The sequence below is a fragment of the Coloeus monedula genome (genome assembly GCF_965178545.1).
Source record: "Coloeus monedula genome assembly, chromosome: 7".
Classification (NCBI taxonomy): domain Eukaryota; kingdom Metazoa; phylum Chordata; class Aves; order Passeriformes; family Corvidae; genus Coloeus; species Coloeus monedula.
The window spans coordinates 20086622-20374979 of NC_138787.1; the positions used below are offsets into that span (position 1 = coordinate 20086622).

General features: G+C 38.7%; 7 protein-coding genes across 10 annotated transcripts in view; 2 read left to right on the forward strand and 5 right to left on the reverse strand.

Annotated features, from left to right (window-relative positions):
* DYNC1I2 (dynein cytoplasmic 1 intermediate chain 2) overlaps window positions 1-2573 on the reverse strand; it is a 27567-nt gene extending 24994 nt beyond the window's left edge. The window contains exons 1-2 of one of the 2 annotated variants that reach the window (XM_082285348.1): window positions 2425-2573; window positions 466-583 (exon numbers count right to left, since the gene is read on the reverse strand). In XM_082285348.1, the coding sequence (XP_082141474.1) occupies window positions 466-573 (108 nt within the window). In that variant the 5' untranslated portion in view covers window positions 574-583; window positions 2425-2573. Of the gene's footprint in view, window positions 1-465; window positions 584-2195 lie in introns of both variants that reach the window. The other variant, XM_082285347.1, reaches the window with a different exon arrangement.
* Window positions 2574-20936: 18363 nt separating this feature from the next.
* Window positions 20937-35449, reverse strand: CYBRD1 (cytochrome b reductase 1). Its single transcript, XM_082284800.1, has 4 exons — window positions 35257-35449; window positions 27590-27798; window positions 24852-25006; window positions 20937-24649 (listed from the first exon to the last, which is right to left on the reverse strand). The coding sequence occupies exons 1-4, from the start codon at window positions 35441-35443 to the stop codon at window positions 24349-24351; spliced, it is 852 nt and encodes a 283-aa protein (XP_082140926.1). The 5' UTR covers window positions 35444-35449; the 3' UTR covers window positions 20937-24348.
* Window positions 35450-46620: 11171 nt separating this feature from the next.
* Window positions 46621-64815, reverse strand: DCAF17 (DDB1 and CUL4 associated factor 17). Of its 2 annotated transcripts, XM_082284692.1 has the most exons (14): window positions 64686-64815; window positions 63344-63447; window positions 61888-61978; window positions 60880-61022; window positions 59999-60077; window positions 59761-59850; window positions 57522-57629; window positions 56910-57015; window positions 53313-53455; window positions 51803-51912; window positions 51271-51358; window positions 49703-49786; window positions 48157-48312; window positions 46622-47400 (listed from the first exon to the last, which is right to left on the reverse strand). In XM_082284692.1, the coding sequence occupies exons 1-14, from the start codon at window positions 64692-64694 to the stop codon at window positions 47275-47277; spliced, it is 1437 nt and encodes a 478-aa protein (XP_082140818.1). In that variant the 5' UTR covers window positions 64695-64815; the 3' UTR covers window positions 46622-47274. The 2 variants fall into 2 exon arrangements, with proteins under 2 accessions (XP_082140819.1, XP_082140818.1); XM_082284693.1 differs by lacking the exons at window positions 63344-63447; window positions 64686-64815 and having other exon boundaries at window positions 46621-47400; window positions 60880-61037; window positions 61888-61980.
* A 393-nt stretch (window positions 64816-65208) lies between these two features.
* METTL8 (methyltransferase 8, tRNA N3-cytidine) lies at window positions 65209-89990 on the forward strand. The gene is given in 13 exon segments (XM_082285504.1): window positions 65209-65393; window positions 65868-65980; window positions 70756-70911; window positions 75232-75323; window positions 79965-80356; window positions 80936-80985; window positions 83473-83536; window positions 83869-84008; window positions 85820-85926; window positions 86024-86089; window positions 86811-86977; window positions 86979-87053; window positions 89879-89990. Coding segments are annotated over 11 exon segments (1314 nt in total). The 5' UTR covers window positions 65209-65393; window positions 65868-65975; the 3' UTR covers window positions 89879-89990.
* Window positions 89991-116851: 26861 nt separating this feature from the next.
* On the forward strand, window positions 116852-185504 carry TLK1 (tousled like kinase 1). Of its 2 annotated transcripts, none has more exons than XM_082284882.1 (21): window positions 116852-116948; window positions 142798-142916; window positions 146436-146507; window positions 151059-151134; window positions 153666-153712; window positions 154087-154173; window positions 155265-155354; window positions 156204-156296; window positions 157514-157624; window positions 159345-159481; window positions 160808-160996; window positions 168250-168316; window positions 171892-171989; window positions 175090-175171; window positions 175431-175522; window positions 175610-175699; window positions 176314-176483; window positions 177758-177893; window positions 180338-180449; window positions 180741-180848; window positions 183785-185504. In XM_082284882.1, the coding sequence occupies exons 2-21, from the start codon at window positions 142803-142805 to the stop codon at window positions 183959-183961; spliced, it is 2148 nt and encodes a 715-aa protein (XP_082141008.1). In that variant the 5' UTR covers window positions 116852-116948; window positions 142798-142802; the 3' UTR covers window positions 183962-185504. The 2 variants fall into 2 exon arrangements, with proteins under 2 accessions (XP_082141008.1, XP_082141007.1); XM_082284881.1 differs by lacking the exon at window positions 116852-116948 and adding an exon at window positions 117237-117656.
* A 19794-nt stretch (window positions 185505-205298) lies between these two features.
* On the reverse strand, window positions 205299-222135 carry GORASP2 (golgi reassembly stacking protein 2). Its single transcript, XM_082284937.1, has 10 exons — window positions 222012-222135; window positions 213634-213714; window positions 212665-212868; window positions 212150-212236; window positions 211572-211702; window positions 210837-210969; window positions 210587-210710; window positions 210139-210225; window positions 207767-207862; window positions 205299-207100 (listed from the first exon to the last, which is right to left on the reverse strand). Exons 1-10 carry the CDS (start codon window positions 222072-222074, stop codon window positions 206781-206783), a joined length of 1326 nt encoding a protein of 441 aa, XP_082141063.1. The 5' UTR covers window positions 222075-222135; the 3' UTR covers window positions 205299-206780.
* Window positions 222136-245142: 23007 nt separating this feature from the next.
* Window positions 245143-273393, reverse strand: GAD1 (glutamate decarboxylase 1; the record flags this gene model as incomplete). Its single annotated transcript, XM_082285408.1, has 16 exons — window positions 245143-245316; window positions 246898-246987; window positions 247658-247765; window positions 249079-249228; window positions 250822-250900; window positions 254216-254280; window positions 254438-254554; window positions 255654-255708; window positions 255913-255992; window positions 256095-256210; window positions 257614-257726; window positions 262296-262386; window positions 265085-265327; window positions 266033-266191; window positions 271505-271567; window positions 273324-273393. 16 exons carry the CDS (start codon window positions 273391-273393, stop codon window positions 245143-245145), a joined length of 1773 nt encoding a protein of 590 aa, XP_082141534.1.
* Between the last annotated feature and the right edge of the window lie 14965 nt (window positions 273394-288358).

Consider the following 288358-nt stretch of genomic DNA (forward strand, 5'->3'; position numbering starts at 1 on the left):
ATAGCACATTGTTTGTACAATGATAATACTGACAGTCAGACAATTCCTATGGGTATGTCTATGGCTATATACCTATGGGTATTCCTATGGCTCAGAACCCTACTTCAGAAATGAGTTCTTTAAATAACAGCAACCACAACTCATTAAGCAGAGCTTCCATGCGATAGATCAGAGTGATTTGATTAATGACATCACACGCACACAAGTAGTTCTGAACTTTAGGCCAGTGTAAGATACTAATTTTTGTGGGTTTTTTTAAAATCCAACTTATCATATGGACAGTTGTAAAGAAAACAGTAGGTGTTCATATTATCAGAAAATGAAAGTGCTGCATTTGTATTAGCACCCACCACTAAAAAGACACTCTCTGAATAGGACACAGAAAATGATTATGTGAACCTACCCTTAAATTTTGGGCAAGTTACATATGCAAAGTCAATTTTCAAAGTGAAAATTATTTCTTACTTCTTTTTTCTTTCTTTCTTCCTCCTTTCTCTTCTTCTCCTCTCTGATTTGAGCTAATCGCTGCTTCTTGCGCTCCAACTCCGCCTTCAGTTCACTTTTGTCAGACATGGCTGAAACACTGATCAACAGCAATCATGTCACTGCTTGGCTTTTGTTTGGTTTTTTGTTTTGTTGTTGTTGAGTTTTTTTAAAGACAGCAGCTTTTCTTTCCAGAAGGTATCCTCAAAGAAATTACACTAGCTTACCAAAAACAGCTTACCAGAAGCCTGAGAAGTCAACAATAATTGAAAAAACCCACATTCCTATTTCTGTTTTTCTTTCACCTAACACGTTTTCAATACTTAAGTAATTGATTTAAAACAAACAGACAGAACTATGACATGGTGATGGCATCCACTTCCAAGGTAGGTCTGATGCTCTTTGAAGGAACTACTGTGAAAGAAACCTTCGGCACTGAAGATGTGAGTAATTGATTTTGCCATAGGATTTCTGCAGCTACAAAGACTGTGAGACTGAAAACAGCAAGGAAAGCAGCAATGCAATATTTCTTTCACTTTTCACTTCAACAGCTAAATATTGGCATGCTACAACTTAACAGTATGTGAGCTGTATATCCTTCTACAAACCCATATATGACTCAAAATAAAGATTTATTAAAACATTTAGTAGGATTACTATAAATTACAAGGCAATGTAAGTACAAGTGTAGTGGTCAAAGAAAACTGTAAAATACATGCATTATAATTTTTTTCCCGCAAAACTACTACACTGCTAATAAACTGGTGGATCGTTTAGAGACAAAAATGATACAAAAAGTTTTTTTATATAACTAACTCAAGTACAAACAAGACAGTCAACAACAAAAGGTGGAAACCCTGTAACTTTAGAACTTCACAAAAAATTAGAACACAGGTATGAAAAACTCTGTGAATGGGCTAGGTGAAGATTTCAATTTTACTGTTTTTAAGGAAAGTCAAGTCAGCAAAGAAAATGCACAAGTGGTCCTACAACAAATGAGGGAACTATAAATGCTTTTACACTAAGCTTGACAATGAGGATACAAGATGAAGCGTTAGCAATATGACTATGTGCTAATGCAAAATTAAGAATACTTTCAAGTGTTTGCACAGCACACCTAAGCACAGAGAGGTATGCAAAATGTTGCAAGCCTCATACGTCTAATCCCATATCTTAGAAATACGTATATAGGAGTAAATGTATGTATTCCTTCATGTCATCTTTGAACATTAAAGTGCTAATAAATAAACAACCTTTTATATAAATAAATACGGTCGGTATTTTCAAATGGCATTCCCGTGTCCCTTTAGAAGAACACTAGGAAAACGGGTTGTCACACCATGGATTGCCGCCCGTCCAGAGCCGGCCCGGGGAAGCGAAGCAGCACAAACCGAGCGAACTCGAGGAAAGCGGCGCGCACCCCGCCGCGCCTGGAGCCGACCGCGCTACCAACCTGGTGCCATCAGAACCAAAGTCCCCACCCAAATCCTACAGGGGCCGTCCCGGGGAGAGCGCCCGGCAGCCCTAACAGGGTCGCACCACGCCCCGCGGCCCGGGAGAAAGCAGCACTCCCCACTAAGTGCGCCCCGGCTCGGGCCACCCCTGGCCCCCCCACCCTGCTGCCGCGGCCTCGCTGCATAGGGGGAGGCCGAAGGAAGGCGCGTTCCCACCGGGCCGCAGCAGCGCCAGGCACGGCCCGGCTCCCTGCGCACCTGTACGCGGCTCCTGCCCGCGGCTCCTGCCCTGCGCCCGCCGCCCTCAGCCCCGCGCCCCTTCCGCCGCCGCACAAAGGCGCCGACAGCTGGCAGGCGGCTCCCTACGGCAGACAACGAGGGTCAAACCAGCTCCCAAGGCGTTGCGGGATGCGCAGATATTTACGGGAACTGCGGAAGGGCACGGAGATCTGTGCAGTAAAGCACCCAATTCCCCACTCGTCCGCACCGTCAGGGCCGGAGCTCGGAAAGGAATTAACACGGGGAAAGAGCGCAAAGCGACGCGGGGATGGGGCGCTTCCCGAGGCCCGGTGCCACACCCCTCCCGCGGGGCGCTGGCTGGGGAAGCCGCTTGCAGAACAACGACGACCAGTATGCAGCGCGCGCCGCTGTGTCGGTCTCGGCGCAGGCGCTCCCCGGGCGTGAGTGCGGAGCGCCCGCGCGTTGCATGATGGGAACTGTAGTCTTCCGGTGTGGGAACACACCGGCAGTTCGGGCTCAGCGCCCGCGGGGTCCGGGCAACGAGCGCCACCGCCGGCCGTGGAGTGTGCGCGCGCATGCGCGCCGTGCCCTGCTTCGGTGGCGGTGGGGGCGCGGGGGGACCTCGCCTCATGGAGGCCTCGGCAGCGGTCCCGGGCAGGGCAGAGCGGCCTGAGGCGGGATCCATGGGCGGGACAGCGCTTTCGCCTCTGCTTTGGCTTCCGGGCGGTGAGGGAGGATTCGCGTTAGCCCCCTCCCGCAGCCGAGCGTGAAAACGAGTCGTTTCGGTGCGGACCCTGATGGAACTGTATGGTTTTAACCGCGGGGCCCTCGTGCGGCCCTTAGCCATAATCCCTCCAGTGACCTGGGAATAAGGAGTATAAGTCTGATTCGATGTGAGCGTCAGGCGAGTGACAAAGTGGCCGCTGGAAATTGCGCTCTGTGCGTGTCAGCCGGTGGCGTTGGACTGCCCTGGCCACACGGCGTTCCCATCATGAGCATTGTCCAGGAGTGGTTACACAGCTCATTTTGATACAGTTCCAAACTGGTAGCAAGTGATTTTGCTGTTCCCCACTCGTCCTAAAGTAATAAGTACATTGTCACTTGTATCCTGTGGAAACCTGTATCAAAATCCTTTACCTGTTTTTGGTAACTGCTGGGCTAGTGCTACTGACTGCTATCTCAGGTTCCCCAGCCTGGTGGTCTGCCAGAACTGTGCTTACCAAAGCAGAATTACGTGGAAGATTGCTGTAGTTCAAGCGGAGTATATGTTCACAACACCCTATGAAATGAAACTTTTTGGAGGTAGTAACTATCAAATCCAGAACAGGTTAAATTTTCTACTATTACAGAATTGGAATAATTTATTTGCAATGACTGGATCTACAAATAGTTATGCCTGGTGAGTGTATTTTTGAAACATCTCCTGACAAGCAGTGGAAAAAGGCTGTATTTGCAGTCCGGCTTTGTTGCAATCCTGTTAGGTATCATAAACTTAGCAGGTTGGTTGGTACTTCGTTGGGATAGCTGCTAGGAAAACTTCAATTGCTCCAGGAATCAGTGTTGATTATTTACTTTGCTGTAGTCTTCCATGTGAGTCAGGGTTCATACTATACCTTAAAAAAAACCTGTCTGTTGTCTAGATGACTTCTGACCATTTAATAACCTCCATACATTTTGTAAGAGTTTCTCCCCTCTTTCCTGCGAGATGGACATGGACATTTTTTTTTTCTGTTGTGTCCAAGTAAGGTGATGGTGAATGACGGGTCCTTTCTGAGATGAGAACCCTTTTGCAGTCTGGTAACCTTTGGCACAAAACATACACTAGTGAATGGTGCAGCACTTGAGAGTGATTCCCTGCCAAGAACTATAGAAAATAGGTTTACCAGCTGAAAATTTCCAAGTTCTTCCTCAGTGTAGTCTGCATACGGTACTCTCGAATTTTTTCTATTGTGTGGTTAAGACAGGAGGTAATGAGAGCTTCTTAAGGTATACTGTAGGGCACAAAAACCTGCACTAGTTCTAGTGGTTTTATGAGGGAGTATGAAAACTGCCAAAGAGATCAGCTCAAAGGAACTATTTTCAGATGTGTTGTACACTAGGCTATATTCTGCCCTCAGTGTGTGCACCTGTTTCCCATTGACCTTTATGGAAGTCTGTGTACTCATCAAAAGAGGAGAATACGTTTGAATATTGGTTAAGATCATAATGGATTCCTTTTGTATGGATTATGTTAGCATTACTAGCCAAAAATATCATAGGGTAAATAAGGAGACAGAAAGTGTGCACTTTTTTCCTACTGCAACTGTTAGCTCTAACAGTTAAATTTTAATATTTTCACATTGTTATGAGATTAGTAGAGTCACTGAATCACAGCATCAGTCAGATCTATTTCATAAAGACTGGTGCCATGGAGTCATTTTACTGAAAACAGAAATGGATAGAATTTGTTTCTTTTCTGGTTCCTTAATAAGAAACTTGCTGATATGATGGAAGAAGCTCTGAAAAATTGCATGCATTCAGAGCGCAGTTAAACTATAAAGCAAACACATAAGCATCAATTTTTCATATAAAAATTTTCTCCGTATACCTCCTACTTCTTAGCTTAAATCTTTACTTTTAACATGAGTTGCAAGGCAGTAGATAGTTGAAAATGCATTTATTACTAGCAGAAGCCAAGCTCTGTATTTACACGATATTTACAAAACACTTGAGCAGAAAGGAGATGGCAAAGTGAATCACCTGTAGCAATTACTGTTACAGTAACAGTGATGTTTAAACTTTACATAATTTGGAATGTTTGTAAGGGGTAGTTCGGTGCATCTTGCAATACCTTTTATGCAAGCAAACTTATATTTTGAAAGTCTGATTGTCTGTCAGTGAAGACTGTTGCAACTAAACTGTATTTGAATTTGATTCAGATTTTTGTTCCATTTCAAGAATACTAAAATCAATCAATGAGAACCTGCAAAATTACTGTGCATTGCTATGAAAAAAAAACCAGAAAAAGTTTTAAATTCAAACCATGTAAATAAACATGATTTGAATAGCTAAACTCATGTACTTGTTAATTTAAGACTAGTTTAATGTTTTATACTCCAAACAAACAATATCTCCTCTTACTTATTTATGGATAGGTTTTCTAGGCAAACACATTATATGGTGTTAACCTGTTTGTTGATTGTTTTTTAAAACAGGATTAATTTTTTTCTTTCTGCTTTGCTTGAACTAAATTTGGTCACATTAATATCCCATTTGACAAGTGTTTATGTTTTCTTGTGAAATAGTTTGACCTATGCAAGTAGTTTATTTTTAAAAATAACACATTTTGAACAAAAGTAATCTGTTTAGGTTTGAATGGTACATTCATGGTACATAATTCAATGCCCTTGACTACATTAGTGCATATGTATTGAAACAGAAGAAGAGACAAAACTGCAAAAGGCCTTGTAAATGGAATATATATATATATATATATGTGTGTGTGTGTGTGAATTTGTATAGACCTAAGTAAGTGTACATGTTTGCCATGACACATGGTTTTGAGAATCAAGAAATCCAAACTTTTCTTCAATAAATGTTTTTAACCATAGGTGTCATCACCACAGGTCTTGATGGCTGTTAGTGTTCACCTTTCCATTGAGTCAAATCTGTCATTTCTGTCAAAAAAAGTTTTACAAGGTATGAGCCTACTTGTCTTAGAGACAACAGTTTGTGGTTTTGTTTAGTTAGATTTGCTACTGGAATCTCTTCTATCTGGGTATTTTTAACCAGAGATTAGATAGAAAGCAGATTGGACTAGATCTCTGATATCCTTCCCAAGTCTGTTCCTAGAGTGCTTTGACCAACAGATGTAAATCTTCTCATGGAACACCTTGTTGAATAGCAATCTGGACTCTTAGACAGCTTTAGTATTTTATAATCGAAGTTTGACACTCTACAAAAAATAATTTCAAAAAAATTCAATCCTTCTTCCAGGAAAAACTCATAAAATTTAAATTTAATTTCATTAGAATATTAACTATAGTTTTATTGTTGGGACTTGCATTTATTTTACAGTAAATAGAACATGTTCAGATATTCTTCTGGAACAAATCTACACATACAATTTGGTAGTTTTTGCTCTGCATTACATATACAAAGCACAGTCTAATCTGTTAAATTTAATTTTTTTACAGCAATATTGCAAGAAATAAACGGCATTATTTTTGTTAGTATTGTGTATGCTGTTAATGCTTGCAAGCTCCAACACATTCACAGATCTGTTTGTAGGAGCAAAATGTATTTATAGTTGGTTTTAAAGTCAGTGGAAGTATGTTATATTTAAGGAATACTGTCATTAATCAGGAAAATTATTTTTAATTTCATATAGTTATATAGAATTGTATCTTTTCTTGCTATTCATTATAGTAAAGATGGTTGCAATTCAGGAATGAGGTAAAACATCCATTCTATATGCTTAATTCATTGTATGTGTCCACAGACAATTACTGCTCAGCTGTTGTGATATATTTATGTCAACAATTAAGAGTCCAAGAGGAAGTAAAAAATGCGGATCAATGCGATTTTATAGTTTTCTGGTTTTCATTTTTATGTTTAGTAATAAATCTTGCATTTTGTAGCATTTTTTTCTCTGAGAGAAAAAAGCTTGTGGCTAGTACATAAAAGCCACATCTTTTATTCATCTTAAAAGGACTGTTTCTTCACCCCTTGTCCGTGCTCTGGAATTGTGGGGTCAAGTGACTTAAGTCATATCTTTTTCACCTTGTTGTCATCGGAGGAAAAGTGGTGTTTTGCCCTGGGTAGTTTGTGTCTCTGGTTACTAGGTTGCAAACATATCTTTATTTTTTCTTAGTCTCAGTTGCTTAATGTGTCCAATTAACCATCCTGATTTCAACAGCAATATTCCTTACTGCTATAGCTATGTGATTTGATATTTGAAAGGAAGCCTTTTGAATGGAAGGCACCATATACAATTTGGAGTGTTATTAAAATCATAGCTGCGTGAAATAGTTCATAACTTCCTTCCCAAAAACGAAATCAACATCTGCATCATACCAAATTGTGATTTCTGGGCTCTTCTTCCTGCCACATTTCAGAAGCTGACAGAGTTACCCTTCTGACACAGGTATAAAGTAAAGGCGGCAAATACTATGCAAAGTTTTACAGGAGTTAACCCAAAATCAGTCACAGATATTCAATTGCTGGTTAAAAATTGCCTTTCCGTCTCTTAATCCATCTCTGATTGATTCAGAAGAATATACAAGTTTTCTTAAATATCAAACAGTATGTAGAAGTAAGCATTTTAAACTACTGCAAACTAAATTTGTGAAGTTAAAACATGACCTCCATAGAGTGGAAATTTTTATGGGCCATTGTTTGAATTCCTGATATGTACTAAAGCAAATTTCATATTTATTTCCATTGGGAAGGCAAATTACTTTTCATAGAAAAGGATCAAAAGCATCAGAGTGGATATGGTATGTTAATAATAGGAGGTAGGACAGTGAGGGTAGAAGAACTGATGGGACACTTATGGTTCAAGGAATTCAGCACTTTTCATTTATGCTGGAAAAAATGTAAATTATGTCACCCTCGCCTCCTAGTGCAAAGTTATCAGACAGACAATCACTAAGTGACATTAAAATGGCTGGAATGTTATTTACTTCTATTTATTTCTTTTGGAAATCTTGCAATATCTTACTGCAAATGAAACAAAAATCCACAAAAATGAAATTAAGACTTGTTTGTAGTTACAATGCTGGATTACTGTTCTATCTCAAAGCTAATTGAAATCCAAGATGTTTGTATCAAAGCTGTAATGAGACACTGACAAATACCTTTCTGCCCCAGTGGAAATGTAATCTTTCTATTGAACATTTTGTCCTGGTAAATTCCATCTGCAATAGGCACAGGCATTTTGCATTTGAATCAAGAAGGTCACTCCTTTGGATCAGATGATATAGTGTACACTCCACTTGCCTTTAGATGAAATTGATCCTTTACTGCATTGAACATAAGACTGTGCATTTTTTACACCTAGTTATCTTATTGTTTCATCTAAATGAATTTGGGATGCTAACACTACCACCCCTTTTTGATCTTTGCACGTATCAGTGAGACAATTCTCTGAAAAGCCTTATTCCTTAGACAGGAATACTTTGAAAATATTCAGTTGCGTTTCTTTGCTAAATAAACCAGAATAAAATCACAGTGTTTCATTTATTGATAGATTTGACTATTTCATAACATTTTCCTCACTTTTGCAGCAGTAAAACAATAGTTCTACGCATAATTACTCAAGTTTAAGTAATCTTAGTATCGAGTAACTGAACTACGTATTCAACATTGTGGTTGTTTTACTCATAAATAATGCCATTGACTTCAGTGAAGAGAGGCACCATAAAACTGAATGGCAGTTGCACTGTGTTCACTCTTCAGTGTTAAAACTTTCATTACCTTTGGAAATGTGACCTTTTTTTTTTAATATAAAAGAAATGGTACTGAGTGTAGGTACGAAAGTGTGTAGATTATTTGTACAAAAACAAAGGGAAGAAATCTCTAGCTATGGAAGGAATAATGTAAAATGCATAAATAGCAGCTAGGTCTCTGCAGATATGAACCTGTTCTTATTTAAATCAATGGAAATGTCACTGCTGACTGCAGTAAAGGCTGCATCAAGACCTCAGCTCTTTCTGAAAATCAATTAGATGCGTTTCATGCCTTTGAAAATCTTTCTCTAAATTACAGATGGAAACCAATCAATTAGGTTTTAGAGTTCATTTTATTAAAATAAATCCCACAGTATTTTGTAAAATGAAAGGAAATGCTTAAATTTACTGGCTTTTTATTTATCCAGAAAGATTAAGCAATATCTCTGATTGTCAAACCACCTTGTTTTATTTGCTAGAACATGTAGAACTCAGCAGAATGCTAATGTGACTGTATTTTGAATTGTTTCTGCACTGTGAAGAACAGTGCTGGTACTAGGAAGTTGAGCAATGAGAAATTGCTGTCAGGGCTTTGACTAAAATTCATTTTAAATAGACTTTTTGTGTGATACTGTAGCAATTGAAAATTCTGATTCAGTATCTGCTAAGAAAATGTTGGAAATGCTTTTAGAATTTTCTTAACCAACTAAAGTTCAGTAATAGTAGATACCAAAAATATAATTATTAAGGAAGATTAAGCAGTATTTAGTATAAGAAGACTGTGGCTTGTTCTGATTTGCATTTATTTTGAATCTTTCATTGTTCACAGGAGGTCCAGTGATGGCTGAACAGTGCATGACACAAGGTGGCAGGTGGTACAGCATAAGGTTTGCATAAAGCTAACTTTTCTACCATCTTCCTCTGCTGTCTTTCAGATGCAATAACCTGTTTCCTTAACTGCATTATTGTTATATGTATATGTATCTATATGACCATGAGGTCATAAAATGTTGTGTGCTTCACTGTGCTCTATTTACCTAGAGAACAGCATATTCTTTTGAATCTTAGCTAGTTAGACTGCTTTTATAGATTCAAAATTACAACATTAACATCTGTTTTGTGTTTTGTAAGTTGTAACTTAGCTGTATTTTACTTGAGGTATTAGACAATATATTTATTATTATAATTATTACATAAACTAAAACTATGTAATGTAGGTAATATATCAATACATGCATATAGTATGTGTGTTAACTTATGTGTAGTTCTTATAGTAAGGGTATTGAGGTTATTATTAATTTTATTTAATAAATTCAGGTAGCGAGTCAAGTCAAAAGATGTTCCAAATACCTTATAGCTGTTATAAAACCAGAGAGAAGATATCCAAAACAAAAAAAAAAATTGAAAGTGGTGTTTGAGGCGCTATTATATCTTATGTACTTTTAATTAGGAGGGAAAAATTAAAAAAAAAAAAATGAAAATAAGGTGTTACTGTGTTTGGTAAGTATTTAGTAAAACCAACTGTATCTGTGTATACTTGAAAGTCTGATCCCCAAAAACTGCTGAGTGGTTCTCTTCAAACTAAAAATGGAAAAAATGTGACTTGTTAGCCTGACAACAAGCATGTTAAGCATTGGCCTAGAGATAATGGCTTTGAAAATTTCATTTAACCTAATGAGAAGAAGGTCATAAAAGAAAATTGCCATTTCAACCAAATAAGTGTAATAATATCAGCTAATGCAGAAACACATTCTGGGAAGAAAGAATAAGCATTGCAAAGCCTGGTATGGCCAGTATGGAATACAGAAATGTATGCAAGTGAGTAAGCATCAAATGAAGGATTATCCCTACTTGTGGAGAATCCATTCCAGCAAGAAATTGAACCATGGGCTGCTGCGTCTGAAATTTGTAGGACTCCCTAGAGAGCTAAAAGGGACTCTGCAGGTTCTGTCATCAGTATGCCAAAGATCTGCACTGTACTGTAGTGCACAAAGGTAAGTGTTCCCCAGATTTCCATTTTTAAGGGACTTCTTTCAGAATACAAATCAAACCTTGGTGTTCTGAGTTTTTAAAGGCACAGCAAGGTTCTGTTTGCTGTTGTTTTGCATGTGAATGCAAGAAAGTTCTGATTAAGGTTCTAAAATTGGAGCAAAAATGTTGTTACCTTCTAAAATAGCTTGAAAGGTAAATAGAATGCTACCAAATGTGCAGGCTAACCACAGAAAAAGAGAAAGGATAAGCATTTAAAGAGAAATATTTTATTCATATTTAGCTTGAAGTGGAAAGAGACTGTGCCAAGCAAATAACACAAAGACAACCAGATGTGCTGAACTAGATGACAGGAGACTGGAGAAGTGTGCAGGATGAAACTTCTGAGACTGCTGAATAAAGATGTTAGGTATGAATTAGAACTGGTTTTCTACTGACGGATCTGCCAAAATGATGATGCTAGAATATACTGATGCAGGAACATCCTACATATATTGCATATATCTCAAACAACTTCCAGAACACTGTGCTAGACCACACGACTGTCTTTTACTTGGATGCCTGTTTTGCTTGGAAAAGGATTACATCATGAGACTCTGTCTCTGACCTCGAGAGGTAATGTGATCTGTAGAATCAATACTACAAAAGACTTCACAATTTTACTGGATTTTTTAAACTTTGTGTTTTGTATTTTTCCTGCCATGCATTCAGATGGAGGGCTTACTACAGTGTGTTAGACTTCTCATATCGTAAGGAAACCTGTGATAAAATTTTTTTTTTTAATTTTAGAAACACAGTGACTCTGTTCTCTCTTAAAGAAACACTGTTCGCTGATTCATTCTGCAAGCTTTCTTAACTCGATTTTGATTTGATCCTGTGTACAGCTGCATAAAGACAGTGGATTAGGGTTTATCATACACAAAACTATTCTGAAGAATCAAGAGATTTTAGCAAAATATGCCAGCAACCAGAATTGTGCAGCCAAGTCCAGTTAAGAAATGGTTAAATACCTTTTGCTACCCTTGAATAAAAAATACTGTTGTAAAACTGACAACGACAGCTAAGAAACATAAGCATATATTGAAGTCAATGAAAACTAATTGGATGAGCTCTCTGACATCAAATCCAGTGTGGTTTGGTTGTATATCTGGAAAGGAAGCTTCATGTTTATGAAAACTAGATTTCAAGGGACATTGTAACAAATTGAAGCACAGCTCTGCCAGTGCTTCTTGACCCAGCGAAACATAAGAGATTTTTAATTTTTTTTATTCTGTAATGAATGGCTGCAGGTATGTAATAACACTGTAATAAACAGCATTGACTTGTGGAATGTTAAGCACACTTTGTAGGTAAGATTTTTCATTATTTCAAGCAAAGAAGAAGTATTCATAATTTTATCTTTTGGTGGATTTACAAATACTTCTACTGCAGAAATGTAGGCTTTCCTCTTAGACCTTCAGTGATAGAGCTCAGTTGAAGTCAATACTTTGGATGTTTTCTGCTGTCCTCTCTTCTCATTATGTTTGTATTACTGACATAAATAGGGGCTCTAGTAAGGAACAAGGAATTTGCCGTACAATGAACTATACAAATAAAAAAGAAAAAAAAGATTGTTCTTCGCTGGCACATCCTATAATCCAAGTATAAAATAGGTTGGACAGAGGTAGACAGCTTAGTCTCAAGCTTAGTATTTAAAAAATCCAAGATAGTATTGGCTGGTATGATAGACAGTGAATTCAGTGCATCAGTGAAGCACTGTCAGGTTTTGATAAGCATGCATCATAGAACAAGACAGTTTTAAGGGAACGGCTCTGGAGAGCTGGCAAGACTGGATCCTAATAGCTTAGACAGCTAAGAAGACTTCTGTTTTTCTGCATGAAATCCAGTTTGCACATATATTTTTTTTTTCAGATTTTATAGAAAAGCACTATGTTTGTAGCTAGTTTTCACTGATAGGGTGTATGTATAGTTGCATACACTGTTGCCTTTTCTTTGGCACTTTCTTCTTTCCTCTCAGAAGGTCTCTTCTGGTTATATTGCTGTTAATCATGGCCAGTTGGTTGCTTTTAAAAAATCTTATTGGACAGGTTTCTGTGTTGGGTCAAAATAGGATATGATGTTTTGTCTTTCTAATCAATCTAATGAACCATGTTCATAATGTCACCTCCCTGACTTGTGGTACAAGTGTGGAAAAGAATTGAGGTAAAGAAGTGCTGTTAGCTGCTGGTAGTTTTGTTCCACTCCTGTGCTTAACTGTACAAATGAATGAAATGACCAAAAGAACTACTTGAAAGAAGGTGACCTGTTACTCTGTTGGGACAGTCAGCTTTATTCCAAATCTTTACAAAACTAGAAATACTTTATTCTTCAGATGAAATGATGGAAATTTATCTGAGCACATATATTCCAAAGAAGTCCTAAAGCCACCTTTATCATGTATTGGAGAGTTTGATATTGTATTCTGTAGGAATAAATGTGAACTTGCTCTGTCTCTGCATTGAGCCTGCTGACCCTGTTGGAACACAATGAACACAGTAACAGTTTGAGCTAGCAGTGACAAGCCCAAGGTTGGGCTATTAAAGTTGATTATAGCTCCATGTAAGGGTGTAAAGTGATGCTCTATCTAGTCAACTTTGTGGGGTAAGTTCTTTCATTTTGGGTGGAAGGATGAACAGTCTACCTGCTTGATATGCAGACTCCACATTTAGCTTCATAGAAAAGATAACGAGTCATAATTATGAATATCTATATAGAAGGAAAACATCTAGTAGTAGAGGATCCTTTAGTTACTAGATAAAAGCATAAAATCCAATGATCAAAAGTCGAAGGTAGAGAAATTTAATATATTAATTATGTACTTCCAAAAAATTTATTAATTATAGTTTGGAACAGTGTATCTAGGGTAAGAGGAATATTCTATCTATTCTATCTAAATTCTTTAATTGTCATTTTTTCTGTATGCTTATGCACAATTTCTGAACTGCTATGGGAGTTACTGACTGAGACCTACAACTTTTTATTTGTAAGAGATCAGAATAGTTCACAGAGGCTGGACTTTACACTCTCTGATCTTCCTGGTAAGACTTCTTGCCCTGAATTTCATCATTAGAAATCTCATTAGCCAACTGTAGGAAATAGAGAGGGGAGAAATAACCATAACTTCTTGTTCCCCACATGCTCTCCTCCCCATGTAAGAGAAATTAAAGTCAAATGCAACATAGCAGGAGATAGTAAAAAAATTAGAGGTTTTGAAACAAGGAAACTCTATGTCAACACTCCACTCTAAAAGCAGGGGATCAAAATGTAAAACCCTAAACCAAGTCTCAATTTGCCATGATTTGCAAAGGAAATAAATTCTTCTCGAAGGTAGATAATGAGTACACCATAGCCCTCATGGTAATATTGGAGTTATGAATCAGGTCATTAGGTTTATCTTCAAATTAATTCTGTGTTCAGGGGAGTTGCAATAGAATGGTGGATTCACTGAGACTTTGGGTGCTCAAATAAACTTCTAAACTCCAGGAAGCTTGTCCATATACTCCAAATTTAAGGCTTTGCTAGAACTCCTATTCAAGTAACACTGATATTAGAGGTAATCTTTAGCAAATGAGAAAATACTGAGCAATTATTATCAGTGGCCCTAAGATGACACTTTTTTTCAAGAAATGCCATTTGAGGATTTGCAGATAATAATTGAATATCTCAAATATTTTCTAGCAGCAAAACCAGCACTGCAACAGGCATGACTTTATTTAAAGGATCAGTTATTCTTAATAATTGAATTTCATGAGATAATCATAAATGTATAATCAACAAAATGCAAAACCATAAAATCTGTCATTGTAGTTAGAAAACCTGATTTAAATGTCAGAATAAATGTTGCTTGTGTAACTGATCAAATGAAAAGGGAATAAAATTAATTCTTACCCTTTTTTCTGTTAGATACATCTAGTTAGATACATTACCTCAATAATATTTTGCTATCTTCCAGTTATTGAATTTAAACTTTTATACCAAGTAGATAATATTTATATTTTGTTCAATTATAGTATTTAATTTTATTTATTAGGTATCTAGTATTAGAAAAAATACTAAAATAAATTAAATCACCTGTTAATAATTACATTTGAAAACCTACACCCTCTCAGTGCCAAAATCCCATTAATTGCCTTCTGCCCTCAGGATTTATTGTGTGCTTACTGTGGAGTCTTGCCTGGCTTGTGAAGTTCCCTACATTTTGATGCAAACTTTTTGCAGTATCTCAAAAAATTGCATTTTCCATCAGCACTGTAGGTTAACAGAAGTCAGTTGTTGGCCAACTGGCTGTAAATTATTTCAAGTTGCACAAGTCTGCCTTATAAGCAAAAATCTTTACCTATTAAAATGTTCAGAGAATGTAATTAAAAACTGAAGAATGTGCAAAAGACTATACAGACAATGAATTGCTAAAATAATTGTAATGATGCACAGTTCTACAGTCACCCTTTTCTCTCTGCTGAAGGACCCTGTGTAGAAGGCAAATCTCTGCCTGACAGATTCTGATAAGAGTTTTTGATAATTACACTTATGTCACAAGGTGCCCTATGTCAGTTCTGCATAAAAACAGTACATTGCTTCCATTATAGTTGGACATTTGCATTAAACCACAAATAGTTTCCTTGCTTATCTTTGTTCCTGGCTTGAGACCGGTAGTTTTCTTGCCTTTTATTAGTTGCAGCATAATCTAAAATAGAGGATGAATAAAATAATTGACCAAGAATATAGCTTCAGATATTATTGTCTATGTGCCCCACTCTGTCTTTTCCTTTTCTGTCTCTCCCTAGGGGAAAGCAGTTTTCTTCCTTATGCTAAATCCAGTTCCTATCCACAGCAATCATGTAAATCTTGGCATCAGTCTCACAGTAGAATAAAAAGTCAAATCAGCAGGAAGCTTCCACATGAGAGCAACAGGCAGCTCCAGGAGAAAATAAAAAAACCTACAAGAAAAAAAATCTTTTCAAACTCTTCCATTTATTTTCTTTCAAAAATAAGAGTTCTACTCATTAGAAACCCTCAGGTTTTCTTGTATTTTTGAAGATAATATGCCTTCAAAGAATAACAATTCATTATTCAGCCAGCCTTTCAACGCCTTTTCTTTCAAAGCTTCTTTCTGAATAAACAAATCTATAAAGAGAACAAATTGAAGTTTTTCCTAGTGTTTTACATAGAGACTACGCAAGCTGTCTTCTCTCAAAATGAGCCAGACCTGAAATTACAAAGTAACCAAAAATTGTTGGATGTAGCTGGTGGAATTAATTTTATGTATTTTACATACAGACTAGCTCTAAAGCCATAAAATATATTTAATTGAAAATTCAAAATGTTAGATCAAAACCCCAAAGTATTCTTTATTATTATTATTTGATTAGGGATGTTTCAGGTGTTTAGTGATAGGCAAAGGAAGACTAATTAAAATACAAATAACTATCATAAACATGGTGACAACATAATAAGGCTAAAAGTAGTGTTTGTGATATAATTTGCATTTGTACATATTGTACTGATGTACAAGATGTCTTTGTATCCAGTTATTACATTCCACAAGAGTTTACTTTAGAGTGAATTAGTCCTTTAAGGCATTAGGAGGAATTGTCTTACTCAGACTAAACTGAGTTACCCTCCCCAAGATGAGACATTGATTACCCAGGTTTTAAAACAGAGGAAACATACCCAGAAATACAAAGATTTTGTTGCTAGGGCAGAGATTGAGGGAATATGAAGATAGGAGTAAAACGTCCTCAGAAGAACTGGAGAAAGGAGTTTGGGATAAGAAGGAAATGTTAATTAGTGAATGGAGCACATGTAACTCAGTGGCTTGGAAAGAATAATGTTAGTAAGTGCAAATTAGTACAGTTTGTAGGAAAATGTGGAGAAATGTCTGAACTGTCACAGGATTGTAGTCACCTCTTCACTTTGTCACAGGATTGTAGTCACCTCTTCACTTAGGAAGAAGACCAAGGCAGTGCTGTGGCAAGCTCAGACCATGTGTAGGTTCCTTGATAGAGTTTCCTATAGTTAGTACCTGAATAACAATTGAAAATAAAAAAAGAGGATCAAACATAGTACACAAGACTCCATGATGACTGACATGGGCTTACAAAGGAAGAAATCAAAAGAAGCACTCTGTGTGATTCTGTGCCAGAATATTTGACTTCATATTAAAAGCAGGTGCAAATGGAGTACAGATACAGTCAGAAACTGGAGTAACAGAGAACTCTCCTGTCCCTGAAGTCAACTAAAAGCTCTGGAAGCAATTCTTACTTCAAGATACTTTTTTTTCCAAGTGAAGTAACTGTGGAGGGGATTTGAACAGTTGTTGAATGTGGGAGTTGCTGACCACCTGTATTGCCTGTGAATTTTCTTTCATTTATTTGAGGAGAGCAGTGCTTAGGTCCATATGCAAACTTTTTCACTCAAATAGTACTTGTGGTTATACAGTTACAGTCCCATGAATAGACAAATTGGTCCTAGGCTTTTGCAGTGCCATCATCAGGGTTCCGCTGCTTGGTGGCAGGGAAGAGTTCATCCAAATCCATGTATAACAGTGCCTTCTTTTCAGAGCTGCAGTCTTTTATGCCAGCCACCAGCTGCATCATTTTCAGTACAGACCAAAGAGCTAGGAAAACTTCTACTGCAGCATTTTAAAATCTGCTGCAGTTCTGGTTTGCTAGGCCCTTGCAACTTCTGCTTACAGTATGCAATAAAGTGAGGACAAAATTTATCTCTGATTTTACATTGCTGCAGATTTTAAAAAAGCATACCTTTCTACATGGAAATGGATATTTCCTGCTGCTAGTCTTACTAGCTATGGAGACTTGTGAAATGATGGTATCATTCAGTATAATTGTAAATGCAGAAAAAAAAAGTGCTTTATTGTTGTTGAGTAACTGTCTGGCAAATATCTTTGTTCACTCCAGGCACCTCATCTGTTATTTGTAGATTATAACTAAAATGTAATTTTAAGGCTTTTTAAGCAAGGTATTTCCATAAAACAATATGAACAAATGGAGAAGTCACTGTCTGTCTACAGCAAATACTTCGTGAAGACTGATCTATCCAGTTCAGAGTACAGGCAAGAAGATTGCTGTCAGGGTGCAATGAAGAATGGCCGGGAGCAGGGCAGGCACGAATTGCAGGAAATGGCAACCAGGTTCAGCTGCTGAGGCAGGTTGACAGATAGGCTGGAAAGTCATTCCACAGGTCTTAACCCGACCTACTGAGGGCCAGAGTCTTGTGGTCACTAGGCAGGTCCAGGGTGATGGGGTCAGGCAGAGATGAGGCTAGGAAGTCAGGTCCAAGAGGATGCAGGCAAGCGCTGAAACAGCCAGGTGGATCTGGATTAGAGCCCCTGGACTCAGGAGCAGGAGTATGGGGTTTGAAGCTCCCAGGTGAGGCTGGACAGGGCCATTAAAGGCTATCTGTTACTGTGTTCAAGGTCATTATTATCCATTGGCAGTCTTGCATTTGGAACAGACTAAAATGATTACAGAGGCTGTACCATACTGAACTTTTTTCCAAATTCCTCATTACAGATACAGTAATCACAGCAATGAACAGTCATGTAAATTTTCTTGTATTTTTAATCCCACTCTCTACATCTGATCAGAAACAGGAGCCAGACAGTATTAGTGCTCCCATTGCTGCAGTGATGTACGAGCTATTCCTTAACTTCAACAGCAATTGCTGTTTTTAACAAAAAGATCAAGCACGCAAGCTGAATTGCTAGGGTATTTTAAACTAGTATTTCTACCAGATTCAATAGTCATAACAATAATGAGAGTAATTAATGTTCAGAATTACATGAATTTTTCCACTTTGTTGACCTAAACATGAATAGCAAGCTTTGTGAAAAACCGCAGTGCCTTGTCTACATCAGTACTAGTTAGCCATAGGAGACAAAATTACTTCTAGTGTAGACTGAGAGAATGGGTAAGCAAGGAAGATCAAGCAATATCACTAGCATACCATGTAAAAAATAGCTTTCAGTAGTACTGAAACTAGTCCGTTCAGTGGAATAGATCAGAAAACATCATCAGAAAACAAGCCAGTATCCACAAAGAGAGTAGATTAAGAACAGAAGCTGTTAGCATGTATCAGACAGCAGAAGTGTTCTTTTTCCTTATTTGAAATTGGCACTCATGTTCCCCTTTTCAGGATCAATTTTTAATTTTTTTAAGCTGCAAGGTCAAATGGTAAAAGTACTGGAAGTTCCTGGTTTTTTTCTAGTTCTTGCTACTCTCATATCTTGTATATGAACTTATCCCTAAACTTTCGTGCTTTTCTGTTCAACCAAGCTTGTATTTGCACAAAAGTTACAAACAGAAGTTTAAGAGCTCTGAGGTAGAGCACAATAAAGAACAATTTCCAACATCAGGAATGAAGAAATACTGTATTCCAAGTGGACCCTTTAAAATAATAGAGAAGTGAATATATAAGTTCTGACATGACTGTGTGCTTTATGTCTACTAACCTTGTAATTTTGTTTTGAGGCAGACAACTCATCATATTTTATCATCTAAAAGCAAGGCTGGTCTAGCATCTGCTAAAGGCCATTTTGGTAGTGCTTGCCACCTAGTGGATTACTGCTTATACACACATATGAGAAGGATCATCTGCCACAAAAATATTTGACCATCACGCTATTAATCACACTAATATTTAATTATGTCCTGCAGAATTTGAGTACTACTCAATGGAATTTTCTTTTGTTGGAATGAAATGCTTGTGAAAATTGAACTAGAAATTGCAAACATTTTCAAAACTTTTATCCATTTTCTGATAGCTGTATTTGTGACTATGACATGATTTGGAGACCAGCAAAATATGGAATTTGAGAGCCAATGAGTAATCAGTGTACATGGCCATGCATTCACCTGTAAACTCAAGCCCCATGCTAAGATATGTTGGCTGGTGCTCTATGATGAGAATATTTGGTGAACATAAATGAGCTCGGTGAAATTTATATCCATTGTTTCTGCTTCTTCTGTAAGAGTTAGCTGGGGCCCTGTCATTTTTTTAGGTTTCTCGTATGTATACAGTAGTAACTGGATTTTCTCAGCTTTACCTCTTCTGTTCTCTTACCTGAATTGCCTGGAATGGTTGTCATCCGTTTTGTTGACCTGGACCTGAATTTCTACCTGACTAATAGTTCACCCTTCATTAACTGCCCACTAGTCTTAGAGAGGTCACAAGAGTTGCTTATACCATAACACAATGCAAAAATCTGTATTGTAAGTTACCAGGGTTCCATCAACCACTTACAAAAACCACTTTTCCACACAAATGTAGTCCTCATGCCAAAATTTTAGTCCCCTCCTTCAACTTTGAATACAATTGAGCTTTTACTGAATTTTTTAATAATCAAAATATTTTAAAAACATGGACTGTTTTATCAGAATTTTCCCCAACACATCCAGCCTACAGGCAACAGTTAAGGGAAGTTATCAGTTAAGGGAATTGTCAGGTTTGAATGCAACAGTCTGCTACACTAATGTTTGTAATAGTATTTTTTCTTATTCCATGATGATGACAATGTTGGAAAATTTTAGCCAACAGCCATATGGTATTCACAAATAATCAATTTATGCTTTACACTTTCAGAAGAATTTCCAATTAAACTTACTAAACTCAAGAACATACCTTAATTCTTAGCTGTTACCGATACATTCATATAGATGATTTTACTTTTATAGCATTTTATGATCATTAACCTATTCATGGGTAACTTGATAAGCAGATGTTAAATTGGGTCAGAAGATTCCATGGGGTCTGTCCTTAGTCTGGCTGTTACTTATCTGAGGGTATATGGATCTCATAGTGCATTATATTACCATTATATATCAGAATTCATGATCTTCCCGAATTTGCTACAGCATTCTTATGACAGGATAGTTTTGGTTTGTTTTTTTCTTCCCTCTAACAACTGCTATGAGGAATTTCTGTTATGATCAGAAGATGAAATACGAATTGTTTATACAGTGAATTCCTTCATTTTCCGCCGTATACTGATTATGTTTCTAAGACTACAAAGGATATAAATGTCATCAAAAAGATCATAATAAATAGTTGAAATTAAGACATATTTTAAGAAACTTTGTACAACTGTCCTCCTCTTTTCAAAAAGTAATTTAGGAATAATTTGATCTTTATCCAAATTTAGAAAGTTATATTTTAGTACCATAAGAAAAATCTGTACTCAGTAGTATCATAAGCTCAAAAAATCATTTTTATTAACATATAAAAATAAGGAAAACAGACATTGTAATTAAATATTTTCTCTCATCTACTAATAAGTACCTTGGATAATAAAATAATTTTTAAAATTCTTTTGAACAGTTAGAAACAGAGGAAGGAATTTTCTGAAATAAAAGCGAAAGAAAGAGACTTCTGAAATAGAAAATATTTGGCAATATCTTTTAGTCACTCAATAAAATATCCATGTAAACAAGTAATTCATATTTACAATATCATATGCAATATTCTTGGTTACATGTAGTAAGAAGTGCACATGTAATTACATTCAATTTTAAAATCTAATTTGCACCATCATTTCTCAGTTTCATTAATGTTGGAAAAAAAAGTCTTCTGCTTCTGTGCATAGTACTGCATGACAGCATGTAAAGATAGTATTTTTTTTCCCAGGCCTCTTAAAAAGAGAGCAGATTCAATGTTAGGTTTTGTAACTTCCTGGTTTTTTATAGGAATGCAAACCTGGAATGTAAGTTCTACAATCATGTTCCTGTAAAAACGACCACGTAGATGATTTCCAAACATGCAGAAAAATACTGATGAAAAAGCTAGAGTTCTGCCTCCCGTTTGTATCTTTGAAAATACACTTTTTTATTTCCTATGTTACTACTGTATTTATGTTACTCATAAATACAGGTAAGAAAATTTGCATGAAAGGAAAGTTAACGGAAGGCCACTTTGAGAAGTAGGTTTAGGACTATTACTCTCCAAATACTTATGTATTTTTATTTAGCACTTGAACTAACCTCATTTTTTGCAAGGATACTTAGAAGTCTTTCTAGTCAGTTTAGAATTAAGCCAAAAGTCTACAGTATGTTTTGTCAGTTTTAAATTGCACTCACCAAGACTGATCAAGGTTCAGGAGTGCACAGCTACTGCATCTCATGGGGACCTTCCTAAGACCAGCAGCCAGAATCCCACCGTTCATGCACATGAGGTATCACTGATTATAAATTCCCCAAATGGAATCTTCCAGCTTCCACTGAGTTTCTACCATCATGTTTAACCTCTAAGTTTAAAAACAAAATTATGTTCTGTGAGGCTTCCCTCAAAAGGTTGCTAATCCTTGATTTTGAGAATAGAGAAGTAAAGAAATTCCATCATTCTTTTTTCAAGTATCATTCCCCTTGAACAGGACATGGAATACAATGGAAAACAGAGGGCATACTGGTTATTATAGCTTAACTTCAACAGTATATAGAACCAGTCACCTAGAAGCTGTTCATTTCAATACATTCAACTCAGTGCTGTAACAAAAGAAGTCATAGATTTTGTGTTCTTTTCCAGTACACTGTACAGTTAGTTTCTTCCAGAACAATCCCTAGGCAACTGACTACCTTCCATACAAACATGTGCTTTTATTATGTGACCTAGTACTATGCAAGAATTGAGGGAGCTCATTTTCTCAGGTGGATGAGACAGAGTAACAGGCCAGTGCATAACAATTTCAAATGCTGTTGGCCTGTGTGAGTGCAGTATAGAAAGCTGCATAGTAAATTACTACAAGTGAGCTCATTTATTCACTTCCCCTGTCAGGCTTCACTGTTTGATTCACTGCATATAGTGGGACTGGAGGAATGCTCACACAATAGTTTATAGTTTAGTTTAGTATTCCTTCTGTCATACCTGAATTGTACATTAAAAGTAGATATTTTCTACAGTGAAAAAATATACCAATGTGAGGTTGGTCCCAGTCATCCTCAACAAGTGAAAACATAGAACTCTGGGATGTAGTCCTGGAGTCCCGAATGGTACAGCAGAGAAGTTTTTGAAGTATTTTACTATGCTAGCTTTCTGTACTGAATTCACCAAATAATAAAATATTATTACAAATCAAATCACAGGAACTGAGGTGCTTCTTGTCAGAGAAGACTTAGAGTAACTCTTGTCCAAAATAGTTTGTGAACTACAAAAATGGTGTATTTGTTGAAGGGTAATGTATTAAAATGTTTTTAAAAGCTGAAGAAGATAAAAATTTATGTAGTATTTAAAAAATAGGAAATTACATGCTGTCTGAAACTATGTATATTCCAACATGAACAGTGGTAAATTTAGATTTCTAGTGGGCTCTGAAGCTTTTACAAGAGATTATAATAGAATGGTTCATCGTTTTGGACATGTGCAGTCCAAATAATCTACTAAAATTATTCTTCTATAGTAGTAGAAGTATAAATATTGTTTGTATCTGTGAAATTAATGAATGAGCATAATACATTAATACTTTAATTATTAGAAAGAGCTATAAAAGTAAAGTGCCAGTAGGGACTCTTTGTTACTTAGAGAAAATGGCATTATTTAACACTGTAATTTCAAATTAAAAAGTCATCGAGTTTATATAGATTGCTTATAGACTAAAGCATGTCTTCATGCCTATGATAATAATGCTTTTGATGTCAGGTGTGAAAATACCCAAACTGGCTTTCAGTTAACAGGAAGCATTTTATTAAAACAGCAAAGCTCACCTGTGTCTTAGAGAAAGCATTTCTCACTTCAAACTTATTTTTTTTCTGTGAGACTGATAGGACATTTTTCTGGTTTCTAACCTCCTAATTTGTAGTCTAGTACCACAAATCAACAGAACTGTGCAATCAAATAAAGGTAGTAAAATGCTGCCTCTGGGATAAAAGGAAGACTTAAACTAAGTGTTAATTTTTTCTAAGTGTGTTTCTATAGCTTTTCAAATAAGACAAATTCTGCATTTGGATGTCTTTAAATTTCCTTAGATTTCAGTAAATTGCACATAATTCAAAGCCAAATGTTGTCTGCATACAATATATTTGGTAGAATTTGTTAAAAAGTCAACAAATACATTCTGATTTTAAAAAAATAAAACCAAAAAACCCCAGAAGTTTCTAAGGGAAACATAACATTTTATGAAGATATCAAGCAAACATTTAATTTCCTTATTTTTTAATTAAAAATTTTAGAATAAACATTTTATGGAGCAACTCTGTAAAGTGCTGAATGACCTCAAATCCCATAGAACATAGCAGCTGGTGAGGGGGTTAATCAACTAGAGAAATCAGAGCTTTAAAAAGTGAAAACTACCAGGAAATTCATGTGTGACAAACTAAATTATTCTGTCTGGTATACTTCATGTCTGATTCATAACCTGAAAAATCACTCAAGAGCAAAATCTAGTTTGAATCTTGTTAAATTTTTCATGACTATTAGAGATATAAGCATTAAATTAAGAAGTGAGATGGAAAACAGTTACCGATTATGTGATTTTCCCATTATGTGATGTCATTCATGCTCTTGTTTTTTAAATGAGGACTAAGCATGGACCAATATATGTTTGGGACTTACAGGAATTTAAATCCCTATGCAGAAAACTTGAGTATTTTTCAGCAAGCCATACTAAAAATGAACCCCCAACCTACTTATATATCAATGTAACTAAATTAGAAGGACCCTCACCAGGGGAAATTTGGCAGTATAATAGTACTTTTATTCTGTATATTTTCTTACATAGTTGATCTTTGTCCTGCTTCATCAAAATTGATGTTTTGTTTTCTGGCTGCTTCAGTATTGATCCTCAGATCAGATTTATCTGCATTACTACTGTTTGTCATTGTGGATTCCACTTGTGTGCCTTCAGGAGTCGCTGCATTGAGCCTCAGAATTTCAGCATTCTCTGCTGGGGGGCGCTTCCAATGGGGCCTGCTTGCCATCCATAAAACAAGTGAACCAAATATGACAAGCAAAAGACCAAGACAGTTGACCAAAGTTGCTTCTGGTGGGGATGCACTGTATGCAGGATTTTTCCTTTGAAAGGGGAAAAGAAAGAAAAGGTCAGAAAATATTGTTTTAAAAACAATCCTGGTCTAAAAGCAGCAGTCTCCTACTAGGTAGGTCATTTTAATACAAACAAAACAGTGTCCCAACACTGGATGCTTATTATTCTGGGTAAATGGAAGTATAGTTTACAATGAATAACCTTAATAAACAAGTGGAAACAAATACTTACAATGAAAATATAAGCTTTTCTGTGATTCCCATGAGAGCTGTTGCAATCACGGTTGCAAAGATGGTAAGACCCGAATAAATATGTATTGGCATGAGAACTACTCGGAGGTGAACTGGAGCAAAAGGGAGCAGAAACACAGCGAAACCCAAGAGAAGCTAAAACCAAAACAGATTTATAGTTAAAGCTAGATGGAAAACAAACTGCACTTCTCAAGCAGAATAAAAATAATCATAAAAATTCCATTCTGAGATATATTCAGGTAAAAATTTGAAAAGAATTGGCATTTCTATTTTTGAATGTGTTTCCTGTCAGAACCAAAACAAAATTCTGGATTAGCACTTGGGAAGCAGACATTCAATATTTTATAAATCATCCTACTTAATATCAGTGTCCAAACTTACTGATAATGCTAAAACTCCAGCCAAACTAAGTTTTCAGTGTCACTAATTCGCTAGTATAGTAAAGGTGTGAGGAGCTGCACTTTTACAGTCTCTTCAAGTCCTGTTCTCTACTCCTGTTACAGATTTGCACATAAAGGAACATCAGAAGGCAGTCTAACCTTCTGACTTAAATGGATTAAATAATTTTACCTTGTAACAATTTCAGTTAAATTCAAGTGCCTATCTTTAGAAGGAGAATGGTCTCTCAAGATATCAATCACATGGCATTTACAGAGTGAAGACATGTATGGGTGGCATCAAGTTATTCAGGGGACATTAGTCCTCCCATTAGCACTAATTTTGTGATGGAAAATAACCCATCATGTCCCATGGTTGCAGTCACAGGCTTGCCCAGTCATATTGAGGTTGCATCCTGTCTTTAGTTTGTTCTACCGTTACTTGCCCCTGCTGCTAAATTAGACACAGGGCATGAGTTTGTATTCATCTTGCTTTAACTTCCAGTCTTAGTCCTTGTTTTGTCTTTCCATGATGTATTAGATACCCTGGTATTTTCTCCCTGGGAAGCTTTTTAGTACACCATAATCAAATAGTCTCTTAATCTTAGATCTGCTGAACGGTTGGAGTTTTTTAAGTATTGCACTGGAAGATAGCTTTTCCGGCTCTCAAATTACTTTTCCAGAGTTTCTTTGGGTTTGTTGCTTTTAATTTTTCTGATAATTCGTTTATATTTAAAAAAAAATTATTCCATAATATTTCATATTAGTTTCACTAATGCCATCTTTTTCCTGCTGTCACAGCATTGTGAGAACTCATTTGGAGCTTCATGTAATTTTTGAGTACTTCTTTCCAGAGACATCGTTTTCCAAGAGACAGTCTCATTTTACATTTTTGCCCTATTCTTAAATTTATGTCAGTTTGCTATACTGTATTAACCTATATTTGACTTAAATACAGTATAGTTACAATATTGTTCCTGTAGGCAGAGTATTATGTGAGCGTAGGACTGACGTGCCACTTCTGGTAAGTGCCAAACATCTTCTCTATTAACGAAGATACTAGTTTATGATTATTTTTAGTAGTGCTCAGTCACTTAACAAACATCAGTCTGACTGGAGAACTACATCCCAGACTGGAGGAAGGAACACCAAGGATCTTTTGATGTGACAGGCAAGGCATTAAGTGCCATTGGTCATGTTTATAGTAGCAAAATGAAAAGCAGAACTAAGATCTTACTTGCAATTCTTCATTTAACCATTAGAAAAGATACTGATACTCAGTGTAGTGGCAGCACAGACTTCCTTGAAATAGCTGCATTACTAGGACAAAGAATATCTTAACATTGTTCTTTCTTATTAATTCATATTCATTCTTATTAATTTGTTCAGCTATAGAGAATATACTCAACAATGCTGCAATATGCTTTCTTTTTTTCCAAGTGTTAAAAACACTATTTCAACATTATTTCCTGTACCTCCTAGCCTGAGCAGTGAAGGATAAAGTCCAGAACCCAAATCCCTTAGCTGAGGATTTTCTGTGCTTGATCATAGATAATTAAGTCTTTTTTAGTGTTTTGGAAAAAAAATATTTGAAGTAACAAAATAAATTTCCATAGTGTAGTAACACAATTTAGGGAGTTCAGAATGTATACACAGAAGCATCTGTATGTGTTCTGTAAATTTCAGGGCATGGTTGCTCTTTGCCAAATGCAAAACGTACTAAGTTAGCTCATTTTACATTACAATAATGCTAATTCTCTGCCAAGAGGAGCAGTTTAAAGCATGCCCTGGAACATCTATCAGAGTTTTGCTGATTCAGGAAAACTGGTTAGCCAGTAGTAGCTCATTCAGATGTGTCAGATCCTTTACATCTCTACTGCTCCCTGATGCACTTGTTCTGCTGATTAACAAAAGTCTTGAGGCCAAGAAGTGACTACTTAAATTTATGATAGCTGGAAAAAGAAAAAAAAAAGAAAGAAAAGCTGTTGCTTCATTGAAGACTTCCTTAATAAATGCTCTAACTATATTTAAATATGCTGCCAACAAACCAAATAACTTGCTGTAAGTTCAGGAGTTAATAGAGCTTAGAATCACACTATTGTGTAACTGTATTGTAAATTAATGGCCGTTATCCCAGCAAATAAATAAAATATGCTTAAAAATGCATTTTTCTTCAAAGTCAGTGATCCAGTATTTGTACGTTTACATGCTAATTTGTCAAATCAGATGTAAAATGGCTATCCCAGTAGTTACAATGTACTTGTGAGAGCCTATTGTGCCTGAATTACTCAAAACTTTCTTCAAATTTACAACCTGTTTATAAATACAGTTAGATTCTGACCTGGAGAGAATAAAATATAACAGCAGTCAGCCCAATCCAGCTGTGCAGACTGTACATGTTAGGAATGTTCTTGGCATTGTGGAATTCAAACACCGCTACCATAGAAACAATTGCAAGAATCATAGCTATGGTATTTAATCCAGCATGTATGAACTTCATTAAGAGTTTGCTGCACTTCCAGGTCCAGGGCAATCTGTACACAATAATAGCTGAAGAAAGAAGAGAAACAAAATTTTATGTCTTATAGGGTAACTTCTCTCAGATGTTAATAATTATGCATAATTCACATAGTTACATTGTAAATTACAGTAAAATCCAACCTTTAATCTTCTCAAAATATCTATTGAAAGGCTTTTTCTCATACACATAGCATAGCATATTCTAAATATACAACTGAGGCTTAAATATAGCTTTTAAGGGATTTTTTCCTGATTAAAAAACACTCCCACAAACTTAAGTGTGTTTCAAAAAAAAAAACCAAAACAAACCAGTAAACAACTTGATATCATATTTTCCTCAGTCATTAAATTGATCTAACAGGGATTTGGCATAGGATTTTGATTTTTCTGCTACTAGTCAGATTGGAGCAATATAGCCTGATTCTTATGTTGAGAAGATAATTTGTTGAGAAAGTGTGTAGGATTATTTTATAATATTTATTGTATTTTCCAACTTTGGATAATGCTGTTCTCTAATTGCATAGAAACTTATATGACTGTCTATTGCATTGATATCAATAGGAGTACTTTGAATGGGAAAATGCTCTTCAGCATAAGGGAATCATAATCTGACACTTAAGAGACAAAAGCATTTGACAAATACAAGTCTTCCACCACTGTTAGATGAATGTAGGGAAGTTTTGCCTATACTTGAATTAATAACTCTAGCAGACAGTATTTTGTCCAGTCTGAACAAAACAATAGTATCCATTGATCTAACTGCGGATGGTCCATAAGAATAACTTAACCTAGAGCTGCTTCTTGCCAAGTTTTATCCAAGATCCTCACTGCCCCTATCCTGCCACAACTGTCCCCTGTCTGTCATATGACCCAGGTGCTTTCCACAGGGGACACAAACAGACCAGATTAGATCACTGAAGCTCCAGGTACATCTGATTACAAACTAGGTAGTAATTCTGAATGTGTGACAGCACATAAGTATATTCAGATAATGGGGGACAAATATTTATGAGGAGAACTGATAATTTAACCAATAAAGACTAATGCCCCCGTCTGTAATGTCTTGCCCAAGCAAAAAGTCTGCGCTCCCCTCAGTGATTCATCACATCCTAATTTAAGGCTTCTGCTTATGAAATTACAGTGAAAATTTTATATATAATTAGGTATAATAAAACAAAGGAATAATAATTTATATAGGTTTAAAAAAAAAAACCTGTTCCAAACATTAAGAAATAGAAAAGTATTATCTGATAAATGCAAAAATTAGAAATTTACTTAATTGATTCTCATGCGCCTTATTCATTACTTCTCCATAACCCTTGCATTTTAGGCAAAAAGCATCGATTATGGAAAATAAATAAAATATTCTCTCTGCATGTTCTGATGAATAGTAGTAATAAATTACAAATTCTTTCCAAGTTCACACTTTTTTTAAACTTGGATGCATTTCAATAAATACAGTACTACACTAAGTAATTCACAAAGAAAACAGTTTACAAGTCAGATTTCCATACTATGATTAGATTTAAAATCAATGTATGCTCTTACATACTGTGTGAAAATATAATACTGGAATGAAGGCGTTCCTTAGAATATTTAAATATATACAGCACTTTGGTTGTTCTTGCCTTTCTACTATAAAAAGCAACAGTAGTAAATCCTACAAAATCAGGAAGATAGAAACCTTGTTTTTAAAATGGTTTGACTGTCTTAAAGCAATCTATTACATAAATATGATTCAGCACACCAAGCTTATCACCTCCAACAGTTCCCTAAAGTGACATTACGTGATAATGTTGGAATCACAGAATCCTAGAATCACTGAGGTTAGAAAATACCTCTCAGATAATCGAGTTTGACCATTAACCTATCACTGCCACGTCCACACTAAACCATGTCCTGAGCACCACATTTACATGTTTTTTGAACACTTCCAGGGACGGTGATTCCATCACTTTTCTGTTTCAGTGAAGAAATTTTTGCAAGTATCCAATCTTAACCTCCCCTGGTGCAACTGGAGGCCATTTCCTCTTGTTCTATCACTTGTTACTTGGGAGATGAGATCAATCGCCACTTGCTACAACCTCCTTTCAGGCAGTTGTAGAGAATGATAAGGGCCCCCTGAGCCTCCTTTTCTCCCATCTAAACAACTCCAGCTCTCCCAGCTGCTCCTCATAGGACTTGTGCTCCACGTCCTTCACCAGCTTCGTTTCCATTCTCTGGACACACTCCAGCACCTCAGTGTCTATCTTGTACTGAAGGACCGAGAACTGGACACAAGATTTGAAGTGCAGCCTCACCAGTACCAAGTACGGGGAAAGAATGACTTCCCTGGTCCTGCTGGCCACACTATTTCTGATACAGGCCAAGATTTTGTTGGTCTTGGCCACCTGGGCACACACCAGCTCATGTTCAGCTGTCTGCCAGTAATATCCTGCATGAGACTATTATTAATCAACTTGGTACTAATGATAATGACTTCTGATTTTATAAAGCAGATGTATCAAAAGGCCCCAAACAAAAGGCCTCAACGTCCCATGAGGATATTCCAGTAAATCTTCCCTACCATATGTCCCACAGTATTGTCAATAATTTATTCAAAGTGCAGCAGAGTACTGAACTCTGTATGAAGAAAACTTGATGAGCATAGGTCCTGGTCTCAGTTTTCAGTCTTTGAGCTCAGAGGGTCAAGGGTTTTTTTCTTGTCATCTAGCTGATGTAACTTCCAAAATCACTATCAAAATCCTTAGTCACTTGTCCACAGTCTCAGATCTCTGGGCCTTGAACTTTCTAAACTGTTTCCCATAAACATTACAATCGGAAACCAAAGAATAACAGACTAATGGTTTGGCCAGTTGTTAATACCATCCATTACCATGTTACATGCCACAGCCCAGGACATATGCATGATGTTACAGTTTGGTTTAATCCTCTTTCTGTGAGGGCTTTGTGTGAAGTTACACCTTGCAACTTCAGCAGAATTATTACTGTGAAAAGACAGTTCCATTTCCCTATCACCACTTCTGTGTGCTTCTCCCTGCCTTTCTCATAACTGGTGCTTTTCTGACCTGCAGGAAGAAAGAAGACAATCTGGGGAACAAAGGGGAGAGAAGGAAGATTCACCTTTCAGTGGTACAAACTCTTAAAAACTTACTCAGATGTGATGTTTAATTTCTTGTCAAGACTAAAACAGCCCAGGTTAAAAGCACATACCCAGTTAGAATGTTTAGCGGTGACATGGTAAAGCAGCCTTGTGAAGAATTTTATCAAGGTAGAGCGTCTCTAGTACTGTTAAGAGATTTCACAGCCTAGGCACCCTAGACTAAGCTTTTTGACTCAGATCTTACTCCGGTTTTGAACTATGACTTTAAAACACATCACATAAGGCACAGTTATCTTGCAATATCTTTATATGGCATGGACATCTGTCCTTTAACAAATGTACAGGGCAAAATTCTAGAGTTAGCTTCCTAGTATTTCTGGCATGCGCTTCACATGTTGTAGGGAAGTGTGATGGATTGCTTATGAGATGCCTTCCACCTTAGAAGGTACACAGAATGGCTCTGGGAGTGCACTGGGGCTGCACTGCACAGCACCTCACAGCTGTCAGAAAGGAATGTTCCTCTTCCCTCCTCCTGTTTTCCTCTTCTGTCCCTTCTTGGCTGATCCTGTTGTTTACTTCTGGGAAGTTCTGAATGCCCACAAGGTTCTTTGGAAATAACTTCAACACCAGAATGGAGAAATGCTGATTTATGATTTCAAAGGGACTCAATTAAGCTCATCAAGAGAGTGGCGTCTTCAAAAGTTGCCTGTGATGAGACCCTTACAGGTCACCAGTAATTTGCCCTTCCAGTTCTTGAGAATTCTGCAGCTCCTTGGATGTTAGGAACTCCAGCATTTATCTGTTTTTCCTTTGAAGAAATATTTTATGTTTGAAGCAAAAGTAATCGCATGTCAGATAACTCAGAGAAAGCTTTATCTGTTATTTCAAGATGAAAGACTATGCTTACTTTGAAATAGATTTGCACTCCTTCTCTTTGCTCTTGCACATTGTCCATCATCTCCCTTCTCCCATCTGTGGTGGTTCAGAGACCCTTTGTGCAAGCGATTCAGCTTTCTATTTGAGAAAGAAAGGTACTTGGGGTGGGTGTGGGGGTGTATTTGATAATTTTCTGCTAGTTGAGTTAATTCAGTTTATGCATCTGACAGTGGCCGGAGCTGGCACAAACAAATGGGTAGGAAGGTGAAGTCTGAGTCAAGAAGAAAGCTGAAAGGAGAAGTAGAGGAAAAAAAGTAGAAGTATTTGAAGTATTTCAGACATGGTGAGCTGTTAGACTGTCTCACCCGCTTAGATAATTTAATCCAAACAAATGAAATTTAATTGATTCTGTAACACCACATGGTGATGTGGCTGACCTGGATTGTTTCTCCTCTTTTCTGTGTAATCTCTGTTAATTAACATTCATGTCATATTCCTTTATTGATATACTGCTGCTGTTAGACTACACCTTCATGTTTTAAGCCTGTTTAAAATACAGTTTATAGGATATTTATGAATCATATATGAGAGGAATATTAATTTTCCAAGCACCTTCCAAGATTTATAGTCAACTTACAACTTTATTGTATAGAACTTACATATGACTCCTAAGCAGTAGAAGTCTGATCTGAGGGTGGGAGACAAAGACTACCCCACCCTGCTTGTTCTGACTCACTCTTTATTCAATCTTCCACAACCCCAAAAGCCACCATGCTGCTCCTCAGTCTGCAACAGAGATTTTTACATCTCTGTAGAAAAAAAAATGTTCTTTTATTAGGTGAGTAATTGGAAATTCTTAAAAATAATTTATACCACATTATATCTTGATGGGTTTCTTAATTAGTCCTTTGAGAGAGAACCAAACATTATCATTTGCAGGTGTCCTGGGTTGCAGTGTATTCTATTACCATCCCCATCAGCCGTTGAAATCAGGTGGGGCAGTGTTTCCTTGCCTCCTCCCCCCAGACTATCTTTCTGTTAATTGCCCATCATTGTCCTGCTGCATGACTCAGAGATAACTCCCTCTGGACTATCATCTGTTAATGAGCCCAATCAACACCTGGCCTCATGACTCATTACCCCATTGTGAGATGCTCCACCCAGAGGGAGGAACCAAGCATCCCAGCGTGGATATAAGCTGAGGCTGAACACCAGAGAGGGGGCCTTTCCACTGGATTTCCAGAGGCCAGGAGCTACACAGCCACCACTGGACCTTCTGAGGAAGAGCAGACCCTCTTTTCTACAGGATCACCGCTTCAGAGGACTGCAGCCACCATTCTAGCAGACTGCTACCACCACCCACAACAGGGACTCAGGTTGTATCTTGACTCTGTCAGTTTGAACCAGTGTTTTCTTTTAGTTTATTTCTTTCCTTTTCTTTAACTTCCCCATTAAATTGTTATTCTGACTTGGTGCCTCCCACTGGTTTGTTTTCAAACTAGTACAGCAGGTCAAACACAAACCATGATGCAAATACACCTCTGAAGCATGCCCTGAGTCTACAGACACTGCAACATTTGCACATGTAAATAAGACAGATTTCCTCATTTACTTATTTAACACATTTTATCACACTACTATTCCTTCAAGCTCTTCTTAAAACTCACTTTTTCCCCATGTTTTTTTCTTACTATTTTCCAAAATGCTGCTGTACTAATATACACACAGAGTTTTATTGCCTATGTTTTTCCTGCCTTAAGTATAGGAAATCTCGAGGACAATTACTGTGCACTGACAGTGTTTTGTCAGGTATAATTTACCAATAGATGCTGATCCACAAATAATAAGTATTAATATTAACATGCCTACAGCTTTGCCATTTGATTGACAAGATATATACAACGCTTTTATTGGGGCACATCTACTTCCCAGTATGCTCATTGTATTATAGTCATCCCTTCTACTCCCTACAGACCAACAACACAACATTTCCATCCTTTGTATAGGCTAATAAACTCAAGAAACAACTGGTTTAGTTATTATTTAAAGTCCTCTACAAAAATTTAACCAAGCTTTTTTAGCTACACCTTTCTACTTTCAACTACTTAAAGACTGATTTTTCTTGTATGTGTCCAAAGAGATATCTGATTTCCCAGTCTCATCCAATTTGCTTTGAATTCAGTGGCAGACTTCTGTCAGCCAAATTTGAATCAGGTTCACAGTGGTATCTTATCTGTTGATATTTCATCTGATTTACTACAATGCTCATTCAGTCTCCAACTGTGCTTTTCCTATTATGTAATAGGATTTCCTGCCTAAATGATGCTCTCTTTTTAGTGAATTCCTTGTATATGTGTGGTTTCTTAGCAATGGTAAACTTCCATTTACTTTACTTATGTCCTTACCTATACAGGGCTTGAGGCAACCTCCTTTCTCTATGACACAGGTAAAAACTCAGTTTCAGAGGAAAAAAAAAAAAAGAAAATACATAGGAAAAAGCTGCAGAAAACCTCTCCCTATTTTCTTCATAAGTTCTATGCGTATATAAAAAACCAGTACGTTGAGCACATTAAGTAGTATTGATCTTAGTGAAGTCAAAGGTGGTTTTCATTGCTTATTTATAGCATGCAATTACACTTCCTATTGAGAAATATTATGTAAAACAACTTCAAAATGTGGTTTATTGCTCAATAGTAGTTTGCAGCTTGAAGCTACAAGAAGGCTGAGAACAGCCCCACTCCCACTGGAAAACAAAATCTTACAGTGCATGTTCAAATCACAACATTCCCTTCATAGCCAGAACTAGACAGCCTTCGGCATCTTCCAGCCTTTTGACTGGTTGGAAGTGTAATGGGAAAATGTTAGTCCACAGCTGAATTCTGTGGAATCCAAAGTTCATACACTCTTAAAAAAAAAACTTTAAAAAAAAAAGGAAATAAAAAGAAGCAACCCTGTATCTTAGTATTTGTATGTTATTATGTTATTTAAGCAACAGAACAAATGACTAATTTAAGAGATATACTTTACAAAACAATTAATGCTAAGTCTAGGCTGAAGAACTGCATTTTAATAGTGCTTATGGTGCTACATTTTCTCTGGCAAAAACCCCGTTCCTGGATCAGGCTTCTGTGGTACTGAATTTCCTTTCTCCTCTTGGGACATGGAAGAGAGCCAAAAGAAAAACTTTCCTAGGGCAGCATTTCTGGCATTTCGATTTTCAACTTGCATAAATTCCAGCTGCGTAGGAAAAACACACCTCGCAAGCCTTACTTAAAATCCACGGCAAACCCCAGGCCAGAATAAACAAGTGCTTGCAGAAAAAAACCCGAAAAACCCCAAACCCCATATGTAGCAATTTTGGCTTACTACAAGGAAATCTTTGTCCCTGCTGCGCTCCCGCTGTCACCCGCTACCCCGCCCGGAGCCTCCCGCGCCCCGGCCCCAGGCAGCCCCGGCTCCCCCGCAGCCCCGCGCCACCCGCTCCGTGCCGACCCGGGCCCCCGACGCACCGATGCCCTGGATGAAGACGAAGCCCGTGATGGCGAGGACGGGGTGCCAGTTGAATTCCCCCTGGCTGCCGTCCCAGCTCAACCCCTCGCGGTAGTGGAAAACCCAGACGAGGGAGAGGATGACCGACACGAACCCAACCAGCAGCGTCGAGGCGAGCAGCGCCAAGAATCGCCCGTAGTCCTCCATCTTTCGAGCCCCGTGCGCGGCAGCGAGCGCCGCGAAGGAGGGGCGAGCCGGCGGCCGGGCGGGGTCGGGCTCGGGCCCGGCGGGGACGGGACGGGCGCAGCAGGGGCGGCAGCAGGGCGGCACTCCGTGCCCCTCACCCTGCCCTCTCCGAGCGTCCCGTCGCATTCAGAACTCCGCCTTAGGAAAGAATTTTCTGTGGCAGCCTGTCCCCTGCCATGGTGGCAGCCCCAATGAGCTTCCCCCCCCGGCAGCCGAGGAAGGGAGCTGATGGTCGCGGGCTTTGTTCGAGAGGCTCTTGTGGAGGTTGGGGAGTTCACAGACCCGACATAAAGATAAGCCACCACAGCCATAAGCACTTACAGATAACGCAGGAGCGCTGCTATGATGAAACGCATAGAGAAAATGCAGAGAAGGAGGAGCGCGCTTAAAGACACTGATGTACTGTACCTGGAGCATAGTCCTGCCATCCGGATCTCCCCCTTCCCACTGGTTTAATTGAGTGCTGCAAATATAGAACAGATACTAACCAGTTTCATATGTGGAGTCTGGCCTAAGTAGGCAGGAGGATGTGGACTTTGTTCTGTTGAATAGCACAAATGTATCAAATATCCACTAGCAAAGAAAGGGAATGCGTTAAAATTTAGACAATTCCAATAGGTATGGAAAGGCCCATTGCAGGGAAGTTAGAGAGGAAAACAGAAGGAAATAAAAAAGAATTGCAAAAGAGACAATAGGCAACCTGCCAAAAATATAACATGATAGATTAGACCAGTTTGGTCAAATAATGCAGTTACTTTTTGCTTTGGTGTCATCCACCTGGCTCTGAAGCCTGTCAGATGTAGTAGGAGGATATGTCCAAACATATATTCAACACTACTTTTCTGGTATTTGATTAGCTTATTTTTTAAATATATGTAGTGTTGAATTACATATGAATTAGAAGTTCATTAACTGATTGAGTGAAAAAAATACTATTTACTGTGGCTAACATTTGAGCTCTCTGGTATCTCACACTTGTATTGAGGCCTAGAAAGTGAAAGGAAATAGTTTTATGAAACTTAAAATAGTTCCAGCAGAATACTGCCGATTCAAACACCATACTTACTAAAGTGTTGGAAATATCTACATAGACACAGGAAGACCAAGCCAGATTGGAGAGGGATGCAAATATATTTCTTCATTATTCTTTTTAATCTCCTAAAAATAGATGCTGACATTTTAAAGAAAAGCTTGACTTGAACATCACTTGTATAAAGATATTTAACTTTAATTTGCATGGATTTGTTGTGACCTGCCCTCAGGATTTAACTGGTTGCTCATTCTACTCACAATGGTAACTAGAACACTGAAATAGTTAAATTTCACGAGTCATAGCATCTAACAGAAGATCTAAGCCTTGAATCATCTGATGAATGCACTCGTGCATAAACTTGCAAGGGTGCCAGGTTGTCATTAGCTTATGAGGCACACAGGTCATCTCAATATTATGGTCATTAAAATTTTACTAAGTTTTCTATTGATTCTTAAATGAAAGTTTTCTGTGCAAACCAGCATATAATAAAGCCGTAGATCTGCCTGCTTATGCACAAAAAATATCATGTGCGTTAAACAGAATAGTGTTTCTACTTGATCAAATTGGGGATATTTTTACCTGTAAAAATATCTTTTCCTCTACTCATCCAGAATCCTTTCTTCATTGTCTTTTAAACAATCTTATAATCTTTGATGTCTTTTAAAAAAACTTAGTATTTCCTTAAAGAGTATTGTAAAACCTTCATATTTATGTTGAAATGTTACAGATTGCAAAGCATCAGTTTCATGGTACATATTAGTTCCATACGGGGAATTTCAAAATTTTTACATGAAATTCCATAAGAAAGGATTCACAGGCCCCAAAATGTGTCCATTCTTTCCAGTTACATAGGGTGGTCTAATAAAATTGCTTTTGTCTCTGTAAAGCCTAAAAACTGACATAAATACTTATTTTAGTTTACCTCCTATGAACTTAAATTTCCCAATTGCAAAATGCGTCCAGTTCCCACTGATTTTAACAAGCTTTGATTACATCCAGTATCCCAACAGCCCCATTTAGGAATCTTCTACTCAAGCAGATTTTACTTAACCTAAAACTATATCTCTTGGAAGACTTTCATGAATTCCTATAGCTCAAACTGGTTTACCCTGTTAAAGCAGCAAATAACAAGAGCAAACACAAAGTTTTATTGAACTGAAAAGGAAGCCTAGTTTTACCAAATAACGATGAACAATTTTTTTAAAAAAATAGAATTGAAGACATTCTAAAGCTTAGAGATTGTTAAATAAACCAAACCAGAGCAAAGTGCAAAATAAATTGTTAGACAAAGTGAAATGTTCTGTATGGAACATCTGTAAAGCAGAAGAGATTTCAAGCAGCACCATTAGTAACTCTGGCCTGTACTTCTCCACGTTTCCTGTTCTTCCACCTCTTCTTGCCCACCTGCTGCAAATGTCAGATTGGTACAGAATCAGAAGCAATCCTTAGCACAGCTATGATGTCCGAGTGGATTTCATGTTTACCTGGGGGTGGGAACTCAACATGATACAGCTGACTGCTGAGGGCTGAATGACGCACTTTATAATTTGTTTGGAAAATAAACTTCCACTGGCATAAAAATGAACTATCCTGTATGGGGCTTTCAAGTCTCTTGGATCAATGAACACCTGCTTTTGTTAACCATTACTGTGGATAGCTTCTACAGCAGTTCATAATCTCTATTCTTTTCCAGAGCCTCTGTCTCCTAGAGACAATGGTATTTTTCCATACATTACCAACTCTATCAGTGTGTGTTCGCTCTTAGCAGTTCTGTTGGGACATGATCTAACATGCACTTCTTTCTTTGGTTTGCTGCACTGTCAGATGCAGGATAATATGACAGCTGGTGAGGGGTCAGTAGCTCTGACCAAGGAAGCTGTGACCAGTCCGGAGAAATGGTCCCAAAAAGAGACTGCCTTCCCGAGGCCCGGTGTCTTCCCTCAGCTGCTGGCAGGAGGGCCCGTGCAGAAGCTGTCAGCTCTTTAGTGATTGTCAGCTCATGATTTCAGCTCAGCTCTGCAGGGCAGCCTCCAGGCCAGACCAGGGAGAGAGACGAGAGGCCGTGTAGCTGTTCCACACGAGGCAGCTTTATTGTTGGTCCGTACTCCAGCAAAGGGGAGGCCAGGGACAAGCCTCTCTCTGCCCTCGCAGGGGCAGGGGGCTGGCTTTATAGGGATACAGGGGGTGGGTGACAGAGGGTAAAGGCCAATGGGTTACAAAGGATCTGCATAGGGTCTCCCAGAGGATTCTGGGTTTGTCTTCTTCTCACCTTAACTGAAGAGTAGCTGCCTTCCCAGAGGGGGTCCTGCTGGGATGTTTGCTCAATCTCCTTATCTCAGCAGACATCCCTCCAGGGCAGTGGCTGGGCATACCCCACAGAATAACTGTGACTTCAGACCTGGAAGAACCTACAAAATAGGCAAAATAAGACCTACAAAACAGACAAAGATTCACAGATTATTTTGAAGAGGCAGCAGTGGATTCCTGCTGGTATTGGACGTGTGGTACTCGGCAACTGCTGTCATCATTGCTATACCATTCATATATTCTGAGAGCAGCAACCTAAACATAAGTGTACATAAATGCCTATCTAAGCAACACACCATGTCACCATAGGCCATTATTTTGTGCTTCTCATGTAACTTTTTTAATACAGGAAGTGTTTCTAGTTTCCAGTGACCAATAACTGGCTTGTATTCTGTACTTAAAATAAGATTAGAGTCTCTTTTATCAGCTACAACTTTATCTCTGTTTTTCCATACTGGACAAGTAATTTAAGATCTAAGCCTTAGATTTGGATATTCCAGATAAGTTACAGTATCCCTTAAAGCATTTCGATGAGTTTTTCAGAAGCCTGATGGCTGTTCAGTTTGTAAACAAACAAAACTGCTGAGATTGTCCAGTCAGCTTTGTTCTGGCAGCTAATTTAACTGACTGTTGTGGAAGCTTTAGAAAGACCCCTGTAGAAGTTATCTTACCAGGAGTAATACAGACAAAGGAGTTCAAGTAATTAGTGCTTGAATGGCACAAACAAACCAGAATGATCCTTTTACTCTTTGGAACAAGACTCTTCCAATAAATTATTTTTTACTTATTCTTCACCCTAGAAAGAGCTTTTGCTGAGATAAAATAGGGCACATAGTGCAGTTTTTGTCCAAAATGCTATGCTGGTTATAGGCCAGTCATTGTTACCTGTGCAATGAAACTCTTTATTGACCTTCAATCCATAAACATTTTGCTTCTGTGAGTTATAGGATGTTTTTCTAATAATTAAAGTATTTTGTAGTTTTTTCAAACTTGTGGAACTGTGGGACAATAGTTGGAATTGTCAATGCAAGATTATAAAGTTTAACTGCTTTCAGTTTTTATTTGGCTTGTGCTTTCTTACTTTCTTCCCTACCACTCTCCAGCCTTGCCAATGGGTATGTACTCAAATGAAAAGAGAAAGGCAGGATGGGCACTCTTATTATGCTCAAAGCAAATCTTATCAAGAGAAGTCATTCCTTCATATCTTTTAAGTTTCTAGGCTGGGAAATTGCACCTGGACCTCTAAACAGCTATATTTGTCAAATGCAAATAAAGGACTAGCACTTTGGGGATCCTATTTTTGCTTCTCTGTCCTGAACCAGTCATTGAGATGTCGTGGTGAAGTGGGAAATAAAAAGTCATTTTGTTGAAGTAGAAATGCGGGAAGTATGCTGCTTTGGTCCACAAAACAAAATGTTCCTAAGACAGTCATTAGATCAAGCCAGCTTTCAGGCAGTACAAAGAATCACACAGAATCACCAGGTTGGAAGAGACCTTCAAGATCACCAAGTTCAACGCATGCCCTAACACCACCTCAACGAAACACTGAGTGCCACATCCAGTCTTTTTTTAAACACATCCAGGGACAGTGACTCCTCCACCTCCCCGGGCGGACAGTTACAGAACTTTATCACTCTTTCAGTGAAAAACTTTTTCCTAACATCCAACCTAAATTTCCCTTGGTGCAACTTAAGACTGTGTCCTCTTGTTCAGTCAGTTGTTGCCTGGAAAAAGAGACCAACCCCCACCTGACAACAACCACCTTTCAGGTTGTTGTAGAGAGTGGTAAGGTCACCTCTGAGTCTTCTTTTCTCCAGGCTAAACAGCCCGAGCTCCCTCAGCTGTTCCTCATAGGGCTTGTGTTCCAAGTCCTTCACCAGCCTTGTTGCCCTCCTTTGGACACATTCAAGTGTCTCAACGTCCTTCCTGAACTGAGGAGCCCAGAACTGGACACAGCACTCGAGGGGTGACCTCACCAGTGCCAAGTACAGGGGAAGAATGACTTCCCTGGTCCTGCTGGCCGCACCATTCCTGATACAGGCCAGGATGCCGTTTGCCTTCTTGGCCACCAGGGCACACTGCTGGCTCATGTTCAGCCGGCTGTCGACCACCTTTCTGCCTGGTCCTTTCTGCCTGGGTACTGTCCAGCCACACCGCCCCCAGCCTATAACGTTGCAGGATGTTATTGTGGCCAAAATGCGGGACTCGGTAATTGGGCTTGTTAAACTTCATCTTACTGGACTCTGCCCATCTATCCAACCGTTCCAGGTCTCTTTGCAGAGACCTCCTACCTTCCAACAGATCCACACATGCTCCCAGGTTAGTGTCACCTGCAAATTTACTAATGAAAGACTCAATACCCTCATCCATGTCATCAATAAAAATATTAAACAAAACTGGCCCCAGCACAGATCCCTGAGGGACACCACCAGTGACTGGCTGCCAGCTGGATGCAGCACCGTTCACCACCACTCTCTGTGCCCGGCCATCCAGCCAGTTCCTAATCCAGCAAAGAGTGCTCCTGTCCAAGCCATGGGCTACCAGCTTTTCCAGGAGTGTGCTGTGGGAGACAGTGTCAAAGGCCTTGCTGAACTCCAAATAGACAACACCCACAGCCTTTCCTGCATCCACCAGGCAAGTCACCTGGTCATAAAAGGAGATCAGGTTGGTCAAACACAACCTACCCCTCCTAAACCCATGCTGGTTGGGTCTGATCCCCCAGCCATCCTATAAGTGCTGTGTAATGGCACTCAAAATAAACTGCTCCATTACCTTGCCAGGTACCGAGGTCAGGCTGACAGGCCTATAATTTCCAGGATCCTCCTTCCTATCCTTCTTGTGAATGGGTGTCATGTTGGCCAGCTTCCAGTCATCTGGAACGTCACCAGTGAGCCAGGACTGTTGGTAAACAATGGAGAGTGGCTTCACAAGCTCATCTGCCAGCTCCCTCATCACCCTGGGATGGATCCCATCTGGTCCCATAGATTTATGAACATCCAAACGGCTCAGCAGTTCTCTGACTGCTTCCTCCTGGATAACAGGAGGACCATCCTGCTCCCTAACACTATCTACCAGCCCAGGAGGACAGTTGTCCTGAGGACAAAACGTCTTTCCAATGAAGACCGAGACAAAGAAGGCGTTAAACACCTCTGCCTTCTCCCCATCTGTGGTCACTGAATTCCCTCCTGCATCCAGTAGAGAACCAAGGTTGTTCTTACCCTTCCATTTGCCATTAATATATTTGTAAAAACATTTTTTATTATTCTTCACAAAAGTTACCAAATTAAGTTCTAACTGAGCTTTGGCCTCTCTAATTTTTTTCTACATGCCCTAGCAACCCCCTTAAGTATTTCCTGAGATACCTGACCCTCCTTCCAAAGACGATACATCCTCTTTTAATTCCTTAGTTCCTTCAAAAGCTCCTTGCCCATCCAGGCTGGACATTTGCCTTGTTGACTCATCTTTCAGCATACAGGGACAGAGACATTACAAAGAAGAGGCAGGGGCATTACAAAGGGCTAAAATAGGAAGAGTGTGGTGTCAATATTCAGGAGTTTCCTAGATTTCCATTGCCCCAGAGCATGGAAATGTGTGCAACCATGCTGCAAATTGCATGTTAGAGGCAGGCAACATCCAAAGTTGAGACTAACTGCAGCTACAGAAGATAATAGGGAAAACTGCCAATGTATGAGTCTGAATATGGAACATCCAAGTAAACATGTTAACAGAATAATTTTCCTGTCTGTCTTCTGGCAAGCAGCTGTTACTGGGGACTGTCTGGAGAGCCTGCAAGACTATCATGTGGAATGCATTGCTTTTTCTGCAGCATTCAAGTAAGACAGAGTTCTTGAGTCACTTTGTGGAGTAATTCCAGTGAATTTTAGCTTCCCCTACCATGTTTCCTTTTTTCTTCCTGAGAAGAATGTGCACTTACTCTTCCCTAAAAATACAATGTTCTCAACAACACAGTGTTCCTTCTCCACTCAGGTGGGAATAAGGCATTTGTACTCCCAGTTTACTAAATGAGTTACTAAGCTATACCAAGTGGTTCTTAACAATCACATTATTGTAACTCTTCACTCTGCTAGGATACCTAGTTCCTTTTATTAAAAAAAAATCAAAACCAAAAAATCCAATCAACCCATTTTTGCAATTGTTAATCTTTTATTAGCTGAAGCAAGCACTTTAACTACTGTGTTCAATCTATAAATATTTGAATGCACTGGCATAAAATTATTTTCTATATTCTTTCCAATTCTTTCTATATTATATAAGAATATAAGAATATAATAACCTGAATATTTTGGTCATCTTTTTGTAATTTCAGTAAAGCAGAAATAAATACTAAAGTTACAGTTGTATAAATGCCAAGTCTAGCAACAAGAGAGCTTCAAGTGGTCCTCTCTGAATTGCTGATACACTTCAATTATTATTGTTGAGGCATTGCTACAGACAGATCAAGTCGAGAAAAAAGAAGCTCTTTAAAGGTTCTGTAGTGTAGCAATACTTGGCAGTTAGAAAAGAACTCAGCTGCTGTTCTATATATTTTTTTGTGGTTCAGTCTTAGAAAACCAGTTTTACTACTTCCCCTTTTTTGTACTTATCATTTAGGATTTGTTCATTCTGGCAACAGCAGAAAGCTTGTATCAAGCAACCTTAGGTGAAATCCAACATGAATTCACTAGTCCATGACCTTTTTAATTACTAGACCACCAATTTGCTTTTTGCAGGCAGAGTGCTCAGAAACCTTGCTTTAAGCAGCAAACAGCAGCTCCTCACAACTGTTCTTTCAGAAAGCACTCAGCCTACATGCCACCCTGTATGGGTGTCCTTTCTAGCAAGTATTCCTATTAACAATCTTTATTATAACTGGGAACCAAATTAATTTATTAGCTGTTCCATCTTGTGGGATAGCTGTTACAGTTCCATAAGGAAAAAAATTCTTGCTGGTGAGTTTTTGGCAATCTTCAGTTACCGTTAAGTAATATAAATGGTATTTTTCTCAATAACAAGAGGAAGATTAAAGACAAAATGAGAATAAAATGAGCAAGAAACCGTGCCATTAAAGGAACTGGACACATTCAGAAAAAAAAAAAAGAAAAAGAAACATTTCTCCACACTGAAAAAGCAAAAGGTAAGTTTGGATGAAGTTACCTAATTGGGAATGCTGGCGAAAGTGGCTAAGATTCCTTCAACTCTATGTTTGAAATATGTGTTTGAGAGTTTCCTCACATTAACAGTTCGCTTATATATTTACATCTCTCTACATATGTAATCTTTTTCCCTTGGGCATCTAGTGCTAGTGAAAATAATGGAAGCATAGGCCATAAGCCTTTCTGGTTTGATATTTTAAAGGATGCACTTGAAACAGCATTTGATGTAATTAATTGAGGCTTTATCTGCATACTCTGGAAGCCATGGCATGAGTGCTAAGCACCCTCTGAAAATCACAGGAAACAAGGGTACTCGATAATAATTCCTTAGTCTAATTTTTGTAAAATAAAAACCGCTGGTGAGGGGTCAGTAGCTCTGACCAAGGAAGCTGTGACCAGTCCGGAGAGATGGTCCCAAAAAGAGACTGTCTTCCCGAGGCCCGGTGTCTTCCCTCAGCTGCTGGCAGGAGGGCCCGTGCAGAAGCTGTCAGCTCTTTAGTGATTGTCAGCTCGTGATTTCAGCTCAGCTCTGCAGGGCAGCCTCCAGGCCAGACCAGGGAGAGAGACGAGAGGCCGTGTAGCTGTTCCACACGAGGCAGCTTTATTAGTCCGGCAATGGCGAGCCAGGGACGAGCCTCTCTCTGCCCTCGCAGGGGCAGGGGGCTGGCTCTTATAGGGATACAGGGGGTGGGTGTCAGAGGGTAAAGGCCAATGGGCTACAAAGGATCTGCATAGGGTCTCCCAGAGGATTCTGGGTTTGTCTTCTTCTCGCCTTAACTGCAAAGTGGTTCCCTTTCCAGGGGAGTTGTGCTGGGATGTTTGCTCAATCTCCTTATCTCAGCAGACGTCCCTCCAGGGAGGGGGCTGGGCATACCACACAACAACCTATCAGTAAAATGGGTTTCCTGATAAAAAAGGAGCTAGGTACTGCCTATAAGAAGTGAAGAAAAGTTTTATCTTCTCTGTCTTACTTTAATTAATCTAATGCATTAATTCACATTTAATATCAATTTGATACTACACAATAGTACACCCCTACTAGCAACAGTGACTAAAAATGCTTGCATATAAAGTCTCCTGGAGAAGTAAAGTACTATCTTTTTTTCTGGGGGATGATTTTGTTTAGAAATTTAACTTGAAGTAAAAGCAGTTGATTCAGATGGGCTGCCACCAAGCATGCAGGTATTTGTATTTGGTTTAGATACAGTTATTTTAAATAGTGTAAAAACTACTGGTTTGTGGTCAGCATCTTCCTCCTATTTAAACAGAAGTTTATTTTTAGAATTTTCTGGGTCTCTGCATAGGTACAGAAGGCAACTCACAGCTTGAAAAGCACAAACCATAAGCATTTAATAATTCTGATTCTTTGGTGTGTTCCAGGCTGTAAGTAGGGTGCCAAGACACTCAGAAGTGTTCAGGGCTAGTCATTTGGGATTCTCTATTCTTAAGTAGCTTTCAAGGTGTTTTAAAGTAAATAGAAACCTCTTTGTTTCTGAATGAAAATGTCTATGTGGGACCTGCCCTTATATGTAATGCAGCAACACAGTGTGCATTTAGAGTGATAGAACTTCTTGCACAAGACTCAATCTTCATCAAAGTTTGGGCTGCCTTTTGGTCATTACAAATTACTGCATTTTTGTTTTTTAAAAAGATACTAATGTACATTTATAGATTTAACAGACTATCACTTCATAAGTCTGCCATAGCTTAAAAATAAGCCACTAGGAAGCACAGTAAACTCCTGAAAGCTATGGCTTGTCTTGATGAACAGTACTTGCACTATTTAATAAAAGATGAAGTTTAAATGAGTGAAAAAATTATCTTAAGTATCTGTTTAAAAGTTGGGTCTTCTGTCTTAAGAATACAGCTTCATATTAGTTTTTATCTTCATATATTACTTACATAGTTATAAAATAGCAGGTAATGGACAGATGTTCTTTCCTGGACCCAGAGTGAAAACTTACAGAAGATAGGGTGGAAGTTGGGTGTTGCTGCCACCCTTTTTTTCTACTGTTGTTTAATTATCTTCTTAAATGTCCTTATTGTGTTGTTTTTTTCTTTCCACAATTGTAATTAACTTTTTCTTTTGCATTACACTTTCTTTAAAAACTCACAATAGAAAAATTTTATCATTCTTCTAGAGCTCTTCTCTATTGCATCATCTAGAATGATCCACACTTAATTAGTAAAGCCTGGAGCAAAAAGAAGTATTTGCATTTAGAATTGCCATGCTTATGATGACAGTGATAGCAGTGAGTTCTGTTTTGATGAGCTATTCTCCTGAGCCCATCTTTGGCTTGCATTTGAAAAAACTTTATCACTGTGAAGTCTAGAGCCTGTGTTTTGTTGTTGTGAGTGTTTTTTAATTTAAAATGAAAGCTTTCATTCTGCAGATTCTGAATATACCACATAGCATTCCAATGTATCTGCACACAGTTGTAAGGGTGAACAGCTGGGAGCTTTGGCTCACACTGTACAACTCCTGATCCTTAACAGAGTCAGGCAGAGAACTGCTTGGTTATCTATCTATCTGTAAAAACATATAAAAAGATGTATTAAAAAGACAGTAAAATACATAATTTATTAATATTTCTCTTTAAACCAAAACATACACAACCAGAAAACCTGAGTGATTTTATTTCTCACACAAAACCAAGAGAAGGATTTTGTCTAAGTGGTTTAATGGGAACACTACAATTTTCATACTACATACAAAATTTATCCTAGATAGTTTTACATACTTGGATTAATTAACAGTTTGTATTAGAGTTGCATAGGTAAAACTATGTAAGACAGATCACAGCAAATGGTAGATAATAAGTAAGTCCACATCTTTCTTCTTGATATCCAGTATTTCAATCCTATTGCTGAAGAGAAGCAATAAATGCTGCATCTAGCATTAATGATGAACTGGTAAATACATGAAAAGCCATGAGGAACTACAGGCAAGTGTACAGTGTCACAAAGAAAAAAAGAAACAAAACCTTATGTAGTAGTATAAAATGTTAAGATTAAATCCAGCAAGAAAAACAGTAGTTGACTACTTCATATGTATGGAGTCCTTAAATAGCATCCAAAAGTCTGTAGCTGGTGTTTATGGCTTAAATATATACAAAAGTTCTCCCTCCTTTTTTTACAAAACACTTTCTGGTTTTTTTCATAGCATTAAGGATCATCATCTTTTGCAGTATCATTAAATAGCATCCAAAAGTCTCTGTAGCTGGTGCTTATGGCTTAAATATATACAAAAGTTCTCCCTCCTTTTTTTTTCAAAACACTTTCTGTTTTTTTTCATAGCATTAAGGATCATCATCTTTTGCAGTATTACAGACCATTTGATAAACATGACAACTGAATCTCCTGTTAGGCTTCTGTTCTATATGTAATACGAGGTCTTTGTCAAAGTAAACTTCATGACTGTAAGTCTGAAATGAGAAAACAAAAAAAAAAGGATTGCAGTCTCTATTTCCACAACTTGCTAAGATCCATATCATCTTCTGCAAGGAACAAAAAATATTTAACACCAGTGAACTCCATGATCAGGCAGAAATTTTGTGTGGATACAGAGATTACTCTTCCAGATAAAGGACAGAATTTTAAAACTTTGAGAGGTTTCTCACATCCCTATTTTAGGAATCTAAATTCAGAGCATCCGATTTAAAGACCACAAGTTGCCTACGCAGTCAATGATAAAAGAGGTGTGAAGGCGCTGAAAATTTCAGACCATATAAGTTGGATGTCCACCTAAACTTGGACTGTATGAACAGCCCATTCCATCTTCCCAAATATATACATAGTGAGGTCCATGCTTCATTCTATGCATGAGTAGTTCAAGTTAAACTAGGGAGACTATTAAAAAGTTGCAAAGTTAATCTGATGTAAATAGCCACAGAATGAGTATTTAAGTTGATAAATACTTCAGAAATACATTAAGGACAATCCTTACCCCCAAACAAATCAATCAATGAAAAAAAAAAATCACAATTTCAAATAAAGGAGATTTGCAGGTAAATTAACTACTGTCTGATGGAGCAGTTACAATTTTAGAGTTGTGATTATTATTTTATACAAATCTCATCCCTTCGCAACACTGCTTCTATATCTACTTGAAATGTGAAAAGTGGTATGTAAATGAGTGTGGGGAAGAGACAGTGGGAACAAAAGACAAGAATTTTCCTCACCACATCCCAGGACTCCTTTAATGGAATACTCTTAAGTAGAATCCCATGTTCATTACAATGAAAGTCAAGGTGAGCTCTTCCATCAGCTCCTATCTGAGTAACTGCCACAGTGGATAATAAATCCAATTCATCTTCATAGTCCACAATTTTGAATGTCTTAGGAAAAACAAAACCTCAAGATTACAAATCAAACATAAATTCACATTCCTCTCTACCTAAATTGTAGAGCTCTTTTTTCTTTCAGGTGAAAGAAGAATTGGGCAAATTCTAGTACTTATCTTCTGAAAGAAAACTTTGGGAGCTCGATACCCAACAGGCATTTTTCCCAACATGAGCTGTCGGGGTATTTCAGCAAAATTCCTTAAGCAGGAGAAAAGGAAGTGATGTTCTGAAAAATCCTAATGTGCAAGTACATGTATTTAATATGTAACATACAGGAAATACAAAATAAGTACTTCTAGAGAGGCTGAAGAAATATATTTATTTATATGTATTTATTGAAGCAGTCATTAAGAGACAGTGTAGCTTTAAACCATCATTGGTTTTGAGTGAATGGGTACATTAGAGTAATTCCATTTACCTGAATATCTCTATGTTCTATTCAGATCTCTCTCTTGCTCCACAGATTATATGTCACTGAAGAACTGAGACCCAAATGTGAAGATTGTGAACTATCTTAATTGCCTTTATCTCACTGTGACATGCTCTTTAAATTCAAGCCAGTCTTTCTTCCATAATGTAAAAACATTTACTGGAATCACAGGTAAAGTGTAACAGCAGGAAAGAAAAATAGTGTGCAATTATTTTTATTATGGTTAAAAGAAAAAGTGAATAGAGATATACTGCAGACCCTTATGGGTTATACTGGACTGTGCTGTATTTTTACCATAGTAAAATCTATTTCCTCAGAATAAAGAATAGGAGAGACTGCCAGAAACTGATGAATTTTACCTGTTGTGCTTACGTCAATTACAGATCCAGCTCTAGACAGAGCTAAAAAATATTTTTCATAACCTTTCAAGACTCAAGGGGTGTTTTCATTCTCAAGAAGCAGTTACTTAAAGGAAAAGTGTTAAATACCTTATCCTACAATCCAATCAAAGTAACTGGGAGAGAAAAAGAAAATTTAGAGATACTATAAAAAAGACAAGAGGATCCTAAAGCAGAGGAAAAGAAAAAGTTCCTTTCATTTCGTAAAATGCTTTATAAGGAACGTTCAAAGTAGACATTTAAATAAAGAAGAGCGTAATGGTTTGACACATTAACATATCTTTTCTGTGCCACTGAAGTCACATGGAGTTATGGTATCATGGGGCATAAGATCAGTTCTTGAAAGAAAAAGAAAATTCAAAGCTCAAATGTCAACCAAGGAGAAAAGATGATAAACAGCATGTGAAGCAATTAGAAGACGACAAAAGAGAAGAAGAATAAAGAACTCAAAGATACACACAGCTAATGGTTACACCCACCGCACCTGAAACAAGAAGGGCTTTTGGCTAGCTAAACAGTGAAATAATCCATGAAGTGCTCTTACTACATCAGTTACCTCTTGTTCTGGGTCATCATCCAGCGAGGTAAAACGCTTTTTCACCACTCGACCAGAAGCTGTTACAGTAACAGTGTTGTTCACCTTTGGAGAAACATACAAAAAGTGTCTCTAGACTTCAGAACAATTTAGTTTCTATTGATTTGACAACGTATCTGTTTCATGTATTTTGTTTTCTGACCTTGTTTTACTCAATAGCTATGCATAGCCGGTGCTGCTGTTTTCCTTATGAGTTCATGAACTTGGTGACTTTAGTTGAGATATTATTGCTGTTTACTCATATTTAGAGGTGTCCCACAGAGGTGGCAAAGGTTCTCAGCTACCATAATTTTTTGAACAGAAGTGACTAGAACCAAGATGCTAGAATGAGAATTATGACTGCTAAATCACCACCAATTTTTTTCCTAAACTCTTACTTCCAGAAGGTGGGGAAAGTAGCATCTTAAACCACCATGGTTGCTTCCACTGGGCTTCATTAACACCAAAAATATTTTAAAAAAAGGTTATCAGTGTCTTAATAGAAGTCAAAAGGAATAAGCACAGCACAGGCAGCACTAGAACTCGGTATGTCAAGTTATTAGATGACTTGGTGTTTAGTTTTTTAATTCAATGCAAGTTTTGTTCTTGAGTTTGTGTAGATTTTTAATACACAAACCTTTATTCCTGCAAAAGCTTCAAAATTAGTATCACAGATTCGCAGACATTTTACAGTATTCAAATTATAAAAATTTGCTTTTAGGTAAGACATAACTTGTCTGCTCAATCAAAATGACAGTTCCAGGCACTACCTAGAATTGTTTTCATGTGTGCTCTTTAACCTTTTTGACATTAGATTGTCTTTGTGATTCTGTATCGTAAAAGACTTTGTGAAACAACTGAGGTGATTTAAGAGCTCAGTTCTACCAGTAGTTTTAAACATCCTCTCACGCTTGATTCCACCTTTCTGCACTCTTCTGATTCACTGATGATTCAATCCTGCTCTGCTCCAGTTCAGCAAAACAAGCAAGCAGGAAAGTACTCACGTTTTCTGCCAGGTTATTATTCTGTTATTTTAGTGCCAAGGGTTAGATGAATGCCAGACTTGTCACGAGAGAGTGACAGGTGTGGATGGCCAGGAAAAGGAATGGACTTTTGGAAGCAGTGTATTGTCTTTGTTGGCTTATGAAGACTTACCCCTACGTTATGAGAGACTTGAAACATTTCTAGCATTTGTATGCTCTACTTACCTGAGCACCAGAGATGCACACAATTATCACTTGGTGGCACCTTCATTTGAAGGAAATCTGTCACCATCTTTTAAGTATGTTTTATATCCATGATACATGTTTACACTGCACACCATAAAGAATGCTGAAAACTAAAGAAAAGACTGGAGGTTTCAGAAATCTATCCTGAAAGTGTTATTGTTTTCAAAATTCTTTTCATACTGCTTAAAGTCCAATGAAGACAGAGAAATGTCTTTCAATAAACCTTGAATAAAGCCCATCAAACACAGTGATTACTCAGATATGCAAACCCCCTGTGTATAGCTCAAAACGACACATTGTGGTCTCAGACACTAAACTCACACAGTTTTCTCTGTTGGCTACAATTGTAAAATCTTCTGCAATCTCCATTTGATCGGCATGATTTTTAACTTCCTTAAGCTTTAAGACTCTACAAAAGAAACAGAAATTATAAAGTAAGTAAATGTCTTGGGGTGACTTTATGACTTACTGACTTTATTTAGTCAATGTATTCTAATCTGCTTACTGCAACATTTCTATATAATTTTTAAAAATCTCTATTAAAACATCATAAATAAATAAAATGAAAATTAATTATTTTTGTAATTTATGTTTACCAGTGAAATTTTGACACAGTGGTCCTTGAATATTTTTCATATCAAAATCTAAACTGTGGCCTCTAGTGCCCACATTCATCACACAGAAGTCTTCAGATGTTTCTAGAAGAACTTTTGATTCTGACAAATTAATAGATTTTACAATTTCTATGGTCTGATGAGTTTTTGGGCCTGCAAATTGTCAAACTACTGAATTTATTGCAGTTATGCAACTTCTTCTCTAATGAAAAAAAGATTTGAGTAAAAAAGGCTCATACTTTATCAAGTTTGGTCCCACGTGGATTATTCTACCTGACATATCTGGATGGAAATATATCCAGTCAGGTTCAAGTGAACAGCATTTCATATCCTGTATGCCATTTTTTGCCTGAAGAAGAAAAAGAAAGCTTAGAATATTAGTATTTTTAAAGTCTCACAGATCTAATTAAAGAGGAAATACTGAGCTCCTCACTATATACCTCTGGAGGTTTTTAAGTATTGCTCCTAACCATGACCAGAAAGGATGGTGGTGGAACAATAATAAAAACAACAACAACAATAATAAAAAGACTCAGTTCCAATTCTCAAGATATTCGGTGGAGCAGTTTTGAAATTTTTAATATGCAATAAGCAATAACCTTGTACCTTAGCTATGTATCATCCTATCTCTCCTGAAACTAAGCAAAATGAAGATTTAACTGAAACTGTGCAAATGTTTCAATAATTCCCGCTATTTGAGTATCCAAGACATGGGATGTGTCAACATATGTGACAAACATTAGCACAGAGTTTTACTTCAGCTTCAAACCTCAGGCTTAGCCTCTTTTGTGCAAATTATTTGTGGAGCATGTAAGCCTGGAATACCTTGTGATTTCAGCAATCAAATGCAAGCCAGTCAAAATCTCGGGATTTTGGCAGTGGCTTTCTGTTGTTAAATTTAGCTGACATCGATGATTCAAATTGCCAAATATATGAACCCACATAGAAAAAAACAGATGAGAAAGGATTCTACAAGTCCATTTGAATCAAAACTGATCTTCAGCTACAGTTGTGAAACATCAGTTTTGAAAATAAGACAGGAGGGAAATAACTGGTTTGATAAGGCAAGCAAAAGAGATAAGGACATTTACAAATGAGACTTATTTAGTCAAGAAACTCTGAACAGGCCTAGAAGTTGCTTGAAATACAGAATGATCTTCAGGTCAATTCCAGATTCAAAATAAAAGCTGAGAGGGAGAGCTCACACAAAATAGTATTCATATGATGAATAGTACATAAACAAAAATAATTAGGAACAGATTAAACTAAGTAATAAAACCTTTCTAGGGACAAAAAGGAATTAAACTGAGCAATCAAATCTTTTTAAGGAGAGAGAGAAGGTACAAGTCAAAGATAAACTACAAACATCAAGGACATTTACTCTGCAATTTCTTAAAATTTAAAATAATTCTTTAGTCAGCATTTAGTAGGCTGACTAGTCAGAAGTGTTAGGATGTTACCATGTAACCAAGGAAACAGGTAATGAGACTTAATAAGTCATGAATACAGTGCTGTGTAGCTCTGACAGCGCTACTATTTATATTGGAATGAAAGAAATATGAGAAGCAGTGCTAATTCAGAAGAAACTATTTTACATATGACTCCATGGGATAGCTAATTTGATACTGGGGTGATCCCTGTGTAAGCTCTACACTGCTAAACAAAGGTATTATTACCTACTCAGAATAAGAGATGAAGACAAACATAATACACATTAATTTCAGAGAAGCTGCTTTCTGAATATATTACCAAAGCATTGTCTTTCAGAGAACAAATATGGAAGACTCCTTTATGTTTTTTCTTGTTAGGTGTGATGATATAATGCCAAGGGTAACCTCCAATTTGAAATGCATTCTCCAGAGAAGATGCTTCAAATAGCAAAGGTGGGGTATCTGCAAATATTCGGTAATGTTAACACCATTAGTAGCAGAACAGTCATAATTCCATTGATCCTTACAATTCTAAATTCCAATAAAGCTACAAATTCTTCAGAACTTTTGAAGATTGCTGGAAACACATTGGCTGTGAACTCTTTTCCAGCACCAGCTATGCTACCTCACCTAGCATCCGGGTGCACATCTGCACTGTTCCCTCTGGAGGGTTACTGCCTTCTTAGATCTTGGTGCTGAACTACTCTTCTAGTACCTTTGATTTACAAGCAAAGACACAGCAAATAATTAAAATTATCTGACTGAGAAAGGATGTACACATGAAGAGATCGAAGACCATATCAAAATGGTCACTATTGTCTTGGGAAAACCAGTGATAAATAACTGGAAACAGCAAGCAGCAATCTCAACTGAATTAAAAATGCAGGAGGATAGAATATGCAGATTCTGCTTTCTCCTTTTGTGTAATACAACAAAATAGTGTGGACCACAATGGATGCAATCTGTAGCTGAGTTCATAAAAATAAATCAAAATATAAAAATTTTTGCAATTAATGGCAAAAGGTATCTAGTTTTCCTTTCAGTTCAGTTGGGATAAATTATAGAGATGTACTAGGCCATTCTTACAAGTCTTCTGTTTACTAAATGAGAGGCATTTTGAATGAAATGGACTGCACAGAACTTTACAACTTCTGCCAACTAGGTAAATCAAAGCAATTTGTACAGCTGCTATAACTGAATCAACTTTAGAGTGAAGATCAGCTCTTTCTAACAGAGAAAAGCTGGGAAAAAATTGACAAAATGTGGAGAAAATCTGCAGTTACAAGGGGAATTTAGACAGGCAGAACACAAAAACCCAAACTGAACTAGTGCAAGGAGAACAAGGTTCTTATTTGGACTTTGGGTCCCAAATGTCTTACCCAAATTTTGACTTGTTCTTATCCTGCTTAGTGTAGATAATTATCCTAGCTGCCAATGGTGCTGTCACATGACATCAGATATTACGTTTATGGAGTGCTTCTCTCCTCTTCCTTTGTTCATGTTTCCATCTACTTAGCCATTTAGATTGAATGGAATTAGTTCAATGCCAATGGAAATGAAGTCTTTCCTAAGCTGGAAAGTGACTATGTTCTATTTGCCTTTTGGAGTGACGCATAGGAAATGGATGATTCTGTGCAAGATATAACAAACTATAGGTTATAAAAAACTCATGCATCTGCTGGAAATGTAGAGAATGTTGAAGATGGAAGCATAAGCAAAGGACCTACTGATACTAAAATCAGTCAGAAAATGAAAAATGACTTAAGAAAGTTTGCTAACATTTTATCCAAACAACTTTTAAAATAAAGCATATATATCAAGGTCCCTCAAAAATTCTGGTAGATGGACTAAATGATACAATTAAATGTATCTCAATAGTATATCAATACTGAGTAGTAGAGTCTACTTATAAAATACGCCTTTCCTTTTATGTTAATTTGGCAAAGATTTGCAAGATCATAGCCACCTAAACCACTGTGATAATGTGATTCTGCTGCCTCAACTCCCTCTTTCCTGCTGTATGTCACTTGCTCTGGTTGCTTAACACCTCCTGTTTTATTGTTTGCAAGTCCTTTCCCAAGTCTTGCCAGTTTTCAATCTCCAATTGAGCTTCTTTGTTCACTTACTTTAAACCCTGCAGACTCATCTAAACTCATAAGTTGTTCCTGGCAGCACTAACAAGTGTTTGTTCTAAATGCAAATAAAACCAAAGAAACAAGAACAGGAAAAGGTTTCTACAAGGTATCCTTCTCCTTGCTTTTTTTCTGAAATTACTATATCATCTAACAATAAATCAAACTACAGTTTTAAGTTCTGGACAGTTCAGAAAATCACACACTGTGACCAAAATCAATTCCTCACCAGTTAAGAGTTGTAGCATAGTACATAGCAGCCTGTATGTTTCGATCTCTCTACACTTCCTTTCGGGTACCTCACACCATGGAAACAGTACTGTAATAATGGCCATCCCTTCAGGCAATTTCTGTAGGGAGGCTAGGACTAAGTAAGAAGAAAAACTACACAGTTCAATTATAGTAAATACAAGCCTGCACTCCGAAACTGTTAGGATCTTGCTCACTGAAGCATTTGCCCATCTCATTCTTGAAAGAAAACAACTCAGAAATGCAACTATTCTTTCAAGAAGAAAACCACAGGAATGCAACTATTTGCAAAAAGCAACCACGAAAAATGTATGTCATGGGTTCAAAACTTCCTAACCACAAATTCCTGAATGTGATTAAAGATCAAAAATGTTTTCTCCAGTCCACGGTTTTAAATCTCAAAACTAAAAACTACAATGATCTATAAGCCATGAGATCAAATTGTCCTATTGAAGTTCCCACAGCAGGATTTCCACAGGTCCCTGACGTTAAATGGTGGTTTCACATATCGAGATGGAGAGAAAAATGGGGAAAGATTTCCCTTTGCAAAACCTGAGAGATCAAATATAGCAGCCTATTACTTTGTTTCCCTAAAACATTGCATTATAACTTCACTATGTAAGTCTGTATTTTATCTTTGTGTACTCCCTCATTTTTATATAAATCTGGATTGATTTGCCACTTGTTATCTGACACTGAAAAAAAAGAGCATATTTTATGTGGACAATCACCTGTAAAAAACGTTTAATACAGAAGCGTTTAAAATTAAATAAATAAATACATGCATTCTTTGATATTCGTGAAACCAACCTTTTAAATTTTTTTTTAGATGCCTCAAGTGTGAACTTGTGAGAATGTATTTTTAAAGTAAGAAAAGAAATTTCGAAGAAAGTCTCAGGCTTTGCTCATTCATTAAGATTCTTAGCACCAAATTCTAATCTCAAGTATACCAACAGAAGCCACTTTCATTTTAGAGAAAGAAGTCATTAAGTAACACAGAACATTTATAAGTTAATGATTTGAGGCATTAGAATTGTTTTTAGTAATTTGTTCTCTTCTCGGGAATTCATTTTACTGAAACTGGCACATTTCTGACAACCTAGAATATCAAAATGCAAGTCAGACAAATTTTATTCAGTCTCTTTGAATTTCCTCTGCAAGCTGGAGTAAATGGTCTCACATCTTCTGCTTACATACCATATACTGTTTCTGGGTGCTACTAACAGCTATCCTAGTCCTTCCTGTTTCTTAAGAACAGTTGCATCTCAGAAATAAAGAAAGGGGTTTCCATTTCATGCACTGCTTATAAAGTTTTTCAGATAGCTTAGTTGCTCTAATAGTGTTCTTGGTGTGTCTTATATAATTATTACTGTAATTAGAAGTAAAGCAAAGCACATTTTACTATAATGTAAATCCAGAAATACAGCTACAGCACAACATGAGCACAGTAATTTTAGTATTTTTCCTTAGTGTGAAATAAGTCACAATTAATCCATAAAAGCCACCAGTCAAGCCAATACAAAGATCATAATTACCTGTTATTTTAATGTTACATGGAAGACCAAATGGATACTTTCCTACAACTCCCACCTGACCATTCCAGTTGAATTCTTGTCCCAAATCAAATGGTTGTTCCATGAACTAAAATAACACAGAACAATTTAGCTTTACAGATGCATATTTATTTGCTTTTTAGTTTTACTGCTCTATTACTACTGCATTCTTTATTTTGTTAGATACTGCTTGAGGTCTTATTTTTGAATTAGTTTGATTTTTGACTGGAAGGATATAAACTCACAAGTCTCACTGCAGTTCTGTTTGAGATCAAACTTCCCCATGCCCACCAGTTCCTGGCCTTAACAATCATCTATAACTACAGTATAGGTGTGTAAAGAGGAGCACATCTGGTCTAACATGTACATAACTCCCCAGAAGTGCCTGTCTGACCCTGTATCTCTTATGTTTTGCCAACTGTAACTGTTGCAAGTAATTTTCTGCTAGTGTATCCATTTGTATCTTCTGACCATAAATTCGGGCAGGAACCTATCCTTTGACCCATGCCCCATGTACTTATGTAGCATACACAAATATTTATGAATTTACCCAAAAATAGCATGGACTGTATGAAAACTCTTTTGTTTCATTACCTGTTCCAAAATGGCCTTGAAGTTATAGAGCCTGACCAGACCCATGCTATACATTACAATCAGGATTCCATTAGAAACAGCAACATCTGTCACACTATTACCAAAAATCTGGAATAAAATGAAGCAAAAAATATTCTATTAGAGAAGAAATAATTGAGAGAAAACACAAATAACTGACATTATGTCCTTGATTTTGCAATTGCTTTATTTTTTTTTATTCTGACCAATCTCTACGATCAGTGTTTAAATTCATGAAGTTTTCTGTAACTCATCTCTTCTGCTGAGTTTCTTTAATCCGTTGCACTGCAGTAACACCTGAGGTTAGATTACTCATATTCTGCAAGCGGATTCATGCTCTAATAAATTCTCAGTTTATCTTCATATCATGCTACCCAGTTATTATCATACATGAATAGATTATATTATCCAGCATCCCACAGGAATGTTAGCAAAACCAGCAACTCAATCCAAAAGTCCTGATTTCAGATCTTCTGTTCTTTCTTCACCACCAGGGTAAAATACTAGTCTAATCACAACTCTATGGCTGCGTACAGCTGTACTAAAACTTCATTATCCAGCTGTCACAGAGTACAGGATTCTCTCTGAATCCAAATTAGACATACACATGAGAAGCTGACTTATCCTTTTTAATAATTATGCACTATTCATTTGTGCTACTGCTTAACACATCACTGAGCAAACCCCACAAATGAATTCTTCATATTTAATTAATAACAACACGTGAAGTTCATTGGGTTTCTTTAATAGATATGCTTGGAAATGTAGTTTTCTTTAATCTGACTTACTATGTAAAAAAGCAATTAAACCAGTTAAAACAGGCTCAAAACCAATAAAAAAATAAAGAAACCCAGAAACTGTAAGACACCTACACCTAAACACTACCTACAATTTTGTGATCTGTTCAGTTATGAAAGATATATTCACTTCTGAGACTTCACCTTTTACTTCGTTTTACAGCTCTTTCTCAATACATTTGTTAGCTTAGGTCTCTGTGTCTTTCAGACACAAACTCTAATAATCTTCCAACCCTCAAGTCTCCTTTCTATCCTTAAGACCTCAGCCACTCTGAACTCAGAATTTATTGTGGTACACCATCTCAGTAAAGCTGATGCATGAGGTGCATTCTGCAGTCTTAAACAGTAATACTAACCCTAACTCCAATCTAACAGTCACATTCCTCTGATCTGTGGCAGGTCTGGCATTGCCTTCACTCGTTGCATCTCCTGCTGGGTGATTCTCACATCTAAAATGCTGCCCTTCCATTATAGTTTAACAATTTCTCTGATGAGTACTTGGTACAGTCCCAGCTGAAGAAGTGCTCTTTCAGATGTTCTGCCTACTATGACCATGATGAATTTGGCATGCCATTCCTAACCAGATTGAGAATACCTTTGATACTGGTAACATTTTTTCCAGTCCCAAATACTAATTTTGAACAGAACAATACACAGTACCCCCAAACTTTCATGGGCCCATGAAAAAGTTTAACCCCATGCCTTCACTTGTCAGGCCCAATTTCAATTATAGCCTCAACCCAACCTAGCACCAGCTAAAACTCCAGCTTATAGCTCTGGACCCTAAAAGACACTGTACCTCACAGAACCTAAAAGACAGAGTTTGCATGTTTGTACTCTTTCATGTGTAAGTTGTATCCAGAGCTTTCTTGACTTAAAATCAAACAGTAATAATTGCAATCTGGCTCTAAGTTTCTTCCTAAGTATATGCACTTACTTACAGGTCAGAGACTGAACTCAGGTTGTTTGTTCTTGACTGGTAAAGCAAGACATATTTACTTCTGTCATTCAATAACAGTGATAATAAAAGTTTGAAACATTTGTAACTGCATATAGACTTGATAGACAGTTACTAGGACTGGGTCAGAGGCACATCTATCTTTCTTTAAGGAGGTGAAAAGAAGTGTGCAAACACTTCAGGATTTCCTAATTCTTATGATTGCTCTAAGAAAAGGCTAAAGTCCTTCCACATGTCAAAGAGCAACCCAGTAACAGAATCTATTTGTATCTTCTCTTCTGGTCATTAGAATTAAGAATATTTGCCCCAACGCCCCTATCAGACACAAGAACACTGCTGCTAATTAATGTTTCAATTGCTTTTACAAGCTGTAAGTATGACTTCTGAAATTCTGAAATAAGTGTCTAAACTACAGCTGTCATAGAACTGCATTACAGATCACATGTTATTAGAAAAATTAACTTACCTTTTTGTTTATTTCCAGCATTCCAATGAATGAAAGAGGCAAAACTTGGAATACAGCAAGATAAAACAATACAGTCTGCTGGATTCCTGCCTGGGAAGGAACAATACTGAATATAGTTATTAAAGGTAGGACAACTTTTATCTTCTACCATTAATAACAAAGTATAATGTCCCCATCTTTGTGCTTGTAAATTTTTTTGATCAATGTTGTAAAAATGACAGTTTTTTGACAAACTTACCTGCCGTGCTGCTGCAGGGAGCTTATTCTGAGCTGACTTTACAATCATTACCTCTTGAGGAGTATCCCAGCTCAGATACCTATTTGTGACAAGAAAGGCCTATCTTAATGACATGAAAACTATTTATTAATAAATATATTATTTCACATAAAATATAGTCTACCATAACTAAGCCGATGCCTGTGCCCAGGCAAACTTCAGTATTTGATTTGGAAGAGGTGCTCAAGATGTTTGCTCTTTGCAATGATGTAAAATCCATGGAACTAGGAATGGCTTATTTCATACAGGATTGTGAGAAATAGTTGGAAAGCATGAACATTCACTATCTTTATTTTTCTCCTTCCCTTCATAATCACACTTTCTTATCCTTCAGCCTAAAGAAAATAATTTCTTCTGAAAACTGAAAAAAAGAAGCAGTTTACCAGAAAAGTAACTGCTCTGCTTTAAAATCTACCCTATGGAGAAGAATCTTTGCAAATTAAAAACATCTCAAACTTTGAGCATATTGTTTGTATGTTTGATCAGGTTTGTTTTTCAGCTCTTAAAGTCCTCTCTTGGTATGTTGCTATTGCAATACTAAAGGCTGTAAAGTTGTCAGAGAAAAGCAAATAGTACACTAGGTTTTGTGGAACTTGATACCAAATTTGACCCCATAATACTTAAGTTGGTGAAATTCTTCTACAGGTAAGAGCATGCAGGAACACTACTCCAGTTAATGTTCTAGATTAACAAATCTGTTGTCAGCCATAGGATAGTACTAAAATAAACACAATTCCCCTTCTCCTCTATAGTACTAATCACTGTTAATTATATAAAGCTCTCCTTCTCCACTATACTACTAATGACTGCTAATGATATAAAGCCTAGCTGTTGTGTAATACCTGAAGAATTTGCAACAGGAACCAGCAAGATATACTTTTTCCAGTACTTCTCCACTATCAGCAGAGAGACGTAGAAGCCAGTTCTGCACTGTCAAGACTATCAGGGAAGCTTTGTAATCTGACGGACTTGGTAGCATTTCCCCCTACATAAAAAAAGGCTATTAGAAAAAAGTTTGTATCAGGAGGATACATAACATTTTGACACAGTCAGAAGAACACAAAAGTAAATACACATTCCTCAAAAACTGAAGGAGGAAAGCTGCCTGCTAATCAGATCAGTATCTCTAAGCTCTTGTCCATGCCAAATAATCACCTATCACATAAATAGTCTGCTGTCACATTTTTTGCAAGACAGTTAAAAGACAGCCTTTAAAACATCCTTGTCTTGTGAAAAATTAACTGCTTATTGATCTAATTGATACCAATCTTGAAGATAAAGTTCTTTAAGTATTTCAAAATGAGACATTCAGTAGTAACTGCTACAAATGGCATTTACACTGCTTTATTTTTAGGTACCTCATGGATAGGGCTATATTTCTAAGCTCTGTGGACACTGGGTGAAGGAGAGAAATTATGTAATTATTAGTTAGAAACAATAGAATAGTTTTTGGGCATGGTTGCTTCAATAGGCCTCCAGTGTATCTGCTTTTTGGTTTTTTTAATGTCAACAGATCTGGAGAAAACTAAAACTCCCAGCTACTGTCCTAGAATTTATTTTGTAAGGAATTAAGAATTAATTGCATAAGCATAAAAGCACTGGTTTTAAAATTTTCCATGAAAGCTTACAAAAAAAGCATTTGAATGCACTACTGAGAAATACAGAGAAGTATATCTCTAAACGTTCAGTTAATATAAATAAGGCACATGTTGCAAACCTTTAATGACTTAACTCCCTAAAAACATTGGGAAAATGGTTTGGAAGGAAAGAGCACTCCATTCTAAATGTTTCACCAAAATATATTAATTTAGTATTTTGCACAACAATGCTCCAGTAAAAAGTAATCTTACCAGTGGGCATTCCAACAATAAAGCATCTTCTATTTTTTCAGACTTGGCACACTTTGACTTTTGATAAAGTATTCTTGGCTCTTGTGCAATGCTAGAGGAAAATGATTGCTAATCGTTAGTCTATTTTATAGACCACTTTCTACCAACAAGTCATTTCATACAGTTTTATAAATCCTGCCTTCTCCTTAGGCCGGTCAGAAAAATTTGTAAATATACCTTTGTAAATATACCTGAAATTGCTCTCAAAATAAGGCCTAATAAGCAATAGTTAATATAATGTAATATTTAAAAGCTAAACTTCTCTAAATCTTTTGGTCTGGTTGCTTTTTTTTTTGTTTGTTTTTAGTTTTGGGTTTACTTTTAGTTTGGTTTATTTTTCTTTTAAGTAACAATAGTAACATTCTTGCACTAGTGATATACATTAAGAAGAAAGCACATTTCAAAAACTAATGATCATCCTGGAACCTTCCCCTCAAGTTCTTCCAATGTTGCCGTTCATAACAAAGGTGTGGCGTCATGTTCAGATACTTTAAAAAAAAACTCGACTAACTAAAAGAAAAGCTTTGTACTGTGCACAGTTTTGCCCTCTGGGAGAAGATGAGACAAAGAAAAACCTGAAAGATGTTAGACGGGTTAACCCAGTACTGAAAACATTCATACAATGTAGGAAAAAAAGCAGATTTAGATCTCAGCTGTGGGTTATAGATTTATTTAATTAACTCTTAGTGGTTTACACTGACAGAGTAGTTCGTCTTTTATGTATCATATGACACTATCTCAAAACTGCTCTGCCCACAACTTCCTCAGCAATGCAGTTCTCCAAGTCCATGCTACTTCCCTCACAGTAGGGACAGGCAAGGACAAGGGCTGGTGGACACAGATTTCCTGTCCTCTACCCTACCATGTCCTGCCTCCTAACCTGTGTATCTGCAACTGGTCATGGAACAGGAGAATACATTAGATCAGAGAACTAATCTGCAAAATACATTAGCAAAAACTAGCACATACTGCGGGCTGTACTTTTACATGAAAACTAATTTACCTATTTTATACAGAACTTACGTAGTACTAAGCTTGTTACATAGGCTGATTCTGTGACACACTCTTTAGTACAGTGCTAGGTACCAGACTACAAAGAACTACTATTCATTTGTCTTTTTAGTGCAAGACTAGAAAATGGTGGTAATCTTCCATTCCTGCTCTGAAAGCTGAGGTTATACAGCACCAGAAAGATCAGGCTTTCTTTTACCAAAGTAGGTGTCACATTAAGATACAGCAACATCTAAATGTAATTCAAAGACTGTAAACCAAAGATTTATGCACCTGGTTTTTTTTTTTGTTCCTAAGTAAACTCCACTCAATTCACAGCAGCTATTTGTATGAGTAAAGTTAGCAATGTAACACAGAATCAGTCTCAAAACTGTAAGTCAGTACCTTACAATTGTAAATTTATTACCTGGTAATACAGCATTGGTAATTGTCCATGTAAATTCTTCCTCTTTCATACGCAATAGGAGATGCAGAATGAGTTGTCCAGACATTCTTGAATTTAGTACTTTCCTGAAACAGAATCGTTTTAACAGTGATGGCTGTTTGTAACAAACTTTGCTTCTGAAAAATATTTTCTTTGGCTCCTGCAACTTAATAATTCACATTAATTGAAACTTTACAGCCAAATACACAAGGAAGAATCTTATTTGGTTTTTATAAATAAAATTACCAGACCTTTTTAAAGAAAATTTTGTCTTCTTTAAAAACCAAGTTAAAAGATTTTTAATTAGCTATAATGGACAGCAGGGGTAAGGAATATTGTGTCATTAACTTGCCTGCATTAAAACTGGCTACTAACCTTCCATGGTGACTTTTGAAATCAAGGACTCAACTCCCCAGAATATAAATATGCACAGAATTCTTTTATATGTAATTAATTGGATTTATTAAATACGTAATTCCATTCTGCTGGTGGTGTTTGGTGTGAAAGACAGAAAAATGTATTTACTGTTATTTGCAATAAGCACCCAAAACGTTGATGAAATAGACTGCTCACATTAAAGTTTCTTCCATGCATTTAAGATATCAGGAACTCTATACCATTAACAAAGGTACCAGTATTAGAAAAAAAAAGTGTAAGTCAGACATACTTATTTTCACTTCAGTAAACCTTGCATGCCTATTGATCTAGTTACATAAGCAAATACTTCAGATGACTTCCAATAAATGTATTTTCAGTGTAAGATAATTGCCAATTCACTTCCACAGTCTTTTCCAATGTATTTCTATCAACTAATGTATGGAAGCAGTAATTGTTTTAAAACTGTTTTTAAAAAAGGGTTCAGTTTGTAATTGGTTTAATTCCTATCTATTCTGTAACATTAGTTTCACTAAGAACTGGGGTTACATTTACCTGAAAATCTCTGCTGATTATCTTATTGTGCAAAATTCCTTTCAAATTTAACATGAAACACTAAGACTTTAACATTAGTATTAAATATGAAGCCATCTTAGGGAAATAGGTGATATAGAATCTCACAAAAGCTTATTTCTAACACTATTAGATATACAAGTGCCTCTGCAGTTTTTGCCCAGCACAATCCTCTCTACATTTCTAGGCCCGAGCCTTGTGAAATAAATTTAACCATCACTAACTGTCTTCGTCAAAACTGCACCTTTTTTTCCCCCAAACTTGTTTTCCAGCGTGACCGGGGACTTCTCGAACACGAGAGGACTGATACTCAGCCCCCTCGACGGAGAGCCCGTACCCTCAGGGATGCAGCCAGCGCCGAAACGCAGCCCATTACCTGACACATTATCTTTCTGAGGAGTCCCAGGTTCTTCCTGTGGGCGACACCAGCATCCCTGGCATAGAAGCCGTGGGCCCTGCGGCTGAGGAGGCGGCACACGTTGTGCACCCCGCACGCCCGGGGGGCGGCCTTGCCCCCGCCGGCGGCCGCCTGCGGGCATATTCCCGGCCCGCGGGCCGGGATCGCCTTTCTCCCTCGCTCCAGGCTCGCTCTCGGCGGGGCGTGCAGCCTTGCAGGGCCAGGCCCGCGCCGGCTTTCTCTCAAACCCCCGCCCTGCCCGGCGAGAGGTGAAGCGAAGCGGGTAAAGGCCCGAACGGCCCCTTGCTCCTTGACTGCCGAGCGAGGCAAACCGAGGCCTCCCGACGGTGCTCCACGCCCTGCACTTCCCCCGCCACCACAGCTCCGGTTTCCGCAGACGCCAGGCGGGGACAGCCCTGCGCCGCCGCCGCCGCCTCCCCCGCGGCCAGCCGGGTACTGTAGTTTTTCGCGAGAGGAATCGCGCGGCGCGCCCGGACTTCACCTCCCGCCGCGCTCCGCGGAGGGCCGCCGCCGCTCCCGGGCGGGCCGGGCCGGCTGAGGCGGCCGCGTGGTGCCCGCGGGTGGCGGGCGGAGCGGGGTCGCTCTCCTCCGGGGGAGGGCTGCGGCGTTGGTGTGATAAGGCACTGCTCGGAGGACCGAGCAGGAGCAGGCGCTGCGCAGGGCTTGGTGAGAACCGCCGGCAGCGGTCGCCCGCCGGTACCCGCGGAGCCGCCGGCGCACCGGGAGTTCTGCCCCCGCCGGGCTCCCCGCCGACCCTGCTCTGAAGGATGCGGGCGCTCGGCATGTGGGACGTGCAGATGGAAGCATTTTACCGGTTGTTTTTTAAAATAATGGCAGGAAAGTTTTTTTAGTGGTAACTAGTTAAGGAGAAGTGGGAACTAGTATATTCTTTCTTTTAAAATGTTCCTGCTGTAGAGCACAGCCTTCGGGGTTGGGCGCGGGGCACTCCCGGGGGTGAACGCCCGAGCTGGCACCTGCGAGCCTGGGGCACCGGCCGCGAGCCTTTTTGGGTACGGCGGTGTGGGATTGAGTGTACCTGGATCTGGGGGGACGGTTAAGGGATTTGTTGAAAGCTTTTTAAAACTCCAAGGTCAACAGAAACTTTTTAAGACGTGTAACACTTCATTTTTGTATTTTTAGAGCTACATCCCAAATGTTGTCGCAGTCATCAATCGCTACTTGCCGGCAGAGCAACTGAAGGCTGTAGACAGATTTGTTTCTCTTCCTTGCCAGAAACCAAGCGACCAAATGGGGTAATCAAAAGTTGCTGATCTTTTGTGTGCCCATATCTGTTCTTCAGGATCTGAGCGGAACCTTGAATCATCACTAATACTTTAAGAATAGAGAAAGTCCTTTAAGTTTCTGGTGCTTTGCAGCTATTTCGTGAAGGTAGCTAAACACAAACTCGATTGTTGCAGTTGCTCCTTCAAAGAGCTGATTAGAGGAGTAAGTGGAGCTTACTGTGCGGTGGATTAGCAACATCGCCAGTGACTTCAGAGCTGGCAAGGCAAAGTCCACATGGACATCCAGAGTCCTGCAAGAATGTAAATGGATGAGGTTCTTGAATATAAATTGTAGACAAGTAGTAAAATTCATGTTGCCCTATCCCAATTCTCATAATCTTTAATAAAAAACCCCATAGTTTGTGTTGAGACAAATCATCTTTTGTTAGGCAATGCAGTTAAATATTCAGCATTTTGTAGATAATCTGGTTAAAAACAGTTTAAGTGATTGCATTTGGAGGTTTAGATGTATCTTCACTGTGCAAGTATATATGTATGCATACACGTAAAGTCTCAACAGCTCTTTTTTTTCCTTTCCCTCCTTCCTGTGTAAGTAGCAGCCAGCAGAGGGTGTGCAGGGTAACGAGGAACCCTTCTTTGATTATTCAAGTAAATATTTCCAGTAAATCAGCAGGGTTTATCTCCGCATCTCTCCCTCTACCATTGCATAAACTCTTTCCTCTTTGCTCGACTATTTTTAACAGGCTACCTCGCAGCTTGTGGAAGAACAGGCACTTCTCTCTCAGCACATGTCTATGTGATTAAAATTATATCTTGTGGGGCAGGTTTGTTTGTTTTTATCTGCTTTGCTTTTCAACTAATTTTAACTTTGTTGTCTCTATAGGAATCAGAATAAATCAAAATAATTTTTCTTTTGTTTTTCTTTTCCCCTGGGAGGCAGTGCTCTGCAGCAGTTTTACTGAGGTTGCTGTATGCTCACAGGGAGGTCTGCATCGTTCCCAGTGCATGAGAAAGAAAAGCAGTTGAAATTTTTGTATCTGCTGAGTTTGAAAAATTGTGAAATACCCTGTTGTTTCAAATGTGCAACATTTTTTGGATGTATATAATTGAAAAACTAATTATGAAGCCCCAAGAGGGCACGATTAGTCATTTGGCCAAATAGAATAAAGCACTCAGTTAATGAATGAGTCTGGTTGACAGTGAAGTCACCCCCACCTCCACCCAGACTGGAAATATTAAGAAATATTAATATGTATGTAGTTTAAAAATAACTACTGGTAATTTGTAGTTATATCTTCTGTGTCACCATTATCTTGAATTTTTTTTTCCTTTATGTCCCTGATTGCCACTTGCATCTGTTTTGTGTAAGGTGTTTTGAGTTTTGGTAGTGTTGGTGGTGATAAGACAGATTAGGAAGGCTTTACAGGAGAGCATTGGGAATTAATGGTCAAATGTTGTCTAGATAAGTTTCTAGGTACCAAGCAGAAGTAATTGTATGAAGTTAATAGTTTTCAAAATGCTTTTCTGTCTAGGAGTGTCACAAAAACTGCACATACTATTCCGAATATAGGCTATATTTTTCTTTATAAGAGAGACTCTACAAGTAGGCTTAATGATTGGAGATGAAAGAAGTTGTTAGATTTGTAGTTGGAGGTCAGTCAAATGTCAAAATATTTTCATCCAGTAAATACATAAAATTAGGTTCTTGGAGAAAAGTAACAGGTTATTTCTATTCTTTTTGTTTTGTTTTTTTTTTCCTCTGACATCCCTCTCAGAACTGATGCTTTTAAAGAATTTTACTCATCAGTTAAGTGGTTTACATATGTTTTGGGGTGTAATTCACTGTTTGAAATCTTAGAGCAGTTCTTTTCTCCTGTATCTAATTTTTCTTCTGTGGGTGTGACTGCTCAGGGTTTTAAAGCCTACATCAATTAATTTAATGCCAACATCAGGTCTGGCTAGCAGTGGATGTATGTACGTTCTTCTGCATATTCGCCTGCATAAAGCTGTACTAAAGATGCTGTGTTAGCTTGTTTGCGGAGGGAAGGGGTTTTAAGGCTGTTTCTTAAAATTTCTCAATTAAACTGAGGACCTGATCTGCACTTGTAACAGTGACAAAATTGTAAAGTGTAAAAGGCAGTGCTCCACAGAGAAATTAAGACTTCCATGTTGCTCTTCAACATGGTTATCAAGTGCATTGTTTCTTTGAAAGTTTTTTTCTGAAAAACAGTTACGCTGCCACAAAATTTAGTAATTTTTAATGTAATTCAGTTTTATGTTAATTTCCTTAAAGATGAAAGTTGAATTGTTTTGATTAATAATCAAACTTAAAATATTCCTGACTGTGACTCTGAACAAGGAAAGAACTCCTAATTCTTTTAGACAACATTTCTTGCTGTCATAACTTCAGGGTATGATCATCTTACCTGATAACAAGAAAGGGTGTTTGCCTGTTTCATTAACAAACTTCAGCTGAACAATCGAGCAATGACTCGCTTCAGAAAATCTGATTTAGGCTTACAAGTGATCTGATGCTTTTTGAACTTTTAGTAGCCATGTTGCCCACTAATCTCGTGATCTGTGGATGACGTTTAACTCTCAGGGATATACATGCATGTCTCAAGGGAGTTCCTTCACATTTAGCATTGAATGCAGCAGTAAACTTCCTCACCTACCCTACTTACCTTGCATTTTCAGAATTTATCCACTGAAATTGTTCAATTATCACTCAAAGGCTCACTTTTTCGAAGAAGGAGTTGCATATCTGGATTTTACTGATGTAAGATCATCTTAGTCATCTGACTATAGTTCCCATCTGCGCATCTTTTCATGTTCTTATTGAGATATTTAGAAAGCCAAGAAAAATTATGTGACTAGCCTAGCAGCTGAATCATTGTGTTTTATGGTGAATATCAATGCTGGCACAGGAAATGCAAGATACTAACTCAGGTCTTTTCAAATGACAGAGGGAGGAAGAGGATTTGTAAACAGTTTGCAATGTAATAATGGAATCTTTGTCCAAGCATTTCTATAATTTAGTAATAATAATTTTCGATTGTGGTTTGGGGTTTTGGAGGACTTTCTATTTGTTTTTATTTTCAAGAATTTTATTTTTCATTGCCTTTATGTAAATTACACGTTTTGCAGAAATTGTCATGATATCTTAATTTTCATGTCTCATAATTATTATTTCATTATATCCCATATATGTTAATAATTATAGATTATATTATAAAAAATGCATACATATTTTCAAATAAAAACCATGAACAACTTGTAGTAATTGAAGCATAAATTGGAATTGTTTTAGCTGCTGAGCCACATTTTTTTAAAAAAGCCATAATAAACTCATTAACATTAGAAGAAGTTTTGATTTCTTTAATAGGCCTAAATGTTACATTTTCACTGTATGGCAGTGCTTCCATGTCTCGGTAACATTGCAGTCTCAACAGCCAAAATTAACAGTGGTTTTATTTGGCATTGTCAGCCATAAGGCAAACTCCATTTTATTTAATCTTTGACAAATAAAAAGAAATTTTAATCTTTTTTTCTTTTTTTTCTCCTTTCTTCATTCTTAAAATGAATAAACAATGCCTTTTTTAAAGCATGACTCATTCAAAAGTACATGTTAAATGAGGAATTGTTCATTTAATTAAAGTGATTCCTTTGCCAGTCTTTGTATTGATGTATACAGATTAACAATTTTCAATTCACAGTACAAGACTTGTCAACTAGTACTGTTTTCCTTGAGATAAAAATCTTTGTTTTGCAATCAATTTGCACAGAATGTTTTCTAGTAGTGTTTTGCGCCTGTTCTTTTGTAACTACGTTTTGTGTTTCCAGTGCATTAAATTTGTCTGTGTGGTTTTTACAGAAGCAGCATTGGGGGAAAAAAAAAAAAAGAGGAAAAAGGCGGGAAAAATAGGACTTAGAATAATTTTTAAAGTCATGCAGAGCATTTAAGGAAAAAAGAACAAAAGCCCGTTAGGATAAAAGTAGCAGGAGGGGTATTTCATTTTACTCATCTCATAGAAAGCCTACATAAACAATATGCAAAAAACCCCACCAAAAATGCTGGCACTAGCTGCACACACTTGTTATCTTTTATAGATCCTTTATGAAGATATTCCAAATAAGGTGAAATATAGCAATATAAGACAAAATAATACATGTAATAGAAAAATCTGAATCACTTTATGATTTGCATTAATAGAAGTTAACATGTATAACCATTAGATTTCAAAGACAGCATTGAACAGGGATCTGGAGAATACATGGCAGAAATTTTGGAAGGCTTTATGTGCATTATGTTTACACTTAAAAAAAGATAATATAATTTCCTATTTAAAAGCATAAAACCACAGTCACAGTTCCATTTGAAGAAAATGAGTGGGGTGAAAAATGTCAATTTTGCTGACAGTATGTCCCCACTAGAAGAAGTGGTTTCTTTACTGATAATTTCTTGCTTGCGTTCATACAATATCAAACTTGGGTTGTTTTACTGCGTATTTCTTTTCTTTTGCCTGCCTGATAGGACTTTGAAATGATACCAAATAATTTACCTTTCAATTGGTTTCATTCCAGTAGCCTACTTTGGGATTATTTGGGCTTTCAGCACACTGAAGGGGTGTTGGTATTTTCTAAAAAGCATTTGAATTGATATTTTAGTGAATCATTTTGGTAAATCTGATACCAGTTCTTGATTATTTGACCAGTCTCTCATGTAAGTGACATAAATAATTAGGTTACTACAAAACTGTAATTTGAGTTAAATGTGTTTTCAGGTCTCTCAACACAATAAACTTCCTTACAAGGCTTTCTGCTTTGTATCTGAGGAAAAGCAAGATGCAACACAGGCACCAAAGTAGTAGACGACCAGCGGTTCCGCTCGGATCACGGATTTTAACTGATCCTTCTAAGGTCTTTGAGCATAACATGTGGTAAGATGTTTCTTCAAGGCTGATTTTCATATAATTTTGTATACTGTTTACTCTGATGAATGATGGTGTGGGTGTATAAAACAAGGTACTGCCAGAACAGACACGTGAAGGTAGCACTAGAGGAAACTTGAGACTGTCAGAAGTAATCTGACAGTTATGAGCTCTCAGTGATTCGCGTTAAAAGCTGCCAAGCAAATAGTTAGTCAAGGAGTGAAAGGCAAAATATTGTTATGGATCAGTAATCAATTAGGAGATAGAAAATGTAGAGATAAGATAGTTCATGTTATTTATAATAGCAGAAAGTTGCTAGTTAGGTACAATAACATTGCATGCTGGCACCCTAGTCTAAAACTGACATCATTTTGGAAGGTACATGTAAATTACTCATATTCTTCTAAAGGTGTACTGAAGATGTTACAGATAATTCAACAGAAATTTTCACACACTGTGCAATTATCAAAAAAAGTGAATTTTAACATAAAGAAGAGATGTAATAGCAGAGAAAACATCAATGTGTACATGCTGACAAGAATAAGAATTGCCCTGATTTGCAACATCTCCATCTCTAAAAGGTATTTTTGTGGTTAATGGATACTCAGAAAAGAGTGAGACTACTATTCAACACAGTGGGAAAGATTTTTGACTGTGGAATGGAGATGAACACAAAACAGCAAGTGATATAGGAAGTGTTAGAAGGATAGAAGAATATCTAAATTTGTTTAGAGAGTAGAATATCTGGTCTCCCAAATATCTATCTACCTGAGATATTTGGGAGACCAGAAATTTCTATTCCTATAGTTCATAATAAACCCAAGGAATATTTGTTGAGAAGTGGTAAATTTAGAAGCTATACGAAAAATTACTTCTTACAAAATGTTAAATGTATTTTTAAATTCTGTCACCATTTTTGAAAGCAAAGGTTTAACAAAATTAGGAAAAGGATTGGATGTGGCTAACAATAACCAATGGGTAACATAACATAGGAGTAACATGACGCATTTCAGGACTTAAGCTTGCTTCATAGAAGTAATCTGCAATTTTACTTTTACTTTCCTCAGAGGTGTCCTCTGCTGTCAGCTGTCAGAGAAGTTACAAGACAAGCATTTGTTCTGAAATGAAGTTTCAACTTGCAAGGGCTTTTAAAATTACTAATTTTTTTATAATCTGTTTTATTGGTCCACTTTGCTTTTTAATCTAAATTATTTCAAAATATTCTCTATATCAAATTCTGATGAAGAAAAAGTCTTAAGAATATGATACAGAAGATTGTCTTCTGGTTAATAAAGTAGTATATTTGTTACTCTTTTTAGTCTCTAAATTTGGGCTTAACTCATTAGTTAAGATACACAACCAGATCTGTCAGCTGTTAGTGTTTTCTAAACTAGATGTCCCCAAGCTGTGGTCTCCAGCACTTACCACTTTAAGGCCAAATTTGGAGTTAGCTATTCTTATTGGTCAAAAAAGCTGGAAGCTGGCTGATTATTGTGTTAGGAGTGTAAAGTTTGTCTCTGTATTTCATAAATCTATATGCAGTGTAGTTCTGGAGCATCTTCCAGGCTCAGTGCTTCCTGCTATGTGGATGAATCCTTTACATGTGTAAATGCTGATTCAAATGTAGGCTATATAATCAAGGTAGGCAAAGATTTTAAGAAAAAGGCCACCCTTTTTCTGTAACATTTTTTCTTGATGCAACTCAGTTAATTCATTTGTTTTATAATTTCCTTCAAAAAAATTGATCATGTGTAGCTTCAGTTTTTCCTGCTAGCCTTTGAGACAGTCTAATACAAAGTTATCAAACTTTGATGCAGGTGGTTGGGATGGATTGTGAAGATGGAAGTGAAAGAAACAGGGTTGTTCAGGAAGTGGATCTTCAGATGAATCCATGTAGCTCAGATGGGAAAACAGGTGAAATTGAATTGAAGCAGAAGTCCATGGATGTTGTGATGGTCTTGATAAATCAAGAACCTGGCTATGATGTGGGGTAGGTCTTTGTTTCTGAATCTCACTGAACTGGCAGGGTTCTCACTAGGGACATAAGGAGAATTAGGATGAGTGATGGTAGTGCTAAATAGATTATACAGGGTGATCATAAGATACTCATCTCCTCTAGCATTGATGTATGATGTCCTTTTGTTTTCCACTCATCATTTTTGGTAGTTCATACAGTGGCTTTCTTTTTGTGTGAATTGGCAGAGAGACAAGAGCTATTACCATTGCTGCTAGAAATACTAAGTAAATTAAACTTGGGAACTAATGCTTTTGATGTTTGTTGTGGTGCTTTTCTGTCGTTTTGGGAGAGAAGTAATGAATGATGCTAGACATTGGAGCAAAAAATGCCTGCTTCTATTCAGGTCAGTAATTGACAGAGTTTTCACATTATCCCAGAGATAATTAAACCCTGTGTTAGCAAACAAGTTAGTGGAAAAGGACTAAGTTGAATAAGCAGAACTGAAAGCAGCATTGTTTGATCTCATATCAGGCCTGCTCATGTTAACAGTTCCTGGTGTGGTTAAAATGGATAGCTTGCTTTGCTGCTCTAAGTGTTCAGCTTAAAACAATTCTGTATTTAAACACTTGTGTGCTTAGAATTCTTACGTGTCTTGTGTTCCTACCAGCTTGTATTGCTGAAGGAGCTGCCTCATTTGAAGCATCCAAACTATGTAAATAGTTTGTGGGAGAACTACACAATGTCCCTTCTTTTGTAGATTTTGATCAAGAAGTGCTGCAGCAGTATTGTTATTTGGGATCTACCATATAGAAATTTCTACAAAAGTGCCAAAAGGTGCACTATGACTTTCCAAGGAGGGGAAAGAAAAGGCGGTTAATGAAGATGGAGGGCTTCAGGCACCTTTAGTATTGTGTGTTGAGCCCCTAAGGGCTCTGACAGACATGCAATGATGGATTAAAATTGATCAGCTAAAGATTACACCACAGCAAGTCATCTGTCAGAAGGGCTGACTGTGTATTATTGCCATCTGAATAGTCCTTGGTTTCAGCTTGCTGGAATAGGCAAGGTCAAAACTGGTGATAGCGGTGAGGGAAGCAAGTCTTTCCAAGAGGATGTCTGCCTAGTAATGCTTCGGTCATTCGGTTTTATTCTGCTGCAGTGTGTCTGTCAGAGCCATGACACTGCACAGGAACATTTGGTATATGAACAAATACAGGAAGGGGAGAGGCAACCTGCTGGGGACAATAATGAGAAATATTTCAGTAGAGAGGCGGAAATCAAGTCTGAGGCAAGCAGACAAATATATACCAATTAGTCTCCCACAATTAACAAAAGAGGAACAGTGAAGGTCTAAGAATTAAATTACCTATATGTCACCATGTACGGAAAAGGAAGATCCTCATTAGCTTTTAGAGACAATCAACTCTTTTCAAGTTGGCACCTTCTTCCTTTTCCCATAGTAACCAATGGAATTTTAGTAATGGGCTTTCAGTTAGTCGATTTCAGTAGGATTAGGATCTAATAGAAGACTTGAATTATATTATCTAATTTAATCTATTCAGACTGGAGAATTTGGAGGGACAGCTGATTGGGTTTTGAAACCATCCTGCAGCACATTTTTGGGCACCCCGCATTGTCTGATCCAAACCCAGAATCTGCAGAGAAGGCAGTTTAGTCATCAGGGTCAGATCTGGGCTTGGTTCTGTGACCATGGATTAACATAACATTTAGGTAACCACTTCACACAAATACAGATGGCACAGACTTTGGAAACATTGCAGCACTGCTTGACTTTTCTTACAAATGTCTCATTCAGGTTTTTTTAAAATGTTACCTATCTCTATTCCTCAGAAAAGTAAAATCCTGTTAATCAATTCCACCTGTTCCAGTTGAATAGGTGGATTATGCTCCCTGTTTCAGAAACAGCTGATTTCTTTGCTAGTCCTTAGTTCTCATCATAAGCACTATTAATGTGAGATGTTTCTTGCATTAGGGTGTTTGTTGGTAGGTCTGTTACTGTATTCAGCTAAATACAGTTCTAATGGGATACTCAAAATACATGCCTGTAAACACAGTCAATTTGCAAGATATATGTAATCCGGTTATTAAGAAAAGAAATACATTCTACTTCAGTCTCTTTGCAGTTGGGACATCTTAATCACTTGACTTTTACCTAATTAGTAATTAATTTTCATCTATCATACACTGAAACTTAGGTTTTAACTGTCAGTCTCGTTGTGGTCATTTGCTTGCACTCGAAATATAAAAAAAAAGTATTTGAGACAGTGTCGCTAATTCATGACTGTTTTTCCTGGGAAAAAATATTGTGAAAAACCCTACTGAAAAGCTGGGTCTTCAACTGCCTTCTGCAGGGACCACATGCAATGGTCACAAGAAGAAGAGGAGAATGCCAAGAAAAAAGCAACAGAGAACTCCCTTGTGAAAGTTCAATCAGAAGAACAAGGTAACAAATATTGAATGGTATAAAAATTCTCGTTTTAATGCTCTTTATTAAAACATTTGAAGATGCTGTAGAATTCTGGAAGACCCTTCTTACTTCTTTCTCTTGTCTAAATTTTTTGATTTGTTTTTGGTTTTTTTCCCCTTTGTTGCCTCAAAAGATCTCAAAGTATGTTTTTCTAACAATATAGTTACTTATTTGAACAACTTTGCAGTTGGGGTGGCAGTAGGCTCTATGTAAACAAGTACATCAGTATGGTGCAGTTGTTCTGAACCCTTTCACAGTCCTTCAGAATACAACTCCTACTACACAAGGCTTTTACAGGATCAAAGGGAATGAATTTGCATTCAGCTAGGGTACTAGGGATGAAGATTCCCATGTACAATATTCAAATGCTTTTTAGGGATTTGTGGACTATTTAGAGAGTTTGTGTTTGTGCATTGCACCATATTTCAGTTAACTGCCATGAAAGTTGCAGTGGTCCCAGCTGGTCCCAGCTTGCTGTCTGCCAGGCTGAACTGGGAGTGCTTCAGCAATCAATGTGTTCACTTTGTGTGGAGGGTGTTCCAATACATCCTGCACAGTCTGCTCTCTATGGGATTAAGGAGTTTTGTGCCTGTCTTCAGAAAGGAAATTTAGTGTGTTCTGGATTTCTGAAGAGTGATAGCTCTAGGTTCAAACTGGCAAACTAAACCATAGACTAAACTCTAGGATAGTTATGAATGCTAAAGCTGGAATATCAACTTGATAGTAGCATAGAAGACTGGATTCTTAATTTGTTGTTCTGTTTGAAAGATATTCTGAAAGCAGTTACTTGGATGTCCTGTGCCTCAGTTTACGTAGCCTGTTGTGAATCTGTCAGATAGTGTCATTGTGATCCTATGCCTTGATGTAATTAAGGTACCTGTTGGAGTTTATTTGAATTACTTGAGAATGTGCCTTGCATTGTGTGCCCTTCACCACCTTGAATACTCTGTGATTGTCAGCCTGCCTTTCTCTGTTACCTCTCACACATTCTTTATCTACATGCAGGAGTACAATGTTTGTTTTTCAAAAATTACATCTAATATCTTCATTTGATCTGTATAAAAAGCTGAAAAAGAGCTCGTAATTGAAAATTAAGCTGTGTGACCATGTGGCTTTCATTCTTCCTCTACAATCAATTAGAAGTTAGTTTGTGTTGGTGAGAAATGGAATAATCAGTCATTTGTCTATTGCCAAGAAATGCAAGAATCCAAGGACATCTCCTATGAATGCCCCTCTGTTTAGAACTTGAATAGGTGAGCATTGGTGATAGTGCTCCTTCAGAAAGCTTCAGCTTCATTCTGCAAGTGGAAGTACATTTTGGCCTATTTGTATAAACAATGAACTAGACCAAGGCTAATGAGCAGATTATATTGGGGCCTTGAAAAATACAGTAAGGAGAAAAAAGACAAGACAGACTTCAACAATACTATTATATTACTAAAGTAGAATAGTCCTGGTGAGCCTTTTTAAAGCAAGAGAAGTTAAACTGAATGAACTCATGATACTACCTTTAGGAATTTGATTTACTTATTAGCATGTGCAATTTTGTCTCAGGCATGCTTGCTAGCATTGGAAGATTCTGTTATGGAGAAAAATTGATTGATAAAGTTGTTTTGGCGGGGGAGGGCTGGGGTTTTTTTTTGTCTTGGAAGTTTATCTGTTTTTTAGTTATGTAATTTTTACATGCTTTGGCAGATTTAGTGGGTAGGCTAATTAAATACACAAAATGAAACAAAAATTTGATAATACTGCATACATGTTATTACACAGAGGTGCAGGAATGACCACTGCAACAATGCAGAGTAAGGTGTTCCTTCATTTGAACCCATGTCATTCCTTACTAACACAATTTGAAAGGCTGACTTTAGGTATTGATTTCCTTCAGAAAACTGGATGTGAATTTAAGTACAAGGGTTCTGAGCAGACTTGTAGGAAAGTGGTGACTACAGCAAGGGGTGATAATAATTTGAGAACCTTTTGAGTAGAAGGGTTTCTGTTTTTTATACTGAAACTGAGCAGTCTATAAATGTGCAACTTAAACTATTGAAATCCGATATATATATGACCTCAATCAACTCTGAACTTATAAAACAGGTCTGTACAATTACATTACATGGCTGGGTCTTGCCCTTTAATAATACAACTGGATATATTAAATGTTAATTTTAAAACATTATGCAGATTTCTAGGACAAGGCATTCTGCCACCTCCTTACCACTTCCCACTGCCTGTCTGTGCCTCTAATGATAATTCTCAGCCTTGTTTATCTCTGAAAAGCTGTAGTGATTTAGGAAATAATATGTTAAGATTTAAAGAGAGTAGTAGGAGAAGTGCACCATGCATTTACTCTGTGCATTTATATTAAAAGAATTAATGTGTTGGTGTGAGTGAGAACAAAATAAGAAAGGCAACACATTATATGAGGTACACTTTTGCAGCAAGAGATGTCAAGGGTAGCAAGGTAATTCTGCAAATGCTTTGGAAATAAGGGGGAAAAGGCAAGAAAAAAGGTTTGGTTTGGTACTTAGGAGGGATAAGGAAGGGAAAACCATCAACAAAAGAGACATTGAAAAGCTGTAATTCTTATCTTTTTATCAGCCTTCCTTTGAAAGGGTTTGCTAGCTCCAGTCCAGTGGCTAGCACACTTAGTGCTAGTGAGAAGGAGGAAAGATTTTGTTCTTGAACTAAGAAAGAACAGGTTACAAAGTACATCCATAGAGTACATGGATGACTGGAAAAGCAGAAAAGAGAATATTTGCTTTTTTAAAAAGGGAGGTGGGAAAAAAGAAGAGTCAGATAATTAATTTCAGTTCCTGGAAAAATACTGGAAGAGTACATCCAGAACTTGCAGACATTGGGTTCAGAAGAACAAAGGAGATGAATACTGGCCAACAATCATTTTTTTCAAGAATAAATCATGTAAAATCAAACTAATTTCCTTACTGGAGAAGGTTACAAGACCTGAGGATAAGGGAAAAGCAGCAGATGTCCTGAATTTTATCCTTAGTCAGGCTTCTGACTTGCTTTACTTGACATTTTCATAAGCAAGTTAGGCAAGCAAGAGCTAATGAAACTGCTTTTGGGTGAATGAATGCCTAGAGAGATCCTTTCAGAAGGGAAAGGATTTGTGCTGGGCAGAGGAGTGTTTTATTCTGTGTCCAGTTCTGCTTGGTATTTTCATTAGTGACCTCAGGAAACAGGAGACTTGAAGATGATGTTAAGGGAAGAGATGTTTCAAGTATGATGAAGGACAGAATTAAGATTTGGAAAGATCTGGACAAACAGTGGAAAAAAAATAATCTGAAATATATAAATTTGCTAAAAATAAGTGCAGATTTCTTTGCTTCAGAAGAATCCATTGAAAAAACCTAGATTCTGGAACAATTGGTTTGGTAGTCATTTTGCAGAGGAAGATTGGAGAGTTGTGGTGAATCACTAGCTGAATCAGCAGTGTCATACTGTTGCAAAATGGCAAGCTGGGAGTTATAAACAGGATTACAACCTGTAAGCCTCATAAAATACTCCTTTTGCTCTGCACTGATAATGCCTTTGCCAGAATACAGCACCCAAAAGTAGTAAATCAATTGGAGAGAATCTAGAGAAGAAAAATTGAAATTATCAGAAGTCTAAAAATCAAAAAGAAGAGAGTTAGGTTTAGACAATCTAGAAAAGAGGTTGTTTATGGAGACAGAGTAAAATACTTCAAATATGTAAATAGGTGTTGCAAAGAGAAAAGAGAGTAATCTTTGCTTTATCTGCTTGGTCCCTAGCTGGGACAAGAATTGCTGGACCTAATTGCAAGATGGAAGTTTCTAGTTAGGTAGTGGAAAAGGTTTCCAACTGCATTGAAAATTAAGGACTGTGATATATTACTGAAGAAAGTTGTATGTGCAAAGTGGTATTTTAAGAATAAGTTGGACAGATCTTTGTGGAGAAGGGGTATGAACTCCCTGACTGCGTGAAATCCCTTTCAGTCCCACTCTTTGACATTCTAACACTCAGTTAGAATGTTTTGTGAATTAGAAGTTAACACAAAGGTCTACTGTAAGACTCTGACGTGTTTTGAAAGTAAGAAAGCCAGTATGTTCCTTCTGCATTGGTGAATGGTTAAGCGTGAATTACTGTCTATTTGCTATGCAGTAGCGTTTGTCAGTCCAGTTCACAGAACTGGAATTTTGTTTTAAGAGGTGATGAGGTACCAACAAATTTGCAATTGGTTATGGAATTTCATAAAGCATGACATAATTTCAATTTAATATTTCTTAAATAAGTGAAAAGATGCATTGCTTTTTTTATTTGAACCATGAAAGCTTGTCTAAGGAACTTTGGATTGCTTATTTTGGTGGTGCTGTTCTATGATGTCACTAAATTTTTTAAAAAATGCAGTAAGCCTGTCTACCTCTTCCTAAGCGACATAAAATCTGATTAAACCTTCATAGGAGTCATTTTGAGCACAAGTTAAGGTAAGACAGAAAATCCATATGTTTTAATTTAAATGTACAATGTGTGGAATTATGGATTTTTAAACTGTATATTGAGGTCCAAATTATATGTTGCTTTAGAGTATATTCTAGCTGAGCTCATATTCACCAAGGTTTTGTTCTGTTTTAATTTCAGATAAATATGAGAAAGAAGCCAGTAAATATTGGAATGAATTTTACAAGACCCATAAAAATAGCTTTTTCAAGGATCGCAATTGGCTGTTTCTGGAGTTTCCAGAAATTCTTCCAGAAAAAAGGAGACAAGAGTTCAAAATAGAAAAAATATCTTCAGAACACACAAAAATAAATAATAACAACAGTTTTTCATTTGAAAATGAAATGCTTAAAGAAGGAGAGAAATACTGGAGGAAAAATTATGGAGGTGGTTCTACTGCTGGACAAGGATGTGTATATAATAAAAATCAAGCAAAGGCTCTTACAGACAATCCTCAAGGTAAAAACTGTGGAGAAGAACTTGGCAAGCTAGAATCCTTCCCTGGTTGTGATGCCACGTACCGAATATTAGAGGTAATGCACTGCAAATGTTCTACCCATCATATACAGCTCCACTTAATTGCTCAAAAATCTGATAAAGACCCTTACTAAGTATCAAGAAAGGAAGCCTTTGGAATTTTACATACTACATTCATTTATGGCAGAAACTTTCAGAGAAACCTAGGATCTGTACTTGGTTTTCCCTTTAAAGTTTCTCCCAAATCAGAATAGGGCTAGATTGTTAGATTCCATTTTCATTGAGAGTCAGGTTTCTAATTTCCTAAGGAAAGGTGTGTGTTTAAGTGCTTTGTCTAAAAGTGCAAGTACTTGCTGCATTCCTGCCAAATGGTGAAATTGGACAAGAATATTGCATTTTCTTATGCAGTTTGAGAGATGGATTTTCTCTTAATTTTAGAAAGGCATTGGGGAGAAATGGGATGATATAAATGAATTGTGAATGAGCTCGTGGTATGAGCTGTTTATACCTTTTCTGTCCAACATAGACTGGAAGTCTAATGGGTCCTACCTGCCAACTAATTTAAGACAAAAAAAAACAAAAAAAGGTTTTATTTGCTCATTTATTTCAACTTTATCTTTCTCTTCTGATTTTAGGTTGGTTGTGGAGCTGGAAACAGTGTCTTTCCTATTTTGAAAGTTTTATGGTACGTAATGTTGGATTTCCAAATGTGAATGTTGTATTCACATCTTCATTTTCACCAAATGTTGGTGCTGGATCAGTGCTGCAGGAAGTGTTGAGTGAACCATTTTACAGCACTAAAATTTTTACTGTGTCAGACCACAGATAATGTTAGCAGCATCAGTATAGGATACTCCTCAAATTGCTCCACCCTGGTCTTGGGGGGTCATATTTGCTGACAAAGTTTGTCTTCAGGTGCATTCAGGCTTATTTTTTTTGTAGTTAACCTCAGGCAGATGAAAGAGTCTCTTGTTTTATGTATCACAGTAAAGCAACCAGGTATCTCTTCAAAAGGCTAAAATCAGAGACCATAGATAATGGCATGTGATCTACTGGAAAAAAGTTCTGTTGTTTCTGAATTGGCTGGTATATTTGTCACATTACTTCAGGTTTTAGTGTCAAGGCACAAGTCCTGTATCACATTACTTAATTCATTGAAACATCTTAATCCATTTAGCTTCCAGTTTTAGAAAAATCTGTTATGACAGCTTGTCCTCCCATCCATGTAGGCAGGAAGGTTTTATAGAAAAGGCTATGTATGTATCAAGGGTTGAAATAGATTTATTTTTATTCATGCCTTTAAGAGCTTGAGAACAACACAATCCGTTATTCTATCAATGAATTTTGATTGCTAGTATCACACCTATACAAAAATACTCCATTTTGCAGATATGGAAACGCAGCAGGAGGAATTGAGTGATGCACCAGGGTCATACATGAAACCTCTAAGTGTTAGCAATGCATCTTCATCCCACAGCAAATGCTTTGCTAGATAGCATGTAGTGAAAGGAGAGCCTGGTTTCATATGAAAACTTTGAAAGGAACACTATATAGAAAAAGATATCATGTGGCTGTATTGAAAAGGATGAGACAAACTTCTGTGTTTTCCTCACAGGAGGCATTAGTCATAGATTGGCATTTCTGATAATTAAGACTCTACTCATAAGGTATTTTTCCTGGAGTTCTCTATTCTTATGTAAATCCTTCACTCAATCATGTTGGTTGATACATTGAACAACTTGCTTGTTTGTCTTGTATATGACCTAATGGAAAGATCTCTTATCTCTTAGCAGGCTTGGCTTTATAGAACAGTTGGTTTTACTCTGAATTCAGTAATATAAAATTTTCCATTTTGGCAATTATATGCATATAAAATAATATATTTATATGCATATAATTATATGCATGTAAAAACAAGCCAGCGTTAAGCAAGGGTACCCTGGCTACAAAAGAAAATTTCACTTAGCTTAATAATGTAACTTTTAAACCTCTTCCCCCTCCCTCCCTTAAAATTTAAGTTAGTGCTTTTGAATACAGCATGTCATGAAAACACCATCCACATCAAGCCATGTCTTTGTCTTAAGTGGATTTTCTACATATTCTGCTCTAAAAAAATTAAAAACCCCCAATATTCTAACAAGTCTTATTAGGTAATCAGCTTAACCTTTCCCAAGGGACTGGCTGGGTCCGAAGCCTGGCTGCTTGTCCTCGTTCATAATAAATATGTAAATTCATCAATTCTCATGGTGGGCACAGAGCTGATAAAAGTTTTGCTCAGCAACAAGTATGGAATATATTTTGTTCCAGAAGCATTCTCCTGTTGAGCCCTTAGAAGTCACTAACTTAGATGTGTGTGTATACTGTGAGATGTTATAGGCACTGGCAGAGTTTATTGATTCCCTTCTAAAGAAGCCATCTATGCAAAATCACAAATATATTTTTAATTAATTAAATTGATCATGAGTTGATCATGAGGTCATCTCTCAGTGGATTTTGAGTAGCTTTCTCAGTTTATCTTAAATGAATTTTTCAGAGGTGAAAAAGCTTCTCCCTAGAATTACTAGTATCTGATGAATGGTACAAGGAAATTTGCAGGCTTAGTCTTGGATAGGAAGACAGTGCTAGAAGAAATTCTTCATTCTATCTAGAAAACAAAGGAGATAATGGAGGACAATAACCAATAATGCTTAATCAAATGAAAAGAACAGCAAGGTGATACATGAAAACCGAAACTTCTACAGAACTGGATGACTTTTGCAACACCCCATCCCTGCCCAAATCATATTGCTAATTAAACTGCATGCATGGGCTAATAATGCAGTGTTCCTGTAAGAAAATGTGACCTATTAATGTGCATTTATGCATTACAGCACCAGGACATTGTCATCAGTTCTGACAGCCCTCTGTGACCTTTTTTTTTTCCTTTTGCCTCCTTCCTGACAAGGCTATAATTCTTTTTATACTAACTGCCTGTTGGTGTTCTTATTAATTTGTCTGCCCTATTGGTTCATTACAACCTATGTGGCTTTCCATGTGCTAGACATCAATAAAGCATGCTTGATCAAACCTGTGGTGAACCCCAGAGGACCCTCTGAAGTTTCATGAACACTGATGTAGACTTTCATCTTTTACATTAATAAGTTTTTAACTGATGTTGGTTTTGTTTTCCTAGCAATACACCTGGAACCTTTCTATACTGTTGTGATTTTGCTTCAGGAGCAGTGGAGCTGGTAAAGGTAATTCATGCACTCGCTTTAGAGTACCTTACAAGCTGGTAATTCAGGAGGCTGCCAGGAAGCCATCTTCATGAAAAAGAATGTGATGGCTTTGACAACTTTTAACTGAAGTTTTCAGTATTCCAAAGAACAAAGTCATACTGTATGCAGAGTGGAATGAATACCATCAGTGAGCTTGCTGCTCAGCTTGAGTAAGATACCGGACAGAATAGGCTTTTATATGAGATGTTTTACAATGCAGAATAATTGAAGAAAAAATGTTTCTTGAGTCAGAGTAAACGTATTAACTACTACTGTTCTCTCTGTGCCTCTTTTCATCTTTTTCCTGACAGTCACATTCGTCCTACAATTCAGCCCGGTGTTCTGCCTTTGTTCATGATGTGTGTGATGATGCTTTACCCTATCCTTTTCCAGATGAGATCCTGGATGTCATTCTCCTTGTCTTTGTGCTCTCTACTATTCATCCTGACAGGTAAATGAAGACTAAAGGGCAAAGAAAACGGGTTAAATCTCTTTTTTAACTGGAGATTTTCAATAAAAGCAAAAGAAGATGATGAATCTTTGTTATTTAATAAGCTACAATATATATAAAACAAGGTATTTTAAATGCTGTTTACCATTTTCAGGCTTCAGGAGAAAAGCTGGTCAGGCTAATTATAATTAGCGAGTCTCCAGCCTCCATCAAAATACAAGGGGTATATTGTAACTAAGTACACCTCTATTAGAAGTGACAGATTCAAAAAAATTGCAAATTAAAAAACCAGACTGACACTCACGATTTAACGCCTTACAGTATGTTGATATAGACTTAGATTGCTGATTTAGCCACATTCAAATGCTTACATGCAGGCCTTTTAAACTAGAATGCGTCCAGAATTTTGTAACTTGTTTGGATTAAGAACATTTGATCTAATTTTCATGTATGGTGTTATGTTGAGTACTGCTAGCCTTTGCTAATGCCTCTCAATGTCTGATGAACCAAATTTTATGACTGTTAAGGTTGGCTCATTGTGAAAATGCCCTTTTTTAATGGGAAAAATGTAAAACAGGGCATGTAAGTTTAACTTCTTGACTCTAACTAGGTTATATGAAGGGCAAGACATGCTGTTTGTGTGATAATACATTTATAACTTTAAGAATGTCATTAAAATGGGCTTGACATACAGAACAGTATTTGCCCAAGTCTGAGAACTGTTTTCCTGCTACTAGTGATTAGCTTCATACAGAAAAACCTTCCCTGTAAAGGATATTTCTCCTTTCTTTTTATTCAGAGATGAGCAAGAGTCACAAAAAGCCAGGGTCCAGGTTTCAAAAACAATTCAAGCAGGAGACTTCAGATCTCCATAACTCTTGTGATGCTGCCAGAAAGAAACTGGACAATAGTGGTTCATTCAATCACTTTGCCTGTAGAAGCAGTAATCAGATGTTCTGTCAGAATTCCTGTGTATCTTCTCCTATTAGTCTTTTAAGAATACATTTGAGGGCTTTTGTGGTTGCTTTTCTTTTTTGTTGTTTGTTTGTTTGTTTGTGGGGTCTTTCTGTCATTGTTGGTTTTTGGTTTTTTGTTTGGGTTGGTTTTTTTTTTCCCCAGGGCTGACATGGATGCTTTTGTGTACATGTGTGTGTATACACACATGAAGATTTTCATGTAATTATCTGTGTTGTGAGACCTGCTTTCCAAAGATGTGTTAGTCATCACTGCTATCTCATAGAATTAAAATGACTGCATAAAAGAAAATGTGATCAGGATTCATCTTACTCAGTATACATTTTTCCTGGAAACTTTGAAAATGGGAAATGAAAAAGAAAACCAAGGGAATCATGATGCAGAACTTACGTGCTTTGAAAAGATGGAAAATATATGCGAGAGGGACACATTTATATTCAGAAAATTGTTACTTAGTAATTTCTATCTAGGCTGTTGTGTTTAGTTTTTGATAATTGCTACTCTGGTAGTCAGTTTTTAACACGGTTCAATTTTGCTGGAAGGCACCTCTAAAATTTGGTTGCAGAATTCAAAGTATTGAACTTTCTTCAAGCTGTGTAATTAATGTCTTCTAGTTTGCTGGATGGGATTTCTCAAAGCAGTTTCACTTTTTGTGTGCATACACTTTTTCTGTGTGTGCACAACTTCTGTTTATATAGGCAGAGTGTGTAATTCTGTGCACAACTACCTGTATTGAAGAATCTCTTATTCTTGGGTGGCGCTGCCTTTTTGGTCTGTGGCACCAAATTGCTTGCTTATGTTTGCAAACTTCACCAGTATCCCATCTATTTTCTAAGGATGCAAGGGGTTGTAAATAGGTTGGCTAAGCTACTGAAACCTGGAGGAATGTTGTTATTTCGAGACTATGGAAGATACGATACAGCTCAACTTCGCTTTAAAAAAGGTAATTTCTGGATGTTTTTGTTGTTCACTGTTCATTTTAGCTCTTTCTGGGAAAAAAAGTGACATGTCCTTTTTCGTTACTGCTCTTAATTTCTTAGGTCATTGCTTGTCAGAAAACTTTTATGTAAGAGGAGATGGAACCAGAGTATATTTCTTTACCAAAGGTATGGAATGTTTTAGTTTCATAGAAAGGGTTGAGTGTTTCTCAATGTGTTTTGGATTATGAAAGCTCATCTTAAAACATAAATTTAAAGAAGGTTTTATTGGCTTTTTTAAATTCTCTGCTTTTAAAAAGCCCAAAGGTAACTGTTGTAAGGAAATAATTTCCTTTGTGTGCACACTTGTTGTATTTGGGGTCCTGCAAGATTGCTTACAGACATCACTGGAAATTTCTCTTTAAGTATCCGGTGTCTAATTGTATGCTCAAATTTTATTATTTAAACATGCACATGATTTCTCTCTTAAAATTGAGATAAACATGCTTGGAAGGAGAGTCTGTAGCTATATATGGCATAAGAGTCTGGATTGTCATTTGTCAGGTGAAATAGCTTTATCTTGATAACACAGGAACAGTGACCAAATGGCATGCATTTGTTTACTCAACTATGGCATATTGAACACTGTGAAGAAAGGGTATCTATGGATCCTGTGAGTAATGACTAATGTGGTTTGAGCCTCAACATAACCATTTTTACTGCAATGTAAATCAAGAGCTGTAAAAATCAATTTCTAACAAAAGCCTTCTTACAGGCAGTGTCCTTTATCTTTCAAATTGCAAAACAGATTTACTTCCATCTTTAGTTGAACTACAGGTTGGCAATTATTACATTCTACAAATGACTTTTTTTTTTTTAATTTGCAATAATTCTTCATATGAAAAAATAGATGAGGTATGGAACATGTTCAACTTGGCGGGATTAACTGAAGTACAGAATTTAGTTGATCGGCGATTACAAGTAAACAGAAAGAAAAAAGTGAAAATGCAGCGAGTTTGGATACAAAGCAAGTTCCAGAAGCCGTTGCTATCTCTGCATTATCCTGAAGAAACCACCAAAAGGCACCCTTGTAAATAAGTGTACTCCAGAAATGTGGTACAGAAATGAACTCCAGAAACTGAAGCAAATTTAAGTACGTATATTTCCCGTAAATGTTGTCTTAGCCACTGAAAAGTATAAAAAAGTTCAATAAATATATTGAACTGAAAACATTTCTCTGACTTTCTTTGTAAATATGTGTGAGAAAAATCTCCAGGGGAAAAGGCCGTTTCTGACTTCTGCTTTATTTGTAATAATCTTTCATAACTGTGACCAGGCACTGTTTTACTCCTTTGAATATGAATAGTCAGTAAGTACCAAGTATATACCTCATTCCTGTTGAAATTCACAGTATGTAAAAAGTTTTAGTCTGGAGCATAGTTGTTTCAGAGATTTAGAATATCTGTTCTCACTATTACTACACTGTGTTAATTTCTGAGTCACATCCTTTTCAACCACTGTGGGTCTTGCAACTGTATTTCCTCTTTGGAGGGAAATTTCTTGATGTGTAAATAATGAAGACAAATATCTTTTTCTGATTTGCATGTAAGCTAATATTTCACACTAGCTGCATGTGATATATATACATATCAGATTACTCAGTGATTGGTGTCCTCCACTGTGACTGACTTATTATGCTGAAGTCTCCACATTTCATCTTCATGCTCATAAGGAACATGCCAAATTCACATACAATACATTATATTTAAAGTGCTCTAGGTTATAAGCTGAACATGTTTCTTGTAGAAAATAATTAATAAAATGCCAAAACAGTGCCGAAACCAAATAGTTAATACTTGTCTGGATAAATACAAACATTATTTTTATGATATGTTAGATATGCTAGAGGGAGGAGCAAAAACAGTAGTCCAGAGTACATTTTATTAGTATTGTTATGGGGTAATATAATCACTCTAGAATGGTAATCTACCTGGCAGCTGAGATATTTTTGTTATTTACAGAAATAAGTTGCTTTCTTAGGGATTGGATATTAGAAAGAAAATGCAATGTTTTTTATTGGCTGGGTGGGGATACAGTAAAGGACAGGAGTACACTAGTACTTCAAGATTTTTTAAGAAGAAAACTGAAATCTTGTTTTCAAATGTAGAACATGATCCTGAGGCTGTTGAGCTGGGATTTAAAGATACCACTATGCCACTTTGCTATTTAAATATAATTTTAAATCACTTAGCTACAAGGAGGAGAGAACAAGAAGCAGGTGAATGAATAAAATAAATCTCTTATTTCAACGGTAGGGGATGCATGTAATCCATAGCATGTAGTTTTGAGTGTCATTAATACAGTGACACTCAAAGTCTCTTTTCTTGCTTTTGTTTTGGTCTGAAGGGTAAATGTGTCCCAGCTGACAGCCCAGCCTGTTGTTTTTTTTGCAATCTGTTAGTTGCCAAGCTAAGGAAGACTGATGGTCTTCTAGGAAGAAAACCCTAAATGATCTAAATGGGGATGCCAAGTAGCTTCATTCCCTTTAACCCAGATGTGTTTCAAGAATGAAGTGCAATAAGGGGTCTGATCCTGCATTTTTGATATATTTGAAACTCCCATTAGAGGAAGATACTGTTAATGAATTAAGAGGAAGCTTTGGTTAGCAATGGCATTATTGTAACCTGCAATAAAACTCTTGTGGTATAAATCAAAGTTTAAAACACAGCTGTGTTTCTTAAAACTGTAAGAGATTGTAGCATCCTCATGAAAAATATAAATAAATATCTCCGTATATTTTAAATATGTTGCTACTCTGTTTTATTAATTGTGACTTTTGAATATACATAGCTCTTAGCTAGCACAAATCATTTTCACTTGTAGAATTTTCCAGGGGAGTGATGATGATAAGTTCTTGAGCGTTGTGCAGTGTTATTCATGTGTGTGACATAAAATTTTCCATATGTAGAGGCTAATGTAATGTTTGCTTTGGCACTCACAAAGATCTATTGATTCTGGCAGGATATGAATATGCTATGTTGTTAGTTTAACAAAAGTGTGACATCACAAAAAAACAAACCCAGAATTTTGAATGGCCTTAAGCAAAATCGGCTGTTTCTCTTCCACAATTTGCAGCGTAAGTATTGACTGCCTCTTTTAGAATAATGGTACCTGACTTAGAGGTAATAAGATCAGTTACTATTTTAAGTGTAGAATATCCACTGTCTGAACAGTTGTAAGATTCAAAGAAGGGGATATGGAAAACGGCATCATTCCCATTAAGAACTTTTGAATCTGAGTAGCACTTTCTGTATTTTGACTTCATGACATTTCAGTTTTCAAAAAGCTTAATCAAAGATGTATTTTTAAAATGCTTCCAAATTATCTGCATTAGGCAAGTAGGACTACTGAAATAAAAGAAGAAAAAGAGATGGAGACGTATATAGAAAAGGCAGTTTAAAACTGCTTATTGTTAATTAATTTCTGGATGAAATAAAAATTAGTTTATTAATATAGAAAAAGGCATTTAAGTTTCACTTTTGACATGAAGTTAATTCTTTAATCAGATGTGTATGTAAAATTAATTTATACACATTCTACAAATACAAAACATTTTAATTTGTAATTGCAAATTTTCTTTAAGTTTTTGTGGAGTCTTTTTAATTGTTTCAGCGTGCCTTCCTAATGGCAATTAGAGAAAGGTAGTCTTGTTAGAATTGAGCTTTGGCTTCATCGGCTTTGGCTTGCTTTATGAGTACTGTGTATTTTTTGCCCAGCTCCACTGGTATTGCATGACGTTTATGTACAGGGACACTTGACCATGGTACTTACTGGTTTAGACCTTCCTTAGTTTTTAAGCAAATATGAGACAGTTAAAAAGTAAAGAAAGTGACCAAGCTTTTTTCCAACACTAATTTTGAGGTATCTAGTCAATAACAATTGGCTCATATTAAAAAAATGTTGTCTTTTTCCCAGCAGAACCAAGGCAGGTGCTTGTGTGGTATTCACAAATCCACCAAATGTGAAGAGGACAGTCAAAATGCAGGCCTGATGAGGAGTGTCATCATACTGAGTAGGAACTCTCACAACACTAGGGAAAAGTTTATTGTCTTGGAAACTGTGCAGCTAATCTCCTGATTCTGCTGATTAATAATGAATAAAAATTTATAACAAACAACCCCAGAATTTGTATTAAACACTGGTGGAAATCACTTAACATAAATTTTGCTACTTCTTTTTCATTTGTGGTGTAAACTTTATTCACTGTTCCAGTGTGCTCTTTGATCTGTTGACCTATGGTTTGCTTCCTCTTTTTCCTGTGTGTAGTGGACAACTAAGCAGTTTCCCCAGGAGCTATATACACATATATTTGCAGTAAAGTTTGCTGGCTGAGTTATTGTTAGGATCGAAAAAAGAGTTTTATTTCCTTCTTTACAGACTGCTTTTTCTTTTTGTGTGAATGCAGTGAGTTGTATAGATGCTAAATTACAGTGGTATTTGCTTTAATTTTAAATCATTTTAAGTCAAGTGTCAGAGAATCATAGGATGGTTTGGGTTGGAAGGAACCTTAAAGATCATCTAGTTTCAAGCCATCTGCTGCAGGCAGGGACACCTTCCACTAGACCAGGTTGCTCAAAGCACCATCCAACCTGTCCTTGAATATGGGTATGATGTCTATGATATATGACATCATATATAAACCATTTCTTCTCCATAGAGCATCTTCATAATGGGTGGTTGAACAACCTTGAAAATAAAACATGTATACATATTGCAAAAATATTAAACACTGCTATTGTTAATAATACAGGTCACTTTGCCTTTCAGTATATGTAAACTTCTCTCCACATTTGGAACAGTGATTGGACATGAAGATTTTTTTACATCAGTTCTATACCAGTTCCCTTTCTCTTAAGAATCATCCAGAATCTGGACAAGCGTAAGTCTCCTCTATGCAATTACGCTTTTTATGTAGTCAGTAAGAACTACATGGGTTGCCATGGGCATCTTAGCAGGTTCCTTGTTTTAGCTGTGTCTCCTGGCATACAGAAGGCCTGGACTGGGCTTTGAGCTGAGAAGGAAACTTCTCCATTGAGAGACCATCCTTCACCCTTTGCTAGTACTGAACAACTAAAAGGAGAACTTGCCTGATTTGAAAGGAAGAGCCATCCATGCAGGAGAGGAGAAAAATGAAGATGCATCTCAAAGGCAGGTGAGAGAGGGAGTGACTGTTTCCTCTGGAAACTAGGGTAAGAAGGAAGCTTGGATAAACTGACCAAGAAAAATGAGATGCGGAACAGGCAACTGAGGAACAGAACACTGTGGGCATGGTTTATAGAGAAGATTTGTCACAGGATACAGTGTTGGCAGGGTGAGGACCTTGGGCCTAGAAATGAATGAGATGAAGTAGTGGAGGCAAGAAGAGAAAGGGGACTGTTCATCACAAAAATAGGGTGAAATCTGGGTAAACAAAGACATTGGTATAAGGATTAGAGGCAGAAAGACCTATCATCGAAGTTTTCATTCTCCCAAGTGGTAATGTATTTTCATGTCTTAGCAGAATATTACAGTATTTCTTTCATCCATATGTGCACAATGTATTTCAATATATTAAAAAGATGGAAAGTTTAATTTGTTGTAGTTTGTGTGTGCTATGCACATGTTTTCAACAGTGCAGGCAAGTGTATGATACACCTGCTTTTGCTTTCTCCTTAGGGAACAATGTTTTTACCTTCTTTCAAGTAGAACCCTATAGTGACAGAAGCTACATTCCTAACCTCCTGGGAAGCAAATACCAGAGAATAACAGAAGTGTCTGTATCCTGATTGTGTTCAATCAAGGTAGAACAATTAAATTTACTTCATGTGTTCTGATGATGTCCCATTTAAATCTGGACGATATATGCAGATTATCACCACAAAGAGCCTCCGAATATCAGTTTCTGTTATGCTTGCATCTGTTCAACAGAACTTAAATGAATTTATATAAACTAGAAATAAAGCTTAAAGAAAAATAGCATAATAGGCTTCATCTGGGATTACAGCAATTTAGAGAAGGAATATGTTTTGTTATTTTAAAACACTTATGGTTGCAAAGGAGCTCTTATCCAAGAAGCTGAAAACTTAGCTTATTTGAGGTATAATGTATGTCAAGAATATTAAAGCTAATATCCATGTTCTGAAGCTTTGTATACTTAATGTTAGCCAAAGATACCTTATCAATTGTTGCTGTGAAAAAGGAGTTAGCAACAAGATAGTCTCATTTTCAGAGGGCATTTTATTGATCAGGTTGCTACAATTTTGAAGGGAGCTTGAAAGATTAAGAAAGCAAGTGAATTAGCTTAATAAGGCTAAAAGCCACAGATGACATATAGAATTTAATAAATAATTAGATTAAGAATAATCTAGGTATTCCTGTGTTTTGATACTAAACTAAATTTTAAGTTCATTTCAAAAACAGACTTGATGTATGCTGCTATACAACAATTATAAAAACAACCAAAATGTTAAAATTTTTAAGCATGATGTAAAAATAGAATGCTCTACAGCTACTGCATAAATCCAGTCTAGTGTTCTCTGTAGTGTGTCCTGTTCAGCTAGAAGAAAAAGATGCAGTAAAAATAGTGACGTTTTTTCATGTCTCTAGGAATTTTCATATGAAGACAGCTCAGGGAATTGAATGATAGACAGTGTGAGAATGGCATATAATGTTATGTTTTAGTATTTAGAGGGTCTAATTTATATCTTTACATGATACAAAAAGCAAGGTAAATTAGTCAAGTTGGCAGGCAACAAACCTTCATTGTATATATTTATGACCATGACCTATAAAAACAAGGAATCACAATGTTCACAAGGCTAAAATGTTGGTGAGTTACCAAAAACTGATTGTGTTAGATTTTTCCATTTTCATTTTTATATGTGTGAAAGGGGAATTTTGCATATTTACTGTTCAAGATTTTTTAATGCTTCCAATTTAAAAAAAACAAAGAAACAACAATTCTAAAACCTTTCTCATTACCTTTTGTAAGATCCTAACATTGCTCAACATTCAGCTCAACAGTAGAGCTGAAGAATATGCCTGAATACAAAATGGGTCTAGTAGACACAGTTACCAAATTAAGAAAAGATAGTGGGGGAAAAGGTAGAAAAATAGAGAACATACTAATTGGCATGACAACATGTAGTCCTGTAGCAATCACACAGCACTTTGTATTTTATATAGCATGACAAATTCAGTACAGTTCCTGAGAGAGCGGGAGAGAGACAACCGTAAGACACTTCCCTGTCACTTACAACTGTAAACTGGCACGTGTACAAGCTAAAAGCCAAAGAATGAAAGCAATTGGTTTGCTATAAGAGTTACAATTGATTAATTATGCTTGGGTGAGACTGCCTCTTTTGGAGGGTTTCATTGCAAAGCCAACACTTAATTTTTTCTTTCTTTAGTGGGCACACTATAGCTTCCATTTCCTTCTGAGGTAACAAGTGCTCTTTAATGGAGGAGTGCATCTTTGAACTTGAATAAAAGGGTTGTTGTGCAGCGTAGGATTTAGCAGATGGGCTTAGAGAACCCAAAGCTACTGCTAGACTTGTATTTTACATTAGGAAGAGCTTTGCCATTTTAAATGTCTCTGTTTGCTACGTTCCCTAAGCACAGTAGTCAGGTGTCGTTCTGAGGAATCGGGCAGCTTAGCTTCCAGTGACATTGATTACACTCAACAGGGAGAGCATGAGAAAGAGTAGTGGGTGAAGTGAAAAGGCAATGTGAGGCATTTCAGGAAAGAGATTTGCACTCTAGCACTTGCATGTGGGCGATAATCTCTCAGAGAAACAGTTCTTACTCTGAAGTGGAGCAGAGCTGAATCTTCTGTGCTCACTTCAGGTTTAATCTCCATCCCTGCAAACTACCAGTGCAGCCTGTAGTTAAACATGCATTTACTTAAAATGAGAGGAGAATAACAGTAGCGAGAAGCTGCATCTTTAGCATGGAGCTGTGATTTCGCAGAGAGACTCTGGCATGTTAATCCCTGGCATAAACGGGTGCAATTCTCAATGACAATGCTAAGCCTGTTTACACATGGGCTGAGCTAAACCCCAGGATGACAGACAATGCTGTTCAAAATCATTCATTTAATCCTTTTGAATTTTTGTGATCTAACAACCGGAGATGTTTGTATTAAGAAAAGATGATATGAAAAAGCCATGAAAGTCACTGACCATTACTTTCTTGACATACAAATTATGGCAAACATAGTCATTATCTTATTTTAGATAAACATTCTGTCTTTTTATTCAAGAGTGAATATTAGTGAATTGAATAAATCCTCAGTGATAGTTACCAAACTCTGAAATAAGATCTGCTTTTAAAATCAGAAACAGTCTGAGCTAGCTTATACAAAGAAAGAAGAACAAAATCCTCCTGGTAGTAAGTCTGCATTTTGTTTTACTGAAGTTTATGAGGAACCAATATAATCAGCAAGAACCTTTGGTTTAGTTTGTTTCTTTTACATTATTTTAATAGCAAAAGAAAGCAGATGGAAAAGGAGGCTGCATGGTACACAGTCTACAAAACATGCAAGTATTATTATATCACAAGATATTTAAGCTTGTAAGATATACAAGATACTAAATCACTCTCTTTTTCTTGCATCAGTTGGCTTGAGGCAGAGTATCAGAAACAGTAAATATTTATTGTACTTTGAAACAATGTTAGTAAAAGGCCTCAGGGTTAAATCTGAAAGAAAAAAATAATCTTTGAATCTTTGATCCAAATTTTCTGACATCATTTATGTCAGTTTAAATCCAGAAGACTCTTAAAGTCTATAGAGCTTCTTCAAGATACTGACTAGCTGCTCACAACTGGAATCCAAGTTAATTGGTGCCTGTTTTGGTTTTGGTTGGGGTAGAGTTAATTTTCTTCACAGTGGTTGGTATGGTGCTGTTTTAGATTTGTGCTAAAACCAGATTGGTAATATAGAGATGTTTTTGTTATTGCTGAGCTGTGCTTGCACAGTGTCAAGGCATTTTCTGCTTCTTGTACTGCTTTGCCAGTGAGAAGGCTGGGGTGGGGTTGCACAAGGATTTGGAAGGGGACACAGGACAGCTGACACCAACTGACCAAAGGGATGTTACAGACCATACAGTGTCATGCTCAGCATATAAATCTGGGGAAAAAAGGAGGAAGGAGAGGACATTTGGAGATACGGTGTTTGTCTTCCCAAGTCACTCTTACGTGTGGTGGAGCCCTGGCTGTCCTGGAGATGGCTGAACACCTGCTGGGCCATGGGAGGTGGTGAATGAATTAATTTTTTAGCTTTTCCTGTGTGCACAGCTTTTGCTTTACCTATTGCACTGTCTTTATTTCAACCCATGAGTTCTCTTACCCTCCCGATTCTCTCCCCCACCCCACCAGAGGGAAGTGAGCGAGCGGCTTGGTGGTTCTTAGTTGCTGGCTGGGGTTAATCCATGACAGGGCCTAATACTAGTTGTAATGATAAAATTGCAAACACCGAAGTACAAAAATACTTTGTTCACTACTCTTACTTTGTTTAAGGGCTGAAATTTGGTTTGCTCACATAGGTGTTTATGTTTTTGTGTAGGATATTCAGAATATTTTGTCCTACAACATTCTGTAGGCAGTAATAAGTTTTATGAAACTTAATAACCAATCAGATAAGCATGATTGATTAAGATAAGTGATTTATAATAAAATCCTTAAGACATGTTTGTTGTTTTTCTCTCACATACTTGAGAAAGTTCCTGTAAGAAAATATGCCTATTCTTAAAGACCTTTGAAGTCCAAAATAACAAAGTTTGTGAAGATAGGAAAAAAACCCAATAAGGGAAAAAATGGGTTTTTTTAATGCATTGTCAGAAAGTGAAAATGCATATTTATGTTTTCCTATGTTTTTACATTTCATAGACATTGTGTTATTTCATTACCAAAAGACTTTGCATGTGATTCTAAGGAAATACCAGTAAAGTAAATGCCAGTAAAAAAAAAAATCTAAACTTATATATGCTTTGGGCTTCTATTTTTTTCCGATTGTTCATTCTCCTTTTTCTAAATTAGTCAATCAGATTAAAAAAGAAAGCAAACATACACTCTTTGGAAGTCACAGATAGTTGAAGGTAATGCAGGCAAATATTAGCTAAGTGTTTTTTCCAGTGGATTTTCCTTTCTTACGTGAGATCAAGAATAAGGCAGTCTTATCTGGTGTGTTACCAGCAATTTTTTTTTTAGTAGAGGTATGCTATATGTATGCTTCTGATAATTCATGTAATTTTTATATTCTTGTTTCCAGCTACACTACTTTCTGATTTATCTTAATAAAGCTTTTAGGGATTCTCAAGTGGAGTGTAAGTAAGTATTACTTACATATTTTAAGTATATGTTATCTAAGTATTACTGGTTGTATTCATAAAGTGAATAAATAAGAAGTTTGACATAAACATGTATGTGTAACCATGTGTAACTACATGAACAATGACAACTTCATGCCCAGCTTGTGTGGTGAGATCAGCAATGAACGTGCAAACTTTCCCCTAGGTAGCCTAGAGCAACCTTTTCTATCTCTCCAGAGAGTTTCAGTACTTCTTCTTTTAAAAACAAAACAAAACAAAACCACAACAAAACAGTTATTGCCAAAGATAAGCCTAATGGGCTTAGATTATATATATATATACATACATGTACATTTGTATATGTGTATGTATAAAAATAAAATGAGAGCCTAGAGAACATCAGCAGGCTGGGAGGTAGAGAAATGGAAATTGGCTGGCATCCAATTAAAGAAAGGTCCAGACATGAGAAAAAAGGAATTCTTTAAATAGGCATTTAACGTAAGGTAAGAGAGGAAGATTGTTTGCTTAGAAGTTTTTCCTAAAACAAATGGTATTATGGAATGAGAAGTTAAAGAAAAACTAATAAGGGTCTTTCTATTCTTAATCTGCAAAAGTATACAAGCCATAACTTTCATGTTTGGACTTTTTAGGCACTTTTATGCAAGGGGCCTGCTGGGGATCCACATTCTTCTGCAGTCAGTATGGATGCTGAGTCATCAGGAAAGCTGGCTATTTGGTTTTTGGTTTCTAAATATAGAGGTGAACATTTAAAGCCCTAATCTGGGAACAGTGGACACTCGTATGCAGCTTTGGTGACATGAATGATTTCATTCTTAATAGGCTTGTATCAGAACCAAAGCTGTGCTTGTATTACACATACTCCTGAAAAACTGTGGTTTCCATGACAAAAAATTAATTAAAATTTAAAAATTATTAAAAGAAATATAGAAGAACAACAAGTTTCAGTCTTTGATAATCATCAGAACCCTCTCATAAAAGCTTGTGTATCTTTGCTGTATGCAGAGGAGGTGGAACAAGTAGACTTCAGAGGAGGGAACATAACAGCAACCTAAATTAAGGAAGGAAGCTTAGGTTAAGCCTTAGAAGGGGTGAATTTTGCCTCTTTGATTGGGTTTTAGCTATTGTGTTCAGGGAATAAGGAGTGTGAGTTTGTGGGGGTCTGCCTGAAAATCGTCAGTTCGATGAATAATATTATCAGAGATTTATACTAGCATCACCTTTGCAGTTGCTGTACTATACTAACATTAGTACATAGGTTGGTATGGAGTTTTTTATTTCTGATGAAGTTCTGCACACTTGGTTTTTTTATTTGTATGGAAACTTTGCTAAAGTAGGACCTTTGACATTCAAAGTGCTGTGACAGAATCAGAACAGGCATTTTCACTTTTCACGTAAGACGAACTTGTATAATTCAGTATTATATAGTAGGACCTCCTTCTTGTTAAAGCAAGGTTTTACACTGGTGGTTCAGTGTTTTATTTTGACAGCAGTTTGTGCCTCCTGCATAGATCCTAGCTGAAGAGGTACTTGCTGAATGCTTTGCCACCTGAAAATGTGGGGCAGGGAGGGAGAAATCTGGCCTGGTCAGCAATAATGTCAGTTTGGCTAAGCACATACACTGCCAGCAGTGGCGTCGCGCCTCTGGCAGGGCAGACCTCAGCCACTGACTCACCCCTGGCTCTCTCTGCACAAATCTCTGCTCTCTGCAGAGCATGTGCAGCACAGGTGCCATCTCCCCATCCAGCTACCAAGGTCTTCCAGGAAAGTGAGTTCTTGAACAAGCTGTGAGGTCCCATGGGTATTGTTCTGGCAGGCCAGGTATGGCCCAGGGGCACTCCAGTGCCTGGCTCTGTTTGAGTAAAGCACATGCTTCATTATTTAGATTGCTTACAGTCAAGTAGGTAAAACTCCTTGTAACTCTGAATTAAGGCAAGAATATCTAATAAGTGGATGGCAGCAGAGGAAAGACTGTTTTGAGGAAAAACACTTTTTTTCTTTAAACCTTGTGTCAAACTTTCATCCTGAGTATGCACAGTATGTTTCAAGAGCCATTTTTTGTAGGTGAAATAGCTGGGAATGGAACTCTTTAACAGGATGTAAAAAACCTGTAGCTGTGTTAAGTGACAAAGCTCTGGCCATTGCATCCAACATGCAGTGCTTTTTTACAGTGGCAATTCATGTGCAGCTGATTCATCCGTCAAAAAAACAACCGTTACCTTACTGTAAGATGTGAGCTTCAAAATGAGGCTGTGCCCTCATTTTCTGTGAGAACTTGAAACATGCAAAGTTTGAGGTTTTAAAAGTTAGTCGGCCATGTGTGAGTTTTAAAGCCACAACAAATTAGGAGCTCATTAAAATTTGAAAATAGTTGAATTTTATCAGTTTCCTTCCAGCTGGTGTAAGACTAAGACAGATGATGTTACAAAAAAAGGCGGTTTCTTGACAATATTATAGCAGCATGATGAGAAGAATCTTTTTTTGATTGAACTAGGGCAGAGGACTCTTCTAACACTTGTGCTACAAGGTCTGGCCCTAGCCATAAACATCTTGTCTGTTGCTTTCATGGAGTTTCTCAGCAGCATGTAGGTGGAGTCAAGGTCTCTGGACTCCAGAAGATAAATGCCTAAGATGTGACCTACAAGTGTATTTCTGCTGCCTGTGGTAGATATAAAGAAACCACAAAAGTCCAAATTGATTTTTCCAATAGTAGAAAAATCAGGAAATGTTTATTATCCAACCCACTTCCTAATATGTTCTTTGGGGAACATTGAATCCTTCTTTCAATTTTGCATGATATGCTGAAGGTATTAATTTGGGACTTAATGACTGGTTTTTATTATAATTATTTTGGGTGCTGTCTTTCCACAGACTGAAAACCATGATACATCTCTTTTTCGTAATTTCACTTTTTGCTGTTACTTGTCTATTTTCTACCTACAACATTTGAAATACTAGTGATTTTTTGCGTGCTACCATTAATATGTAACAGATGAGGCATTGATACAATTGAAAAAATACAGAATACAGGTGAGATGAGACAGAGATATGGAATGAATTATTGATTGTCTAAAATATAGCCACAATTCCAGCTGAAAGTCCTAACATTGTGTGACCAGATATTATGTCTCATTTGAATCTTATGTGAAAAAATTTCCATTTTGCATGGAAAATGCAAAATATTTACTGTATTTACAAAACTGCTTGTGCTTCTTTCTCCAGTTTCACTCATCCCTGTTCATTCTGACAATGCTGCAATATGACTTGTGGTGAAATTAAATTAAAAAAAAAAAAAAAGGCAAGTTGGGGGTAGAAAATATACTGGTGAATTTCTCAAATGAATGTGCCTTGCTACAAAGGGCCCACAGCAGCTTATTGGCCCGTGACTATCATTATGCACAAATATTGTCCCTATTGTGAGAACACTTCTAGTATGACACTTACGGTATAATATGACATGTTTTCTTTCATGTGATTCCTAGGGTGACTCTGCCTCAAATTTGATACAACAAATATTGTTCTGACCCTCAGGAACCAAGTAAAAGTTCCACCACAGAGTTCACTTAAGACAAGCTCTCATTGTAAAGAAATTTCATAGTCAGATCTAGAACTACTTTGCATACCTATTCAGGGATCTGTTGACACTTTGATGAGTGTAATATCAAGAGTTGTTCTGGGATATTCTTGATATTTTTGATTTTATACTTCCAGATAGGAAAATGTAGAATCTTTTTCCAAAATGAAAAGGAAAGAAAAAAATGCTGCAATTTGAGTATATCTGTACATTGCTGTGTTGTCAGACCTGTTTTTTAAATTAGTTTTTAAGTTTTTCTAAGAAGTGCTTTAAAAAAATACTGATACTGGTGTTCAGCAGTCACAAAACAGAAGCAGTCCCATACAGAAAAGGCCCATAACAGAAGCAGCAGAATGACTTAATATGAAAAATTTTTTAAAAGGAAACTAAGCTATTCTGCATTCTCATTTATTAGACAGGGAGAGAGAACTGAAGAGTAACCTTTAAGGAACTCAAATTGCACCTGAATAATTTGCATTTAGAAAGGATGTTCCTTTCGTGTTCAATTGGTTTATTGAATCCGTGCTAGATTCCTGTATATGCTACACAGGTTTTGCATCTCCAGTATTTTGCCTAAATGAAAGACTAACCTTTGGAATCTGGCTTGGCTGTATTACATTTATGTTTAGTCTAATAGAGGTGAAGAAAGCCATTGAACTGAGTGGCACAAATTCTCTTGGTCCTTTAGAAGCAGCTTTAACAACAATCTCACTTGGATGTTCAGTGACAGGAATTAACATTATTCCTATACATAGGAACATCCTTCTACTTGAAACAGCCTTCACAAATTCATGTTTCAGTAATCTACAAGGGCAGAGTGTGGTGCTGAAGGAGGAAAAGCTGAATATCCTTTTCATTCCTGTGAGGAATTAAAAAGAAGGCAAGTGCTTTGAGTGGTGAGCAAGTCTGCCTTCATTTTGATTCTACTGGTCTGCCATAAAGAAACTTGAAACAATGCTTATTTTACTGAACAAAAATATTTTGAAAATTATTATCTTAAGGAGCTGTGGGGTTGGTGTGAATGTGGACCAAGGTAATTTTGTTCCTTTAGTATGCAGTATATGTTGACAGTAAATTTTTCCTGCAGACAGTGGTTATAAGAAGCTTTGCCTTGGGGGTTACACAAAAAACTGTATTAGAAGTACAAGAGAAATCTTGCCTTGTATGTGGAACTTCTTAGTAATACACTTATTTCAGTCTCCTTCTGTTTCAGCATTTGTGTGTAGATCTCTCAGGTATCTTGTACAGTCTTTATGGACAAGGTAGTATATTTAACAAGGTGCCTGAGACTTGTAATATTTTGGAATTTGTTTGTGATTTTTATGCAAAAGCAAAATCATCTTGAAATCAGACAGGAATCTAATTAGTGAATTGCACTCAGGAAGTGCTTTGTGGAAAAATACCCAAATTGGTAATGGGGATTAGGTATTTCATATTCTATCTAAGATACCCAGCATTAGACACATCAGATTGTAAATAGCATTTTTGAGTTTATTCCTAGCAATAAGTACTTCTTTGTATTAACGCAGGGTGATAGTTTGGTTCTGACCCTAAAAAGCAAGAAAAAGCTAGTATCTTTGTGGCATCTGCACTCACACTCTGTTTAGGGGAACTTAGCAATAACAGTGCAATTGCTCTTTCACCTGGAGTCTGGGATGTCCTGAGTATTCTGAATGTGTGCTAGCCTCAGTTATTGGTGCCCTGGTCCGCAGATGGATTTTTTTCTTTCACTTCTCTGCACCATTCCTTGTCAAAAAGGTTACTCTTACCCTTTACCACATGAAGATAGAAGGGCTAGAGTTTGGAATGAGAGTACTGAAAAGTGAAAGCTTCTATAAAAGAGGAATCATAACTTTTTTCTAAAAAATCCCTATGTAATCTTTGCTTTCATATTGTTGAATCCCACGGCAAGAAACTATCCAGTAAACAGTTTGCCACTGCTAAACATCAGGACCAAATAACAAGATCCATGGATAAGATAACCACCATAATAAAGGTTGACTAAAGCTGTATATAAACAAAGGCTTCTCAGACAACCTGGATATTTTGTATGTGTCCCATCAGCAAAAAAAGGCATGGCATGGCTGCAATCCTCGAGTTCAGTACAGCTGCTAAGGTGTAATTGGTTATGAAGTTGTATGAGAAATTATCCCATCCTGGTGAATAATCATCTCATCTCACTCATTGTTAACTCATTGCTTGCTCATGGTTGGGTTAGAGTGAGAGTGATATGGTAGCATGCACAGCAGTAAGTTTGGCACCTAAGACTTGCAGCTAAGACAGAAGAGTGCTGTGTATTCTCAGAGATGGAGGATACAGCCCATCTGTCTTCTGTTCTTTGCTCTACCTGTTCAAAGAATAATAAATTGGTATCAGTATTCTGCTCTATTTTCTCTAGGCACTCCAAGAATGAGATTTGGTGTACTTAAGAGATCTACTAAAGCTCAGAAATAAAACATAGGTCATCTAGAACAATGGATCTTTCCTCAGTAAGAGCAAAGCTTGACCATGACAGTTTTCTTTGGAAACAGTTTACCTGTGTCTCAGAAACTACCAATAAGGAACATAAGTATCCATATTTGTGTGCATGTGTGTGTAAAGCAAAATAAAAGTTCCAAAACAAAGCAAGTTGACTTGCTTCTTCCCATGTCCACATAGAATCAGAATCATAGAACTACATAGATAGCAATTGTGTTGCTTTATGCATGCCTGAGGTGTGATCAGGAAACTATAGAAATACACAAAAAATAGAATGGGAAAAAGAAACTAATGTGCAGAAATGTCTTGCTGCTATTTTGTTTGCCTCTAAATGCTGTTGTAAAATAAATATGTGCAATTGACCATCTATTATCCTTTATCCATAAGGATCTAAAACCTCAATTTGGAACAAGTTTTACAGCATACTTCATAACTTCTTTGGATTTTTTAAAACTTTTTAATAACTTGGCATATGAATTTATGAGTGTACTGTGGTACTGTCATCAAAAAGAAGATCAAAATAGTGACTAGAATAAGTGAAAAGGAGATAGAACTGGCACAAAATCTGTATGGAACAAAGAAGTTACCTTTATTATTCAAAGTACAACTCCTGTTGGGAACTTGCGTAGATATCATATAAATCATGATGGAATAGGTCCTCTAACGAAGGACCATTATGATGGGAAGCAGGTAGTCTCCATCGGAAATGAAAAGCTAGGCACAATTATACTGGTTGTTAGCGTGCAAGCAGCTAAAAGAGCCCTGTATGTTATTAGGCACTTACCCTTACTACCTGAAGTGGAATTGTCTGATAGGAAAATTGGGTGGGACTTTCCGTGGAAAAAAATGCAAATTGTGTACAAAGTTGTCTGTATGAGTCTTATGACTGATTTTAGTGGCTTAAGGTTAAGTTTTCTTGGCAATGAAAGAAGTATTTTGGCTCTTCCTGAGGTCTGTAAGCTTTATTAAGCACATGCATGACAAGTAATCTGATAGCAAACTGTTTTCTTTGCCTCCCTAGGACCCTTAAACGTTGACTGAATCCCTTCATCTGAAACAGGCATTGCTTTCACTGTTGTTTCTATGACAGATGAATGTGAATGGTGAATCTGTCTTTGGAAAGCAGATGATGAGATGCATTGTCTTTTAGTGGTCAAGTCTGATAGACATCCTTATTTATGTGTCAGTATTGAGTCTTATAAAAGATTTTTTCAAAAGTGAAAATAAGTTTTCCTGAGAGAGAAAGATAAGAAATAAAGGATTAGTATATCTCTCCATACAATAACTCCTACTGTGAAATTCTAGCCCTTTTTCTAATGCTAGGTTAAAAGTTGGAACTTGTTAAAGGCCTATGATTCTAATGAGAGATTTGCTCCTGACTTCGGGATGATCACAGTTTTACTCCTATGGTGCAGCTGGGCTTTCCTAGGAAAGCTAATGTATAAAATACAGCCTCTGCCAGCACATCATCAATGCAACATGATGGGAAGAAGGTAACACTGAATGACATCCATACCAATAATAGCTGCTGTGAGCATCCTGTCAATCAGTGTATTAATGTTAGTTACCAGCTTGATTAATGACATGGAAACACTTGCTCTTTCTCTGAATAGTGTCTGAGTGCCTCCTGCCAGAGCAATGGAGATCACCTTCTGCTGAGCTTATACATATATGCAGGAATAGAGCCATTATGGGTGTTTCAGTGCATTGTGTAATATCCTCTTCCAAATTAAGGAGGCTCTGAGATATGATTCAGTTTATCCCTACCTGTATTTGTTTGCACACTTAAAATTGGCTGACTCTCAGACCAAGTGGTGCCTTGTAGCTTTAAACTCAGCAGTGGCTGTAGTCTGTGTTAGGGAATTTTTCTGTCTCTATAAAAGACAAACCAAGACTCATAATAAAGATGGCCCTGGAATTTCTTTGCAATGATCCTCCCTGAGAAACTTCAAGTCTCTTGATTGCAAATAGGAAATGCTTGAAGAAATGTGTGTATATGACAGAGTGAGCTTGAGAAGGCAAGAAAAGGATTTCATTGAATAATTTCCAAAAAATAAAGTGAAAAAGAATTATTTATATCAAACCAGAAGGAAACAGAGCAGTAGCATGCGGGGATAGAGTACTTTTACTGTCTGAAAGTACTGAAAGTTTTACTCAAGACTGGCCAAAGTTCTGCATTGTGGTATTAGATGTCAACATCCTGAGATACTCAGCTTGGCACAGTGACACCACTCCATTGCCTCATTTCATGCTAGCGTGTTTCAGGCTGTGTGCTGAATATGTCCAGAACTTGGCTTTTTATTCTGCGTGCAATAGATTAAATTTTCCTATTTTGACAGGGAATATCTTTAGCAGTGTGCTCTGAAATGCCTTAGGAATTCAAGCTGTCCCTTAATCAATGCTGCAGACAATGCAGTTTTGATTTTTTTTCTCTAATGTATGAACTATGACAGTAGATTCATCCTGGCATACATCTGTCAGACCAGACTGAAAGCATTCAGTTAGCATTACCAGCACAGGGCCAACAAATAGGAGACAATCTAAGAAAGGGGGATTGAAATATAACATAGCACAGGGCCAACAAATAGGAGACAATCTAAAAAAGGGGGATTGAAATATAACATAGCATAGAAATATAACATAAGATATCTCAAAATAAGCTCATAATGGAGGATATAAATTGCACAGGAATCCAGACAGCAACAGGACATCCTCAAAATATGCTACGGTATCTGCATACTGATACTGACTTTTATAAATATGCAACAAATTGGGATTGTTTGTGAAATGAACAGCTATGGGTCAAGATGTAACATAACAGAAAAAACAACTTTGCAAATATAAATATTTATTATTAGTGGACAGTAACTGCTTCCTACTAAAATTGGCAAGAATTATAAACCCTTTTAGTACTTATTGGAGAATTAGAAGGCTGATGAGAGAGTGTAGCAAAAAAAAAATCTTGTGCCTTCTAGAAAAATCAGCAAAGCTAACATTGCCAGACCATAATGAAGAATACTCCAGTGTACTGAGAGCTACTGGGCTGCAGATCCACCACTAAAAATCTCCGGTGCTTGATGCTGAACCAAGAAAAGAAAAATACAAAATGAAAAATCCTGCATTGGCTGAAGGACATGCAGAATTCTTTCCCATCTGTACTTTTGGTGATTGTTAATACTTGTGTGAAACACTGCTGGACTGCCATAGAGCAAATTACAAGCAAGAGATGAATGTGTCTGGTTTGATCTTTGAGCTTCTTTGATATGATGCAGGTAAGAGTTAATGTCATCTCTACATATTGTGGCATGTTTAACATCTGCTGTTCCTTTCTGGGTTTGTTTGCAGTTTCAGTCCTTAGCTTATGACCTTTTCTTTTTTTAATTTAGCCATTGATTACAGCCCAGAACATGTGATTCATTTGAACTGCAAAATCCCTGTTTCTTATGGTACTAATAAGCATTGTGCCGACTGAAAGCTGTAGCAGAAGAGAAAGGGAGGAGGCCTAACAGGCTTGACACTGTCTTTTGTCGGTGTTGCAGCAAGGGGAGAAGGAAATATGTATAGGAATTGTCTTATCATCATGCACACATACACATGTACATAAGCTTTTTTATTTGTTTATCTAATCTCTTGGATGCTTTTTCAATGCCTGTCTTAACCCTTTGTTCTTGAAGTAAGCAAGGAAAAACTATATGACAGGCATTTAATTTTTTTCTTTCTCAAGAGCAGCTAGTGTCCCTTGTGCTGAGAAGAAAATGGGACTGTGTGGAAAGCTAAATTTCAATTAACACATCAAAGGGCAGTTTGTGATGTTTTGCCTATAGCTAGGGTTTAACTGAATTGCAGGACTCTGGGAATTTTGTGTTTTCCTATAGGCTCACTTACGGCATTCTTACCTCTCCTACTTTTCTGCTCTTCCTCTGCTGCTCTGAAGGGGACAAATGAAAGCAGTATAATCTCGTTGAATATGGTTCTTGCTGATGAATTAGATGAACAGCTGCTGTGAACAGTCTAGGAATACAATTTGGTGAAAAAAAAGATGAGATCCAAACAAATTCCCTTATTATGCCATTCATTCTATATGCAGAATTATACCAGATTGGTGGAAAAACGGGAGGGCCTAAAATTCAATTTCACTTGAAGCTGGTGTAAAAAGAAGCAATTCTACATACATTGCAGCCACAAAAACATATATTTATAAGCACAGGCTTTTACTTTGTAGGTAGAAACTGCACAGCTGTATACATTTGATTTTTCTACATGCATAAGAACTTATTTTACAGGCACAACTATTGTACTTTCTTCTCAGTATTTCCTGAACAGTTATGCTAATTCTTACATTATGTAGTTCATATCTTTTCTTTGTGCTTTAAACCAGGTTGGGAAGGGGGAGAAAACCCTACATTTTGGCATGCAGGACAATCAAAAATCCAATCCAGAAAATGGAGAAGTCATTGGTGTGTCAGTGTTCCTGCAATATCCTGAATGTGCACATTTTTGCATTGTAAAAATCCAGCATGCAATTGTGTGTTAAGATTGGAAATTAAAGCTAATCTCCTCAGTTGCCTTATGAATGTTATACACAAAATGAAGCAATAGCATTTTGCCTTTTTGTCTTGCTACTTTAGTGAATTCTTTCACAGTTGTTTTTCACCTAGCAGAGTCTGGGAAATACACAAAGAATTAAACACACCGTCTACAGAAATGGGAGAGCCAAATGGAAGAGAATTACATTGATCTTGGATCAATTAACATTTAGCATAGTTCTAACAATTCACATATTTTGGAAAGGTTGATGGGGATCTTGGTAATCTAGGCCTGCTAAAGCCTTTGGCCACACATCCATATTTTGAACCAGATGTCTGTGGTTTACTGACTTGTTTCCTTTCATCCCACTGCAGGCCAGTAGTAGGAGCTGAATTCTTTTCTTGGTTGGTCGGTTTAAAACAAATTGAAAGCTTCTTATGCTACGTACATTTTGTAAACGACAAGCTTGGTCTGAAAATATAACCATTTTAGAGTTTTAGGCAAGTAATTTTAAATAATTTAAAATGTTATTCTGGAACAAAATGTTTTTCATGCTTAGAAAATTGGAAGAGGCCTTCTTGGTAGATACAAAAAATGGAAAAACAAATATGTAGTTTTTAAAATTGACTCTTAGAAATAATCTAAAAGTTTAACAGTAGTCATGAAGACTTCAACATAAATGATATTTTGGTTTCTTTAAAAGGGATCACATTAGTTCTCAGGATGGAAGTGTCACGAGATCAATTGTAACTATACCTTGACACTCTGTGCCTCTATGCATGTGCATAGCTTGATATTATCTAAGTATCAGTAACAGTGATACCTAAAGCTACCGAGGGTAAACACAGGTTTCTGATGACAGCATCTTAAGTACAGGAGAAAAGCTCCTGTGCGGTTATGGTTATAATACCATCATATCCCCGAGGTGCTGACAGAGCTTCATTGACAGTTTTCCTGTGAGCTGTTTTTCTGTATTTCATGTATCACTTCTCTTTCTTGATGAAAATCATTGATATTTCTTTGCTTTAAATAAAGACACCACGAATTAACATCATAATAACTTTTAGTAGCCTGGTTATTTTAAAGGAATTCAAAATCTCAGTTTGACTTCTTAATGGTTGTAAAAGGTATGTTTTGGACAATAGAACTGTATTTTAACAAATAATGTAATTAATAAAGAATAACTCTTTGATACATGTATGTTTTAAATATGTTAAAGCTAGTTTGTTTTTTTGGGGTTTTTTTCTGAATGATTTTTTATTTTATGTGGAGGTTTGCTATATTTTACTAAGGCCTTAGGTCCCCAGTTGTAACAGTTGTACTGCTTAATCTGTAGCAGCCAAGTTAGATGAAACAGGTTCTCCAGTCATGAAATCATTACGGGGGGGGAAAAAAAAGGAGGTCCAGTCCATCCCTGTTGTGGCAGGAAGTGGGTAACTAGGTCATCCCTGACAGATGTTTGTATAGGCTGCTGTTAAAAACCACAAATGAAGGGGATTCCACAACCTCATAAATTTATTCCATCTAATTTAGACTTTAGGTTGAAAGGATTTTTTTTTGCTGTAGTTTCATTTTTTACATCTAGTCTACTCTGATGCAAATTAAGCAATTACTTGTTTTAATTCACGTGTGTACAAAGATCTGTTGACCATGACTTTCTGTATTCAACCTTTTATGCACTTTCCTCCCAGTCTCCTTTTTCGGAGAAAGCCAAGCCTCATTTCTTCAACCTTTCCTTGTAAGTCATATTCTCAAAATATCATTCTTGTTGATTTCATTTCAACTTCATCCAAATTGTTGAAATTGTTCTTGGAGTGCATTGCCCAAAATTGCACAGAATGCTCCAGCTGAGACCTCAGCAGCACTGAAGATTGCAAGATAATTAGGTCCTGCATCTCACATGCTGCACACTTCCTACTACATCTTGGAATGTGAAATGCCTTTCTGCAACATCATCATGCTGACTCATATTTAGTTTGAAATCCACTTGAACCTTCCTAGCCTTCTTTGCAATCCTGTTGCCTTGTTAAAGCATCCTCAGGTTATATTAATATACTGTGTTTTATTTTTGTCAATTTCCCTCTGTCTAGTATGAGTTTATTGCAGTTGTACTGTTTCTCACATCATCTAAATATTTTGCATTCTGATCTGCTTTCCTGTTCCTTCCAGACTTTTTGCAAATGATACAAGTTTACTCCCTTTCCTGTTTTCCAAACTGTTCAATGAAAAATTGAAGAGCATAGGATGGATGAGAAGTCCCTGAAGGATGTTGCTGCCGTTCTGCCCTACTCTGTCAGGGAACCATTAAATAAATACTCTTTGGGAGAAATACTTAATAACTTGTGTATCAACAGTTACTTGAATTTGTCTCCACCATTTTTTGTATTGCAGGCAAAATTAGAGAGGACATAACTAAAGGCTTTTTTAAAGTACAGATACCCCATTTACTGCTCCCTTCTTGTTCAATAGGCCTGCTGCCCTTTCTAAGAAGGAAATTGGAGAGGTTTGACACAGTAATGATTCTAAGATTACATTTTAAAATCTTACTACATAATTGTTTTCTATCATATTGTTATCTTCATGCCTGTACACTAACTGCCTAATAACCTCTGACAGTAGCTCTCAGAGATGCATGGTTATTTATGAAAGTTAGGCCAATGCAATTTTTTTTCCTAAGACAGGCATTATTTTCATCATTTCTAGTCTTCTAGGACCTCCCTTGCACTTCATGAATTTTCAAAAAACCCCAAACCAAAACAAAAACCTCTCCACAACACCCTCCCCTGCTCCCATCCCAGAATCATCATACAGAGATTATTTTATCTTTTAAGTGCTCCAGGGTAATTTTTAGCACATTTTCCTGTGGACACACAGTTTATATGATCCCACATATGACCAGTCAGAACACACCGTGCCTTTTGAACTTGTTGCTCACTCTCCAACTGAACGGGACTGAGTAGTTGTGATCTCAGAGATACCACAATTTCTACAGATTTTGTGAAAATAAGCAGGTAAATAGAGAGTTTTCCATGGCAACAAGGAATTCAGTGTAAATGAAACCCTGATATCAGGCATTGGAAAACTCACAGAAGAATGTTATGAATATTTCAGCTATAAACTTCAGTCATACTTTTTCCTCTGGGCTAAGGCAAACAGGAGACACAGGGCTACAGGGATGCTGGCTTTATCCACTGCTTTCTGAACTACATGTTTAAGTCAGCAGGATTGGAAACTGGCATTCCTTAATATTGCTTAACACATTCCTTCCCTTTTCTGGTCCGTGTGTCTTAGACATTTCTTAAAATTAATTGCTTTGCATGTCTGACACGAAGATATTTTGTAGACACATTAGGCAAATAAGAGCACTGAATATACGTCTTCTCTGTGTCACATTATTTGCTATCTTTTACTTAGATATTGGATTTGAACTTTTCTTTGTCTCCCTTAGTTTGTGTGTGTGTAACCTTTTATTGGCTTTTAGGTCCTTTCCTAGATTAACTCATTTATCCTCTTAGCCTTCACCATTTGTTCCTTGTGTGAGTTTACTATTCCTTTAAACCCATTTTTAGTCTTTTGCATGATTGCTTCCTGTTTTTTAGTTAACCAAATAGCTCCTGATGAAGCCTCTCTGCTCTCTTTCAGTGCTTACTTTACATCAGGGTAGTCTGCTCTTGTGCCTTTAATACACTTCTTTCAGTATACTGATGTATCTCCTATGCTCTATTTCCTTATTAATTTCTTCTGAAAGATCTACCCCCCCATTCAATCCGTAAGCCAAGAAAAATCCACTTTTGGTAGCCCATACTCTTTCTGTCACTCTATGCTTTCTTTGGCATCATTAATTTTATTGTTTTGTGATCAGTTTCGTGTTTATATCTTCCACCTTTTTCTCATTAGGAAGTATTAACTGATGAGCTAACTATGAAAAATAGCCTTTTCTCTCTTATCCCCTCAACTGTCTCAAATCTCAGTACTCTGAAAGAAAGGTTGTTCCAAATCTGCTGACTATGGGGCTGTTATCTTTTTTTGGATCTATGCTTGGACAGAACAAGGGATAGGACAGTGAACTGAGTGGCTGTCAGAACAGTTGGAGAAAAGCAGCTCCCCTATTCCCAGCACAGGGGGCATTGCAGAATGATGCAGCAGACCAGCTCACCTAGAGCTGGAAGGGAACAGAGGCAGAGAATTTGTAATTAGAATACTGTTATTTTAGTATATAATATTTAATCGTCTGCCAGGCTTAATGTTGATGTTTTGTGGCCAAACAAAGAAGGCCTTATTCAACAATTACAAAAAACCCTGAACCCCTTAAACTGGTAAGACTCTTGCCTGAAAAAAACATCAAGACACGCCCCATTGCTATTGGAAACCACATACAGGCATGGCTCTCTGCAAACACTGTCTGCCTCTCATGGCTTAAAATCAAAGGCAACAAAATAAGCTCCAGGCAAGACAGATACTTCAGGAAAGAAGATATAAGGTGTAAAGAGTGAGACAGAGCTATGAAAGATGTGTGGAAAAGCATGAGCTTAAAAAAACATGGAGAGGAAGCCTGACAGATAAGAGGGGCCTGTTTACCTGAGAGCAGCATTGTAAAAGGAATAGTCTGAGTGTAAGAAAAAATTGCAGGGAAGAGCAGACAAGTAGATTGCAAGGGACATGGGAAAAAAAGTAATATAATAAAATGAAAACAGACAGGTGGGGAAAAAAAGTGAGTGTAGCATCCATCAAGATGATTTATTTCTTCATTGGGGAACATTTAAAACCAAATTATTTTTTATTAAAATGACTTAAACAAGAAGATTGTAAAATTCTCCTTGATTCTGACTAGAATGTAGCTAACAATCAAAGTAGCTAGAGTTGAAGTCAAAAGGAACATTCCTATGGCAAAAGCCCCCCACAAATTCCATTAAATTTTTGTGTTTGGTTTGACAGGAAGCTGTTTGCAGGCTTCATGGAGATTTGGAGCAAAAATCATTACAGCAGAGGTGGATCACTGGATCAGTCTAATGGTGATGATATTAAAGGTATAATAAATGCTGTTTATGACAATCACATAGATTATAAAAATAGATTTGTGTTTACATAGTGTTTGTGTCTATTTCTTAAATGTAAGCTTAATGTGATAATATTGTTTTCCTTTTAGCCTCTCTGCATCTTGATATGCTGGTAGGGAAGATACTCTTGTATATTATTTATGTAAGGTTTTGTTACCTTTCAACTCAGAGTTGCCAGCAATATTAATACCAATATTAAAAATATTATAAAGCATGTAGTGCAGTATATGGCTCAAGGAGACAGCTCTAATTCAGTGAGCCTCAAAACTGATTTAATGGAGATAAAAATCACGTTTTCCTATAAAAGTGTTATTGCACTAAACCAGTTTTAGAAAACTTTAACTAAACTTTAAAATTAATGTTAGTACAATTGCAACATTTCTATTTGCTCATAAATAGAAATGCTTTGTGAGAAACAGGTGCAGAAGTTGTTCCAATCTGAGATGGCATTCTATCACAGCAATGCACTTGCTGGCACAGTCACATGGCATTTTACCTTGTGCCAAAACTGCATTCTGAGTCTTCTGACCTACAGAACACAGACTGGGAGATACTAGTCATTATTCCAACCCAGACTGGCCAGGAGCTTGTTGGTCTGATACAGGGAGGGTCCATACCTGTGCTCATCTGCGTTAGGAGAAGGAAGGACAGAATGTTTGAGCTACAAACTTCCAGCATTCACCAAGACAGAAGACAGTACTTTTTTCTATTATGTTTTCACAGCATATTACATTACATCTAACCTAGAAATGTCATAAATACATAATTTTGATGATGAAATAATTTAGGCATTTTCTACACAAGCTGCTGCACCAGTGTGTCTATTTAGTTGTAAGATTATTTTTCTACTATGCTAGTTAAATCAGATTGGCTGCTGGTTATTAGCATAGTTATAGGATGTGTGTAGGTCTTTCTACATATGGGATAGGTGAATACATGTGGATACATATTTTTATGTATAAAATTCATAAATATTGGCAAATATACAGTGAGGCATACTGTAATAGCTTATGCTTTAAGAAATACCAGTACGGGTCTATTACCCAGTGCCAGGCTGACAGGGAACTAACAAAGAATTTGAAACTTCTGTTTCACTGGCATTACAAATAATTGAGGGGATAAACCAAAGGATACTAAGTCTTGGTTGCTCTACTGTCTTGCGCCAAGTCCAAGACGATGGAAGAAAGTTATAGGCAAAATAGATGCCAAAAGCATCAGAAGTAAGGACCCTAATGCTATCTGAGTCCTAGCGTTTCCCTGATTTGTAGCTGATAGAGACTGATTTCAGTTTGGAAGCATATAGTTTACTACTTTTCCAAGGATATTGTAATTTCTCATAACTCTTGACTTTCATTCCTAAAAGTACCAGCCTGCTAAATCAAGTTCCTCTTCTATCTCTACTTCTTCCAATAATCTCGTGAATTTGAGGCCTTCCTTCTAATTACTGACTTAATTTTAAAACGGTCTTATTTGGAACCTATTTGTAAACATACATTATTCATATAATCAGTTACCTGGTGTGGTTAGTTGCTATGCCTTGGTATTGCAGTATCTGCTGCTTGTATGAAACCTAAGCCAGCTAATAGCAAATTGACTTTGGTGGGAAAAAGAGAAGTAAGATATATGCAGTTATTAAGAGCATGTATTATTTGATATTATTAGATACATATCTTTCATGAAGACACCAAACTGTATTTGGTGCCTGTGAACAGTGAAGGTGAAGGTCTCAGAATAGGGAAAAACTGCCATGTCTCTGTAACTGGTCCCACAATCATAGCATATTCTTCCTTGAGAACATCTGGGATAAACTCTGGATTTTATGTGTAATGTTTGAAATTATGTCTGTTCTCTAAAGGATGTATGTGAAAAATTTTTAATTGACATTTGACCTGAGTGCACAGTAATCTTTATAGATGCAATGTAGATGTCTCAAAAACTCACTCCTGCTGTAGTCTTCCTTATTGTCGCTATTCAGACTGTTAATACTTTTCTTTAAGTACCTTCCTTTGCTATCTGCCAGTTAACTTCTCTTACTTCCTAGAGATTGGGAACTTACTGTGATAAAATTTTCTTGCACAGATAATTCCAGTGACAAAGTTGAAAGCTCTTACCATTTTCAGGTTTTTCAGGATTTTTGTTGCTTTTTTATCTTTGGAATAAGTAAAATTCCTTATGCTTTTCTGTTCTTCAACCATCCTCAATGAGAGAGTTACTACTGTGATAAACCTTGCTAACTTTCATTTGACACATGAGAAAAACAGCACACAGGCTTTTCACTCCTCTCTGTTCTGATCTGAATTTTGAGGTCCTCTTCCTTAGGAATTAGCAAAACTAAACGAATTGTCTGGGGCTTCACCTGGAATCAAATTTTCCCATGTAGGTAGGTGTCTGGCACCTTATTCATTGTCATCCGGTAGAATCCCACTGAAAGTTGATTTCTGTGTATCTACTATCTTAAGTTATGCCTGATGTTGATGGCATGCAGTGTTCACATAAGAAACCTTGATAGTTGGCTATCCTGTTCCTAAAAACTAGAAGGAAAGATTTAATATTTATTATATTTTTGAAAAAGAGTAATACTCAGTACTATTTGAGTTGGATTTAGTTTTTAACATTTTGGGCAGGTGATGCTGACTGCTCACGACTGTGAGAGAAAGACCATCTCTCTGGCCACTGGATCATAAAGTTTTATTGCAAAATAAAGACAGGAAATTCAAGGAAAAGCATTATGTACATTTACAATGTTATTTGATAAGTATTTTGAAATTTGAAATTTCTGAAAGGTACTAATGAAGGTGTTCTCTCCTGCCATGGTACTATTAAATTGGTATCACTGAAGCAATGTGGCTTTATAAATAAAGGGGTACATTAAAATCAGTGTCAGGTCTAACTCACTAAGAAGAAAGTAGGTTTTCTGTAAACTAAAGATGGGAAATATACCCAGCTCCATGTATTCTTGAAGTTTTATATGTTTGTCTCATCTGGAGATGACCTATATAATTCACACTCTGCTTTCAGTCTCTACATCAACAACTCATGAAACCAAGAGATACAGCTCTGCTATGCTACAAAATGCAGACTCAACCCATATTTTTCAGCAGCTACTGTGTGCTCTGCTGGGAAGTTCTGCAGTACATGCCCACTTACTCCTGGTCCCTCAATGAGGTGTTGTCACATCATGAGATGGCAAAGATCTGATTATTTTTCATAGTGTTAATGTTTGAAAATAGACAAAAAAAGACACTTCAGCGTTTTTACAATAGTTAAACTGCATGTCTGATAGAAGTAATAAATGGGATCTTCTTCATTGTGTCCCGTTCCTCTAATCAAAGCAAGTAATGATTTATTTAAACAAGAAGCCTCAACTATGTCAGTGGAATGATTTGTAGGCAACAGTTTCTAAGCAAAACTGGCAGAAAGAATGCCTGCTTATGTATGGTTTTGTAAGGATAGCAGGGGTTAGTATTAAGTGGATGCAAAGGGCTATAAACAAAGAGACTTCACTTACTGCTTTTTACTTGGCAGATTTTAAAAGCAGCATGCTGTAGCAGGATATATTTAACAGGAAACGAGATGCATGTTCATTTATGCTATCATATGGATTGTGGAATTACGAATACTTTTTAGTTTTAACCTGGCAAGAATATTCTATGCCAGCTGCTAAGTATTAATATTGCAGTCAGAGTGAACTAGCACTGTTTTACTTCATGCCCCAGTACTGGAAATTTCCTGATGTAACTTGCTTAGGTAAAGTCAGAGAAGTCTTTAGGATCAAGTCCTTAGAAGCAAGTCCTTGTTGAAATATCAGATCACTTCTCTCTGAAAAAAAAAAAGAAAAAAAAGAGTACAGCTGTTACTAAATATATGTCCTGGAACAGACTTGTTTAGCAAGTAAACACACTAATTTTTACTTTAAGTTAATACCAAATTGCAAGGAAATTTGCAGCTATGCTGTATACTTGTGGGAGGTGAAGATCTTAGATAATTTGACAGATGTCACTTTAAAAGGAAGAGACAGAATTAGTAATATGTGAGTTGTGCACAGAGCTGCAATCCAACATTAGTAATCTATTCCTGTCATTCTCAAATAGAGGGGAAAGTAGGTTAGTAGATGGCCAGGATGTCTCCACACTGCAACCACAAAATAAGTGCCATGCCTGAGTGGTGAATATATTCTTCATATACACAAAATGCAATATATCTGCAACCCGTGATTTTTTGTTAAGTAATCAAAGTCATCGTTATCCTCAAGTTGCATTGGTAAATTAAAAGGCTTTGAATGACTTTCCATATATCTCACATTCCCAGTCATGATTATGTTAATTTTAAAGAAGGAAAAACTGAAAAATTCGGCTAAGTTTGCATTGTAGTCTCTAAACTCAAGGCAATTTAGAAATTTGCCAGGTCGGCGTTGGTGCCCAGCTGGGAACCCCAGCCTGGTGGTTGAAGCGGGTGAGGTGGTGGGCCTGGTACATGGCTACTGCTCGACTTCCAGTTCATCCGATGGGAGCTCCCGCTCCGCAGCGAAGCAGGTTACGACTGGCGGCCAAAGCCTTCTCCCTCGGGGCATCAGCTTCTCCCGAGTAGCCCCGAGTCTCTGCTGCCACACAGTCCTGTCCGGGAAAAGAAGAACACTGAGAAGCAGCAGGCGCCCCAGAGCGCCCGGAGATGCTGCCAAAACAAGGTTCACCTGGACCGCGCCGGGAAGAGCCCGCTCAGCCCCACCGCTGCCGCCCGCATTCCCGCAGCAGCGGGCTGGGCTCGCCCCGCGCGGCCGCACGCCGGGGAGGTGCCGGGCGGCGCGGCTCCGGCCCCGGCCGCGGCAGCCGCGCGTACCGTCTCCGCCGCCGCTCCCGCCCCCGCCGCCCCGCCCCGACACCACCATGGCCGTGGCGGCGGGGCGCGGGGGAAGGCGCGGCGGTCGGTGCGGGGGCACGGGCGGACCGTGCCGCCGAGGAAATCGGGACGGAGGGGAGCGCCGCGGCCTCAGGGGAGCCCCCTCCGGCTGGGCCGGGGCGGCCAACGGAGGGCCGCCCGCGGCGCGGAAGGTGCGCGCTTGGGCAAGGGCGGGAGGCAGCGCCGCGGGACGGGCGTGCACGGGTAGGGGGGCCAGCCCGGGGCAGGAGGCGGGAGCGGCCGGCGCCCTCGGGCCGCGCGGCGCGGTGGGGCTGGGGGCAGGTGCGTGCGCGGCTGGCGCCGCTCCCGCTGGCCGCCCCTGGGCGGCTCCGGCTCGGCGGGGCTCGGCTGGGCGCCGGCGGAGCGCGGCGCTCGCTCGGCTCGCGATCGTGTTTGCGCATGACCCCTCCCCGCCTGCGCCCTCCCCTCCCCTCCCCGGCGGCAGCGGCGGCGGCGGCGGGGAAGGTTGGCCTCAGACACAGGCGGCTGCTCGGCGGCGGCGACGCAGTGCAGAGGTGCGGGCAGGTTGCGCTGGCCCCGCGCCCCGTCTCTCCCGCGCCCCGCCTGCCTCCGGAGCTCGCTCCCTGCCGGCGGCCTCCCCGCGCCGGTGTCGGGCCGGCCCCCCGGCCATGAGCGCGGCGCTGGGTGTCCCCCCGCCGCGCCGCCTTCCCCGCCGCCCCCGGCGGCTGCCGGGCTCCAGGAAAGTAGCTTGATGAGTGTCCAAAGTAGCAGTGGAAGTTTGGAGGGGCCGCCATCTTGGTCCCGGCTCTCCACGTCCCCACCGAGCCTGCAGGGCTGCTCCGCGGCGGCGGCGGCCTCCCAGCTGCACGGCGCGCCGCTCGGCAAGTCGCCCAAGGAAGGTAACCAGCGCGCCGCGGGGCTGCGCGGGGGGCCCGGCCCTTGGGGAGGGGCCCAACCGCCGCCGCCGGAGGCCGGTCCCGGGCTGCCGGGGAGCGGTGGCGGGAGAGGCCGGTGCCCCCGGCGGCGGCGCGGGGTCAGCGCTGGGCCCGGTGGCGGTGAGCGGAGCCTCGGGCGCTGGGCGAGAGGGGCCCCGCCGCCCCCGCCCGCTCGTCAGTGCGGCGGCGCCTCGTTGTTCCCCCCCGCTCCGGGCCGCGGAGGGGGACCCGCCGTGCTCCCTCCGTCCCCGGGCCGTCCGCCCGCCGCAGCCGCTCGCGTCTCCTCGGGCGGCCGCTCGCCGCGTCCTCCCCGAAATAGGCTCCCCTCCGTCAGCGGCTAAGTAGAAGTGTTGCGCTGGAGGATGCAGCCGCTCTTGCTGGAGGGAGTTGGGCACTTTTGGCATCATGGAGGTGGGAAGGAGAGGGGCCGACACCGGAGGTTCGTCCCCGTGGGGAAAGCGCCCTCGGGGGCGGCCGGTTTTGCGGCCAGAAGTGACAGGGCGCCTTGTGGCCGCCACGGAATGACTGCAACTTTCTCCTGTCCTCCATCACGCCTTCGATGATAATATTTTTCTCCTCCCTCCCCTGCTCCTCCCCTCTTGTGTTACACCGACAGCGACAGCAGGGTGTTGTGGGTGTTTGCAGGGAATATCTGTATGAAGGTTATGAGCAAACAAGTCCCTTCGCTGTTCCCTTTCGGGTATTGTCTGCTTTTCCTCCTTGTGTTGAAATGTGTTGCCACAAGATGTAGCAGTTATACAGCAAGTGAGTTGCTCGGCGCTTTTAGCTAAAATAACTACTTGCTGAACGCCGGTTAGTGGCGGAGGAGAACTTTTATGCACAGATACTTGCATACCGAGCAGTTGTATAATTTTAATTGATTTGCCCCAGTTTAATGAATACTATGTAGCATTTCTTGTAGCATCTGCAAAACGTCATCGCCCAAGCAGGAAACTTGCTAACTTAAAATAGAAATAATTGCGAAGATGGGGACTCTTTGTTTTTTAGGTCTTCCTGTAGTTGCTTGCTTGCTTGCTTTTTGGGTTTTCTTGGTTTGGTGGTTTTTTTTTTTTTTTTTTGGTTGATAAGCAAGGTTAGGGGCTTGGTAACAGGGATTCGACATCCTGAAAATGTATAACACAGTCCGGTTTCTCCATTTTCCACACCAGTAGTTGTCAGACTTGTATCACTCTGTGTCACTTTTGCACACGCTCCTGGAGGTAGATGGACGTGAAATGCTCTAGAAAATACCTGGGAAGGAATTATGGTACATGTTAAAGATGCTGAGTAAAGTGGCAGGCATTTTGTGCTCATCTTTTCTGGGAAGCCAAAGCTGTTAGAAAAATGACAATCACCAGCCAAATTCGTAGTTTTAAGTTTACTGAGAGTAGGTTTCTTCAGTGTTGCAACTCTTGTTATGAATATGCATGCATGTAATATCTATATGTAGGATATTTTTGGGTGTATTTCAAATACCTGCTATACAAGCTTGAAATGATTATTGCAGCATAAATTATGTATCTTTATTTTAACAAAAAATGGTGGTCTTTGAGTACCTCCACTGAGACAAGAAAAATATTTTTTGTGAAACTAATTTTTAATATGATGATGATGCTTTTTACATTTTTCTTTCTTACAACTCATGCTGTTGGATTTTTCTGGATACTGTAATTTGCATCCTCTAATACAGATTATGGTGTTAAAAGTAATCAAAACCTTCGTGTTTGCCTGGTACTATAACGTATTGTATTTGCTTGGTGTTCCCGGGTTGCATTTAATTGTGTGTCCTCACTAGGTAGCTCTCTTTGAAAATGAGCATAAGCTGCCATGCTTGGGTTTATGTTTTGCATTCATGCTTATGAGATGTTATCAACACATCTTACTTTATGTATATACATTTTACAATGAAGTATCTTGCCGGAAATCAGTAGGCCCTGGAATATAAATACATCAGTATATTCATAGACATTGGCTTATATATGTGAAAGATTGATCCTAGATCAAACTAATAAGCATGCTGTATTTGCAGTGTAGTGTGTTTATAGGAGCCTGTGCCGTCATCAGTTCTAAACTTGTGATATCTTGTGATGTTAACGGAGGTTGTGAGTTTTGGAGCAATGCACAGGGCTGCTGGCCCATATACTGGATCACAGCTGCATCACTGCTGATGCCAATTTTGAGTGGGTAATATTTACTGATACAGCTCATTTGGCACTTGTGCAGAGCTTCTTTCCCAGCCTGGCCTTCGTGTTTGTGGATTAAAATCCCTTTGGTTGGCTCCTGTGAGAGTTATGTCCCCGTTGCCTTTGGAAGTACAGGCCTTCACAGTGTACCGCATGTGCCGTGGTTGATCTGACCTCACCTCTGAAGGTCTGGTATCAGCTCTCATGTCTCACACGGGCATTTGAACATTCTCGTTTATTAAGAGCAGAAGCCTGCAACACCTTTAGGAAGTTCTAAAAATATTTTCTGAATCTCTAATAGGAAAAAAGCAAAAAAAGAAAAGCTCTGGTATATGTAACTATTGCACAAACTCATTTTTAAAAAAATGGCAATACCTTGTCAGTATCAAAAGAGACTACTTGGAAAATACAGGTGAAAATAACATTTAAAAAAAAATTTATTCTTTTAAAATGTGCTGCAACATTGCAGCAACATTTTCCATTGGATGTTATCTTCTGTATCTTGATCTGGAGTGGCCTCATGGCTTTGCTGTATTTATTTGAATTTATGTTTTGAGGTTTTGAAATGAAAAGACTGGGATGGACTTGAGTATGGTTGCACCTGCACATTTCTACTGTATAAGAACTATCTCTTATTTGCATTTTAGTGTAGCTTGTAAATGTCTTTAATTCTGTCCGTTGTTTTATATACCCATAACTTACATGTGGTATATGTGGTCACTTAAGAGCCTTGCAGTAGATGTTATCAGGAATTTAGGAGTACTGTTATGCGGTATTATTTTACATACTGTATGTGTGATTGTATGACTGAATCGTGTGCCACAGCTCACATAATTGCAGTCACACAATTTCCTGTTTGAAGTTTCTTGACTTCTTGACAGTTGCTTTATGTGCGTAACTAAAAATATTGAAGCGCATACCTGCAAAGTGCTGTTTGGTAAATGGAGAATGACAAGGCAGAGAGTCAGAAGAGATTCCATACATTGCCTTGGGTTGGAAGGGACTTTAAAGATCATCTAGTTCCAACCCCCTGCTGTGGGCAAGGACACCTCCCACTAGACCAGGTTGCTCAGAGCCCCATTCAGCTTGGCCTTGAACACTTCTAGGGATACAGTAGGCCCAACTCCACAACTGCAAGAGGGTCAACCTGTTCCAGAGTCTCACCACCCTCAAAATAAATCATTTATTCCTAATATCTAATCTAAGTCTACTTGGTATCAGTTTAAAGGCACTGTCCCTTGTCCTGTCCCTTCATGCCCTTGTAAAAAGTCTGTCTAGCTTTCTTATAGGCCCCCTTTTAGGTATTGGAGGGTGCTGTATGGTCTGCCTGGAGCTTCTCCAGGCTGAACAACCCCAGCTCTCTCAGCCTGTCTTCATAGCAGAGATGCTCCAGCCCTCTGATCATCTTTGTGGCCTTTGTCTGGGTTCTTGCAGCAGGTCCATGTCCTTATGCTGAGGCCCCTGAGCTGAACACTGCTCTCCGGGTGGGGTCTCAGCAGAGTGGAGTAGAGGGGCAGAATCCCCTCCCGTCACGTTCTAGACACGCTGCTTTTGGTGCAGCCCAGGATATGGTTGGCTCACTGGGCAGTGCTATAGTGTCTGGTGTTTAAGCATGATGCTTTGTAAGTTATTTTTTGTCTGTGCTGTTGGCTTTCAGTACTCTGCTAAAAGCAAAATAGAATGCCAAATAGAACTTTGAATTAACACAACAGGAATGCAAATTTCGGTTTTCAGATTTGAGTCCAAATTAATATATGATGGCAAAATAGTAAATAAACTTATGCCTTGTATTTGACAGTCTTTGAAAAGTTATGTTGTATGGGTAGCAAATTTTGTTGGTAACTTTTTTCCTAAAATTTGATAAATATGTATAATTTGTATTTATTGTTACCTAAAATGTGATGGTAGTTGTTGTATACCTTTGTAGCACAAAGGTACAGTTTATTTCTTCCTTAAGTTTCCAGTCTAGAAAATGCTTCTAGATGCCAGGTTGTATCTGTATGCTACATACAATATATTAATCCATGAACACAAAAGCAACCTGAATCTTATTAAAACTTCCAGAGTTGTTGTTTTCTGTTGTTTGCTTGTAGTGTAAAACCTCAGCTACTTTATTTGCTTTTACAGTAAGTTCTCATTAAGTTTGTTGATTTTTATAATTCAACTGTAGATTAAAAATTTTATGGATTTGGGCAGTTTATATGGGGGCAGAGAAGAACAGGAACACTTTTTATATTTAAAAATGATTGCATATTTCTACTCAGAATGAGCATAGCAATCATAAAAGGTTATTTAGGCTGGCTGTAGCATGAGCAGGTGTTGTCTGATATTAATGTTGTGCCAGTGATACACACAAATTCTAGCTTGTGATATTATTGCTGGTTTTGTTGAAGATGTGATTCTCATAGTAATCTGATGCTTATGCCAAATTCTTAGGAGATCTTGTAGCATGTCCAAATGAGAAATGGAAAAGGAAACCTTTTTTAGTACAGATCCTTGTTAGAATCTGGTTTTCTAAAAGGCAAGTGCTGTAGCAAATAGAGTAAATTAGTCTTTGGCCAACTGTTTTGTTTTAATTCTGTTTTATTCTGCCTGGAATGGAATTTCCTATTAACCTATTCCATTTTAAATGAAGAGAGAATCAATATAAGGACAGAATGTTTTTATTTATTATCTCTGTTCAAATAAAAAGCTTGTTATTTTTCTCATTCGTTTTTTTCCCTGTTTGTTTTTTTCTGGTTCGCTTTTTCTTTCAGCAAGTAATTTTTTTTCTCCACCAAGCTGAAGTAAACTTGCTTGTTAGTAATAACTGTGGTCTGCAGTTAGTCCTTACATTTCTTTGGGTTTTATTAGAGCCTGATAATCCTAAATGGTTGCAAAATATTGTTGTGACTCCTGGGAAACACTACCATATATGTGTGCATCATGATCAAAGTTAGTTCTATAGAATTTTGCTACCTTAAGAATTGAGATTATGGAAGTATGACGGTCTTAAATAATCCTTTATGCTTTTTGTATTCTTGGTATAAGGTTGCGTTTTGAAGTAGTACTTGCTCCCAATCCATTTACTCTCATACTAAATTTTTTGCTTCCATGCTGAGCTTTTTTACACAAGAAAAAAATGTTGAAGTTAGTAAACAGTGTTTATGCAGTAGAATATTTCCCGAACTGTAGCTAAAAAGCACAAAAGGACACAAGTGGGAGGAAGAAAAGCCTTATGAACTTCTTTCTGTTTGGCTTGGTGTGTTTCAGCTGTAAAAGAGGAAAAGGGAAATTTGGTTTGCCAAATTGCTCTGAGTGGATATATGAAGGTGGGTAGAGGAAGTAGAGTGGTCAGGGTTTCTGTTGAGAATGCCAGTACTTCAGTTGTGATCATTGGAGAGCAGTTAAACAGGAGCTGGCCACCATAATATAACCCAGTTTTTCAGGTGTTGCAAGTGGAAAACTTCTACTAGTTGCTGAAAATAACAAGGAACAAGTACTGCACTTTATGTGCAGTACTTAAGGACAAAGTTCACTAGCAGTAGGGAAGCGTTAGTGAGCATCAGAAGGTATTTTGGATCCTACATTTCCCGTCATCTTGACTCCATCCTTAGTGAGGTGCTTTGTTTAGGATAGGAAGTAAAGGTCTGCTTCCTTCCCAGGCACCTTTCTTTCATTCCTGAGCAGAGTGCTGGGGTATACCAGCAGAAAAATCTTGGCACCTAGGCTTTCCCTGGGGAGGATGTGGTAGGTGGCAGGAACATGACTGCTTGTAAGCCTTAATCCACCTCAATCTTAGTCCTGGAAGAAGGGAGCAGAAGGTCTTAAGTGAAGTTGGATGTGCTGAAGATGCTGGGGGAAGACTGGGACTCTGCAACCCTTTGGGATGGGTCCATGCTGGAGGGATTGACTGAAATCTGAGTGACTGTATTATTAATTTTAATCATGACTTAAATCAGTGAGCAGGAAACCCTGATTAAATAATTGTTTTTAATTTTATTTTGCATTTGTGCTTAATTATTTTTCCTAAAGAAAAGTTGATTCTAATTGGTCTAATTTGGTCATACCTCTTTTTAGGCAGGAGGGGACGCATCTACATGCATTTATTTAAGGAGTTATGCAGTTTAGATTCTTAATGTTTAAGAAACATAATTCCCTGTGCTTTAGACAGCTTTTAGCTAACTTAGTTAAATAAAATGAATTCTAATTGTGCATGTAGATAATAAGAAACAAATATATCCAAATGTGCTTTGCATTTAAAACAGATAAAGGAGAATTAGCTGTAGTTTGTGAAATGAGTCATTTACTTCTGGTCACCATGCCTTACGAGATTTGGAGTTAATAGATCAAATCTAGTCACCAGTCCTTCTTGTCCATCATTTGGAAGAGAAAGCCAGGCATTCCTGCTTTCCAAGTTGTTGGTTGCTCTTTTGCAGTTCTGAGTGAACCAACTGTTGAAGTGGTTGAACAAATGAAAGTGGCCGAAGCAGTTGCTGGTGAAAGCTGATCAAGTGCTTCAAAACTCCAATTCAGGCAGCTCACCCACAGCTTCCAGTGATGTGATGGTCTAGCTGCCAGCAGAGCATTAAAGTTTATAATGTTTGAATCTATTTTTCTCTTTTATGAATGTAATAGATCGTAAACTTATTGCTCCAAACTTTGATTAAATGTTTGGTGCTGAAGCGTGTTTTTAAAATACACAAGTAAGAAAAAATGCCTGCCTTGTGCTCAGTAGTTTTATCTGGAGAGACTCTGAAGCTGACAACTGTCCTCCAAGGATTTAGAGGGGAAACTAGGGATTGTTGAGTGACTGCACAATTGTGACAGGAATCTGATCACTTTGGAGTGGGAAAGTTAATTTACTGGAGCCTTTATGTGAAATTGGAAGTCACGGAGAAGGTTGGTATTCCCTGGGTCCACCTCTGCTTGCTGAGAGGTGGCAGCAGGAGCGTTAAGCAGTGTATCTCGCCTCATCATATCTGCAGTTTTAAATAGGCTGAAACTTAAGGCTGCAGTGCTTTCTTTATAATGCCCTTAAGAACAAAGGACTCTGAACTTCAGATTTTAGGAGATGGGGATGGTGGTATTAAACTCCAGAGTGCCTTTTACAGGAAGTGAAGCCTGACCATAAATATTTGGGGGATTGAGGAGTACTAGATTCTGTTTCTATGGACTTCTAATAGATCTATACCTGTAAGAGAAAAATAACAGGGTTTTTTGAGGAATAAAGGAAATCCTGATGCTTTTAGAAAAATTACTGTATGATGTCACATACACCCAGCATTTTAGCTATTCACTTTTGTAACTACCTTGAACTGAAAGCATACAGATACTTCAAGCTCTGTCTTGCATCTGTAACTTTTGATGGCTTGCATTTTTTTTTTCTTTGTAAGTAAACAAACTTCTGAACTATATGCTGAAGGGCAAGAAATTGGAAAGTAATCTTACAATAAATACACGAGTTTCATAAGTCCTGCAAGTCTGAAACAGTATAATTTAAATCCTGGTCTTCCCTCTGTGGGTCTGTGTTGTTCTTCAGATGACGTAGATTGAACAACAGAGGTGTTTCCCATTTCCATTCTCCACCGTGGAACTCTTTGGCCTCTTGGTTCTATGGAGACAAACTCAGATGATGCTACAAGTAGGATTTGTAATACCGCTTTTTTTCACTCCTGTGACTTAGACAAATCCAACCTGTACACTGCATAGCTGTATTTGGTAAATATTGGGGGTTTTTTTCTAGTTAATGCTATGTTCTCATAGGTTCCACAGTTTTGTCCTAAATTTTGCAACAGTACTTTAGCCAATTTTTTTAGTGTGTGTCCTAATACCCTCTTGCTAACTACTTTGCCTCTCAAGGATGTTACAGCCTTTGTTATTTCTTAGATTATTCTTAGTAAAAGTGATGAGAAAATTAGTGTCCTTTAAGAAGTTGGTATTTTCATTATAAAGCAATTGAAAATAAAATCCACACATTATTAATAATGATAATGCCTTTAACATCAGTAGAATATTCAAGAGTGGTGGTGGTCTAGGGGGTGTGATTATCTTCATAAAGTAAGTTTTTATGTTTTAACTGTGATAGCAGTGATTATAGAGACTGGTTTTATCGGTATTACTAGGGTTTTTGGTTGGTTTTTTTCAGGGCTTTTTTGGCAATTCAGTTATTCCTTGAGCTGGCGGCTGTTTGGGAGTGGTTGGTGTGTCTTTGATACATGTTTTAGAAACTTCCTGACTATTACATTAATGTCATGATTTAGTTTCAGTAGTTTTATTCATGGTACTAAGCTTTGGTAAGACGCTCTCTTGTAAGCTTTCTACAAGCTTCAGCTTTGAATAAAGTGGAGTAATTCTTGTTATAGTACCTGTGTTCTTAGTCTTATGAAGGGTCACTATGAGGAGTGGGATTTTAATATTTTAAAGCTACTGTAGGATTCAAATAGAAGTAATTCTTGAAGATGCAGGTTTGGAATTTTTAAAGGAGATTAAAAAAGCACTTTTTGCTGTGTATGTTATGGCCTCAGTATGTAGTTGTTTTTTTGAAGTTTATTGCTTATTTAATTTACTTATACAATCAGATTGCATATTGCCTCTTTGTAATTAAACTATATTATTAAATGATTGTGATACAAGTAATGCCTAAGAGGAGTTATACCAGTATTCAAACTGAAAAGCAAATATCATGTTGGTCTTCCTTGTTAGGTGGTACTTTGTATTCTGCATCCGTACATGATTTTTTCCACTTGCTTGCTTGATACATGCTGCCATATCCAGAACATGCAAGGGGTTACTATTAAGGAAGCAGCAGTTTTATATGTCCTGAATGTACACATTTTTCTATATACACAAATCACTGTCTCAGTGGAGCTGTTTAATCATTAGGAATACTAATGTTTCTGTTAGGACCCTGAATTTCACAAAGCAGTCTCATAAACAAGCTAAACTTACATAAAGATTTCAGCTGCTTTTTAGTAAAAATGTTCTAAATTCCTGTTGTTTATTATTACATACCTCTTAAGAACTTGTGTCATTTTTTCAAATATGTAATTTTGTTAAACCCGATGATGGTTGCAGATGGTACAAAGTTTGGCATCTGGATTAATCATGCTAGTTTTGCCATATCATGAGTTTTAGTTTTTGGTATTGCTGTTTGCTTTCCAACAGAAGAACAGAAAGTGTAAAGTTCACAACAGCCTGGTTGTGCATTAGATGATACATTAATACTGTATTTCTTGCATTTGCTCCCTATTTGTTATACTTGCAACATATATCATAATCTGGGTATGACATACTGAAGCTATGACAATGAAATAATCTCCAGTAAATTACCTTAGTAGTGATAGGGTTTGGGTTTTTTCCCCCCCATGTTGTGTGATTGCTACTTCACCTGATTTGTTCTCTTGGCTAAATCACAACATGCTGTTCTCTGAGACTTTCACTTGTTTTTTTTCTTCCAGAGAAGTGCAAACAACAGGCATCAGTCTCTGCCAGCGTCTGACACCACCTTCCTGCTGTTTCCTTTAAATCTTTCTCTTCAAGTTCGTTAAAAAAAAAAAAGGGACATTTTTACTGCTATTTTGACTTTTTTTGTATATTGTTCTTGTGGCTTTGAAATCCCATATTTCTAAGGGAAGCAAGCAAGCAATGAGGCAGTAATACCAGTGACTATCAGAAGTTGTAGAATTTGACAGTGTGCCACCATCCCTGTTGACCCCGGGTGGGGTGTGTGCTCTCTCCTACAGCACCAGGTCACTCAGCCTGCCTTCTCCCACTGCCAGTTTTGCTTCCTGACTGGTGCTGGGCCGCAAGGCTCCAGTACCGTGCTGCTTCTCTGCTTTCCCTGTGCTTCTCTAAGCGCTGGTCCTCCTCCTCAGTTTTTATTTGTGTGCACTGTTGATATTGCTGGCGGGAGGGCAGTCTTTAGATACAGGGAGTGGGGGTCAGTGCAGTAGGAGAGGAACCTTCCGGATGTTCGACCTCCCGCGCTCACCTGGAGGTGAGCTCAGTGACAAGGATGTACCCAGGAGTCTTCTCCCATGTCCCACAGCAGATCACCGTGCAGGAGCTCTCCTGCTCTAGTGCTGGCAGCGAGGGTGAGTGTTTTATGCAGTTAGGATTTTGCAGCCACGAGCACCTGTGTCTAGAAAGACTGGAGAGGAATGGTGGTTTATCTGAGGTGTCAAAGTTCTCACTGACCACCAGTTACCACTTGAGAAAAGATGGAATCCAGTTTTAAGGTTGTTGTGGATAACAGTTCAAATGAGAGTTTTTTTGGGAAATAACAGATTCTGTTAGTATTTTTTCAGTCGTTAATGAAATTGCTCATGCTTTTTTAGGTTTAAATTAAGATGGGTTGTTACAAATGCATTTTGTTACATCCATTGAGTCATAGAATTTATTGGGTTTGTTGTATCAATGATCCAAAGATAGTGGGTGGAAGAGCTTATTTCTGAAAAATAACCCATTTTTAGTGGAGTTTTCTCATTTGGTAAATAATCTTGTTAGCACCTAGTACTCGCAGAACAGTATTTTGTTGTGTGAAAGCAGTAGATGAAAGCAGTGAATGAGTGTTTCAGGTAACTACCAAAATAGGTAGCATGACTAGCTATTAGGGATGGAAAGGGTTTCATTAGAGACTGAAGTGATTTTATTTTAACAGTTAGACCCAAACCTGCCCGGTGTACTCAGTCATTTGTGTTGATATTTGCTACCTTGTATTTAGAAATTTTCCTGTGGTTAGACTTTATCACATGTTAATATTTACTGTGGCTATGCAGGAGCTGAAAGGGATGTGGCTGCCAGCTCTGGGAGCGTGTGGTGTGTGTTGGCCCTTCTGGCGGTGGTAGCTCCTGCTGGGCACAGGCAGGGCGAGGAAGGCAGCCTCCAGCTCAGCCTGTTTGTTCTTCGGGAAACTGCTGTTGGTGAAACTTTCTCCTTACTGATGTTTTTTTTTTCAGTTGGCTGTGACTACTGCTTAAGTTTCAGCCATGCTTTTGTCACTGAGATAGTGCTGAAGCAGCAGGCTGGGGTCAGGAATGAGGTGCGTGTGGTAGATATCCCCGTGCACCTGGAGACTCGTCAGTGCCTTTACCGTGTTTAACTGTAAGGCACGGGACTCATTTGTTTGTATTTTCTTACTGATGGAGGTAAGCCTCGTCTGGTTCTGGGTCCTCTCTAAGTCCATCATATGTTTGGTGATAGATGTATTCATTTTAAAGCATTTTCCATGAGGTTAGCTGGTCCTTAGTTACCCCAAAGTGGATCAGTTGCGTGATATGTGCACCAGATAAAAGACATCCCGATTTGTCAGATGTTGGTAAGGTGTGCTGCTGCCTCCTGGTAGCGTGGTCTGTTCTATCTCTATCAAGTCGTCTGCAGGAACTAGGCTCCACAAAGCCCACTTTAACCATCCACGGGGTTTCATGGTGCTCCCCTGCCTGTGGTGTGAGCTATTTTAAGGAGGAATCCTGCTTTATCTCCTGTCAGATGGGGAGGAGAGGTTGGATCACACTTGGTTTTGCTAAAATTATGCCTGCAGTGGTCCACAGAAGACAGTGTAACATCCTTAGCCCTTAAGAATAAAAGGGCAGTAGTACTATGAGTGTTCAGGTGCTTCTACGTGGTGGATGATGATAATTACAGATAAGCATTTTTACTGGTATCTTGAATTACGTTTTGAACATATACCTGAAAATATTATTTTGTTTCTCAGGTTGTGATATCAAAGACTTATAACTCTGCTCTTTCCTAATTTCTGGTTGCCCCTAGGGCTTTAACTGCATTTACGTTTTGAAGTTTTATTCATGTCATTGCAGCCTGTGTTCCATGAGGTTCGCTTAGCCAGCAGGATGGGCAGTTCTTAGGAAGGGACCGAGTTGAAAGGGATGAAAGTCCCTTCTTTTTTTTTTCTTCTAAAACTTGAATGAAAGTGATAGTATAGCAGAAAAGAAAGCTGGTTTAAAATTAGATGATGAGCTTTGGATAGGAGAAATGGCTGTAATGCAAATTTCTTTAATGATAATGCTGAGCAACACTAAAACTGAATTTTTGACAGATGATTACATAGGATGTTTCTTTGTGTGTGAACTGAGTCGGTTTTAAATTTTAAAAATGTTCAGTACTCAAAGTTGCAACTGAATTCAGAGTATACTCTTGGTGTCAACAGGCTTTGTAGCTGTCCTGTAAGAAGAATGAGTAAAAAGCTTGAAATATTTCCCCCCGTAGCCTTAAACTTATTTTTTTTATTGATCCATGTGTCATTTCATATAAGTCTCTTTTTTTTCTCTATCTGTAGAATGGGAACAATGCTGCAAGGTCCCAGAAAAATGTAGGTGTAGTCATTAACATGTCAGCTCTGTGTGTGCGTAATTTGTCAAGCCGTGTTCTGAGAGTCTCCTCCCTACAAGGGACTTTCAGGAAATGAGTTTTCCCCTGTTCAGTGAAACTTGGATTGGTTGAGATGTAAATTAAAACAAAACACCAACCAATCAAGGTTTGGTTCCAACCTGGAGGAACGGTAGGTAGTTGCCAAATTCTCTGAGCACCACCTAGAAAGGGTGCCTCCAAGAGAAAACAGTGAGCCATCTCACAGGTAGCATGGCCTGCTCAGCAGAGGGGACAGGATCCCTGTTGCACGAGCTATGTGGTGGTTTGTGGTGAATCTTGTGATTCTGCAGTCTAAATATCTTAATACATGCTATGTTATTTTTGTTTCAGTTTTTTGTAGTTTCTATGCTGTGTGGGCCATACAGGTATTTTGAAAAAGGAGGAAATTGATGATGTTACTGGAGGTTAATACCTTTTCCTTAAAACGGTGTAGTACAAAAGCAAAAATATTTCATGTATCTTGTAAGTACAGTTAGTAGTGAATTTACTGCCAAGTTTAATCTTAGTGTAATGAACTTTTTTCATGTTGGATGTTAAAACTGTATGGAGGCTGATGTTCTAGTTGATCACATTGTAATAAGTGAAATAGATGAATATATTTGGAAAGACCTGTGATTTTCTTTTAAAGTTTCTTATTTATAACATGTTCCTTGCCATGTAACAGCAAGAACAATATAGATTAAGAGTTACGTACTGTGGTCAGTAGTTTGTCCTGTGTGCTCCAGGGAGCAGAGCACTTGCCTTGAGGGTCAGTGGGCTGCCTGTACTCGGGAGATTTTGAAGATCATGAGGGTAGAAATGGCAGTAGGAGCTACAGAAGTAAGGAGATTAGAAAGTTCAGGGAATTAACAACTGAAATACACTTCTATTGACACAAATGCAGCTTTCAAATACTAAATGACTGATATTGTAACTCAGAAAAATAAATTTGTTCCATTCAATTATTGAGGGGTTTTGGCCTGCCTGTCTACCTTATGGGTAAGTTCAAAAAAATTTATTTGTGGAAAAGCTGCACATCTTGTATTTCTTCCTTCATAGTTTACTTTTTCTGAGGAGAGTGACAACCAAAAGCCCTATGGGAAAGAGACATTGCTTGCTTTGTTCCTGCTCGATAGGTGACCTCTGCTTTTAACTTCCTTTCCACTCCTCCTTCAGATAGCAGAAGCTACTGTTTATTTTTGATATGTACAAAAGGCCTGTGCCATTTTAAATTCTTGCAGAACAGCCATTTTGTGGACTAGAGTGTTTAGAGCTCTCGATTTGCTTCCTTATAACTGAATGCTGCAAATAAAATTTGCTGTACTTTCTGGTATTTCTCTAGGTAGATGTTTCTTCTTCAGGACTGCTCCTGGCTTTTAGTCCTTCTCAGCATAGAAATAAATGGAGGGATGAAATGTAGTGAGCCTTTTGTTCAGAGTGGGATGCATTTGAGACTATCACAAAACTGGTGTTATCTTGTGACCTGTTAGTCTGCATCTCCAACAAGTGACCCATGAACTTGCAGTGTGCTTCTCCTGCTTGCTGCCTCTTCCCCAAGGGGACAGGGAGCGTCTGGTTTTGCAGCAAATGAAGCTGAAATGGGCAAATTCTGCTGCTCTCTTTCTGTTTGGATACCTTTTACAGAGTTGCCTGGAAGCAAGAGTAATTGCTGCACATTTCTCTACGTAGATGAAGAGGGAGATGTAGAGATAGGCAGGCAGCACGTCACCTGCATATGTGCAGCCCAGGCTGTTAGTTTTTATCTCTCTTGACATAATGTTGTGTTCGAGGCAGATGTTTGCTACATAGACAGGCAGTCTTTTAGTGTTCTGCCACAGATGTCTTGTATAACTTTGGCGAAGACAGTAGGTACTTTCTGTAAAATAAATAGGTTTTTCTTACGTTATAGGGGGATTGTAGGCATAAACGTGTCTGTGTATTGTATATCTGTTTATTGTAGCATGAGTAGTACCGTGTAATACATCAACATTGATACTACTCTGTAGGACAGTAGCAAGGAGTTGTTTTACTTCTGATTGACAAAGGCAACCCAAAGGGGTGCCATTATATTTTCTTTCAACTTCTAACTTTGTAGCATACAGTCATAAAGCAATGTATTTAGTGCCAGAACACTGATTTTAACTCTGAAGAAAGGTTACTGCTTTTGACCTTAAAACTGTGTAATAAATCTTCCCTTTCCAGAAGAAAGCTACGTGGAACCTAGATAGGATTGTTTAAGGCTTTTTGAGAGATTTTAGAGATGTTAGGATCACATTTATGCATGCACAGTCTATTGTGGTCAGAGATGGCAAGAAACATGAGGTGGATGTGTTAGTTGGCTATCCAGTTGCTGCCAGAACTGACAGTGGTCTGGAGCAAAACTTTATTAAAAGCACTTTAAAAGAGGGCTTTGTATCTCTGATTATTCTGTCACTGTAGCAGACGTTCAAATCAGATGCTGTCATTAAAAGCAAGTTTTACTGAAGATGCATTTATTTTTCAGTATATATTTGTTCGAAATGCTTAGAGCAGTACTTTAGATGGTGAGAGTCAACAAACCTGGTCTCTGGTATCACTTTCTTTAGCAGTGAAGAGTGCAAAATGGTCAGTGAGGACTGTGTTAACAAATCTATTTGTTTTTTTGGAACATTCTGGCTCTGGCAGTTTGCTATTAAGTGGTAGAGGTAGGTGGTGTTGAAAAACCACCAGTATCCTTCTGCCAAATCAGAACGTGCTCCTTGCTTACTCTTGGCAGTTCAGGATAAGAGAACAGTTGCAAGTGAGGAATCCAGACCTTTTAAAAAAGCAAGTAAATGTGACTTATATAGCATCAAGTTTCAGAGGAATGAATACCATTTCTTGTAGTGAACATGTTCAGGATGTCGCCTGTGTAGTTTGTATATGTTCAGAGTGTTGACTTGTCAGGCTTGTTCTGCATGTGGTATTGTAGCCAACAACTTGAAATACCTGGTTTTAGCAAATTTTTTATTATTTAAATTCCAAATTGTATGAGTTCAGAGTAAGTCTTATAAATTAGGGCATTTCCAGAAGGGATATTATTCACTGTTGTTACTTTCCCTTGGTGTATTTTTTGTAGTGGCTTTTCTGTGTTATTGATATAGGAGGGCTTACGTGATGGGGAAAGATATTGCAGATTGGGATTTTGACATAGGAAGTACACACTGATGTTGCCTAACTCAGTTCTGTTTATAAGAGCCTAGAAGGGATTACTGGACATGGAGAGGGATTTTGGATGTGGGGAATTATTCTTCCGAGTGGGCTGTTCTTCAGTGGGGCGTAGCATGTGTTTCTGTTACAGTGCCCATGAACTGATCTATTGAAGCCAGTAGTTAAAGTGTGCAAAGGAGAGGAGAGAATACAGTGATACCAGTCTTCAAAATGTAGCTTCCTAAGTGTCGTTGAGGGGTGTCAATTCCAGACAAACAGCTTTTGATCTATTAGTAATACAGAAATACAGAATCATCAAGGTTGGAAAAGATCTTCAAGGTCATCCAGTCCAACCATTAGCCTAGCACTATCATTGAAACCATTATATATCACCCAGATCCAGACACCTCTTAAACACCTCCAGGGCTGGTGCATCCACCACCTCATTGGGCAAGTTATTCCAGTGCCTGACCACCCTAACAGTGAAAAAAAACTTTCTAATGTTTAATCTGAATTTCCCCTGTCTCAGCTTAAGGCCATTTCTTTGGGTCCTCTCACTGCAGGCACCGTCGAAGAGACCGGCCCCACCTCACTACAGCCTCCCTTGAGGAGGTTGTAGAGAGCGATGAGGTCCCTCATGAGCTTCCTTGAGACTTAAACAACTCGCTCAGCCATTCCACATAGCACATGTTTCCTACACCTTTCCCAAGCCTGGTGCCCTTACTGGATGTGCTCCAGCACCTCAGTGTCCTTTTTAAAGTGAGGGGCCCAGAACTGAACACAGTATTCAAGGTGTCGCCTCACAATTGCTGAGTACAGGGGGAAATACACTGCATGTTCTTTCAATTGTTCTTTTCCCCTTCATTCCCTTCATTCATCACATTAAGCATTATTCAACAGACTCAGGAAGGACCTTGTCGTGGTTCTGTTGCTCATAGCAGTATTTGCTATGCTAACGCTTCCTGTACACAATGAACATGGAGTTATAGTGAAAGTCTGGGAAATGGATAGATAGATACCACATTGAATGTTCTGTGCTATATCTTATTTTCTCTTTATTAATTATTTCATACTTGCCAACTCCTATCACTAATACAAAAAACCCCCACACTGCAAAAATAATGGCATAATAATTTCTGGGGCAAGATGAGAAAAGTTTGATTGGTGAAGAATTCCTTCAGGAAAAGCCAGCAAAATGAAAAATCTGGCTAAAAACTGACTTATTATATGTTTTTGCATGCCAAATAAAACTAAATGTAGATTGATTTTCTGAATAATGAACAAAATTGAAATGAGATAGCATACCATTGTTATAATGAGTATTGCAAGAAAACTTAAGGAGTTTTCAGGCCATCAGCACCGTTAATTTAGACTTCAGTCTTGAAAGCTGTTGTAGACATACAGGTTACCATTTTTTATGTTAGGATGTAATTTTTAAAGGTGCTCAGTCACTTGTTGCCTTTTTTTTTTCCTTTTCAGGTCTTTCTATTACTTACATTACTGTTGGTCTTTCTTGGGTACTGTGCTGTACCTCAGACAGGTTGTATTTACACCTGTGCAGTTGTTCATGGAACCGAAGGAAAGTGCAATTTCTTGTATGCAATGCAATAGGGGAAATACTGTCACTCAGAAATTTCTGAGAGTTCTTCGTTGCTTCAGGAGGCCCAAGCATTACTCTTGAGCCAGGTGTGGCTTTCAGGCAATTCAGTTGTACTTTCAGGGGATAGGACTGGTAGAGGGACTAGTCAGAAACAAGGCATTGCTGGATTGCCTAGGACATAGTTGCATGTCCAGTTACAATAGAATAGACCCTGGGGATCTGTTGTCCTCTCCGTTGTATGAATCACTTGCTCCCTGAGCTCTGAATGACCCACTCTGAGCTACCACCCTCGTGGCATATACCCACTTGCATGAGTATATGTTGTTGGTCTGTTGCCAAATTCAAGCATTGGTAGGCAACTTGTAAATTCATCTCTGCCTCTGCTGCCCACAGCCATCTGATGAGACACATAATCCTCAAGAGATCCCTAGAATACAGCACCTAGCTGAAGGCTGGGAGAATTAAACATTCTTAAATTGTTACCCAAAAATGTCTCCTAGCTGGTCTGGAGTTGGCCCAAGTGCTTTATTCATAAGTCTTCAAGGTGTTGGCAGGGGTTCCCTCAGGAACATATTTCTCCATAATTCACTTCTCTTTTCCAGGTTGTTGGCCACGAAATTGAAATCCAAAAACTGGCAGCACAGACATGAAGTCTAAAGATCATTACGATTTTTTTTAACGTTAAAGAATTGATTTCTGTTGTAGAATGATTTGCAGAAAATTACTTATCTATCCAGAAGCCAGAGTTTTCTTTATTTTAGATCAAATTTCTGGACTGTTGAACTGTTGGGACAAGTGAAATAAACAACATTCAAGAGCTACAGTAATTTAAAAAAATTTCCAAAAGGAAACAGACTGCTGCATCTTGGGGAGAGAAGGGACATGGAATATTTTCCTGTTCTTTGGGCACCAGAAGAATTAATTTTGATTAACCCAGCAATCTATCCAAAATGCATTTCCTTGTCAACTTTTTAGTTAATGGGAAATTGCTTAGAAGTTATTGTGTTAGGGGTTTTTTTCTCCACATCAGATAAACCTTTAATTCTCTGCTTAGTATTTTAATAAGTTTTCATCCAGCAATTATAAAACTGTAATCAGCAGATATAAATTTATAATATTTGTCAAAAACTGCTGTCTTTTTAGGTTCATAGTAAAGATCTTTATTTTTCTCATACTTTTAGTTTTACCACAGTTGTGCTTTTTCAGGCCAAAATTTGGCAGTTAGATTATTCCCCTCCCACAGGTTTTATGTAGACCAAAGCCTGATCTGTCCGCTAATTATCTGTCTTTACTCCTCAGCCTTCCATCAGCAGTAGTTACCTCTCGCATGCCCGCATTCCTCTGCCTGTTCTTTTGGACAGTCTTTCTCATTGTAAGAGGATCAGTTCGGGGAATAAAAACTCGCTTTAGATTAATAAGAAAAGCCTGTTACGTTCACCTAGGCACCTTAGCAATGGTAGGGGGGTGTCTGCTGTGTTATGTGCTTCAGTCTTCTCTGGTGCTGAGAAATACTGCATTTTCACTGTGCTTTAAAATGACTCTTGATTAATTAAATGGATTCTGTTTTTTCCTTACCCTGGGCTTAGATATGTCTCTCTGTCATTAGGATTTTCTTATCTTTTACAATCTTTTTGAACAGCTAGTTTCGCTAGAACATCAGGATATATTTTTGTCCTTTCCTGTTTCATCTACTGCTACTGTTAGCTTCAGATACAGCTAAAGTTTTCAACTTGAATGTAGTACCCTGAAGTTTTTCATGTTACCTGTTGTTTGGAGGTAGTAGCTACACAGTCTTCCATAAAAGATGTTAATCTTGTTCATTGAGAAGTCAGTGTTTTTAAGCATTTCTAAACTCCCAGGTTAAACTTGGTCATGAGTGATCTGTGGCTGTTTGTTAAGTATTTCGGATGAGCTGTAACCTTGGGGCATTGGTAAGTAGTGTCCTCTAGGCTTTGGTTATGTAGCTGTTGTCGGGACATAAATATAGTTCTGGGATTTTATTTTATTTGCTTCACTTTAAATCTCAGAGATTGTCTGTTGCTCTCTGCCCTACTGACTGCTGATTTCGATTGAGTGGGACCTTCTTGACTTCAGGATTGTGATTCACTTTGGATGGTGATGTACTTCAAAGCCTTCTGCTAAGAGTGGGTTGTATTTTTGCTGTTACCTTGAAATGGAACTCTTCTCAAATTAAAACTGCTTGGCTTTATGCCATTGTACTAGCATCTCAACTTGATTTCTTAGCACATTAGTCATTTTCAAGGCTGTTTTCAATTCTGTTCTCTGTGATTCCCAAAACACACAGTGGAAGAGAGACTATTCAAGACATGGTTTTGCAATACAGGTCAACTTTGTGACTTTTTGTATTTTGTTTTATTAATTTCTCAACCTCGCTGCCCAAATGTTCTATTTTAAAGTGAACAGGTGTCATTTTTTCCAATTTAGAAATCAAGATTTGCATTCATTCCATACAGTTTGATATTGTAATGTATTTTGGTTTGCCATGCTTTTTGCCTTGGTCAGACTTGTGTTTTAGTGCTTCCTCTATTCCTCGACTCACAACTTGTTCTGGGTTACTTTATTCTCTATTGGCATTTATAAGGCACTGAAAGTATAATCTGGAAGACACCTGGATCAATGTTTACCTAACTACATAATAGTTTATTACCAATTAGTTTGTTTTCTTGGAGGCAGGAATATTAACTTCATTACCATATTTTCCTGGAAATGAAAAAGTCCTTTCCAGTTGGTTCTGCAGTAAGGAAAACCCAGAATTTCAGAAAGCTAGGGAAGAAGAAAGAAGTTGCATAGTTCGGTTGGTTTGGTTTTGGTCTGGGTTGTTTTTTTTTCCCAAATGAAACAAGAGAAGAACTCAATTAAAAGGAAATACATGTGGATGCAGATACATATCTTCATGTGAAGAAAATGTGAAGAATGAAGAAAAGTAGTTGTGTGGCCTCATTTTTAAGAGACTGCTTAAGGGTTTAAAAATCTGGGTTTAGTAATTTTCTGTAGTCTGTTCTGCATTTGGTATTTTAAAGCTTTCCTTTTACCTGCTGGTAAACGTGTATGCTAGAATGGCAACAGCTATCATACTCAATTGTTTTGAAGTTAAATTATTGGAGCATCAACATGGTAAGATAAATACATGTTTAGGATATTCCAAGTTGAAATTAACAGTTACTTAAGGACTTCAAGGATTGCATTGCAGTGCTGTTAAACAGTGGTTTCCATACTTGGAATGGTTACCATGCTTCAGGTCTGGTTTGATACCTTTAAAGGAATCTTGATGAAAAAACTGAAAAGGTTGTGGGGGCAAAAAGACCCCTACTTTCCAGGCTGCTTTTCCTGCTAGTGGAAATGTGTGTACTGCCCCCCTGCCGCCTTTTTTGCCCCTCGCCCTTTTAGATGGATATTAGAATTACTGTTCTAAAGGATGCTACTGCCATTGAGGAAGACTACATGGTGCCAATATTATCAATGTTAATGTCAAATTTTCCTAAAAATATACTGGGCATAACTCTCATACTGTGTGTGTTGTCATAAAATCTGGGTGCCTACTAGGAGCACATCAGGAAGTTCAATTTACATTTGGGCTATTGTTGAACTGTCTTTTTCTATTCAACAGATAAGTCTCTGTGTTGAAGTATTTTGCTTTGGCATTAAAAGCTATATGCATATAAATGCCTTAAGGAAACCGGACCAAACTAGTTTGGCTTTCACTTAAGTGAAAGGTGGTTTGTGCTGGCCTTAAATCCAGGAGAAGGGGGCCTCAATCTAATGTGGAGAGTTGTTCTAAGAAGAATCTGGCTTCTGCATAATGAACTTTATCTTCATTGTAGAAAGCTGACAATGTGTGAAGCTGTTGATCTTCATTTCAAAGCGGTAATTGATTGCCAGATAACAAGAGTCAATTCAGGGTAATAAGAGAGTCAAAGATAAATACTGAGTTGTAGTACAAGAGTATCGCAGAAGATGCAGTTTTAGAAGGTAAAGAATAATTGCAGCTGCAATTCTCTGCTTAACTTTTTCTCCTAAAATATTAGTTTTATTGAGACCTGAGAAGTATTTGGTTAAATAAGTGGATCATTTGCAAGTATTTTTCTGTTTGGGGGTGTGGAGCCTTGGGGTAGAGGTATAGTTGGACTTCATTGTTTTTTGGTCACTGGTTCTGAAGTGTTCTAACTACCGTGGAGAATCCTTTGAATGTTTACATCTCTGTTTTGCTAAGGCAGACTACGGTATAATTGATCATACCAAATGCCATGAAAAAGCTTGCAGATTGCTTCTCTGACTTAGAACTTTGAATTTCGACATACCCCTTTGCTAAAGAAATTCTCAGAGGAATTTGGAGTACTTTTTAAAAAAGTTCCTGCTAAAAGTGTCCCTTTCAGGACAAGGTATCTATATATTTTGTACTAGTTTTAGAGGGGAGGCTCTCTATGTGTCTGATAAATTAATATGGAGGATACCACCACTCTCCAAAAATACAAAAGCGGGAAAGTGTCGGTAATTAAAAAAAAAACCCAGAAAACTATCAGAAGTAGTATTCAGAATCTGTAGTGGTTACAACAAATAAGCATAGTTTTTTAGGAATCTTCTGTGAATTTCAGGTAACCTTCCAAGGCCTTCTTTGGAAGGTAGTAGAAGTTTCAATGGCAGTGCCTGGTAGCAATGCCAGTCTTTCCTTTAGCATCGTGGTAAATATGCTGTAAGTACTTGTGTAATGTGATTGAATGTCCCTTCAATTAGTGAGTTGGCTTTCAGGTGTGGGAATGACTTAGTTCAAATAAGAAGTCTGGGTATATTTTCAGGTCTGTAAGTTATATCAGTCTTGTTGGTAGCAAGGCATTCTGTGAGCAGGAGAATTTATAAAGTCTAATGTTTAAAAAAAATTGTATTCCCTTACCTTTAATACGTAATTTCTATAATTAAAAAAAATTGTCCCTCACATGAAATGCCTTTAAGCTGACAGTACCTTTAAAAGTAGGTACTTGTGCTGAGAATGGAAGGATTGTACAGAGCTACTTCTTTTTGATAAAACAGCTGTGTGTTTGGATTTGAATGGTGTATTTTAAATTACAACACGAATGAGGAAGGTAGTTTTTGGGATCCTTCCTGGGATTTCTCTCTGTTGAAAGAAGGTTTGAATCGAGCTTTTCTGTCTTGTCCTTCAAATCACAAAGTAGCGGAGTGCGTGTTGCTTTTTGGTTTTGAGTATTTAACAATAATGAAAACCAAACCAAAATAAAACCCCCCCTAACGTAATAGCAAAAAACCACTTCAGCAGAAATAGTGAAGAGAATGCAGTGTGTTCATTGGTGTGTGTAGGCTCCAAAATCTGAGCAGAAAAGAAAGGATTGTATTTTATCTGTGCTGTGGATTGCCCCTTTACCTGCTATGTCAACATTCTGACCAGTGACTTAACCCAGGGATGCTGCTCTTTTAGTGTGTTAGTATCTAGACACGGTGCATGAGACCTGCAGTACTTCAGATGAGCCTTAGCTATATCCACAGTGATTATTGCTTTCCCACATTTCATGAAACAAACAGTGTAAGGTATGGTGGTATCTATTTCTGTAATGTACACGTGGTTTTACATCAGTAATTTTAAGTGATTGCTGAACTTTTGTGGGCAGTGACTATCAAATAGGCTAATAAATCAAAATACTGCTAGACCTCCTTCATTAAATGGTTTATTTGGTAAACTGAAATGCTTGTTTTTAGACTGACATACACTTACAAACTTCTACTGTTACATAGCAAAATAATAATAAACTTTCCTGACAAATCTGTTGTGATTAATTTCTTATACTTTTTCAGAGCAATACTTTCCCATTAAGATATGGATTACATAGGTCATACATACTAGGAAAGAGTTGCTGAACAAATCTGCTTAAAAAAAAATACATATATATCTCCTTACTACACAGTCCATAAATGTAAGAAATATTTTTTGTGCATATGAGAAATGTTCAATTTGTTATAGAAACCCTTGAAAGCAGTGTAGAAGCACAACTTAGGAAGCAAGAGTTTGAAGAGGATTCCCAGTTCTTCTGCACTCAGCATACAGTACATACACAAGCAGTTTTTAACCCAGAGAGTTTACAATCTAAAGGATGTAGAAATTGGAGAAATTTTTACTAGACAAGTTCAGAGGCAGCATTACAACTGCAGAGAAGGCAGCTGCAGTTTCAAGCTGTAATTCCCCAGCCTTGTTGGAAAAGAGTCCTCCAGCTGTATATATGGCTGTGTTTGGGTGTAGTAACAAAATGTGGTATCTCCAACCTGCCACTCACCGTTTGATTTTTCAAAAGAGGACTCTGCCACACATTTCCTGAATGTTTCCCTACCAGCTGTTTACGTCTTGGTGTGATTTTCTTCCATCAGAGGAGGTCTGTTACCAGTTCCCATGGTAAATGAGAGCTGACACCACACTTGCCATCATCTGCCTTCCTGTAGAAGCAGGAGCAACTTGAATTAGCCAAATAGCAGAACCAGTACTTCCCCTACCAGAGGGGCTAGCTCCATGGAGTGGCCAAAATGTCAGGAACAGAAGGATCTGTCTAGGGCTTGAATGCTGAAGATTTTGAGATACTCAAGAGCCCTATAAGAAAGTGTCTTTTGACTTCTTAATAGCAAGGGAAAAGCTATGTTGGTGAATTGGTTAGAATGTTTAGCTGATGGGTAGAGGTTTATAGCAGCAGTTAAACTTTGCAAACTAGTTTTCACAAAAACAGAATTCCAAAAGCTTTTTTTCATGGCACTATTCCTTTCTGAACTGCTGTGTTGTCCTGTGGGACTAAAAAGCACCAACTTGTTGTGTCTTAGTTGGAAAAAATTGAGGCTATTTTACTGTGTGGTACTTGAAGGATGTGCTATTACAATAGTGCATAAAGACTTCAACATGAAATATCTTATTTAAAATAAAGCAACTGAAATGTTTCCAATTGAAGATAAACTGAATGTTCAAGTAGTTGAAAAGATAAAAATGCAGAATGCAGTTTGTGTAAATACGGAAGACTTATTTGTCTACATCATCTTTCAGACTCATTAAACAGCCGTAAGTGATTTAAATACAAATTAGGAAGCTGCACATCATGTTGCAGCCTACTCATGTAGGCTGAGCTCATCAGAAACTCCTTTTGTTCCTCCATTTCCTTCCACCTTACTTTCCTTGGCGATGCCAGCAGCACTGCTTAACCCCATTTACAGGGCTCTGTCAAAGCCATCACCTCTGCAAGGGTCTCTGTTAGTCTTGGTTCCCTTTTTATGGCTGATCCTGCTCCTTCTGTCTGATCTTTGGACCTCCATATAACACTGCATTCCTTTGCATGTGTTGAGGACTGTGATCTACCTTCTGATTTTCCCTGTAATTCCTGCTTGTTGATCTTTGACATTGATAGTCTAACATTTAAATAGCACAGAAAACAAGAGTATTGCAGAATGCATTGCAGAATTGGGAGGTTTTATGCTGGAAAATACTTTCTTCCTGTCAGCTAGTTTTTAATCTATAAATAATTGCCTGGTTGGCGTATTGCGTACTGCAGACTCTGTGTCTTACATGCCTCTAACAGGTTCTAGTTTTCAACCAGAATTGACAAGGCTATTCTGATATGCAGAACTTTCCACAGAATTTTTGCAATTCCTTGAGTGCTTTGGTTATTAGGTAACAGATGGTGAGTCATTGTCAGGTTGAGGGTACAAATCTTTCCTTTGCATAGGCCAGCGGTATGTTTGGCTTGTTTGTAAAATATTCCACTGCAAATATTAGGAAATGTAATTAACTTATATATATATTTTTTAGGAGCAATGGATGAACTTCATAGCCTGGACCCAAGAAGACAAGAATTGTTAGAGGCAAGATTCACAGGAGTAGTAAGTGGCAGCACTGGGAGTACTGGAAGTTGCAGTGTTGGAGCTAAAGTAAGTCCTAAAAGCAGTCATTCAGATCTGCCATCTTTGACATACTAATTTATCTCACACCATCTCATTTTCATATTGTCCATGTGATTTACTTATGAAAGCATTGGGTTGAAAGAGGCTCTCAGAAAAATCCTTCTTAGTTTGTTATTTTGCTTTGAGATCGGGTTGTTTATCCTTAACCTTTCTGTGACGTGGACATTGAGTTGTTCTTAAAAACACTGAAGAATGAGCTCATACAGGGTCTTCTGTGGTTTTGCTGTAGTGCGCATGTGATCAGAGATGGAAGATTTTCACAATATTTAGGTGGAGTTGTCCCTGCTGCAGATGAGCATCTACTTACAGTTCAGCTTGAAATAGACACAGGGAGTCTGGTGTGACCTCTGTTTTTAAGGTTAAACTTTTTTGAAGATTAATACATATAGATAAACAAATTATTTCAACAGTTTCAGACACTTATATCAATTTCTCTTACTTTCATTGTAGACTTCCTGTCCTTTAGTACCTAAGCCAGGATGCAACACTTGGGGAAGAGCCTTATGAACACTGAATAATTACCTTCCATGTTTTGTGTATTACCCTTCAGCTAATACATCTGCAATATAAATTTGTCTTTGTTGCATATTCTATGTTGCATAGCTTCAGCTTCCAAGACTGATTTCTGCAATACTATTGCCTAGGCAGAAGTACTCCATTTTGTATTTGTGCATTTGAATGTTTGTTCTGCATCAAGTATAGTCCTTAATAACTGATACTAAAAAGGTGTAATAATAATTTTTTTAGGCACGTTTCCCTCATGACTAAATTACTTCTGAATTCTGTTTCCAAAGTGTTTGCAGTGTCCTCATATTTTAACTGCTTTACACAAACTTACAGTATTTTTAGCTTCCTATGCTGTATTTTAGTTACTGGTATAGACAGAACAAAATACTTCCTGATAGCAGACATTGATGAAATTTCTGAAGACATGTGTGATATTGATGACTATTAACAAACTACACAGAATTGAAACTATTGTATAGTGATCTTGCATCATATCTTAATTGCTTTGGAAAGTGATGTGAAGATAACTGTCAGAAAGCTGTAAAAAGGTGACATACTTGTTACTACCATTTAAACCAAGAAGTGAGTTAAATAGTCAGGGGAAGAAATGAGGTTGGATTGACACAGTGACGTTGATTTACTGTTTAATTATCTTCTCATTATGATTGTTAAATTGTATATTTGCCATATCTTATGCTTGAAATTAAACACAATAATTCTGGTCCATCTTTGTTTATTTATTCCTTGGGTTCTTTAGTACTGCTTACTTCCCTAATTAATTAACTCATTTTAATAGCTCAGGTAGCTGCTTATCATTCAAATTACTATTTATCCTTTTTTGTTATTAGATCTGTACTTTTAGCTTCATTTAACTTTTAGCTTTTGATAAAACTGTTTTGGTCCCTTGCTTTATTGCAGATTTCCCTCCTCATAATCTGTCTACTGCTGTCTGTGTAATACATTTTTTTTAAAGGCATTATCAAGTTTCTTGGGGTTCCTCTTCTTTAAACTTTGATTCTCTGTGAGTCACTGCTTACCATTTCCATTCATCTGTTCAAATCTTTTTCTTGTTGTCTGTTGTTCAGCTGATTTCAGCTGTTAGCCAAATTACATTCCACTTTCTCAGTTTGTTCATCCAAGTTAGCCAGAAAAAGAAATTTAAAATAACTAATTTCCTTTTTCACTCTGCCATGGAAAAAATACGTTTCTTGTTCCTGATGCATTCCAAGATCTGTATCTCATCCAGTTGGTTTCCAAATGGATATCTAGGTGAAGTGGGTTTTTTGAATACTATCAAGATGCTTTGATAAATATTTGCAGAAGGTACCATTACCACTGTTTTCTGATAGATGCAGTTCCTCATCTAAGACAATGTTGTTCTTAGCTTCTAGTCCTGTGATTTGTTTTTTTTACCATTTACCATCAGTAAAATGACAATTATATCAGTTTTGTTTGTATTTCTTTTATCTGTAACCATTCAGTATATCGATGCGGGTAACATAAAGTGTAGTAGCTGATCTGGGCTGTGTTTGGAGAAAAACACATTTTAAAAATACAGTCTTTAGTCTTGGTGGGAGATGTTCAGACAGGCTTATCTGATTCTTGTTAAAAAAACTGATAAAACCTTTTTGGTCTGATGTGCAGAGTAACTGGGAAAATGTGAGGTATAAATATAATATCCATTGGTCTGCCTTCACTTTGAAGGCCAAAATGAGAAACTTCTTTGTATACAAACCCAAATCCCCACATGCCAGATTATCATTTTCCTAAACTAGCAAGACAATACAGAGCTTGCAACTGCACTTAATGCTTATTTTTTGAAATATTCTAGGTCATTATATTCTTCTAGTAATTAAATTGAAATGGACTCCTATTTATTTGGAATACTCTTTTGAAAGGTTACCCTTATCAACTGTTTTGCTGAAGAGTTTTGGAATTTCTCGGGGGAAAAAGCCCATCATGTTCAAGCTTTTTTAGTAAGCAAGGTTGGAAATACAAATGTAGGTTATTGAGATTGTCTTAGCTGACTCCGATGACCAGATACTGACACAATGCAAGGAAGAACTATATATGGGCATTTCAGTACTGGAGACTGCCCTGGGGGTGAAAATATGCATGGAAATTTTGTGTGTTTAATTAACATTTCTCTGGAAATTTTAACTCAGAGATGATCTAGTTATTCAGAAGATGTCACAGATGAGTATTGTCCTGCAAACTGATACAGGGCTGGAATTGAATGCTCGGGTGCAAACTGCTTTGGAACTAGTTTCACTTCAAAGTATTTGTTCTGCCTTCCTGTATAGAAGAGACCAGTCCATCAGTATAAGATTTTTGGTGGTTTTTTTTAAATAAAGGGACACTCAGTTGATGATGACTTACTAAAATGTCCTTGTGCCATGCTGTGTTCAAAAGATCTCTGAATAAGTCAGCCTTAGTAAATTTATTAATAAATTTTGTAATTTGGGACTATTTCACTATTTGGATTTTTTTTGTTGATGGTGGTTTTTTTTCTTCCCTCACTCCTGTAAATTTATTGCTTTGTAGGAAATAATTTGTTTTAAGAAGGTAGAATAATACTGTCAATAGGTTTTAATTTTCTCCAAGACAGACTGGACTATTGCAAAGATTATTTTTAAAATCTATTCCATGACAGAAAATTAAAACCTATTTTCATTAAAACCTCTTTTTCTTCCAAAATTGAAGAATTTTAGTAGTCCCCAGCACTTTCTTCATTGTTTTTGAATGTGCTAGGGTCTTACTTGGCTTAAAAGCAATATAAATTCAGAATTTACTGTGCCCTGTCAAAATACCTGCCTCTCAAACTTCTTATCCCCCTTGCAAGTCACAAGTGCTCTCTAGTCAATCAGTTTTTCCATGTGAGCATGAAATGACTGTTACTTGTTGTAACTGAGAGTGATAATAGTGGATTATGTTTTATAATTCTGTGTGTAATGTTGGATATTTTATTTGTCTTGGTAGGCCTCCACAAATAACGAGAGTTCAAATCACAGCTTTGGAAGCTTGGGATCTTTAAGTGATAAAGAATCAGAGGTAAGTATATGGGGCAGATTCATTATTACTTCAGAATTTTAATGCTAACAAGTAATCTTTTTTTATTCTACTTTGATGCCTTATTTTGTACAGAAGGTTTTAAAGTAAAATGCAGACAACTCAGATAGATAGGGAAGAGCATACATTACTGAAAGACACCATCTTGGAAGAGGAACCATGACTGGAAGAAGTCAGTTTCTTTGGATTTTTGGTCATGAAACTAGCTGCTTCTCCTTCTCTATTATCTATGTAGTCATGGTCTGAGGATACATACAGCTTTTGGAGCTGAAAATGCTCAAATAGTTTGCTGTCTTTTGTTTCATAAGTGATAAGTGTTTCATCAGCACAGATGACTTTGACTGGTCTTTGGATGAATCCCTGAAAGTACTCTAGAAACTCATTTACCATGTTTTCTTCTAGAATACGGATTTATGCCAAGGACAGACAGTAGCCATCATCTTTATTTGTAAAAGCTGCAGTTGTCCCTGTGTATTTTTTTTACCTGAATCCAGTTTGTAATCCAAGAAAAGGATTCATGCTTTTATTAGGTTTTAATGTGCAGAGCTCAGACTTCCCTTGAGTAGAGTATTTTCCTCAGTGATGAGCACTGACATAGTTGCAGTAGTGCTACAGTTATATTGTAGTATAAATAAATACTCTTAGAATTTACTTATTTTGGAGTTGATGAGTCCCTCTGACAGTTTTGCCTCTGTGTGTCGCAGACTGTGTGGACAAGGTTATACCCATTGTAACCAAGGGTGGATTTCTAGCCTGGGCTGGACCCTGTGTGACAGTGTGTCATGCTGGAGAGACAGTTGTTTGGAATGTGCTGTTGACGTTATTTTCACATGTCAGAGCTTTGCTTTGGGGCCTAATTGTTCATTTGCTCAGTCACTACAAGATGCTTTTTACTGGGCTGCCCAGCAAGTAAATTTAATTGGTTCCCAAAGCTGATACCTTACAAATAAAAGTTCTGTATGTGTGCTTTGTTTTCCTCGTTGAAAAAATCTCTGCTGGTTTTTTTCCCCCCTCACCTTTTCCAGCTGGATTATGCATTCAGCTGCATAGACTGTTTTCTTAACCAGAAGATTCTGTCTGTCTGTTGTTTTTATTCATGGCTTTTCCTAGAAATACTCAGGGCAGTGATGCAGTTCTGAAGTAGGTGTGGGAATAGAAATGTGCTGCAGTGGCCTGAAGGCTATGATGCATTATTGCACTTCCTTGACAGAAAAACATGTCTATGAGTAGTTGAGTGATCTCAGAACACTGACTATATGTGTAATAAGTTTCCAGTGTAGGAAAATTTTATTTTACAGTTGTACGCATGAGATACAGAGGCAAAGCTTTTCCAAGGTGTCAGAGTTTGAAAGCCTCTGCACAGTGTTTTAACCTCAAGCCATGCTTCTGGGTAGGGATAATATTTTTTCTTTTAAATATTCTAAGACTTGTATTCTAAAATAGAAATAGACTTATTTTTCAAAAATGTCCCTGCACAGAAGTCCAGTGCTCCGTTGCACAGTGAAAGATGAGTCTTAATGACATTGAGTAGTGAAATACAATTTCTGGACTCTTTTTCAGAAGTTGTTAGTAGTATTCACTTAAATTATAATTGTAATAGCAAATATGTTAATAAATTTTTACAGTTCTTAAAACTACATCTGATCATTTATATGCTAAAGTACCCTAAAAAGTAAGCTGTAGATCTTAGTATTGCAAAAAGGTTGTGGAATTGTTTTGTTAGTTTTTGTTTGTTTTAATAGTGTGACCTTGAAGGTTTCATAGTAATAGTGGTGGTAGTGTGGAAATAAGACAACTTGCTCATTGGGAAGCAGTGCCGTTATTTGATGTTGAGAGAGCACTGTTGTATTATAATAGGTTTTGTGAGTAAAAAAAAAAAGTAGATATGCCAATCTCAGAATCATTGAAATTAATTTCTAGCAAGAATGTAAATTTCTGATCAAACCGTGATGATACATTCATGTCATTACTCTGCTTTCATCATGAAGTGGCACATTAAACAGCTATGAATGTGAAGAGAAGACTCAGGGGAAGCACAGTGAAATTGAGGGGAAAACTAGGATCAAGACCAAGATGTATGAGGCTGTGCTAATATGCCAGGCTGTGTGTGACTTTAATATAACTTTACAATCTAGCATTGGATAACCTTAAAACTTTTATCTTGCTTATGAAATAGTAAGATTTTAATCTAAATCTTGGCGATATGTAAATACTTTGGAAGCTACAGAAAATAGCTTCAGTCTTCATTTACCAGGAGCATACTCCGCAGCCCCATTAGTCTTCAGTTTCTTGTAATTCATATGACTCCATTCATTAGGAAGGATTTTGGAGTACATTTTCTAGTGATTGATGTGTGCTGTACATTATCATGTGAATTTTGTGCTTAGAAAAGGGGAACATGACCTTGTTGAGTAACCTCATTAATAACCTCATTAGTGTGCTAGTACTTTCTAGTTTGGAAGGTTAAATTAAACACTGAAAGAAATCAGAAGAGCTTAAGGAAATAGACACTTATGAATTATTTGAGTTTTAAAACTATAAACCTCTTTAAATGGCTGGTTTTTAAATACGAGCCACAACAGCTGGGAACTAGTTTTGGTGGGGGAAATCTTATGTGTTTTGTCATTAATTAGCTTTTAAAAGGTGTTTTGGGGTTGTTTTTTTGGTCTTTTGTTGGTTTGGTTTTTTGGGGGGTTTTTTTGTTCGGTTTTGTTTGGGTTTTTTGTTGGTTTTGTCTTGGGGATTTTTTTTCCTTTTTGTTTTTTTTTGCTTGATATGGTAGGTAAAAATGATTGCATTAGAATTTAACTGCAAAATTAAAAGTTGGAAAACAAGAATAACTTGAAAATGTTTGGTTAAGTAGTTTCAATTTAGTTTGTGGAAAGATAGCTTAATGTTACCTATTTAACTGGCAATAATTCCAAATTATTAAAGTAAAATTTCTAAGCTATGTTTTCTGCTTCTGGAATCAATAGTCTTGAGATAACTTCATTTCCAGGAATCTGTGTTAGGTAGTTTGCTAATGTATGATAGCACTGTAAAAGATGCAGGTATCAGTTGGATGAGTTTATTAAAAATAAAATATATTTAATTTGAACTTAGTTTATAGCCTGGTAATACAACAGTTACAGTTGTAAAACTTCCAAAGATATTTTTATGAAGCTCCACACAGAGTCAGAACACATAAAAAATACACGGTATCAGTAAGGAAGACCTTTCTTGTCTTGCTGGTACTTTTTTAGACTAATAATTGTCTAGGGATCACAGGTAGCTTAAAGTGGTTCTTGCCAACATAAATACTGTTGGATATTTGTAGTAAATTTATATTTGAGCATATCCACATAAAGATTTTGGAATTGAAATGTCCTTGAAATGATTTTTTGATGGTTGAAATTTGAATGTTGGTATAATATGCTGCATTAAGAAAGCATACTAGGAGCACCAAATGACAGATACAATAAAATGATAAAATGATGGTATCATGAGAAAATGAAGCATCTTGTCACTGATCTCAAGTTTAGTCTAAGCAATTAGGGACCTTTGATTTATTGGTAAAATAGTACTGGTAAAATAGTTCATGTAATGTCTCCTATGCTTTCTCCAGTTATGTGTGAGGCACCACGAAGAATACCCAAAGAGCTGCAATGTGCTCTCCTTGAGCAAGAGCAACTTGCATCATTTAACTTTAATAGGGGAGACTTAACTGGTTTGAATCCTCAGATCAAAGAGGAGCAAATATAATTTAGAGATGCTTCTGATCATAGCCCTTTCTTGTTGCACATGCAACTGACTGTAATTTCTAGGTAACTGTATAGAAAAATTTATTCCAGAAATATTAACAGATTTGTATTTTTTCACTTACCATTGATGCTTTTCTTTTTTTTTCTTGAGATAAAAGTATATGAGGAGGACAACACTTTCCAAGTGGATAGATATTAACATTTTGAGCAATTTTTGCATTTTTTTCCCCTCTTTTTCTTTCTTTTTAATTCTCAGCAGATTCTGGAAATCTGTACAGTTTTTATTAGTTTGGAAATATCTTTTGCACTTCGTAAAAAGTGTAACATTATTAGCTTCCTATTGAAGCACTAATACTCTGTGTTTATGCTACAGCAGTTTGTAGAAAACACCATCAATAACCAGATTATTTCACTTAAGTATTAAGCTTTAAAACACCCACACTAAAATACAGAGATCTTGATAAAATATAGACATAAATGAAACAAAATTGGGTGTTCATAAACCCTGGAATGGGTGAAAAGAAGTAATTGCTTAACAATTAATATGTAGAATTGCCTTTTGGGAACTAATTTAAGAACTACCTTCCTCTTTCTTAAATATCTCTTCTAGCTTATACTTACCTGATTGACCAGAGATCATATTATCTAGTTTAACTATGATCTGAAATTACACCCCTGCTGAATTGTGAAATCGTGTTTTATGGATGAGGATTTAAATTTATTTCACAATAATATAGCAATAATATAAATAAATAGAGCTTATGTTGCATCATGTTCTTTTTGTTGTTTGTAGACTCCAGAGAAGAAACAGTCAGAACCTTCCAGAGGAAGAAAAAGAAAAGCAGACACTCAGAGTGAAAGCAGCCAAGGTAAACTAAAATATAAATTGACTAGGTAGTGATTGCATGTAACACAGTTTTGACTGTTAGCCTTACAAATTCTCTATTTTTGCTTATGTAAGATGGGTGTTACGTTTTGGATGATAGTTTCGTATTCTTCTCACCCTCCCATTTGTCACTGGAAGGGATGGGCAAGTAAAATGTGAACTGGACTGGTAATTACCCAAAAGAATCATTAGCTACTGCATGTGTAACTCACAGCTATGATACAACTCTGTAATCTTTTTAAGAATTACAGCAACTCTTCTCATGCAAAATACCTTGTGGTTTGAATTTCTTTTTAGTAGATAAGGGGAAAAAGGGATTACCAATTGCAATATCTGATACTTGTTTCACAGGTATATATAAAAATTGAGTTTTATTCTTCCTTTTCTATGAAAGATTGTAGTTGTCTAGAGGGGTGGGGAAATAATGACGAGACTGATTTCTAATTTAATGTTTACAAAGTTTAGTTTTTGTCATTCCTCTCTTTAAGTGACTTTTGAGCAAGGACTGGTGGAAATTTAACCTCAAGACAAAAATTCGTCAGAAGGGGAGCGGAAATAGTTCTGATAACATCTGTATCAGCTTTATTTCTCATTCTAACTGAGCTAGAAAATGTCACTTCAGATATATATCAATGTGCTCAATATCTGGAAGTCTTTGTGATGCAGCATGCTATTAGTAGAAGAATTATGTAGTTTGACTAAAATTAATTTCTTTGTGTTACTTTGTAGACACCTGCTTTGTTCAAAGAACCTGAATGAAATTTCGCATTTTCATTGTTTTAGTAGCTTATCCTTCCTGTTACTAATGAGTGTTGAAATTAGAGATGATGGAAATTTTCGGAACTTTTTAATACAGAAAACACGATTATAATGTCTTATAATTACTGTTTTACTGTCAGCAGCAGTGAAACTGAATAGTCTGCACTGCAATATTCTCAAGGAGCTGGCCTAAGAAGCTGCAGCCTCTTGGAGTGGTACAGTATAGTCAAAGCACAGCAAATAATTCACTTCTATTGTATTGGAAAAAAGAAACAAGAAATCAATCTCTTGTATATTGCATACCCAGGATATTGACTATGTAAATTAATCTATAAATGTTGAAGAAAAGGATTGTTTAGAACATAGAAGTAATTGGAACGTGGGATAAATCAGTGTAAATCTATTCATAATTGGCTGTGCCAAAATAATTTGACATATTTCTTCAGTGCAGAGTTCTGTAACATGACATCAAATTGATTTTTCTATACTGAAAAGGAATGCAGTCTGTCTCATTTATCTGAATGAAAGCAGATTTTAATTTGATAAAGTGATACGTAAGAATTAAGCATGAAGACAAATCACTAGCAGAATTACTGGGTAGGTAAAGAATTGGCTGGAGGGAAGTAGCAGTGATACGTACTGGGTAGCTACTGGAGAAGTTGGCTGTGTGCTGTTCTAGGTCTTGGAATTATTTTATCTAAAGTTTACTGTTGAAAGTCTTGACAAAAAAAGGGCTGCCAAATATTTCTGGTTTTTTGTGTTACTTCTTAGTGACACAGCATTATGCAGCAGTGTCAGTACAGTGGAATATTGGGATAGAGAGAATTCATCAGGGCTGAAACAAAAGAAAAGCTTGAAAATCTTTGCTAAAAAGTAGAAATTGAATTTATGGATCGATGTGTAATGATCTCCTAATGTATTGCAAAAATTTCTTTCTATAAAGTAAAAAGCTTTGAAGAGTAGTCCGTTTCCAAGATGTCTCCCAACAGGTAGTCTGACTTACACAGGAGAAAAACAGTCTTAAGATTTATCGGTCATCTCGGGGCCGAACAGAAGAAAGCATTTGTGCATTGGATAAGGTATAGGCGCGATCTCTGGAATGCCACATACAGGGCAGGTCCTTGTGTTGAGGCAATACAATTCACATTAGTTCTTCTAAAGTCTCAATACATTTGAGATGAATTCTAATCTGATCCGCTGGTGTTTTGTTTCCCTCATTAACACTGTGAGTTACCCAGTTCATAATCAGGTTAAGAGGACTGGAAATACTTGTCATCCTCTATGCTCTCACTGTTACTGGCATTTAGGAAAATCCTTGGGCAGAACATTTGGGCATAATAACTCACCCAGAGTATATAATGTTAGTAGACTTGATTAATTTGGTACTTCAGAAGTGGGTGAACTTTGAGATAGTGCTTGAAAAGGGGAGGGACTTAGAGCTAAAGGTTTGATCTGTAGGATGAGAGATGAGTTTCCTGTTATCTTGAAGAGATCTAGGGTTTCTTCTGAGTCTGCTCTGAACTGGTTTAGGAATTGAGGGTGACTTAATATCTGATTTCTCAATGAATAGAATATGAAAATCCCTTTGTTTTGGTCAATCCCTTAATTACCTAAATAGGGACATCACGTATTGCCGCATGAAAGAAAACCAATTAACAAGTGGTAAGATTTTGCTATAATTATAGGTAAAAATGTAAGATACCTCTACAAGTAATTTATTTAACCAGTTCTAATGTATTACTGTGTTTATTGTAGGAAAGAATATTGGGGGACGTGGTCACAAGATTAGTGACTATTTTGAGGTAAGAATTTTATAAATTTTACTTTGGTTTTAAAATTTCCTTTTAAAATATCCTTTTAGCTTTTTTTGCATGCTACAACATTTTTGGTTGTAATGGACAGGCCTCTTGAGAGATTACTTCTTTTTTCTCTACGTAAGCTTCTGACTATTAAACCTTGAAGTAGAGATGCAGTCATCTCTTGGTGGAACCTGAACTAAAGTACAAAACCCATTATCTTTCACACTTTTCTTTAACAGCTAAAGGCTGCACTAATAAAAGTAATACAATCTGATTTACAAATCCTGTGTACAGATGAGCTGTATCATTCAGTAGATATATATATATAATGTATTTTGAGAAGATTGACTAATTGGATGGCCATATCTGCTCTACAGTACCAAGGTGGAAACGGCTCAAGTCCAGTGCGAGGCGTACCTCCTGCAATCCGCTCTCCTCAGAATTCACATTCCACTCCTTCTTCTGTAAGTCTGTCAACTTCCTAACTGATGGAGATAGTTTTATAGTCTAAAAATAGCAAAATTAAAAATAATCTGTATTCAAGGGGAGAGTTTTGAAAGGAATGACTCCTGAGAAAGAGTTCATTCTTCCAACAGGAAAAAAAAATCAAATTAAGTATTAAAACTAAATTTTTCTATTAACACGGGGTCATTTTTTCTTAAATCTCTTTTTATATACAAAGTAGTTATGTAAAATGTTCAATAAATATTAAAATGTTGTAATGACATGTATTCATAGGCCTCACACAAAAAATGAGAGGTTTTTTGTTACTTATAAGGAAACTTGAACTCCTAACTTGGGACTTTAAAAGCTCAGTTTTTGATAAATAGTAATTTTTTTTTAATGATTGATACCTAATCTGCCTTTAAAATTCTCTTTGGTCGTGCTAATTCATTTTTTTCCTTCTCATAAACACAATTTTGATGCTCAGCATACCAGCATGGTATTCTAAATGGCCAAACAACTTTTGCCAGTTACAGAAAGGATTTGTTTTCTTTGGTGGTAGACCTCAGCTTTTATTCCATGTGCATTCAACTTCAGGCATCCTCTTGGTCTTACCAACAATATGGAGTGTAATACAGATTGTGGAATTTGTCTTGAGAAAGGTCTCATTCACACAAACTAGGTTCATTAACAGGATTTGTGTTCTGATCTGCACTAGCTTCCCCTCTCTGGTTCTCCCACGAGAACTAAACACTCCAAAAATAACTCACATTATTCTTGATTTGTGAAAGCTCAGAATCAGAAAAATAAGTCTATGTACGACTGACATGACCTTATGTCAGGCTTGTATTGTCTTAAATCTTTCAGTCTGTTTCCCAAAAGTGACAATCTTAGTTTTCTTAGAGAATATATTGCATCTTTCCTGAACTGCAAGTGATATGTAATGCCATACTGGTAGCTCTCAATGCAGTGCTCCAAGTAGTAGCCTGTGTAAGAAAAATACCTTGTTTCTCTATTCTTTGTGATGTTCCTGCCAAGAGTTGTAACAAGGCTATGCTCATAATTAAATATTACAGCTGTATCTAAAATACTTTGCTTTCATGCCTTTCAGGTTCGACAGAATAGTCCTTCTCCTACTTCATTAGCTTTCGGGGACCACCCTCTCACACAACCAAAGCAGTTATCTATTAAGATTACTCAGGTAACTTTTTGAGTAGAGCTATCCTATATCACTTCAGACTGCAGGAAAAAAAAAGGTAGTTATGTTTATTTCTTTCTCTTTTAACTTCTTCTAAACTCTTAAAGGCTTTCAAAAGCTTTGCTTTTTAAAATTGCCAAAGCATTTTTTCTGTTAAGTTCAGCAGCTCATAGTTTAAATATCTATGGTGAGTTTTGAATTCAGCAGTTGCTTGGCTCCCAGCATTGCACTTCATGGTTACATAGATGACCATGTCATTGGTAGGTTTTTGCTCAAGATTTTTGCTGTTGTGTGGTTTTAGAAGTAGAGGCTGCTCTTTCAGGCAGTATTTGAATTGACAGCTGCCATTGTCATACTGCATTTAAAATCCGACATTGAAGAAGAAAAATGAGATGGCAGTCAAAGTGATCAACACACAGCTCTGACGTGACTTTTAAAAGCTGAAAGCAACTGTTTCATTCTCTCTGCTGTTTCTGGCGTGATCTGTTCTCTTGCACGTGTTAGTCAGAAAAGGTTGCTTCATCTGTTGACCAATACTGAAAAATTAATTAGTTGACATTTACGTTCTTGCCCTGTTTTTTATGCTTTTTTATGAACAGTAACTTCTCAGTTGGTGATGAAATATTTTCATATTGTTAATGGTTTGTCCCAACTGTTCACAGTTGTCCTCATGAAGAGGGAAAGCAGTTTTTCATTAGAACATGTCATGACACTTCCAAAACACCTGAAAATAAGATTTGCTGATCTTGTTGAATGTTTTAAAGTGGTTTATTTCTCTTCCTAACAAATATGAGAAGAATCATGCTGTAGTTGTTAAAGGAAAAGATAAATATTTCAAAATATTCTTTGTAGACTGATCTCACAATGCTGAAATTAGCTGCACTAGAAAGTAATAAAAATCAAGACTTGGAAAAGAAAGAAGGTCGTATAGATGACTTACTCAGGGTAAGTGTTGGACATGGGGTAAAGTTATTTATTCAGAACAACAAACTGAATATGAGGCAGATATTTTAGATTTTTTAAAAGTTACCTAAATTAAAAGGTATAACAAGTTTTTAATTTTTGTAATTTTTTTTCTTAAATTTAATAAGTCTATATAATGAAATGTATAAGGTGTTTTTTTCAGCTTCTGTACTACAACTTGTTAATGATTAAATATGTTACTAGACTTCCAAAGGTGCAAGGAAAGCTAATGCAGTTTGTAGGCAGTTGATAATTCCTTAAATTCATATTATAATTCACCTAATGGGTGGATTTGGGGTTTTTTTTGGTTCTAATTGTGAATAGCCCTTATCAGTGGAACAACTGTTGGTGTTTTCAGAATGGAGGTGATTGTGACAGAAATAATTACAGGCAATGAATAACTACTTTTAAAAAGAAAACTATGCTATACTGTGCTCTAAGACATGTTTTCAGAAAAAAATCTTAATGCTTATGCTCTTGAAGGAAGCATTGGAGAGGTGATAAGTAGAAATATGAAATATGAAACAAACTTGTATTTAGAAGTTTGTTTAGTGTTTGTATGTGTACATACATATGCACAATACATAAAAATATTAACCCATGCAGTCATATACTATGAAATTTTATATGTAGACTGTTTTAGCACATGTTCAACAGTATGGGATAGACAACCCTAAATTTTTTTTAAAAAATTTTATTTTAATAAAAATAATATTGTTGTGGGATTTTTAAGGTAATAAGTTAAATATAATTGGAGCAAAGGAAATTTGTTAAACTTCCTACTCAGATAATTGAAACTTTTATCATTGTAAATTTTTGCTTTCTTTTAAATTGAAGATGTCAGGATTCACATGACTTCAGAAATCATATATAAAATTTAAACTTTCTCTTTAAATGAAAGTCGTGCCCTCAGTGGAGATCTGAACAAGAGATTGGTACAGAGCTTTTATATATTCTCTATATGCTGAATGCTCTGTAATACAGAATGCAGGACAATGTAAAGGAAATCAGAGAAGCAAGGCATCCTTCTGCATATTGGGATAAATTTGTGAAATAAAATCTTTCTTTAGATAAATAGATGTGTTTATTTGTGTTCCTTACTTTAGTCATGTAAAAGTAGTTGTACTTATTTTCTGTGACAGCTGATTTAAAAAATAGTGTTTCAGTGTACCTCTTCATATTTTGTGTGTATTTGTTAGGCTAATTGTGATCTTAGAAGACAAATAGATGAACAACAAAAACTACTTGAAAAATACAAAGAAAGGTTAAACAAATGTATTTCAATGAGCAAGAAGCTTCTAATTGAAAAGGTACGTTTACTGATCTTAAAATCTGTATGATACAAGGTGGGACACTGCAGTAAAACTCCATTATGATTCCTCATTTTCACTTCAACTTTTTCACATTAGTTGCTTGAGATTGAAACTTCATATCCATGATCTCTATCTGGTGGTATTTTTATAAACCTGAATAAGCTACATAAAATGTTTAGCCTTTTTGAGATTTGTGGAAAACGTAGCTTTTTTAATTTAAGGATTTACCCATTGTAAGGAATTCAAGATATAGCAAAGCATAAAAGTTAAGAAATTAGTATATGGCGTATTTTCTGGACAAATTGTAAGATCACAGTGGATAAAAGAATTTTTAAACATAATCTATTGTGGAGAGGAGATGGATAATATTTCTTTATGAGACACTTAAGTGGTTAAGGTATTTTTTGATGTAAAATGATAAAATGCCATGTTAGCTCAGAATTATTGGAAAAAAGGAGATGAAGATGACTGCCTTCATATTATTAAATGAAAGATTTTTTTTTAAAATTTCATGCCCATTATATTTAAACTAGCAGTAATTTATTAGAAGACAAGGATACCCTGTTTCTCTCCCTCTTCTTTAAAATAGCCTCATCTAAAAAAAGAATCTTAAAAAGTTAATAGAAAATCATGTTATTACAAATCCAGATACAAAAAATTTTAAGATAAACAGCCCAAGTGCCTTCCCTAGCGCTAGCTGCTGGATGCTGCTGTCATATACAATGGCAAAAAGTGAGCCATTGGAGGATTAGGGAGAGTTTCCTCACTAGCATGTCATAAATAAATTATTGCAGATCTTTTTAAGTTCCAGCATGAGGGGTATGCAGGGAAAAGATGCATCAGATCTGTTTGGCATGATAGTAGATGGGTACCTTCAGACTGAGAATACCGCAAGGGATGTTTCTTGTGAAAGGCCCTTCTTCAGTCTGTAAGTCTGTTAGCAAAAAGATCCTTAATTCTGACAACTTCTCATTCTGTGTGTGTGTGATTTTGGACCATAGACATTTCTTATGAAGCAAGCATTTGCAACAATTAAAGAGGTTTCCTTGCATTAGGTGTTCACAGTGCTCTTTCCTCTCTGAAGAGACTAGGCAGACTCAGTTGTCACATCCCAAGGATGCTTCTGGTAGCAGTGCTGGTTCTGAGAAGGGCATCTTCTTCTGTCACTGCAAGTGAATATCTGATTGCAGTTAAGCCTGCCCACAGTGTGTTCCCACATACAGGTCCCTGCCCCAAGTCACTTTGGTACAAGTAGTAACACAGATGCTCTGTTTCCAGGAAATAAGTTTCCAGGCTAAGTATAGTAGGTGCATTCTTTATGATATCTAAGTTGGCTCCTGTGTTGTAGTAGACATGTACACATAGAATCTTAATTATATCCTCTGTGATGCTGATACTCTTATCAGTTTTTCTGTATTTACAAATAAAGTGTTTTTTTAATGACGAAGAGTAGCAAACTTTGTGGGAAAACTGAGCCAAACTCAGGTTCTTTTTTTTCTGCATAAATCATCCTCTGGTACTCATTCTGACAACTGCAGATGCTTGAGTTCTGTAGAAATTAAAATAAATTGAGTAAATACTACAAGATATTTTCATTTACTCTACTCTTATCCTTGCCTTAAAAGGCTGTTGGAGGAAGAAAAACCCTGAGTGTTTTACTGACTTTTTGAACACTTTCGTGTTACTAAATATGAAATTTTTTTTGTTGTTTTCTTAGAGCACACAGGAGAAGCTGGCAAGCAGAGAGAAGAGCATGCAAGACAGATTACGCCTGGGGCATTTTACAACAGTTCGTCATGGTGCTTCATTTACTGAACAGTGGACAGATGGCTTTGCATTTCAAAATCTTGTGAAGTTAGTCAATGCTATGTTCTTAAAATTCTCACTAATTGTTACTTCCCTCTAGTGGATTTTTTTATTACTAATGTTCTAGGATTGAAGCAGGTTTTCATATGTTGTAGTTTGCTTTGCCTTTTGAAAACTGAGAATAGAGTATAGAACTCCATTAGTCAGCTGAGGGAATGTTAAGGTTTTGTGTCTTTAAAAAACAGTTTGGTTTCACTTTGTTGTAACTATCTTTCGAAAAGCATGAATATAGTAAATAAGCAGCACATAATTATTGAACTCAGCTGATGGAAAGAGCTATAAAACTAAACCAGTGATTTTTCAGGAAGCTAACCATGTATCACTGGTGGTCATTGGGACAGATGAGGTCTGTGAAGTTCTCACTGGTCACATAGGTGCTACCTGCACATCCTCATGGCAGCAGCTTTGTCAGGCATCCTGCTCTTTAGTGCTGTGAAGGAGCAGTGAAGAATCTGGCAGCCTCAGATGGAGTCTAGTGCAAGTGGATGGGGGAGAACAACCACCTGGAAAAGAGCTGCCATAGCAATTCTTTCAGCAGAGATGGGGCCAAGGAAAAGGACTTTGCAAGACTGTCAGAGATGGTGGTAAAATAATTATGCAGTGCTTCCAAAGGTGTTCTTTGGTAATGAGTCTGATTCACTGGAGATACACATATATAGATAGAAGGATACATATATTTTTAAAAGTAATTCACCAAGATTCTGGTTTTTGAAGGGCAGTATTTAGTCTTAGCATTGTGGGATTGCCTAGGACACTGTTTTTCTCAACAGTCTTAAAAACAGTCTGTAGATATGCTTTGCATAAAAGCTGTAATTGTAATCCTTTGCCATATAACCAAACTGATGATTTATTTGGGAACGGCCAGATCACAGTCCGTATTTGGCCTGTTAAAAATCGGGTACTCTCTATTGATGCTGTCAGGGGGCATTATTTATGGTATAAAAGAAGGTATCCACCGTCATCGGATTTTTTTTTTCTTCTTTTTCTAGTGCAGAAGTCATGCATAACACTTTCAAAAACAAAACAAAAAACCCCAAAACAAACACGCACAAAACCCCAAAACAACAAAAACCATAAAACCCCAACCAAACAAAAACCCCTGAAACGACCCTATATTTAAAAAGTAAATTGTGCCATAACTTGAGCAAAATTTTTCCACCTCATGAAGAACACTGGTATTCTTTCTCCTAGGAACTATTTTCACATGTACAGTAAGTTTTCTAAAATTTCTAAATGCCTTAGCAGTTAAAAAGATAGTTCTTCAAAAAATGCAAATTGATGAAACTTTAATAAAGCTTTTTTTGGGGTTTGCAGGCAGCAAGAGTGGGTGAATCAACAAAGGGAAGACATTGAAAGGCAAAGAAAGCTCCTGGCCAAGCGAAAGCCTCCAACTACAAATAATTCTCAGGCACCATCTGCCAATTCTGAACCCAAGCAGAGGAAAAATAAAGCTGTGAATGGGGCAGAAAACGATCCCTTTGTTAGACCCAATTTACCACAGCTGTAAGTTTAACATTTCAATCAGTCTTTTACATAAATTCTCAGATATTGTCTCTGTGTGTTCTATTCAAATAACAGCATAAAAAGACACTCGGTATATTCAGCAGCTATATTCTCACTAACAACTTGCTGATGTTAGGGAAATTTGCACCACTGTCTATGAAGTTGTTGTACAATTGCACAATTTATTTTTGGTAAAGTCACCAGAGAAGGGCCCATTCTGGGGTTAGGAAATGTTCCTTATGTTATCCTGATCTAGAAGTGTCCTTATCCTGGCTTCTTAGTCTTGTAATGTCGCTGGTACCAAGTGAACTTTTCTTTATCCACATTGGTGTAAGAGCTCCTCCTTTAGACAGAGATTTTTTTTTTTCCATATAACAGTATTTAGTTGACAAAAAAGCTTCTTTCAGCCTTTAGTATTTGAAGACGTCTTAAAACAAATGGAAAGAATATCTTTTTCCCCTTCTGAATGCTACGTCCCAAGATCAACTGTCAGAATTACTGATCTCATTTCACATATTGACAGTGTTGAAATTTTTTGTCATTGAAACATAAAAATTGCGATTTATTATAGAACTCTCTTTTTTCCTGGGGACATTTTTTTCCTGCAGACAGAAAGGCACACAAAGATGTGTTCTTGACATTTAATTTGAATATTTTATGAAATTGCTGCTTCATGGTATTAGTTACTGCCCTTGCTGCTAAGAGGCTGCAGCTGATAGTATATCTGTTCCTAGTTTATTTTTAAGTAAATAATTAGGGTTGAAAAGACTAGCAAATTAATCTGTGTTACTTTGCAGAAGTAAGCTACCTGTGTTGAGCATGGTCACCTGTCACTTCTCGTGTAGAGGCAGTAATTTATACCTCTGGGGATGGAGGGTATATAAATTGCTCTGGTTAGATCTGCAAAATACATACATTTGGACCATCCCTTTGAAGACAGCTGCGTGTGTTTTGCATAATGCATCATTCTTAAAATTCACATTGTGAAGTTGTTGTGCTGTGACAAAAATATGAAAATACAGTAGTAAGGCAATGTAAGCAAATCTTGGTTAGCATTACTTGTGTTTTGGTAGAGAGCTGAAGAGTCATTGCTCATTGTGACTTTTTAGTAATGCTTAGTGCCTGTGTTTCTTCTCAGACCATAATTAATACTTCTGAATAGTACAGTAAATATTGCTGTGATGTTAAAAATACCTGTATGTTTGAATGTAATCCCTTCTGTTACTAAAAGTAACATTTAAGTAATGGAAAATGTCCGAAAATTTACAGAAATTTTTATTTCCTAGCTTTTGGCTCGTTATATTCCCATAATCTTATTGCTGCTTTGAGAGATGACAAAATATAAATTTGGGGAAAAATACAGACAACGTTCTAATTTTTAAGTAGGACAAGATGAATTCCTGGTAATAAACTTCAGAATATTTTCTGGTGTTACATGGTGTAAAATAATTTCCAATTTACTAAAGACCACAAATTTTCATTTCATCTGGCTTAACCAGTTACATGTTAAATGGCACATGAAAATGCATGCTTGTTACAGAATCACCAGGAGAACAATCAAAATTGTCCTTTTGTATCTAACGCTAGCATGAATGTAAGCAGTTATTGAATCAAAACTGCTTTTTGTTTAAGTATCATAGTTTGATCATTGTATAATCTAGATATGAGATTACTTGCCTGTATCGTAAGCTTATAAATTTTGTTTCAGATCTTTGAGAAGATCTGTAATGCATCCTGAGATCACAGAATCATTTAGCCACATCATGCTCTTAGGCCTTTACTTGAAAGGGTTTTTTTGTATTTAGGATTTGCTATTACTTTGTCTAGTAGTAGTATGTGTTGACTCCTTTCTGCTTCTCAGTAGAGAATTAAATGTTTTGTGTATCTTGGGAAAACATTAATTGTGCACTTCCATTTTAGAGTAAATTTATCATGTGCTCTATGTGATTCTCTCCTATTAGATGATGCTTATCACTGTTTCTGCATTACTTTGGCAGTAATGATCTTAATTAGTGTAGTCAAATGGAAAAGGTTCTGTTTATATGAGGCATGAGGAAATGCAGAGCTGCTTGAGATTAGTGAACTAAACCAGTAGTGAATCAGTACAACATATATGCAAGTGATTGGGCAGGTCTATTTTAAACATGTAAACAACTTGCTAGGAGTTATTACCAACAGGTGTTTTTACCACTTCATTGTTTGCTTTAAGAAATATCTCCGGCTTCTGCTATTGACAAGACAAAATGATCTATAGCTTTGTAACAATCAGTAGTATTGAAGCTTTTTCTGCAAACAGGTGTCAACTATTTTGAAGCAGACTGAAGGTGTTGTCTGAGGCATTCTTAATAAGAGCATTATTTTAGTTTAGCTGAATATACTATAGTCTCTGATAGGAGTGTAAAACCAGAATTTTGCTCAGAAGTTATTGGTATAAAAGTGGCCAGCTTGCCAGTGTCTTTTGAATGAATGGTGGCTTGGTGTTTCAAGTAACGTGGAACAGATGAGTCTAAACACTGTTCTGGTTTTCCATCATTCCTTCCCTTTTTGTGGCCTAAGCCAAAACTAAAAAGTAGTTTCAATTTTGAGAGTTCTCTTTTGTACTGATCAAACTAATTTTATTAGTCTTATGTGAAACAAATAAATTGAAATGTATTTAAAGAAAAAATATTTATTTGAAGTAGAGGTTGCCGCCTTAGCCCTGGAAAAAAATCTGTTTGAAAACTCTATTCCAAGTTTTTTGGAGGCATGAGAGAGGATTCTGTGAGATGATAATGCTAGTTCCCACTTTTTGGAAGCAGCTCTTCTTTCACAAGACAATTACTTCTAGGAGCAATGTTTTATTTGGTTTAGATGGTGAAATCCTTCCTCTGCAGCTTCAGCCATTTCAGTTGTATTCACTTCCCAGTTACCTCTTCAAGTGCTTCCCAGTTCCTCCATGGTAGCCTGTATGCATCCTTGTCCCTGCACGCAATTTGGATTAGGATAGCAGAGAGAGCTGGCTGGGTTTGTTACTGTGGCTGAACAAATGCATCATTCAGTAGGAGCATTCTGTTCTGTATGGAACAAATAAAAATATTTTCAGGAACTTTTTCAGGCTGAAGTGCCAACAGTGTGTCCAGGCATTACTGGATAAGTAAAGACAGCTCCTTTCCTGAGGCAGTCTCTTTCTAAGGCAAACATGGAAACAATGGGTGAAAAGACGTCATGAAAGTTTTTTACTTGGTTGAAGTTTGTTCATCCTTGTAGAAATTTGGGGAACTGGAGTGAGAATAAGCTTGGACCACAAGAGAAGAGCTTCAGAAATTGTAGCCAGAAAACTTGTATTGGATGTGTATATGACTGTCTGGAAGCATGGCTGCATTCTGTTGTGCCTGTATATCCAGGATGATTTTCCAGCTGGGAAGAGGTGGGAGGAGAGATGCTTGTAAATGTACCAGGCGTTATGGTGAAAACCAAGGAACACGTGGCTAGTTTGGGTTTTTCGTCTTGTCTGTACCCACTAGTAAAAGAATTTTGATCATAGAAACAGGTTTTGTCTGAACTTGTGTGGAAGAAGTAAAAAGAAGACTGGTTATGTCTACCCATGCGTATTGTGTCAACGACCTTTGAAATTGGGTTGTGAAAACATAGGAGTCTGAAAGGCCTATTTTTGCTAATTAAAAAAAAAAAGTTTGAATTTGTAGTAGTCAAGCCTTTCGGGCCAGGAAAGCTATCCAGCAATAGGTAAAAGTGGCACATCGTGGTCCTACATGTCACAGGAGAATTAGGCTACATGCACAGAATATGTCCAGCGCATTTTGGGGAATTTCAGGAATCCTTTGCATATGTTTCGGAGTTTATTTGGCTGCAGACAGTTAAAATACAGCATTCATTGTACAGTAATTTTGTGCAGAGATGATCATAGTCAGGAGCAGACTGTTGCCACATTAATTCATGCAGCCTGTTCCCAGCTGCCCTTCTTCCCCAGTGCTCCTCAGATTAGCCCCACCAGGCCTGACTATCCAGCTTAAGATGGCAGCAGCTTTGTTCCCGGTTGACGTCCCTACCCTGTGCTCCTCAACCTTTCTCCCTCCATGTCTGCTGAGACCTGTGTGTCTCAGGTGATGGAGGAGCGACCCCTTCTGCAGGAAACCATGGTGTCTAGTAGGTGCTTTTGGTGGTGCTCTGAGCAACCAGATCAGTAGGTGGCATCCCTGCCCATGACAGGAGGGTTGGAGCTAGATGATCTTTAAGGTCCCTTCCAGCCCAGACATTGTGTGATTCTGTAATTCTGTTTCCAGAAGGTGCCTCCAGCATGCCACTGCCCTGCAAAAGGTGTGGTGGTGAGTGGATGCAGGTGGAAAATGGTGGGCTGATGGGGAGCAGTCTCTAGGCTGGTAGGATGTTTTCAGACTGTGCAGCGGGCTGGTGGCCTACAGCCAGAAAACAGACAATATGCACGCTGTTATTGGCTTACTGCTGTTTGTTGTGTGCTATTTTAATACAGAGTACACTATATTTTTAGATAAAAACTAAGAATCTCCTAAAAAAAGGTGTTACCAAGTATGAGAGAGTAAAGTTTTGTTTTTCAGAAGTAAATGAACAAAATCCAAAGTGACTATATCTGTGTATAGCTCTGTGTTTTATATGCCTTCCTCCAAAATGTGGTGGTCAGTAATGACAGTTTTAGATTCCTGTGAAACATGCTGTGCTTCTAATAGAGTTAGATTTGTAAGGAAATAGAAAAATGGAAAACAATCATTTATTGGGTTATAGCACAGAAACATGGAAAGAGTGACTTTGAATGTTAATGTTTTCAGTATGATGTCCATGTTGTGCTCTGTGCCCAAGAGGGCTATTTCAGGACTTTTTGAAAGGCGATACTTGCTAGAGCTGTCTAGGGCACTTTGTTACAACTCCTTGTGGACACCTCGGATTTTATAAAAAGGACCAGATTTTCTATATAATGTTAGTTTTTAAGGGGATCTGTGGTTTTAGGACTCTCAGTGTTCACTGAAAGTTCTGGTAAGTCATGTCATAAACTTCATATTTTGAGTGTGTTTTACTGGTGGTTCAGCTTTGCAAAGCCACCTAAATACTTATTCTTCTTCCTGAGAAAGACAGACTTTACTATCTGTATTTCTGGAAATGCACAAACCTGTGATTTCTACTGTAGACAAGAATCTGGAAACAATATTCAACCTTGTACACATTGGCATTGATCCTGTCTTTTTTTAACTGAGAACTTAATCCATATTAGAGTAGTTCTCTGTTTTAATAGAAGTATTGAAAAAGTATCAGGCATATTGTTGTGAGTTGTCTAGCATGGTCTTGTTGATCTCTTTGGTAGTGGTAGCAGATGTATTACAGCTGGAATTGGAGCATTTGTTTCTTACATTTCTTGACGTTGCTTGGACTGTACAAAGTCGAAGTGCATTGCCAGCTTTCCTAGGTATTGAGACACCCCATTTCACATTTGCTTTGATACCTCTTCTTTTAAGATGTAGCATACATTGTCTAAACCCAGAGGAGATTCTGCTAGGAAAAGAATATAAATGTTAGGCCTCAAAATCTGAGGGTAAGAGACTTTTTGCCTTTCTCGGAGAGGCAAATTTCCTCCCTCCATTGCCTTCAGAGTGTTTGGGGATGTCTATTGACTGTAATACAAGAGTGCTCTGAATTCCAGTAAGGAAAAAAAGATGCAGGGTAACTCTGTATGACGTCTTAAAAGAAGTGATTGCTTCCCTCTCAGATTCTGACAGGATGTGATGATGGGTGCTTTTGTCGCCTGAGTGTTTTCTATATGTTACAGACCCAGAAGGCTGATAAAATAACTATAGTCTTGTGAGGCTGTTTCCAATTTCTTGAAAATTTAGGTGCTCTGGTGAAAAAAACCCTCAGTAATTTCACTGAGATTTGGTTGAACCAGTTTTCTGTCCTGGTCAAATCAGAAAATGGGCAGGAAAATTCAGTGTTTAGGAATGGAAAGGGCTCTATGAAAGCTTCAGAACCACTAGATTTTATCTGAAAAAGATGCACTCCTTTATCAACAACTTTCAAGATGCAATAAAAATACAGGTGTTAGAACTCTGAAAAGTGTGGTGAACTTGAAGTTTAAAAGGGAGGAAGAAATCTTATAGTCTATTAGATTTCTGCAAGGTTTATTGAAATTGCTTGGCATTTGTTGTAAGAAAAATCTGAATTAGTGTCCCTCACCTCTGGGAAAACTACTGGTGATTCTCAAGACATTCTAGTCTTCAGACTTGAAATATAAGCAGCATATATAGCCTTCTAACCACCTTGGTCTAACCACCACCTTCTAACCACTCTATCTTCCCAGCTGATAGTTGAACCCACAGAAATACGGACTTTGTGAGAACGTATTATACTATGAATTCTAGCTTTGTATCATGCAAGAAGTATTAGGTCTAGGCAAAACAATAAAAAGTGTAATTTTTATTTCTTTTGTAGGGATTTGTGTGAACCCTTTCAAGGAGGCCATACCTCTTTCTCCTTCCCCATCCCCTATTTCTCTTCCTCATATGTGCATGATTCCTTATCTGGAACTTAATTGTCTTGGGTTTATTTTTTGGGTGGTTTGTCTTTTTTGTTCATCAGATGGATACTGCATGCAGCCAGTTCGCAGGTTTTTTGTTACTAATCTGTGCAAACAGCCTAGATTTTCAGGATGGTAACTGACTTTATGTCCAAGCAAGTCTATAGACAGTGAGGGACCACTGAATTATTTGTAGCCAGAAATTGTTGAGAAAACAAAGATGAAAAGAGAACAAGCAAGAGAGTCATGTGTGAATTCAAAGGTGAATTTGTGGTTTCATACAAAATGTAGTGCTAGTGAACTTGAAATGTATGGTTTGCACTCCCTTCTGTAAATCACAGCTCAGAAATCCCATGTTATGAATCTTGTCTAATTTCTGAATGCGTTAGAGTTGAGAACCAAGCAGTGGAGTAGCATCAGCTAAGAACTGGGATGGTGATACGATTCAAGATGCAACTAGGTAATTAACAGTCTATCTGGAAGAACAGAAATGGCTCTGTGGGAGAGGCAGTTAATACTGCAGAATACCAGACACAGGCTATTCTGTAAGTATGTTTTGACCCTGAAATGACAAATCCAAAATGTTCAGATGGTTCAAAAATGTACTTCTGGTGGCAGTAAATAGATACTGGATATACTGTAGTTTTTAAGTAAAAATGCTATTGTTTTGTTTGCCACCGTATAAAAGCTATAATTACATGATTGTTTCCTTTTTCAGTTTGACTCTAGCAGAGTACCATGAACAGGAAGAAATTTTCAAACTTCGATTAGGACATCTCAAAAAGGTATGTTTTTTCAATCACAACCAAACCCATAAAAGTGAGTACTATTCAAATAAACAGCTTGTTGAGAGCTGATTAAAAAACCTAATACTAAAATTGCTGTACTCCTTAATGCCTAGTAGTGGCCCTCCTTTTGTTTCTGTTTGTGCAACTTTCCATAAACACTGGGATTACAGGGAAGCAGTAGTGAGTTCCCCCAGTGAAACACTGTATTAGTTCCTTAAATCCTTCTAAGAGTGCTAACAGTGATGCCATCAATCCTGCTCTTCCCCTTCTACTTTCTGAGCTCTCGCTTGAAAGCTCAGTGAGCCAACCAAGTTTGATGTATGGGCTTTTTGTGTTTGTTTTTTGGCCTTTAAAAAGGTCCAGTTCACAAGCATTGCATTTCTGAATTAATATAACATTTTCATCATCTGCAATATTCACTTAAGTTGTTATCAGTGTATTACCTATCACAAGAGAATATAATTTTCCTACTTCTATGGAAAATCTTTTCTCTGTGTCTTAAATTATTTTGCAGTCAGATATCTTACTCTAGTCTCTGACTTTTGAAAAAAACTTATTGCTTGAAGCCTATTATTCTAATAAATCTGTGTAGTGAGATAGTTATTACATGAAGAAACTATTGCTCATTTAAGCAAAGATTTTGAGGAGTAACCTATAAAAAAGGAATGGCAGTTGATGCAGACAGAAATACCTCAACAAAATTTAAAGAAAAGTACTTCTGTCTACTGAGTAGTAGTTCCCAAGTTGAGTCAAAACAGGTCATAGTGTTTTTTCCCTTGAAATGTTGCAAGAGTCTTTTTCAGGCCTGTTCCCTTCAAATGTACAAGCCACCTGTTATAAATCCTGCTATAATAGTCTGAACTGGGCCCCGTGAGAAAGCTGCAGCTGTTTCTAAAGAATATGACAGGAAAGTACTTGAATCTGTAGTAGGAAATCTGCATATAATTTGCTGGCACTAGTGAAGTAGACTGCCAACATAGTTCTTCATTGTTAATGGTTTAGAAGCTCCAGCTTCACATGAAATTCTATTGGGAAATTCTGTAGGGGTTTTTTCCATGCTTTAACTTTATGGAAGTCTAATGGAAATTTCAAATGATGGATGAAATAAGCTGTTACATGGTTATTTAATATTGGAATTTTGGTTTCACCTTGAGCATCAATGCTGGAGTACTTTGCAAAAGAAGGAAATTCCTTGACTAAATGCCAGAGAAGAAACAAATGTTATTCTTAGCAAATCACATTTGAGTATATCTGAAAAAAATAATAAAAATACATTCTTACATTATAATTCTTATGTCTGATACAAATTTTGTCATTAACTAGGAAAACCAATTTTATTACCTTCATTTTACATGGTTGTATTTCTTCCCTGTGCTGCTTCTCCATTTACTTTTTTTTTTCTTCCTTCCTTCAGCATATGCTGTTTTGCTGACTGCTCCTCTTCCTTTTCACTCTTGAGATGCTTTCCTGGTGTTCTTATTTTTGGTGCCCTGTACATGCTGCCACCACCAGTTTTCTTTTCCTACTGCTACCCAGGAAATTCTTTTCCAGCTAGTTGCTTTGGTCCTGGAGAGAGGCTCTTGTTTTCTCACTTCCTTTTATATAGCAGTGACCTGAGGCAGCTAAGCTGGTTCATTCTTGCTTAAAGGTATTCACAGCCTGAGTGTCCTAAATAACAGCTGGAAACAATGCAACCAGCCAATTCTCTTTGGACTAACATTGGCCTATGAACCACATTTTGAGAACCACTGAATTGCATAATATATGAACAAAAAGGTCCAAAAGAGGCATAACTGATGATTTTTTTTTGTTAGCCTTTGGGAAGAACATCGACAATTGTGTGTATAAGTGTGTGGCCTTTTGTGAGGGGAGAAGGACTAAAATTCTTTATAAAGGACTACTGGGTTATGAGGAACTGCCTATCATTTCAGGGTATTTAACAGAAAACTGCAGGGATGCATCTAAATATAGAAAAAAGAGTTTAATATTATATAAACAGGAAAAAACCCAACTCTTGACATTGTATCTTAGGAAGAATAAATGGTCCACCCAGGTCTGCTCGCAGATTAGTGCTACTTAGTCCAGCTTTTAAATTACTAGGAATTTGATTTTCATTTTCTGGGTGGAGGTTCATCTCATGTTTTGGGATGAGAAGAGTCTTCCATAGCTTATGGGGATGGTTCAGAATATCCACTGAAATCATCTAGTCCAGACTCCTCCATTCATTGGATATGTAGTCATTTAATATGTGTTTTAGATCATACAAATGCAGTTGTTGTTTCAGGATACAGGTTTATGAAAATACTAACTTTATGGCATTTTCTCTCTACCTTGCTGACTTCTGCCTCCATCCCCTTGTGCCATGGCTTGATGCCCTGTTGCTTTTACCAGCACCACTAGGTTGTACAGTCAGAGAATAAACTGGAGAACTGGTCTAGCTTCTTTCAAAAAACAAATATGTGGTTTTTTATGATGCTAGTTTCTTTTTTTCTTTCTCCTGTTTGGTTTTTTTTTTCTCTTCAAGAAAAGATTGATTAGTATACCAGTTTGATCTACCATGTGGCTGTGCAAAAGGCTGTGCCAAGATAACAAGAGATGATGAGGGGTGCTGCTACTAAAAAAAAAAAAGTATCAGATGCCAGGCCTGCTTTTTCGTTTTTAGCTAAAATAATTCCATAATTATGAGCTTTCTGATATGGACTAATTTTGTCTCCCCTTTCTTCAAATTTTCAAGCTCTAGAGGCACTAACTCTGAAATAATATAACCCTGTCTAGAGTATCTTTCAGTGAGTATGTGTTTCAGTTTGAGTATAGATATATAGGTTTCCACAAATTAGGCATCATGAATTCTTTACAATTTTAGAGGACCTGAATAAATAATTATTTCATTGTTTCCTAATGCATAGCATAAAGATGAGATAAATTTAAGTGCTGAAATTAAAGAATGTGCTCCTACCTGACATGCTTCTTTTGAAGTTGCACTTAAAATCTTATGCAATACACATTCTTCATTTGTAATTTTAATAAGACACAAATGGAAAAATCTATTCAAATTAGATTGGTTTTGGTGGCTTGTATCAGCACCTTAAGAATGTTTCTGCTGTAATGATGTGCTCTTTTATTCTTTTACTTGATTTGCACTTCAGCCTTAAAATATTTTAAATGTCTTTTCATAATCTGTTGGTTTGTACAGAATCTATAATTGCCCATATCTCAGTTTTTTTCTTTTTTTGTACATCAATTTCAGAGTGCTTCCCAGATAATTTATCTCCTTGGCTGAGGTACAAAACCCAGCTGCCTCCCATTTCAAACAGCATCCCTACAGTGCAGAACAAAACCATGAACATCCCATTACCTGTGGGTTCGTGAACAGAAAAATTTCTTGAAACAGGCTTTTGCCTTATCCTTCTGAATTTTTCTGGCTTTAACAGAAAAGTAGTGCTTTCTTCTAGTTCAGCAGGGTTTTGTAATGTAATGTTCCTCCATCACCACTAGTATTGATGCAGGGGTAAAAATACCCTTTTCAAATGGGAAGTAAATGAGCTTTTATATTTCCTTCTTTTCATTTGCAGGAGGAAGCTGAAATACAAGCAGAACTTGAACGTTTGGAAAGAGTTAGAAATCTTCACATAAGAGAACTGAAAAGAATAAATAATGAAGATAATTCACAGTAAGAGTCTTTACTGTCTTAATTTTGCATGTCTGTTTTTAAAGCAATTCTCTAATATCACATTTTACCTACAGAAGAGAGACTTGCTCATAATTTCTTTTTGTTTCTCTATGTTTATATATGTATTTTAAACACCAGTTTATTTACAAGTTTCTTACAATTTGGTAAATTGATTAATTTTTTTGTTGAATATGCAAGAAATAACATACCTACACTGCTTATAGTGAAGAGCTGAAACTTGCTTGACCATATTACTAAGCTAAAAAAAATACTTGTGAGACAACTTAATGCAATTCACTTAGCTGACAATAATGCAAGAAAATGGCTGGGAGGTTTGATGCACCAGCAGCAATTTTGTGCTGCACTTAAAATTAGTTTTGTGTTTGCAGCACTGTGGTTTCATTCCTACTAGGTATAGGTACCTAGCAGGAAAAAGCCATATTATGTTGCTACTTTGTATTTCACCTTGAATGGCAGTGTATCACAATGTTAAATTGCTAATAATATGAACTGTTACTGTGTAGTTTTGAAAGTAGTAATTACGTAACTTAAAAGTTAAATCTGTTTTCCATGACGACAAATACACTACAGTTTCACCAACGCTTCTAGCTGGCACTGTTGCTTGAAAGGAACTGGTTCTACCTCTCCCTGGCTACTCAGCCCTGTTTTTTTTCACATGCTTGCATTTCTTTCCTGAACTGATGCTGGAAATTGATCCAAATTAAAACCAGCTACTGTGGTTTATTTTTCTGGATTAATTTTAATCCAGAATCAACTTCCTGGTCTAGTTCTTTGCCCCAGCTGCAAAAATGTCTATTCTGCCATGAGGGGAGAGGGCAGTGCAAGGGTGGAATGAGCCAGGGGCAAAGGACATGGTGGGACTGGACTTCTCGCTTTCTGCACTAGGAAATGTTCATGAAACAGTAGTCTTAAGCCTTCAGGATTTTATATTTTACTTTTTAGACACAATAGAATTATGCATACACTAAGGGTTTTAAACATTAAAAGAAAAATATGTGAAATTGTGCCTAACTGTTCTGATGGTACCTACCATGCAGTAATACAGAAATTTTTTGTTCCCGTGTAGCTTTAGTGCTAATTGATATCTAAATTAGTGTCGTGGTTTGGATATGAAGAATAATGGGTGTTGATACTTACATACTGATGGCAGAGAATTTTCTTTTTAAAAATATATAATATATTTTAAAATTTAAAAATATAATATTATTTTAAAATAAATGTCCTACAACAAATAAACAAGCAGGTTAAATGACAATCTTTTCTAATCTTCAGTTGTTTGCATTAGAACAGGTTTAGATTTTTTTTAAAAAAGGATCCTTCAACAATAAGGAATAAATGGCACAGAAAATTGACAGGCTTTGACTATGAAAATCCTACATATGTGGGGCAAAGAATGCCCAAATTACAGTCACAATTGAAAACAGTTACAGGACATGGACAAGCAGAACAGTGCAGCTTCACTACTCATTGTCTGCAGTCAATGCTAACACATTTTATGGTACAGAATGAAAAGCTTTAAACTGTATTCATGTTTTTGTGGGAGTTTAGACAAGTATTTACCAAGTGGCCAAGCCACAGCTTATAGTCATCATGTAGAAGAGAAAAGCAATGGAGAAGTGATTTAGGTCTGTAGCCCCTGCTGTCTTTCCTAGCATGTCCTGGCAATGTAGCTGTTTGGTAAGGGAGGGGATTCTCAGGCAAAGCAGCTGTTGCATTCTGACTCAAATCCTGTTGGGATTTCCGCTTCCAGCTGTGGTGTAAAGCAAATCCATTTTCTAGCAACAAGTCCATCTACCCATGGGTAAATTTGTATGTCTACAACTTCACTGGAATAACGGGACAAGTTGAGAGTGCAGGTTAGGGCTTCCTTGTCTGGCTTTGGAGCCCATGTGATGTTGGGGTGCAGGTTCTGAGCCATGGAGAGCCACACAGGGTAGCAAAAGCAGTGAAGAGGGAAGGTGGTAAGATTCACAAGATTGGCCCTACTGGAGGTACACACGTGAAAAATACGAACCTAAATTTGTTGAGTGTAGTTTTCAAGAATTGGGCTACTGGTCACATGACATCAACTGCCTAATGATTTTGCCTCTAAATTTGTTATTTCTTTTACACTGAATGTATTAATTACTGTTTATGGTTTCTTTAAAAAATATTTAGCATTGGAATATGTATCTTCATAGTGAATGGAAAAGAAAGTTTTATTTCTAAAAGGGGCATAGCAAGCAAGAAATAGGCATCTGCTCTTAAATACTTGACTACCTATGACCATACTTCCAGAACTCTAGAGAATATGGAGGGATGGGATGAGCTATTGGCAGACTGGCCCTGAACCCTTCTTTAAAGTTTTCTATGGAATATAAGTGGCAGCTTGCCTTAGATTCATGAATATAGCTGTCTCATCATTTTACTAAAAATGTGATGAATATTCACATCCCTTCCCTCTGATTGTATGGAAGAATGTATTTTGTCTTCTGTATGTTTCAGGAAAGAGAGCATGGTCCTTTTTCTTGGTCTGGCAGCATCATTTTGTATTAGGAAGAAATGTTTTTGTTTTGCATTTGCTTAGAGTATGCACAGATAGTTATTTTGTGTGTTTTCTTTCTATTTGTTTTAACTTAGTGTTATATAAAATCCATTTTGTTAAAAAGAGGCAGTAATATACAACATATCTGGTCATGTTTTGTGTGAATTAGAAGAATGTCCTTGTTGTTTGATCCAGAAAGATGAATTGTGAGACTTCTCTAAAATTTGGCACAACAAAGAGAGACGCATGTACCACATGTTTAAATTTAAGCATGCTTTTCTTATCCTCAAAAAAATAGAGAAAAATAACTAAATGTTTGCCAGGATTGACTGTTTTGATGACAGTGTTGTGGTAGTATTTGTAAACAGTCAAAAGTTACTAAAATTGGTCATGTTGTACAGCTATGCCATAAGATTTCTTGTGGTGTAATGTTGTTCAGCATACTCTATGTTGTTTCTAAAAAGAAAACTCCATTGGATGAGTAATACTAAGAGATTTACATTTTAGATGCTACTTGTATACCTTAAACAGAATAAACTTTTTTTTCCTTTCAAGATTTAAAGATCACCCCACGTTGAATGAACGGTATTTGTTACTCCATTTACTTGGCCGAGGTGGCTTCAGTGAAGTATACAAGGTAGAGTTTGTTGAGTCTGATAAATCTGATTTTTGAGCCATGTACATTTAATTTTGGGGGACAAAAGTGGCTCTAATTAAGTAGAAGGATTGCAATGGGTAGACCAAACTTCGATTAACCTGTGGAGGGGAGGTAGTATGACAGTAGCCTTGTCAATAGACTTGTGAATTACATGCCAGCTTTTTTTTTCACTTTATTGGGTGTTATTTTTTATCACCTTTGGTTATAACTTTCCCATATTCATGCATTTCTTTTTTAGGCTTTTGATCTTTATGAACAAAGATATGCTGCTGTGAAAATTCACCAGCTTAACAAAAGCTGGAGGGATGAAAAGAAAGAAAACTACCACAAGTAAATATTAATGACTTAACGCTTCGTATGTTAAGCTTAATAGCATTTTGTTGACTGTAGAAGGTTAACGTATCCATCTTCTTTTAGACATGCCTGCAGAGAGTATAGAATACACAAAGAACTGGATCACCCCCGGATAGTTAAACTATATGACTACTTCTCCCTGGATACAGATACGTAAGTAGAACTTGGCAAGGATTTTAGTGCTGTATAGTAGATAAACAGAAATGAAGAGTATTTGAACAAAAATAATGTATGTTCTTGCTTTCAGCCGAAACATTTTAAAAAACCCCACACTAGTTGCAGATTCTGTCTGCTAAATATTACAGGCCTTCTGTAAGGTGATGAAGAGAGTGTTTTGCAAAGCCTGACTAGCGTCAAAAGGCTGCCATACCTTGGACAAGTTTCCAAGACTAAATGACAGCAGGAGCATTACTAGCCTAGGTGTAGCCCCTGGTGACTGGGCTGCACCTCTTTGCATGAAATTGTGTCACATCTTAAGGGATAGTTAAGGTATTTTGATTTTGAGAAATGTGTCTACTGTAAATAAAGAGGCTTTTTAAAATTTCTCATCAATATGGATGCAGTCTTTTAGTGAGTATGAATGTTCTAATTTATGTCAGTTTTCATAAGCTAATAGTTCCACCATGTGTTCTATTAACTATTTCGTTCATTTAGTTTGATATTCAAGCAGCCATTCTTAAACTTGTCAGAAGGAAACTAGGTTGTAGTGTGTTTCTGATTGTGCAGTATGATACATTCTTTAATTTTGCCTCTAAATTCTACCCTAGGTTTTGCACGGTGTTAGAATACTGTGAAGGCAATGACTTGGATTTCTATCTCAAGCAACATAAGTTGATGTCAGAGAAAGAAGCTAGGTCCATTGTAATGCAAATAGTAAATGCACTACGGTATCTCAATGAGATCAAGCCCCCTATTATACACTATGATCTTAAACCAGGTAAGTGAGAAATGTTACGACTGAAAATGTAATTTATTTTTGATCCTTTGTTTGTAATTCATGCCTGAAAATGCCAGAATTATCTTCTCTGTGTTAGGATTATTGTAAACACCTGGAAAAACTATGTACTTTCCTTTGGAATTTCATTGCCAGAATCATCTGCCTTTTCTGTGGAAAATCTTTGTTACAACTTTTCTATTTTGCATTATTTTGATTTGAATTTGTAGGAAAAAATCATATAGCTAATAGGTACATGCATTGGTAGTTAGCAGTATAAACAGAAGATCATTAGTAGACTCAGTCTTTTCTGGTAATTGTGGAATGCTGATGTCTAAATAATTCTTTCCATATGTTTTTTTTAACCTGTAAATATGTAATCAATCACTTTCAGCATCTCAGCATAAGCACTCCAAAACAGGACTTTACAGAGAGTTTTCTTTATAATGAATAATAAATATTTTTAGAAACAATATTTGTCTTTATTCCACGTCCTTTGTTTTACCACCTTGCATGAATGATGCTTGTATTCTTCATGTGCTTTAATCTGCTACACTCCAAGTGTGGGGTTTATAAAGTAATTCTTGGTGCTAGGCTGTTTGCTTTCTGCTCTGTAATAAACTATTCATATAGGTTTCTCTTGTCTTATGAAATTGTACAGAATGTATTCTTAGTCTCATTAGTTTTTGTTCTCAGAGGAACTTCATCAAATCATTTTTATATCAAGAAATTATTGTACAACTTTAACACATGGAGTAAGATTTGTAGGATTTCAGCAATTTCTTGGCACAATTTTGTGGCATATGCAAACCATGAAAACTGTAGTGTAGGATTTTTTCTGCCAGAAAAATAATGAAACTTCATTGTAACTAGTATACTGCTGCATTCTGGTGTTTCCTGTCTCCATGTTGCTGTTTCTTTGCTGACCAGCCAGCTCCCAGCTGAGAGAGCCATTTCAGATCATGATGGTAGCTGTGAGAGTTCCTGAAACTGCACCGAAACTTGTCATAGTCAAGTTACTCTAGACTTGAGGATGTAAAGATGATGTAAATGTATCTCTGTTGGTTTAAGCATGGTGGTAATAACACCAAGGTTGTGGGTTTGGTCATGGGTCCCTTTTAACCCAGACTATTTTATGATTTTGGTTCTATAAAATTGTCACTTACCCCTCATGAAGTTAGATGTTCTTGAAAATTGAACCTGGTTTTGAAAATCATTAATTCTGTTAGCTTTTTTTAAAGTAATTTTTCTTTTTTTTTTTTTTCTTCTCTGGATAGGTAATATCCTTCTTGTAGATGGAACAGCATGTGGAGAAATAAAAATTACTGATTTTGGTCTGTCCAAAATAATGGATGATGATAGCTATGGGGTGGATGGAATGGATTTAACTTCACAGGGAGCAGGAACTTACTGGTAAGGCCTGGTTTGATTTTGCTGTTTAGACTTTGGATCATTGTTCAAATTTCGTAAATGCTGTCTTATAAAGCCAATTTGGAGGGACAGCTAGGACTAAAAATATTAACATGGATTACAAACAAAGGTGTTTGTGCAGTACTGTGATGCTGGTATTCCCAAACGTTAGAAGAATAACTTAGCAAGTAAAATAAGAGTGTGTGTGTTATTTATTTCTTTATCTTTATTTATATGTATATATATATATTTATAAATAAATAAATATGGAGGTGATCACTGCGATTTAGAAACATGGTTTCCTCTGAAGAAGCAGATATTTAATCTTTGGCTGCTGGTGGTTGAAGACATTTGACAGAGCTGTGATGATTAAGTGTGGGTGCTTAGTACTTGAAAATTGTAGGACAGGAATTACCAACAGGTAATGTCCTTAGGACAAAAGACTATTCACTCTTCCTTCCTAAAGGTTAATGACAGCTCAGCAGCTGTGATTTACTTTTTGTGTGCACTTGCATGCTTGTCCAAAACACTGGAGTTTTAGAGCTGCCAAAGCATAGGAATGACAATAAATATTTCATTGCTTACAGAAAATCTGTTTTTAGAATTTGGTCTCTAAAGATGCAGGTTCTTCATGGCACAGTAACTATTTGAGCCTCGGTATGTGCTGGCCTATGTCAGGGTGGGTGGATTAGAAATCCTGTGTTGGCCAGGTCATTTCCTCACAGAGAAGCCAGTGTCATTCCCATTTGCTTTGCACCTCCTCCTGTATTCAGGAGTTGCATGTAATAAAGTTTTTGCCTTTTCATTCAGAGATTTTAGAAAAGGAAACACATCTACTTCCACAAATGCCACTGTGCACATGCTGTGAAAAAAACGATTACTCAAGTTGAAACATTTTAGAAGTGTTAGGCTTTTGCTACTCTTTTTAATGCTTTACCTATTTAAATGTTTTCTTTTAGGAATATATATCAGAAAAATTTTGGCCTTTGGGTTTCATCTGGAATGCCTCAGGCACTAGTGGTGCTGCAAACTTGAGTAAAAAAGGATCTGTAATCGTTACAGATTCCTGATGAATCTCTGCATTTCTAATTCGTACTTTCTCTGAGCCCAAAATCTTCATTAGGGAGGGTAATACTTAGAGTGAGTTTGAGGTTGGGAATGAGTCTGTTCAAAGTACATTGCACAAACTGTCAGCAGCATAGCCCTGGAAGGGATTTCCTCAGTGACTGGGTCCAGTTACCTGCCTTCCCAGGCAGTTAGGTTATATAATCTCTTTTATAAACTTCTAGATGTTTATATTAAATTTAGTTAGTGTTTTGGCCCCAGTAATCTGATTTGAAGTGTCTTCTGTAACCTCAGTTCTCTGATCATTAGAAACTTAATCCTCTAATTTACAGACTATATTTATTTGTGGCCAGTTTATACTTGTTTGTTCCTGTGCCAACATTGTCCTCCCTCAAGTAGGTAGTGGCCCCTTCCTAGTACTTGCTCCTTGGTGTTTTCAGAGCCTTCACTTTTTTCCCCCTGAAATGTAGGCTCTTCATTCTTCAGATCATTTTAGTAACCTTCTTTGCATTTGTATCACTTTAAGATCACTTGTCTTGATTGTTGTAATCAGAATTGTAGACAAGTATTCCGGAAGAGAGTTTGTGATACTGTTTAAAATTATTTCATTTTCATCTCAATTTTCTGCCTATTTCCATTTCTACAAATATTTCTTCAAAGTTTCTATTTAAGTCTTACACACTGTTGACGAAAGAGTACCTGTTCTTTAGTTGCCCTAATAGATTTTTTGCTTTTTTCAATTTTAAATATTACAGTCAATAATACTTGACTGCACTTAATACATTTGGAAGGTTTTGTTTGCTTTGTAAAGGAAGTTCCATTTCACCAGTTATTCTGTAATTCAGGAATGGCATGGGAACTTCCTCAACTTTCATTAAGTAAAGTTCTCTTTCTGCAGAATATAGGGACAGAAATAACAATTGCCTTTGTCTATCATATATACCCCTCTGGGTAATGTTGCCATTTTTATTAAAAATTTGGGTAAAGGGCCTTTAAGCCATACCTGCTTTTTTTTTTTTATTTCTAACCAGGCCTTACTGAAAAATGCCCTATTTGGCTTTCATCTTTTCTTTTTTTTGATAGATGGCTATGGTTCATATTTAACCTGGGGTCCCAATTAAAAAAAAAAAAAGTGATAATTGGCTGTTTAGGTAAAAAAAGTTTGTATATGTGCTTGTGTGAACTAGGCCCCTCTATTTGACTAACTGTACAAAAGCTGCATTGTCAGTTTTGATGGGTTGCAGGGTGTTGGAATGCAGATTGTAGGGCAGCTGTCAGTCGAAGCTCAGGGATGTGTAGCTGAAGTGTTTGTACAGTTTGACAATTGACCGCGTTCTAGTGATGCCATACTTAGAGAATGAAATACATGTTTTGTTTTCCAGGTACTTGCCTCCAGAGTGTTTTGTAGTTGGCAAAGAGCCACCAAAGATTTCTAATAAGGTTGACGTGTGGTCAGTTGGAGTAATCTTTTTCCAATGCCTTTATGGTAGAAAGGTAAGGAAAAGATTTGAGATCTAAAGAGTTTTAGTGCAGGTGCCTGTTCTCAGTAGACTGTGAATTGCATTTGTAAAAACATGAATCTGCATGGAAAATTACTTGTGGTTACTTTTTGGTGGTGTACATTGATTTTTGCAAAAAATTAGAAAATCTTGCCTGTAACTTTTTTATTTGCAGAAGGGTTGACAGTTTGTATTAACACTGCAACAACATACTGTAGCATAAATATTTATGAAATCAAAGTAGTTGGATAAATCTCCTGAAAAAAATAATGTGCTTATTTTGCAGCCATTTGGCCACAATCAATCACAGCAAGATATCTTACAAGAAAATACAATATTAAAAGCCACAGAAGTTCAATTCCCTGTCAAACCTGTTGTAAGCAATGAAGCCAAGGTAACTTTTAATATAATCTTTGAGTAAAACATTCATCTTAAAGGATTCAGCTGTAAAATTGTTGTTAAGCCAAGAGTGCTGTGGGACATAATAACCAAGTATGTAAAAAAACATAATTGAGAACTAGTATTGGGATGTTTTTATTTAAGCAGCCTTATTCTGGGGCTTCTCAAAATCATGTACTTCAAAGCAAAACTACATATATATATAATCCAGAAATTTGCAAGTGGTTTTAAAGTAGGCCACCTCAAAAATTGTCTGCTTCGCTTTTTCCCAGAGGACCTTATGTGTCTCATTCAGGCTGTCTCAGTAGAAGTTCTTGTGAAGTGCTGCTGCTAACGGTAACAAGCTCTTTCTGAAAATAGTGAATGTTCTTCTCTGCAGCCTTATTGGCTGGAAGAACTATTTGACTACCAGGTACCTGAAGGATATGACCAGTAATACTCTTCCCCTTAAAAGGTCAAAGTCTGTGTGTATTAACTTAAAGCTGAGTTTAGAAACATGAATTTTTAAGATTAAGAATCTAGAAGATATTTTGATGCTGATTCAGGAAATGAAACTGCCAAAATAGTTGATCTGCCACAAAGGTGTTGATGGCATTGTGTACTGTATTTAAAAATCTTAGTAATATCAAATTCCTCTACACAAACTGTCTATTCAGAAACAGATTAAGGTTGTTTCCCAAATGATTACTACTGTGAGCATCTGCAACACAAATCCAATTCTGTGAAAGTGGGAGAAAATGTTTCATGTTATGTGCTTGCAAAAACTCTCCCAACTTTTGAAAAATATATTCATGACCAGTAGAATGCTTATTGAAGTTTCAGCAACTAATTAAATATACTTAGATTTGGGACACAAGATGCCAAAAATTTAGGAATGTTAAGATTCAGCTTCTAAAGATTAAATGGAAAGGAAACCTATTTTTAGAGGCAGTAACTTCCCAAGAAAATAAGTCTTTTGGGCACATAAACCTTCTTTTACAAGTGGTGGTGTATTTCTGTTCATTAAAGTTTCTAAAAGTAGTGTTAGTGAGAGAGTTGCAGTTAAGGTTATGAAAGACTGGTTGAAGAATTGTAGTTAGTACTGGGGTTTTTTTTGTGGTTGAGGTTTTTGTTTGCTGTTCTTTATTTTTTTCACCCTCATTTGAAAACACTATCCCTTGAAAGCAGTTGACAGATACCCATCATGTAACTGATAACATTACATACTAAGAGTTTATGTCTGTGTCTTTTAACTTTGCATTTCTTTGTCATTAGTAGTTTTTATATAGAGGATGTTAGGAAAGAGTACATAGTTCAGCACAGAGAATTGGCAACTTCTTGCATTCTCTGTGTATTTGCATGCTCTGTTTGAAAGACTAAAATAAACTTCCAGTGTTCTCCACTCATATTAACCATTGTCATGTTAGCTTTCAGAGAGAGGGAGAAATTATTCTCTGGTGGAAATGCTATAAAACAATTTTAGACTAACTTCTTAATGCAGACCATTTACAATGACTGTGTAGAATCCAAATTGTTCTTCAGATTTATAGGCTTGGCAGTTGGAAAAGAACAGCTTGTAAACTGAAATTCTGATTTGGAAAACACAGAGATTAAATAAATATGGAACCTCAAATGACATTGTTAGTTAGTTTTCAGACTGTAACTGTCCTTTGATTCTCCTCACTGTTTCCTGTTTTGTGCACTGGTCTCCTTTGCTTCACACTAGTTTGGCTACAGTGCCACAAAACTGTGAAGTATTTTAAAAACATTTTACACAAAAAGTGTTACTCTGAGGTTCTTGCAAATAACTGTTTACAGTTCATTTGTTTTGAAGGCTTTATTGTGAAGAATTTTATTACAATATGTAATATCCAAGAACATGTGAATATATACTAACATATGTGCATGATTATTATATTGTACCTTGTTAATGCTGGATATGTAAATGATAGAAGTAAATTCTAGCATGATTCTTCGGAACTTGTATCACAGATTTTCTCCTTTAATCTCCAGTTTTTAATTGGAGCAAAGAACAAACAGCTGAACAGATTTATCGAAGAAGATATATGTAATTCTTTTAAATTAAGTTCTAAATTAAGTAATGATGTACTAATCAGTTCTGTAGCAATAATAGGGATTTCTTATCATTAAGTGTTGAAGCCCAGGCTCTCAGGAGACCAAATGTTCTGTGTGCTAGACATAAGACTTGACAGAAACTTTCAGCACAAAATGATTGGCATACACAGGATGGACCTAAACGTAGGGATGACATAGTGACTCAAGAACAGTTGTGAATTTAGCTACTGAGTTTTTCAATTGATTAAACAATTTTAAGCAGGTGTGATTGAGTTTTTCATGGGAAGAGAGTTTCAGCAAGGTAGTGGTTTCCTAAATATTCTCTTGCCTATTGAGCACGGCAACCATCATTGTCAATTTCATGGTTTGCTATACCCTGTCATGGCACATGTGGAAATGCCTGTTTTCAGAGTCAGCTAAAGCATTGAAATTCTGTCCCTACGTCATCCACCTATTCTTCCCCACTGAACTCAATGGTTTTAGAAGCTCATTGGATAAAGTAGAAAGGTCTTGTTTCTCAATCCTCTGACACTTCCTGCTGGTTTTTATTAGTCTGTTCAGGCATAACACATGCAGAAATCTTAATTGGTTGAGGTGCTAATGTTTTACTTGTAAATATAGTTCCTAAACGTGGAAATGCATATTTGAAGTATGATAATGTGAAACCAATAAATTTGCTGATTTTTTTCTTTCTGCCATGATGTTACATTTTTTCAGTGGGCTCAGCAGTAAAATGTTACATTGTCATTTGAATTGAATTATTTAAGAACAAGAATTTGTTTAAAAGCTAGTTTATTCAAGAGGCCTTTCCTATTTGCCTGAAAGCAGATGTAAGTATTTGGAATGTTATTGTAACTTCCTACATTTTTTTTCTAGGCCTTTATCAGACGCTGTTTAGCATACCGAAAAGAGGATAGATTTGATGTCCACCAGCTGGCTAATGATCCTTATCTTCTCCCTCATATGAGGAGATCAAATTCTTCAGGAAACTTGCATATGACTGGCCTAGCAGCATCCCCTACACCACCTACTTCAAGCATTATTTCGTACTGAAATTTCTCCAGCTGAGGAATGGGTTGATACCTTTGTTTAGTTTCCAGATACAGACTTGAGCTTGAAAGCATTTGAGTGTTTTTACACAGGACAAGTTTGATAACTGTGTTTTCAGACTGAAGTCCTCCTACATAGTGTCATTTGTATGATTGGAATGGATCATGGACTGTGAATAAATGTACCCTTCTGAGAAACACCGTTAAAGTTTGAAGGATGAAGGATGACACTTCCTGTTACAAACTAGCAGGTATACTGTGTTTAAGACTGAAGAAAAGGTTTTTAGTTTTTTCTGGGGAACATTGTAAATAATCTTTTTAATACTTTAAAGTACATTGGTGGATACTGGAAAGTTCTAACATGAAGGGTAGTTTTTCATTATTTAAATAAAAAAGGGTAGTGAGCAAATTTGAAAACACAGGAAAAATTTGTGCCTGGTTATAAACTAAATGAACTGCCATCTTTCCAAGACATTGATCTTTTGAAACCAAAGTAAGGAGTGTGAGACAGTGAAAGATAATGTTCAGCATCAGATTTCTCTAATAAAATTGGAGTATTTCATTTGGCTACTCAGGCTTGTACCTCCAAAAATGTGGTAGGGTTTCACTGAATTTAGATTGGAAGGGTGATATGGAATTCCTGGTACTTATTTCTGAAATAGATTGCTAATTTTTAAATCCATTCAGTTTTTAAAAAATACTATACTTGCTGTGGTATTGAAACTTGTGAAACCTTCCAGGCTTCTAATAAAAGCAAGCAACAATATGAAACCAAATGCAAGCAGGTCATGTATAATGTTCTATGCAGGAATAATGATAAATTCCCTTCTAGCTCTATTGTAAATTGTTGTACAGATGTCACATTTTCAGTTAAATTTCAGCAATTTATTCCTGTACAAATGTTTAAAGTATGGCTTTTTCTAATTGGATATTGTATTTTTTTTAAGTCTCCCTCAAGGCGCTTTTAATTGTTGCTAAATGATGTTGCTTTTACTTTTACAAGAGTCAGATGACCTCCTTAAGGTGCGAGTCAACTGTACGAGAGATTGAGAATAGGCAATTTGTTAACAATCAAGGCATGTAAAGCAGATCTGTGTTGGCAATATACAGTACAGTTCTTTAAGTCAGTTTATTGCGTTCTCATCCTGCAGAGCGCATTGATAATAGATGTAGAAGTTGCTCATGGTTATTCTCCATTTCTGGAAGTTCCTATCAACAAGGAAATGTTTCTTGTGGCTTGTACAGATATTTTAAAATGTGAAACATTTTCTAACTGCCTTGTATGGTAGAAACTTATTTTTCAGAACAGTGTATCTCTCTCCTGTTCACTATTCTTTTTACTATCCCATTCTTGATGCTGAATACCTATATGTAATTTTGTCCATGTTGCAGAAAGAGGAGGCTGTATTACCACAGGTTTTCATTTAGTATTGTACAGTTAAACTGTTGCTCTTGTTTCTGATGTTGCAAGCCATTTTGTTTTCATTGTATATAAAGAAATGTTAACTGTCTCTTTAAGATGCTGCTGAAATTGTAGAGAATGTAGCCAAAACAGTAATAAACAACGGCAGTTGAAATTTCAAGGTTTTCATTGTTTTTACATTTCAGCGTAAGGCAAATCACATAACCATATCACTGATTAACATGAAAATATTTGAAGCAAACTCTTCTTAATTACAAACAAAAGGCCAATAATACAATAATTAATTTAAGTAACATTGGAGTTGAAAGGGGAAGATTCCATGAAACTTAAAACATCTGTCATGATGAGGTAACCAAAACTTCATTTCATTGAATAGGTGTCACAGAAAGAACTCGTAAGTATTTCAGTGGTCCTTCTTTAAATATTGAGCTGTGGAATAAGATTAGCTCATAGAATTATTAGAAAATTAGACTCAAACAGAATACTGGGACTCTGTCCTTTCCACTCTCTACAGCACAAGACCAAGTGCAGAGTTCAAGAAGAATGTGCTATAGCTGTAAGTTCACATTAGATTTCATTCCTCCTTATGCTGCATGTTGATAATGGAAATTGAATTGATGGTTTTACCACACAAAAATATGTAGGATAATGTTAACTGTGTTTTTATTTATTTGAAATATGTTATGGTTACCCATAGTAATGGTAAGTTAGGCAGTATATTAGAGAACTACTTAAGTACCTGAGAAATTTACAGCTACCTAAAAGAGGAGATCTATGTACAGACTTGTTTTTCCTATGGTTAGGATCTGGGAATAGACTGTTGTGGCTGAATACAGGACATTTAATTCAGCATTACAAGTATATGTTTCTGAAACTTAAACACTCACTTTAAAAGTGCTTCATACAGGAATTATTTGAAAGAAATAGCTTTCTCATCTCATCTTTTGAATCAAAGTTGCAAGATTTTTACCCAATAACACAGTTGTGTTTGTGTTAACATCTTGTAGTACTGTTAATGAAAACTTTGTATCCCCAAGTGGACTAACTCTGTGGTCACAAGAAGACTTCTGAGTTGTGTGTTTGGTGCCTGCTACTCAGCAGTTTGTACTTTTGGGATAGAAGTACCCTTGAGGCTGAGTTTAGGTCCCTGAATTATGCTGCTGGTGGAGTGCTGATCCACTTCTAGGTAATTCATGTGTCAGGTGTGCAGTCTGTATTTCATACCCATTTTACTAACTTCACCATGTGTCATCCATCACTCAGTCTCCCAAGCTTTCTCCTGATTTAACAGCAGGTAGACAAAAGAAATGAAGTTAAACAGCATCATGCAGTTCTTAACAAATCTTGGAAATAAAAGGCTTCCTTTAAATTCATAAATACTTTAAATGTCTGCACTGGAAGATTGCAGAATACTACATTACTATATAATAAAAAAAAAAAACCAACCCTTTACATATGAATTAAGTGACTGTAAGAGAAGTTATGGACTTTTAACTGAATGTAGTGCTACATCCTTGCAGCCAGAGTTAACATTGGGTGGCTTGTTCCAGCAAAACAATTGTGTTTTGGCACTATTTCACTTATATTAGCACTGAATTTATTCAGATTTCACTGTGGAGCATTGGACACTTTGAACTTGTCTATGCCAGTTGATAGATACCAATTTCGTGGAGGCCGGTCAATATTTTGACTTTCTGAAAAGTGCTTTTGACACTCGCAGAAAGTCGGGAAATGCATCCTGGCAGTAGCAGGCACGAGAACGAGCGCGGCCCGGGGAGCTCCGCGCTGCTGCGACCCGCGTGGCAGCCTAGGCAGGTGACTGCGTGTTTTAAAATCAGCAACCCCGAAAAAGAAAGCATATTTTGGAATTTAAAGCATCCTGCGTGTTCCTGCTCCAGCTTTGATGTCTTCCCGAACGTGTGAAAACCACGGGTCTAAGGCGGGGCCACCAGCCCGGCCGGGCCTCTCTTTCCGCATCCCACAGCTCCCGCTGTCAGGCGGGACACGGCACATCCAGCCTGGGGACGGGATGCAGGTCCCTCACAGCGCTGCTGCTTCGGCCTTGCTCCGGACTGCGGCCCAGCGGGGCCTCGGCTGGGCAGGTGCAGCACCGCCCCCGCAGCCACGTTGGGTAGGGGAGTGGTTCGGCGAGGGAAGGGAGCTGCTCGGGAGGTGAGAAGTGTCTCTGGATCGTTTTTTATTCTTCAGAGAGCCTCAGGACTTGGTGCTCTTCTCCAGAAGTGGGATAATGCATTGGGAAGGGAGACTGGGGAGCCTGGCCTGGTGGGGTAGGGACCTGGGCGGTGTATCAGGACAGGGAAGCCTCAAAATTTGGAGACACTGTGGTTAGAGTGTCCCGATATTGATGTCTAAAATACTTGAGTCTCATAATTGCTATTGCATTTTTTAAAAAATATTTTTTCTCCATATCAGCCACAGCCAGAGTGAGGACTCTGGTTTCATAGTGCCAGGCAGCACAGACTGAGGTGTTTCCCGGGCACAGCCCCACGCTCCCTGAGCCAGCCAGCGCAGCGTGCCCGTCTGCCGCCACATCACGGGGACCAGGGCACAGTCGTGTCCCAGCATGAGCCTGCCATGGGCTTCAGGGTGTGAATACCCTTCCTGAGGCCTGCACCATACCTGGCTCCAGGTAGCCATGGACTGTAGAGTTGAGGACGGTGTTGCCTTTGTAGGAAAGGTAAGACTGCACATTTTTCAGAGAAATAATGAATGATCCAGCAATCTCATGTCTTTGTGATCACAGATTGGTGAAAGGAGTCTAATGAGATACATAGAGCTCCCTGAACCACCATTCTGGGGGTCTGGTGTTACATACCTGCCACCTGAGGCCAGTGTGTTTCCAAGCACCCCTTCCAAAAACAAAGCAGGTTTTACTTGGTCCTCAATGCTTACTAGGCAAGGATCCCTGAAAAACTCTCTAGCCTCTTCCAATACCAAGTTTGGCTCAAGTTTACTTATATTCTGACAAATTTGTCCACCTTATTCTTAAAGATGCCTATCAGTGGAGGCTGCATTACATATCCAAGTGATCTAATCTAGTTTTTCCTAGCATCCTGTCTTTCTTATTGCTCTTTAAGCCTATTATTTCCGGTCCTGTGGCATGAAAAACAGTTTCCTGCCACGCACAGTATGTGAGCCTTGCTTTCTGTATGGCCACCATGTATTTAATTTTGAACTTCATGTGTATCTTTTGGAATTAAGATGATTATCCTCTGAACAAATGAGGTTCTGGCAATAACATTTTCAGATGCTCAACTCAGAATGCTTGGGAAACTCTTGGAGTTGGAGAAATTAGATTTTTCTTTTTTGATCTAAGTAATTGAGTCACCTTGCAATCTTTTCGTTGTGCTATGTTTCCCAGGCCAGTAAAATTCTGGGTATAAGTCAAGGAAAAATGCTTTCCCTAGAAAGCTCCTTTTGTATCTAGTGCCTCAAGAGCTAATTGTGTATCATTAAGAAATTACAGGATGTTTAAATTTCAGAATCCCCTGGTACAAATCTATGGCTATCTTTTTCTCTACACCATTAAAACACTTACAGGGACTTTCTCTGTAAACAGTGGAGGAGATCAAAGCCACATTTGCTATGTCCTCTGAAGACGTGCTGCTATCAGACCTGCAGGTCAGCCAGCAAAGTGAGATGTTTTCTTGCTCTTTTGTGAAAGCTATGCCATGGTATTTATTTAGCAGAGCACAACTCTGCAGACCAGTGGAACAAGTGTTTCCTGGGAAGAGAATGCCATGGCCCTGAGCCCCTGGCCTATTAGTGTTTCTGTAGTTTTGCGGTTGACAAGCAGTCCCTGGACATCACCCTTGTGTTTGCTGTTACTCTTGGGAAACCTGTTTACCCAGCAGGTATATGCAAAGTTTAAATCAGTTTTGCAGGTGGCCTGGGGTTGTGGCTTCCTGTTATTTGTAGTATTGATGTCCAGGGAGGTTGTGCAATTGCACCCTTCTCCAAAACTAGAAGGACAGTCCTTAGAGTTACTGTCTTCAGTAAGGTCTGGGAGCAGCTACAGCTCAAAGAGGCATAAGCAATATCCAGCATTTCAGTGCTTAGAAGTATCTGTCAGAACCTTACTGAATCAATATCCTAGTTTATTTTGATATTGGAATACTGAAATATTTATAGTTCAGGAGAGAAAACACTTTCAAACCAGCTTCTTCTAAATATTGTTCACTAATAGAGGACTAAGATAGTTTAAAGTATCAGTGGTATATGGCTTTGTAAAAGGCAGTGTATTATGTTCAATACATTGGCCGTATGTACAACCATGGGGTTATTTTTTTATGGTTCTAGTTGAAGGGATAAAAGTGCCACACACATCTACAAGTCAATGGCTTTTACGTAATATATGCAAATATTGTATTTCACTTAGTAGTATGCTTAGGTAGGATCTGGCAGTATGTGTCTCTTATTACCCAAATGAATTTTAACTTAAATTTATATATTGTCTGCACACCTTTCACTGCAATGGAATAGTTGGAACTGGGGCTTGTAGAGAAAAGAGATCCTGTGATAGTTTAATATGTATCTTCCAGCCCCCAGACACTGGCCTTGCAACTTCTAGAACAGCTGGTGTTGTGTCCAGCAGTGCTCCAGTATGTCACCATGCAGCCATGGTACATGATGTGTGGAGGACGCTCTCCTGAAATGTGCAGTGGTTAACAATTGGATGGATAGCAAAGATGCCTGTAAGAATCAGTGTAATAGCAGGGTGATGTGTGCAGGGCCTTGAAAAACACTATTTTAATACACAGAAATGTATTTTGCAGCATGAGCTCTTTCCTGTTCATATCCTACTAATGCTTCCAGAAAAGAGCTGTCAAAATACAAGACAAGGGAGAGAGGATTTCTTGTGTTTTGTGTCTTGTTGGGACACTCATGGCTTTAGCAGGCCTGGAATGAAAGCTGGAAAAGGGAACTGATTATCTGTTAGCATTGGCAAAAGCTTTGCAGGAAAGAGCACCAAGAACTGCATTCCTTTGTGCATTTGTGAGCAGACCCAGTAGATCTTCACTTGCCTTTATTGGTAGAACAGCAGTTTCCACTAAAACTGATAGAAGTAGCAAAGATTTAAAGGACTCAGAGAAGTAGAACATGCCCCATGCTCCCAGAATTCTGCCATTTACCCTCCTCTGCCTTTGGGCTGAGCATGGCAGAGGAACACGATTTGCCAAATAGCCACATACGGGGGCTGCCCTAGAGAGGTGGGGCAGCTTCTTTCATTCCCCTAGATTTGTCCCTATAAAAAGCCACATGAAGAGTTACTGCACAGCTTTGTATATTTGTATAATGTAAAACTTCCTTCATGACAGACGTAATCATCCTAACTGCTGCACAAATGGTTTGTTTCAGTCTTGCAGCTGTGGCTCATTGGCTGCTGGCAGAGCTCTCATCACTGATTTGAGCACCAGAATACCTTTCCTGCATGCCCTTCTATTGCAAAGACAGGTAAGTAACGTGTTAGTTGTCAAACTACACTTGCCCATAGTGGATTTGGAGCATCTTGTTTCAGTGGTTAGATGTCAATTCATACACATTTATATGAGACCACAAAATCCTCATGCTGCTTGTAGGGTTACATAAGGATGTATCAGGTGCTGAGCTGATCTCATAAATTGTCTTCTTAGAGCTGTCAGGATAGTTTTATTACTGAGACCAAACACATTCCAATCTAACAAATTAGCATATCCTAAAGGTTATTCTCCTATTACCCAATTAATAAAACCTTTACAGATAAAATAGAAGAATTACTCCTCTGTCATCCTTTATCATCTGTCAGGATTCCTGGGTTTTTAATGACCCTCATCCTTTTCCACTTATATTAATACTTTAATATATTGCTAAAATGAAAATCTTAATATGTAGGTAGTACATTCAACAAAACACGGTCCTAATGGTGAAAACTGTAGAGATTGGTGGTTTTTCTCCTTATCTCAGAGACCACTGAGAGGAGTTCAGCTGAATTACATTGAGATAGCTTTTTCTATTTTGGGGGCATGTTTTGATGGGTTCCGTTAACATGAGGCAGCAATGTGAAGGTCTCTTTTCCTTTTCCTTTTTTTTTCTTTTTCTCCTTTCAGGTTTTGCAAAAGATTACTTAGGTTGCAAAGAATTTTGCTAGTTTTGTGCTAAGGAGCAGGACAGGTGAGCACCAAGATCATGGGGAAAAGCCAGTATGAGCCATTCCTATTTGAAACTGGGGAAAAACGACCAGGAGTCAGCTGGGCAAGGCTCCAGATGGATGGTGTGACTGAAATAACACTTCAGCTGTACTCATTTAGATAACTTGATGTGTGTCCAGAACACTTTCAGACTCAGCCACTATGCACTGGAGGGATAGAAGGTGAATTGCTATAATGGCTAGTGGCAAAGTTTTATGTTGTGTTTCATATTTAGATATCCAGAAAGCAAACCCAGGACACAAGGGGAAAATTAGTGCTGCCTGACCCATCACAACTTTATTAGCAGCACTTTGGTGCTTATAAATCAGCCTCTGTCTAAAATCAGGGAGGTACATCAAAACTCAGCTTGCCACTGGAGATATGCCTCAGACATAGTGTCAGCAGCAGCCCAGGAAAGGAAGCACCCAGTTTCCCAGTGCTCACTAGATGGCAAAGCAAGGTGCTCTATTCAGACTGCTGAACATCTGCTTTACCTGTCTGCACCACATTGGCATGACACAGAGCATGGGCGTGGCAATATCAGAGCAGCAGATGCCTGTAACTGAACAGTCAAGACTGCCTGTCCCTCTGGGATATTGGACCAAGGCTTCTCTGTCTTCAGCAGGCAGAGGATTTAAATACTAATGACACTAATTTTCCTAGAAACTGGCATGGGGTATTGGAATTCAGTAGCATTTGGCTGTATTTGGATAGCAATTGACTCAACAAATACTAAGAGAAACGTGTTTCTCTTATAGGTTATGTAAAACAGGAAGGAATAGGTTGTAACAAACAGTGAAGGAAAGCTTACTGCTTGTGCTGGTTTGAACAAACCTGGAGGAAAATATCCTCTGACAGAAGGCAGGTTACAACCAGCCCTCTCCCACCAGGTTTGGGGAAAAAAATTTTTCCTCGGAGGAAAGTGAAAGAGATAAAGACTATTTATTTAATAAACACACAGGAAAAGGATAATAATGCTAAACAATAAAACCTCTTGCTGTGGAGAGAAACCTGGGAAAATTTCAGAGTCCTTCTGTAGGTGTGGTCTCTCTCCTCCTCCTCGGAGCTGGGTCGTTGTGGGCCCACCTCCAGGGCCTCGGTGGAAATTTCTCCTGATGTGTTCTGATGTTGAAACAGTCCAGAAGAGAAGAAGGGAAAAAAATCCAAAGTCCCAGGAAAACAAGGTTCAGCTTTCTGTCTCCCAACGAAAGCTGGCTGGAAAGCAAGCAGGGTGCTTCCTCTGCTCTTGCTACCGCAGCAGAGGAGTGTGTATCTGTGTCCTTGAACAACTGCTTTGAAAAGTTCACTCAGTTTTTTCCCTCTCCCCCCTCTCAGGTTCATTTTAAAAGCACAGAAAAGGCACAAAATTAATTTCTGGGCATAGAGCAGCGATAGGGGATACAACATCATAAGTCAGTCCAAGACACTAGACTAGACTTTGTAGAATCCATCTGACTTGAAGCAGGAGTCTTGAAATAAAAATCAAAGCCTCTGGAGTGAAGCTTTACTTCTGCTTGGAGTTCACAGTAGTATTGAGATGTGTCTATGAAAAGGATCTCCGAAAAAACTTAACTCCAACAAGGCTAAATTTTGTCTTCTCAACTTTTGTATTAAGCCCTAGGCCCTTATTGGGAAACTTTGGACTTTTAGGTGCTCAAATACTAAAATGATGAATCTATGAAATGCATTGATTGATGTCCATAGTTGGAAGCGTGACTGACAAAATATATTTATAATTGCTGGAAATGTAATTCAGCTCTTCTCTTTGCTCTGGACTTTACTCTTATTACTGCCATTCTTGTAATTTGAAATGACACAATCTAAACTCAGAAGCCTTTAAAAGTATTACTTTGTAATGTTCAAGTCACACATTTCCTTGTGATGGTCACTGCTTAAGATTTCTAACATGTTATTTATAGGACATTGTGCTGATAAAGGTGAATTAAGGATAGGAGGTAGATCTAAATTAATTTGGTGAAAGTAATTGTGGTAGCTACTACTACTGCAAGGGAATTTTTTCACGTAAGAAATTATAATGTAGTAGTTACTAATCCAAATAGCATGGCTCTTCTGTTTTAGGGCAATTAAATATCCTTTTACCATTAAAGACTTTGTTATATTTTTGACCTGAAACAAATATTTAGTGTAAAAGTTATCTGAGTGCTTCACATAAATTGATTCCATTACAATGTAGCTGTACATTAGAAGTTTCTTTCTTAATAAGTAAAAATATTGTTTGGCATTCTTTTGTGTGTCTGGACAGCAAAATTCTATTTCATGGCTGCTAGACTAAAGTCACAAATATGGTGTGAGAGCTTTGGTGCTCTTGGTCCAGGGTTTAACACCACCCTGTTTAACTGGAGTTAACTAGCTGGAGATACAGGTTGTGCAGTCAATGTAGGCAAGCCCAGGGCTCACCCCTGAGCCCTTTGCACCCACAGCCTCCCTCCTTCAGCTTCAGGCCAAGGAGCACCCAGCTGTGTGCTAGGTCTCCTCAGCTGGCAGGTGTGGGGGAAAAGGCAGCCCTCTTTTTAGGCTGAGTTACCCCTCAGCCAGGACTGAGAGCTGACCCGGGCCGCAGGCAGCCACTGGAGCGCAGGCACAGTGCCAGGAAATGGGGGTGAGCACTGGGGGGCGTGGGGAGCAGGGGGTGGGACACTTCGCGAAATGGCAGCGTCTTAGCTTGGAGCAGGAAGAGTCTTCCCTTTCAAGTCAGGCTGTGCTCCTCTCAAGCCCCTGGAGGAGGAAGGGCTTCCCAAGAGGCAGGCTTACCCCCACAGCTGGGCTCTGGCTCGCTGGCTTTCCCTCAGGAGGAGCACCTCTCCTAATGGGGACAGTTGGCTCTCTATCCTAGCAGTATTCTCAAATTTTCAGTGTGTGGACATCTTGCCGGAGATGCACACATGACTTCCTTCTCCAGGCATGAGAGTCCAACCAAAATTTCCAAGAAATAACAATCACAGCAGTGACCAAAGAGTTTTGGGTGCTTACCAGCATATAAGCCATCAGTGCCATTTCTGCCTCATTGTCTCCAGGGGGTAGGAGTTAAAAAACCTACCATCTTTTTTAAGCATTCCCTGACTAAACTAATGCAGGAAGAACTCGGTGTTCTAATTATTCCATATCGCTGAGTTACTAAAGTGTAGCTCCTCTACATCCTGCATGAATTCAAGCATCTTAAGTTCAAATCTAATACTCCATCTGTGTTCATTATCCTTTGGACACCCAAAGCTGAGGTGACACTGAGCATCAAATGCCTTTGCACTCTGTGACTAAGCAATGACATCTCCTCTTCGCAGATACATACCAATCCAGGATGCAAGTGTAAAATGCTTTCATAAGTGCAATAAACTTTAGTTTTGAGGGCAGTAAAATTCTCAATAGTTTTTATATGTGGTTCAGTTAAAAAATAGTATTTCTGAGTCAAACAAAACCACTGATAAAGGATTAGCAAATACTGAAGCCGTGGTAGGCAGCATGTTTGCACTCTGTGCTTTTAGAAATGCTGATGATGTTTTCGAATCTTTGTCTTTTTAGATGGAGCTTCTTAACACTGAATTTTTAACCAGACCTAAAAGGAAAACAGGTGTGTGCTTCTTTCCTCCCTGCCCCATTCCTTCGAGAATTGTCTGGTGCAGAAGTGCTTGTTTAAACCCCACCTTTCTCAAACTGAAGACATGCTCATTGATGTTTTGGACAGTTACTCTGCACATGGACTAAGAGTAGGCTTCTTCTCAGTGAGCCAAGATCTGTCTTTGGGGGCCTTTTCTTCAGGGAGTAACGGAGTGGGTCGCCTCTCTTCCTCAGCTTGAGCCTCTTGGTAGAAGTCACAGATTTATGTTGCAATGCTAGGTTTAGTTTAGCAAGCTGCAGCTTTCCTGGAGAGCATAGCAGGGCTGCTTAGGGCAGGACAGCCATTCTCTGCCCTCCCATAGTCCTTTTGGACTTCCCTGAGCTCCTGCTCTGGTTAGCTGGGCTCTGAAACACAGTGAACAGCAAAGGAGGTGAGAAGGGTCCCTCCCTGAGGGTTTCAGAGGACCTTTAATGGTTACATCTTTTCCCGGCAACCCCCAAAGACAAAGCCCTTGTGCTCCGGGCACAGGGGAGTTTTGTCTGGGGCTCAGGGGCGGTACATGGGCGGAGTTGGGATACAGGAACCAATAGGGAGAATCCGAGGGAGCGGCCAGGGCTAGGGGCAGGGGTAAGCGGGGGGGGGGGGGGGGGGGGGGGGGGGGGCAGGGGGGAACACAATATGGGATCAGAAAAGCCGGGGGTAGACGGATCACCACAGATTTAGGGTGGCTTTCTAGAATCTTGCTGAAATCTACTAGTAATTGGACTGAGCCAAGTAATTAGAAATAATATTTGTTACCAGGTTAGTAGTAATAAACTGGTCAAGCCATTAAAGTGAATCCCAGAGAGATATGGATTGGGTCAAGTGCTTGACCATGACTGGGAAGGTAAGACACAAATTCCTGCAAACTTTGATGGTTTGCATTTAAAGAGATAGACAGACAGAACATACACACATTAATGCATACACACAAGTTGTACAGGAGCAGACCTAAGCATGTTTTGTCTCAAACATTCTGAGTATTGCTACGGGAAAGGTGATGAGTGGTGATGGTCCTGCAGACCCCTGCAGAGGTGGGGCAGCACTGTTCTGAGCCAGCTCCCTGCCTGCCCTGAGACTTGTGCTCAGTGTCCTATCCCCCAGCTCACTTCCTGGAGAAGGGCTGACTCTGCATTTGCAAACAAAACAGTGCAGAAAATCTAGTTTACATAAGAGTCATGCACCAGGTTAACTGTAAAAGGATTGGCCCCCACTCTCCCTCTTTTTCCTGGCTTCCTCTTTCACTCTCGACAATCCGTGCAGCAGGACCAACACGGGATCTAAGGACTGATGATATTCTTTGTTTTCTTCCATTGCTTTTCCTGGGCAAAGCACAGCTATCACATTCTACTGTGTAATCTGTACTGGAGTTTATTGTGGGAGTGGGGAGCTTCTGGAGGTGTGTTGTGCCTTGTGTGACAACACCTTTGATGATTGCTGTGGGAATTGAGAACTTACTGAAGTGTACAAAACAAAGGGCTCGATAGCCAACACCTTTGGGGAAGTATATTGTAAGAGTTTACGGGGTTTTTAGCCAGTACCTTTTTACTCTAAATAGGGGCTGGTTGCTACAGTTATGGCAACTGTACAATAAAACCATAAATGTTCCTGACACCTGGTATGGTGTCTTTGTTCAGCCTGATGAGAATTCATAATAAACATCATGATGGATCATGACAACAAGCATATGGAAAATATACTGCCTCTGCTTTGTTGAGAATATAGAAACCCAGGCACTCACTTCACGTGTACACACAGCCCCAGTACAGGAAGCTGAGAAGTCATGAGACCTCTGGACTCTCACAGCAGTGTAAATATCAAACACAAGCCATTGCTTATCCAACATTTTTCACTTGTAAGTGGTGAAGTGTCAGCATCTTTTCTATTTATGACTCAAGCAGACAGGTCCTTAAAACTGTTGATCTCATAGGAGAGAGGAGTACTAGATATGAAGAGGATTACAACAGGGGAAGCAAACACTTGCCCTTGTGAATTTGTATGAACTATATTTAGAATTTAAATCCAAGCATAATTAAACAGTGCTAATGAGACAGAGGGACTTATCTTCATTTGGTGTGTAATTGGTATCACTGATTTCCTCATTCAGTTTTTCCTAGTTTTAAAGCCTTCTTGTTCCAGTGAGATTGGATGGTAAAAGCTACCCTGTGGAGAGAAAGTATGTGGCCTGGAGTTAAATTCAGTTGGAAGCCTTTTAAGGGATGCTGCTTTCTTGATAGCATCGATAACTGACAGCAAAGACACCTGTGAATGCGTAGCCAACAGTCAAGCAAGGCAATCTTCTTGTGGTGTACCCTTGAAAAATGCACACAATTTTATAAAGACCGTAATGGGGAAGAAAAGTTCACCCTTTCCAGCAAGGGAAACAAAATACAGTAAGAGTTTTAATAGTTGGAGGTATGTAACTCACCACTATTAACTGAAGTTTGACTTTCATCTCAGGAATACAGGAATGTGAAGCTTGCATAGAACTTTTGGTGACATTTTATGGTGGGCACACTGCAGCAGGTCTGGGTGGAAGATGGTAATGATCTTACCCAACTTAAGTAGCTCTGAGCCCATAACCAGAGCAGCAGCCTCTGTTACAGCTGTGTGCCAATAGCTGATTATATTGCTGAGCAAAGGACAACAGCTACCTGCAGCTGCAGGGACTGGACATTTTTTTTTACCTAGTCAAAGCCAGTGAAGAAGTGGCTGCAATAGGCAAAGTCAAGTTACCAAAGTTCCATTTTTGCTTTGCAGTTTTGTCTTTGGTTGGATTCAGGCTCCTTTTAATTATGCCTCAAATGGATACAATTTTTTTTTTTTAGGGTTTAATCCACATCCATTGTTCCAAACTGCAGCAAAATCAGCTATTTCCTAAGGGATAGCACAATAATGACTATGCCTGTACATTTCAGTGCTGCCATGCATACCAGGGTGCTTGTGCTTTATCGGCTGACAGGGGTGCTCAGAAGCACGGGACTTTGCTGTGCCTCACATCCTAGCAGGAGTGCTTGCAGCCAGCTGGAATCTGTTCTCAGTGACTGCCTGTAAAGAGTCTCCAAACCCTCTTCCCTCCAAAGTGACCACCACTAACCAAATGCCTGTCCACTCACTGAGCCAAACCAGTTCAAAGAGGAGCACTACAGTGTCTGTGAGTAAGCTCTGCTGGATAGGAAGAGGATAGAGTGAGATGAATCCCACAAAAACAGCAAATGTTTTTCATCATAGTCCAGTAATTCAGCACAGACTTATTCTTTGGGTTGCTGAACCCAAGACTTTGTTTTGTCCTTTTCTGGAAGGGGATTTGAACACTTCCCTGCTAAGACAGCTGTGCAGATTAATCTGAGACATAGGAATTGTTACGAGCATTTGGTCTCAATTTCCCTTTGCTCAGTTTCACTGGACCACTCTGACCATGTCACCCTCTGTAAATACCCCTCTCTCTTTTGGAGGCTGTCTCTTTTGACCACTTAGAGCCTTGTTGCTGTTCCATAAGGTGTGATTTGCAGCTGTATTTCCTGTTCATCATTGCCTATCTAGGCTATTCAGTCAGCCCTCTGGCTACTTACTGATAGTCAACAATACTGGGTTTAACTTTCCAGGGGAACAGATCATTTTAGAAGTTGTTCTGCACCCCAAAAATACCTTCATCTGCTTATATAGTTCACAGAATGGCATGTCTGTGCTTGCTGCTTTTTCACAGTAACAGTCCAAGTGTTCAAGCTCTTAACACTGCCTTGTGGTTGAACAGCAATGAGAAACACCATTGGTAACCAGAACTGAGAGCAGCACCAAGTACAACTGCTCCACTTGTGAGCAATCCAGAGCCACAAACACTTGTCCATCAAGTTCTGCTGAAAAGATGCCCTTTTTCAAAAGCAGGATTTCTTTCTGACTGATCTGTGTAACAGAGATCCTGACTGTCTACAGCCATGAAAAATCCCGTAACTCTCAAAGTGTCAGAGACTGGAGTCTTAAAAAAATTTAAAAGTCTTATCACTGCTTTCTGCTGCCTTAAACATAATTTGCAATTATATTCCTTTTTAACCATCTTAGCTTAACTGCTGGGAAGTCCCACTGTCAGGATTAAACAGATGTTTTATTTCCTGCCAAAGGTGGGTGAAATAATAATCACCAGCTCTGCCTCATTGGCTGCCATGTGGTCTGGAAAGGCGCCATATGCCCAGCACTCAGACTGCTGCAGACAGGAGGCTGGGGGCACTATTTATTATTTGCCTAATCAATTTAAATAATGTCTTTCTTTCAGAAAGCACATTTCTAGTCTTTATAAGGAGATATGTACAGGACTCATCAAGCAACCTCTTCTAGTGAAGTGCATCTTCTATTTAAACGGCCAATATTCTGCTTGCACAGCATATGGGGCTAGAAGCAAAGACCTTGCACTTGGAGCTGCGCTGTGCTCATGAGCTTCTCTCAGCATCACAATCAGTTGTAGAGGTTGTTCAAGTTCAACCCAAATAACAACAGTTTTCTTTTAATACTTTTGAAGAATTCTCCTGGAAGAGAGTGTGGTGCCTCTCCTCCAGCACGCAGACAGTGTGGGTGGAGCAAGCTGCTTGTTGCTGACCTGCCTCTGGAAAACTGCTGCTGGGCCTTCACAGTGATGGCATGTGGTGTTTCCGGTGGCAGGCGCAGGGCAGTGTCTCTCTCCCACTGGCAGACTTGTCATCCTCTCTCAGGCCAGCCCACGTCTTCCACAGAAGCTGCAGGGCCCTGTGGTGAGCACAGGCTGGGGCTGGATGGGTGGTGACCAGAGCGTGCAGAGCATGCCAGGCATTGGATATGGGTGGCAACTTCTGCTCCTTTCTTGGGAGGTCCAAGGAGAAGCAGTTGAAAATGCATGGGCACTCCTTGCATGAGGATGGGAAATGAGGAGTCCTTGGCAAGAGGCGACAGTAGGACCCCTCTGCTCCATGGAGGAGCCAAGCAGAGTTCCAAATGCAGTGATTAGTGAGAAGACAGCCATCTGGCTTCTGTCCTTTAACAGCTCTCTTTCACCATCTCTCTTCCTGTACACCACAAGAAATCTCCGTGTTTTTGGCAACCCCTTGTAGCCTTTCTGAATCATACTGCAAGGTCCCATCTACAAATGACAGGTAGAGTAAGGTGAAGAGAGAAAAAGGGGAGGAAGATGATATAGTGGACAAGAATCTGAGAGGCCTTCAGGCCTTATCTTGAAATATTACCTCGGTAGCACTGGTTATGGCAGCAACCACCAAGGCAGCAAGTCCTTCAGAGCAGGAGCTAGCAATGTACTTATTGAGGGAGGGTGTTGCGTTGCCAGAGGCAGAAGTTTGTGGACTGACAAGTAGGCACTGTGAAGACAGGAGTAAAGGCTGACATAAGTACTTCTGCAGATTGTTGAGGGACTCAGGAGCAGACTATACTGACCTCCAGCAGTGCGTGTCTGCAGGTAAGGATGCACGAGCACGCTTCTGCATGAGTGACATATGGCAGTTTCCAAGGAGTGTTTGAAAAACATTTGGTTCAGTTCCTCGCAGTTCTTAATATTTTACCCTGAATTCCTCCAAGTCTTCCTGTTCCTTTATGATGTGTACTTTTAGGCTAAAAATATTCAGAAGCACAATGCAAATCCATAAGTACATTATTTTTGTTAGTTTTAGTAGTTAGGAATGAAAACAGTCAAGAACTGGGTTGGGAACAGTAAGTTCCTTTTCATTATTAAACAGTTAGTGCCCAGACTACAAGTGTGGTTTTGGGTTGTGGGGCTTTTTTGTGTACTCTCTGAAGAGGTGTTACTGGTAAGATGGGTAAGAAATCTGTTTCAAATAAAAATGAAGCTTTGAAACAAAGGTAATTGTTTCACAAATTCAGTCATTTCTGGTACACGGCATGTTATTTGGCAATACAGAGACTTCCAATTGCTTTCTTTTTTTTAGAACTTGTAGTTGCTCTCTTTAAGGATTTACCCACGTACTGTTTGTATCTACAAAAACATCTCCTATTGTCAGACTTCTTAGTAAAGCAGTGTCACTGCCTGGGACCACACTTTTTCTGTTCCCTATTTCATGTGAAGAGAGATTTACCTGAGGGCATAAGCAGTATTGTGAAATAGCTTTTCATATCTTTTCTTACAGTTTTAGCTTTCAGCATCATAGTTGATACTTGACCGATCCCTCGTGTTAACACTGAGCTGCTGTTTGCAAAAATTGCAACTTTTGTGTACAAGTTCTCATGTTTCCTAAAGAAGTTGCACTATTCCTCTGAGCCAGCTTCAGTTCCCAGATTCTTTCTTTCAGGTATGTAAGCACTGCTTGATGGTATGTGCACAGCTCCAAGCCCATGCAATGGGTATTTAGAAATGCCTGGATGAGATTTAAAATCTTCAGTTTAAGGGTGAGATGGCAGCAAAATGGTCACTGCTAAGTCTTAGCTATTGAAGTGGCTGTCTGCTCTCTCTGTACAGTACCAAGAACTGGAAACTGTTTCTATTATATCTGAGAATGTAGTGGGCTCTGCTGAAGATGGGCTATTTGTGTCTATAATTCATTTTAGGAGCAAGATCACTGAAATGAACTGTTTGTTCTTGAAAGCTGGCAGCAGAGGATGTTGGCAGATGAACTCTGAGGGCTGGAAAGAGATGTGTTCAGGAAGCAGGACCTGGGCAGCACTATAATGTCCTTTCTGCACATCAGAACATCCAGAGGAGTCGACCCTCAGTGAGTCCCATTTCATCCAGTGCCCCTCATCAAACACAAAGCTCACAGCTCTGCATTGCTTTTGTTAATACTACAGTCATCCACTGCAGGCTTTTCTTACATAACTAGCAAGCCTGTGTTGACTATGGGTTTTGCAGCCTGAGTTCACTCATGTTTCCTATGTTTTAGCTTCTGTTGGGGTTTCATAGCTCACCTAACCTGCAAGGGCCATGAACAAAGTATGTGAATATGCAACCACTTGCTGGCAGAGCAAATAGCTCTCAGACAAGAGGATTGTTACTAAAAGTTTGTTTTATTGGCAGAATAGGCTTTCCTGGTTGCTCAAGGTAAACCTGACCTCTGTGGTTGCTGAAGCTCTCTCTTGTGGGTGAGCTGAGCAACGCTGGAATGCAGCTTTTAAGATGGATTAACGGTGAACCTAACAAAGGAAACAGTTCAGAGAGTAAAATTTTACATTACACAGCTAAGGATGAAACCTGACTTTTGATCCTATAGGACAGAAGTTCCAAGGCTGAGAACATGATTATTTGATAGGGTCACAGTCATCTTGTCAGTGCAGAGTAATGTTTGCAGCCTCCTCCTAGGGCAGAATTCTTACTTTCCAGGTGCAAGAAGGGCAGTGGAGAGGCAGGTGTGTGGCCAGTGGACAGAGCCTGCACTCTCCTGCTGTGAGTAAAGTAAAAAAAATGTGTAGGCCACCCCACCCTTTCCTCCCAGAGCAGGTCCCCATGTGCCAGGTTCTGGTCTTTGAACTCTTAAGTCTTGATGCAGTTTTACAGGCACAAACCCAGAACTTTGTTACTAAACCTCCAGCTGAAATCATGTGCACAGGCTGTTCTAAGAAATACCAGTCATCCACCCAAGTAAAATTCTGAACTGCTAACTGCATGCTAGCCTAAGGATAAACATGAATTGAGGTTTCAGGAAAAGGATGTATTGTTCCTGGCTCAGCTCACTAGCTCTCTAGCCACCATGTGCAAATCTCTTAGGTATTCCATAAAATGGCAGATTACTGTCCTTTAACTCTTTTGCCACGGCTGCAGGGCAGAAGTGCTGGAGATTCACATGAGCTAAATGAAGTTTTCTGTTTGACTGAGGCCATGGATTTGGTTTTGGTTTATTTTGAGATTAGTTCTTGCACTTTAAGTGTTTAGCTTTAAAACTGTGCTATGGCAGGTGTCAGCTCTGTTACACCACAGCTAAAAAAACCAGTTTCTCCGCAGCTATTACAGGGAAATCACTTTGAAGATTTTAGTTTTCTGACCTACACAGGTTTTTACTACAAGACACTGTGCTGGACTGCACAAATATACATTAAGCCTTGGTACTACCATGAAGAATGTACAGAGGAGGATTACAAGCATGGGTTATGAATTACAGACACTTAAAAATGAAGAAACACTTCTGCAGTCTGATTCTTGCCTACCATGACAGGATTCAAATCTAAAATGAAACAGATTCTAGGTGTCTAAGTCCAAGTGAAGAATCAAAAAATCTGAGATTGGTGCCAGTGAGGCCTCCCTGTTACAGAGTGATTGTGAACACTTATTTGACAAGTATAGACAAATCCTGTGTATAATCAAGGAAGACACAGTGCCATGATCCAACATCCCTGATTCTTATCCTGCCCCCTTCAACTTAATTCCATAATCAGCATTAACATCACAGAGAGGTTGGAACTATTATCCAGGCCTCTCCTTCAGCATTACAGTATCTCAAACAAGTCCCTGCCTGTAAAGATCTGCTTTCTTCAAAACTTTCACCCAGTCCCATGGTTAGTTTGACTTAAGTCAGCAAACTGCCAACAAAACTCTGAAACTTAGCTTAAGCTCAGCCCATTTCTGCCTTCAGATCACTTGGTTTTACAGTTCCCAAGTACCATCATTCTGCATCCAGCTGGCATCCATTTGACTACAGTTGCTGCTGGTGGGGGGGCAGGAACCAACCACCCTCGTAGCTGAGTCTTAGCCTGTAAACTCAGCCAAAAGAAACTAGTGCACGCCATCTCGTGGCCCTGCACAGCTATTTCCCCGGAACGAATGGAGCTCCAATTGCGACAAGGTTTGATGTGGACAGGATTTAAAAGATGGCTGTCACACGCTCAGACACAGCCCCACCATCTGACCCCCCCATAGCTATGAAACGTTCATCGTTAGTGCTTTGTCCACACTCCTACCCTGACCTTGCAGCCTGAGCAGCTGTTTCCTGGAGCAGCAGTAGCACAGCATTAAACTGCAAAAGGCACATCTTCAGCACATGCTCACATGGCTGTTCAGGCAACCCTGCCCTTACAACAAATCCAGGGTGCCAGTGAACACAGCCTCCAGACCAGCCTTTGGTGGAGCAGGAAATTACCATATTCATTTTAGAGTAGGTCATACACATGTAAATAATTTTAAATTACATGCAAGGTTGGGGATGTTCATGGTACATCTGTCATCTGCCGTCAGGACTTGTTAAAGAACTCCATGTGTCAATGTTTTAAATAAAGCTAATGTGCCTGTTCATAACTGTTCATTAACGGCTGACTACATGAACTCATGAAAACAAGGTTACACCAAGGGATTGACAGCTGATGTATCTTAGGTTCCTATTCCTCCTTACTCTCTCTTTTTTGGTGGGAAAACCAAATCATTACGAGACCCTTGCCAGAAGTGATTAAGGTACAATTTCATCCCATTGCGTTGAGGGAATTTAAAGAAGGGGGACAGAGTACTATAATATGACTTCAAGGCCTGTGTTTTCATTTTAAGTAGTAAGCATTCAACTTCACAATGTTTATGACTTCTCAGCCGAGAGATTACAGCTTAAATCTGCACCACTGAATCATCTCCAAATATGAAGTCGCATTATCTTCAGCAGAATTGCTGATGGCAACACTGCTTGCTTTACTTCCACTGCTCTCATAGCTATCAAAAGGCTGGACATATAGTCAGCAACAAGGGACTTAAAATAGCTAACAGAGTGCAAAACTTCAGACTAAGCATCTTCTTTTGTCTGCTACTAGAGACAACTGCACAAGACCTATGAAAGTTTACAGCTTGCTGTTGGAAAGTATAGCATCATGCCACTGTGCCATACTGCAAGAACAAAAACATCGACCCAAGGACTCTAGTTCAAAACATCTGATTACAATCAGCAGTTGCTCTAAATGTGGTTTGTGACAAACATATCTTTACTCTTCTTGCATTGGAAGTGTGTAACAAAGTTGCAGGAAAGGCTGTTAGACCTGTGAAGCTCAATGAAGCTTGATACCAACATACTTTCTCCGTTAGAGGAAAGAAAAGAGGGAACATCCTTCTTCTCATGTCAAGGTTTAATTCTGAGGTATACGACACTGGATTTACAAAGGTAAATAAAAATACATTCTGAGAAACAGCAAGTGCCCTACTTAGCAAGGCAGAGGGATTTCACACTCCAAGTGGCTGAGAAAAGAAACCGCTCACAGTATGAAAAAGTATTGGGGGTCTGTCTTTGACACAGGCTTTTGCCATAACAGATGATGAGGAATGGGTGGCAGAGAAAAGACAAATACTTAGGTGATAAAGATGAGACAGGACAACAGGTACTAGATAAGGCTTCCACTTGAACAAATTATTTGAGACATTATTATTATGATCAGAAGTCAGATGCAACTACTGTTCCAAACACTGATCAGGCAAACTACATTGCCAAAATTAATTACACAGCTGTTGAGACAGACTTCAGCTTGAGCCTGCTGAAGATATGGGTAAGTTTGCATATGCTTGTAGCAACCACATATAAATGAAACCCCAGTAATACAGAAGGACTGGAGTGGTACAGAAGGGTATTCCACATCAACTGTACCTGAGACCAAGAGCAAAGGCTATCATCCAGAGTACAGTGTACATAACAGTTTCTATAAGTGTATCATCTACAGTTAATCTACAATTTTCATCCTAAATAACAATTTAAAAAGCCAAGTATGAATCATATGCAGGCAGATTTAATGACTCATTGCTGCCATGGATTTAACCACGAGTGCTGATCCTGTCTGCCATTAAGATGTCTGGCATTCCCACTTGGACCTATTCCTCTGGAAGGGAGCCCTTTCACAGATCTGTGCTAGAGAGAGCCGAGCTAAAACCAGCTAAATGAGACTTAAAGAATTAAACAAAAAAAAAAAAGTGCTATTTTGTCACACAAAGAATAAAATTCCAGGAATTTATTGCTATATGTATGCTTAATCCATTAATTCATCTTACAGTAGTCATGAAGTGCCAAATTGTGTGCTACATTTAACATTCCATGTATTCCCTTCCAAATGCCATTTTACAGTGGGCGCATGAAACAACGCAGCAGGGGTCACAAAACATGGCTTGAGCATCTCTCAAGAGCTTAAAGACAAATATTCGTGTACAAGCTGAATAACAACATGTCAGTTAACAGGTCACTCAGCAATTTTAACAGAAATATCTTTAGGTGGAAGTTTTGCAGCGTTAAAATTCACAACTCAGACTAAACATTCTCATCCCCACTGTAGAAACAAGATACTTGCAAAGAACAAGAACTATGGTATGTAAATGTCACACGCAAGACCCGCTTCATTTCTATCAGAAGCAAAAACTGCTAATTATAAGCAAGGACAAGCCTAGCAGGGTAAGGCTGTCAGCCTATATTAAAAACATATACCTCAGAGTTTGGCAGTGGAACTCTATTTACCACCTTGACTTTTTTTTGGTAACATACAAGTTCTCCTCCTCCCCCCCACACTTTATAAATCCCCTTTTATTTTTATTATACCTCCATATTATTTACAGGACTTCTAAAGATTAAGTACAAACTAGTATGAAATTAATGATAGCTTGCTTTTCAAATATGTATCCCATGGCTAAATAAATACCAAGCCAATCCAACAGAGTGATCCAACAGAGTTATGATTCAGAAGCTTGTGTATCTGTGATTCCAGTTGTTTTCTCATTAGCTGTGGAGGATTCATTTGATCTGTCAACAATAGTTGCCTTGGAAGCTGGAGTAGCACTATCCAAGGTGAGTGTAGAGGTCTCCTCTACATTTCCAGTAGTGCCAGGGTTGACAGAAAAGCTTCCAGCTTGAGTAATAGAGGGAAGCAAATCTGTAGGCACTGTAGATGCCTCTGTAACCAAAGGAAGCACAGGAACACATTTGGGTGGCATTGATAGAGGCGTTATTCCCATTAGATGCAGAGGCGGCAAGGGGGGAAGGGGTTGCAAACCTAAAAAGAAAAGAGGGGAAAAAAAAGCAGTGAGCTGCTGCACACCACAGCTCAAATGGTAATTGTGCAGCAGGCTCATTTCAAGCCTGATACTTTTCAGATTTCAGAACTGAAGAATCAGAGTAAACTCAAGGTTGCTTGTACCTCCCCAGAGGACTAGGTATTTAATGCATTAATACTGACGATTAGGTTTTCTGGCCTTCACTGGAACTGCCAGAAACAAGAAGTAACAAAAACCATATTCCATATAAGCTTCCAGTATCTTTTTGCTTGCTCCATGTACACCTTCAGCAGTTTTGTTGAATTCAAAACTGTAAATCTAATATTAGTTCATAATTCTGGCATTCAGTTCAGGGAGCTTCGATCTTCTCATCTAGCTTACAAGGAAACACTTCATATTTTCTTTTACCCATAAATAAAATACTTTCACTTTTGGCACAATCTCTTCTGAGCTATAAATCAGGTAATAGAAAATGAAACATGTAAATACAAAGGTTTAGAATTAGTTTATTTAAAGCCATATTCCTTGTCTATCTGATCTGGGCACTAACATCCACTGCCATCTCAAGCAAACATTTATCCCCTTCAGGACTCCCCCATATAGGTGCAAATTAGAGTGTCAAGGTTAACTCTAATTACAGTGTTTCAGTTTGCAGAAGCACATACCAGGCTGTATGATTTCTGGAGCAATCTGTGGTGCAGGTAAATTAAGTTTGGACAGATCAGTCAGGTTAGGAAGCCCTGCTGGTAATGGCATCAGACCTAAGAGAAGAGTGGAAAAGTTACAGCTGAAAACTTAAAACTGTCTTTTTCTAACTGTTTCTTAGATCTTGTTGATATAAAGTAAGTTTTAAATTGTCTTGATTATAATTTTTATATGGAAGTTGCACAGTGGGAACAGATACCTAGTGCAGGGAGTCTGGACTAACAAATACATAATCCCAAACCTTTCAGATTTTTCTGAGGAAAGAAGACTCTTATTTCAGGATTAGAAGGTTTACATTCCAAGTTCGGCTTTCAACAAAGGTAGTTGTTTCACCACAGCACTATACCATAAGTTCTCCATTCCCAATTGGAGTGGCAAACAGTAATAATAGGATTAAATACACAGTTTTCCCTGATCCCTAATATTGATTACTCTATTATTAGTCTTTTCTACTTAGTTCATGACTAGAGTTAAAAATGTATGTCAAAAGGCAGGACAAAGGAACTTTCAAAGTCAGGAAGGACTGAAAGTAGAAGAGAAACATACAATGAATGCAATACATGCCCTGCCATCATTGTTTGCTATGGAGCATCCTTCTGCTCACGAATTTTCCACTTTAGAAGAGCTTCATTTCTGGGACAAGGGCTCTATTCTAAGTACTTTGTGTTTAACTCAGAAAAGGCTAATTCAGAAATAAACTGTTGATACTACAGTATTAAGATAGAGGGGAGAAAAGTCTTAAAGCAAGGCCACTGCATAGAGATTTTGATTAAAACCCAGCCATCTTTACTTACCCATGAATTCACTAGCCACAAAGGCTGACATAATCTGACTCAAAGAGCTTTCAGGTAAGCTATATGCAATTTTGTTTTGAATTTTTTTTTATATCTGAAAGAAGCTGAACTTCATATAAATTCACTCAAATTTTAAATCTCCAGTATATTTAGTAAGAACAATTTCACTAGTATGTCCAAGCAAATTGCAAGAAATATTCTAATTTGCTTTCAAAAAAGCAATGATACTATTCAGAGAAAAAGCTGAATGGAAAACTTGTATTTGCAGAGTTTAGGGAAGGGGTGGATTAGGTGGCTGGGGAAGAAAAGGACAATAATATTTTTCTGCCTAGAGAAAATAGAAAACTACTAACAAGTTCAGTTTCTGTGAGAGTTCTCTGCCCTTGTTTGCATGCACTGAGCTCTACTACACATCTCTCCCATGTTAGAGATCCTCCAAGCATTATGTAATGGACACATCTTTATCTACTTGTCTCATAACAAGCAAAACATAAAATACAACTCCTTCAGTGTTTTGGAAGGCACAACTGAGTCCTGTACCAGCATACCAATGCCAAAGCCAAATCCTATACAATCCTTATTTTACCCCCCATGACTACTTCTGTTTGAAATGATCGTTATTAAAAGGAAACAACCACGTTGCAGAAAGACTTTTACTTGTATTATACCAGTTTAAATTCCAATATAATTCAGAAACACTAACTGCAACATAAATTCTATATTGTTAGCCCTGTATTTATACTAGGAATAGTGATCAAGATGATCTACATCATTATGATGCCTGCAGTGGCCACCTAAAAACAGAGACTAGACAAAAATAAGGGAATAAAGGCAGGTATTTATTTGAAGGGCCTTCAAAGGTTCACCCTGGGGAGTCCAGAGGCTACTGCCAGGATGGACCCCAAGATGGACCGCAGGTCATGAGTTCTTCACACTTTTATGTTTGGTTCATTTGCATAGCAGGGTTAATTCTCCAAGTAAAGCTTCAATTAATGATGTAATTTCCCCAAGCTTGCCCTCCCCTTTAGAGGCTTTTGGTTTATACTTTTGGGGCCTAGGATGGTCTGAGTGTCCTCGGAGAGGAGGCCTGGAGAGGCTTTGTTATGTGTAACCAGCACGAGAGAGCAGAAATTAACAGGCAACAAGGAACTTCAGAGTTACACACTAGGCAGTACAGGATTTGAAAAATATGAAAGTTGAAACCTAAGGCATCATTCCCTCGCTATGGGTTTCCTAAAATGTTGCAAGCAAAACCTTCCTGAGAAATCCTGAATACTGCATCCACTGTGCAGGGGGCCCTGAAAGGTAAACATTGTAAACTATGTTGCCACGTCACTCCTGTGTGCCACAGACATGCTGTGAACATGCTCCAAGAAAATAATTCTTCACATTGTGGAGGCTGTATAGAGAGAGATCTTACATGAAATGCATAATGTATGAAGTATGAAATAATAAAAGCAATGGAAAAACCAGCTCTCTTCTCTTGCTCCCCTAAGATTTTTGTTTCCGAAATGTTTTAAGAAATTTTACCTACTCACCTGGTAATGTAGTTGCTGGGTTAACTGGTGGCACAGAGGTAAGGGACTGACTGACTTGTGGTGGTAATAAGGGAACTGTTGGAACACCTGGTGGAGTACACAGGGAAACAACATTGATTTTAAGCATACAACACTTCATCTTCTTTCCCTAAGGAGTACAAATAAATAATTGCTTACAGGAAAATTACTATCTGCCTTAACTATAAAATGCTGATAAGAAAAAATGGTATTCTAAGTAATACACATGGTATTTTTAACAGAAGTTGTTTGTAATTATTTCGTGAGCAAGTAAGGCACAAATCCAGTACTTTAGCCTTTGTTGTTGAGAAAGTTTAAAAGAAAATTTTATTTTCTCTTCTGCCTTCTATTAAATTAATTAGAAATATCTGTGAGAACAAAAAAGTCAGAAAAGCCATGCATTTCAGGTCAATTACTTTCCAATACCAACCTGTGCTGAGAACATTACTGACAGTAGTTGAAGGTGAGCTAATAGAAAGTCCTGAAAGACTCTGCTCAAGGCCTGCTGACCCAGGAGGGAGGGTGGCTGAGGGATTAACTGATGATAGCTGAACCTTATTGAAAGAGAAAGGAAAGTTACATCATTAGGATTTGTTTCCACATGAACCAATAGAAGCAGAAAAGCAATATATAACATCATCATCCATTTTTACAAAGCTGAAGGAGGGACCACAACTTACCTCTGTGAAACCATCTTTGAGGGGACTGAGAGATGCACTAGGCAACTGTCCTGGGAGAGAAATTTTCTTTCCCTCTTCAAATGGGCGAGTAGGTATCCTGTGCAAATATCCATAACCAATGCCACATCCTAGGCTTTTAAAATACGAAGATTTTTAAGTCAGATAAGTGCCTTTACAGCTACAGACTATAGCAAGCAACGCACGAACAACTCAAGACAGCAACAAGTTTCAAGGTAAATTCTGTACAACCTTCCTCTCCCGCCCCCATGTTGCCTCATTTTCTATGGAGAAATAAACAGTACAAAACAACTGAAAGGAAATTCTATAGCTTTAGCAATAAATATTCAGCACAAAATAAAATTCATTCTTATTTAAACCAAGCAGCTGTACCAGGTATACAGCTTGGAATTCAACTCAGTTGTTACTTGCAGTGCTGTGCTCTGGCTACTCACAGTATTTCAAGGATATACCACAAGCTAACAACGATTTGGAATTTAATGCAGAAAGCAACCATTGCACTTTATGCACTTCTGTAGTAGCTAATTTACTGATTTGCACCCCTCTCATTAGTAAGTGCATCTGAATTTCAAGTAAATATATAATTTATTAGAGCAGAAACACTTTTGATATAACAACACTCTTTCCCTGTCTTTGTAGAAAACTTAAGCCCAGCAGCTTTCAGGCTGGTGCTACAAGAAAGTTGGCCCATTCCCCTGTAAAACATTTTCTCCTTACCTGCCTTCTCCACCCCAGGCAGAATTTGGAGTAATCACCACTTCCCGACAATTATCTGTGTCTGTGTTGTACACATAAAGTTTTAATGGCTTTGCTTCGTGTGTTTCAATCAGGGAAAAGAGATCTTCAGACTGCAAAAAGATGAAAATGAGTAAGGGCCTTCTTGTCCTTATTTTATCATTTGGCATTGGATCAGTCATTCTAGTCCTGACTTTCTGTAATAGACTCTGGTAACAGCCACATGTTGCAGTGCTGCTGTTTTATCACAAAGCCAACTTTAAAATGTGTTTTGCTAGCACAACTCAGAAGACGTGGCACAACCCAGATTTCAAATCTGCTATTCAAAATATTGATATTACAGTACAAAAAAGTTTGTATCTGACTTCATGAAGATATTTAAGAACCATTCTTATTTCCAGGATTGCATTTAAGAAAAGGCACCATGACAGAGCTCCTCCCTCTTTGTATCTGATTTCCATTCACACTGAACAGAAACAGAGCCAGGGATGTTTCAAACTGCCCTGGTACAATTGGGTTTTAGGGTTTTTTTTAAAAAAACATTGTTTTTATATACTTACCTCATTCATGACAGTATCTGCTCCAATGATATAGTCACTATGAGGTCTAAGTCCAGCTAATGCAGCAGGAGAATTTGGCTCCACTTCCTAGTTTTAAGATGGAAAGTTACAAAACACTATGTAACTATCAGGGTGTAGCAGAACAGATAGATAGGCACTTCACACAAGCTGTGAGTCAGACAAACTGGTCAAGTTTTCAACACAGTAGAGTAATGAACTAATTAAACAGTGGCTCTATGGCAGTCCCTTTCCATATGGTTCTGGTGTTGTACCAAATACAGTATCTCTGAGTATTGTACAAACCCATTCATTTAAATATAACACTTGATAATATACTCACAAATACACATTTCTAGTTCAAAAGTCTTCGCAAACCCAAAATCTATGAAAACCAGTTTGACCAATGAGACCAGTTTGATCTCATGACTTCTTAGCTACATCCTATGCAAGTTACTTTTCAACAGTAAGATAGAAATAGTAAGCAATAATGAGAATACTTCCACGTTCATACGTACCAAGACGTGCCAGACATTTTCATTAGCCCCATCAAAGCTGCAGAAGCGAATGCTCACTCCCAGCAGGCCCTGCCCACCCCACATGTTGCTGGGGGTTACTGATGTTTCTCTCAGTTCCAGTGTTTTGCTGCTGTACACAAGCATTTTTACAGGTTTTTCAACATTTGCTTTCAACAGGTCCTTGAGAGTGTCATTGTCTTTATTCTGTGAATGTTTAAGCAAGAGCTTGGGTTAGTGTTTAACAGAACAAACGTTCTGTTCTACAGCAACACTTGTATTTCAGAGGTGCTACAAACACCCTGCATTACCAGAACATGTATTAACAGCTGCTTTGTAACAAGTTTCCAGTCCCTTCACAATTCTAGAATACAACTCTTGCAAAACCCTGGGATTTCACAGTAACAGGTCATACTTTCGAAAAATGGAAACTTCAATTGAATCTGTAGTAAGATGCACCTTGCAGCTTTTCAGTGGCTTTCTCAAATCCTGGCATACTGGTGGAAGAGCTTCCCACAGCTGTTTTTTTCCACTGCTATGACAGTCTGTTGTTTGACTACAGTTCTGCTTGAAAGCTCCCCCCATACCTCCTGCCCAACTAACAGCTCTGACAGCAGCTTTTTCACTCAGCCTGCTTTGACTGAATGAAGTTTGTGAGTTCTCATGGAAGCAGACAGAACTAGGAAGGCACCAGTATAAGCCATGAGGGCTGGATCAGCAGGCAATCCTGTATTGGTGCAGATGTCTGCAGAGAGCATGTCTGTCTGCATCCTTGTCTCCAGCTAAACTCGATAGAATTGTAACTACAGGGTGAAGGAAATCAATTTCTGATGCAGTTTGCCTTGCTCATTTTAAACTAAGGAGCAATATTTTATATACATTTAAATAAAACAAACCCATTGGTTTACCTATAAATATCAGATTCTCAGCACGTTGTTTATATTAAAAGTTATAAAATAACAACACACTTACCAATCTTGAACCATTAATGGACACGATAAAATCAAAGAATGGCTCTAATCCAGCTCTATGCCCTGGTGAGTTCTCTTGTACCTAACAAAGTTAAACAAGAATTTAGTAAAAGTGTTCCAATGCTGATTCATAGATTAGAATTATATTTCTGCTTGTGCCAACTGTAGTTCTAGAAGCTATTAAAGTTTGTATGTATGATTTTAAAATATTCAAATATAATCATATAATCTTTAGAACCAAAAAATCCCTCACTTAAACCCCCTCCCCCCCCGGGATTTCAAAAGAATTAGTAATTTATAAATTGAAGAATGACACAGCAGTAGCCAGTCCCTGGGAAAAGCACTGGTTAGCAGTTGCAGCAGGTAAATTGCAAGTATTTGTTTCAAGAAAGGAGATTATGGTGAAAGGACAAGGTTAATGAATTCTGACAAGGTGGGTTAAAAAGTACTACCTTTCCACAGTAGTACCAACATTGGACCTTACTTTTTATCTTACACTTACTAAAGGAATAGGAAAGTCACATCTGTAAGCACAAGTTGTTATCTCATGATTAAACATCACCTGGTGACATTCTTGAGACACAGAGGGCATCTGTACAACCAGTGATTTCATTAACATAACTTCAAGTTGCAAGAAAAGAGACATGCAATTTTGCAGCCATGGCAGCTCAAGTAATTCAACCACTCCATTAAGACAAGGCCTAAGTTTTGGATACGCACTACTCCCAGAAGCTAAAAGTATACTTTTAATTCCAAATGGAGTAACTGAGAGACATTTTGCCAATGTTTTTTCACTACTGCTTGGATTGCTGACAACAAAAAGTAACTCAAATATGGCTGTCAGATTTTTCCTACAGCTTTTTAGCAAAGACTATCTTTTTCTGTGTGGAAGCTGATTCATTCTACCCACTGGCTTTTTCTTTTATGTACTACAATCACCTTCCAAAAAGATCTAAAAAGCATTACCCTTTACAGTGTGGTTTCTTATATTACATGTTATTCCACCTGACAGAAGTGGGACAAATGTATTTAATTGTTCAATACTGGCCTGATTCTGCAGGAATTGAGTTTTCTTAGTATGACTTATCTAGAACAAAATATTCTAATATGGAATTTCAAAAGTGCTTGATTACTACTAAAACTGTTCCTCTGAAATTTTATTTATCTCTGCCCAACATGTTCACAAAATCAGATCTTGGAAAAAACTCAGATTACTTGTTCGTAGCTTTCTGTAACAGATGCCCAAACTGTAGAACATTAGTCACATAACCTGAACCTGGAATTAGTAATTCCAGAGTCACATCACACTCACATTTGTCCAAGATTTGTAAAGCAGCAAAGAAGTATGAAACCAACAATATCCCAAAGTAGTAAGAATCACTGAGGCAACAATAACATCTCCAAAGTCCACGTTTATAATTTCTAACTAGAACTTTAAGTGTGTCTGTAGAAGTGTCTCTTCAAGATGCCTAGATACTCCTTGGAATTAACTTTCTACAGCTGGGGTACATATATTCTCCCTCTTAGCCAAGTATTAAGTGTATGGAACCACATTTCCCAATCACCAAATATCCTGCAGTCCCTCTAACTAGATCCAAACTACAGCCCCCATGTTACTTAATCTGTCTGTTCAAGATGCCTCTCACTGAGAACAATCAGAGATCAGACACCAAACTGTGCACCAGGCAATAAGGTACAAGTACAAGCTAAGCTGTGTGGAGCAGACCCACTGACTCCAGCTGCACAGAAACTTTCAGGCACATTGTGGATGTGGATTTGGCATTTGTGGACTGTTTCTAGAGCTCATTTAACTGTAGATATTAAAACTTTCAATAAAGTAGGGTTACCTGAGAACAGCCTCCACAAACAGAAATTTTAGCTTAGGAGAAAAGCTGCAGAGAGGCTAAAATTCACTACATAACTTATTCTTCCCAAATGTAGAAAGCATTTACTACACAGAACACTTGAGACCTCCCTGCCAAAGAGAGGTTAAAGAGTTTCATGAAAGGAGAATTTAAAAACTCTGCTTTCCTATGGACGTGATCCATAATGGTATTCTCAGGCTTGCAGTTTCTCTTGTAATCAAGTTATTCAAAACATCCTCTCCTCTTACGTGCTTTTTTTGAGCAGCGAATGTAGGATGAGCTTATGCTGTTTGTTGTTCTTCCCTCAGTTTAGAGAAGTGACACAAAAATACTCTAATAGCCTCTCTCTCTCTCTTATTCCACCACCTATTGCATAGGTCATAGAGGAACTTACAGTTTGTGTTTTTAATGAACCTGACATACAGGCTTTATACCAAAATTAAATCTGCGGATGGTTTCAGAACTTACTAGAAAAAGCAGTTTTAAAGACATGTGTTAGTTAAACCTCAGCATTAAAAATCAATAAATCCAGCAAAGTGGTACATTTATTCTGATAACACATCAGATTTTTGGGACTGGATGTATGTCATGGCCTTGAAATTATGAAAGGCCAGACTTCATCTCATTCAGAGATTTTCCTCCATTTCTAAATTAACTGCTTTGAAATAAAAAAACAAACCATACCAAAACCACAACAACCCTGAATCCTGACACAATATCCCTCCTCAATAACCTCCAAGAGATTATATCCTGAACACTGTGAGCCAAGAGTGGCCAGTATTCAATAGAGCAACTTTTTGAAATAAGATGGCATACCTACAATAAATGAGAATTACCTATCTTCAGCATCTATCAATGTCAAGCTTATTGACACCTGGGATGTATAAATAATTTACTTAGAATACCAAGTCTGTGTTCTGACTCAAACTGGTGAAGGGACTGAGAGAGTTTTCAAGTTCTAAGCTTTTAGTTTGCAGAAAGTATCTGCAGATGTTATACTCCTTGCCCCAAACCCATCACAATCCTGAACATCTCTGCATGGTTTGTTTCTCAGTGGGCATGTAAAAACCACCAGGAAGCTGTATCTAAAAGAAATCAAGCCCTTATAGTTGCATCAATCATACAAGCACCTCAGAAGCAAGTAGCTGCATCCCATTTTGTCATGCTGCCATGCACAGGTTGTCACAACAAGTTTCCTATTTCCCTGGCCTAACTTCCATGGCATGTTTATACCTGGCAGTCCCAGAAATGCCAACCAGAAATTCTGAGTCCATGCCACATGAAAAGTCTCCTCCTTAAAGAAGTGATATACTCAGCCCTGCACAACAATCGCACTGACCCCATACAGCTTTTGCCACACCATCTTACTTTCATTCACTATGTGCCCAATTCATCACCACCACACAGTGCCAAATGCACAATACAGCTCTCTGCTCCAAGCTCTTTGGCCATGATTCTCTTCCAGGAGACACAGCAACAAAGGATAACCAGGGACCTTAGAAAATACAAGGACACAAATTATTCTACCACTATTAAGGATGGAAATAATAAAGATTCCTTGGATATGTACATAAGCTCTGTGCCTCCTGAGCAATCTGGCTTTATGCAGCTTTGCTGTGGGCCCCAAGTAGGTATTTAGTAACTTGCCTTTGTAACTGAATAATTGCTGAGAAATAATCAAGTAATATCATTTACAAGAGATGCTACTGCAGGCAAGGTACCTCTCAAAGGTTCTCTCAAAGCCAGCTGTTATTTCGGACATAAAAGTTACAGACCCTTATGGGTAAATGCCATGACTTTCTAACAACAAACAGTGGCACAGAAAATGCAAAGAAGCTGTGGAAATGCAAGGCCAGAGCTTTTTAAGTGCACATGAAGAAAACCTCTATCAAGAATGCTGAGTATCAGAGAGCAGAAAAGGGCCTTACACATTGCTGCAGGGTTTCAGTTTCTCACCAAGATGTGAGCAGGGCTGCTGAGTACATAGATAACACATTGATTTCACTTTTAATTCACTGTCAAGAATTGAACAGGAAAAAGGATTCAAGGTCAATACACTAATTTTAATTTGCAGTACCAAAAAGACTTAACTGGTAAATGCATGAAGTTTTTCCTTGCTGAACACTGTTCCCAGCACTATCATTCTATACCTACACAGAATATATTGCACATTACACATTTTAAGAAGCCTGCTCAGCAGCACAGTGGTCACAAATCGAAGACCCAAGACAGCAGTGCAACTGCAAATGGAATTAGGCACTGAAACCTGGACTTTCAGAGGCAGATGAAGGTTCTGACCACTTCTGAAAGCCAGCTCCCTTATACTCCTTTTTAAACTTTCAGAAGCTTAGCTTCAAGCATTAAATACACAACTTCCAAGGCCTTCTTTTTTCCCCACATAAGAAACACTTCCCAGTATTCTACTTTATTAGCAAAGAAATGTTGAAAGGTTTTTTCATAGTTCTTCCACCCACACCATAACTGGCAGCAAAATTTCATTATGTATCATGTACAAGCAATTCCTGTTAGATCTGACAGAATCTATTTTATTTCTGTCAGCTATTTTAACACATTACATTGTATAACTGAATTGAATTTCTTGATGAAACACCCAGTTTTCAAGAGAAAAAGCTTTGTAAGTTTTTGGTAAGAAAACAGATGCTATCTATGCAGCATAACCTTTTATTTTAGCACAGAGAATTTAACTCAAGCTTTTAAAATGTGAACTTCCCTTAAAAAGTAAGTCATCACTTCATGCAACATGTTTGTATCACTATTACAACAAACCAAAGCACTCAAACAAGAGTGAGAAATCTAAACTTTGGGCACTGCTGCTCAGTATCTTTTAGGGAGAACACCACATAACATGGTAGCATACACATTTCTCACAGATAAGAATTCTTACGTAGAATCTCACAACAACTGACGTTGGAAAAGACCTCTATGATCATCAAATCCAACCACTAACCCAACACTGTCAAGTTCACCATTAAATCTAAGCCAAAGGCCACATCTATGTGTGTTTTGAATGCTTTCAGGGATGCTGATTAAAAAACTTCCCTGGGCAGCCTATTACAATACCTGACCATCCTTTTGATGAAGAAAAGTTTTCCTCAAATCCAGTCTCTAAATCTCTCCTGGTGCAACTTGAGGCTCTTTCCTCTTGTTCTGTCACTTGTTAATTGAAGAAAAGGCTGAGCCCCACTTCACTACACCTTCCCCTCACGGAGTTGTAGAATGATGAGGTCTCCCCTGAGCTCCTCTTCTCCAGGCTAAACACCCCCAGCTCCCTCAGCTGCTCCTCACAGGACTTGTGCTCCAGAGCTTCTCTGGACATGCTCCAGCACCTCAACGTTGTTCCTGAACTGAGGGGCCCAGAACTGGACACAGCACTCGAGGGGTGACCTCACCAGTGCTGAGTACAGGAGGACAGTCATGGTCCTGGCCCTGCTGGCCACACTATTCCTGATACAGACCAGGATGCCACTGGCCTTCTTGGCTATCTGGGCATGTTGGCTTGTGTTCAGCTGCTGTCAACCAGCACCCCGCCAGGACCTTTTCCATGGGGCCACTTTGCAGCCACTCTGCCCCCAGCCACGGGGATGTTGTGACATCATCTATTAGCTGAAGAACTGTCAAGTCATTACATCAGCCTGGGCAAACCACAGCAGTTTCACACCACTGAACAAGAAAATTACTCAGAATCTTCCTTCATTCTGTTTTGAAGAGGAGAAACAAATGCATACTGAGCAATACACAGAGTCAGCCAGTTGGTCTAATCAGCCACACACCTTATGTTAAAGGAAACTTATGGAGAAAAATTGCTTCAAATGACTTATCACTAGGTCTACTTATGAGGAGATCTGGACAACAGAACACTTGGCAACCTTTTCTCCCTCTTACCAAAAATATAAAAAATCCCAACATTTTAATGTCTAGAACCCCAACAATGCTCAGTGAGCAACTTCTGCTGTCAATTATGCATATGATTAAATTCTTTTCCTTTGACAGCACTTCAGTCCTGGAGTGTTCCTATTTCCTGTTACAACTGCACTGGTGATAAAGCTCACAATGCAAGCAACGTTGCACTGAGTATCAGCAGAAGCAGCCAAAAGAATTAAGTCATCTGCAAATATTACATCAAAAATTAATGATGGTAGTGCTCACTTTCTGCATATATTTCTGTTCCTGTTTGAAGTGAGCAAAGAAAGAGACTTTTTACTAGTTTTGTGGGGAGGCAGCATGTACAGCCTAAAAGTCTCACTGTGAAAAACCTGTAACTTGCAACAGTCTGCTTATCCCTCTGGCAACTTGTGCTTGGCTCCTGCAATTCCAATGAACAGTGTAAACTCTTTGTTTCACGGCCATTTAACACATATTTTTCTTTTATCTGCCTTACCCAAACAAATTCTTCCAGTAATTGAAAAAAATTTCTGACATTTCTCTAATTTTCCCACATGTAATGAAATCTTTAAAACAACCACTTTACATTATTTACAGAAGTTTGGTGTTATCAAAGAAATCTGGTCTTACTCAGATCTGTAACATTGGAAGACTACTCCTGTTTTCCTTCTACCATTCTCATTTACCTCATTAAAGTACTGAGCTCAGAAAAAAAGGTACTTGAGAGTAAATTAGAGCAAAACAGCAGTATTGCTTGACCTCAAGTTCTACTAAAGGTCAATCCATGCACACAGAGCATTTGTGCAGAGCTCCTCTAACAGTGCGAGCCCAAAGCTATCTGGAACAAACTTAATACAGAATAGCAACTGGAAAATTAAAGTTGGAAAAACTACAGAGAGAAACTCTAGTCACATTCATGTATGCCGCATGCATTTCAATAAAAACATCCCAAATTATAACTCTTAGGCTGGGATCATGATGCAGTTTAAGATGCCTGTCCATAGACAGAGAGTGATCACTCATTATTGTGGCATCTCAAGATATCAGTAAGAAGATAAGGCAGTGAAAAACAGATATATCAGCCTGTTTAAGACAGCACGCAGGTCCTTTCCTGCATTATATAAATAAAAATATCCTCTTGGAAATCAACTTCTTTAATGTGCACCTCTCAATTACATTTACAAAGACTGGTAATCAAACACTGCCACTTCGGGTCATACCAAAAACATTACAACAAAAAAGTGCTTAAATGAAAACAAAAGGTGCCAGATCCAAGCCAGATTACAAGAAAAAATGAGTAGATTCTACTTCATAAAAGAGATGAATCTCAATTTATTAACATGCTTTAATCAAACAGTATGAACTCATAAATCTGATATAACTGATACTCTAACTGCAAAGTACACTGGTTTTACAAGTCTCCAAAGTAAAAAGTTAATGAAATTTACACTGTACTATGATAAAAAACCAAAAAAAGTCTGCCAGTTTTACCAACCTGCAGAATAGTTTTTGTGAGGGAAAAGGACAAGACAAAGTGGACTGACATAAACTAGTAACACTGGACTCTTATATACCATTGATATTAAAAGGGAGGAAAAAAACCCACTGTGACTTTAGCCTATATATAAATTTTAACAGAATGTTTGGATTTGATCAGAACATCAGTATTTGCTTCTCAAAAGCAGAGAACTGATCCAAAAGGATACAATTCCAACAAACACAGTGGCCCAGCACGGTACCCAGAGTGAAGGCACTCACACTCCGGCTACGAGGCAGAGGCACTGTGATGTGGGCAGGGCTATGAGTGACTCCAGCAATGTCCCTGTACCCCAGATTCCACAGCACGACCTGGGAACCATTCTGCTCACTGAAAACAAGACACATACTAAAGAAGGGCTTTCAAAAGGCTGGTCACAAAACCTAAAAAATGCAGCCGAATAAGGTATTTTGTATTTCGCATACAGAACCAAAGTTTAGTGGCCACAACGCGAACAAAACCAATGTAACCACGAAAAATAGTACTTTCACTGGAGTTGCAGTCCTCAGCTGTGCTGCCTGTCATGTGAACACCTTGATCCGACACCCCTGAGCTACTGCGGAGGGGCAGCAGCTACAGTCCAATTCATGATGCAGCGACCAAGACAAGCCCGACGCGTTATCCCGGGCGCACCTGAGCGCAGCCCAGACTCGCGCGGGCTGCGGTGTGAACAGCGTCTGCTGGAGGAGAGACCGCCTCGCCCTCAAAGGCTGCCCAAACCCAGCATCGCCTCCCATGCGCCAGCCTGCCGGCCTGGTCATACTGAGGCACAACCTGGCGGCACGACCCGGCCCAGGGAATTGTCTATTCTGGACCAATTCTTCCTCCAGACTTCCCAAATCCGGCAGCGGCAGTGCGGGCCCGGCGCACCTCACCGCTCCCGCGAGCCGCGGCGGAGCCCCGGCGGCCCCGCTGCCCGAGCGCCTCCCCGGGGCCGAGCGGGGAGCCCGGCGGGGCCGCCCCGGGAGCCCCCGGGCCGCTCCAGCGCCTCCCCACAGCGGGACAGGCCCCGGGCCCACGGGCCGCTGCCGGGCTGAGTCCCCGGGGCGCCCGGACGGGCCGCGCCGCCCTTACCCGCAGGACGTGGTAGCCCTCGGTGCCGCCGCCGGGGATGTCGATGCTCTGCGAGGCGCCCATGGCCGCGAACGCGCCGCGACGGGGACGTGGCACCGCGCGCTGCCCCCGCCCGGCGCCAGGCGGGGCCCTACGGCGGCCGCGAGGGGCCACGGCCTCGGGCTCGTGTCTGGCGCCCTCTCGCCCCCTGGCGGCCGAGGGCGGCGGTGCCACTGCGGGGCGGGGGCGCCCGACGGTGCTAGACAGGAAGAGTTAATTAGTTTATTAGTGTTAGCTATATTAATGGGATATAGTAAGTATGCGCACAGAACATAAAGGTAGCAGGTCATACCTTATGCTGCCTTCTCTACTCCCACAGCTCTCTGGAGCTCCGAGCGCCACTCCCCCTGCGAGGCAGAGCCCATAGCGGCTGCGGGGCGGCGCCGGGAGCGCCTGAAACCGTCTGGGAGCTGGAGCTGAAGCGGGAGGAGCAGTGCACTGGTACAGAACGGATCGGGCGAGAAATGCTGCCTAGAGACCGAATTTTGGACTAACCCGGGCATGCACCGCCCGCAAACTTCAGCGCGACAGCGGCGCAGAGCTCGCTGCCGACGCTGTGGTGACACGGCACGGCAGAGCCCCGTTCGTGCGGGCAGAGCCCCGTTCGTGCGGGCAGAGCCCCGTTCGTGCGGGCAGAGCCGCTGGCTGCTGGAACGCACCCCACGGCCAGCAATAAAATCCTGCCCTGAGCCAACGGGGTGCCTCGGTGCAGCTGGAGAAGGCGGACGGTGGGTTATCAAGAAGCACTATGGATCTCAGGCTCACATCATCCCTCTCCGAGAGTTCTTTGTTCCTGGAAGGCTTTTTCACAGCCCGTGCAAACCGGTGCGTCCTGGTTCCGATCCTGCAGACCTCCAGAGAGGTGACCTCTTTAAGGAATGATGCTGTCACCTGTCTTTTAGTGATGCAGAAATACTATTTATTAGTGAACTGCAACACAGTGTTAAAGAGCCTTAATGTTGCACGGAAAGGATATCCAGATTAGCATACTTCACTTCTTTCGGACTCATTTCCCTCTGTATTATCACAGTGCTATCTATCATATTTTCTGCTTAGTATTATTAAAAGCCTCTATGCACTGTGCTTGGGATTTACCCCAGTGCTACCTGCAGAGACGACCAACCCCTTTCCACCCTTGACCACCTCACTGTGCTCAGATGTTTCCACTGGAGCAGACAGACAGTGTTTCTCCAGGCACTCTAGTCAGGCATGGCCAGTTCTGGACTCCATCTGCTCACCAGGCGTGTTTACCTCCCTACATAGTGTCTCTCCTCATCAGTACAAGAAGAAATCAACTCTAGGATATTGAGGTTGCAATGCAAAGTGTGAAGGCAAAATGAATAATACATAAATAAGCTATACCTTTCAAGATTTTCTGTGCTCTTAATACAGTATGAGAAATTTGTTACTGTGAGCTGCTAAAGTAAGTAAAAAAGCTATACCAGTTTAGACAAATTTCATGCCACATTCTGCCAAATTTCTGTCCACATTCCATTTATATTCAGGAGGGAAATCCCAGCCATGTTCCTTTCTTTCTTGTTATCAGAGGTTCATATAGACAATAGTATAACACAGTGTGATCCAGGGACAGTCACTGTGATTCACCACCCTTTATCCAAAGCTTCCTAAAAGATCCATAGCTGATAGCAAACTACCATCCACTGTCATTCTTTTGCTCTCTTCGGGCAGAGTGGCTCCTGTATGATACATCTTTTTATGCTTCCAGGTAGGTGCTGTCAATTTTGTGGGTTGTTTGTAAGGTTTTGTGTGGCCATGAGGCAAATGCTAGCCTGATGTTGTCCTCCTGGCTGACTGGCTTTCTGATGCCAGCCCATGCTTTGTTGAAAACTGACCCATGGGTAAACATCTTCATCTGGTGAAGGCTTCTCTAGGGTATATTCAATTTCATTGCCTTGCCTTTGGTTTGGAAGACCTTTGAATGACTGCGTTAAGAAAAAACCCCACATCTCAAGCCACTCTCCAATGGTTTGCTTCCCTTCCCTGGCCAAAGTCCCATAAATTCCAGAGCATTTTTAGATCACGCAGTAAATTACAGTGACAATTCTGTTTTCCCAGAAATTATGAAGAAGTAAGTTGCTTTGGTGCCAATAAACCTTCCATTATTGGCAGGCACTTTCTACTCAAAGTATATGTTGGGTCAGATATAATAATTGTTAATGTGCTTCATTGAAGGTATTAAAGCCTGGCTTCAGCATGTTGCACACCTTATCCTTAAAAAGCTATCTCTCAGTAGACACAGCAAAATAGACACTGCAAAATACCTATTAGAAGCCCCTTCCCATGTCATTAAAAACTGTGAAGAAGAGAACCGAACTTTGATTTCTTTGAAAAATAAAAAAAAGGTGATTATCCCAAACTTTATGCTTCTGCCCACCAACACCAGGACCAAAAAGAGTAACAGTGTTTTGCCATTAAAAAGCTGCCACTTTGATGAATATGCATTTGAAAATCTGTGCTATGAATACTAGCCTTTCACACACTTCCATCTGGCCTTTAGACGTGTAAACAACTTTAAAACTGGGATTGGCCAAATTACACAGTGCTGATTTTATGAACCTAACTTCTAATTATCCAGTTGCCAGCAGTAGCAAAGCCAAACCCACCACATACAAACTTAAAAGTGAAAAACCCCCATGTCTTTGGCAGTAACACTTCTGTGGCTGAATTCTGCTCCTGTGACCATTGAGAGGTGTGTGAGGGGCTGAGGAGAGCACTTTGGCAATTCGCAGCAGCTATTGCATCCAACTGTTTGTGAAAGGAAATACAAATTATGTATATTCTGACTGCAATTGCAGGAGTGAAGTGTTATCAAAGGAGGAATGCCCTTCATATTTCCTAAGGGTGCTAGTGGTGAAACAAGGCAACAGGTTTTGCAGGTCCTTGAGTATGCTCAGACATTACACCCTCTGAGACCCAGTCGTACCATTGCACCAGTAGTCAGTCTGCCTTATTCTCACAGCAGCAAAGAAATTCCATTTCCCTCTTCCTCAGGAGATCTGTAAAAGTTCCATGCCTGCATGTGATAAACTGAAAAATAGGCAGCCATGTTTTGTTCTAACCATCCACTAAGAAAAAAATAACTCTATCCCAGCCAAATCAGGACAATTGCTCCAGTCAACCCTTCAGAGAAATCTGAACCTGGCCCCTCACTGCAGACATAAACTACATACATCACTGCATCACTGAAATTCTTTTTAAGAACTTTTGCCTTATCACAGTATCTCAGCTTTCCATCAAAGTGCTGTCACCCTTTCTGGGCTAGTTCCACCTCAGCAAAGAAAGATGTTATCTGCAGTTTTCCATCAATTCCCATTAAGGGCTGAACTGAAACACCAGGTTTATTTGAAGAAACATCTTTGAATTTGGTCCAATATTCTATGACAAAAGACTAGTCTGCAAAAAAAAACCCAAATGAACTTTAGAACCCTCTTAGATAAAAAACCCCCAAATCTTACCTAAGAAATAGGAAACAAGATTGCCTTAAAGTATCACTGAAGACCTAATGACAACAAACCCCATTTGCAGAAATTAACTAACAAATATAACCTACCTGTTCTTTTATGTTTGTATCTCAGCAGCTGCATTTCAAAAGTCATTAAAGTTAATGAGCTGTGCTTTATGGTAGAATCATGAAAACTTAATTGGAATAATTAGTTGTGAGATAGCAAGTGCACCTTCCTGGCTAACAACATGTCATCGTTTGATAAGAATAATAATGAATTTAATAAATAAAGCAGGGCCCTTCTAATATGTTAATAAAATAATGAAGTAGAAGGCACACGTGAAAATGATGAATTATTAGTTTGGAGACTGCACACAATTGTCTGAGGAAGATGGATGGGGAAGTGGCCTTCTTGAAACTGTCAGCTACATCTGCTGGCTAAAATCCAGCTTGCAATAGATGAAGCAGCCACGCTGACCTTTGCAGAGGATGTGGTGCAAATACTTCCAGCGAGGCCAGCATCCTTCTGCAGAGCAGAGTGTGCAGTGGATGAAGAAAAGCAACTGCGCTTTCTTTTCCCCTCCTTTAACCCTTCTGTATTAATTGGTGCTGGGCAAACAGGAATGAAAATGGACAGAAACCCAGGCATGTGTGGCAGGAAGGGAGCTTCAGTGAACAAATCAGTCTATTTGACCCAAATCACTTAGAGGCTAAGACAGGCAGAAAATTATGATTTATTGCAGAAACGGTCTTAAGCTCAAACATTGACATGCACACCACAACAAAAGCTTCTGAGGCATTATTAAGAATCAGTAAATAGAATAATTTTAATTAATGGGTGCCTTTAAAATTAAGTGAATACTGCCGGAGTTATAGGAAGGCCTACAGTAATAAAAGGGATTGTCCCAGTAAGCAAACACTGAAGGAAGGCTATAGTTTCAGGTGGAAATAGAGCAGCAGTGTGCAGAGACTAAGAAGAAGATGGGTCATAAGATAGCTCTTAGTTTTATCCTCTAATCAATATATGACCTCATTCGTTTCTGCTCTTAATGTATTGCCCAATATGAGGAATTGCAGTTCAGAATATCTACTTGTTGACTTCAGTCCCAGCAGAGCAGGACTGGGGTTGGTAGGAGTCATAAAGAATCTGATGTATGTCTAAGATCAGCTCATATGTTAGCAGTGCCCAAGGAGATTTTATCACCTTTGCAAGCACACAGAGAACAACCTCCTGCTATTTGGAAGGCATCTACCTGGCTGTGCACCCACAATACTTTGAACTTCTCATTAACAGAAGGCCTAAAGCACAGCGCCTTCAGCTCTACAAAAACAAAAAGGTAGCTCTAACTCGCACAAATGGCTGGTAAAAGCCTGCTGACACAGAGAAGCCATACACTCATCCATTGGCTGCAGGAGTACTCACACACACTCTCCACAGTTTTAGACTGTGGAGACTAGGAGCTGTAGGTGCTTTGGAACTGAGGCAACCTAAGAAGAAATAAGTAAGGTAGCAATGGTCAGCATACGTGCAAATGTCAGGGGGTGTGAGGCTGAACATGTTCTTGACCTGCTGCTGGCAGCAGCTATGAAAAGATCAGACCATGTGTGAATGTAAAGAGAAATTAACAGTGAAGCACTTTGAATGGAAGCCAAGCATTAGTGAGCCTCCGACCAAACAAGCCCCTGAAACTCTGCAGGTTATGGTTAAACACTACGGTCTGATGCTCTAAAAGTTAAGTACAGAAGTAATGTGGGGCTATTGTAAAGCTGGTTTCATGGTTATTAGTTGCTATGCAGCTAAACAGGGAATGAAATGCAAGGGAGGATGGCACTAGCTGGACAAGTTGCTCTTAGTCATAATTTTCCCAGTGAGAATGCTGCAGGGCTGGTTCTTCCCTGGTGCTCCACAAGGCACCAAAGACCATGCCAATCTCCAGGAGCCTAGTCTTGACCACTTGACATTTTTTAACTATAAACATCTATCAATTTCCTTTGCATTATGGCTGATTTACACTAATGCATAGGGGAGGGGAAGCAGTTTCACAGAGAATTAGGAGTGACTTGTATCTAGCAAGGAAGGAGCTGGAGCTCATAAGTCTTCAGTTGAAAACTGTAAATGGTACTATTGCAACATGCAGCAATTTCCTTCTGCAGTGGGAGGGAAGGGCCACAATGTCTCAGGACTAGCCCTAGAATACAGCATCTCTGTAAGGGGAGTGCTCTGTGGCAGATAGCTGCCAGAATTGCTCTCTGCTTTTTCCCCAGAGCTCCCAGCATGGGCACGTGTTAGAGCTGTCGTCAGTGTTGTCATGCTCTGGTTATTATCAGGAACAGCTCCTCTGGCTGCTGTAATTTGCACCGAGGACTGCAGATGCCATCAACGGATCAGAGAATTGTAAAGCTAATCTACAGCTCCCTTCTCCAAGTCACTTGAGACCAAAATCAAGGCTTTTGTTTTAGAAACCAGAAACTCAGCAAAACTAATTTGTGGAGGTTCTATTAATAGGACACAGGAAATTACCTAAAGCCTTCATTCTTTAAGTCATAGAAGTGATTGACTTGGATGTAATGCAGTTAAACTCTGCCTGTCTTCCCCAAGCTGCTGAAGACCCAGTAGCTCTGAGTTAGACACTGGTAAGTAGTTTTCACACAAAGCTGAGAGGCACAGCTTTGACTATTACAGATATTACAGCCATAGGTTTCTGACAGAATGGCTTTTAATACAATTTTTACTTGCCACGGGGTTTTCATCTGAGACTTTAAGACTGATTAAGCTCAAAACCAGACATCATCTGCTTCTATAAAGCTTTGAAAATATGTGCCTGAATATTGGAATGAGCTTAGTAAAATCAGTGTCCTCGCTTCTCTGCCTCCATAATTCCTTTAAACTTGCGATCCTTACTCTAGTTTGTTGTCCCATTTCATATAGACTTCAGACCCCAAATTCTGGCCTTAAGCATAGCGTTAAGAATTTTTACTGAGTGTACGATGAAGAGGAGGCATAATAGAGGAGAATAACCTTTAAATAGATGCATTCACAGTAAAAGATGCATGGTTAGGAGAGAGAGAGAGAACAGAGTTTATGACAAATGTCAGAATGTTTCAAAGATTCACTTGATTATTAATCAGGAAATAACACAATGTACGTGAAATCACTGCTAAAAAAGAAAATAAATCTCTTTAAACTATATTGAGCTGAAAACAGGGTTCATGATAGAAACACAGATAGAATCTTAATTATAGAAGCAATTGCACAGACTAAGGTTCTGGCCACCCAATTTAGGAATTACAATGCAAGTATTTAAGAGGCTTAATATGCCTGCTACTATTCAGCTGCAGATAGCAGCTGGCTTTGGGAGTACTGCAGCGAGGGATGTTGCGAAGAAGGGTTCATAATGAAGGATTAATGAAGTAATTTCCAACCAATTCATTACATGATGCTTACATGCGTTGTCAGTCATTTTTGACCCAAGTAGTTAGCCTAAAATCTTATACTAAGAGATTTTGTTGATAGTCAAGGATTTGCTGCTGCACTCCTTTTTATTAACCAAGGGTGTGTTAAATCCTGTTTTTTAAAATTCAACAAATCAAATGAGAAAATTTTTGCTCAGAGTCCATTCTGCAGTGTCTTGCGTTTTCAGTACTTTGTATAGTGATGTGTGCTATTTCAGCTTTAGTTCTATAAAACTCTACCTCCATAAAGCTTTAAATTATTTTATCATGAATTTAAAAGTCAGCTCTACATTTTGCTTTATCTACAGTTTCTCTAGAACCCTTTATCTAAAGTTCAGACTGAAACATTAATGAGAGATGTTGGTCTGTGTAAAAAAACCAAGCCAAAACAAAAAATTTACTTCCGAGTTTCCCAACTGAAATTTTACAGTTTAAGATAAAAGAGCAGTAAGACAGGAAAGCAAATATACACCTTGACAATACTATCAAACTGCCAGAGTCTGCTGAGGAATGTTTAGAACAGCTGTTGATGAAGACTCTTTTAGAAGAAAGCAGTACTGGAGAAGGTCTTACACTAAAATCCTCCTGTATTTAAAAATGGGTCATATATTAAATCCTTTAGTGTCCTTTCCTGAACAGTGTCCCATTTATTAAACCTGACACAAAGGTCCTTCTTGGAAAAAAGTCCAGACCTTTTCTATAGGCTTTACAGAGTTATTGCAAACACGTTGAACATTAAAAAGAGAAATTACTCTTGGCTTGACAGATTTGACCAGGCAGAAGTGCCAAATATAATTCTTGAGTATCAGGGATAAAAGAAATCCATAATGGTTTCATCCACAGTATTTGATTTTATAGCCTTGGCCTTCGTAGATTTGGTTGTCAGAGTACAGGTGCAGTTCTAAAAGCTGTAAGAAACAGAAACTGCTTTCGGACCAAGGCACAGTTACAAGAGAGTTGCCTCTCCCAGAAGCCCTGTCATTATCTTCTGTACCCCTAAATCCAGAACAGGGACCTTCTGAAACCAGGCAGTCTATAAACACTGTCTTATGCTACACATGTGCTATTACTGGGCTACTACTCTTTTGGCTAACCTGCGCCATGTGAAGAGGGTGAGAGAAGAAGAAATACAAAGGCCCCAGAAGGTTCCTCTTTACAGAAAGAAGGAATAAAACAAATACTATTAGAGGGAATTTGAGATGAACAGGACATATACTGCACTCAGACTCTGACACAGGGATGATCTGACCCCACAGGCTATACACGTTCACAATACTCCTCTTTCCTGCCACAGAGCTCCAGCTCTCTGGACAGCCCTCCTAAGTGCATTCATTAGTCACAGAAGGGCACATTCCTCCATCTTCTGGACAGCTACAAACTAAACACCATTAGCCTCTTTCCAGCCATGCTCAAAACAATACATTGCTAGCTCAGAGAAAGCTCAATCTGCTTTAGCCTCAGGAAAAGACCTTTTAGTCTTTAGCTTTTATTTTTGAATTGTTTTCATCCTGACATGTTCTATGAAAGGTTCCACAATTATGCATTTCTTAAGTTATTTTCAATCCCCCCTTCAGAAAAAAACCCCAACAAAACCCCCCCAAAAAACCAACATTCAACTCCCTGTCCTTTATCTTTTCTTGCCCTGAGGAGTCTTTTGTGATTTATTTTCTTCTGCCTCCATAGCTGATAACTTCTTTTCCTGCAAGTCTTAAAGAGAAGGATTCTATCTTCCACAACAAGGGAATTTATTTTTTGAGCTTCTTCTGTTATTTATCACATCCCTGTGAAAGCAGGAGGCCTCTCCTGGGTCCTTGTGAACATTATTTATTTCAAGATTATGTTTGCGAGCTTGAATACGATAAAACAAACTGGTAATGTAATATATGCCATGGGAGTGGCAATCCTCAAATAATGACCTTAAAATCCTAGGAAGAATAATACTGGGTAGAATAATTCTGTAGGTGGAGTTTGTTAAAGCCAGATGACTGTTCTCTTAATGAGCTCTTGCAGGAGGGAGCAAATAAAATTGATTAAGAAGAGAGAAAAAACCTAGGATATAATCAGATCCTATAAGCCTAGCCAGAAAGCAGTGTCAACCCAATGCAACACCCTACCTTTCTCCAAAAAAACCTTGGCATTTCTGTCCTCCCACATGTACTAATGAGAGCAGCTAGAAGCTGGAGCTTAGGTTAATCCTTCCTTTACTGACTATATGAGTGCTCTTGGCACCATTCCAAAGAGAAAATGCAGAAGGACTTCCTGGGTGAATTAGTAAAACCAATGAGTTTTAGCAGGAGAAAAAGTGCCAGAAGTCATTTTCACAGCTACCTAGATATGTTAAACTAAGTTAAATAACAGTATATGACAAGAATAACTGTCCCTGGACTAGCATCTGTTTGACCCAGTATCCATTTCACTGCAGGCAGATGGAGCTTTTCCTGCTTTCTGCAGTGTCCCGAAGGCAGCAGCTGAGGATGTCACCCCTGTGTTGAGCTTAAAAATCAAATGAGCGGTTTGTCATCTGAAATCACTGCACAGAAAGCCAAATGACACCGAACAACAATGTTTTTCCTTGCTGCTGACAAGAAAGATTCAATGGCCCTTGCTAATGCCACCTGATCAGATTAATTTCTCAGCAAGCACAAAGTTTGGGAAACAAGAACTGGTGGGCCCAGCTGGATGCACTGGAATATCTTTTATTTATTTTGAGATGAGATTTGCAGTTGTCAGTGCAATTGACAGGACTGGTGATATAGTACCACTTGGAAAGGCTCAGCCAGTTTCTGGAACTGCCCCTTTATTCCTGCTGTCACTGATGCCTCTTCTACCTGTTCTGGGTAGACCACTACCAGAGCTAAGGGGTTTAAGTCCTGCAATACCGCCTTAAATGCATGCACCAGCTTTTATGCTATAACACACTGTGAAGAGTGTGGTGTTGTTCACAAAAATGATTGAACCTTGCTTCCTTCTGACTTATGGGGTAGCGTTAGAGTGTGACATTAGAGAGAAGTGACGTACAAAGCATTAGCTAGGACTTCCAAGGATGTTTCTGGAAGGTTCTTTATTTGTTTTCAGGAACAGACATCACCTCCCAAGTGTATTTCTTTGAGCATCTTTTCTTGGTATGGTGTCAGATTAGGTGAACTGTGGGATGTTATATGGGGCTTTTAACTCCCAGCACAAACCTGGGTGTTGTCCTGGGCCCAGACACTGCTGGAACAGGGATTTGGGCCAAGAAGCTGCTAAGGAAAACAACATCAAGGATAGAAAGAGTTAAACGGCTGAAGAAAATTTAGAACAGATGATCATCTGAAATTTTTCCTATTAAGTCAGGATGAAGGGGAAAAATTGCAGTCACCATAAAGAGACTAACAAACAGAAGAACAGAGGAAATTGCTGTGGCCAAGAAACGAGCAGAGGAAAGGCAGTTTACCCACTGGTTTTGATGGAAGCCACAGAACTGGTTAGAAAAGGAACGTAAGATTGCTGAAAGAGCCAGAAATTGCAGGCTAAGGCCGAGATCCAGCAGGAGCTGGAAGAGGCACAGGCTCACAGCCAGAGGCCTACCTCCAGGAAATTCTCAGGTCCAGATCTTGAGGTGAGACCTGTCCTCACCTATACACCTGTGTGCTCAGTTTGGCTCCCCTGGCCTTCTCTCCAGCTACTGCTTCTCTTCAGTGACTACTGAAAGCCCAGTGGGAAACAGGAGATCTACTGGTTGGGGACAAATGACACAAGCTTTAGAGTGGTATTTTTTCATATATCAAAGGCAGTGGGTCTATTTCCAACATGTCTCCATTTTGTGCAAGTCCATTTTGTCTTTTAAAATATACAAAGTAAGATTTTTAGGGGGTTTCTAGCTCATTTCTTCTAGCTTGTTTTATCTCCTTGTACCCTCCCTGGTAAAACTGGCTACTCCCTTTTGCTCAATCTTTTAAATGTCCCTTACACAGAGACTTAGCTGGGAAAATGTGAACTGGAAAGTAGCAATTTTAAAGTCTGATGAGTGCAAAATGCAGCCAGAATGCAAAATTACACAGACATTTTGGAACGGTGATTCTTATTTGTTACAGTTGTTTCTTCCTTTTTTTTTTTTTTTAAATGCAAAACTCACGACCTAACTCTGCCATAATGGGAAACAGATATCGGAGTGCTTTTAAATTAATTACTGTAATATGGGTAACAGTTTAGATATCCCACTCAGTTAAAAAGCAAACAAACAAAAGAAAAACACAGGTTAGTTTCTAGTTGCCTTAAAAAGCTAAGACTGCAAATTATTTAGTGCAAAGTGTTAGCAAAGCTGTTGAAACAGATCAAAACACAACTACTTTAAGAACACCAACACGATTTAAGAAGACTGTCTTAGTCAATACCAGTCATTCATGAAGAAGTCCAAGCACATCAGGCACAGAGGACCCCATCTCCTACCTCTTTAATATTTTCTCTGTTTTTAGGGAGATCCCTGACTCTGTATAATAGTTTTCTAATGGTTAACACTCAGCAAAAATATTAAGATGATTGTGGGGAATGATTTTATTTCTCCATTGTAAATACACAGTACAAGTCTATCACCTGTGAGACATTTCTGACATGTTCAGTATTATACTTGTTGAAGCCAAATAAATATAAATGATGAATAGATCTAAATCTTGAAATTTTATTCTTCTATGTCTGGAAAGGAGATGAAAATAGTCTCCTTTTACACTGGATCTCTGCTTGTTGGTTAGGGTTGGGGGATTTTTGTTTGTTTGTTGGGTTTTGTTTTATTTTCTGTAGGTCTCTAGATTTTAAGGTAATTTAGATTTTATGACTTTACTAGTCAGGTCTTCCTCCTAACTGCAAGTGGAATAATCTACTCCCACTTCCAGGTGTAGCAGGTTCGGTTTGTAACTGGGCAGAAACACCAATTTAGTGTAGGGGTTTGGTCCAAAATACTCATTACTATTTACCTTCTGTGAGATAAGAATTAGGAGAAAAACAAAGCAGGAACAAAACTTGAAAGAATATGAAGAAGTTTATTAACAGACCTAAAAGAGGGAAAAACAACAAAAAAAAATCGTACCACACCTTCAGAACTCTTCTCCTCCCCCCACCTTTCTCCCTTCTCCCACTGAAAATGTAAAAAGACAACCCTTGAGATGTTCAGTCTGTTTACCACTTCCATAATAACCTTGTTCAGTCCATTTAGGAAGAGGAGTCTCTCTTGTCCATGCTATGAAAACATCACAATGAGACAGCCGCCCGGGTTGGTTCTCTGCTTGCATGTGAGTCCCTTCCCCCCAACTTGCAGCTTTTCCCACAACTGCTTTTGAGGGTCCACTCTTGAATTACTGGGGTACAATTTTAAGGTTGAGCCGTTCAGAAACAAAAGGTTCTCTTCACCCATCTCTGGGAGCATTTCATCTCTAAGAACAGAGGCCGTTTCCTTCCCTGGGAGCAAAGGGTCCTCCTCATCTTCAACTCTAGGACTATCTCTGGGAGCATCTCTAGGAACAGAGTTCTTCCCATTTCCATTTGGAGCAAAAGTCCTCATCGCTTCCACCTCCCCCTGTTAAAACTTCTCATCAAATTACAGCTGCGTCAGCATCTGCCTATCTCAGCGCAGGTGCTTTTGCTCACAAGTACCAGTTGAAGGCTCCACCCCCCCATGCCCTCATGAAATTACAATGGGTAGTCTGATATATCATAGCTTTACAACAGAATTTCAGCTTTAAGCATCTCCTCTTTCTCCTCCCTCAGGTTTTCAGCTCTTCACAGCACTAAAAGGGTTAATCTCACCTCGGCCTTGCAGCTGGAATTTTGCTTATCGCTGTTGGTCACATGATCTTTGCCGGACAGCAAGGCAGCTTCAGCTGAATCTTGGCCACAGTGGAGCGGGGGAGCCGGGCTGCTCCATCCGCACACAGCAGGGCTGTGGGGAGGTTCCGTGGGTGGAACAGGGCCCATGGGCTCCAGGATGGCCGTGGCTCCCATACAGGGCCCCGCAGCCACCTGTCCCAGTGCCGGAAACGAGAGAGAGCTCTGCCTGCGGTTTGTCTATTCTTAAGTGTGGATCACAGAGGTGGTCAGAATTTAAGTGTCTTAAAGAATTGTCCATATTCAAACTGGCCAGCTGGTAGGTTCTGTCAGGTCATAGAGGAGCTGTAAGCAGCCCTTTGCAAGAACATCACTTCCGAGACTGTGCTTGGCTAACCCATGACACCAGGTATGTGCTTAGGCTTCACCATCACATACAGAGGGAAAATAGGAGACACCAGATATCAGATTCATTCTCATTCTTCATCCTTAGAGATATTAAAAAGAAATCTGGACATGATCCTGAATAGGGGACTTGGACAAGATAACCAGAGTATTCACAGAGGAATTACAGTGCCCACCATTCTTATACCATTACGTGCAGTTGTGCAGCTGTACCACAACAGCAGCAAAGTTTGGCAGGTTAAAGTTTTTGGAGGTTCAGCCATGAAATATGACCCTGAAATTGTAGCTGGAAACTGAGGTGCAGGCTGACAAAAGGGATGCAGAGCATCTCTTGTGATCACCCTGATCTTTTTTTTCCCTAAACTACTTTTTTCTTCTACTATAGTCACATCCCTTTTAGAACCAGGGCAGTACACCTGGTTCTAGTTTATTCAGTTTCACCTTAATTTTCCTTTGTGTAACTGCACTAAAATTCAGTAGCATTACACAAGGGTCAGTCACTTTTTTTTTATATTAAGTTCTAAACTACCTCCTTATTTATGCTGTTAGGTCTTGATCTGTTGAAGAGCCATCAAAACAGATTACAACATAACCACATAAATTAGGAATGTCATTTGCCAATGGTTTCCTGTTTTGTTGTTGTTGTTTTTAAATAGGAAACCAACTAAATCCTAGGAATTACAGTCAGCTGCAAAACAATTGCGACCATTACTGAACCAGCTAAAAGCAGTTCAACGCTGTATCTTATAAAATATTACCAAGTCCAGAGACCTACAAATAAAACAGGCTCATAAAACTAACTACAATTATAATGTGGCTTATAGAGCATGGATAAATACAGAAGAAATGATAAAGATCTTCAATTGATAAGGTAGTTTAAGAGCTATTTGTAGGATGTAGTGTATAACAAGAAAGCAAAACCAAAATATGCCAGGTAAAATATCTCTAACATTTTATATATTTTTATATGTATGTTTTAGATTTATTATTTTATATTGTTTTCTTTGTTTCTTATATAATAACTTCTCAAGATATTTGGGTTGATGCAAAGATATACATCCAGTTCTCCATGAGAAGATTCTCCATAACTTGGTATATAAAAGCTTTTCAAACAGTAATTGATTTATTAAAAAAAATAGCCAAAGTCTGAGTGTGACTTGGTTTTAGTGGACAAGAACCTACCAAATCACACCTTTCATTCACAACTAGACATAAAAGCCTGATTTTACAGTAATAGGGAAATGGGCCTCAATTTCTCTAAATCCTTGGTATTCTTTGTTGTAATTGCTGAACAGCTGCTCAGATTGCTGAATCTGCATTTCAGAGAGCACATCACACTGAAAGCACATAGAGATAGAATAATCTGTTAGCTCAAATTACTTGCTTCGACAAGTCTGTTTCTATGCAGTCTATTTTTCACTGTGTAACTTTGCCCTTTCCCATTTCAAATTATTTTAGTAATGAAACTTGTGTTATTTAGCCTAGGAAACCAACATGTAATTTGACAGATATCAACACTTTCAGAAAATTACCCTGACTTAACATAGATAAATATAAGTAAACAAAGTGGGTAGAAGAAAGCTTTACCTCTCTACATAACTCCTATTAGTACCCTTTCCTGAGTGAAGTAAATGGTAAAAAAGGTTTCTAGTGCCTATGGACGTAATGAAAAAATATTACTGCCAGAAAAATCTTATGCATTTTAAATTATATAAGTAAGTATATACTAAGTATACCAGTTAGGACTGGTAGATATTCATCTATTTCTATGTATTCCTACAAAATAACATACTCTGTGCTGGTGTCTATTTCAAACTATATGCAATGAGCATCACTTAAGTGGTATCAAATTATTTCTTGGCTTCTTCTGATGTTTTACCACTTTGTAAATTATTCAGCCAGACGTGTGCTCTACGTTTCCTTTTTTGCCTGCAGGGCAACTTTACTATTTTGAAATTAGCCCTGTGTGACTGTTCTTTGGTGTACTGGTTCTCTTTCCCTTTTCATTTGTACCCAAGAAACCCTGGTGTTTTGTTTTCTTGTGTTAGAACAACCTCATGATCTGGTCTTCCATTCAAAGATGGGCATGAAAGACTGGTTTGGCAGCCTGGCACGGGAGCTCTCCTTGTACACTCTCTGTTCTCTATACACACGTTTGAAAGGATCTATTGATCCGTTCATTGGAAGGAAGAGAAATGTGGAATGCTGGGAAGACAGATAATATATAAAACATTATTTACTTCTAAAATTTTGTGGATGTCCTGTACTTGAAGAATAATTTCTTGTTACAAGCCTAGAGGTGTACGCTTTTATATGAATTGTGCCTTTTTAGAAATTATCTAGATAGATAGATGAATTAGTAGCTCACTATATAAACACTAAGCTGAGGACATGGTCCCAAGTAAGGGCCCTATGTTGAAGCTCTTTTAACTAAATGTATTTGCTAAAAGATGAGAGGGGAAGAGGCCATGCACATTTTTCTGAGAATCCAGCCAAGTCTCTCTAGTATAATCCAATGATTTCACTTCCTTCTTTTGACCACTTTGCCAACTTAATGGAGACAGCTCTGGTCTGAGCTACAGAATAAATGAGAGAGTATTCAAACTCCCCTGAGAACCTCTATTCCACCTCTGGCCTGCTTCCAGTACAGCAGTAATTGTACAATTATAGCAGCATTATATATAGAAAATTAACATGAGTTCTTAAGTCGTTCAACAACAGCTAAGCATAATTATTTACACTGCAGTCAGAATTTCTGAGAGGAAAAAAACTCCAGGCTTTTAAGGAAGGAAAATTGTACCAATTATGGGCCTAGTATCCCTTTTTAACGTAATATTGATGTATTTGAAAAGAAGAATTTTTTTGGAACTTCTTTACCCTGCAACACGAGCTCTAATGCTGCAATCATTCTGCATGCACTCACTTCAGGAAGCAGAGGGAGCTGTCTGATGGCAATTACAGTTCTCACTGCCAGGGAGCCAGATCACAATTACCAATCTGGGACTTAACATCCTATCTTCCAAAAAGACAGGCCTCTTGATATGCTTGGGAAGACAGAAGAAGACGCATCGCATTATACTGTAAGATAAAGGTGGTATTTAATTTATACCTACAGGATAATTACATTTGCTATGACTGTGTAAAAACAGTAACAGCTACTCACTGATATGGGGTATTTACAGCAGGGAAACTAAACTTGATTCTTTTGTAGTGGGAAAAAACCCCACACCTCTTCTTGAAAAATGTGTAGATTAATTGAAGAGCCACGATGATCAAAACAGTGTGCAGAAATATAGTACCCCTGAAACATAACCCAGTCAGGTACAAGTAATAGACTTTTAAAGTGTAACCCAGATAAGTGAACACACTAAATTATTGTAGCAGCATATCTACTTAAATTAAAATGATGAGTTATTAAGAGTCACGGTTACAATGAATTAATAAAAGGTTTTTTTCCCACAAATACGAAATCCTGCTGTAATCAAAACAACTGTGGTTCTTTGGTGCAGCACGGTTAAACCCAGCATATGGAGATCTTATCCCACTGCCCAGTGAAGCTGTACTCCTTGAGATGATCAAGAGCTGTGCTAGTGTGTTTAGTGATGGCCAGTGCTGTGCATGTGGCAGGAGAGTGAATCACCTGAAGGAGACAGTCAGTAATGGCCTTGTCTTCAGAGGGTGCTCACAGCCAGACAATGCAACAAGGAACCATAAAAATCTTCAAACTAATGGAAATAAAGACTTTATCTAGTGGCAAGACTGGCTGTATGCCCACAAGAACAAATGTTAGTCTTACCCTGCAGGCAACCTTCCCAAAAGTAAAGGAAGAAGCTTAATTGAGATTAATGGCCTTTTTTGCTGAGGCCCATGGGAAGTCCTGATAAGGCAGTATGTTAAACTGTGAATGTAATTTATAATATACGCAATCTTTAGAAGATATAAATAGCATATGACACTGAATGAGAAATGTCTTATGCCTTTCTCACTTCGCTTTTTCACCTTTTGAGTTTAAAGCTAGCATTCACGTTTCTATTTTTTGGAAGGCCAACATGCCTGCTTTATACACCAGCATAATTGTCACTTAATGATGTCACACCAAGCAGACACTGCTTCAAACCAGCTTACATTGTGGTCACAGATGACAGACTTCTGTAAATCTAAGCGAAAGTAATTGTACTTACATTTTTTGATTTTGCTTGTAGTGACTATTTTTCTAGGTTTCTAGGTTAAACTTACACTTAGTTTTTCTCTGTTTTCTATCACCTGCATTGATCTTATGTATTTGTGCTCACACAGTCATGACGCAACACCTTTCCACAAAAAACAAGGCCAAAAATTTTCATACAGTAATTCCTGCATCAAACAAAACTGTTCTTAGTTAAACCAGATTGGTATCCTGTTAAAAAGTATGTAATTTGAGAATTCCACATGATAGAGATTTAATCATTTATATAAATATCCAACACACACACATACTTTCAAAAGTAAGGGAAAATAATTTACTATTTCCTTCCCTATACACTTGCTTAATATTATACTTCAACTGTCCTGAAAAGTCCTACACAAAACAGTCATTATCATGCAAAACCTGATTTTTTCTGATACTTACTGAGTATGTAAAGGCATGAACATGTTCTTCTCATTTATACCGAGAAATATAAATACACTCGCAAATATGCATATCAATTATACTTATACAATCCAAAATAATTACATTCAGATGCTGAACAGAGTATCTTATAAATAGCAGAAATAACTCAAGGTCTGTAATATTTTATCTTCAGATTTTTCTTTTGTCATCACTACTAAACAATGTTCCATTTTTCCTCAGTAGATAGATCTACTGAAACAGAGAACCAGAACTTTTCTCTTTTTTTAACAGGTCTACTTAAAATCATCTCCTTCCATCTTACCTTCTCTTCTAACCAAAACTTTAATTGCAAAAGTCTGATTCTTTCAAATGTTCTAATGACGCACAAATCCTTCTGTGTTTTGCAGCCATCCTTTCTTTTATTCTTTGTTTTTGGACAAAGCTTGCATCTTCTCATTTCCTCTTCACTTAGTTGCTATTCTTGAGTGAACAGTACTCTCAATTCATGTATCATCACCCTCAGCATAACTGGCACAACTTGCAAATTAGAAAATACTACAAAAGAAATTCGGGCAGGTGTAATTCTGTTAACCACAGAGAGCTGTACTAACTACAAACAGTCTTGTTGTGGTCCTAACATTTTACTGAAGAGTCTGTGCATAAGCTGAATATTCCTTAACACTCACACCATACAATCATCTTCCATAACTTTTATTGCTTAAATTATGACATTTGTATGCTACACTAACTGACTTAGTAAGTTTCTTTGCATGTATTTTTCTCATGACTAGTTTGCTTCATAAAATATTTAACTTGGAGATAAAACTGTTCTTAAAAAAACTCATCCTACTTGAAAGATGTTCATCCTACTCTAAAGCAATCAAAATCAAATTCCCTATATACTGTTAAAATCAATGACAGTTCTATGGATAATGCATAGAGCAGCAATTAATCAGAATTTGTCTAGATCATGAGAAAGAGAATTTTACACTTTTATGAATTCAAAATGTACTCTTATTTTTCAATGTATTTGGTATTAAAAAAACCCCTAAAATTATTTTATCCCCCACAAGAGAATGGTGGGTTACCCCAAAATATGGTCTAGAATCCAAGATTTTAAAGCACATTTTTCGTATTATACACAGTACTAATGTCTCCGCAATCTTGTCCAAACTGACCAAGGTTCTGTGCTTGTGGTTCTTCCTCATTCTCGGTTGGTACAAGCTCACATTCAGTCCACAATTAAAATTAAATAGTTGTCTTAGCATTTGCCTTACTATTTTTAACGTGAGGGATAATGTTGCATGGGTTTTGTCTCATATTCTTAGGAAAACAAAAGGTCTCACAAAAATTATATAAGACAAATAAGGCATTTTAAAGACCAACTTTTATTGAAAAATTAAAACTGCATTGCGTAACTTCTTTATAACTTCAACATTTCTTAAACCACAAAACAGAGATTCTGTTTAGAAAATCTCTTCATATTTATCACCATTCAAAAAACAGATTATGAGCTAACTCCATGATGATTTTAAAATTCTGGATTATTCCCAAGGCCCCTGTTTCTGGCTGTCTGCCATGAATTGTATAATCCATGTTCTCTAAAAATTACCTTTAATAACACAATCAGAATTTTTCTCGTTCAAAATCAACAGCTGCTCTTAATTTTTATCCAGTGGTCAGTCTTTTCCAAATAAATTATATCAGTTAATAAGCACTGCAGCTACCTGTTCAGCTAAGATCTTGCCTATTGTTTAATTGATTTGAATTCACCCATGCAAAGATACAGCGATTGTCCATGTGATTTTAAAGGCAAAATTGCTACCTTAGACTATGTTTTAAACCTCAGAAAAACAAAGTTGCTCACCTGGAATTAAAACATTTTTCATTAGTCAATACTCCTGTATATCCATACATCCTAATCTCTCACAGTCAATAGTATATGGATTAAAAAGAATGAAAGTTCCAGATAAGCATTAGTCTGAGAAGCTGTGGCATATTTCTCAGATGGAAATGACCTAATAAGAAAATAGATGAATTTTCTCACGAATGACTATAACTGCTCAGTTAAAATCAGCTAACCAAGTCAGAAATTGATATGAGCATGGTGCCTGTTAAACGCAGTATATGTAATAGGAAAACACCCCAGAATCTGATATTAGAATTAAAAGCTTTGCAAAAATCTGATTGCGGTCATCTCTGTCAAGACACAACACTGCAGAAAAGCAAGATAAATGCAGAGGGTAGGAAGATAAATTTAAGCCCTCTGTCTTTAGAGACAATACCTATGCATTAACTGTCTCGCTTCCAAAACAAGTAGGAGGAACTCCATTGCTCCCAACTAGCTGCAAACCATCAATGGCAATAGGAAGAACTTCTGATGCTTTTGATCTTCAAAACACAAGATACTCCATTAAATGAAGAAGCAGAAATTTTAGTGAGCAAAACATTGTATACGCACCGAAGAGCTCTAGATCTGTTTCTCACTACATCACAGAACTGTCAGGGGCTTGCTGCACGAATGCCAGTAAGCTGTATTATGGTCTTTCCTACAGCTTCATGATCAGGATGAAGATGATTCTCCTCACCTAGTTTATATACTTCAAGGAAATTCAACTTCTCGGATACATTATTATTAGAATATTGAGATGGAAATCTGGATACAAGGTTTACAAGGTTAAAGTATTAAGGTTAGAGGATTGAGGGATAGTTAGAGCTTTAGTAATACTGTTACTGACAAGGGAGGTGGAGGAAACCAGCAATTCCGACCTAAGAATTGGTGGAAATAAAAGAACCATGGTGCTTGGGTGAAAGACGTAAAATCCTCTAGTGAAGCTAAGTCCCCAGTTATATACCTTTGGATTAATTATATTAGTTCATATTGTTTCTCATAAACAAAAAGGACTGACAGAAATTTTTCAGTCTTCCGTAGCTGCCCTTTGAATAAAGTAAAACTGACTGAGACCAGATTTCAGACAGAACTCTGAAATAAAAATGTGACATGTGCTTCTTCAAAACAAACTTCCTTCTGTACTCCTAGAACATCTATCAATGAGAGGTCTTCTAGTTTTGATGAATAGCTGGTATCTATAAAGAATGGCATTTAATATTACATAAGTTAGTACTGAAATCAATGTTCATGGCAACTACTTCTGTACTGCAGGCCTCAGGTCATACACCATGGATGTTTACATCAGGAAATTCAAGTATTGAATACATAGTAATACTATAGGGTTATAATTAAGGAAGACAGGTTTAAGATCAAGAAAGCAAGAAACCAACTAGACTGTCCTGAGGAAAAAAATCTAATGAAAGAAATACTGTATTGGTAAGATTACTAGGGGGTTTAATGATATAAAGTAACAATGCAGATCTATTTTGAAAGTCATACTCGTGAATCTAAAGGTCAGTGACAAAGTTACAAAAATTTTTAGATTCAACTCAACTTGAAGAAAATATTTTACAGAAGGTTATGAAAGAGGAATAAGCAAGAGTGCTATGAAAAACTGGAAAGGCTGTGCTATACAATATAGCATTTACCGTAACTGCATCTTTCTTTTCCCTGTACTAACACAGCCAAAAATGTGAGACATCATCCTCAAAAGACAACCAGTGGGACCTGCAGGATGGAAATCTCTCTTGCCTGTAGGTGTCCTTCCACAGGACTGACAGGGGCCAGAGAGACTGCAAAAACTGCACAGCATGACTGTATTTCACTGAAAATGTCTAAAATAATTCAATTTTATTACTGAGGTGGAGGGGTGGGAAAAAAAGCAATTAATTACTGACTTGCACAGAATCATGTATGAAAACACTTGAAATTAGCATATTTCATTTATCACCATGACACTAACTCAGTGAACAGAGGATTATTGAATCTCCATTTTGTTCCACTATTCTGTTTCCAGTATGGACTTTTCCACTCAGTAGTGTTGATTATCTAATGATTAAAATTGATCAAGCTGCAGATGAATCTGGTACCTATCCTCTGAAAAGCCTAACCAGTTGAAACTATTGGGACAAGCCAGCTGTATTAAAGGATACTGAGATTACTTTTGGTTTTATTTATTTTATAAGCTCCAAACAGATAGTGAATTCCATTTCACTAAAAGAATGATGCTGGTTAAAACTCCCACAGAATTTAGTTAAAATGGTCACAGAGGTCAGTCCTGAAATAAAACTCAAAACCAGGGGTCTTGGTTAGCAATTAATATTCACTAGAAAAGCATTCAGAATACTGAACAGACAGTCTGACATTACAACAAATAAAACTGAAACTTCTAATAATTCTAATAGATTAAAGGGATCTCATAATTTCATAGTCTATACACAGTGTTAGAATTCCTTATCTTCAGTAAAATTATCTGTAAGTTATTAGTTTAAGGGCACCAGGATTTAAATGAAAGTGTCAACTAATATTTTCGTATTTTTTCTTTGGCTCACAAAGACACTAAAATACCATAAACATTATTTAGAACTTCAATAATATATAAATAGGTTACATTACAAACAGAAGAAAATACAAGACAACTCTTCAGCATGGTAAATCTCTGCATATAAATAAGCAAATATTTCAGATACCTACAATTCAACAGTTATCTTGCTGTAAAACTATTACATTTAAATCCTTTTACACAAAGTCATTTAACAATAATATACACAATCTACACAAATTAACCTCTAAAAATACAGCAATAATATACCTGTTACAATGACTCTGCTACTGTCATCCCCTGATTTAACACTAAAGGGCAAATACAACTATTTTACTCAAAGGTGCTCTTAGAGATTTTTTTTGTATGTGAGAAAAGCACCAACAATAAGATCTAATACTGTTATACATTTTCTTTAGCTCCTAAGAATCTACATTTTAGAAATGTTTCTATATGTCTATTTCTGTCTGGCAGAAAAACTTGTAGCACATTATCCACATCAAAGTTGTTGAAAGAAAAGTTAATTTTCTTAAAGTGGAAAACATGCTGTGGCTTAGATCTAAGTTTATAACCACTTTATATATATATATGTATATATATATATATATATATGTATGTATGTATATAATTATATATATTTATTTATACTGTACATATATACTGTGTAGAGTTCTTAATTTGCTATTTTAATACTTATTAATTTTCTGCTGTCTACAATAAACAAGGCCAATGTAAGAGTCAATAGTACTTCAAGATAATACATTTTCCCTCAATAATATGATTTACCAATACATATATATTTCAGTAGCCTATAGTTGTTTTGTTTAAGGATGTCTTAGGAGGTTGGAACTTACATAAAGAGAATTTCCTTAAAATGTGTTCTGCAGAACTGGGTAAAAAAAATAGCCAGTGCTGGAAAACAGTGAATTAGAGAAACAAATAATTCAACCACTACAGCTCCTGCCCCAATCTCTCAATTTCCTCAATGAGAAAGTCAATGTCAGACTTAGTAGCTGCTGGGTTTGAGATGACCATTCGGAAGAAGTTGACTTTATCACCCTGAGGCTGATATCCAACCATGGTGGTACCTGACTCCATCATCAATGCCTTGATTTTTGGTGCCACCTTTACCATTAGGAAAAAAAAAGAGAGAGAGAGAGAGAGAGAGAAAGAGAGAAGAAGAAATTATTCTTTCCTTGTATGCCACAGCATTTCTTAATTTGGAAAAAATAAATTGACAGGCACTTGTTTTTCCATAACAAGCAAAAGCTTGAAAAAACTAAATATGTAGGATTGGCTGTTTAAAGGAAAATTGACAACAATAATATCCGTCTTTTTGATTTACAGATTAATAGCATCTTAGAGTATTCACTATGTAGTGAATATCTCATTTCTTTGTGCTGAAGATTTTGTCACATTTTCTGCTTCTGTATAAAAGTCCACTCCAGACCTTTTTGTGGGTAATGGATGTTTTCCTTGAGAATATTATGTATTCTCAAAGCAATTTGTATGTGGGGACAACAATGGAAATTTTTCAACAAGATCTATGTCATAAAGAATATTTTTTGTTAGCATAAGCCGTGGAAACCTTCCAGTGGTTTTGCAGTATTGTGCATTTATGACAGTCTCCCTTCCTTGGTTTAATTTACAAGGAATAATGTTCTGACAGTCTTAATCTTTGGTATTGACTAAGCCCAGTTTTTCCATTCAGACCTTCATCCTCCTGCTCTACTCTCTGCCAGGCAAGGTCAGATGTCTGGCTCTGTTACTGTTTCATAGAATGCTTTATGATGTCCTTTAACATTTAACAGGGTCAAATCAAATATTTCGTCCCTCTTGCTGTTTCTTACCTCTATCTTCCTCTATTCTCTCTTTTTTTGGCAATTTCTTTATTTAACATGGGACTGGCTTGACCCAGGAATTTCTATTCTCTTCTATTCTCTTTCTCCATTGTGATGCAGTCATAAAATCCTCTACAAAATCTCCCAAATTTTCCCATTCTTCTCCTTTCCCTAACACACACTCACACACACACAAAAGAGCAATTACTTTTGACACTATAAAATCATTCTTTTGTCTCTTGAATTTATTTTGCTCCACTTCTGTCTAAAACACTACTACAAAATTGATGTATTTTTCTTCTCTCGAGTCCTAAGTAACATCTTTTTTTCTGGTGATGCTTCTATGATGCCTTAACTACCATCTTCCCACTTCAAATAAATTTATCCCAAAGTCCTCCAAAGGGTATTCATTTTCACTGAAATGCATTCATGCATTGGCATTTAAAATCAAAATAAATACCTGAGAAGGAACTTGGAGGTTTTCACTTCCTTTACCTGTCCAAGCATTTTTAAATAATTACCCTTCTGTTTCTCTTGCTGATAAGCTGTCCTACCCAAAGAAGACTGCAAGTCTGTAGGCCTAGCTACTTTCTGAAGGCTTCTAACACTTGTAAGCACAAAAGTGATCCAAACCAAAGGATAACTGAATATGTTCTGAATCTGGTTCCATAGGGAAAACATTACTTCAGCATCAATATAAATAGAAGACAAAAGTGAACAAATATCAAGGTCACAAAAAGCAATGGAGAACTGATGTCTCCGAATTTGGAATATGTGTCAACACATAGATATATTATTTTAATGAATAATAAATTTTGAGTTGAAAAAGTAGACTATCTTTTTACATTTAACCAAAAATACTTACCCTGTGCAACTTTTCTCTTCTCTCATCAGAGTCTGGCATGCCCCTGAGACTTGGAGGAATATACCAAAAACATACATTTGTATGCTCTGGCTGCAAAAAGAACCAAACATACACATCAATTAAAAAAACAATACAGATCAGTCCCACACTAAATACTAGTCTGTAGCATATTTTATCACAGACATGAAAGACAAAATATAGTATTAACTTTCCTAGTCCTGCATGTTAAATAGAAAGAAATGGATTGCAGTACTGCTGCTTGCCTCTGCTGCCTTAGCTTCCCTATACATTGTCCCATTTACAATATTTAGGGCATTAATGAAGTGCAAATGTTTGCACCTTTTTGCAGTTTTATGAGTAACGGTTTTTCAGGATCACAGCAAGGGCAACCCAATTTTCCTTTTCTTAGTAAATGGAGAAATGAAGTTTATACTATCACCCAAATGTTTATGTAATGGCCCTAGCAACAGAATATGCAGCCAAAATAGCAGATTCTCAGTTATGTATGTAATAATCTCAGCATGAGTAGGTTGCGTTAAGGTAATCTTCATGCCCTAAACTGAGAAGGTCTCTGCAGAAGAGGAGGAGATAAATCTGACATTTATGGTACAAAACCACATGTATTTGACAAAAAAACTGCCCAGATGCCAATAGTCATGTAGTTCTTTAGAAAATAAGACCAGTTTTGCATAGCTGTCTTGAAGAACTGTGACAAGCATGAAGACAGATTTGGGTCATACATATGTGAAAGCAAACTTACCTCCCCTTCAAAAACCATCTCAAATTCTTCTCTGTTTTTTATTTTAGTATAGAGATATTCTGCCAGCTCCAGGCATTTATTGATCTGATTTTCAAATCCTACTGTACCCTGTTTTAATAAAAAAGTAAGTATTAATTAGAAGGTAATTTTTTTCTGCTCCAATGCAATCACCTTTTCAGACAGGTTTCACTCTTAAATATTTTCAGGCAGAAAACATTTAGCAGTATTATTTCTTGTAACTTAAAAGTAGCATTAATCAACACTAAAAAAGTGGATAAAGATGGCTGAATTGTAAGTCACTATTTGGTTTTGTCTCATTTTAAGAGAACTTATTATGAAAATAACACGCGCTTTCACTATTTTTAGTATATTATTTTAGGTCTATTGTGTTTTTTCCCAGTTTCCAAAAATATTATGGATATTAAGTCTTGGCTTCACAGCTGCTGCTGAAACACCAGAAACTTGGAATGGGAACTCACTTGAAAGGATAAGAATTGGGAAGTAATTTATTTCCTCTGAGCAGTTTGCAAGAAATGTGAATTTAAGTCAGGAAGTAAAAGCCTGCAATATGTTTACTAGAAGTCGCTTGCCTACCCACTGATGTCTTGTCAAGATCATAATCCCAGAAAAAGTATATAAATGTTGATAATAAATAGCTGGGTTTTTTTTAAGTACACTTTGCACATGAATGAAAAAGCAAGTATTTTCTCCCAAAGTGAAAATTGTTTTATGATTTTGGAGTCTATCATTAGATTTAATATCAATTTTATATAAAAAATTAGGCTGTGGACAGGTTACCCAACTGAATTCCCATTTTGCCAGCAGAAGAGCAAGAATATTAGTAATGAGATGGCTGCAGAGAAAGCAATAAAAATGAAATGTGTTTTCTTGACTACATAAACCCTCATCTTGTGAACATGTAAGCCTGGACATGAACCCATGCTTAATTTCAGCCATCCAGGCATACCAGAGTAGTACCAGGCAATCAGCTGTGGAATTATCACTTGGGCAAAGCTTCCTAGGAAAAGGCTTTGTTTTCCAAGTTGCTTATAAAATTGATCAAAGGACCCTTGTAAGTCATCAAGGCTACTCTGCTGCTACTAAAAGTAGCATACTTTTCATAAAATACATATGCAAGTGTAGACCATCACAGCAAGAGACCATTTTGGTACCCTGCCCTCAATGGTTTTTCTTCAGGACTCATCTAGTGACTTAAACTTTTCTTCTAATTGCCATCTGAATTTACTGACAGTTAGCACTGTTCTACAATTCACATAGATCTTCTCTGAGTTAATACGTGGATACTTGTGTGTTTAGAGATTGTAATTAAACAAACACTTATGTTAAAATATTCTATTACATGACGCTTAGAAATTAAATAAATTTATTTCTGGATTTTGGGCTAAACTCTTGTTATTTACCTTTGCTTTCCACATCAACCAGAATTTAAAAATGTCCACATGTCGACCACACTGTATTGCCTTATCTCCAGTGTCATAGGAGACATCATACTGTTTGTCTGGCTGGAAGAGATAGCCTGCACACATTTGATTGCAGCCTTGAAGGATACCCTATAATGAAAAACACATACACTTGTATGACTTACCTGGCATATGTGCATTGAGAAAATGTATACATTAATAATGTATAAAAATGTATTTCAAACATGTACAGAAGAAATGTTCTTTGATGGGACATGTTACACTGACCTTGTTTTGTAAACCTGAGCCACAAAATTAAGTTCATAACCTAAGGTGGTTCTCTTAGAAGTCTCTGAGTAGTCATATGGTTTTACAGACACACACTCCCCCTGAGAAAACATCCTCAGATTAATTTGGATACTTATTTTGTGATATTAGCTTTACCCACTTCAATTTGTAAGGCCCATGTTCTTAATGCTTAAATTTCTGATTTATTAAATTACACACTAGAATGGAGCTGTGGTCTCTCAGTGCAACAGATGGCTACACAAAATGAAGTGAAAAAACTTAATTGAAGGTTTAAACTTTGTACGTTGTTCAGCTTTATGACACTTAACACTAGTGATAAGTATAAGCACAAATGACATAAACTAGACATTTTTTGCTCATAAATAAATATGGTTTACAGACCAATAGAAATCTATGGACTACTGGTTAAAATGTCTGGTGGAAACACAGGAGAAAATTCCTGTATGTTACACAGCAGTCTAACACATGACATTTCTAAAACAGTTTGCATTTCCTTTACAGCTTATTTGGGTTTTTTGCAAGAAACTTGAAGACACCAGTGTGTCTGATAAATAAAAAAATACCTATCAAAGTTCTCATATAGAGACAAAAAACCTCTTGCCAAAATCCTGCGATAGTTGGCACAATAAGCATATATGCCACTAAACAAAGGCTCGTGCTTCCCTCCGATAGATGCATTTTACAAAGGGAAATAAATGCTGCAGTCCTAAATACAGAGATGGATCAACTGGAAGAGCAATGGCAGACCTAGGGCTGCAACTTATAACACTTCCATCCCAGTTCTATACACAGGGATTACTTCTTCAACTAAGCGCTTCTAGTAGCAATTGGCATACAAGAGATTAGTAGATGATATCATTAGTTCTATCCACAGATGATACGACTTTCATTTTCATAATTTAATAAAAATTTGTATTGCTTAGAAGAAACAAGACACTGGTTTTGCTTTCATTGATGACAACAAAGAATCTAGATGATAGCCCCAAAAATACAGAGTCATAATAAAAGCAGCATGTTTTCTTTTCAACAGAACTGACAAACTTCTAAACCACTGCGTAAGGTGAAAAACTTGCTTCTTATTTAAGCAGTTTAGACTGTGACCAAGTACTAAGACTGAGGGTGTATGTTCGGTATATCATAGAAACAATGGGGCAGGTGTTCCAATGAAGTACATTAGCATGGCTCTATTGTTGTTATTAGAATATGCAAAGATCCAACAGGTGAGGATCTGACCCATGTTGTCTGCAACTTTAACAAAAAACGCCGAAAACCCCAGGACAGATAAAACAACTTCCAAAACACAGTGTAAATCCACACAATTATTCCTTCCAAAAGAAGTTTTGAAATTAAACATATTTTGCATTACCCTCTTAAAATTAGGGCTTGATATTTACTATTTTTTTTTAATGTTTAATTATTAAATATAAGGCAGACCTTCTCCCGGACAAGTATGGCAGAACATTGTAACAACACTCCCATCATCTTGTGTGGATTCCAAGTGACTGAGTTGGCTCTGCAAAAAAATTACACATTCAGATAGGTCTGGAAAACAGAAACTTAATCTGAAGCAGTCACCTTCATTTTCTGCTTTCAGCTGGAAATATATGGAGTTTTGACTATGATGATATCACTATGGATATTATTACTGTCTTAAGTGTCTTCTTTCCCAGCTATGCAGTCCAGGAAAGGAATGTTTTTTGTGTTAACATTGCAATGGCAGATTTGTGATTAGTTTATATTATTACTAATACCAGCTAATTAGTATCAGACTGATTAGCTGATACAGTAACATCATCCCCAGAAGAGTCCTCTTCTAGAAATAGCACTAATAAAAATAACAAAACCAGTTTGATATGTTCTATCAATTCAAGGTACTGACTGGGAAAGCAAATTTCAGAGAATTAAGGGACTAATGTGGGTTGTGGGAGAATAGAGTTCTTTACTAAACAGCTGCTGGAAAAATAGAAAGGAAATGAAGATCCTCTGCATGCTTACCTGCTTTCCCAGTCAGAGCCACAGCCCTTGCTTTTCAAGCCCATGGACTGTTAAAAGGCTCTAAAGCTTTACATCGTATCCTACCATTCTGTCTGTAGAGCTTAAAACTTCTTACATATAAACACAAGTGAATGCACAAGATCACCTGATTTACAAGTCAAACAGATGTTCTGTATTTTAACATACTATCCTAGACAGTTTAATGGTGACAGTGAAATAAATGTGCCAACATTTCACATCCATTGACCTTTTCACCCTAAGTAATTAATTACCAAATGTCCCCTTGATTCACTGCGTGTTCCAGAGAAGCAAAGTGCATAATTGTATTTCACAGACTATGCATGTGTTTTTGCAATGTGGTTGAAAGAAAATTAAAAGATATTTCATCCTCTTCTACACCCTGCTCTCAGAGGACACGGACACAACCACAGTTTCTCTGTTCTGAGCAACACAGTGATGTCTTCACCCCAGTCTGAGGACCACTGATTTCTAGATACAATTCCTGTGTGTGCTAGGTTAGACTGTAGCAGCCCTCAGCTGAAAGAGAGCAGCCTGTGCTGTACCTGGGGAGCTAAAATCGGCTGCTTATGCAGTGGAAACCAGCAGATAAATAGTTCAGACTTAAGAGGCTTAGTTTTTCTTATAGAAAAACTGCACTAATAGTTCAGATGGAGCAGTCAGGAAAAAGGAATTTATATAACAACTTACTTCCTTTTTAAAACACCATGCCTTCAGTTAAGCACATTCATTTAACTTTCAGGGTTTCAAACAGAGGCAATTTAAAGTCATTCCTTACAAGGAGCATTGGGTTTATTTTAACATGAAGCTGTCACTCTCTCCTCAGTGCAGCCACCCAGCCAGAGGCTATCCTACCACAGGCAATCCCAGCTCTGTACCATGGCACCGTGCCAGTCCTCCATGGCAGTGTCTCTGAGCAAGCCAAGTACGACCTGAGTGTTAGCAACAGACCCCAGCTGGGGCCGGTGACAGGCAATTACACAGTACACGTGGGCCTCATCCCATGTTTGAAGATCTGTATAGCTGACTAGGAAAGAAATAATTTCATGCTTCATGGCCTGTTGCTTTCTATATTTGCTTAAAATTGTGGCCTTAATTAGCACCTCTGGGTTGACCTCAGGTCAAAAGGGGTGTGCCAAACTCCTGTGACCAAACCTCTGTAGCTTAACAAAATTATTTTGCAATGCTGAGTTAATATTAGATATGTTGCTATGAGTCACAAGCAACTTGGACTGGGCAAAGGTTGATAGGGTTCTGCTACTTCAAAGTACCTCACGCCACACACTGATGTCCCTGTGACAGAAGGGTCCATGTGGTTTTGCTGCCAGTCCTTCCATACACTATCCTTGATCTTGTACTTATTCTTCACTTACTGTATGACATGACCAAACCTAGGATAGTTTGTTTTCCCTAAGGAAGAGCATTGCTTACTGTACTCATTTTACACCTTTACAAGGTGCCCATATTCAGCATGGTCGATTCAAGGAAGCAATTTGGTGCTAATTTAAAAGCACATGGGTAGAGCTTGCTTCAAATATTTTTTGCTTCCCTGATGGCTGATATCTGCAATGATGGAAAAGATCTAAAGTTAAGTTTCTGATTCTTCATTGCTTTTCTGATTTGTTTCAGATGGGCACCATTTTATGGCAGAGAGCTCTCAGAGGACATCTAGAGACAAACACACCCATGGGATTATAAATATAGCATCTTGTACAGACTTGTCATCATTGGATATGGGAACAGCTGGGCCAAAGACTATGCCTGGAATGACTCCTGAGTCAAAATTGTAAGGACCAGTGGGAGGGTCACACTTTCACTCTGCCGTCACTACTAACACAAATGCTTTGCCTCTTTAAATTTGGCTGTATCAAAGGCTGGCTCCTGGTCTCAGTGGGCATCTTCTTAACCCGGGTTATGCACCTGGGGCCACACACATGCTCCTTTCTGCAGACTTCACTCTGACCTCTACAAGAGCTTCCAGCTTGTTTCATGTTATCCCCACATGGCACCTACACACATGCCCCTGTGCCCTGAGATACCTCTGAGACAGATGAGCATCTGTGACCCTTTCTGGCCTCTCTGTAAATAACCTCACTCTTCTCCCTAGTACAGCAGAAGTGTAGCAGCTCTGTCTATCATAGTCCTTTCCAGACTTACAGGTACTGAAACTTGCCCCTGAAAATTGCTGCTAATTCAGCCTCTACCTCCTCTCTGTTCTATGCACCTATCTATTTTTGTGTGTGTGTTTATATATAAATAAGAGCAATATAAGACTAAGCGTATATATATGTTCCATTTACAGAACACTCATGAACATGTACTCTTTATTTTCTGGAAGCACTGCATACATCTTTCAGGAGAGAACCTCTACAAATTCCCACTGTGGGTATTCATGCTCAAACACTTTCCCTGGATCCCTCATTTATCACTGCTATTCTCAAAGCCCTACATTTCAGAGATTGTCTAGCTCCCACACTTCATTTTTTTTCTTCAAATCCTTCCCATCCATTCCCAGACTTATGATCCTATCAAAGCTATGCATAGAACAATTTCCCTTCCTTTTTGCCGAGTAATATCCTTGTCTTTCTTCAAATTTCCTGAAAACTTCCTCTCACTCAATGGTACATCACTGATTTCTTCTGTAGTATTGTTTCGATTTCTCTAGTCTGAACCTTTACCATCTGTCTTGCTATTGTTTAATTTAGTGTTTAACCTTCTTAATGTAGCAAAGTAATATTTTCATAAATTTTTGAAGTGTCGTGTACCTTATGAAAGTACTTGAATAAAAGTATTACAAATAAGCACTGTGTAGTACCTTTCTATTCCATTCAATTTATGACGGTGCTTTCGGGACATTAAGAGTCCACCTCCCCAGGCAGCCTGGAGGAGACAGAAAAAAGAAAAGAGTCATTTCTTTGAAAAAGCTCAACAGATTTTAGTTAACTCAGGATCTAGTAATAAGTATTTTAATTCAGAAAAACGTGTGTAAACTAAGATCCTCTTTTGCCTGAATAGCAGCACTTTTTTAGTTACTTACATCTACATGGAGCCAGAGGTTGTATTTTTCACATATATCTGCAATCTCCTGTATTGGATCAAAGGCTCCATATACTGTCGTGCCTGCAGTTGCATTTACAAAAAGAGGAACGTATCCCTACAATAAAAATTAAAATATTAAATATAAATTGAAAACACTTTCAGAAAAAAAAAAGGAAAGGAAAAAAAAAGAAAAGTAAAATAATTCCAGAAACTTTTTCTCGTTTTCTAACCTAAAAATGCTTTTCTTCCCATGTGAAAGGCACACACAAGCAACATTAGAAACTAACTAATCATATACATGGTAAGAAGAAACTCTTTTTATTTTCTTTATTTTCTTGTAACTTCACAAAATTAACTGGTTAGAAGATAAATAATATTATTTTGTCTGATCTCTTTCAGTGAGGAGATTCAATGTAGTAGAGGATGAGCAATAGTCAAGTAAATTTGGGACTTTTACAGCAGTATAAACAAAAATTAATTAAATGTGATTTGTAAGCTGCAATTTGAAGGCTTGAAATTGTTCCTTTAGTCTTTACCTACAAATTAACAGAACAAAGTACAACAAAGCAGTCTAAAACAACAGCAATAAATGAGGAATTATCAGATCAAAGAGAGACAATTTTGAACTCGATGAAATACATGTGAACTGCTATTTCATAGAGTGTCCAAATATAAAGAAGTTAAGAAATTAAAAAAAAAAATCTTGATTGCTCTTTGGTTGTTTTATACAAAATCCGTGGGTTTTTCCATTGCATTGATTCAAGAAATAGCAATTAATGCCTAAAAATTAAGCTTACTGCCTATATTTAACAAATATACACGCTACCTACATGAAATCTATAGGATTTTTTAAGGGTTCCATACAATTTTTATGGCTTTGGCCAAACTTAAAAGTTTAGATAGAAGTAGCTTTGATTTTATGTTTTCATGCTTTTTTCCACGTATTTCCAGCAGGAAGTTTTTTTAAAAGTCGTGAAGTACAATTGTGGTTCAAGAGTTTAAAATATTTTTCTTTGAAACAGAAAATGGGAATCTTACCAATACATATAGATAATTCTGTAAACAATACATGAATGTATATTTAAGCATGTAAAAACACTGTTGTTATACTTATATCATTATAATGTTCTCTTTAATGTCAACACTCAGGTTTCAAAGGAAGAAGCAATTTTACTAAGCCAAGCATTTAAGCACTAATTCTTAAAAACACAAACCTTTTCTTTTGCTTCCAGAATTTTTGCCTCCAAATCAGCTGGTATTATTTTGCCTCTGTAATTATCACAGAAACAGAAAGACAAAGCAAATTAAAGAATGTATATGGAAATAATAGCTGCAGTTGAAATAATTTAATAGGATTTTCTCAACAGGCCATTAGCAACTTGACACACTACACTGAATCAGTCCTTAAACACAATAAAACAAATTTAAGAGATGAACACATTTAATCTATCAAAACTTTAGTATTCATCCTACCTTTCATTGCATTTTATCAAAATAACATTGTCTGTTCCAAATCCAAGTGCAGCTCCAGCTTTCTTTATTGAGTAGTGACTCTGCAGCAAACATATGAATGTGAAATGGAGTGGTTGTTTAATGAGGAAGCATTTTCACTACATATATCAGTAAATTAAGAATTAGCAGTGTATTAAGCTCACATGCTCTGAGGTAAAGAGAACCAGTTTAGGGATTGCAGCCATGCCTTTGGTTTTGACTTCAGGGAAATACTTGTAGCGTGCAGCCATTATGCTGTACATGTTGGAGATCGCTCCTCCTGTGAATGAATACATAAATGAATAATAAAATAGTGATAATGAAAAAAAAAATGTATTATACCAAAGACATACAAGTTTCATTTGCATAATGCAGTGAAAGTGGCAGCGAACTATGAAAAAATATTTCTCTGAAATGCACAGGCATCTGTCTAAACAGCATAGGACAGACTCTCTAGAAAGCCAGAGTGATAACCAGAATTTCCTAAATGCCATCTTTTTCAATTTCTATCATTTTGTAACACATTCCTAAAAAGTTCAGCTTTCATTATGCTACTTTTCCATGATAACCTCTTGTTAGCAAGAACAACAGGAATTTATTAACTTGTCTGACACTGAAGAAATGTCACATATTGGGTGGATTTATCTCATCTTACCGTAGACATAGAAGTAGATGCTTATGTGTAGATTTCTACATCTGAGCTACTTCTTCTAAACTCCCCCACAGTCAATTATGGGAAAGAGGAACTTCACAGGCTATGATTTAGCTAATCTATTTTGACACTTACTTTTGAAGAATTTGAATTGAGGGAAAGCACCTATTTCTCTTGGTTTGCTGCTAAAAAGACCCTGAGTTAAAAATTAACTCAGTTCTTTGGTGCAGACCTCAAGCTTTAATAAGATCAATCTCACCTGTCTAGGACAACCTCTTCCCCTGAAGTTTTTTCATTGACAAGAACACAGAAAGACCTGTATTTCTCTAGCAGATAGGACTTGAGAGCAAGCAAGTGTGCACTTTTTGTGCACTGCTCCAAAAGGAGGTGGTGTTGTCCTTTATGGTCTGTAACAGGATGGTGTTCCCTCATGCCAAATCCAGAAGAGTTCTGCTGGGGACCCACATTGTCCACATGTTGGCCAAGGACCTTCACGTGGTTTATCATCAGTCATTTCTGTCACTGCTCATTGCCTTTATGTTACTTGCATGGGAAGACACTTTGTCTTGGTCTTTACACTGGAATCATACTTGTGAATCCAATCAGATTACATCCCAGATAATGTGTCCCAGAAAGTGACAGACAATCACAACCTTTTCCTGACAGTAAGCCCAAATCCTCACTGAGCAACAAAGAAATCAGTACATGATTTTCAACAACTTTTAGTCAACAGAAGCTGTAGTTGCTCAGCACCTCCAGAAACGAGCACAAATTAGGTGTTTAAATGCCTAACTATGCACCAGAGCCCGTAGTCAAGTTTTAAATGCTGACCAGCCATAGTACATAGCCATACACAAAGATAATTTTTCATCCCAGGTTTTCTGTGGGATGTTTAAACAAAGCATTCCTACTTCTAAATATTTGACTCCTTGCTTTGTGTTGCAGATAGTGTGAATATTTAGACACAGCCTATGTTTATTTTAACTTTTGAAGTTTTAGTCAAACCACCAAAACAGAGAAGAAAAACTCACCAGGTGAGAATATTCCATCACCATCTTTATTTGACCATCCAATAATCTCCCTCATCTTTCGGAGTGTTATTTGTTCCATGAGGACAAAAACAGGGGCAATTTCATAGGTAAACCTGCATGGATAAAGCAACGTAAAGAAACAAAATCAGATACAGATTCTAAAAACACATAAATTCCCAGTCTGTGATTCTTTGTTAAAATACTCCAGGTTTCTAGAAGTTTTCCTGTAAATTGAGGTTCTGATCCTGAACCTTTACCCAAGCAAAAATCCTTGGGAAGACAGTATTGGAAATATTGGTGAATAAACCCTGCAGTATTAGTTATTTTCAGCTTTCTATATAGTGGATATAAGACATAATTGCTGACTTCTGCACAATATTGTCCTGTAAAACAATTGTTGCCGAAAGTGCCAATTCCACACTTGTGGAATAACATACTCCTAAATCCTAGTGAAAACAATGAACTTCACTGAGCTAAAAAAACCCATAATTAGAAGTATTGAGCTAGGGTTTCAAAGTCTAAATATAATTAATTATGTGGATTTATTCTGTTGAGGATCTCCAAGGACAACTTACTTCTACAATACAATGTGATCAATAACTGTCAAGAGTAATTACAAATGATGATTTTCTAATTACCAGCTACCAAAACCAAGTCAGCAGTCAGCTATTGTATCCACTTCATGAGGGCAAAAAACATTACATATCCTGGCATGCCCTGATGTCAGCGTCAGATACGTGGATGGAAACTGACAACCATACAACTATTTTTGGTGATCAAGGTACATGGATAAATTACTGCTGCTGTAAACAAACTCTGCTTGTTGTGCCTGGGGAGAAAAAATAAGTAAGGGGGAAAAGGAAGCAGAGAGAAATGAAAAATTCAACCTGTGATTTCCAAAGGAATCTATATGAGTATGACATCCTGACACTTTGGATTTGACTGATGTCCTCCACTTGAATAATTTCATTAAAACATATGTGTTGTCTCTCTAATACTAAAAGGATATTTTGAGAAGAGGTACAGCAAACTTGAACGAGACATGATACTAAGAAGGGAACAAGTGTCTGAAAAAACTTGTCTTTTATTTACAGCTACAGTGGTTACTTACGCTGTTAACATTTTCTTCAGACTTTTATGTGTCCTTAGTCCATCAGAGAAACACCACCATCATTTTTAAAACATTCCCTTAAGATTAAAAATTTGTAACTTGTTTAGTTACTGTGATTGATATTTTCAGAAGCCAAAATACTACTTATTTTGCTTTTATTATCATTTGAACTGCCAGAGACAGTTGAACACTGATCTGTAGTTTGCTTGCTGCCAGTATTTACAAATAGACAAAATTAATACACCAGCATCTGCTAGCAGTGTTTTGGGCTTGCTTTGTTTTTAAGCACGGCAAGTCTAGAATATATTCCAGTCTTTATTTAGGCAGAATGATCAACTGAAGTCAACAGAAACTCAGCAGTGTATAGATCACTGTAGCTCAATACCAGGTACATTGAAGTCAACGTGATTCTTTTTTCCCCACCAGCTTAGGCACATTTTGAGTTTTGTCCTGAGACATTACACACTGAATTTTTAATATATTTAAACACAAAGAAAATAGTACTTAATTATTCTATTCTGAAGTTGTTTTCTGAGTCTCCAAAAACTGACAAGACATAAAAGACAGCAGATGTTTATAAATTACAAAGCCAGTGCAGCTATATTAGATGATGGCTATGATTTTACAAATCATATCTTGCTAAAGGTCACTCCACCTTACTTGCTTTAAACTTAAATTATTTTGAAAAATTCAGTAAGACCAAAAAAATATGTTCGGCTTAAAAGGAACCATCCAACTTCAAATCAATCTCCTAATAAAAAAATTCTGATAAGATTTTTCCTATAGTTACAACCTTTACAGGCATTTCTGTGAATTAACTAGAACAGTCATGAGTATCAGCTTTTTAGTAACAGAATTTACTAACAGGTCTTTTTGGTAGAAGTCAGTGCTGGCTTAATTCTGCTCTCACCTAAAGGACAAATCACTTTATCAAACCAAATCACTCTAGATACCCATTCTCCCTTTTGCCAGTATGTAAAAAGCAGTCTGAGAATAAACACAGAGCATTTTACATCAATTTTCTATTCATAAGCATATCTGCATAATGCTGAAAACACCAATATATTCTCTTGTCTCAGCTAACAACAGGCATAAACAGAACTTCCAGATAATATTTATTTTTAAACTCAGTTGGCTTCTGCATGATGAGAGAATGCCCTGTACTACAGATCTCTAGAACTGGATGAATAATGAAATTCTGAAATTTCCATGCTGAAGGTCTCATGACTAGTGATTGAGCTATGAATAGCACATTGATACATTATTTCCAAGTCAATGTGGGAAGCTTATTATGTTTAATTTTATATATTATCTTCACAGTGACATTTAAGTAATATTTCCTAATGATAATTTAAAATTTTAAGAGAGTACAGATGTTTTGATTACTCAAAACTCATCTGCAAAAGAGAACACATATTTTTAATTGTTCATAAATATTTCAAGTATTGTTTATCTATAGAAAAGAAAAAATGGCAAATGGAAAACATTCCCTACCATAATCCAGTGTTACTGTTGCTTGTGTGTTATGTGCTTATGTAGCTGTAATAGGTTAGAACAGTTTCTAGGTAAAGGTCAAAACCTGTTCTTGTATGCTGGAACACTGCTCAAAACAAATAATATGTTCCCCAGATCTCGCAGAGGAGATCTGGCTATTTTTAATAACCTTCTCTGACAGTCCTTTGAATCATACTTCACAAACATCTTGCTTTAACCTTACTTGCAATTACTGTGTTATTTGAAAGCACACTATGTTGATTTTGGTTTGCTGAAAAAAAAGCACATTAAGCCTCATACTAACAAATAGATGCTACATTTTCATGCTCACAGAGAAGTATTTTCAATATATGTTCTTTTTTAAAGCAAAAATGGATCAGAAACTAGCTATTTAACAACTTACTTTCAAAAAAACCAAAGGAAAACATCAATTTAAAAGAGAGTTACTCTTTAAGGAGTGAATAAATGAGGACAATGTTATTAAGGACGATGGCAATGTTTCTTAATCCTGCCACAGTCTGCCACAGAGCTGAATTCTTTTATGTCCTATCAGATATGTGTAATTTCACTGATTACAAAAGGATAGCTAAACTGGGATAACTAAGTTAGTCAAAAGGGCTTGGAAAAAGTGACACTGAAGTACTTGTTGCAGAGAAAAAACCTTAAAGCAAAGGTGTTTTTCGAAATGTGATCAGAACTGTTTTCACTTTTAATTGTGCTGCTAAAAAGGTACTTTGAAGCACTTTAAAGCACTTTAAAGCACTTTGCAATGATTGTTTAACAATTAAAATATATATTGCTGCATTTTCTTCTCGATCAGCTTTTAAACCTAAATGCCTCCTACAAATTTTTAGCAAGCAGAGAATTAATTGAGATGATTATTACAAAGAAAAGGCTGGTTTTGGCTGGAGCACCTTAGGTATTTATTTTATTTTATTGCTAATGTCACAAAACAGGCACAGCTCCTAATCTACATAGAGCTGCTAGTAAGCAGCTATATTTAATGAACCATATACTCACAGATAGGCCAGAGAAAATATTGTTCATTTTCCAACCTGCAGATGCATTTCCTATGTCATGACAATTAGCAACTAACTACCCAAAAGAGAAGTAGCTTTACAGCTAAAACACATTCAGTACAGGACTAAAAGAGAGCAGTCCTCCTGCTGGATATTTGGACTCCCATCACATTTTTTAACATAGAGAAATCAAAATATTTTAAAAAACTGACTAGAAGGTTTGGGGGTTTTTGGTGGTTTTGTTTTTGTTTTTGTTTTTGTTTTGTTGGTTTGGGGTTTTTTGTTGTTTCTCTGTGTGTTTTTGTTTAGTGTTGCTGTTTTGGGGTTTTTTCACTAGTTGCACTCTCTTGCAAAATTTCATTGTAATACCTTATGTTGACATTTAGCTTTCATTAACTTTAAGGTCAAGAAAAACTAGGAAAAGTTTCTTATTTGATGCATTCAGATATTAAATTTTACTTTTTTATACTTCCATTTATTTACTTACACACTTTATTCATCTTAGACTAATTCCTTCATTATCATAAAACTATTTTTCAGTGTTACATTTTTAATCATTTTGAAGCTACCCAGAAGCCACTTCTTTACTAGCACATGAACAGAAGGTATTGCCTCAAGCCTGCTATCTCTGAAGTCAACAGGAGAGAAGACAATAAATTTTTCCATATCTTGTGTTCTAGTGTTAACCTATGGCTAGCTGGAGAATTGCTCTGTCTAGAGACAAAGCTCTAAAAAAAAAGAAAAATATAAAGAAGATTGGTCCAAAAGAAGAAAAATAATTTCATGTTATTATATTAGAATAATTATGTTTTACTTACCATGTCCTCTCAGATATTTGCATTTCTATTTATAAGAAATGTAAAACTGTTCAGTTTTATGTAACTATTTTCATTGTATTACTGACACATTAAGAAAGACATGAGACACTTTTCTGGAAAATGTAGCATTCATCAGTTAAAAATGAAAATTATTCGTGTCTGTGACAATACAAATCTACCACGATACGTGGCAGCCTGTATAAGCACCAGTCACAGACACCAGTGAAAGACACTGCTTACATGTTTGTATTAGCAGTCGATGTCAGCCACTCCCCAGCCAAGCCAATAATGTCCAGTCCTGTGGACAGCTGATTGAAAAAGCGAGGATGACCTGAAAAGAGAATTGAGAGCACCTTAGAACAAGTTTTACTGGTATCTCTCAGGTTTCAATTTTAAACCACCCACCTTTTCTGACACACATGACACATTTGCACTCAGAACACTTACAGCAAAGTTTTCAAAGCAAGTCCTGCTTGTGGGGAGAGAGATAGACAACATTCACGGATGTCTTATTACAAACTTGAAAAACTACTTTGGATGGGAGCTTCTGTATGGAATCATTTGCTTTTAAATTTAAATGAGAACCTCAGAGCCAACTGAGCCTGTAAAACACCTCCGGGACCTGTCAAGGGCTCGAGCTAGCCCATCTCCAGAGCCCCCTTCCGACTTCGGTCGTGCTGTGAACTCGGGCGAGGAGTACGCGGTGGGGGACACAGCCTTGGCAGTAACAACCTCCAGGTACTGGGGCCATTTGCATTTGAAAGGAGAAAGAGGAAGGCTCAGGTGCTTGAACTGGAGCTGCAGGACTGATAGAGGGGTGCGGAGGAGCCAGTGTCTTCCCGAGCTACAAGGACGCGGGAGAGGCGTTTCGCGTGGTCTCGCCGGGAATGTCCCAGCGCGGTACGACGCGCTGCAGCAGAGGGAGAGGCCCCCCACCCCCACTAGAGCGCCTCGGCTCGGGCCCTTTCCCCACTTGGTTTATAAGCTAGGATACACCTCCTTAAACAGAGTCTGCTATTGAACCGAAATAAATCACATTTCTGTATTTCAGCCGAAGTTGCTTTGACGACTTTCATAAGCAATAATCCCGTCTACTTTTCTAGCATGAAGAGAAGAAAACTGAGAGCAACTGATACGGGCGTTGAGGGGAGGTGGGAGGTGTCATGATTTAGCCCTCTCTGGGAAAGGACACGCAGACAGCACACTGGGGACAGCCCAGCCCTATAAAGGAGGCCAGCTCTCGACGCCTGGGGGGACCCTGTCACGTCGGATTCTGTTCAACACTGGGAACATCAGCATATTTTGACGTGAAGAAATAAAGGCGATTCTGCCCCGAGCGATGTCACCAGAAATCTTTCGGAGGCGTGAGCCTGCCGGCGTTGCCACATCGCGACACTTCCTGAGGAGGATGCGCCGCACCCGGGCTGCTCCCGCCCGGGGAGCCCACGGCTTGGGGCTAGAGCCCAGAAATACCACCATGGCTTAGCTGTTTGCTTTACGAATAAGCACTTCTGTCCCTTTCCAGGACACACGGAGTGGGAAGTTATCTTAAGCGACATTTCACTGACCTCCCATCGCTGCTAATGAGCCCGCGGTCCCCTAAGGCTGGGCTGCAGATTCAGACCCAGTGACTTTGAAGGGAGCTTCGCCTTGAGAGAGAATGTGAGCCCCAGCAACCCGCAGGAGAATGCGTGTCCTAGGCAGTCAGACGATCCGAGCTTTATAGCTGCACCATATACCGCTTTGAACAGAGCTAGTGTCTAGTCAGATACCTGCCTCTCAGGTCCCGGGGACAGGTCCTGCTGGTCCCACAGAAGCTCCAGGGGAGGTCGGGGTGAGGGGAGGAGATTGCTCGACATGCCGGCACGATGAATAGCGGAGTAATGGTGCAAGCACACAGAGCGCAGCCACTCTGACTTAGCTTCTGGCCAACAACCCATGCGTCTGGGAGTGAAAAACGCTCCCCTTTGATTAAGAGTACAAAAATCAAAGTATGCTCCTGACTCCCCTGAATCAATCAAACCACCAAGCAAATGGGGAAAAGGACCAAACGCTATCCGCCACATCTGTTGTCAAGATTTCGCTCCTTGAATGCACTGTGTTGGGTCTTCACGGCTGCAAAACTAACCACAGCAGAAAGCTGCGGCCCGTCCTTCAGGAGCCATGGCTCGCAGCTGCCCAGCCAGAGACCGCCGGGAAACAGCCTCCCTGTCTGAGCTCCCGCCGCTCCAGCTCCGCGGGGAGACCGCCGCCTGCTGCGGTGGAGCCGAGCCGAGCCGAGCCGAGGAGGGCAGCCGGCCGAGCAGAGCTCGGCAGCCCTGAAACGCTGGAGCAAGGCCGGGGAGGGGAGACTCGGAGCGCCCCGTTAACCGCTCCAGTTCCTAACCCGCTTGGGTGTGTACAGCAGTCAGGGCTAGTTGCCAGCCGAGATTTCTGTGGATACAACGTAAAACATTTCAGGCCAAATAGCCTGAAAAAGCATTGACCTTGCTCTAGAGCCTGGCTACAGCTCACCCAGTAAAAGAAGTGATTACAAACCGGGATTTCGGTCTGATTCAGAAGGATCTGGACGGGCAGGGCTCCTGGGTAATGGGCTGAAATCCACAGGGTTCCTTTATTGATGATTCCTAGGATTTCAGTCTCTTTTTCATTAAACGTTTGATGAACATAAAAAAGAAAAATTGCAAATTCTGTGTCATTTATGCCCTAATTTACCTAATGATATTGCTCCCCGGAGATACAGACAGCTCGCATTTCATCAAGTGAAAAAGATTACGTCTTAAAAACTTGTTTCTGTGCTCTATAAACAGCACTGAGCCCTACCCGGCGGGGACGGATGGTCATCAATAACTGAAGTTTCTGAGCAGAGACATTTCCAGCGCCCGAAGCCAGCCCTGGAGCCGAGCCTGCAGGGAGGCACAGGCACGGGTGTAGAGAGGGTGTGGGCTTGTCTCCGTGGGCTCTCTTCACCGTGAGTCTGAGAAAAGTCCCAGGAGGGACTCGCCACAGAGTAGTGTGCAAAAACCTACCTGTCCTCACTCCATATTTCAGTGTGTCCCGACAATCCACCAGAATCTGCTCCAGGGACTCAGGGTTGTCCGAAAGTTCCAGGTTGAAGCCCTCCATGCCCTCCAGGAGCTGGTGCGGGTGGTGGAAGTCCAGCACTTTGGTGGATCTGTCAAAAGTCTTCCTCACGTAGTTGAGGAGGATGTCCACAACCTCCAGCAGGAACTGCATGGTCTGCTCCTCACCATTCTTGGAGGGCAACAAATCTGTAGGGCAAACCAGCTGTCAGCGTTTGTTTTGGGAGAGAGAAGAAGAGATGAACCAGCCTCGGCTGCCCGCAGCGCTCCAAGGACCTGGAAGCCGCGGCCCCAGTGCTGCCCGGTTGCAGCAGGGTAGGCTCCCGGTCCCCGTCGCCCCGTGGGGAAGGGCGAGCCTAGGTCGCCCACGGCAACAGCAGAGGTGCCTCCAACGCGCCCCGGGCCCAGAGCACGCCCTGCAACGCTAAGGCTATGCGGTGCGAGGCACTTGCCTCCTGTGGGTCAAAAGTACCCGAAATCCGCACCTGCCCTTACCTTGCAACGTCCCCACCTCCGCCCCCCAAAGGGATTGATTTCCCTTTCCCACTCTTCTTGCAATGGCCCCGTACCAGCATCACAGGCTGCTTCATTACTATTTTACTAAGGAGGACAAAAATATAAAATTATTCTCCTCCCGGAAGCTGGATCTGGAGTAAACCCTGGAACCACTGAAGCTGAGCTGCAGAGGATCAGCCCAAAGTACATAAAACTGCATTTCAGGAAGCCTGCATACATCACCAGTGCAGCTCCCGAAAAGCACAGGCACGGAGCTACCTTCAAAAATAGCCAAGGAAAAGCACAGTCTGAACGTGGCTGCACTTCCAGGGGAGATGAGGGCAAGATTACTAAGGGACATGCCTGAGCTGGAGGAAGAAGAAACTGTAAAGTGTTTACCTCTGGCATACAAATTGGAAAAGTCTGTCTCGGTGCGCCGGAACCTGGATTCCTTCTCACTGTTCTCGCATGCCAGCAGGTTCTTGGAGGACTGCCTTTCCTTGAGAGAGCTGACGATCCGGCCTTTGTCTTCCAGGCTGTTGGTCCTTTGCAGGAACCCTACATTATTATTGCAAGGTGCACAGGTCAGAGTTTTCTCACTTCCCAACATGTTTAGAAATATCTAAAGCAGTTCCCTAGTCAACAGTTAAAAGTGGTGTTGGCTCTAGATCTGACTAATGAGGTCGGGAATAAGGGTATTTATGGGGATTATTTGCCTCCAGGAGGGAGAGTTCAAAATGCCATCAACAGCAAAAACGCAGCCATGCAAAAAACAAAATTTCGTCATTTAGTGCAGTGGTAAATTCTTATTAAGTCGATCAGACAGATTCCACTTCAGTAATCAGCCACTGGAAGAGAGTTCAGGATGAGTCAATGCTATTTCAGCCTGCAGGCGAAGTTTATGGACCTAGCAGACAGGGGCAATGATGTATGATTAAAATCAGGGCCATTTTCAGTTCTCCTCGTGGTGCTCTCACACATGCACAAAAGGCATGAGAACAAGCAGCCATTCTGGAGCAGCCGTCCTGAGAGTGCTAGAGCTCTGAGTACACCAGTAGCACTCATATAACCCCACCTTCTATTATCAGTAAGTACTGATGCAGATTTTCCACCTGAAAAGATGCTTTGATGCTAACAGTAATCATCCCCGGAGGTTTTAGTAGCTCCCCTCTCACCGGAAACGCATCTTTGGCGCCCAGAACCCGAACACAACTGCCGCTGTTATATGCCGCGGCAATAATAAACCCACTCACCCCAAGAATTATGGGGGCGGGAGCCACGCAGAGACCGCGGCGAGTAATGAGATCTGTCTACTTTAACAAGGCAGGGAGAACAATTAATTTTCTGGATTTGATCTATTAAATCTATGATGCCCACTAAAACACGCATAGTGTTGGGCTTTTCGTCATTGAGGAAAGCATCGGAGTTTGACCTTCCAGGTTACAGAGAGCATGCCTGTATGTTTGGAAGAGGCACTACGGCGGCGCCGGTCTCCTTTATTCTTTCTTTTCTTTTAAAGCAAGCAACAATCAAAACCGAGGCTCGTCGCGGCTGGGGATATCCGCCAGAAAGGAGGGCTTAGCAGGCAGGAAAAACAGCATCCTGAATTCGCTCACCCACGTCCCCCGATGCCGCTTCTGTCCGGCGCCTTCCGCTTTCCAGCCATGTGTCCCTGCTCTCCGGAGCCGTGACAGCGGACCGGGACTGTGGGCGACTCCCATCGGGCGCCCACCGCCGGCCCATAGGGGACCCCTGCACCTTGGGTAGGAGTAGGGGCTGAATCTTGGGGAGCAATAGGGAGCGACAGTGAGCTGCTGGGCCGATGGCTCCCTGTGCCTCGGACCTTGCTGCCAGCCAGGCAGTCAGGAAAGAGCTACCGAAAACGGAGCACTCGGCTGGCAGCCCCTTCTGCATCAGTCGGGCACCCAATGCGAGTCTCCAGGAGGGTCGCTCACAGGTAAGTTCGTCGGAGCCATACTTTCAGTGAACACTTCACGTTTTGCCTTTTAATTCTGATCTTCTACTGATTAGTCTTTTTCTGTGATGCTTTTACGAAAACAAAGACTATTTAAGGGAAACTCTCTTCGTGCATAGGAGTAGCCGTCCATATATATATATATATATATATATATATATATATATACATATAGTTATGTTGTTACTGCTTCTAATGGCTCTTGCAGCGATCATTAGCTCCTGCAACAGCTAGTGCTATTAGGAGGAGCAGCTGATATCGAAGCAGGTGCAGTGTAAACTGAATTATGCATCCTCTTTTACAAGGTCTTGAGGCTTCATTTTGCTTTTTTTTCCTCCATCTGTCTTTTTTTTTAGGTTCTCAGTGGCAGTGCCACTTAGAGCCTAAAAAAGTGGGACGGGTTCCGTGAGAAGAGACGTCTGCTCCGCTTCCCTCAAGAGTCGTGCTCCTCGCACAACAGGCGCTCTCCTCGAGGTGCAGACACGCATTCCTTAGAGGCTGGGAAAGGAGGGAGCACAGCTTCAGCAGCAGAGAAAGGCTGCAGTTGCCTCCAGTTAACTCTTATCGGGCTCAGCGTGGCCGTGGCTTCGCTAAAGGGTCTGACCTAACCAGACGCTGCGGGCAGGGAGCTCAGCCCTTGCCCGAACGACTCCGCGGCTGTTCTTCCCCGCGGAGGCTCCCCGGCCCCTTTATCATGTCCCGAAGCCGGCGGCGGGGATCAGCTGGGGCTCGAAGCGACTGCGCATGGGGCCTGTCAGTCGGCGCCTCGTGGGGCTCGCGGGGCTGCGCGGCCGCGCTGGGGAGGCTCGAGGGCGGAGATTAGAGGACAAAAAAAGCCTGTAGGCAGGATCTCGCTGTCACCCGACATCAGCTCATCCGGCTATAGATAACGTGCCCTTCGCCCAAGTCCCTCGGCCACGGCAATGTCTCGTGGACCTGGAGACTCCGTATAAGGGGGAGCCTGGGGGGCAGGGACAGCCCGCGCTCTGGAGCCGCTGGACCGTCTCGTTTCCCGAGGGAGGGTATGGGACGTTCCCCAGCGCCGTCCCGGGCTACAGAGAAGCGTGACAGCCGGCCTTCGAGGACTCCTTCCGCGCCCGGGGAGTAGAGCATGACTGTAGCCGACCTTTCATATGTGTCCTACGTGAAAAGTGAGGCCGGTGTAGTAGAGTTCCAGCAAGTAGCAGAGAATGAAATAGCGTCCATGCTGCTTCTCCTGGAGAAGCAGACAGCGCAGCCTTTCTCAACAGTAGGTCCGTCCCGCAGGTGCATTTTCATCGATGCGCTTTAAGACACCAAGTTTTCAAAAGCCGAGTGACACCAGACTGGCGAGGGAGTCCCTCGGTGCGCAACGTGACCACAAATTCAGCGTGATTTCACATCAGGCCTCGCACAAAGGCAGGTGTGTGTGTCCCCCTCGGCCTCGCAGCCCTGGGGGGACACTCAGCTTCCGAGGCGGGGACAGACCTGCCGAGTCCCGGCGCGCACCGCAGCCGTCGGGGGATGCACGCCGGAGGCAGCTGCAGGAAATCCTGGTCCCCCCCCGCGGTCGGGGTGTTTAGCACCACCTACGTGACTTGGCAGCATGGATCCCACGGACTCCGGAGACGAGCCGAGTTTCTAACATACATGGGCTGCTTTTGAAACCTCACTCTTCCGCGTTGATCACTGGGCTTGGAATCATCATCTGGCGGCGGCCAAACGGCTGAAGATTCACCTGAGCAATTTTACTACGTTGAGCACTTCCACTGATGCCAAGCAAATGTCCACAGGATCAGTCCCAGCAATAACAACTGCCAGGGTGGGAATGAAAGGTATAGCATACAAATCCAGACACAGGGTGAATCTGCGCGTATTTTGCCCGCTGTGACTGTTCATTAAACCACTTTAAAATGGGGGTTTGGGGGTGTTTTTTTGTGTTTGGGTGGTTTTTTGTTTTGGTTTTGTTTGTTTGTTTGTTGGTTTGGTTTTTTGGGTTTTTTTTTTAAGTGGATATGTGCAGAGACGAAGAGCGGGCGGGGGGGGGGGGAGATGTGGGGGGGGGAGGGGGTAGTGGTGGTGGCAGCAGCAGCACTCTTTTCAGGCGGGGGCTTTCAACCAGGAAAGGAAACAAAGCTAATCCTTAAATCGGTCAGTTATTTGAGAAGAAATTACATACATCTTGGATACGTAATTATTATAAATGTCAAACACATAATATACAACCCAGATGGAAGAACCAACTCATTGTTCAAGACCTGCCTTTTCTCTGAGGTCAACCCTTATTTGAAGTTTGCATTCAAAATTAATCGACTTCAGTGTGATACGCACAGAAGGAACAATTCCAAGGCGCCTTTGTGACTATACAATATTTAGGGTCCGGAATAATGTCTTGCGAAAGGTAAGGACAAGGAGAGATCATCTGCAACAGTCAAACGTCAACTCGTTTAGCATGTGTAATTAGAATTCTTGGCAACCTTAATACTCCATTCTGTTTACCATAGGCAACCTTCCCTGCATGTCTTTGTGAAGGTGTTCGATTCAAATAGGAGGGCTCATACAAGCAAAAACAGTGGTCGCGATCAAATCCGAGCATTCCAAACTGGCGTCACTCACTATTCAGAGTATATTTTTCATGTAAAACAGAAAAGAGCCAATCAAGGAAAACTGAGCACCAAACCACAACCAAAAATACAGCTTGTCTTGAACTCCCTTCACAAAGCCTTCACTAAGCTCTCTTATGCCTTTTTCAAATCCAAAATGGTGGGATATTTCATTTTCAGCGTATTTGATCTCATTGAGAGAAGCTGCACTGTCCCTCTCTAACCCCGGTAGTCTAGCAACACGGAACAAGCTTAACAGCGCGTTACTTTATCAGTTCTGCTTGCCGGGCTAAATTAAAATGATGGTGAAAATGCCCATCGCTCCAGCCACTGAGGGGACTGGTAGGCAAATGGTCCATTAAACCCAGATCAGGAGCTATTTATAGAACTAAGCGACTACTCGTTAATGTCGCCAGCGGCTACCAGTGAAATCTCTCACAGACACAGGGCTAAACATTTGCACCCTGATTCTTTTCCTGTTCGAACTTCCAGATGACAAAACGTTTAGTGAATGAACTTCGACTCAAGCAAGAAGGGAAAGAGGTTTAAATGTTCCTTTGCATTGAAAAAAAGGTTTGTTTCTCCCAAGACGTATATCCCATCTCCCCAAAAGAGACAGAGGGGAAAAGGGGAAATAATTTCTATGTGTAGGGGGTATGGGCTAAACTGAATGATTCTCTCCATCACAATATGAAGATTTGACTGTTAGTCTCTGAAAGCGAAGACGCTACTTAGAAATCTAGAGAAGGAAGACAGCTTGTTATCTGCAAATGAATCTCCTGCTATAACGTTGCGATCTGATTGTGCATTTGTTTCCCTTCTGCATTTCATGTGCCTGCGCGTTGACTGGCTGCCAGCGCTATCTTACCAGCCCAGCAAGCTGACGAATTGCTCTTTAATAAGGCTCTCGTTAATCTTTTTTCCCCAGGAGATCCGTATTTTCTAGTCAGATAAGGTTGAAAAATTTCAGACAGTGAGAGGCGGCGAACTGGTCCCTCGCCCCCCGTTCTTCCTTCCCGCCGGCTCCTGCACTTTCTTCGCCCGGAGCGCCCGGCGCCCGCAACCCCCGTGTGTGGCAGGAGGGGCAGCGGGGCCGCAGCCCTCCGCTCTCCGGCGGACAAAACCTCGGCCACCGCCAGCCCAAGGGAGGCACAGCGGCGGGGCCGGGGCCGCCGAGCCTCCCTGCGGCCGGCAGGGGGCGCCCGAGGCGGGGCCGGGCTCGGGGGCGCTCGGCCGGGGCTGCCCCGCCGGGGCGGCCGCGTAGTCACGCGTGGGTGTGTGGGGTGTCGTACGGGGAGGCACGGCCGCACTTACCGCATATCTTCAGCCCGATCTTCCTGGTGCACCCGTGAGCCACACCGCACCACGAGTCGTAAGCTGGAAGAGAGAGCAGATTTGTTCCCCTGGGGCGGCGGGGCTGTCCGGCCGCCGCGCCCCACCCCGGTCACCCCCGCACGGCTCCATCGCCGTGAGAAATGGCTGATTCCGAGCCCGGCGGCGCTGGGCGCGGGGCAGCTGAGGCTCGGATGACACCGAGGTGACATGCTGGCCTGCCCAGAGGAGAGGGGAAGGCACCCGGGACCCGACATCTCATCATTTACTGGCGGGGCTCCAGGGAAGTAGCAGCTTAAAATAAAGTGGCGTGAAATGGGGTCACAAAAGAGTTCAGGAATTAATTGGGTGAAAAATAGTATTTGACTAGATGATCGGACTCGCATCACCGAACCTCGGACGGACTGACGGGCTGCCGACGGCCCTACTAGGACCGCACCCCAGAGGGAACAGGCTGCTTCCCAGCCCCTGGAGTCGTGGCTCGGGAACGCCCCGGTCGGCCCGGACTGAGCCCACGGGAAGCAGGGAACGAAGCCCAGGACCGCGGTTGGAGGGTGCACCAAGCGCGGCGCCGGGCACTGCCGGGCCTCTCCGGTCCGTCGCCCGCGGCAAGGGGCAGCCAGAAATCCGGCAGCGATGGACCCCGGAGGGCGACCGGGGGAGAGGGAGCGCTGACCTGGCGCTGGGGCATGAGGGGAGAAGATTTCAGAGGAACCGGGACGAGGACGGCTCACCCAAGCACGGAGGACAGCGGCCCGACTCTCGGGGAGGGGGAAGCGGCACGGTGCTCCCGACCGGGCGGAGGAGCCCTCTCGGCAGGGACGCTGAGAGTGCCCGGGGGCGGGGAGCCTGTGTGGGCAGGGCTGGGTGCTGCTGCCAGAGGTTATCTTAGTTTTAGCCGTGTTGCAAATTAATTCGATTTCTGCGTGTGACACCTCAGTCGAAGGCAGCAGTGCCTGTCACGCGCGCCTGAAACAAGACCCAGTGCTGCCGTTCGCCCCCTCCCCCGTTTTTTTTTCCAGTTTCAGAATAATGACAATAATGACTCCGATGCTTATGCCTCGTAGCTCTTTCAGGGTAAAAGCTATTACCCGCTCTGCTGTCCCTGACAACCGTTCATTTCTTACTGTTATTCGCTCTTTGTCTCCGATCTTTATAGCATCTAGCCTCTTTTTTAAATTATTATTGTCTTTTTTTCTGTAGGCGATGGTCTGAACTGCCTGGGAGGGCTATAAATTGATTCTCTATCCACCTGCAGCAGCCTTTGCTTCCCACTCACACCTCAATAACTCAAGGCGAATTCAGAGCAATTAGGAATATAACGCTTTGAAAAGCTGCAATTAGCATCCAAATTTCGCTTGATTACAGGCTTCAGCGTAGGCTGAAAGGAAGCTGCAGCATTAGCATTTATAAAATGTAGCGGGGAGACATCCGCTTTAATATCCTGGTGTAACTTCGCCCTTTAACGGATTAATTTTCTCCACACCCCTTCCAACATCCCGATTTTTTGTCCATCTGGGAGGTCAGTTTATTGTCTATATCTCTCAAAGGCGGCTGTAAGATAAAGACAGCGTTGGCCACTAAGGTGGGCTTTTCCTCACAGCGTTTTACTCGCCACGGACCGACCTCTCCTGTTCCCAGTACGAAGATGGTTTCTTTGTGTAGAGCACTTTCCGCACTTTGCTTAATGGCGCGGAACAGGGCTTCACAGATGCATAATTTCGTTTCGAAACTCGTTTTTTTGAGCCTAAGTGGAGAAAGCCTCCAAAACACTTAAAACGAAGAAAATATTAAAACCTACTTGTGGGTCGCAAATTAGGTGGGGTGGGGTCCGGAGCATCGTTGGAGGACGAGGGAGCGGAGGAAGCCATCCTTTCAGAAAAGCCCCGGTCCTCGGAGCTCGTATTTTCTCGATATTCCTCTGAGGGGTGGGCAGCAAGGAATTTGCTGGAAGGAAGAACAGGCGGGTTTAGTAGTCTAGTCTCCTGGAGCACCGCACCGGAGTCCCGTCCAGACGCCAGCGGGCAGCAGCCGCTCAGGTCCCGGGGCGGCGGCAGGACAGGCAGGCGCCGGCCGAACCGGGAAAATGCCTCAACAGACTGAAGAGAAAAATCTTCCCTTCGCTAGATTCCAGGGCGCTACCCCCCGCGCCTGAATGACGGATTTAGCAGAGCATGAAGACTACAGCAATTATATCGGTGGCCACTGAGCAGGGCAGTTACACGTCTCGCATCAAATGGAGACCAGCGTGCAAAGCGGGCTTCGAAATCACCAGCCCAAATGACCTACAATCCCAAACAGAGCCCGCTTCTCGGCTTTACCACGTCAGGCTAAGCATTCAGGAAAGACTGACAGACAAAACCCCGCCACCACAAAGGTGCGTTTTGCCCAGGTCCAATGACAAGCGCCACATACATGTGTATTTGCACACACACGTTTCAGCAAATCTGGGCCAGTATGTGCTCCGGCACTAACCAGCGATCGCCCGTGCCCATGGTCGCTTTAGTGGTGCAAATGGCAGGAGAAGCATGTCTGTCTGGGGAAAGGAAGGTGTAGGAGCAGCCCTCGCTCCTCGCCAGATGTTCAGCTCTTTCCTGGCGGACACCGCGTTCCGATAAGCAATACAGGGTCGCTGATCGAGAATTGCCGGGTCAGTGCCCAGATCGTCTCTTTGTCCCCACGGCTACCTGCGATTTATTTTCTTCCCCTTGTAAAGAAAATGAAGGTCGCGGTAACGAAAGAACGCTTTCTTTGTTAGCGGCTTTTTTCAAAACGGTAGCTTACCGATTCATTTCCACTGCTGAGTGGATTTACACCCGCGTGTAAACGCAACGGATTAACGATTTCAATGGAAAACAGGTATTTCATTTTTTTTAAGACGAAAAAGAAAACAGACACAAGCAGAAGAGATTTTCTAGACAATGCCTGCAAGTGAAGTAACAGGTTAGCACTATGTCTAGGGCGCTAGCTGTATCAAAAATCCCATTATTTCTCCGTACGTACGACAGCGACCAAAACCGATTTTAGGGGGAAAAATTGCTCCAGAGGTTCCCAAAGGCTTGAAAAAATAGGATGCTGTTTAGAGGACACTTACCCAGGGGGCGAGCGGACACTCTTATTGCCGTAGTCCAGGCAGGCAGGGCGACTCTAGCCTGGGAGCGACCCGCCGCTTATAAACTCTGCCAGAAACGACGTCGGAATACCAATCGCGCAGCAGAATTTAATGCGAGATGACCTTTTTTTCCAGAAGTGCTCCGATTTGCTTTTTTAAAATCGTGAATCGCCGGTTGATCTGCTTCGACGCAGGCATGAGTCACAGGACTGCCGCCACCCCCTCCGCGCCGCTCCGCACGGGGGCTGGGGACCGCTGGGGCGGCCGGCTGGGGCGGGGAAGGGCGGCCCACCGGCCCCCGCTGCCGCCGCTGGTCTGCTTCGTCCCGGGGCGGTGGGGCTGACTCCCGCGGCGGGCGGGGCTGTCCAGCCGCGGCAGGGGCGGCACCCCAGGCAGGCGGTTCTGCCGTGCGAGCCCCTCGTTGAGCCCCTCGTGCGGATGGAGCCAGAGGCTTTCCCCAGACAGCACCGGCCCGACCCGAGGTCGCCAGCTGTGCTAATAGGCACCGCACACATCGGCGCACCGTTGAGGGGACGGGGCCGAACTCCGGCCCCGGCCGTCCCTGCGGCCCCGGCCCTCCCCTGAGCATGGTGCGGGACACGAATGAGCCAGGCGGGGTCCGTGTGAATTGTATCTTAGCAACAACCCTTGTCCCCCCTCTTCGCCGTGCCGAAGGTCGGATGTGACCCACTGGCTCAGCCCGCGGTTCCCGCGGCTCGTCCCGCTCCTCCCCGCCAGAGGGTGGCAGAGGCACGGGTACCGCTGCAGGGAAACACCTGGATGCCTGGGACTTGCCCTCAGGGTTGCCATTAGATTACGATTTTATACCAGACATCCCTTTGCTAAAACCAGAAACATTAAGACAGCAATTTTTTGTACCCCTGACAACCCCATGTCTGCACATTGATCACACACCCCGAGTATGCTTAGCCAACATTTTGTGGTGGCGACCGCGGTGCTGTATTTCAGCACACCACAGTAGCTACGCAGATGCCTAAACCAAACCCTTCTCAAAAAGATGTCACGTAAGGGGCTGGCAGGAATTCGCAATGAGATGAGAGGAGGGAGATCAGCCTGATTGAGCCAAAGAATTTCATCCTGTGCAGGATATGTTGGGCAGCGCAACGAGCAGCAGGGCTGTGTCCTTTTTGAAGGACTCGAGGGAAAAGGAAAAACTTACAATCCGGTTTTGTAAAGGAAACCGGCCGACTGACAGCATTAAGTAGCCAAGACGATTGCTTTGTCGAGCACACCTACTCTCTAGGAACTGGACGTGTAATGAAAACACCGACAGCACAAAGGCTAGTTTTTAAACACGCCTTTACAGACATTAATGGCCCTAGGTGACATGACCTTTTCTCATATCTAGGCTATCATTTTAAACGTGATTTCAACCAATCGAGCAAAACATTTGCTTAGTGCAGAGTGTGAGAAATCATAATATAACTGTAGCTATTTGTCTTTATAAACGTAAACAAACGTTCAAAGGAAGTCATGGCACGATTGCAGTACAAAGAGTCAACGAAAGACCACGTGAAGAACCCTTAAGCCATCAGTCACTGTGAGGTGAGACCCGGGGGGGTGAATGCCCGGCACCCACACAGCGTGTGCGCTTATCCTTCCCTGATGGCTTTCCAGAAGTGCGTGTGTCTGGAGTAAACAGACACGGTTTAACATAAATATTTACATCCTCGTAGAATCTGCGGCCCGCGAGGGGAAGGAGCCAGACAATGAAGGCCAGCGAGCCTTCCGCGGCACGTTGGAAACACGATTCTTTCCAGCACCTCGATGGCGCGGCGCTCCCGGCTCGCCATTCCGGTCAGCACCGCGGACAGCGTCCGCTCCGGCCCGGCCGCGCTGCCCCGGCAGGGTGAGCGGCACCGTCGGGGGGCGCGGGCAGCACGGGCGGGTGTGCGGAGCCCTCGCTCCCTCCCGGCCGTGCAGGAGGATGCCGAAGGCGAACCCCAGCGAGCCCGGCCCCGCTCCCCGCCTCACAGCCCCTCTGGGTGGCGCTGTCTCTCAAGCCCAGACGCTCCGCAAAGCCCTGCGCAGAGCCGCCCGGCCGCGGCTGCGGCTGCTCCGAGCCCGTGCTCACCACGATCCATTCGTCCCGGCCCCGGCGGCGACAAGGGGAAAGCAGCAAACCCTGGGGCGCTGCGGGTCCCCCGCTCGCTCATCTACAGCGTGGCTGCACAGCACGCCTGGAAACGCTTGCTAACTCTCATTTGCAACGGACCTGCTTGAAAATGCGACTGAAACCCGAACCACTCCAGCTCAGCGGCTTCATTCAGAACTCGCCACACCAACTGAAATCTTTGAAACACCTTTGCCAGGTGCACACGCCCAGGCCAGGGCACTCAGAGATGTGCCGCTCCCACCGAGAGAGTTCAAAAGTCTTCCCCTCCAGCTGTCCTGTTCAACCAGTCTGCTATTTTCTCCTCGCATGTGACTTCCCTGAGGCTACTGCTCGAGTGCACTCTAGGCACAGATTACAGAGAATCTCTTTGCAGCTGGGGACCCAGAAGACTTGGGTTTTGCTTTGAATGCAGATGTTTACTGACGATGTGAAACACACAGGAAAAACCACTGATGCAAGGTATCAGCAAGGCAGTAGGATGAAGATACATAATTCCCTTAGCTGAAGCTTGTAAGCAGCACATCAGTTAGAACTCACTTTAAAAAGCCAAACCATGGAGTATTTATGGAATTCGCTTCCATCCACAAAGACTACTCAATTATTACATAGTTTTTATAGCTGTGGACATAGAAAGAATGACTGTCAAGCAGAAAAAGAATTTTTACTACTTGTGTTGCAGCCTGTAGGTTTGAAAAGTCACTGCGTTTGGAGCTGCATACAATATTTTAAGAGCTATGAGTGCCTCCTGCCTACACTGTGAGGAGGTCGCAATGTAACTACATGCCAATAGAAAGTCAAATAGAAGTCCCTGCGCCGTAACGTTTTTGTTTCTTCATATTCTGAACTAAAGTCGCATTATATATGCATTTATCTGCAGGCAGGGCAGTAAATTTGACTTGTGGTGATTATTATTGTGGAGAGTTCCCTCCATTAATACTCCGTGTTGCCTTTTAATTGCCATTTTGTGTGGATTATGAATGTTTTAGCATGCTGGGATTAGGCAAATTCTTTCCTTGAAACTTCAATATAGTATACAACGCTAAGTACACAGAACACTTGTGATGTTTCTGAACTTGTGGGTTTGTATTTTTGTCTTTGCAGTCTGTGATTTTTTTTTTTAGCAGCACAGCTATAATAATTTTTAATCCAGTACATTATTACAAAATATATTTATTGCATCCAGTATCTCTTTCTTTTCCTACCATTTCTGGTATACAAATATGTCTCATTTACCTGTATCTTAGATAGAATGGAATAATTTAAATAAATTTCCTTAACTCTTGACACAGAAAAATGGGAAAATTGTTCAAAACTAAGTGTTTCAGAACTTTTCTGGCTATCATCTTCAGTGCTTAAAAACACAAATAAATTACTGTATATCTGCAACAACAACAAAAAAAGAATATGCCAAGAGAAAAAAACCCACCCCAAATTAGTGCTTTTATTATTTGTCCCTGTCCAGAAAATTCTACTAACAGAAATTTGGTGAAGACCGTGGATTTATACTCCTACTCTACAGATAACTTCGGCTGTTTTCTGTCACTTGACAAAAATTAATTGAAGAGGAATGATACGTTTGCTTTGGGTTTTATGAACAGTCAATAACTGATGTACCCAACTGGCACTTACTTAAGGATCATGTGCATCACTCAAGTTTCAAAGACAGCTCAAGATGAACTGCCAGACAGAAAATTCAGCACTGCTGTGATGAAGGGCATTTAGAAAAGTCTAATCTGAAGCACACTGTTTTACATACTTGTGGCTTCTTGTTTCACGATGTCCCCTCCCTGATCCATGTTGGCATGTCTTGTTGTCCATTTTGATCTGCTTCATCTGAAAAACATTCCAAAGAACAACCCACAATCCCAAAATAATAGCAGTGGCAAATGCCAACTCTCAATACCCCCAAGTAAACATGGAAAGAAGCAAAGAATCCCCTTACTTTCAAACTGTAACAAAATATCTAGATGGATTTTTAAAAATTACTTAAGTTAGATAACTGTGATTGTAGCCTGAAAAAATAACAAAAGGGATAGTATAGCCAGTATGTCTACCAGTTTAAGAGATTGCAATTTTACCCTGCATCTGAAAGGAAATATATTTCCCACCTCCCCCAGTAGCCCTGTAGAGCCAAGACAGCTAATGCCTGGATATAGTTCCCCTTATGATATGTTATTATAATCGTTGCATCTCACTGAATTATATCTTTTTATCCCATAGGAGGGCATCCGTTTACAATGAGAACCTTCAGCATTTTCAGCAATGTTGCTGCAGGAGATCATGCAGTTTGACTCTTCAATCTTAGAACAAATTTGGAGAGCTGGACTCTGGGATTTTTTAACATATGATTGTTTAAATTAAGCATATTTCATAAATACTCCTCAGGAAACAAGAAGCATGGGCTTTTCTGCTACTTTTGAAAAAAAAGTTTAAAAAAGTAAAAAAACACTTCTCAAATCATAACTCAGTTTCAGGTATGGGCTTTTGAAAGTCTCAAAAGTTTTTGGGATCATTAGAGTTGTGAGCTTAGCTAGGCGCTTTTTTGTTGTTGTTTTGGATTTTCTTTGTTTTGTTTTTTTGTATGTTTAGTTTTGTTTTTTCCCCTTTTTCTCCTCTTTCCTCTGTAGTGGATACGTAAGGTTTTGCCTTGACAAGTGTTAGTTTGCCCCAGATAGCTATCAGTACTAGCGAAGTAGCAGACTTTCTGCAGCACCACATTTGAAACCCTTCCTTCGTCTGGTTTCTTTTTAGCTAAAATATTACAGAAATGGAAATAAAAATCGTTTTCAAAATGAAAAGTTAAGGGCACCTGATTGAAATACAAGGGGTTTAAGCAAACCAGAAATACCTACATTTTTTAACACAGTGCAATCAAAGCACAGAAACACAAACAGGAAGGTATGAACAGCTACAAAGATGGACAATTGGCACATGGTACTCGGAAAAGTACAGTGATTGTGCTTGTCCACCAAGATATGAGTTCGTCCACCAGAGAAAACAGATGGGCAGGTAAGAAAAAAATCTCTTCTCTGTGTTAGACTGAGTAGTTCATATTCCCTATTCTGAGTGGATTTCATTAGCATTCTTAAAACTAACAGATTCCTATTTGGGGGTAACAGAAGAGTGCATGAACTTTAAGAAAAACCATCAGCTGTTATATGGGCTTCTCTATTCATTAAGAATATGGAAGATTATGAAAACATTGAGGGGCATTTTTAAGGAAAAAAACACTTCTCCCAGATCAAGAGAGAGGTGATTCAAATTGAAGACATCTCCCAACCAGAAAAATCAGATTAGAGTTGACTTGTTACAGACACATATTCCAATCTATTTATATAATAAAATCTCATAGTTTACTTCGTCCCTTCAAAACTTCTCTGCAAGCACACACTTACCTAATGCTCTCGACTCCTCTTGATGGTATTCTGATAGTTGCACTTGAAGAAGACAACCACAGGAAAAAAGAGAGCTGCTGTCATCTGGGACAGCATTAGCAACCAGCACTAGAACAGGAGACAGAACTTAGCCATGTTATCTTTAACAGTTCAGCCACAACAAAGATTTTTAAAGCTAAAACACATGAGATAAAGAGCAGCACTGCTCTGAGCAGTGAATCAAGCATAACCTCTCTCTTCATAGTCTTAAGGGATACTTAATGTTTGCTAGGGTTTAAGGGAACTGTCTGGGAAGGGATTCAAGAGAGTCCAATAGATAATGCTCTGGTTTCCAACAGCTCTGTTCTCCCCAGGACAGGTAACAAGGTTACTTACTTCCCTCTCCAGCTACAGAGAGAACACCAACTTGGGACTTCACTTCTCAGCACTCTTCTACCAGTCATCTTTTTTTCTAAAGAGATTAGTAATCTGTTTAAACAAATAACTCCACCGAAAGTAACATGAGCTAGCAAAAATGCTGAAAGATTTGTCAGATATCCACACTCAAGCTAGTCAGGAATGCCAGCCAATGTATATCCAAACTTCTAAAAATATTTTAATTTATTATCTATTTCTTTCAGCATTGTAACATGGTTCACTTAGTCCTCACCATGTGGACACCAACTGATTTGAGGTAATACGTATGGCAGGCATCCCACATAGATGTCTGCATTAAAAATGGCAAAGATATTAGTATAAAATGTAAACCATCTTGAGTTTATAGATACGATCTATTCTTGAGATACTCTACTAAAGGGGAATCTGACTCTCAAGAGCATATCTGAATAATTTTCAAGTTTTAATGCCAGTCCAGAAAAATAAGTATATTTATACAGTAGGAAGGACTCCCAGCCTATGGTTTTTCCCTGTCACTATTTAAAAGCATTCATATGAATTCACTTAGTTCTTCAGCACATTGCTTTCTCTTAGAAAAAATTCAAATTCAAAAACAAGCAATAGGAGATGAATGATGTGGACACTAAAATAAATATTAGTAATTCAGGAATCACAACCTCAAAGAGGTTGATCATTTTAATTCCTATCAATTTAAGTGAGAAGGGAGATGGTCCACTTCTCTCCGGAAAGCAGCTGGTTTACTTTTCTCTTATCCATGTCTAGAAAATAATCTTTTGTCCTTTCTACAGCCTTGATGTGTCCAGAGAAACAATTGAATATCTGTAGTAAATTTACTTAAGGAGTCTCAATCTTATAATCTCTTCATGCAGACCAGCTCCTCAGGAGTGTAAATTCAAACCTTCCCAGTTGATTATGAATATTTCACATCACAGTGGCAACTACTACTGTAGTTCATGCCATCTCCATCTGTAAATTTTATAAATGTTAACAATAAGTTAATGTTAAATTGGTACAAGTCACAATCTTATCAGTTATGTAGATTTTCTGATCAATTTTACAACTGGCACTTTTTCAACAGTGCTATTTGGTTTATCTCCAAACCTGGACAAGAGACTGTCATTGAAGCTATATATTTTTACAGAGATGTCAGGCAAGGCTTTTCAGCTAAAATACTCTTAAGAGCTGTATCATTAATATCAAGACTATAAAAATCACAACAATTTTCAGCAAGCGGTGTTTTAATTTTAAGACAGCATTTCTGCCACTCAAAACTACATCATCGTTTTGCAGATTACAGAGTTTTATAAAATCATGCTGGTTTCCCTTGTTCAAGTGGTGCAAAGGAATGTATCAAGTCCAATACTAAAATATTGTTTTGCTCAAGTGATGATCTGTGTCACAGTTTCCATGTAACTTATTGCTCCAGCAGGAAAATACTATATCAATTACTTCTGCATACATCAAGTTTACATGTGTCATCGAGTTAGAAAACAATGTAATTTTTACAGGTGTAAGTTCGAAAACATTGCAAGTACTACAAAAATTCTAGGATCTGATATTAATTTTAGTAAAGAATACTGAAATTTCTAATAATAATTATGATTAAACAGTGTACTTCAACACTTTATGTTGATCGTTGGAGAATCAAAATCATCAATTGAAATACCATACTATCTCCACACTAATTTTCTTCAGACTTTTCTTCATCATTACAATTTGGACAGCTAGGGTTTTATCTTTTTGTTTTATTATTGCTGCTTTCATCACTTGCTTCAGCATCATCTTCACTATCCCCACTGATGAATTTCTGTGCTGCTTCTGCCATAAAAACACACAGAGCTCAACATAGCTCTTAAATCAGCACAGCTGGTCACCAGAAAATCACTCGTTTACGGGAGAAGGTTTGGATGAATTACGCCACCAAGCCACCTTGTTGTTCCTGTTTCCTGTAGCTACACAGTGGCAAGAGAATGGAAGGTTCCCTCTCTCTCTACCCCTTGCCCCACGTATCTTTATATCCTAAACTGATACAGGACTAGGAAGACTTGATCACAAATGAGCAGTGTAATCTATAGTGAATATGTGAGAGAAGAAAATACACAACTAAGCCAGGTTTGGGAGTATTCAAAGATGGATTGAGCTGATATTTGTAATGTCTTCCTTCTCATTACTTCTTTCTCATGTTACAGAAGTCAAAGGGACTTCTTGATGTTAACATCCTTCAGACTAACATCGCATTTCATAATAAACATGGCTTACATTTTGGCACAATTCAATTGCCACGATCACAGGTAGCATCTCAGAGCACCATCAGAGGTCATTTTGTGAGTAAGGACCAGTTTAAAATCGACTTACTTTACTAATTTTTACATATTTTCTGCTGAAAGTTTCCTGCTCAAGTGCTAAAAGAGTTTTCTTGAGCATTCCTCTTCCACATCAGTGCAGGGTGAGCTTTTTTGAGGTGAGGTTTTTATTGATGATTTGGATTATGTTAGTTAATATTATATTGAGACAGTTGATGTGAACTCACATGGTCTACTTGTTCTGAGTTTAGAAGACTGTTTCTAAATTTTTAGGATTTCTGACTTTTTTCATTCTCTCTTAATATACTGTAAAATGAATACTTGCAATTGAACATTAACAAATGGAGATTGTTTACTTTGACATTTTATAGACCAAGGCAGAATATTTAAGACATAGAAACCCCAGACATTATAGAAGTATTTTCTCAGTTTCTGGCTTTCAAAATACAAAGTCAGGTTCCTGGTCATACAATAATTCTCAATGTGAAAAGCAAGACTGTCCATACAATAAATATTGTAGCTGCACTCAAACTTACAGACCACCTTTTCTTCAAGAATTGGAAAAAACCTGCTTGAGCTCAGTATTTTCTGGTTCATAGATCAGAACTGCAGGCTGACAACATAATATATTACAAACATGTATGACATGATGACAAAATAAACAGCAAAGAACACCCCAGAGATAAGTCTGCCTCTTATGGTTCATGAAAGCGTAAGTCATGTAAAGCAATGAAAAACCTTACAAGTACACAGATCAGAAATGGATGTTCACCGCCTGAAGAATATCAAGCTTACTGTTACCACGCATACTCTTACGTAACACCATATTTTGAGTGTCTGCAGTGCAAAAAAAAAAAAAAAAAAACCACCAAGTTAATGGCATCAATAATTTTAGGATCAGGATAGAAAGCTGAAAAATTACATTTAAGAGCAATAAGATGATAAAGGTCTTAAATAAAGATCACATTTATGATAGAATGATTACATCAATTAAGAAAAACAGACACAGAAAATTCAGACACCTGAATTTAAGGTTAAACCTGAGAGAAACCCCGAAATAGCAAAACATGAAAAACCTGTATTATTTTGCATACCACTTGCACATACGCACTATAAAGTGAGCAAAACCAAACTCAAAAATCTTACATAGAAGAATAATTCTGAAGGTGAAAACTGCTCTAATTGCACCCTTCAAGGTTCTGTTAGACAATGGCTGTGCAATTGTAATTTTTCACAAGCTAATACAAATTTCACTGGTTTTGTTATAGCAAAGTGCCAGTATTTTGGGTTTTGCCGTCCTACCTCCCCTTATCCATCTTCCATCTCTACTGCATTTTCTACAAAATCCAACTGCAGTAGTTGAAATGGAGGTTTCCTTCCGCATCCTAAAAAGCAATGCATGCAGGAGCTTTTGACCAGATAATGAACAGAGAGCCAGGAGAAATCAGCTGAAGTCACTTGGAGGCAACAACAGCAACAGAGATCAAAGAATAAAAGCCAGCTGCTCACTTAACTGACAGCAGTCAGGCAGGCAAGAGAGAAACCATTATAACACTAATAATCATGTATTTAGGGCCTCCAAAGTTGTGCTGCTTGGCAAACATAGCAAAATATATATATATATTTCTTGTCAGGAGTTGTCACTGGGAAATCATAGGAATAACTGACACAATGTAGCATGGATATTTTTCACCATAAGTCAAAATCACATGTAAATCTAGGTCTGGGAATGAAAGGCTGTCTAAACAACATGGTCTAGTGGAAGGTGTCCCTGCCCGTGGGGGGGGGGGTTGGAACTAGATGATCTTTAAGGTCCCTCTCAACCCAAACTATCCTATGATTCTATATTATTCCACAATTCATACACCTCTTTTCAAATTATCAAAATTTCAGTCAGCATTTACTATGCATACAAGTGCAGAAATTCTAGAAATTAGGTCTCAGTACACTGTCTGTATTGAAATTGCCCTTACACTGTGTCTCCCAAGGAGGAGCAGAACCTTGTAATGAAGCAGCATTCTGATGCACTGAAAAAACAGGAGATACACATACATGACTTGAAGATCAGAAGAATACAAAGCCACATAGTACCTGGTTTATATTTGACATGCCCATAGGTTTCTCTTAGCCTTATAAGAATTTTAGCTCTAGTGCTTAAATTTTCCAAGTTGTAAAGACAATATAATTCAGAAGTCCGCACACATTAATGCCCTTGATGTGCTTTCTGTTGTTGCTGGGGCACAGAATGATCTCTGGAGAAACACTTTCACAAATGTTTTTTCAACTACTGTTTGTAATTGTCATGGATTTACACATTCTACACCAAACAAAACCATGTTACATTATTTATCTATACGTTCACCTCTAATTAGAATAGAAATATAAAAAAAGATTAAAGGACAAGTTACAGAACATGAAGATGTTGAGTTCCCATAATGTAGCTTACCCACTACTATGTTTTATTTGATCTAAATTACAATGGTGCCAAGTGAACCACAGGTTAAACAGTTCATCCATGCATTTCCAGTCTTTCAAAATTAATTGGGTGACAAATTGTTGTATTATTGAGCTCTAATTGCTTAAAAAAGCATGTAATAGATCAGCTGCAAAACCAAAGACATTAACATGGTACTGCTTGAACTGCCACTTCCGAAAAGCAAATTCAAAACAGTTGTTTCACATTTTGGTTCACCTGATGCAATTTCATTCCTCAACTCAAATATTTCTTTGACTTGAAGCTCTATGGTGAAATTTTTTAAAGTTCCACTTCAAATATACACTATCAAATTGTTCAACCCCTTGCTTTGTTCAGTTTCCCCGATTAAGTAATGAGTATTTTAAAGCAAATAGTTTTATAAAAATTAGCAATTGTTCAATAATTTACCTTTTGGCCCATAAATACATAATTCTTCATTTTGCTTGTCTGCTTCCAAAATAGAGACAGTAACTTTAAAAAGCATTAATTTTCTATTCATGGTATTAGTAAATTCCTGAGGTAATGAAAATTTTCACAAGTTTCAACACAAATCCACACAAGGATATAACTTGAAACTTTGGAATTACTTAATCTACTGCATGAATATGCAAAGCAATGGAATTGAAATTCAATTAATCTATTGCCACAAAGGAGGTGTATATTAGGTTCTGGACGAAGCTGAAGTTTACCTTCTTGGTCTCTGTCCTTTTTAAACAACTGTATCTAACAGAAAATGAAATGACAAAACAAAAGACCAACTATGACTTTTTATTTACAGCAGACTATCAGAATTTGTCTGAACAGACATTCAACACCAGAACAAACAGAATACCCTTTTTCTTTTCTTTTAAAAAAGTCTTGGGACAGCACCTTTTTACTTCTCTTCAGTTACTGAAACAATTCATATTGATTTAAACAAACAAATAAAAAAAATTCAACAAACAAAAAACCAGTGAGGACTTTAATAGGGTTTCCTGCAAGTTCTTAAGGTGGGCTCCTTCGCTGGGGTCTCCATCACTATTAGAAGTCATCTATCCAGCACAGTACTGATATACAGCTCATGATCTACCTGATTATGTAAACACCCACAGCTTGTTCTTACATCCTTTTGAGATCACTAAAACTTACATGTGTTCTTAAATGAATTTCTCTGGGGATTCTTTAGTAAGCAAACTACATGAATACAACAATTATGCTCTTTAGCATTTAAGAGTTGCTAGAATTTATGATTATAATTTTTGACAGCCTTGATTTTCCACTGTTATCAAACCCTCATCACTACAGATTGATTTTGCAGTCCTAGTGGATCACCACAACAAAGCAATATGGAAGAAACATACAGAGATTTAAAAAATGTGTCTAATGTCTACTCTGTCATTAGAGAAACAAAAGATTAAGCTTCTATTTTTAATGACCACACATCTTACTCTGGAGTAATTTAAAAATCTTATTTGGTACATCTTAGTAAAATAATGTTTAAAATTTACCAGCTATTCCACCACTTTCATACAACAGGTACCTTGGCCCATCCCTTGGATAACAGGAATTAAAAAACTTACCTGGGCGTGAACAAGCAGGATACAGCCCCTCCTGATTCACTGAGGTGTTGGTGGTGTTCAAAGAGAGCAAGTGGGAATGAGATAGCACTGGAAAAAGAGTGAAGCTGTAAGCCATGCAGCCCCTTTTCCTCTGTCTAGTAGATGCCAAACCATGTAATTAGGAAGGGTTATTTGACATTATATGACTGTACAATGGTGAAGTGCTTCAGCATGAGGAGCAGCAACAGTATCTAGAATTGTACATCCAGAAATGAGTGTGAGTTCAGAGATGTATTGCACTTTCACAAGTACCTAACTAAAAGCTCCCTATAGTAGCTGCAAAAAACTACATTTTTTCATCAACTGTCGCTACAGCATGACCTCCATAACTACCTAAAATCAAAGTACAAAATTTGAATGCAGAAGTTGAAATAAAAAAAGCTTAAAATTTGACACATCCCAAAAATTATGCCCAGTGCAGTAAGTACCATACTTAACCTACTTTGCCCTTCAGAATGTGCACTATTTATTATAATTCTAACTTAGTCCACTGGGTGGATTGCTCCTTTTTTATCCACTAGGCTCAATCAAATCAGTGCAATAGAAGAACTGCTGATGCATGAAATGATAGGTCAATGTAACCTTGTCATGGAGTAATATCCCCGCAAATCACAGTAAACAAATACAACAATTCATTTTATTTCCTGTAGGTATTAGGCAAGGCATAAATTATCAAAATCTAAGGCAGGAACATTTTAACTGCAAATATAATATATTGCTCCATACTACTATACAAAAACCTCATTTAGATAACATCTTAACACACAAAATGGAGGAAAAGCTTTTACAACTAAATGGTTGTTGCAGTCACACTACCATCTACCACTGGACTTTCCCAAATGAGTATAACCAATGGCCTTCATACAATGAAGGCTTTCTAAAAAGTTTTGTCATCAGGAGGTGTCTTTCTTTTCTTGCTTTGTCAATTACAGATGTCCCTGGAGTAAGTTCATCAAAACAACTGGCACAGTACATTTAGCGTAATTTTTACATATAAACATTCTCGTTTGCTATTTTTATCTTTCATTTTAGTTAGTTTACCACACTAAAGTTAGCATTGCATTCTTGGAGATTCCATGTACTTAAAAAGAGATTTGTCTATGAGATGATTCATGATCATATAAGAAAATACTTTAGAAGGTAAGTGTAAAGGTAGCAAAAATTGAACTACGACTGTAGTAGTCAATTGCTAAGATATCATCCTATAAAACATATTGGAAACATTAATGCATGATATTATTCTTAAGAGCATAAGATGTTCTATACGGACCTCTGCTGTGCATTGCTATTAATACAAAATCTTTTTTTAGAATAAATTACATATATGTTTGTGTAAGCATATACACATTTATAGAGACTGTGATTGGTAAATACAACTTACAGAAGCTTACAAGGCTGGTGGTGTGTGTAATTTGCAGT

Bases quoted from the DNA above. Each gene is read 5' to 3' on its own strand.
- CYBRD1 (XM_082284800.1), bottom strand. From the start codon at position 35,443: ATGGAGGACTACGGGCGATTCTTGGCGCTGCTCGCCTCGACGCTGCTG. The intron at 27,799-35,256 runs GTGCGTCGGGGG...TTCTTTCTTCAG, and splicing joins CGTCTTCATCCAGGGCATCG to CTATTATTGTGTACAGATTG. The intron at 25,007-27,589 runs GTCAGAATCTAA...TTTTGGTTTTAG, and splicing joins TTATATTTTATTCTCTCCAG to CTTCTCTTGGGTTTCGCTGT.
- TLK1 (XM_082284881.1), top strand. From the start codon at position 117,509: ATGAGTGTCCAAAGTAGCAGTGGAAGTTTGGAGGGGCCGCCATCTTGG. The intron at 146,508-151,058 runs GTAAGTATATGG...TGTTGTTTGTAG, and splicing joins TAAGTGATAAAGAATCAGAG to ACTCCAGAGAAGAAACAGTC. The intron at 153,713-154,086 runs GTAAGAATTTTA...TCTGCTCTACAG, and splicing joins AGATTAGTGACTATTTTGAG to TACCAAGGTGGAAACGGCTC.
- DCAF17 (XM_082284692.1), bottom strand. The intron at 53,456-56,909 runs GTAATTATGATC...GAATATTTGCAG, and splicing joins ATGTAACATTAAAATAACAG to ATACCCCACCTTTGCTATTT. The intron at 49,787-51,270 runs GTGAGTTTAGTG...GTTTCTCCAAAG, and splicing joins TAGCCAACAGAGAAAACTGT to GTGAACAACACTGTTACTGT.
- GORASP2 (XM_082284937.1), bottom strand. From the start codon at position 222,074: ATGGGCGCCTCGCAGAGCATCGACATCCCCGGCGGCGGCACCGAGGGC. The intron at 213,715-222,011 runs GTAAGGGCGGCG...TAACTTTGTTAG, and splicing joins AGGGCTACCACGTCCTGCGG to GTACAAGAGAACTCACCAGG. The intron at 212,237-212,664 runs GTACGTATGAAC...TCTTAAAACTAG, and splicing joins AAAATGTCTGGCACGTCTTG to GAAGTGGAGCCAAATTCTCC.